The 288358-nt window shown below is 39.4% G+C and overlaps 7 protein-coding genes and 1 long non-coding RNA gene across 14 annotated transcripts; all 8 read right to left on the reverse strand.

Moving 5' to 3' along the window:
* Positions 1–358: 358 nt before the first annotated feature.
* On the reverse strand, positions 359–28325 carry LOC311077658 (B-cell receptor CD22-like). Its single transcript, XM_084106240.1, has 11 exons — positions 28197–28325; positions 27754–28095; positions 27407–27655; positions 2390–2728; positions 2043–2291; positions 1707–1955; positions 1543–1624; positions 1347–1392; positions 1115–1195; positions 892–955; positions 359–770 (listed from the first exon to the last, which is right to left on the reverse strand). The coding sequence occupies exons 1-10, from the start codon at positions 28252–28254 to the stop codon at positions 896–898; spliced, it is 1755 nt and encodes a 584-aa protein (XP_083962366.1). The 5' UTR covers positions 28255–28325; the 3' UTR covers positions 359–770; positions 892–895.
* A 25483-nt stretch (positions 28326–53808) lies between these two features.
* Positions 53809–64043, reverse strand: LOC311077410 (uncharacterized protein). Of its 2 annotated transcripts, XM_084105865.1 has the most exons (12): positions 63951–64043; positions 62846–62977; positions 61062–61146; positions 60045–60236; positions 59866–59934; positions 59585–59686; positions 57998–58123; positions 56416–56448; positions 55190–56274; positions 54804–54947; positions 54403–54611; positions 53963–54127 (listed from the first exon to the last, which is right to left on the reverse strand). In XM_084105865.1, the coding sequence occupies exons 9-12, from the start codon at positions 55365–55367 to the stop codon at positions 54101–54103; spliced, it is 558 nt and encodes a 185-aa protein (XP_083961991.1). In that variant the 5' UTR covers positions 55368–56274; positions 56416–56448; positions 57998–58123; positions 59585–59686; positions 59866–59934; positions 60045–60236; positions 61062–61146; positions 62846–62977; positions 63951–64043; the 3' UTR covers positions 53963–54100. The 2 variants fall into 2 exon arrangements, with proteins under 2 accessions (XP_083961990.1, XP_083961991.1); XM_084105864.1 differs by having other exon boundaries at positions 53809–54611.
* A 31200-nt stretch (positions 64044–95243) lies between these two features.
* On the reverse strand, positions 95244–156091 carry LOC311077665 (polymeric immunoglobulin receptor-like). Of its 2 annotated transcripts, none has more exons than XM_084106247.1 (10): positions 155831–156091; positions 99942–100124; positions 99480–99794; positions 98836–99150; positions 98413–98739; positions 96326–96430; positions 96116–96183; positions 95884–95964; positions 95661–95724; positions 95244–95539 (listed from the first exon to the last, which is right to left on the reverse strand). In XM_084106247.1, the coding sequence occupies exons 2-10, from the start codon at positions 99979–99981 to the stop codon at positions 95535–95537; spliced, it is 1320 nt and encodes a 439-aa protein (XP_083962373.1). In that variant the 5' UTR covers positions 99982–100124; positions 155831–156091; the 3' UTR covers positions 95244–95534. The 2 variants fall into 2 exon arrangements, with proteins under 2 accessions (XP_083962373.1, XP_083962372.1); XM_084106246.1 differs by having other exon boundaries at positions 99942–100130.
* A 16806-nt stretch (positions 156092–172897) lies between these two features.
* On the reverse strand, positions 172898–197299 carry LOC311077656 (uncharacterized protein). 5 transcript variants are annotated; one of them, XM_084106236.1, is made up of 14 exons: positions 186560–187307; positions 181567–181755; positions 181099–181419; positions 180681–180995; positions 180258–180584; positions 179763–179939; positions 179286–179393; positions 178467–178547; positions 178237–178280; positions 177365–178116; positions 174668–174740; positions 173618–174312; positions 173326–173518; positions 172898–173213 (listed from the first exon to the last, which is right to left on the reverse strand). In XM_084106236.1, the coding sequence occupies exons 2-10, from the start codon at positions 181604–181606 to the stop codon at positions 177520–177522; spliced, it is 2010 nt and encodes a 669-aa protein (XP_083962362.1). In that variant the 5' UTR covers positions 181607–181755; positions 186560–187307; the 3' UTR covers positions 172898–173213; positions 173326–173518; positions 173618–174312; positions 174668–174740; positions 177365–177519. The 5 variants fall into 5 exon arrangements, with proteins under 5 accessions (XP_083962362.1, XP_083962361.1, XP_083962360.1 ...); XM_084106235.1 differs by lacking the exon at positions 186560–187307 and having other exon boundaries at positions 181567–181830; XM_084106234.1 differs by lacking the exons at positions 180258–180584; positions 180681–180995; positions 181099–181419; positions 181567–181755; positions 186560–187307 and adding exons at positions 195936–196262; positions 196359–196673; positions 196777–197097; positions 197245–197299 and having other exon boundaries at positions 172899–173213.
* Positions 197300–203210: 5911 nt separating this feature from the next.
* Positions 203211–205597, reverse strand: LOC311078494. Its single transcript, XR_014605190.1, has 3 exons — positions 205129–205597; positions 204727–204870; positions 203211–204637 (listed from the first exon to the last, which is right to left on the reverse strand). It is a non-coding gene; the product is annotated as an uncharacterized lncRNA (long non-coding RNA).
* A 1826-nt stretch (positions 205598–207423) lies between these two features.
* LOC311077670 (polymeric immunoglobulin receptor-like) lies at positions 207424–209850 on the reverse strand. Its single transcript, XM_084106257.1, has 4 exons — positions 209535–209850; positions 209117–209431; positions 208684–209020; positions 207424–208297 (listed from the first exon to the last, which is right to left on the reverse strand). The coding sequence occupies exons 1-4, from the start codon at positions 209839–209841 to the stop codon at positions 208213–208215; spliced, it is 1044 nt and encodes a 347-aa protein (XP_083962383.1). The 5' UTR covers positions 209842–209850; the 3' UTR covers positions 207424–208212.
* A 28068-nt stretch (positions 209851–237918) lies between these two features.
* LOC311077673 (polymeric immunoglobulin receptor-like) lies at positions 237919–239744 on the reverse strand. The gene is made up of 4 exons (XM_084106259.1): positions 239581–239744; positions 239085–239399; positions 238662–238988; positions 237919–238277 (listed from the first exon to the last, which is right to left on the reverse strand). Exons 1-4 carry the CDS (start codon positions 239711–239713, stop codon positions 238162–238164), a joined length of 891 nt encoding a protein of 296 aa, XP_083962385.1. The 5' UTR covers positions 239714–239744; the 3' UTR covers positions 237919–238161.
* A 37482-nt stretch (positions 239745–277226) lies between these two features.
* Positions 277227–281943, reverse strand: LOC311077657 (polymeric immunoglobulin receptor-like). Its single transcript, XM_084106239.1, has 8 exons — positions 281727–281943; positions 281264–281584; positions 280728–281039; positions 280305–280631; positions 279838–279972; positions 279031–279111; positions 278800–278843; positions 277227–278706 (listed from the first exon to the last, which is right to left on the reverse strand). The coding sequence occupies exons 1-8, from the start codon at positions 281764–281766 to the stop codon at positions 278161–278163; spliced, it is 1806 nt and encodes a 601-aa protein (XP_083962365.1). The 5' UTR covers positions 281767–281943; the 3' UTR covers positions 277227–278160.
* Positions 281944–288358: the final 6415 nt, after the last annotated feature.

A 288358-nucleotide genomic window follows, 5' to 3' on the forward strand; every position in this document is an offset into this window, starting at 1 on the left:
GCTAACTGAAATAAAACCATGCCAATCTCTAGGTATGGTGAAGGCTATGTGATGATGTGAGGCTATTTTTAATTAACTATCCACAAAAGCTGCTTCAGCGTGCTGAATGCCCAAACACGTGATGCCATGATTGTAGCCGTCAGCTGGGGACAGGGAACTGAAAGTGGTTCTAGGGTTACAGTCGTAACCTGAGATGTTTTCATCGTCGTAGAAGGAATACAAAATAACTTCAAGTTGAAACGTTGCTATATATTAAGGATTTTTTTTATATATTGCTGTTCCAAACAACAGCAAGATTGCGAGTGTAATTTTCTGCAGTAATCCTTAAATTAATAATCTTATCTAGTTTGATCTATTTTTTTTTTCTCTTGCAATATCTAAGTGTAATGGTGCTGTTATTCTGATTTATTGAATGTCAGAAAAGTGTGGAATTTTACAACTAGAGCCTTATTTTTTCCTGCCTATTATTGGAAACATCAACAATATGGATACTCATGGTTAAAAACAATAATCTAAATTCATACATGATAAAAAAGCATAAAGTAAAATCACTTTATTTATAAAAAATAAAAAAAATACACACTTTTACATAAATTTATTAAGCTTTACTTCTATTTTCGCCCAGGCATCCATCTATAAAATTATCCTTAAAATACTTCAGTTATATGTCATGACACTCCTGTCAATCATTCAGGGCTCCACCCACAAATTTATGCATAAAGGATGTAATATGTAATGTGTCCAAAACACTACAGCCTCTTCTTGTTAGTCTGAATAAGAAAAAAAGTGAAAACATTAATAATGAAATATTTAAATAAAAGCATCAACAACATTTGTCAAGAGGAAAGGCTAATAGATTGGGTTTTGTCTCTATCTAGTGGGTATTCTTACTTGCTCAAAGATTTTCATACAGAGACGAGTCCAGTTCGGGTTTACAATCATCAAGTTGAGCAGCCTTTATGAATGAAGACAAAGTAAAAACACGAGTGTGTTATTTAAATTTTCATATTCTTAGTCAACATAGATATTTCCACACTGACATTGAGTGTTTAATTCCTTTTGGCTAAAGGTGAAGAGAGATTAGTCTTTTGTAGGAAACACTTACAACACTTACCGTTGCATTCTCATTCTCAGCATCACTCAATTCAATATAATAATAGTGGTGTTTGTCATGATCAGGTCTGGGATGATTCACCTTTGCCATTAAAGAAAAAAACAGAATAGAGAGAAAATAAATAATGTCTACAAAGTACTCACTAGAAAAAGTCTCTGCTACATTCAGACTTTCAATCATTTAGATACCAAATCATTTCCCTGATCAGTAAACTTCTGATAATTATTCTCACCTGAGACTCCTGTGTGTCATTTCTCTTTTTCATCCTCCTGGTTCTCCTTTAAAGATAGTGATTTGACACAATTACAACCAATCAGAGTTTATTTGATGTTTAATCATTTAGTTCTTGACATCTCACTGAATTCACAACTTTCTTATTCAGTCATTCATTCACACACACGAGAGAGTACCACAGACACACATCTTACCACATCACTAACATTGTAATGATCACTGCAGCTCCACAAACCCCTCCAATGGATATGTATAATATCACCAGACGTCCTGCAACTGAGACAAAAGAGTAAAACTTCTGAACAGATTCATTTGAGTCACTATGGAAAGAGTAATGTAAGTATATGAGCCGCTCTACCTTTAACAGTGACAGTTACAGCGTCTGATCTCTGAGATCCATGTTGATTGTGAGCCTGACAGTAGAAGCGTCCACTCTGTAGTGCACTGAAACTCTGTCCAGATCCAACAGCTGAGGTTTCATTCTCCTTAAACCAGCTGAAGTTCAGAGCAGGAGGGTTTGAGTCACTGCTGCAGTTCAGAGTCACTGAATCTCCCTCCTCTATTACACCAGATCCACTCATCAACACTGAAACGTTCTTTGGAGGATCTAAAACAGACAAAAATGAAAACCTTAAATCATCTAATTCAAACACAATCTCCTAATCTTAAAAAGAACTAATGAATCTGTACTCACACATGACATTGAGCTGAACAGCAGGAGAGATGTGAGTGTGTCCGTCTACAGCACAGCTATATCTGCCTGAATCCTCTCTTCTGACTGACTGCAGCAGGAGTTCATTGTTTCTGTCTCTTCTCTCAGTTAATGGCTGTGAGTTTCTGTACCAGATGAATGTTGCTCTGTCAGTCAGAGCACAGCTGCTTTTACATCTCAGAGTGACTGAATCTCCCTCTGTCACTCTCTCAGGAGACTCCACCTGAAGATCTGAACACAACACACACATTATATCTAGTGCTGCTGTCATACACTGATTATTATTCAACATAATGCACAGAAGAAGAGATAAACCTCATCAAAGTCACCTGTGACAGTAAGAGTCACTCCTGGATTACCAATCCATTTGTCTTTATCAGTGATGAATCTGAAATAGTACATGTGTGAATCCTTCAGTGTCACATGACTCAGTCTGACGGTGCAGTTCTGCTGTTTATCTCCCAGATACTGAAGCCTCTGTCTGTATTCAGGGTCCTCAGACAGATCTGGAGGCTCTACATCCTTTATAGACTCGTTGGTCCAGAACACTTTCATGATCTGATATCCAGTAGGGTATGTATAAATGCATCTCATTATCACTGTTGAGTCCTTTAGTGCACAGATGTCTGAAGGACTGTAACTCACACCCCAATCAGCACCAGAAACCCCTGAAACACAGATTATAGGGATAGTTTACACACACACACACAGACACACACACACACACACACACACACAATTACCCTCATGTTGTTCCAAATCTTTACGCTGTTATTTTTTCCCTGGAACACATGAACTGTTTACATTGCAACGCAATTGAAATAATAGTTAGTGATGTACAGTACATAACTTGTACATTGATTTTTTTTATCTTGGTACGTTTTAGTTTGGGGGGAAACAATGAAACATTTAGCTGAACTTTAATTTTTACTAAAGACTAAAATTTGCTTAATATTATATTTTTGATTCATACAAAAAATGTGAAAGGGGGTTCAAAAGGATGATTGACAAAAGTTAAAATGAAGTTTGTAGTTCTGAACTGGATCCTCCTCCAAAGCGCAATGGATTGTGGGCAATATTAGCTGTTATAATGAGCACGGATCCACACTTCGAAAATCCATCAGAAATAGAAGACCATACAGGGACTTCTGGCATACTCTTTTCAACATACTATGCTTTGGGACATACTTATTTTAATATCACATACTGTTAAGGATATACAGCATGGACATTGAGACGCAGGGTATCACTTGTTTCAGCATCTTCTTCTCCTGTGTTTTGATACAGAGATTCTGTACTCTTTCAGAAGATGCATAATAGCGCCCCCTACCATATAACAGTGAAAAACTGATAGCCTAAAATTTCAGTCAGTGGCTGGGAAAAAGTAAAGAGATTTGAAGTAAATTCATAAGTACACTTCCAGTGGACTAGCCTACTAAAAAACTCAGATCTGTTTTCTTTATAAATCAATATTTTCAAAACACAACCACAAGCCACGTATACTTAGAATACTTAATTATACTTTTAAGTATATCTCCATCAAAAGATAGGTACTGTAACGGTCACCAGCTGGAGTGCCCTTGAGAGCCACCAGAGGGCACTCCACATAAGACTATTATCACTCACAAACTACATTTCCCATAACTCACTGCCCGGACTCATCATCACTTATCACTGATCACATTCACCTGTACCTCATTCACTGATTGCATTCACCTGTGTCTCATCATCCTGTTAGTCTCAGTCTATTTATACCATGTTCATTCATTCACTCACCGCAAAGTCTTGTTTAAGTGTTACACTGCATTTCTGAGCATTCTCCTGGTTTTCTTGTCTCTTGGTTTTTGGATATCTTGCCCTGTTCCCTGGATTACTCTCTTGCCTCTGGTCCCTGGATTACTCTCTTGCCTCTGGTCCCTGCCTGTTTTGTTTGTTTGTTTGTTTGTTTGTTTGTTTGTTTGTTTCTTTGTTTCTTTGTTTCTTTGTTTTGACTGCCTGTCTGTGTATGACCCTTGCCTGTACATTGGATTACGCCTTTACATTGGATCTAAACCTTCTTGTCTCGGAGCAGATCGTAACAGGTACAAGTAGGCCAAATATACTTAGACCTTTCTGTCAGTATGTCAAGTATTCTTAAGTGCAATTTTAAGTATATTTCTGAGAAGTATATAAAAAGTAGACTGAAAGTATACTTTCTTATTTTAAGTTTAAAAGAAGTATACTAATAGCACACTTGGATAAATGTATTTTTCATAAGGGATGTCTCGTAAGCAATTTGGGTGTTTTGTTGTTGGATGTAAGAGTGAACATAGCAGTCTTCGTTTACTAGTCCTGACATCAGAGCCGCTAGTGTTGCCAAAAGTATCGACTTCGGTACTGTCGTAGAAATTTTAAACTGTATATTAAACTAACCATGTTTCTAACATCTAACCTTATTTAACATCTAACATTACTTCTCTTTTCAGGCCTAACATGATAACACTTTGAAACACAATGTACTAAAACGTTTTGTCCTGTGTTTTTGGATGTTGTATTTTTACCATACCCCTTTGACTTTGGTTGTGTGAGTGTATAAATAACGCATTTTGGAATTGAAACTAGACAGATGACTAAATTTGAACCTTGTGATTAACAATGAAGTAATCATTAAAACAAAGTTTGCTTTACCTAGTAACAGAAGGGTTTGCATATGAAGAACCAATCAAATTGTGGGGAAATTATGTAATGCGGTATGACATTTTTTGCCATACCTTCTTATTCTATACAAACTGTTGTATTCTTGTGTACTGTGGGTTTCTCAATGGAATTTGTCAGAGATCCTCCGGCCTTGCTTCTCGGGGGAGATTCTCTGAGAACTGCTCGAGAGATTTTCCGGCCGTGATTAAAGCATTTGGAGGACATTTGCTAAGGTCTGTTTGTCAATTATTCCTGCGCAGGAAGAAATCCTGTTATGGAAGCAAGTTAGTTAGTTAGACTATTTATTAAGCGTCGATTGGAGACGTTAGGGATCGTCGATTGGAGACGGCCCAGGGAGATCGTCGATTGGAGACGGCCCCGGTATTAAGCGTCGATTGGAGACGTTAGGGATCGTCGATTGGAGACGGCCCAGGGCTATACACTGAGCAGGGTACGCTGGCGCGCTTTGGATGCCGCTCCTCTCTCCGTTGTGATGCGGTGTGCTTTCTTCATGTTTGCCGGGAGATTGCTTTTCTTGGTGTTGGCCTGGTTGCTTTCTATAGGCTCTGTGGACTCACAGATAGGCTTATTGGGAGCTGGTGCAGACGAGGCTTTAATGAACATGGCCTTACAGTACACCTCTCGCCAGCTCTTATCCCTGAAGCGGAATTACTATCTGTCGGGGGACACCTACGACCACTGTGACAGGGCTGGATTACTGCGGCCCAAGCGGTATATTCATCGGAGCACAGGACGAAGCTACGTCTCTTCCTCGCCGTCCTCCATCTCAGTTTTTAACTGCTGGCGAAGGATTACAAGACTGTCTTCCTCTGGGGTTGATCTTACTAACTTTTCTGCTCTGCCGTATGAGCGGCATTTCTGTGATGCGGTGTCTGCAAGCCCTTTAAAAGCCACGCTACTTAACGCGCGCTCTGTGAACAACAAAGCTTTATTGCTGGCGGATTTTATCATGGACAAGAAGCTGGACTTGTTTTTCATTATGGAAACATGGCACAAACAGGATGATGGTTTTCTTTTTAATCAGCTGACTCCAGCGGGCTTTGGACTCATTGACGTTTCACGAACTACAGGTAGAGGTGGTGGTATTATAGTTGTTTACAAACTGCAATACAAGATTCACCCTGTGTCCGTTCCTCCTTTTAAAACTTTTGAATGTCTTGTTTTAAATGTGTCTGATACTCACTCTGCTCTCCATTCTGCTATGGTCACTATCTATCGACCTCCTAAACTGAATAAGGACTTTCTGTCTGAGTTTGGTGATCTTCTTTCTTTATTGTCCGTCAGATTTAAGAGAATTTTGATTCTGGGTGATTTTAACATACATGTAGATCAGAAAGCCTGTCTCTTGGCCAAGGATTTTCTATCACTCTTGGACTGTTTTAATTTTTCTCAGTTTGTAAATGTCCCCACTCACTGTAAAGGACACACGTTAGATTTAATTATTGCAAATGACTCATCTCTTTTTAATCTCTCTGTTGTGGATGCTGGACTTTCTGACCATCTAGCTATCTTCTTTAATATTGAGACATTTCATTCTAGTAGAGAGACTTCACAAACTATTTAATTCCGTAAATGGCAATCAATTGATCATGCTACCTTTGCAAACTCGATTGTCTCTTCTTTAGCTGGCATGTCTTCTGCTCCTCTTGAGGATAAAATTTCAGTATTTAATAATGTCCTTACAGCCAACTTGGACATCTTTGCACCCATAAAAACATGTAATGTTTCATTTGCACAGTCAGCCCCCTGGTATAATGGTGATTTGCGTATACAGAAGGCTGTGTGCTGGAAATTAGAGCGAAAATGGCGTCACTCTGGTTTAAATGTGTTCCACCAGGCCTGGAAAGTAGCCATTGAAACTGCAAGATCTGCCTATTTCTCAAACATTATTGATAATAATTAAAGCAATCCCAGGAAGCTCTTTCATACAATTAACAGTCTGCTTAAAGCAGATAGTGTCAGTTCTCTGACTTCATCTGACTGGCTTTGTAATGAGTTTCTCAAATCTTTCAGTGAAAAAAAATTACAATATTCGCACAAATATCCATACCTTGCAGTCTGCCGATCTTACAGTTAATACTCCTAGGTTCTCTGGCATTCCTTTTTCCAAATTTACTTTATTACAACCTGAGATGCTCTGCAACCAGGTTTCTAGTATGAAAGCTACCACTTGCATGCTTGATCCCATGCCTGGTAGCCTGTTTAAATCCTGCTTTGGTCCTCTATGTCCCTCAGTTCTTGCTATAATAAATGACTCTTTGTCATTTGGGGAGGTGCCAGCAGCACTTAAAACCGCTGCAGTTACTCCCATTTTAAAAAAGCAAAATTCTGATGTGAAAAATCTGTCAAATTATCGCCCAATCTCAAATCTCTCATTTCTGTCTAAAATCTTGGAGGGTGTGGTTGCAGCCCAATAAAACAAACACTTAATTGAAAATAAACTATTTGTGCCTCATCAATCAGGATTTCGAAAATTACACAGCACTGAGACTGCGTTGGTGAAAGTCGCTAATGACTTACTAATTGCCTCCGACTCCGGCTCCACGTCCATTCTCATTCTCTTGGATCTCAGTTCAGCCTTCGACACTATTGACCATGCCCTACTACTCAATCGCCTCGAACATGTATTTGGCTTGTCAGAGACTGTTCTTGACTGGTTCAAGTCCTATTTCACTGACCGCAGTCAATTTGTTTTTATGGGTGGTTATAGGTCCAAAGTTGGTTCTGTTCATACGGGTGTTCCACAAGGGTCAGTCTTGGGTCCCCTACTCTTTAGTATGTACATCTATCCACTTGGTCAATTACTACAATCTCTCAACCTTAACTATCACTTTTATGCTGATGATACACAGATTTATATACATACTAGACCAGGTCAGCAAGTGAACGTTGGGCATCTTTCTAACTTTATTACTGAGATAAAGATTTGGATGTCCAATAATTTTATGTCTCTAAATGGCTCAAAAACAGAAGTTATGCTCCTTGGATCTCCACATCAACTGCGAAAGGTTGGGTCTCCTACTCTGTCTGTTGATGGTGTTGCACTGGAGTTTAAGACCAAATTAAAAAATCTGGGTGTCATATTTGATGCCACACTGTCATTTGAGCCTTTTGTCCAGAATACAGTTAAGACATCATTTTATCACCTCAGAAATATAGCCCGGCTTCGTCCTATGTTGTCCTTTTCGGTAGCTGAGAAGTTGATAAACTCTTTTGTCTGTTCGCGCATTGACTACTGCAATGGTCTTCTAGCTGGGGTATCTAAATCATCATTGGATAAATTGCAATATCTTCAAAATTCAGCTGCTAGAGTACTGTCTGGGGTCAGGGCCAGGGACCATATAACCCCGGTCCCTGCACTGGCTACCTGTTAGGTACCGTATTGATTTTAAAATCCTTATGCTGGCCTATAAATCTCTGCACAATCTGGCACCTCAGTATTTGACTGACTTATTAATCCCTTACACACCACGTCGCAATCTGCGCTCCTCTCAGAGTGGTCCTCTCCATGGCTTCATACGTGGGGTGACCGAGCATTTTCTGTCTATGCTCCTAAGCTATACTACTATACCTCTATGTAACAAGTGCCCTCAACGTAGGTTGGAGCAATGGACCAGTTTCTAGGTCAGTGGAGAACAGAATAAATACTGGCAGTAAATAAGTCACACAACCAGGTAAGATACTCGAAAAAAATATATTTTGTGATTGAACAGTCACGTAAACAACATGAATCAGGTTTGAAAATAAAACAATATAAAAACAATAAAATGTATACAAAATAAAATGAGTTCTCTGTGTTGTCTTTGGGTTTCTTGTCTTATTCTCTTAAGATTTTACTTTCCTTCTCCTTTTACAATTTAATCTATATTATCTACTTTATCTCTGTTTAGATATGGATTATAGCACAACTCTTATTTGATTTAGCTGTATTTTGGACAGCTCTTAAAGTTCACTGATCTTCAATTTAGAGTTTAGGGTTTTTATTTTATTTAGCTTTTAGTGTTTAGTATACCCTAAAATTAGTGTTTAGTTATGTTTAGACAACCGAATAATTTCTTAAACAAGGTACAATGTCATGTAACCACAATTAAACCCAACTGAAACTTATATCAAACTGAAAGTGTAAAAGGAAATTCAATATTTACATGTGACTCACATTCGATAACATTCAATAAACAAAACCCTTGTTTTGAACTCTTTGTCTGAAATGTCTCTTGAATATCGTCCAGACAGTTCCTTAAGAGGTCCAGTGGGAAAATGCACAATCAGTTCAATCCTACCAGTTCGAAGAAATGATCCAAACAGAAAAGAATGTCCTCCTAACTGAAGAAGTTGATGTCTCTAGCGCAACGAAAACCTTGTGGTACAGCAAAAGTGTCTTTTCCCAGGTTCAGATGTCAGCATTCAGATTTTGGGTGGCTCGCCATCTCAAATCCATGAGAGAAATTTCCAACTCAAGCAATAAACCTGACCAAATCCCGAGTTTAACAGTTTTGTTAAACATTCACTTCAGATTCAGAGCATCACAATCGGCCAACATCCGCGATTAAATCAGCAACCATCATTCTTTTTAATCCCGTCTGTATCACTCTCATCTCGTGTTCAGCGCGTCTCTCGCACTTCCGTGAGTCATAAGCTTACGTCACACGCAACTCGTGTACGTGTAATACGTCACATGTTCTGTGCTCAATTATCATACTTATTATTTTTATTTATGGATAATTAATTCACAATGTTTATTAATAGATCGTTTCAACTTTTTAATGAAAACTATAACTATTAGAATATACAATTATATTATTATATATTTATTCTTAAGCACCACATTTAACATGGGTTACACCCTCCCCTCTTTAAATCAATGCAAGTCCCTTTGCATTGTGATTATGCCTGCTAATCAGTGTTAGGGCCTACATCTTAGGGCGTTTAACCGATCTGGGTTGCTCTGCTAATGTTTCAGTAAAAGCTGTGTTCAAACCCTGAAGCAAAGATTGAATTATGGATATCATTGGGTTTCCCAACTCAGGGTAAGTCAATCTTTTTGACCTCTGCTTCACTCTTTTGGACTTCCTAAGATGACTTTCACCCTCACTTTCAATGTGATCTGTTTCTTCCTCAGATTCATCAGTTTCAGCTGATTCCAGCCTGCTTCTCTGCATTGGAACATCAGGTACAGTTTCCTCAATTTGCACTGCATGCATTTCATTGTCTTTACCCTTTCTGTTCCCACCAGCTACATCCAGTGTCTGCTGTTCTACTTGAGGTGAGTGGTTTCTTTCATTCAGGATTTCCTTTACAGATTCTGCAGGACAAGATGAAGATTCAGCTTCAGGTAAGTACGGTGTATCAGTTGAGTTTTCGGTACCCGGTAAGTATTCTGCTTCAGACGGAATCATTATCTCTGAATCATCATTTGCGACTGATGGTATGTCAGGTGAGATTTTGTTTGCAGGATTAGAGTTGAGAGGAACTTCTACAGGCTTCCTTATGATATTATATTCCCGGATGAACTTTTCTGAGGTAATAGCTGGCACTTCAGAGATCTGGGGTACATAGTCATCCTCATCAGAACTTTGGTAGTTCTCAGGACATTCCTCAGCTTCCTCATCTCTGCTTTGTCTAGTTGCTCGTTTTTTCTGAGGTTTTGCCACAACCACCTCATCCTCAGCCAGTGAAGACAAAAACCCACAAGGTAGCAATAAATCTCTATGAAGTGTTCGTAAGGGACCGTCTTGCCTCTCAGGTCTCACTGTGTATACAGGTAGTTCGCCAGCACATCCCACTACAACGTGTACCACAGGATCCCACCTGTCGGCCAGTTTATGTTTCCCACGTAACCTCACATTCCTGACCAGCACACGATCACCTTCCTCAAGAGATGACTCAGTCACTCTACGGTCGAAACGGACTTTGTTTCTTTCTGCCGTTTTTGCTGCATTCTTCTGAGCTAGCTTGTAGCTTTCCTGAAGGTGAGTTTTCAATGATTGCACATACTCTGAATGAAACTTGGGACTGTCACGATTCACTGAGGTGTTATAAATCAAGTCTACTGGCAACCTTGGTTGTCGTCCGAACATAAGTTCATAAGGTGTAAATCCTGTAGTCTCATGTTTTGTACAATTATAAGCATGCACAAGTGGTTTCACAAAGTCTTTCCAACGTGTCTTCTCATGAGCTTTCAAGGTACCAAGCATTCCTAGCAGCGTGCGGTTGAAACGCTCAACCGGGTTCCCTCTAGGATGGTAAGGTGTAGTTCTGACCTTTTTGATGCCAGCGATGTCACAGAGTTCTTTTATTGTTCTGGACTCAAAGTCACGTCCTTGGTCGCTGTGGAGCTTTTCAGGCACACCATAGTGAACTATAAAATTCTCCCACAGACTCTTTGCGACCGTTCTGGCTTTTTGGTTTGGGGTGGGAACTGCGACCGCATACTTGGTGAAGAAGTCTGTTATCACCAAGATATCTTTTGTGTTGCTACGGTCGGGCTCCAATGACAAAAAGTCCATGCACACTAACTCTAGTGGCCGGGTGACTTGGATGTTCACTAGAGGTGCTGCTCTGTCTGGTAAAGTCTTTCTACACACACAGCGACTACAGGTCTTGACTTTGTGTTCAACATCAGTAGCCATCCGGGGCCAATAGAATCGAGACCGGATGAGGTCAAGAGTCCGTTCTATTCCCATGTGACCCATGTCGTCGTGCAGACTCTCCATGGTCATGGCTCTTAAGTCAGGTGGAAGGACGAGTTGATACGTTGTGCAGTCCCCAACAGTTCTTTTGCGAAAGAGAACACCATCCCTTAGCTCAAGTTTTCTCCATTCTCTTAACAGGAAAGGAAGTTCTGGAAGCTCACGTCTCAGTGCAGGTAAGACAGTGTCTCCTGATTCCAATTGAAGAATTACTTCTCGCATGGCTGGGTCATTTCTCTGTTTTTCTCTCAATTCCTGTTCTGACATACAGGGAACAACTGAAGATCCTTCCATCAGCTCATAATCTTCTGGAATCGCTTCTGGGCACATAGAAAGTGACTCAATAAGAGTGATACAACTGTTGCCACCAGCTTGACATAATGAATGCTTGTCACAGATTGCTCGTATTACGTCAGTGGAAACCAGGGTGGAATTGGACGCTTCAGGTGAGTGATACAAGGTAAACTGACGTATTCGATCTTGCTCTTTCTGAGATGTTAAATCATTCACCAGATCACCATGAGGCCGTCTTGAGAGTGCATCTGCGTCGAGATTGCTCTTCCCAGGACGATACTGGAGGGTAAAGGAGAAGGTGGACAAAGCAGACAACCACCGATAGCTGGTTGCATCCAACTTGGCTGATGTTAAAACATAAGTGAGGGGGTTGCTGTCTGTGATCACTTTGAAACTACTCCCATACAGATAGTCGCAAAACTTCTCGGTGACTGCCCATTTCAGGGCCAGAAACTCCAGCTTGTGGGCAGGATACCGGGCCTCGCTCTTTGACAATCCTCGACTGGCATATGCAATCACTCGTAGCACACCCTCTTGCTCTTGATAGAGCGCCGCACCTAGTCCGGTAGTGCTCGCATCCGTATGCAGCACATATGGCAACCCAGGGTCTGCAAATCCTAGTACTGGTGCTTCAGTGAGTTTTGCAATGAGTGTTTCGAATGCTTGCTGGCAGTCAGTCGTCCATCGCCCTCCAAAAGGTATTTTGGGATCAAGGTAGGTTTTCTCCTTACCTTTCATCTTGCAATTTTTTTGAAGAGGAGGATATCCCACGGTCAGTTCATTCAATGGCTTCACTATCTTCGCATAGTCCTTAATAAATCGTCGGTAATAACCGGAGAAACCCAGAAAGGAACGCAACTCTTTCAGGTTCCTTGGACTTGGCCAGGTTTTAATGGCTTCTATCTTTTGGGGATCCGTTTCCACGCCATTTTCTGAGACGATGTGACCGAGATACTTCACTGACGTCTGGAAAAACTTGCATTTCTCCACTGAAAGCTTTAAACCATAGTCTTTCAAGCGTCCCAAAACATGAAGAAGACGTCTCTCATGCTCTTCTAATGTATCTGAGAAGACAATCAAATCGTCCAAGAACACTAGGACTTCTGAAAGGTTGATGTCCCCCATGCACTTCTCCATCAGCCTTTGGAATGTGCTGGGAGCGTTAGTGATGCCCTGAGGCATCCTATTAAACTCCCAAAAGCCCAATGGGCATACGAAGGCGGTCTTGGGTTTGTCTTTCTCTTCTACTTCGATCTGGTAATAACCAGATTTGAGATCGAGCACTGAGAACCATTTTGAGCCTCGGAGCGCTGAAAAGGTTTCCTCCAAGTTGGGTAAGGCATACGCATCCTTGATGGTCTGCATATTCAACTTGCGGTAATCAATACAAAGTCTTATATCACCATTCTTCTTCCTTACCACAACGATAGGAGAAGAGAAAGATGATTCTGACTCACGAATGATACCTGCTTCAAGCAATTCCTCTAGATGTCGCCGGACAGCTTCGAGATCGTTGGGATGGATGGGTCTTGCTTTATGCTTGAAGGGGTTTTCGTCGTGTAACTTTATATTGTGTTTCACTTTATCTGTCTGACCAACATCCATGTCGTGCATGGCAAAGACTTCGGGCATGGTGTGCAGTTTTTGAGTGATTCTCGTCTTCCACTCCTCTGGCAAACAGGAATCACCGAAGTCAAAGCAGAGTTCCTTGTCAGACTTTTCATGGACACTTGACACTGAGCAATCAGATTGCACAATGTTGTGTGACATTACTTTTTGCAAAGCATGAATGTCTGCAATCACACTCTTGCCAGGGATAATGATGTCATGTTCTGTTTCATTCTTTAACACCACTGGAACCTTTCGCGATGGATGCTGGGGTAAGTTTAGCAAGCAACTGGCAACAAGCAGTCCTCCAGGAAAGGGTGAACATGAAGGAGGCTCCATCACAGCCCATTTCTCTGCTACTTTTCCTCTTGCACTCACAACTCCTTCAAGAACGACATTTTGACCTGCAGGAACAACAGTAGGAGTAAGATCAGGGAGCCTAACGATTCCTATGGTACTGTTTACTTTCTGCTGGCGTCTATTTTCGATGGTCTGAATCACGGCTCTGTAGCCAAATGGAACAGCTTGACGTACTGGATCATTGGTTTCAAGGTACTTGTCGTATGCCAGATCCAAAGTGTTTGTGCCTATTAACACCTTTGGCTGAGCAGTGCCACCAGTTTCTGGAATCACCAAAACAAGAGTTGAAACTTCAACGTCAGACCCAAGGAAGTCTCTGGGGAATGCGATTTTCGCCTCTATATAACCCAGGTAAGGCACCGATTGACCATTTGCTGCTTCTATTTCCAGCAGGTTATCCAAAGTAGTTATACTTAAACCAGGCAGATTTTGCTCATGATAAGATTGGGAGATTGTCGTGACTTGCGACCCTGTGTCCAGGAGGCAGGAACATAGTTTCCCTTCTATGTACACCTGAGCAGTACACTTGGCCCCTATCAGCCCCTTTGGGAGGTGGGCCAATGGACCTCTACTACGGGAAAACTCTGAGCTACCCCTTCTTCCTGTGGACCCTTTGAGACTAGTTCTGCACATGGTAGCCCTTGTACGTCTCGCTACAGGGGCTAATTCCAGTTTAAAGACTCTGAGACCCCTGGGCACTGCTGACGGTCCCAGAGACTCTGTCGCTCCTTCAGCTGCTTCCGTTTTTCATTCACTAAAGATGGGTTTGGATCGCCCTCGCAACCAGACGCGATATGTCCATCTTCGCCACAGCGGAAACAATAACCTGGCTTAGGTCTATCTTGGGACTTTGGGACAACAACTGAAACAGTTGGTTGGGTGGACTTGGGGTAAGCGTGTTTGGTTTCACGGTCTCCTTTTTGCTTTAGAGGCTTCTGAGATCCTAGCTTTGTGAACTGACTCTGAAGTTCTGCAAACTGTTTCTTCAAGTCGAGCACATCGTCACTCTGCAGTAGGACAGTTTTCTCCGTCTGTTTAGCTTTCTGCTTACTGAGCTGACTTTGAAGTTTTGCGACTTGCCGTCTTAGCTCTGCAATCTCACTCTCCTCTGATGCCGCACCTCGCTCCAAATCAAAAGAGCTTGTGGATACAACATTGGAGCTGACTTTATGACGATGAACATTCAGATGCTGACGCATACGGCTCTCTTTGGCAGAGTGTCGATTTTCTTCACTGCGCAACTGCAAAAGCAGTTCAGAAAATGAGGGTGGACTATCTCGTTTAGCCTCGAGCTGGAGGTTTGTTATTAATGCGTCGTTCCAACAGCCTCGGCAGAACTGTTTCAAGAGCTGTTTATCGGCTTCAGCATTGGAAATGGCACCTCTTTTTATTGCTTTTAAGAGAGCTGCTTGTAAGCGCTGCAAGTACAGAGAGGGCTTTTCGCCTGAGTTTTGCAATGTATTCAAGAATCTTGCAAAGAGATCGTCTCCGTCCTCCACTGCATCAAAAGCAGAATCCAGAATGTCGAGGTATGCATTAGGTAGAGCTGTTGCACCCAGATGCCTCACAATCTCTGATGCTGGAGGTAACAAACTGTCTAATATTTTTCTGGATCGATGCAATTCAGAAAGAGAAGGATCTTGGAGAATCAGTTCAACACTCCCTCTCCAAGCATCATAGTCAACTTCAGTGCTCGGACGCGGGATTTTCCCAGAGAACACTCTAAGCCTGAAAGGTGCATGCATGTGGGGAATTCCTTCATTCTTTATTAGGTGTTCTACTACCACACGCTGGATTTCAGGTGGATTTACATCAGCCACATCAAAAGCTGACGTTCTCTTTTCAAAGACCACTGAACGCACAGTATCTGGACTTTGACACCCTTCTGCGCTTTTCCCATCTTTGAATGAGGTAAGAGGATCATGTGTGGGAGTGCCCGTCCCCAAGGAAAGCTTTGGTTCATTCTTGTCTGTTGTGATTTCAGCACTTGATGTAGTGACTTGAGATAACTGTTCTTTCAGAAGTTCCTCAAAAGTCTTTCCACTAATCATTGCTAATTTCTGCAGCTCAGCAAAGTAACTGGCGGTAGCTTGCTTGGTTGCTGCTGGCAAGTAGACACTTGACAAGAGTGATATGACATAAGAGACGTCATGAGGGCTTCTGAAAGTGTACGGCAGCAAAGGCTCAAGAGTTACAAGGGCAGAACAGCTTTCATATTCTACAATAACGTCTCTATGAAAAGGCGATCTGGGGTCATCTACTCTAAGATGTCTACTAACATGCCCATGTTGGTTTAAAAATTCAACTAGGTCTTCATCAAGCTCTGTGTCAGTCAACCCACGAACTATCACTGAGTTTGTGACTTTAACATTCTCAGTTTCAACGATATCCATGTTACTTAGGACTAAAATTATCTCAGTTTTGTTTAATTTGAATATTTGTATTTTGTATTTTAAGGGACCTGTTCAGAAGATATTTACTACCACTGTTCTCCTGGCTGGCTCGCCAAGATTTATGTAACAAGTGCCCTCAACGTAGGTTGGAGCAATGGACCAGTTTCTAGGTCAGTGGAGAACAGAATAAATACTGGCAGTAAATAAGTCACACAACCAGGTAAGATACTCGAAAAAAATATATTTTGTGATTGAACAGTCACGTAAACAACATGAATCAGGTTTGAAAATAAAACAATATAAAAACAATAAAATGTATACAAAATAAAATGAGTTCTCTGTGTTGTCTTTGGGTTTCTTGTCTTATTCTCTTAAGATTTTACTTTCCTTCTCCTTTTACAATTTAATCTATATTATCTACTTTATCTCTGTTTAGATATGGATTATAGCACAACTCTTATTTGATTTAGCTGTATTTTGGACAGCTCTTAAAGTTCACTGATCTTCAATTTAGAGTTTAGGGTTTTTATTTTATTTAGCTTTTAGTGTTTAGTATACCCTAAAATTAGTGTTTAGTTATGTTTAGACAACCGAATAATTTCTTAAACAAGGTACAATGTCATGTAACCACAATTAAACCCAACTGAAACTTATATCAAACTGAAAGTGTAAAAGGAAATTCAATATTTACATGTGACTCACATTCGATAACATTCAATAAACAAAACCCTTGTTTTGAACTCTTTGTCTGAAATGTCTCTTGAATATCGTCCAGACAGTTCCTTAAGAGGTCCAGTGGGAAAATGCACAATCAGTTCAATCCTACCAGTTCGAAGAAATGATCCAAACAGAAAAGAATGTCCTCCTAACTGAAGAAGTTGATGTCTCTAGCGCAACGAAAACCTTGTGGTACAGCAAAAGTGTCTTTTCCCAGGTTCAGATGTCAGCATTCAGATTTTGGGTGGCTCGCCATCTCAAATCCATGAGAGAAATTTCCAACTCAAGCAATAAACCTGACCAAATCCCGAGTTTAACAGTTTTGTTAAACATTCACTTCAGATTCAGAGCATCACAATCGGCCAACATCCGCGATTAAATCAGCAACCATCATTCTTTTTAATCCCGTCTGTATCACTCTCATCTCGTGTTCAGCGCGTCTCTCGCACTTCCGTGAGTCATAAGCTTACGTCACACGCAACTCGTGTACGTGTAATACGTCACATGTTCTGTGCTCAATTATCATACTTATTATTTTTATTTATGGATAATTAATTCACAATGTTTATTAATAGATCGTTTCAACTTTTTAATGAAAACTATAACTATTAGAATATACAATTATATTATTATATATTTATTCTTAAGCACCACATTTAACATGGGTTACATCTACTATGTTATCCTTCACAGTTTATATGTATCGTCTCTATGTCATGTTTCTATGTTATGTGTATTTGTAGTTATTGTAAAGCGACCTTGAGTCCTCAGAAAGGCGCTATATAAAATAAACTTATTATTATTATTATTATTATTATTAAGCTCTGGAATTCTCTCCCGGCCGACATCAGGGAAGCAAATACATTAGTGACTTTTAAATCTCTTCTTAAAACATTTTATTTTAGGATTGCTTTTACATGATCTTAATTTTATGTGTTTATTTTTATTTTATTTGTATTTACATTGTGTTATTCCTTTACTGTGGTGAAGTGCTGCAGGCTTAGGCATCAAATATACGTCTTTTTTCTTGCCTAAAGTGTGAGTAGAAAAAAAAAAAAAAAGAAAAAAAAAAGTAGTACAGGAAAAGTCTACGATGGGCCCGAAGAAATCAGCAGCGGAGGCAAAGATGGAGAATGATTTGGAGGAAATCCGCGAGTCCCTAAATTATATGTCTGGGGAGCTAACGAAAGTGACGCAACAGCTGATGAAGCTAGCGGAGCTTTTTGAAGAAGTGAAACAACTTAAAAATATTGTAAGAGAGAGACAAAACCATCGAGGAGCTTGAGAAAAGAATCGACAACCTAGAGCAGTACACCAGAATGGAAGATGTAATAATTACAGGTCTTACCATACGCTAGAGCTATCCGCTCTTACGCTAGAGCAGCTATGGAAGGCAGAAATATAAGTGAGGATGCACATGTCGAGGATTTGCAAACGCTGGAAGAGCAAGTTGTGAACTTTCTGGCAGAGAAGGATGTTTACCTGGATCCGAACGCCATCTCGGCATGCCATACTTTGCTGCGGAAGGACAAGGCTAATCCAGCTATCATCTTGCGTTTTGCAAATCGCAAACATAAGCCAGAACTTATGAGTCAAGGGAAGAAGTTAAAAGGAACATCAGTGTATCTGAATGATCATCTCACAAAGAAAGCGGCTGGTATTGCCAGAGAAGCGCGTATCCTGAAAAAAAATGGGAAGATCAAAGCGACATGGACGAGGAACTGTAAGATATTTATCCAGCTAAATGGGCGCACTCCGGAACAAGCTAAAGTCATATTGGTAAGAGAAATGAAAGACCTTGACCAATTTAAATAATGTTGATAATTCCACTGAGTATTATTTTTGATACAACTCGAGAGAAGTCAAGCCCTAGTGTTTGTTTCCTGGATGAATAATTTAACACGAAGTAGACAATGGAACAATGGATATTTTTTTTGTTAGACTGAGGATATACTGTAACGCTGCAAATGGACAGAGTGTGTTCGTCTTGCGTTGGATGGAGGACTTAAGTTTTGGGACATTTTTCTCAAGGGATATAATGACAGTGAGTCTCTTTCCTATTAGTGGTTGTTCCAATGGTATTCAGTGGAGTCGACAAGTGGATATCAATATTTCGAACACTCGGACTTTGGGCTTTGGATTTGGGAGGACTGGGAATTGTACGGGACATCTCCAAATGGACTGTAGTTTTATGTGTGCGTCTGATTGTGTGCTGTGTGCACGCGTGTGTGTGATTATTAGTGTGTTGCCCGGGCATAAATCTGGATCTGTACGCTGTCTGTGTGCGTGTCCTGCGTATGTGTGCATAAACGTGTGCTCCATGAGTGTGAAGGGTCCTGGGGTTGGGTTGTCCAATGTTATGTACTTTTGGTGGGAAGGTGGAGGCATGATAAAACTAAAAACAAATGTATGACAGTGAGGATGAATTGAGTGATGTGGATATTGACAACAATGATGTAGAATTTATAAATGGTAGTGAAGACATCATTCTGTACGATGATATAAATTATAGAGCAAATGAGTTTGGCTGTGACATAGATCCGGATGAGCATTTGTTTAATAATATAATTAATGATTGTGATTACTACACTGACGAGCAATTTAAATGCATTAATATGAATGGTGCCTTTAGTATTATACACTTTAATAGTAGGAGTTTGAACAAAAATTATAATGACATTAAGCAATATCTTAGTCAAGTTTAATAAATTCAGTGTCATTGCGGTTTCTGAGACTTGGTTGGATGCAGATAGGTGCTGTGAAGTAGAATTAGATGGATATGAACTGTTCACTACCAATCGGATAAATAAAAGAGGTGGGGGCGTTGCACTATACATAGATACAGATCTGAGGTTTAAAAGGATTAATAGTGAGTCAACCACCATTGATGATGTTTTGGAATGTATAACGTGAAATTATTGTAGAAAAATCTAAAAATATTGTTGTTAGTTGTGTGTACAGAACACCTGGATCATGTCTAGACATCTTCAATAAAACAATGGACAGTCTTTTTAGTAATTTAAATAAGGTCCATATTGTGTGTGGTGACTTTAATATTAATCTTCTGAACCCTCAGAAAAATGTGAAAACAACAGACTTCATTAATACTATGTCACGGGTGACAAAAACGCTCAGCGAGCGGAACCCTTTCGACGAGGCACGAGTTTCCCGAGGGAACGATTTGGGTGCGACACATCCCACTCCGGTTCCGGGTGTGTCAGGAACATTGGCCGGCCTGATTAGTGCTAATGCATTGCAGGTGCGAGAGAAAGAGAGGAGCGGCATTCATACAGGCTGCTCGCTTCACAAGCCGGATATAAAAGGGCCATTCAGAGAAGTTTGAGTGTTGGTTTTCTGCGGGTTGGTTTTTGGGCGCGCAGCTGGTTGGTTCAGAGCAGTTTTGGGCACAAGCTTGTTCGGATGTGGAGGTCTCTGTTGAAGTCTCATTGAGGTGAAAGTCGCCATTGAAGTCTGCTGGATTAGAGTTCGTCTGTGGGAATCCGCTGGACTGTTTTACCGATTGGATCTGCGCTGTGAAGGGCGGGAGAGAGAGATAAGTGAATTGATTTCATCTTACAAACATTCGAAAAGCTCGAAGAGGATGCAGTGAATGTAAATCTGACTGTTGGGGAAGCTGTGTGTTTCAGAGTGTGTTGAAGAGGAATTGAGGATTGAATATCCCCCCACGAGAGTGTAACGAATGGATTGAGGCCTCTGATCAGCCCTATCATGTGAGTGAATTGCAGTGCTTTTGCCTTACTGATACACATTTATTCATTGCTGTGGATTGGAAGTGAACACGAGTGTGGTGTGCTTTTGCTGGGAAGCGGCCCCAACCTTTGCTTATACGTTGGTGAAGTATTATTAACCTCTTCTCTGCCTGAGCCCTGTGAGTGTACAGCTACACTGGTGAAGTACTATTAACCTTTTCTCTGCCTGAGTCCTGCGAGTGTACAGCTACGCTGGTGAAGTACTATTAACCTCTTCTCTGCCTGAGCCCTGCGAGTGTACAGCTACACTGGTGAAGTACTATTAACTTCTTCTCTGCTTGAGCCCTGAAGGAACATATTGCTGTGGGAAAATCCTTACCTTCTACTTACCGTCTGAGTCCTGGAAGCATGCAGGATCGCTGGTGAAGTAAGCTTTTAAACCACTGTCTCACTATTGTGCACTGACGAAAGTATCCTGTACTGAGAAGAATCCTTACCTGTTTACTTACCATCTGAGTCCTGAAGTATGCCGCATCACTGGTGAAGTAACCCTCCAAGTTTGCTCACTCACTACTGTGTATCGACGCAAGTATCCTTAACTGAGAAGCATCCTTACCGGTATACTCACGGCCCGAGTCCTGAAGTGAGTTGTACCATTGGCGAAGTCGCCGTCAGGGCGAAACTGCGACGTTAGACCAATACCTACCCGTAGCTGAAAAAGACCTAGAAGACACTGAAGTCTATCATGCTTGTGCCCATTGCTATATTGTGTTCAATAAAGATTGTTATTCTTTTGAAATCATCTCTTGTCTGCGTTGTCCATCTGTTGCGGACCTGTGGTGTCGGCTCCTCACGGTGGTGTCTAAGTCTGGGGTGGCTGGTCATCCGAGTCCGCCCCGGTGACACTATGTATAGCAACACTCTATTTCCTCTTATTGTAAAGCCAACCAGAATTACTACGGACACATCAACATTAATAGATAATATTTTTACTAATCAATTAGCAAGTCAAATTACCGCTGGAGTACTTATCAATGACATCACTGACCATCTTCCTATTTTTAGTATTTTCAAACAATTACAAAATAATACAACCAAAACAAATGATTTCAAAGTTGTAAGACATAGAACTCCTGAAGCTATTGCTGCTCTCAGGGGTGACTTATGTGCCCAAACTTGGGAAGAAGTGTATACAACTCCTGACCCTGATAGGGCATACAATGCCTTCCTACTTACCCTAATCCAATTGTATGACCAGCACTGTCCGCGTAAGAAATACTACATTAAAAATAAAAATAGCCAGGATAAGCCATGGCTTACCAAGGGCATAGCTAAGGCCTGTAAAAGAAAACAACAACTCTATAGAGTTTATTTAAAGCAAAGGACTAAACAAACTGAAGAAAGATATAAAATGTATAAAAATAAGTTAACTCAAATAATAAGATTTAATAAAAAAGCGTACTATAACAATTTGCTGGAGTAGAACAAGAATGACATCCAAGGTACCTGGAGGGTTTTGAATGGCATTATCAGGAATGGGAGAAAAAAGGAAGAATATCCAAATTACTTCACAGTGAATAATTCAATCATCAGTGAAAAAAAGGAAATTGCTAATGCATTTAATAGCTTTTTTGTTAGTGTAGGGCAGGGTGGGAATTATGTAATTTTAGGGGCAAGGCCATTTGGCCTCCACCTTTTTTTTTTTTTTTTAGGGGCACCAAGGCCATATGACAGGGCACAAAGGCCATCGTACAATTCGATGGTTTTCCCATTCAGATTGATACCATAACATCCTAATTTGGAATAAGACATGGATTATGACTTTTTTAATAAAAAAAAAAACATTTTTTAATGAGAGAGAGAGAGAGCGCCATTACATCCAGAAGGTATACACCCTCACACAACAATAGAAACAACATAAATGCCAATAAAAGCATTCAGAAACAACACAAATGCCAATAAAAGCATTCAGAAACAACACAAATGCCAATAAATTAATAATTTCCTGCATTGTCGAACGCTCTTCTTCATGAGTTTCAAATATGGACTATAATGTGTAGTAGAGCGCCCTCAGGCTGCTGGTATGAATTGAAAACACAGCACATCAGTATACAGCGCTCATAATGATTACATCGACGCATTTGGCTATAAATTCAATAAAATATTATTCCTGTCAATAGAAATCTGATGTAAACTGAGAATATATCAATATTTCTCCAAATCTGCACACTTTTGAGCTAAGAGCCGTGAGGGACGTTGTTTTGTGAATCGCTTTCATGACGACAGCACAGGAGTTTTTTATGAATGGGAGCGTCTGACGCTCATAATTCATATTAAAGGTATCGACTCATTTTTGCATTTCATAACTCCTGACACAAATTAAGACATAACTGTCAATATAAATTTCTCAGAATACAATAGTGGTCAAATACTGAAACGTGAGTCTTAAATCTTTTTAATGATGTAAGTTATAGTTTGTCAAGGTAATAACATTAAATCTTATAGTAACTTTGAACTATTAAAAAAAAAAACGCTTCAGTGCGCCGACGCCGTTACCTCTGGAACCTTGCATAGGGCCGTTTTCTGAAAAGGGCACTTATCTACTAGCAAATAGATTTTGATATTTTTAGGTCAAACCGTTCTTGTCTGTCAGTCATATAATGCAGGTCTATGGTCACGGTCTCAAAGAGCAGCCATCCACAGAGTCCAAATTAAAACAATTCCCCATCGTAAGTACACATTGATGGCCTAAGACACGAAACGAGCGGTTTGTGTGAGAAAACGAACAGTATTTATATCGTTTTTACGTCTTATAACACAGCGACGTCCAAGTGATCTGAGGGCGCCCGCGCTTCCTGCTGTGTGACGTGTGCGCAGACTGGTGCATAGATAGACATATAGATTTCGCCTTGGCTACGGCAGTTCATGAACGAATGCCGTAGCCAAGGCGAAATCTAGTGTATATATCTATGCACCAGTGTAGACAACAGAGTGTCGTTCTTCTGTTGGTGCTGACGTTACATGCTTTTTGCACTGCTGTTTTGATGCGTGAGATCATCGATGTGATTATGACACTGCACCTGCGCGAATCCACAAACTAATTGAAGTTCAGAGACTACTTGGGTGGAACTTGGACAGGGCCAGGGCACACAGGCCACTGTGGCCGTACGATGATTTTTTTTTCACGGGGCATGAAGGCCAAAGTGTAGGGCAACGGCGGCCATGGCCGCGTGGCCGCGGTATAATTCCCACCCTGGTGTAGGGCCTAAGTTAGCCAATGGAATTGTGCAATCAAATAATGCAAAAGAATTTGAAGAAATTAATATTAAAAATAATCTAAACTCACTTTTCATTGAAAGTGTTAGTGAGAGAGAAATCATAGAAATTGTACATTCCTTCAAGACTAAGAGAACAACAGATGGATTTGACATTGATATGGTCCTCGTGAAAGATATCATTGATTGTACTGTTACTCCTTTCATGTGTAATCAGTCTTTTTTAATGGGTATCTTTCCGAGTAAAATGAAAACTGCCAAAGTAATACCTATTTTTAAAAGTGGAGAAAAGCAACAGTTTACCAATTACAGACCGATCTCAATACTCTCGCAGTTTTCAAAAATATTGGAAAAGCTATTTGTGAAACGACTTGATAGCTTTATAGACAAGCATAACCTGTTAAGTGAACATCAGTACGGTTTTATATCCATTAGGTCCACTTCAATGGCAGTCACAGAACTAGTAGAACAGATATCAACATCTATTGAGAACAGTGAGTATGCTGTTGGTGTCTTTATTGACCTTAGCAAGGCCTTTGACACTATAGACCATTCATTGCTTTTAAATAAATTAGAAAGGTATGGTGTCAGGGGCTTAGCACATGCTTGGCTAGAAAGTTATCTAAGTGACCGAAATCAGTATGTACATATTAATAGTATCAGTTCAATGGAGGCAAAAATAACCCACGGTGTTCCTCAGGGCTCCGTTCTGGGACCTAAACTATTTATTATGTACATTAATGAAATTAGTGAAGTCCTCAACAAATTGCAATGTATCCTATTTGCTATTGATACCAGTTTGTACGGTTCGGGAAAAGATCTTGAGCTGCTTTTGAATTCAGTAGAAACCGAACTTAAGATACTCAAAAAATGGTTTGAAGTAAATAAACTTTCCATAAATCTGCATAAAACTAAATATATTGTATTTGGAAACAAGGTAGTAAACAAACTATGTCGACTCAAAATTGGGGAGGTAGAAATTGAAAGGGTGTATGTAACAAAGTTTTTGGGAATCAATATTGATCATAGGTTAAATTGGAAAGCGCATATAAATATACTAAAGACTAAAATTTCAAAACTTATTGCTATACTGTGTAAAATAAAAACCTCTGTGAATCAAAACGCATTATATATACTGTACAATTCCCTCATCCTTCCATACCTTAGCTATTGTGTGGAAATATGGGGGAATACCTATAAAACTAATATACAACCCATTTTCTTATTGCAGAAGAAAGCAATTAGAGTGATTAGCTATGCAGAATACCTTGCTCCAACAAATCCACTTTTTATTAGATTAAATACATTAAAATTTCATGATCTTGTTGATGTTTACACAGCAGTGGTGATGTATAAGGCTCACAATTTCATGCTTCCTCACTGTTTACAAGAGATGTTTCAAACCAGAGAATCTAGATACAGCCTCAGAGGAACTGATCTGTTACAAAAACCCATGGCGAAGAGTAATACTAAGAGGAGGTGTTTATCAGTTAAAGGAGTTGATCTATGGAACGGTCTTCTTATTCAACTTAAGGGCTCTAAAACTATTAATGCATTTAAGAAAATGTATAAGTTAAACATTATGGAAAAGTATAGAACACTTGAATGAAGAACATTAGAAAAGAAGTTGAAAGAGGATGCATAATATAATTTTGATTGTTGAAGTTTAAGTTCTGTGCTTACATGTTACCATCGTTGGTATAAGAGAAACTGTATAATTGTGTCATCTTTGGACATAGTGTCTCAGTTGTAAAAGGGGTTAGGCAAAATAAGTCTTGACTTGCAGCCTAAACCCCTTCGGTCAGGCATTATTTAGCATTTAAATTCCTAATGTACACATTTTGTATTTTTCTTTCTAATGTACACATTTTGTTTTTTCTTTCTTTGTTTTTTTTTATTTTTTTTTATTGTATTATGTACAGGATCTTTGACCTAAGATTTAAATGTTCATAATGACCGAAGAAATAAACAACTACTACTACTACTACTACTACTACTACTACTACTTCTACTACTACTACTACTGTTATGCTTGTCTGTAAAGCGCTCTGAGAAAGCTACTTTTAAAGGCGCTATACAAAATAAATATATTATTATTATTATTATTATTATTATTATTATTATTATCGTTGACTGGAGACGGCCCCGGTAGACTTAGGTACTTAGTTAGGTTTAGGGAAAAATCCACAACAGTACCAAGTCGTTACTGAAATTCAAAAAATGTGACGAAACCATGCATTTCCCTCTAGCATTTTGAGCGCTGTTGAACGTATTTTTAAACACCTCTGATTGGCCATTGCATTCACATGCTCATCATATGTCTCTGATTGGCTACAATAATCAACACTTCAAAAACATGTTGTAAATAGACATCTTACACAGCGCTTAGATACACACAGGAGCGTTTAAAAGCAGGCATCTATCAACGGATCTCTAATATATCCCTTGATAGACGGATCCCCTGATAGACAGATGTGCTGATAGACACATGCTTTCAAACATTCCCGTGTGTATCTGTGTAAGCGCTCGGTGAAGACATGTTTTTTGAAGCATTGATCATTGTAGCCAATCAGAGCACCTAAACACAATGGCCAATCAGAGGTGTTTAAGAATCCATTCAACAGTGCTCAAATTGCTACTATATTAAAAATGTCTCTGTTATTTATTGTTTTGATCAAATAAATGCAGCCTTGTGAGTATAATATACTTCTTTCAAAAACAGTTTTAAAAATCTTAATTATTTATGAAGACCACCCATTGGCCCAAAGACAGAGTCCAACGGTCTGGGCGAAGGTATAATGCATGAATGTCTTTCCAGCGCTCCAGTGAAGTTCACTTAATTTATTGGAATTTAGTTTCAATAAAAGCAATGCATTCCTGACAGAGACACACAGGGGTGTGTGTTTCAAGTGTAAGACTTGAGAAAACACTGACACAGCACTGCATGGGGGTTATTCCTGGTTACAGGGTCCCAAAGTCTGCTCTGCCACTTCCCCTTAAATACCCAGACCAGAACAAAAGGGTTATACCAATATTTTTTAGAGTTGTTTTGGGTCAATTCATGTACCCCAGAGGGTAACACCTGGTTTCGGGGGAGAGGGGAGAATTATCAGATATCTTGAAGAGACATCACCCAAAGAGGAAAACAGGATTCTCCTGAGTTCTCAGTCTTTCTCATAATACCAATGACTGCAATGAAATTAAGACCATTTTACTCATCGCACTGAGACATTTAAAATGATACCAAACATGAAAAGGAAAAACAATAGATTCACAAGATACATCATATGTGATTATATAGACATTCTTAGTGAACTTTTGGTGACTTGACTCAGGAGAGGAAGGGAGGAGGGAGAGGGGGATGCAGACATAAGGAATAAGAAAAGTTTGGACAAGACAATGTCCTGTGCTCTTTCTTTGCGATCTTCTGTCCAGGGTGCGTTTTATTTCTTTATTGCTTTATTGTACGGTGAATTTTATCTCAGCTATTGTTTTAGCAGGAAAATCAGTTCTTACATTTAAAACTTATGACCAATAGGGGTGAATCGTTAAAGAAAATAAATCACTAAATAAAACACTGAAGTACATAAAACACATACTCACACATGACATTGAGCTGAACAGCAGGAGAGATGTGAGTGTGTCCGTCTACAGCACAGCTATATCTGCCTGAATCCTCTCTTCTGACTGACTGCAGCAGGAGTTCATTGTTTCTGTCTCTTCTCTCAGTTAATGGCTGTGAGTTTCTGTACCAGATGAATGTTGCTCTGTCAGTCAGAGCGCAGCTGCTTTTACATCTCAGAGTGACTGAATCTCCCTCTGTCACTCTCTCAGGAGACTCCACCTGAAGATCTGAACACAACACACACATTATATCTAGTGCTGCTGTCATACACTGATTATTATTCAACATAATGCACAGAAGAAGAGATAAACCTCACCAAACTCACCTGTGACAGTAAGAGTCACTCCTGGAGCACCAATCCATTTTTCTTTATCAGTGATGAATCTGAAATAGTACATGTGTGAATCCTTCAGTGTCACATGACTCAGTCTGACGGTGCAGTTCTGCTGTTTATCTCCCAGATACTGAAGCCTCTGACTGTATTCAGGGTCCTCAGACAGATCTGGAGGCTTTTCGCCCTTTTTTACAAAGTGTTTGCTCCAGAACACTTTCTTGATCTTATATCCAGTAGGGTATGTATAAGTGCATCTTATTATCACTGTTGAGTCCTTTAGTGCACAGATGTGTGAAGGACTGTAACTCACACCCCAATCAGCACTAGAAACCCCTGAAACACAGAATTCATACTGAACAATTTAGCAGCAGCTTGTGCATAAAAAAAATTATCCAATTCATCTTGAGTGTTTCTGAAGTGTTGCATTGACTAACCATGAATCATGAGAAGAACGATCAGAGGAAGAGGAGGAGCCATTCTGAGTGATGTCATTATCAACACCTACAACAAATGTAAAGTGGCTTATTTTTCAACTTACTCTTCAACAACTCTTGTTGTTTCTGTCTCATTGTTACATATTAAGTTTTTCATATTCTCATTGCATGAAATGTTTCATCAAATATATTATATTTGTGGTGTGTGTGTGTTAATGTGCATGGAGAAAACAGATAAAAGCCACTGGGAAACTGGGAGATTCTGAGAGAGAGTGGACTGAGGACTCGTGTGCTGTGTTTGTTCCAGAGCGGACTTTATGCTACTTTGATCTACTGAGAATTTTATGGAAGCGCAGAGAACACTCTTTTTTTCATTTTAAACTAATCAAAGCACAAGCTTCAGTCAAGCTTCAGCTTCGACCTTATCTTCTTCCTGCCTTCCTTCTTCCAACGAACTACACCGGCGCCGAAACCCGGGAAGGAAGAAGAAATGCCCCTGCCATCCCTTACAAAAAGAAAATGTGTTTCCCTGTATATGAATGATCAATATATTAAATGGTTTAACAGTATATTTGAAAATATACAGAATAATATATTATGTTAATATATGGAATAATACGTAAGGAATTGCCGCTTTTCATATATAAAAAAAATCTGTGACAATATATTGTGTGTATTATATATGTGATCAGATATGGTACTGCATGTTTAATATATTGCAGATATTTTTACTCATGCAGTATAAACATTTTTTTTATTATTATTTACGTTTCATATTTTCAAGCTAGTTAATAAAAGCTCAAGCAAATCTGCGGTCGATGGAACTGGGCGAGAGTGGCCGGCCCTTCGTGATGGCTCAGCAGACCTGGGATGGCTGTTGGCCGGGGAAAGCGACGTCAAGCAGATCCAAGCAGCCAGCATCCATATCACCCTGTAGGCCCACTGAAGCTAAACTGGATTGAGTCTGGTCAGCAGGGGGCGCTCACCCTGTGGCCTGTGTGGGTCCTAACGCTCCAGTATAGTGATGGGGACACTATACTGTCAAAGAGCACCGTCCTTCAGACGAGACATTAAACCGAGGTCCTGACTCTGTAGTCATTAAAAATCTCAGGATGTCCTTTGAAAAATGAGTTGGGGTTTAAACCCAGCATCCTGGCCAAAGTGGCCCATTGGCATCTGTCCATCATCATGGCCTCCTAATCACGCTTTGAATGTAAAGAAAAGTACTATATAAATGTAACAAATTACTTTTATTAACATCTCAGGCCAGAAATCCAATCATTCACTCTGGCCCCAGGAGGAGATGATCTCTCGCCCTCACAGCTCACTGATGTAGCCAGGTTGCAGAATTTGCAGACGTGTTTTCAGTAGTAAGTATACTATAGCGTGTGTGATTTATGACTTTGACCTTTGACCTTTTGACAGGTTGAACTTCCGGTCTAGGGGTCAGGGATTAACATTTGACCCTCCCACCCATCGATCATGTGGTATGACAGAAGCTTTTGACCTATGACCTAGCTAGCCCTAGATCATGTAGTTTTGACAGGTAGTTTGACCTTTTTAGCCCTAGATCATGTGGTTTTGAGTGGTGTTGAAGCCGGTGTCAAGTTATATGGGTCTGTGTCTGGTTATATGGTGTGTCACAGGCGCCCCCAGTGAACGTGAGAAAAAGAGATTTTATAAAAAATTATGTACTGTATATTTCACACAAATAATATAATATACAATAATATCTTACTAAAATATACTGAAAACATTTAATTCCGTTTTAGATAAACAAAAGAATAAAAAAAATCTTACATAAAACATTCTGTTCTTTAAAAGTGTATAAATTAAACTAAAATTGAAAAACATTCTATCCTGTAAAAGTATATAATGAAATGCTTATACAATATATCTTACTAAAAAATATATAATGAAATGCTTATAAAATATATCTTACTAAAAAGAATACAAATAAAAAATCATCTTACATTTTTTAGAGAGAGTTGAATAAGCTCTTAACACATCAATGTCCATATCATTGATGTCCACAAAAATGCAATGTATGAATGGGTTCAAAATTGTTTTACTTGTTAACTGAATTCATATAGTCATTCCTGAATGACCCCACACTGTCTTAAAACAGGGAGTGCGCGTCTATGTATGTGTGTGTGTGTCAAAGCACTAAAGGAGCCGCGCACGTGTCTGTGTGTGTGTGTCTATGCGTGCGTCCTCTGACATGATCCCCCTCCCTCGCATACCAGAGCACAGTGAGGAAGAGAGTTCTGTTTTATATATCACACTAACTAAAGGCCCGTACACACCGGGACGAATATCGGTGCGCGTTATTCGCCAGCGTTTTTCAACGCGTTTTTTGTGTTCACACCCAAGCGATTTTCGCTGACGATGAGCCGAGTGAACATGCAAATTCATTCCCTGACATTAGATGGCGCTTAATGTAAAACAGAAATACCCCGGTGGCGATTGTCAAACGTTTGTGGGAAAAAGTTATAGCCTATGTACATGAAAGACAATTAAGTGAAATGAAACTAACCATCAAATTCCCATTTGCTCTGCAATACCACTCCATAACAGTTCTCTTTTATCAAGATTTTTGTAGTCACTGTCGCGTTTGTCATATAGTTATTTATGTTCCGACACCAACGAGACCAGCAGCTCTACATTCATCTTGCCTTGCATCTTCCTCGTCTTATTTCTTCCCGGCGGCAGTGTAGAGGTGTAGACACTACTTGGCGTATATCTTCTTCGCCGTTATGTATGTGTGCTCGGCAAGACCGTTTTGTGTTTGAGCGCCCCCAAGTTGTGTTTTACTGTAACTTCAGAAGCTCCGGACACGTGAGCAAAAGCGCCAATCTCATTGGTCGGATAGTTTTTGACGCGGCGCGTCAAACCAAAAAAACGAACCCGAGGCGTTTTTTAAAAAGTGACGCTTTTACGCGTGCCGTTTTTCGCGTCGGTGTGCACACTCACATTGGCGCCCTTTGTTTAGTCACGAGGCGTTAAACGTCGGCGAAAATCGTGCGCGAAATTCGTCCCGGTGTGAACAGGCCTTAAAGTTGAAAAACATTCTGTTCTTTTAAAATAATATAAAATAAAAACTACTTTACATAAAACATTCTATTCTTTAAAAGTAAATAAATTATATAATATAATATAAAATCACAGAGTGGTTCTCTCTCTCTCTCTCTCAGCTCCGTCTGTCAGTCTCTGACTCAGAGGAGGCCTCACACCCTCCGCATGTGAGCTCTGACCCCCTCCTTCACATACCAGAACACAGTGAGAGAGGGGTTTCCTAAATATCAGACTAACTAAAGTTGAAAAATGTTCTATTCTTTAAAAGTATATGAATGAATTGCTTATAATATAATATAAAATCACAGAGTGGTTCTCTCTCTCTCTCTCTCTCTCTCTCTCTCTCTCTCTCTCTCTCCATCCATTAGGGGGTTTCAAATTTTATTGTGGGGGCTTTCCATAGCTATAATGATTTTTGTACCGTAACTGCATATTCTATCCTGTACACCTAAACACAGAAAACTATATTTTCAAAAATGAAATAAATAAATAAATAATGTAATATCATTTCTAAGCTGTTTTGCGCACGTGCACACACGGTTCTAAAAAATGAACTAATCTCTATTTTAAATTAAATTATTATTAATAAAATATATAACCAATGAATAATAACATATTATGTTACTAAAATGTATTGAAAAAATGTAAACAAAGTTTTAGCTAAATAAATATATAAATAAAAAACCTTACATTTCCAGAGAGGTGAAGTAGTTCTTTATGCAACGATAAAAAACAATCCAAAAAGCAAATGGTTTAGATTTTCATAAAACAGCCCCAGATCCTTCAGGGATAAACCACAGTGTGAACTGAAGCTTCAGACCCGTACAGAGAGGAGAGGAGTTGATGAGTCTCGGGGGACAATGTCACAGTAAATCTAGTCTGCGTTCCAGAGTACATCTAGAGTTTATACTAAATTAATTTAAAAGCATAACCTTATAAATTAGATATTTTAAAATTAAAAGACTGTTTAAATCAAATCTTTAAAGTTTTATTAAAATCATATCTTCTATGTATCTTCTTAGAAGACTTATGTATTATTTTTACTAAACAATGTCTGTTCAAAATCTTTAGATTGTTGAAAAAGTATGCTTAGGCGTCTTAGATCTTATTTATACAAAAATATTTCAAACAGTATTTTTGTTCATACAACATGTTGTCAAAGTTTGTCACAATGTTTTGTCGTTGTGTTGTTTTTAAGAAATCCGAGGACTCCACATTGCTCTTATTTAGACTAAGTTGTATCATTTGGAAAATCACACACATTTTCCAGAGATGCTGGTGGTCCGTGGCGCGGCCCAAGTAAAGTTTGTCTTGAGCGAATATTTAATTTTACTCATCTTGATTCAAATCATGATCTTACTGGTAGCTATGATCTATTACACGTATAAGATCATTTTTACTCGTATCTCCCGAACTATCCTTAAAGGTACAATATATAAGATTTTTGCATTAAAATATTCCAAATGTTTCCAACTATTTTTAAATCGTGAGAAAATTGCGATTTTAACCAAGGAAACGGGGCGTTAGAGCAGGGGGGAGCTGGGAGTCGCCAGTCAATGGCATCATATCCGCGTTACCCTCGGTTTCCGCTCGTACTGCGTGGGGTCCTGGACAAATGCGGAAGTTGTAGCGTCTATCGAGCAACAAACGTTAGCCTGTTTCGTGCAGTCGTTATGGAGCACAATTATTCTTTATCAATTGCAGCTGGTTCTGTCGACAAAGACAAGCCTCATAAACGTAAGCGTCAACGTACGGGTCAACCAAACGACCCAAGAAGAAATTGGGACAAGAAGAGAAATAAAACCAGGATAAACATCGGTGTGGCATTTCCTAAATGGAGAGAACTTTGTGACAAACTTCAACTAGAAAGAGACGCCGATCTTGCATGTGTTTTAATTGACAGGTGAGTAATTGTTTTGACTCCTTTACTGACATAAAAATTGAATACAGAAGACGGTGTTAGTCTTATTGTTAGAATGTCTTGTTGTCTATGCATATGATGTGAAAAATCGTGAGGTCATATTCACTGCGAATACTTCTAGGCATGTTATGAACTGTTGGCTGTAATATTGTCAAACTGTATCTTTGGTGAAATACTTTTCACGACATCAAATGATGTGTCAAATGTAAAAAAAAGATATAAGTTACCAAAAAGGAGGACCAGCCACGTCAACTCCTTACAAGAGACCTGGAATGCCTCTTCTAACCCTCTCCACCATAGCTTCGTCCAGTGACTCACCATCAGATAGGTAGGCATTGTTAAATTTGTTTTATATAATTTATCAGAGTTTATGAATAGAATTACATTGGATAAATTTATCAAATATGCTTTACAGAGATCAGTGTTTTCTGGAGCCTGGAGTCGAACACCTTTTTATGGCAGAAAACGATGAACAGCTAGTACATGAAAGGTGACTATTACATGTGTTGTTATACAAAGATGTGTTGATAACAATGATTTTATCATATAGGCGGGCACCACAAGCCACAAATTGCAGTGTGGCATAACCAATCAATTGTTATGCATACCGCCATTACAAACCTACATGTTTTTCTTTTTTTGTTGTGGTTCAGTTTTTCAAAGATGAGCTTCCATGATGAGTCCACCATTACTGTGAGCGAAGATGCCAATGATCTTCAGAACACAGTGTAAGTGGTGTAATGCATTGTAACAAAATGCTGTTTGCTGTCTACTCCTGTTTGTGTAATTCTCTGTATACTGTACTTAGTTATTATTTTTAGTATTACTTCTACCACTACTAATACTACTATTATGTATTTTGCAGAATAGATTTTAAACACTCAGATGATACATCATGGGAAATAGACAGTGAGGACAGCACTTCTGATGATGATTATGTCCCCTCTATCTGTCTTAGGTTTGTCTGCATGAATCATGTTTTTTAATACAGATATAGGTAAAACAAAATAATATCAATTGATGGACCTACTGTAACTGTTATATTATCAACGTTTTTGGCTTCCAGGCTTCTTTACACATTTTTTTTTCTTTTTCTTAACAAAATGAAAGTATAGAAAAGACTATTTTTCTTGTACATGCTAATAATACAATGTTGTAAATATTTATATATGTATTTACAGAACGGGTGAAGGAACTAATGACTTTAGAAAAATCGAGGAGCTTAAAGTAATTGATCTCGAAGAGACTGTCCATCTAACACAAGAAGATGAAGTGATACCCCTACATGAAGATCATATCCTTAAATCTGATGCTAGCAACAAAGTCATATGTGAGGAGGACATAATTGGACAACGGGCATCTATTGTATATGAAGCACAGTTGAAACAGTTGGTCAAACTTCTACAGCTACCAGTGGTGAATTGTAAAACATCAAGACTTCATGATGGCCACTAACATTCTGCTCTCGGGAAATAACTACTACAAAGTGGCACACCTGTTTAATTAAACATGCACATGGGCTTTGTAGGAAAGAACACTTTTTTAAATATCCAGGATACTTACTGCTAGGAGCAATAAAGGACATGTGGGAGGACAAAAGATGTGCTGCAATTCAACGTATGAAGAGTAAGGATGGTGTAGTTGTATTAGGTATGTTCTATGGCATTTAAAAAAAATCTATGCAATACCTACATGTCATTCTATGTGCTGAAAAGTGTTATGCGTAATATTTTAAACATTTTTTAAACTACTACTACATTTCTATAATTTTTTAGCCTCTTGTTTAATTAATTAATTATTTTATTTATTTATTTTTGTGCATTTTTCTGAAATATGAAATCAAATCTCATTTATTGATTTATTGTGCACTACACAGCAGATGGACGAATGCATAGCCCGGATACTGTGCCCAGTATTGCTCGTACACAGCAGTGGAGAATGATTCTAAGGAAATCATCTCTGTTGTCACTATCGATAAAAGGCAGACCAGCCGTAATTCTGTCATAATGGAGAAAGAGGCTTTTGTAACCACAATGGACAAGCTTCTTAGCGAAGTGCGGATTTCAGAAATATGCACCGATGTTCACGCACAAATCGCATCAATTATGAGTAAGTTGGTAGTTCTTGCCATATTATGTACAAGGAAAATATAAATTTGATATTCAGCAAATGTGTATGAATAGTCTGTTGTTTTGTTTTTCATTACAAGATCAAACAACTGGGCGATATAAGGACACTGGAGTTGTGCACTCATGGGACATATGGCATGGAGCAAAGAATTTAGCCAAGATGATTACAGCAGTATGTTTTCTTCTTTTTTCATTTTTATAAAATACTTGAACCTATATCTTTTTGCAGATTTGTTATGAAAATGTTTTTATTCTAAAATGTATTGAACCACATCTGTTATATGCATACTTAGGAGGCTGGACAAAATATCCTGCTGCACTGGGTCAAGCACATTGTGAACCACTTCTGGTTCTGTTGTAAGAAGGCAGACACGGTACAGCAGTTCATTGTAAGTAATATATCTCCCAGTAGTCATCTCTTCCTGTGCAGTGAGACTTAGTGTTTTAGGATAAGATTCTATTTGTGCACAGCATACTCATTATAAAACACATCACAATATTTAGGCTTTATTTGTTCTTTGACTGTATGGTCTGATTACAAGATTTGTATTTTAGAAACTATGGAGCAGTGTGCTGCACCATGTTACAAATGAGCACGAATGGTTTCTTGGTCACTGCCTGCACGGTAGCCTGCCAGAAATACAAGACAAGCAATGGCTGGAGAGTGGTTCCAAAGCTCACAAGGCACTGGAAGCGATAGTTCTAAAAAAGAGGTCCACTGATATCTACCTTTCAGGTAACTTATGGAAGCACCTTCATGTCTGTTTCAAAATGGAATTAGTCACCGGTAGTCATCACTGTGATCAATGTTTTGAATACTACTCGAAATATGAACATAGGCTAATTTATTTCTCCAGATCAACCTGTGAGCTGGAATCATTCCACAATCACTTGTTGATGTACGTAAGCAAGCGGTTCAGCTTCTCAGCACTGGTCTACGAGGCAAGAACTCTCCTCGCAGCCCTGGATTATAACCACCATAGAGATCGACCGCCAATGCTCAACAACAATGGCCAAAAGATGTAAGATTTAAAAATATATTTTCAATCACTCAGAACTTTCTGTAGAACTTGATATTTCGTCCTTCGAATGTGTCTTATTATCCATATATTTCTGGGTCATTTTTTTGTCTAAATACAAATTATTTTTCATTTCAGCTCTCGCAGACAGTTCCAGAAGAAAACTGGTAGATGGACTGTATATGCCTTGAAGGTGGCAAAAGACTACAGTTACATTCCTGATCTGCAAGCGGAAATTGTGCGCACAAGACTCCAGGCTGATGTGGGGCTGCCAAGACGTAGGGTTCCAAGGCCTGAGGACCTCAGGACACTAGGCCTCCTTCCAAGTGTCCAACCTCCTTCGATTGACAGCATTCTGGAGTCACATGTCAGTAGAGGCATAGGTATGTACAGCAAAAAATCTTAGCTAAGATGTCTGTCTTGGGATAATTTATGCAAATCTATATGTGGCGGCACAGACGGAGGGACTTGGAGGTGATCAGCAAGCGACTACGCCACCCTGGAATCTTGCCAGGGACAATACAATGGAATTTCTGATTAAAGGCAACACAGGTTCGTTCACAGTAAAGTGGCAGGAGACGTGGATACAAAAATATATACATTTTATTAAAGATAAATACTTTATATTAAAAAAACACAAAACACAATCAACAACAATTAATATAGACACAACAATGTCACTATTCAACAAGACACACAGAGCGACCTGAGAAGTCAGCGAACAAGGAGCCGAGGCAGAGCAGGGGATAAAGGGCACATAAGGCCTCCACGGCAAGTCACCTTTCCCGTACACCTGTGCACACACACACACTCACACACAAGTACACACGCCACTCATGACACAGCACTCGTGAGAAAGACCACCACCAGCAATCCGCCCCTGCTTTACGCACTCAGCTCCTGTAACGACAGAATGAAGTTACACTCAGAATTGTCAGTTGAAACACACTCAAAATTGTCAGTTGAAACACACTCAAAATTGTCAGTTGAAACACACTCAAAATTGTCACAGTTGAAACACACTCAGAATTGTCACTTCACCGAGACAACAAATGGAATCGAGGTGTTCACACTTTTCAATTTAAACCTTACAAATTCTAAATAAAAAAAATAAAAAATAATTAATACAAAAGAAAAAGATATAAACCACAAACACACGCGCATACACACACACACACACGTAATACACAAACACGAAAGACAACGATGTCAGTCCAATTGTTAACAGCAAAGCAACAGTGCCTACGGACAGTAGTTCCACGCAGTCCAACCGCAAGAAAGCTAATCGGCCATGCAGACGCCACCAATCCGTACTTGATGCATCTATAAAACCAAACCAGTCAGGCAGATAAACGCATACATGCAGACTGAGGGCTCGTCCAGTCGATCGGTAGGACATTGTGTGCCAGCGGAAACTAAGCACTTCCGTAAGTGTAAACACTCATACTGGCCGTACTTCTCACTCAAACCTTTGACTGTACACAACAAAAATGTTGCTACAATACAAGTGGATACAAAGTGTAAAACCAATCACGACTTCACCTACCAGAGGAGGGACAACCTCAATCAACCGCCAGCCGCAGGAAACTCGCACGCCACTCTGAAAATAGACTAACGTTAGCTACATTATACCATAGACAACCCAGCTAACATCACACAACATACCTGGATGGCGACCGAATGACAACCTGGGAAGGGGCGGTGACTCGTGGCACCATAGCCAGCCCGTTTATATATGCTGCTACAGCCCACTGATAGGACGAAACTCAACGAGTGGACTAACCAACCACATGCAGGCAGGAAGAATTTCATTGGACCTGCTACAATCTACCCCTCACTTCTGTATCGTCGCCCCGACGATAAGCAAACCCTTGCCACTCAATTCCAGGGCCTACACAACACCGAAACTGGCCTAGGTATCACTGCATATGACTGAGAAACACGAGAGACACTTGTTACAAATGCTCTGCCATGACGGTTACACAACGAGAAACGAGTGATACACAAGTTCTCGGAGAGAACTATGTGCCTGAGAGAGTTATGTGCCTGAACTGCAAACGAAAACTCAGGGGACATTTTATTAAGTTTCAATTTATATTTTCATTCATTTCTTGAAAAGTTAAGTTAAATTTTAAAGGCACAAAAATAATCCTATACTGTTAGAAGCTCAGATTTCCATAGAAACAATTCTGAGATGCGCGTTCAGGACTGCACAGGCTAATTGTGTGGACAAACCTGAAATGCTGATTTGAAATATGTTATTAAAATGTGACTTTGGCCAACAGTTTATATATATATATATATATTAGGGCTGGGAATCGATTAAAAAAAATAACTAATTAATTGCACAATTTGCTGTAATTAATTGCAATTAATTGCATTTCCTCCAAGATTGTAATCATCAATATTTAAACTTAGAATCACCTAATTAAATGAAACAACACAGGAAAAAAAGGAACAGAAAATAGCCCTATATTAAAATAATATTAAACATCAATATATCAATGTATTATTCTTTTTCAATAATCAATCAACATAATCAATTTAACAGATTTTTTTTATTTTTTTTTTTTTTTACTAATTATCAAAATAAAATGTAGTCTTACAAAGCTATTATTACCAGAGCATGTGATCAGAGCAGGTCATTTTACCATTGTTGCCCAGCATGACTATACCAGCTCAGTAGGGCTATTGCAAAGTCTACTACTGAGAATTTTCACCTTATTTGAGCGGACTTTGCTTTTCCAGTGCGTGATCGGTACATGATTGGAGCGTTTGGGCCGTTAATGACAGAGCAGAACATTGAGCAGAGAGCGCAGCGCGCCAACACACACACACACACATGGAACGGCGAGTGCGGCGGCGCACACACAGAGCGAAAAAAAGACCCGCTCATGAAAGCTGCGCGAGAATGAAACCTGATCGCCGAGCATGGAGAGGTGGGACGGCACCTTTTCAATAGCAGCCGCAACAGGAAATCATTAAAACGAGGCAAAAAAAAAGTGCTGCGTTAATTGCATTATTTTTATTTATTTTTTTAAATAACGCAATTAACGCAGCACTTTTTTTTGCCTCGTTTTAATTCCCCCAGCCCTAATATGTATATATATATATATATATATATATATATATATATATATATATATATATATATATTTATATATACACTGTAAAACCCAACAAGTTAAGCTAACTCATTTCATTTGAGGAAACCGATTGCCTTAATTCAATTAAGTTTATAAAAAACAATAGTTATGAGTACTCTGAACTTATTTTAATCAAGTCCACTAAAACAATAATACAAAGTCAAATTCAATAAGTTAAGCTAACTTATTACATTTGAGGACACCGATTGCCTTAATTCACTGTAAAACCAAACAAGTTAAGCTAACTCATTTCATTTGAGGAAACCGATTGCCTCAATTCAATTAAGTTTATAAAAACAATAGTTATGAGTACTCTGAACTTATTTCAGTTGAGTTTACTAAAAGTAGATATACATTGCAGTCAATAAATTAAGTGATTAATTAAGTGATTATTGAGCATTAGTGATTAACACCTGCTGTTAACAAGCCGAATCAATGAAGGAAAGAGAAACACAAGAACTACAACTGACTTCCAACCACAGCCTTAGATGAAATCAACTCAAGATAAAAGATGTTTAAATCTCTAAAGATCTCAGCAGAGGAGGATTAAACCACTACACAAACAGCATTACCAGCTTCACTTATTGCTAAACAGTTTGACTTTTGTCATGCGTCTACAGAAGTTGTTATTGAGAATGAACAGAGGGTTAGATGATAATGATTTATTGAGTTTCATTTAAAGACACCATGATAGTGATCCGTGTTTGCTTTAGTTGGGCTCTTGACCCTTGACTTTATAACACCAGTTTTTTCTCTGGCTGCTGTAAAACACATTTAGTGTTTATAAAACACATTTGTTATGGCACATACGCCAAAAGAAAATATGAGCATGTGGTTGTGTTAAGATAATAAAAACCATCATTTAGTGACTTGATTCTCTGATCATTTCCAGAGCCTAATCTCTGATTAGACAGATGATGTATTACTTGTATTATTCATTATAATAGAACTGATTCTGCTGTAAGACCCATTGTTGTGACAATCAGATTTTAAAAACCTCTATGGTATCATGCTGACTTACACAGTAATCAAGAATCAGCATATGAATCTCAACAATGGTGACCATTAAAAAAATGATTTATGCCGCAATGCATGCTGGGTACTAGCATAATACAAAACTTATTCATGGCTCCCAGCATGCATTGCGGCATAAATCATTTTTTAATGGTCACCATTGTTGAGATTCATATGCTGATTCTTGATGTCTGTGTGAGTCTTAATAATGAAATACCTTTTCTGTGAAACTTTTTGTGCACAACTATTTTTTTAATATCCTTCATATTATCTGATGTCTCAACATGGCTAGCTCTTATGCTGTAGAATCACAGTTTTGAGTGAAACTAATATGTTGCCCTTTTAATCAGAGATCAGACTCTGAATGAAATCAGTGAATCAAGTCACGAAATGATGATTGTCATCATCAGTCCTTCACCATCAACGCCCAATCAGACTTCTCCTTGCCTTTTGTGCCATAACAAATATGTTTTATAAACACTCAATTACAGCAGCCAAAGAAAATCTTAAGTGAAAAAGTCAAGGGTCAAGAGCTCAACTAAAGTAAACGCTGATCTCCATCATGGTGACCTTAAATGAAACTCAAATCATCAACTACTAAACCTTTGTTAATTCTAATAAGAACTTCTGTAGACGAATGGCAGTAATAAAGTCAAACTGTTTAGTAATAAGTGAAGCTTGTAATGTTGTTTGTAGAGTTGTTTAATCCTCCTCTGCTGAGATCTTGAGATATTTAATGTCTTCTTTTATCTCCAGTTGATTTTGCTTTGGCTGGAAGTCAGTTGTAGTTCTTGTGTTTCTCTTTCCTTCAGTGATTCTGCTTGTTAACAGCAGGTGCTCATCACTAATGCTCAATCATCACTTAATTAATCACTTAATTATACAATTATCATTCTGGGATCTAGAAATGTTCTATAACTCATTCAGTTTGAGTTCTGTTTCAGTCATTCATGTTTCGGTAATATTTGAGTGCTGTGAACTCAATTGTATTTAGTGCATATTACTGTTAGGTTTTACAGTGTATATATATATATATATATATATATATATATATATATATATGTATACATATACAGGTGGAGCTGGGAAAGGAGGAGGGTGTTTGAAAGCGCTGCAAGAAAATGCTGACCAGGGGCCCGTTCTTCGTACGTCGCTAACTCAGTTAGCTGGATTTGATTGTTGACGATTTGGCATGATCTTGGATTGTTTGGTTCTTCGAAGCTCATCCTGGACTTGCTGTCATAGCAACAGGTGCGCAAGCTTAAACCTGCTCGGGAGCAGGCTTATTTCATGTAAACAAGATTAGATCCCGGCTTCATAAGCGGAGCTGATACGGGAAGCGCGGTAGTGCACTTTCTGAGAGATATATTTTTTTCTCGTGACTCGTGAGATTGTCGTTTACATTATTAATTTGTTGGAAACGCACATTTATTTTCGACTTGTCGGAGTCGGGCTTTAACTAGGCTACAGCACAAACTGTACCCTATTATTTGCGAGTGGCTCTTTCCTTTACACTATTGGAGATGTGGAGAACTTTATGGAAAGTGCTGTCTGTCGTGTCATTCGGAGTTTACCTGGCGATTTAGGTTTAAAAAACAGTTTTAATTTTTTCTTTTAGTTTTTTTTGTGGCATTTCCAAGCCACTTAAGACCCAATGTTGTAAAGCAGTTTTTTTTAAGCAGTTTTATTTTTTTATTTTTTTTAGGCTATCATATTTTTTTATGAAGATCATGCAATCATGACCATGCTGATTACAGTATATATGTCACTCAGGCTTATAGGCTAGACCAGACTGCCATCAAGGCCTCAATGAAGGGGATTATGTGAACAGAAAGGGGGTTCACAATGTAAATGTGCAGCCCAGTTACTATTGTGATTCTTAATATTCCAGATTAATAATATATCAAATAAAAAAAAAAAAGGCAGTTGACAAATCTTCCATATCACAAATGTGAAAGCAAAATGGCCAGGATCTGTGCATGACTTAAGAATTTTCAGAGATTCACATTTATGCACATTATTTGTAAGGAAAGTTCCACAATTAAATATCAAGCTCACTGTATTACACACACTTATGCTGATCCTAACAGAACTGCATTTTTTCATAGGTGATTATGACATGTTCCTGCCTGCAGACAGGTGTTTTATGACCCCATTCCCTGACCCAAACCAGTTACAATGCAGCTCTAGCTCATTGAACAAGGGCACACAATGAAATGAACTTTGGCTAACTAAAGGGAAGATTTCAGTGTGAAAAGTCTGAGGGTTGCACACCTGACAGGGCCTGTGACATTGTTGCATGTGCCATATTACACAACACTGCCAAAAAAAAAAAAAAAAAACACTTTTCATTAAATGTTTAATAAAAGACAAATATGCTTAGTTCCTTGAGTTTTATTTCAATTGTTCTTTGTAAAGAAAAGCCAGTGGTCAAGTGCCTGCAACAAGAGATATTAGACACATGCCTCATTCAACAAATAAAAAGGAAAAGTTGTCTATACACTGCCCACCTGTAGGCCTATGTCTCATCTGTCTGTGCAGACTCTTCTGTAGGCCTTTCTGTAGATGTGGAATCCTGCAACTTATATTGCAGCCATAAAGCATACAAGTATAAATTAAGTAAAGTTATTTATGCACTCGCAGGTAGGCTAGTTCCTCCATATGACAGTTATCTGAGAGGGTTTATTCACTGTCCAGTGCAATGGAAACAAATGGACATTACAGAGTCTTATACTTTCTTTCTTTTGGAAAGTTAGAAAATGTCCACTTACTGCACATATTTCAGCCACTTTCTTGGGAACAGATACAAGTGTTGGTGTATTATGTAAAATTGCACAAAAGAGGAAAACACAATGTCATTACAATGAACTACACTTGGGAAACATGTGATCAATAACTCATGGCAAAATATTTTTACATTAACATAAGTTTATCAGTTTTCACTTTCACAAGTCAAAGCAATTCATCATTACTCAAGATTTAACAGTTGAAATGACTATAAGGCCTTAATTTAATGCAGCAAAAATTATTTTACAGTGTAGGCTACTAAGATCTTTTCTTTCTTTTTTTCTCAGCCTTTTTCTTGGTTGCTTTTATAAACAGACAACCGTTTATTTAACAGTGCCTTTTATAGAAGAGAAGAGACTATAATTTAACTAAAAATTACCATTATGTAGAATTTTTTGTTCTTCACTTTTATTTGTTCCCATGTTCTAGTGTGGTGACTCTGACATTACAATGAACAAAGTAATTATGCAATTATTAAAATACAAATAAGGCTAATAAGAGATAAAAACATCTAACATGGACACTTCTAACGGATTTAAATTGTCTGCTTCTTTTTGCCAGCCCTCTCTCCTGGCTTTTGTAGACTTTGAGGTGTTCCCTGGCGTTTTGATTAAACATTAAAATTCCGAATAAACTTCGACTATTAGTTCTTGCTTTGCTGAGGAGAAAAACTGTGCGCGCTCTTTGGCCACGCTGAGCAGCCAATAGCAGCGTTGCTGATCAATGTTTCTACTATCGATACATATCCCCTTTTAAACCAGCGCATGAACGCGCAGTTATCTCAGATAACTCAATCCAGCGATACTAATCATAAACAACAGGTGTGTTCGAAGAACCCAATTAGCCGGATCATGATTAGCACGATGATATCATCTTGGATGTGTCATTTGATCTCGGATGTAATAAGCAACGTACGAAGAACGAGCCCCAGGGCTGCGTTCAGCCCCGACAAAACGTTGCACAACGTTTTTTAAACAGAAACGGTGATGCGTTGAACACACTGTTCTGATGACGCAAGAGTTGCAACTATGGCAGCTGAGAAGGCCATTCTTTGTGTTCTTTGTGAAGAATTTTCGGAGCCTGATGAAGTCGGTATAAATATGTGTTTAATACTACAAAATATGCCCGATGTTACAGTTACTGCACTTGCCGCCCAGAACAAAAGAGAACATCCCAATCGAGTGAAGGGATTGCTGAAACTGAAGCACACATCTTACCTAATTCAGACTAAAACACATCTATTTAGCCTCACATACTGACTTTATTTGTAGTTCATACTATTTTAATACCCTGTATTTTCTTTCTCATTTTTAGGAAAAGCACTTAATTACCATTGTTTATTTCTATACCAAATGCCATACACTTGCAATGAAGCTAAAAATATAAACAATTACATCATTATGTTGATATCCTATATTTTTACAATAAAACTTATGACAAACATGTCTTCTAATATCCTCAGTTGTTGCATATACCGAGCTGCATCGAACACATTTGTAAATTGCTTTCCTTGAACCCATTGTGCGAGTTCACTTTAATACCGTGTGCTTTATATTCATGTTGCTGCTGATTGGACTGCAGTTCTGACACACCCACCAAACAAGAGAAAACGCATCTCAAACCCCGGTGCACGCCGTTTCCAGGAAACATGACGTTCAACCCGGAAACCATAGCAAAACGTTGCGCACCGTTTTGAACTTGAACGTGCCCCAGTATTTTAAGGTTGAGCCGCAAGCTCATTGGCTTGATAAAGCAGAAACCAATCAGCTGTCCCCTATAGAGAATGATGTGATTGCAAGAAGATTGAGTTCAAGACCTATCAGGCCTAGAGTTTTATGACAGAACTTTGCATTTATAAGTATAATTTTGTTTCAAGTTCAGTTTTGTGTAATATTTTAAATATTAATTTTCTGATCATACATGGAGGGTGAACCAACTCCAGGGTAAAGCTAAGGGAATGCACTTTCAATTTAAAAACCCATATCAATAGATTTCCTATAATTTTTGTAATTTTTGTTAATAAAGCGTCTACGTTCACAAACCACTGTTAATTTGACCAGAAAAGCATGCATGTTGTATTAGGAAAAGTTCCCTTTATAACACTATAAAGCTGTCACATCTCAGTTCATCATGATCTCACAGAGTTCAATTTAATTTATATTCATTTGTATAGCACTTTTCACAGTACTTATCGGTTCAAAGCAGCTTCACGGAAAATGCATGCGTCTACCAAGTTCCCTTATAATCAATGAAGCTGACCGCACAATGGATCTATTATCTACAAAACTGTTTGTTATAATGAGAGGATTTGTGCAGAACTCAGAGTTTTGTTCAGTGTTGAGTTAAACACCTCTGAATCAAGTGGTCTGTAAATACAGACTGATCAGAAAAAAAAAAGAAAAAAAAAAACAGCTAAACAACTATAGCTGTATAACTGGCCAACAGCAATACTGCTTTAACAAACAGCAAAACAGAAATGCTTATTTGCCATCAAAACAAAACTTTCAAAAAATTAGTTGTGACAACGATACTGTCTCTCAGATCACTAGTAGAGAGAAATCGTACTAATCGCCGAAACTTCACGACACGTGACCCTACAAGAGTGATTACTGATAGGCTGTCTGTCACCTTAAAAAATATAATCACGTTTTAGAGACGAAAAAATCATGTCCTGACTGACGTTACTACTTTCTACTCGAGGACCTTGACAGAAATGTAGAAGTAAAAAGTAGGATATTTGACTTTCAAATGAAGTGAAGTTAAGGTATCAAGTTTCTGAGAAAAAATAATACTCAAGTAAAGTACAGATAAGTGTACTTAAGGACAGTACTCAAGTAAATGTACTTCGTTACGGTCTACCTCTTCAGTTATATCCCATTCGGACCCTGCATCCATTACAATGGGCATCACATGTCAGCCCTTTTTTTTTTTTTTTTTTTTTTACTTCTGGAGCATTTCACCTAGTTTAAAGCCTGCAGTCCATGAGACTGGACGTTTGTCATCCAATCAAATGGCAGTAAAGCTCTGCATGTGGTAATAAAAAACAAACAAAAAAAAAACACTACATTGAAGAGAAGCATGGCAGCACTTCACTCCAAACACAGAAGTAAGCAGCATTTTCTATGGTTTTATTAACATTTTTTGATATGTTTGCCAGTATATCATAGTTTGTATGTAAAATAGAAGGATTGAACTTAAAGTTAAAAATCGATTGTAGAATTGCAGGTTTTAAATCAGGATTTTTTTCAGATGTGTCTGTCCATTAGAATGTACAGTGGGTTCAAACGTCTGTTACTGAAATCACATGTCCAGTAATGCTGATTGAAATTTCTTATATAAAAAAAAAATCTGTATCATGGTAGCCTACTAATACATTTTTTAAACTATTTAATATGCAGAATATACAGTTCTTGAATTTCTTGAACATATAGCTGATGGAAATATCTCAGATGTTGACTTTATGTGGAGTGATGAGGAAGATGGAAATGCAGATGGGAATGCAGATGATGCTAGATCTCCAACAATTGGTGAGTGTAGAATGAAAATTAGGGATAGTTAGTTAAGACGTGTTCATACAATTAGATGTCCCAACATGTATTGAATATTGTTTTATTGGATATACAGTTTCATTTATTTCCTGTAAAAATAAATTACAATATAAAACTTGTATGAAGTTGTTTTGTAAGGGACAGTTTTTAGTAATAATTTCAGGGGAGGACAGAGATGAGCCACCACCAGTAGTAGGGGAAGAAATTGAGATTGAGGCAGAGGAAAGTCAGAATCAAGAAGACAGAGAAGATTATGAGCATGAGCATGAGGCAGATGTAGAACCAATACTTGGTGATGATCCTTTTACAAATATCACAAAAAAGAGTGATATTCAGTGGCGTCGTCACACCCGCTTTACCCCAGCAGAAACGACATGGGAAAGTCCCACCACTGACCCCCCTGAGCCACTAACACCATACGGCTACTTCAAGCAGTACGTTCTAAGTCAGATGTTTGAGCTGATGAGCACAATGACCAATATATATGCAGAACAAAATGGAGTCAGGAGGTATAAACATGCCTCAGCTTCTGAGATTGAAGTCCTTGTCGGTCTACATATGGCAGTGGGAGTTCTTGGTCTTCCAAGGGTGAGAATGTACTGGTCTTCCAGGAGCAATATTGGAATTTTCAAGGAAACCATGTCTCGAGATCTTTTTTTTTTTTTCAACTCCAACCTGCATGTTGTGAACAACCATGAGAGGCCTCCTGGAGACACTGATGTTTTCTTCAAGGTCAGACCAATCTATGAGTCCATAAGGAAACGCTGTCTACAGCTACAACTGGAGGAAGATCTCTGTATTGATGAGCAGACTGTGCCTTTCAGAGGATAACTCTCTGTGCTCCAGTATATCAAAGGGAAACCTACTCCATGGGGAGTGAAGATGTATTTCCTCTGTGGCAAAAGTGGGCTTGCTTATGATTTCCTCATCGATCAAGGTGCCACGACAGAGCTTTCTGAGAAAAGCAAAAATGTTCTAGGGCATGGAGCTTCTGTTGTCTTCCACCTGTGCCAGAGAATCCAGCCTCCCAACCACAAGCTCTTTTTTTGACAACTACTTCACCACCTACAATGTCCTTGAAGTTCTTGCAGAAAAGAAAATCCATGCTGCTGGAACTGCAAGGCTTTGCCTCTTTGCAAATCCGCCACTGAAGACAGACAAGGAAATGTCTAAGAAAACACGGGGAAACCATGATTAAGTTACAAGTAGGGGTGGAAAATTTGTTCTAGTGAAGTGGTTTGATAACCGCTCTGTTATGCTGGCCTCCAACTTTGTTGGTGTTGGAGATGAAGAAGTTGTTGAGAGGTGGGATAAGAAAGAGAGGCAGTTTGTGAAGGTCAAGCGTCCAGAGGTTGTGAGGAAATACAACAAGGCCATGGGAGGGGTGGACAAGCTGGATCAGCTAATCAGCCTTTACAGGATTGATCAAGTCCCGCAAATGGCCACTGCGCATGATTACTCATGCTTTTGATGTTGCTGTAGTGAACAGCTGGCTTGAGTTTCGCAGGGACAATGAATACAAAGGAACTCAGCCACAGAAAATCATGTATCTCCTTGAATTCAAAATGAATGTGGCCGAAGTGCTTGTGCGTTCTGGGAAGCCACAGGGTAAAAAAAAAAACGAGGGAATTCTAACGCAGCCAGTACCTCTCAAACTCCACATAATGAAGCTGGACGAAAGAGAGGGGCAAGGTAATGATTTTGCATCAACAAGATGCAAATTGGAAGGCTGTTCTGGGAAAACACACGTCTTCTGTGATAAGTGCAAGGTGCACTACTGCTTTGTGTCACAGATAAATTGTTTCAAAGATGCACACAGGAAATGACTCTAACGTGACTTGATTGTTTCCTAGGTTAATTTTGTTATGAATAAACAAATGTGCAATCTGTAAAACAAAAACCTCAAAATTAAGGTTGAAATGTTATACTGTTCAAGTTTTTGACCTTGAGAAGAAGCTTAAAGTATAGACCAACAATTTTTATGTTTATTATTGTATTTCATAATGGTACATTTTTGTGAAGTACCCCTGTTTTGACCTGACGTCCATTGAAATTACAATTAAAGAGTATTGCAATTTGTAATATTTGTCTTTGGTCTCATTTATAGAAGCCTCATGAGCTGGGAAAATGTACTTTTATATTTTTCAGAAACTTCAAACATAATTCAGGTCTGAAGGGGATATTCTTGGTTTACATGGTAACACAAACATCCTGTGTTGAAACAATAAGAGAATATTTCACTTTCTGTTAACCCAGCAGGACTTTCCCCATAGCACTGATTTGACATCAGCTCAAATCATGACACACACACACACACACACACACACACACACATACCTACTTAACCACAATGTGAGGACGTATGACTGGGAACCCTACCTTTAGGGACACCCCTTTCTGAAGGGTCTAGAGACAAAAGAAAGATATGACTGCACTTCTGGAGAAGCTGTCATCACAATTATCACTTGATTTTATCAATAAAAGCCTTCCTTAAAGACCTGACATTTTGCCTTCACTTTAGGGACAGTATTTTTTATGTCCATTTTGGGGACATTAAACACAAACTCTGATGAAGTCATACTTTGAGGACCATGGTGATACACATACTCTGGTTAAGGTATACTTTCAGGACATTGTTGAGATGTTATATATTATTTATCCTAAGAAGACAGAAGTAGAATATTACAATTCAAAGTTCCAATACTGGACAGTGAAATCAAGCTAGTGCAGAGATACAGGTGTGAGAGAGTAAACTGGGTTTCTTCTTTTCTGCAAGATCACTGTAAATGGGTAGCCTACATTTTTTGTCTGATTTGTAGCTTGAGATCAAGTGCCTTTGGCTGCTCAGTTGGGGAATGACAATTAACATTCAGAAATATTATTGATTTGACTGATTGACTATCAGAAGCAAAAGATGAACAGAATTGAGCTGAATAATAACACTATTGTCTTTAATTTCAACTGTAAAACAGCTCTACATTATTCATTTCATAATTGTTGACATTTGCAAGTTATTTTATGTCTGTGAAGCTCCTTTGAAACCATCTGTATTGTATCATGCGCTATAGAAATAAAACGGACTTCACTTCATGGCAGAGAACCTTTCACTGACCACCGGCTGCATCCCTCTAGTTAATTTAGCATCGACTGTAAACTAATCATTATCACAAAAACATCTTAAGGAGTTTTCCTCATCAGAGTCATCTTTGGCTACACACTGGGGTTAAGACATTAGGCATGTTCTTCTGTAAAGTGTAGTAATTGTCAAAAAAAACTCTATACAAATAAAAATAGTGATACACACTCTCCGATTAAATGACTCTTTGGGGACTCGAGTGACACACACACTCCGATTAAATGACTCTTTGGGGACTCTAGTGACACACACACTCCGATTAAATGACCCTTTGGGGACTCTAGTGACACACACACACTCCGATTAAATGACCCTTTGGGGACTCGAAGTGACACACACACTCCGATTAAATGACTCTTTGGGGACTCTAGTGACACACACACACTCCGATTAAATGACCCTTTGGGGACTCGAGTGACACACACACTCCGATTAAATTACCCTTTGGGGACTCTAGTGACACACACACTCCGATTAAATGACCCTTTGGGGACTCGAGTGACACGCACACTCCGATTAAATGACTCTTTGGGGACTCTAGTGACACACACACACTCCGATTAAATGACCCTTTGGGGACTCGAGTGACACACACACTCCGATTAAATGACTCTTTGGGGACTTAAGTGACACACACACTCCGATTAAATGACTCTTTGGGGACTTAAGTGACACACACACTCCGATTAAACGACCCTTTGGGGACTCTAGTGACACACACACACTCCGATTAAATGACCCTTTGGGGACTCTAGTGACACACACACACTCATATTAAACGACTCTTTGGGGACTAGAGAGACACACACACTCCGATTAAATGACTCTTTGGGGACTCTAGTGACACACACTCTGATTAAATGACTCTTTGGGGACTCTAGTGACACACACACACACTCCGATTAAATGACTCTTTGGGGACTCGAGACACACACAAACTCCGATTAAATGACTCTTTGGGGACTCAAGTGACACACACACACACTCCAATTGAACGACTCTTTGGGGACTCTAGTGACACACACTCCGATTAAATGACTCTTTAATATTAACAGTCTTGGACACATTGTGTTGAAAGTGCACATTGCAGTTAATGACAGAACTTCAAATTATTCTTTTTTTTAAAAGAACAACAATGAAAAATCAATTAACTTGGAGGTGGGAATGATTCTCAGTGCCCAACTATCCTCTGTACTTCCTCCATCCACCCTTCTTCAAAATCTCTCTACTTCCTCCTTTACATTCTCTCCTCCCTCTTTAACTCTACTCCTCCCTCTTTAACTCTACTCATCCCTCTTTAACTCTACTCATCCCTCTTTTTACCCGCTTTACTCCTTTTCATCCTCTTTAACTCTACTCCTCCCTCTTTAACTCTACTCCTCCCTCTTTAACTCTACTCCTCCCTCTTTAACTCTACTCCTCCCTCTTTTTACCCACTTTACTCCTTTTCATCCTCTTTAACTCTACTTCTCTTCATCCTCTTTAACTCTACTCCTCACTCTTTTTACCCGCTTTACTCCTCCCTCTTTATCCTCTTTAATTCTACTCCTCCTCTTCACCTCTTTAACTCTACTCCTCCCTCTTTTTACCCTTTACTCCTCCCTCTTTTCATCCTCTTTAACTCTACTCCTCCCTCTTTTTACCCTCTTTACTCCTCCTCTTCATCCTCTAACTACTCCTCACTCTTTTTACCCGCTTTACTCCTCCCTCTCTTTATCCTCTTTAACTCTACTCCTCCATCTTTTTACCCTCTTTACTACTCCCTCTTTTCATCCTCTTTACTCCTCCTCTTCATCCTCTAACTCTACTCCTCACTCTTTTTACCCGCTTTACTCCTCCCTCTTTTCATCCTCTTTACATTTACTCCCTCTATTCATCCCTTATATTAGGTGTGCTGGACATGGGCTGTGGCTGGATGTAACCGATTGGTGAGAGTTGCCGTGTGCAGACGAGAGAATGTGATGTCAGACACTTTCTGCTTCCCGTAGTGACGCTCAGGCTAAGTTTGCATACTTTACCACAGCTGAAGTGGAATAAACGCATTATTTTCCAGATACAGATATTTCAGAGACATTTTCATTCAATACATGCACTACTGTTTGTACAAGAATAAAGTTCAAAATAAGCCTAAATACCAGTGAAGTGGGGTCTACATTGTTTTATTTTGATAAACATTTATCGCAACTACATGAAAAGAGCTTTTACTGTTATAAAGAACAGATTTGTGATCCTTAGTGGAACTGAAGGTGTGAGAAGAAACATGAAACGCACGTGATCGTTGTCAAGCGGTGTACTCTGCCAATCGTGGATTAGCTGTGTCATCATCAGAGCTCGTGAGTCGCTCTAGAGAATCTGCTCTGGCTGAGTCCTCCTGCTCTCCAATCACTCTCATTGTACTCTGATGCCTTATGGCACAGTCACGGGCGTCGCTGTCTGAAGTCGGACACAAGTTCTAACCATCAAGCACTGCTCAAGTTAGCCGCTGATCGTTCTGTGCAGCGCTGCATGAAGTCCAACAAGCCTAATGTAAAGGGGACGTAAAGATGGAGGAGAGAATGTAAAGGGGACGTAAAGAGGGAGGAGAGAATGTTAAGGGGACGTAAAGAGGGAGGAGAGAATATAAAGGGGACATAAAGAGGGAGGAGAGAATATAAAGGGGATGTAAAGAGGGAGGAGAGAATGTAAAGGGGACGTAAAGAGGGAGGAGAGAATGTAAAGGGGACGTAAAGAGGGAGGAGAAAATGTAAAGGGGAATGTAAAGAGGGAGGAGAGAATGTAAAGAGGGAGGGGAGAATGTAAAGAGGATGTAAAGGGGAGGAGATAATGTAAAAGGGGAGGAGAGAATGTAAAGGGGATGTAAAGAGGGAGGAGAGAATGTAAAGGGGATGTTAAGAGAGAGGAGAGAATTTAAAGGGGATGTAAAGAGGGAGGAGAGAATGTAAAGGGGACGTAAAGAGGGAGGAGAGAATGTAAAGGGGACGTAAAGAGGGAGGAGAGAATGTAAAGGGGATGTTAAGAGGGAGGAGAGAATGTAAAGGGGACGTAAAGAGGGAGGAGAAAATGTAAAGGGGACGTAAAGAGGGAGGAGAGAATGTAAAGGGATGTAAAGAGGGAGGAGAATGTAAAGGGGACGTAAAGAGGGAGGAGAAAATGTAAAGGGGATGAAAAGAGGGAGGAGAGAATGTAAAGGGATGTAAAGAGGGAGGAGAATGTAAAGGGATGTAAAGAGGGAGGAGAGCATTAGGCTTGTTGGACTTCATGCAGCGCTGCGCAGACCGATCAGCGGCTGACTTGAGCAGTGCATGCCGGTTAGAACTTGTGTCCGACTTCAGACAGCGAAGCCCCGTGACTGTGACGTATGGTATCAGAGTACGGCGAGAGCGATTGGAGAGCAGGAGGACTCAGCCAGCGCAGCTTCTCCAGAGCGACTCATGAGCTCTGATGACGACACAACTGATCCACGATTGGCCGAATCCACTGCAACACAATGATTAAGAGTTAATTCTCACACCTTTAGTTCCACTAATGCTCACAAATCTGTTTTTATAACAGTGAAATCCCCTTTCATGTAGTCACGCTGTTATATTGTCATGTTTATCCAAATAAAACTGATACAATGTAGACCCCACTTCATCGGTATTTAGGCTTATGTTGAACTTTATTCTTGTACAAACAGATGCTGTATTAAGCAGTACATGTATTGCATGAAAATGTCTCTGAAATATCTGTGTATTTGGCAAATAATGCATTTATTTCACTTCAGCTGTGGTAAAGTATGCAAACACAGCGTGAGCGTCTCTCAATTTTAATTTCTATACCTTTATCCTTATTTCTTTTAATTTAGCTCCATTTCTTACAAAAAGAGTATAATGTGCAAAGTGTTAAAGTGTTTGTGCCTCCCTACAAACCACCCTTTCTTTAAGAGTCGTGATCCTGTTCCGCACATAATTTCTCACACCAGTCCATGTTCGCTGCTTCAAAGCTTCTGGCTCTGCGTCACTACGGGAAGCAGAAAGTGTCCGACTCACGTGTCTGTTTTCAGCTCCTCCCGCCTGCACACTGCAACTCTCACCGATCGGTTACATCCAGCCACGGCCCATGTCCAACACACCTATTCACTCTTCCCTTTTTATCCTCTTAACATTCTCTCCTCCCTCTATGACAGAAATATCAAAAAGTTTAACATGACATTCCATCCAACTTCATTGCAACTGAACAAAGAAAACTGAATAATGAAAATTGACTATCTTAATATCCTCTACTTCTTCATTAGCCTTCTTATACTCTAACTTTGCACTTTATATTCTGTTTCATTCCATCCTCAAAATATTTCTACACCTATATCCTCATTTCTTTTAATTTAGCTCCATTTCTTACAAAAAGAGCATAATGTGCAAAGTGTTAAAGTGTTTGTGCCACCCTACAAACCACCTTTTCTTTAAGAGTCGTGATCCTGTTCCGCACATAATTTTTCACACCAGTCCATGTTCGCTGCTTCAAAGCTTCTGGCTCTGCGTGAATGCATCTTTCACAGTCTTGCTTACCAGGAACTTTGTATGTCTTGATGAACTTCATCATGTGTCTCTCTACTGCTTTTACCTCACTGTCCTCCCATTTCTTTTTTGGAGCGTTTGAAGAACCTATGAAATAGTTAAAAACAAGTAAATACTCATTACACATTCTCATTACAACTAAATTGGTGAGTAAAGACCAAATCAAGACTAATGTGTCCTAATGTGTATATTTTTTTCATTTGGCTGGATATTGCTGCATGGAGCTGATTCATGTTTATTTGATTATTGTTGTTTGTGTAGTTTAGAGATTTTTCTTACCTTGATCCTCCCATGAAACAGATTGATCAGATTGAACAAGTTGATCAGTCTCTGCTGGTGCTGTTTTCTGAGATAGGTCACTGTAATCCTCCTCATCACTTGACATGGAATCACCTTGGGCCTCAAGTTGCTCTAAATAATTCACTGACAAAAAAATTTACACTTTATTGCTTATACTTACCATCTGTGACATGATTATATATGTTACCGGCAAAGTGTGAAATCCCGTTATTGTATAGAATGCCTGATGGTTACCTAAGTTACCTACCTACATTACCTAGGGCATTCTATAGAATTCCGGATTACACACTTTGCCGGTAACATATACATTGTTTTGCAAATATGTAAAGAACAGATACACACAGACAGTCCAAGTATACTCGTACCATTTGGGTCAATTTCAATGTCATCAAGTTTCTTTCCTTTGTAGTCAGACAGTGTTCCTTTCTCCATGGCCATTAGCAGCTGGGAGAGCACTTGTTCAACAGGATGGGGTCTGATGTGACCAAACATACCAAAAATCAGCTCAGATGAATCGGATGGTAGTTCTTCTGGACATGACATTGTCAAAAGTGCTTTGATACATCCAACATCTCCCAACGAGGCAGGTAGTTCATCTGATCAATTTATGACTGTACCATCACCAAAAAAGATGAAATGCCAATCTAAAGAGACAAACACCTTGTCTGGTGATAAGACTTTTATTCAGTCAATGCCATCACCAAAGACGGAACTCCGCAAGGCGTACAAGAAGCAGTATTGCCTTAATTGCTCTAAGCCATATTCAAAAATGGCAAGACACCTTGAATTTGTCCATCGCAACGAAGTGGGGGTTGTAAAGGCAATAGCATTTCCAAAACATTCCAAAGAAAGACGAGTACAGTTGAACCTCCTTTGAAAAAGGGGCAACTTTGCCCACAACACAGATGTGGTGAGACAAGGACATGGGGAGATGATTGCCTACTACCGTTCAAAAAATAGACAAAGAGCCAAAGAATTTATTCACTGCATTTACTGCCAAGGGCCTTATAACAAGCGTAGCCTTTGGAAACATATCAAAAACTGTCCTCTGAAACCTAAAGATGATGATGCCCAGGGCAGGAAAAGAGTTCGACCTCTGTGTGCTCTAAACACACCAGTCGGCTTAGAAGTGAGCAAAGGTTTCAAGAAAATAGTGTCCTTTATGAACTATGATGAAGTTTCGCGTGTAGTTCATACTGACAGATGCATCTTTCCTTTGTAGTCAGACAGTGTTCCTTTCTCCATGGCCATTAGGACTTTACTCATTTTTGCCAGCTGCAGTGTTCCCTCTGCGATGGACAAACTCAAGGTGTCTGGCCATTTTTGACCATGTCATGTCCAGAAGAACTACCATCCGATTCATCTGAGCTGATTTTTGGTATGTTTGGTCAACATCGCTGTAGTCTGTGACATCGCTGTAGTCTGTGTCACAGACGGTACTTCCTGAATACTGAATGAGAGAATATAACACTTACTCAAGGCAGTGGTTCCTGTAACATTATGTTTCATCGCATTGTGGATACTGGCAAGCAAAGTCATAATTATGCCAAAAAAATTGAGCATATAAAGTATCACATGGCAAGTCACATACCTGTCTTTTTCTTGATGGCCTTAAAGAGGATATCTGGAAGAGGAGAAATACAAACAAATATAAATAATATATAATTTCATATAATCTATTGTTAGTTCTACAAGTGCAATACAGCCAGACCATCCCAATAATTAAGCAAATTAATCTACCCACCTCCCTTAATGAGAGTGTCTCAGACATCTGCGATTTTGAATCACTGATAAGAGTGAAGATAAGGGTGGAGCAAGAGAAGATGATGATGATGATGATGAAGGCTGCGCATAGGAAGGCAATGAAGGCTGCCCAGGCGAGGATGATGAAGATGAAGGCTGCCCAGGCGAGGATGATGAAGATGAAGGCTGCCCAGGCGAGGATGATGAAGGCTGCCTAGGCGAGGATGAGGATGATGAAGGCTGCCCAGGCGAGGATGATGAAGGCTGCCCAGGCGAGGATGAGGATGATGAAGGCTGCCTAGGCGAGGATGAGGATGATGAAGATGAAGGCTGCCTAGGCGAGGATGAGGATGATGAAGGCTGCCCAGGCGAGGATGATGAAGGCTGCCTAGGCGAGGATGAGGATGATGAAGGCTGCCCAGGCGAGGATGATGAAGGCTGCCCAGGCGAGGATGACGAAGGCTGCCCAGGCGAGGATGATGAAGGCTGCCCAGGCGAGGATGATGATGATGATGAAGGCTGCCCAGACGAGGATGATGATGATGAAGGCTGCCCAGGCGAGGATGAGGATGATGAAGGCTGCCCAGGCGAGGATGATGATGATGAAGGCTGCCCAGGCGAGGATGAGGATGATGAAGGCTGCCCAGGCGAGGATGAGGATGATGAAGATGAAGGCTGCCTAGGCGAGGATGAGGATGATGAAGGCTGCCCAGGCGAGGATGATGAAGGCTGCCTAGGCGAGGATGAGGATGATGAAGGCTGCCCAGGCGAGGATGAGGATGATGAAGGCTGCCTACTAGGCGAGGATGATGAAGGCTGCCCAGGCAAAGATGATGAAGGCTGCCCAGGCGAGGATGATGAAGGCTGCCCAGGCGAAGATGATGAAGGCTGCCCAGGCGAGGATGATGAAGGCTGCCCAGGCGAAGCTGATGAAGGCTGCCCAGGCGAGGATGAGGATGATGAAGGCTGCCCAGGCGAGGATGAGGATGATGAAGGCTGCCCAGGCGAGGATGATGAAGGCTGCCCAGGCGAGGATGAGGATGATGAAGGCTGCCCAGGCGAGGATGATGAAGGCTGCCCAGGCGAAGATGATGATGATGAAGGCTGCCCAGGCGAGGATGAAGGTGGCATGGGTGGCGCAGGAGCTGGTGACGGTGATGAGGACAGGGCAGGAGAGCATGAGGTTGATGAGGCCATTATAGAGGTGGACAAAGCACAGGGTGCCGATGAAGAGGGTGCATCAGATGTGGATGCGACTGAGGATGACTGTGACAGCTTGAAATATAATTTGAATAAAAATATAAGGTCTAAAAGCAAAAGGACTAAGCAAACTGTTAATTAATAAAATAAATGAATAATAAAATAATTAACCGTTAATTGACTGAGGCGTTGATCACAGAATAGTGTGATTATGTTCACATATTACTCACCAAACAAACTTTTTGTGATTGCTGTTTAGCAATCTTGTGTTCCTTTTCAATTTCTGCTCTGTTAAAACGTTCATAGCAATCTTCATGATGTTGTCTTAATTTTGCCAATCTTGATTGAAACCGCTTCTGCAGATATATAAAGAGGTATTTAGCTTAAACAAGAATAAAATGTACATTAGCAATATTGAAAACTGTGGCACCCATTTCAGACAAGAACAAACACACTGTAGGAGTGAACAAAAAATGTTTTGCACATTTCAAAGCAAAGATCATTAATAAAATAAAAACTCTAAACAAACATTTATACAAACTTTACATACAAATTGTGACAATAGTCACATTAATAGTTACATTGGTTCAGAGTCAGACATTTAAACTCTGAACCAATAACTATACTTAACTAGCAGAGGTTGGTAGTAAGGCGCTACATTTACTCCATACCATCCAAGTCATTTTTAGTTTGTTTGTTTTAATTGTGGGTACATTTTACATAAGTGTGGGTACATAAGTACATTTCTAATGGCAATACAATTTTGTATCATTTGAAGCGTTTATACACTAGTGACGGGTCGTCATGAACGAATCTTTAATATGACTCGGGACTACCGAGTTGTCTCAGAGAGTGATTCGTTCATTTTGCGCTGACCGCACATGCCCAACATCCCATGGGTTCTGTACTGGAAACAGAAATGATTAGTTCATCTCTCGAGACTTCGGGTCCAAGTCTTTCGTTCTTCCGGTCAGTCCCACAGAGGCTATGCTGTCAGTACCGGAAAGATAAATGATTAGTTCACCTATCAAGTCCACGAAAACTCAAAAGATGAACTAATCAATTCTGTATCCGGTAGCGACTGCATAGCTCAGCCTATATGGGGCTGTCACGTGATGCACGAATGACTTGAACCCAAAGTCGATAGACTCGAAACGTGAACTAATCAATACTGTATCTGGTACTACAGACTGCAAAGCTCAGTTTATGAGGATCACGGGATGATCGAACGGCTTAGATCGGGAGGTGAGGTAAACTAACAGAATGCATAGCCTGAAGACCCAAATAAATAAATTAACTGTTTCTCATAATATGGCCTTTTTCTTGCATTGCAATTTTTTTCTTATTCTAAATGCGATCAACATTTGATGTGTTTGGGGAATTTGGCTAACATGTAACATTTTAAATACATTCTGCTGAAATGAACGAAATAACTTGAAAAAAGATTTGTTCATTTTGATGAACGAGATTTAAAGATCTGAGTCAGTAAAATGATCCGAACTTCCCACTACTATTACACACGTGTGCTGGATGAAGTGGATATGCACCTACAATCAACTAAAACCAAACCTTTAAAAAGCATCCTATGGTTTGCCAGCGATAAAGATCTTTTCGAGTTGAACACCTGAGCGCCAGCTGTTAGTGGTTGCCTGTGTTGCGTGTTCATTATTTTGGGGGCCGAGCAATGAAGGGAGGGGTGTGTCTGTTTGGGTGTCGATTTCAAATATCAATAGTGTTTCTCAGAAATCACTCACTGCACTTTCAACTAGCTGGCAGTAAACATCAGTAGATAGTTGCTGCATGTATGAGATGGTTACCGTTTTATTCATTGATGTTATTGCTTTGCCTGACTGCTTATATGGACCATTGCTGTTCACCTTGTCCAATTCAGGAGAAGAAACAGAAGCTGAACAATGGGGCTGGATGTCAGAAAAGAAACCAGTGAATATCAAAATCAGAATATTTGTAAAGGACAGAAAAACTTGTTCATGTTCATTCCTCTAGCTGTCCTACACGTTATCTATCATTTCTTTCACACACAACTCTACGCTGAAAGAGTCAATAATATAATGATACAGATGTTTTAAAGTGGACTTACCGATTTCTGCAGACCCAAACTGCTGGCTGGCTTTTTATCAGTGGATTCTGCTGATGCTTTATTCAAAGGCTTGAGAAATATGAGACCACAATCACATGGTAACTAATCAGAATGAGAGTTAAGATTATGAGATTTGTGAGAATTACTGATTAATCTCTTTAGCATTTTCTTGATAGTACCTTGACTCGCCATGGCCAATCTGAGTCGCCATAATTGTAAGTGATTTCCTCCCCTGGTAGAATGTCTCGTACAGCAAAGAGACACAGGTGAGGTTTTCTGCTCACTTCAACGGTTCTCATTTTGCAAGTATTTCTGGTCTCATCATTTACATAAGTCTTCCCAAGGACGAGTCTTCTTTAGATGCATCCATGCTATAAAGACATAAAATGACCACTCAGTACTAGCTAGACATGTACAGTTATTATAAGTGGTTCTGAACCCCAGTCCTGGGAACCCACCACTCTGCATATGCTGTATGTCTGGTGTTTTAATCCACCTGATTCAGATGAGGAGTTCATCATCAGAACACAGCTCTATGAACTCATCTGAGTGTGTCAGGTGAAGGAGACATACAGAATCTGCAGAGAGGAGGGTCTGAGAACCACTGATCTATATGATATATGAGATTAAATGGCGCACTGCAACATCCTCTCAGCTCTCAGATAAAGGCATCTAAAATTAATCATTTTGTTCTCTTTAGGGAATACAGGGAAAGCCAATTTAGATGACTCAAGGAAACTGCACTCAGTACTCTTAATGTCAGTTCATGTTGAATTTTAATTATTAGGGTGTGTTCACACCTGGCATGTTTGTTTAGACTGTTAGTGTGGTTAATTTGAATAAGTGTGAACACTGCCATCTGAAACCTGGTGCCACCAAACAAGAGGATCCAGATGCTGAATAAATAGGTCTCAGTTGGCTTCCAAACGAACTCTGGTGCGGTTCGAATGAAAAAAGAATGTAACATGGACCCAGAGACATGTAAACGAACCAAAAACAGGAAGATGTGACCCTAAAAAGGACAGACTGGTCAAGCATAACAGGTTTGACAATAGAAATGCCAATCTGAACACTAAGCGGACCCGGACCAAACGAACCAAGCGAACAGAACTCCAGGTATGAACACATCCTAAGTATTTTACAGTTCCAGATATTTTAGCATCCTTACTACATCAATCCAACAGTTCTGTACTCACCACCAATTTTTGCCATGCCACTGAAAATCAAACAGGAACGTGTTCTCAGCTTCAGTGTAGTGTTCAGTTCGGTCGGAAGAAAGCTCTAAAGAGGAGAAATACATTAGCTGCAGTTTCTTTAATGTCAACTATTATTTTATTACTAAAAGTTCTCTACCATATGACGTACATTATACGATGTGAAAGGGAAATTACTTAAGGAAAATAGTCAAAAGTCAGGCTAATCTCAAAGCATGATTTGCTTTTTATACTTTACATTATACTTTTAAGTCTTAAAATTATACAGTTAAAATTACATACATTTTCTTACACAAACCTATTTTTGCAGGCCAACCCGGTAGTAGTTGAACATCCCCTGGTTTCCTCCACAAAAACCCACTGGGATTTGCAGAAAATAAGCTAAAGTTAATCTATAAACTACACCACGGTTGACCAACTTCAACTTCCTTACGATGAAGCTTCAACAACTGTGTTGCATTATTTTAAAAGACAATTCTGTTTGTTTATTATTTGCATCTCTTTCAGGTAGTTTTTCTTTGTGGTATATGGATGTTTTATGTGGCTTCTATAGTTTAGATAAAAGTATAGAGTTTGTTTTTTTTTTTGTTGATAAATGTGCCTCCAGGAACTCTAAAGCTTTAAAATCCATCTCCCTGTGTAATATTTATAATGTTTCTGCATTATTATAATGCATGTTTGACTGATTGTGTGATGTATACATCCCCATCCCTACATCTACCTAGAATAGTTTGCAAGAGTGCGATTATAAACACAACGAGGCTGTGAAAGTGACTAGATGAGTTAATCTGTTCAGCTGATGACGTTTAATGTCCCAGACAACCCGTCTCCCATTTAGACACTTGTTAACAACTGCCTTTTACCAGACAAGTAAAGGCTTTTAAAAAAAACACACAAGAGAGTATTACTATTTTATGTTGTGGAGTAAAGCGTGAAAATATCTTGATCTTGTGCTAACCATGGATCTTATTTCAGGAATTTAACCAAAACCCATTGATCATGTTTACATGCACACCGATACGCTGATAACAAAATAAAATCACCTTCTTGAAATAATCCATTATCCAGGTTTACATGCAAACCAATAACCACGTAAACCACTACTTTATAAGTAAATCAGGTTAATGACGTCAAAACCTAACCATTCGTTTATCTGACTGTGTATTTCATATGTCATGTCAGTTGTGATGTTAAATAAAGCCCAAGAGTATTCCAGAATTTCAGAGGAAAACTTCCAGACTCATATTCTCCTCTCATGCAGTATCGGGTGCAGGATTTTGACTGTACCACTTCTGAACGAGATGAGAATACTTTTAAGAGGTTCTTGGGTCAAGAAAACACTCGCTCTGTCTGGATGTGCTTTAATCCAAAATAAGGACACTTTCCTGTCACACATCACACATGCTCCCTTCAATAAGCCACAGAACACAGAGGTTAATGTGTTTACATGCCGGGCAAATCTGCAAATAAGGGGCAAAAATCTATCTGTGTCGATTGGTTTATGCTTATGCTGTTTATGGTGACCTTAGTCTGCGTTTACATGACCACATGCACTGTCGGCTTATTATGCATAACTGGGTTCAGAATGTGCAAATAAACATTGACTTTGGGTTGATGGAACCAGAAATGCAAAAATGTAACTGGTTTTGTTTAACTTGTGAAACATGGATATTAGTTGGCCTAACAACCATATGACTCACCTCACATTAAATTCTCAGTTTTGTAGATTAACGTTATTACTAAACTGCTTAGTAATTTATACTTGCCTTTATATTTGCTGATGAACTGCTCTCGAAGCCCAGGCTTGTCGGTTTCACAGGTAATGTGATGCTCAGCGTCCTGCAGAGGTTTTTTACGCCTTTTATTTCCCAGCATGCTGAATTTCTTTCTTGAAATGACTGAAAAAAATAAATAAAATAAATATAAGGTGAATGAAATAAATAAGCATATTTAAAAAAATCTTGTTGATCTTACTGGAATTGTTCACCCAAAAACATACATAATTAACATACAATTATATTAATTGTTGTTTCAATTGAACCTCATGTTGTTCCAAACCTGTGTTGTGTTTTTTTCTGTTAAACACTAAAGTATATCTTTATATTATATCAACAGAGCTCTATTCAATGACAGCACATGTGACCAGTCAACAACAGGCATTTAGATAAAAAAGGCAATGTCAATGATGCCAAAAACCATTAGTTCTTGTGTGCCTTGTGACCACAATTGACATCAATCTACTGTATATTCATATTTGATTTAAGAGCGTATGGGAGATTTTCAGTCAGTAACCAGCTAGATTCATAGGGGCTATTTTTAATGTGCTTTTGGTCTGCTTTGGATTTGACACACACAATAAAAATACTATAAAGTGTCTATGTACTGGCATTGGGCAAAAAAGCTCTATAAAGATAAATAATAATAAGAACAGGCATATAATGTAATAAAAAATATTATATAAAATAAAAATTATCAAATAATAATGATATAAAAAAATGGAATTCATTATTTCATTATTTATACAAATTACTGTTGATAGTTGACAACACTTTTGATTAAAAAAAAAAACAATGATATAGGCTAGTAGACTATCACTGACTCAGTTGTTTAGATTAATTTGCAGAATCTAAAGTACTATTATATAAAAAATAACAAAATTCTATTTACTGGCCATTGCCTACAAGTTGGCAATAAACTTTTTCTTTATTGCAGCAAATCATCATATTAGAAGCAAACTCAAATACAGTCGAGAAGTAAATAAAACCCTAAGGAAAAAATAATTAAACAACTAAAATAAACACATCTTACTAACTTTCATATTTCACAATGTATTTAGTTATCATGCATTTTGAGGACAAGTCTAGATCTCACCTTTAGCCTTTAATGCGTGCGTGGTGGGGGTTGTCGTCGTCTGTTTCGCGTCCCATTGTCACGTGTCTGCATTTCCCGGGAAAACACATCCACGGTCGCAGACTTGCGTAAATGACGTAATTACGTATTTGGATTTCACGTTGAAATTGTGACTACATTTATTTAACCTAATAGAACATTATCTGATGGCAAGAATCTTTTTTTCCACAGTTTTAATCACAGTACTCTTTCTTCAAACTAAAAAAAAACAAAACAAAAAAACCTGTGGTGAAGTGAGTCTTTCCAGAGTGTCTTTTCCGGTCTTTTCTAGTGGACAGAGCACATGATCACTTTTAAACGAATCCACCCGCCTCGAACTAGGAACCACTGCGCATGTGCGTACAAACACAGGTTTAAAAGAGCAAAAAATGCCTAAATGAGCAACCTAGATCTCTTGAACAGGCATATTATTTTCTACTAATATCATTAATCAAAATAGTAAATTGATGTCTGCAAATATACAGCAGGGCTGATATGAGCTGGTATATCTCCAGTTCTGCACTTGTCTGTGTTGTTGTCATTTCATCAGTGTCCCACAACTACTTCAGAATTTATTTGAGTTAAGAAGGGGGAAGGAGTGTGGATTATTTCGAGGCTCAAAATTAAACTTTAACGTGTAATTTAACAGCATTATCTTTTTATGTATTTAATAAATGAATGGTATTTACATTAAAGGGCGGAGAAGCTGTTAGACAATGTAAAAGTGCTTTAAAAACGCATAGCCACAACAGATTGTCATCTTTTGAGCAGCACTGCTGATTACCTATCTCTCTGTCACTGGTCAGTCTGTTAGTTCATTCATCTCATCTCTTTCACTCTGCAGTCAGTCTCAGTGCTGTGGGGGAAGGGCGCGCACGCGATCAGTCTCAGTGCTGTGGGTGAAGGGCGCGCACGCGATCAGTCTCAGTGCTGTGGGGGAAGGGCGCGCGCGCGATCAGAGTCAGTGCTGTGGGGGAAGGGCGGCTGATCACAGTATGAGCAGATCTCAGTCAGTCTGACAGGCAGAGACAGAGCTAGGGTTAGGGTTAGGGTTAGGGTTAGGGTTAGTGTAGATCCAATGGCTTTTAAAATCAAAGTAAGAACAAAATACATCTGTAAACAAACATTTAAACGTGTCAGCTTGATTCATGATTCTTTTAAACACTTTTTTTCTTTTGTATTATGACTATATGTAACTGCTGTCTCTATCTCTCTCTCTCTCTCTCTCTCTTCTCTCTCTCTCTCTCTCTCTCTCTCTCTCTCTATATATATATATATAGAGAGAGAGAGAGAGAGAGAGAGAGAGACTCTCTATATATATATATAGAGAGAGAGAGAGAGAGAGACAGCAGTTACATAATGTTTGCTGTAACTGCTCTATTAACAGTTATTATCAGTCACTTTAGTACATTTATTGAATCATCCTTAAGATTTGCACACCAGTACCTAAGTGCATTTCGTACAAACAGCAGAACACAATAGATTAGCCTACCATCAAACTCCTGTAACTTGCTCAAAATCCTTAGTACAATATCAAAGAACATATCCTTGTGTCATTGTTCACAAACAAGAATGTCAAAATGCTTAGTTTCAGATGTAAACTATGGCTACGATTTTGATGACAATGATTGAAAATACAAAATACTGCACTGTATCTGAATGACATATAAATTTAAACAGCACACATATACGCATTACTCTAGAGGAGACTGGACAGGATTCACATATGCACTTTTACTGTTGGTCTGACAAAAGATTACAGTACAGTGGCACTGTGATATAAAAAACAAGACTATCACACATATACTGTATGTACGTGTCTCTATCAAGTATATTTACTGTATAATGTATAATGCAAGTAGACTTCTGTAATAGCCTATAGCATTACAGTAAGTCTACAGTTTATGGTGAACAGTACAGTGCAGTAGAGTGAACACTGTCTGATTACACACCTGTTCTGTCTACAAACGCTTGAATGATTGAAGACACACGGTTGTTCTCCCAACATTCGGCTGCACCCTTCATCCAGCCTCGGCCATAAGGTCATGAATGAGAACATGATCTACAATAATGGCACTTATTTCTTCTGAAACACACAATCTTAGCCTGTTCCTCTGTTTTACCTCCTTACCCTTCCACCACACATCCTTGCTCCTCTTCTTCTTCTCGGCTGTTCACCCTGTTGTTCTTCCTCTCTCAGAGTGTGTAACGTGTTGTGCTCTGTATGCATCCCAGATGAAGCTTCATGAGATGCACTCTGAGCTATTATAGAGAACTGGTTGATCATTGATTGATCTAATGCTTTACATTCCCCTTCATTAGTGAAATTCAGAACTCACCTCTGCAATTCAACAATTCAGGACAAAAAAAGTCTAATAGAATTGTATAGAAAATATGTTTGACAGTTTATGACAACTAGTTCAACCAATTCTGCATTTAATGACTTATGGAACTAATGCCTATATGTTTTGTGGGGTAAGACTATTCAACAGAGAACCAGTATAATACATTTTTATAAACATGACATAAGCAATTAATAATGTAAGAAACAGCATACATTTGCACATAATCAACTGCATGAATGTACTGCAATTTGTTCAAAAGAATGAGAAATTGCTTTTATGAGGTGCACAAGTAGATAATGTGGAGATTGAACAAGTAAGAATTTTAGTTGTGATCTGAGAAATGCACCAAAGCAACTGAGAAAAACTGTAATATAATTAATATAATAATATAGTATCATTAGAATTGTTGCTGTAACTGCTCTCCTTTATATAATATAATATAAAGAGAATGTTTGCAGTAACTGATCTCCTCTATATAATATAATAATATAATATAATATAATACAATATAAAGAGAATGTTTGCTGTAGCTGATCTCCTCTATATAATATAATATAATATACGTTAATATAAAGAGAATGTTTGCAGTAATTGCTCTCCTCTATATAATATAATATAATATAATATAATATAATATAATATAATATAATATAATATAATATAATATAATATAATATAATATGAGAATGTTTGCAGTAACTGCTCTCCTCTATATAATATAATATAATATAATATAATATAATATAATATAATATAATATAATATAATATAATATAATATGAGAATGTTTGCAGTAACTGCTCTCCTCTATATAATATAATATAATATAATATAATATAATATAATATAATATAATATAATATAATATAATATAATATAATATAATATAATATGAGAATGTTTGCAGTAACTGCTCTCCTCTATATAATATAATATAATATAATATAATATAATATAATATAATATAATATGAGAATGTTTGCAGTAACTGCTCTCCTCTATATAATATAATATAATATAATATAAAGAGAATGTTTGCAGTAACTGATCTCCTCTATATAATACAATATAATATAATATAATATAATATAAAGAGAATGTTTGCAGTAACTGCTCTCCTCTATATAATATAATATAATATAATATAATATAATATAATATAATATAATATAATATAATATAATATAATATAATATAATATAATATAATGTAAAGAGAATGTTTGCTGTAACTGCTCTCCTCTATATAATACAATAAATATAATATAATATAATATAATATAATATAATATAATATAATATAATATAATATAATATAATATAAAGAGAATGTTTGCAGTAACTGCTCTCCTCTATATAATATAATATAATATAAAGAGAATGTTTGCTGTAACTGATCTCCTCTATATAATATAATATAATATAATATAATATAATATAATATAATATAATATAATATAATATAATATAATATAATATAATAAGAATGTTTGCTGTAAGTGAATGTGTTGCTGTGGTAACGGACTCCAGCTCGGTGGGTGGGGGAGGGGCGGCGGCCGCTCAGGGAAATCGCTCATAATATGACAGGGAACGGCAGAGCGCAAAGTAGGAGAAAACACTTAAAACAAATAAAATCACTCATAAAAGCAAGCGATTTTTGCATGTTTTCACATCTTTTTGTGGCTTGTGTATTTTTATTGAACAAACTCAGATGAATAAATCATCACACATATTGACAGATTTAAACAATTGTCCCTCGATCCGCTTTTGGAAGGAAATATGTACTTTTTAAATTCACATGACGTAATGTGCCTGTCCCTTCCCCGCTTCAAACTCGTTCCTATATGATTAACAAACTCCTATGTAAGTTACTGTACGTGCTGTAACGTATAGTCTCTGTATAGGGTGCGGGGCAGCAGCGCGATCTTCACACACACACAGAGCAGACTCTGATGCGAGCGCAAAACTGCGAGGATTAAAGTTTAGAAACATGCTCATATAAATCGCGAGAGCTCCAGCTCAGGGCAAATTAGTCTATTTTTATTTAAATACTAATTATTGGGAATTTATCTATAATTTTCTGTCAATTCATTCATTAATCATGATTTTTTTTGCCTCCGCCATGTTTGTTGATGACGTATTGGCGTCTGATTGGTCAGATCATGAATTCCCGCTCTCGTAGTAGCTTCCTGCGCTCTGATTGGTCAGAATCCCCGAAGTGTGTATCTTTTCCGGAAGTGCAGTACTCCTAGAGGGCGCTGTGTTATACACACTTTAGTGGGGGGGCATACACACTTCAGGTACACAAATCACTTAAAAGTGATTTTTTGGGACAAGTGAGATTTTAAGCCTGGACACCATTTTAGAGCATGCTGAATGCCACTGTATAGTCAAACAAATGAGGACATACAAAATGTCCTCAATTTTTTGGGTGGTCCTCAGTTTACCGGTGTGTATTCTGGTGAATGTACCCAAAAGTGATATAAGTAAACGCACACACACACACACACACACACACACACACACACACACACACACACTCATTCTTGTACATCTATCTTTATGAGCACATTCATTGACACAATGCAATCTCTAGCCGCTTACCCTAACCTTACCCATCACAACTAAGTGCCTAACCTGAACCCTGATCCTAAACCGACCCTTAACCTCATTATAACCTTATCTCTTGACCTTCAAACAAGCCTTTAACCCTCTGGGGACCACAAACGCGCCCGCGCGTTTTGCTCGTTTTTTTTTTTTTTTTGCAATGAAAATAAACACTAAATGCTCTGTTAATTTTGATCTTTCATTTTCGTGTAATACATCAATCGATCCTGTTCAGTTTCTATTTTTTTTCTGTATACTCACAATAAAAAATAAAGTGTTTTGCTTTTTGACAAATAAAGAAAAATTAACATGATGCGATTTCTGACTTCTCTCTGTCAGTAAACTCCCATTTGAAACGCGTTCGAAAATGATCTATAACTCCGCGAAAATTCAGTCAAACAGGCAAACAGACCCACGGGCATAAAGCTTGAGATCGCATCTTTTAAATGAAGTCATTTATATAAAAAACAAATATTCTCAGCTTCTGTAATCTGTATAAAAAGAGAGCGACTCCTGTCGAGCTCATTACGAGCTAATTCACAGTAATGTGACCACTCCCCGGAGAGCGCGTGCTATTCAAACGCAAATTCTGAGAACTATTTCAGAGCTGTGAAACGCCCACATCAGCTGTAAACAAAGCGCATCGCGACTCCTCGCGAGTGAGACATTATAGCCTACCTTATGGAGAAAACATTCCTCAGAACAGTGCTGATGAGGAGCAATATCTCCTGAAATGAGGAGCAGATTCCGCTGAGGAGTGAGGTAGGCTGTTTTCTTTTCTCACGTGTGGAATAACGTTATGGAATAACGTTAGTGTAGGCCTATGTAAACCGCAAAAAGATGAATCGCATTTCTATAATATGACTCGCCTTTCTGTGAGATGAATGAAGGGGACATATTTGTAAAGACTGTTTAGCCTAAATATGAATCGCGCATCTGTGTGTGAAAGAATAAACTGCTTTGCTATAGCCTACTGAGATGAGTAAAAATCGACTGGAATATGTTGAAATAAAATGTATTTGTATAAGCAACGTATTAAACTGCAAAAAAAATACTATTTTTGTCAAAAATAAATTCATAGACTAATGAATACATATGATAAAATGTAGGCCTATAATCTTTTTTTTTTTTTTTTTTTACAAAGAAAGAGTACACTTGAAATATTGTTGAAATTGTAATTATTGTTGTAATTGTAACATTTTTAATAAAATAGCAAAACATATTTACAAGAGAGATGTAAGCGAAATCTTAAATGGTCAATATAAGTCTTCTTCTAAATACATCTTTTGTCCTTGCATTGTGGCTCAGTCAGTTTCACACCTGAGTGAATGGCTCATTATGCAGAGTGGGTGGGACATTCATAATCTAAGGTGTAAACTACTCCTCCCCCTCGCATATTGGCTTTCCAAGCAAAACCTGTTTTACACCATTTAAATCAATGTATTTTTTTTTGTGAACGATAAAGCAAGACTATTTTTACATCATTTTGAAGCTAGAACTCAAAGGGACAACATCCATTAGTCAAAAGTCTTGTGGACACATATTTAATATGTGTTTTGTGGTCTTAATTCAGCAACTTTCATTTTAATTTTTTCCAATAACCACGCATAAACATTATTCTCTTAAAAATACAAACATCTACATACACGTTGCTCGCATATTATGGTAGCCCTGTTTGTGCTATATAGAGTGAATTTACACCTTTGCCATTAACATGTTTATAAATAACTGAAAAAAGCACAAATGTCAAGGCATGTCAGAACATCTCAAGGACCCCAAAAACAGCTTGGTCCCCAGAGGGTTAAAGGGGTCTCAGAAAGTGAAGACCGGCCAAAATGTGCTCACTTTACACTTTACTCACTCCAATGGTCTAAAACTCAAACTGGTCGTCACAAAGATAGTTGTACAAGTACACTCTCTCTCTCTCTCTCTCTCTCTCTCTCTCTCTCTCTCTCTCTCTCTCTCTCACACACACACACACACACACACACACACACACTCAAACACACACTCACACACACTCTCCCGCTCACACACACACTCACATAAACTCTCACTCTCACACACACACACACACACTCTCACACGCACATACACTCTCACTCACACACACACACACTGTATATATAGTCTCTATTAGCAAAGGAAGCTATAGAACAGGTGTACTCACCCGAAAGAGAATCTGGGTTTACAGCTGTTACTTCATTGTTCTGAAAAAGGATGTTGGGTTGCGTCCTGTATTAGACCTTCGTTAGTTTAATTGTACAGTCAAGAGGCTCAAGTTCAAAATACTGAAATTGAAGCAGATTGTGCCTCAAATCAGATCTGAGGACTGGTTTGTCACAATAGATCTAGCATACTCCCATGTCTCCATCCTTCCTCAGCACAGGAAGTTCCTGAGGTTTTCTTTCAGGGGAAAATAATACCAATATCGGGATGCTTCTATTCGGTCTAGCTCTATCAGCTGGCACGTTCACGAAATGCGTAGATGCAGCTCTGGCCCCGCTCAGGCTGCAGGGCATACGCATTCTGAACTACATAGAATACTGGCTGATTCTAGCAGAGTCGGAGAAGATGGTGGCTCAGCATCGAAATGTCGTCCTTGCGCACATGCAAAAGTTGGGGTTGAGACTCAATGCCAAGTAGAGTGTGCTTCCTCCACTACAGAGATCCACTTTTTAGAGACTGTTGGCTCTGACTGACAGCATCGCCCAACATTATACCTTTATACCTTTATAACATATACATTATACCTTTAAATGAGCTGTAAATGAGACCCTTGCAGTGGTGGCTCAGGACCAAAGGGTTTTCTCCGATGGGGAACCCACTTCGTACGATCAAGTTCACGTAGCGGTATCTCGGAAATCAGTAAAAATCTAAAAACCTCCATACCTGATATTTTATTGATGCAGCATCTGAACATTTGCATTTTTTAAACATGCAGTATAAACACATGCAGCTAACAAGAATAATTCTTATTTTACTTTTAAAATTTAACTTGTAAATGTAAAATGTTGTGAATTTTTTAAGGTCTTACTGAAAAGTTTTTTATTCAGCTTCAAAATGGTCAATTCATCTTGTCTTTTATTATTACACGGGTCGCTGGAATACTTGATGTGATTGGCCAAATGTGACATTCAGTGGTCAAAAATTTCTGAATAACAACCGTTGCCTGATAACAACAAGGATTTTTTTTTTTTTTGTCTGCCATTCATAAGTCCTACATACATTAGCTGTGCTCCTCTTCCTCCTCCCACAAATGCCATGCACAAATGAGCTAATAATCAACTCATATCTGTAGGAAGCACGTTTTTGAAAGTAATTTCGCCCACATTTTCTCTGGTGGACTGCAGTATCGCTCCGAACGGGAGATTGAAAACCCTCAGTGGAGCTCGAGCGGTGGATTACATGACGCTTTGAGCAGGGAGGGGAATATCTGTCGCTCCGCTCCACCCATTTATACTCTTCCAGTCTGGCTTTCAGTCTGTGTTTCGGTTAGTCACTCATGAGCTGCTTCTGTTGGAACTGTTCTTTCCAGGAAATCTTGGTTCCTGACCCAGGGTCCTGTGTTAGGAGTTCAATGTCAATGTCACTCTCAGCTCACAGGTTGATATGCGATAATGGAAGTCCGCTCAGCTCAGGGTCTGTGGAGGAATCATCATCTTTCGTGGCACATAAATTGCCTGGAGATGATGGCACTGGAGCACTGATGATGGCAGTTTTCATGGCACTGGAGCACTTCCTCTCAGACCTCTTACATAAACACTATGCACTTACTTTACATCCACTATGCAGACTGGCATACCAGATCCTCCTGTGGTCCCCAGGGAAGATACTCTCCCTGAGGGCAGTGCACATCCCAGGGTACCAAAACATAGGAGCAGACATATTGCTCTGCTCCCTGGAGTTCTGGAGAAAATCTGCCAGGATGGAATAAGTCTACTGCTTGTAGCACCACGCTGACCTAGTGTCTCTCCTCGAAGGCTCTCGCTTGGAGATTCCGGTCAGGAGGGACCCGTCCAGAATGTGGAACCTGTGGGTTTGGCCTCTGAGGGGGCTCAACTCATAGATGCTGGTCTCTCAACTGAGGTTGTAGAGACCATACTTCACTCCAGAGCTCCTTCCACTAGGAAACTATACGTCCTGAAGTGGAAGGTCTTCACTTCTTGGTATAGTGGGCGACATTGGGATCCAGTTAACTGCCCAGTTCAGTACTTGAGTTTTTGCAAGATCGCTTTTCAGCAGGGCTATCTCCCTTCACCCTAAAAGTATACATGGCGGCGATATCGGCTTACCACGCCCCTGGGGACCCTCAGATAACTGGTTTCCTTCATGGTACACTGAGGCTGAGGCCTGCGACTCGAACTAGGGTTCCTGCCTGGGACCTGGCTATAGTCTTAGAGGGCTTGTCTGTGGCTCCCTTTTAGCCCCTTGATAAGGTTTCATTAAAGTTTCTGACTTACAAGACTATCTTCCTTCTGGCTATTTCTTCTCTAAAAAGAGTTGGAGACCTTCAGGCTCTTTTGGTTTCTCCCACCTGCCTTGAGTTTGCACCTGGGGTGGTCAAGGCATTTATCTATCCTAAACCGGACCATGTCCCTAAAGTGACGACCAATGTGCCTATCATGTTGCAAGCTTTCTCTACTCCTCCCTTCATAACCTCCTCTGTCCAGTGCCTATGTCCACAGAGCTGCCCTGTGGAGAAAATCGGAAAAGCTGTTTGTCTGTTTTGGATCACCTAAGAAAGGTCTTCCTGCTTCTAAACAGACAGTCAGCAAGTGGATAGTCGAGGCTATCTCTCTTGCCTATGAGGTCTCTGGCCAGCCTTCACCTTTGGCTGTCAGAGCTCGTTCTACTAGGAGTATGGCGGCCTCTAAAGCCTTAATTTCGAGTATTTCCCTTCAAGAGGTTTGTGATGCGGCGGGCTGGTCGTCCCCGCTCACATTTGTGAGGTTTTACAGCCTGGACCTGGATGCTGCCCCAGGTTCAGAGGTGCTTATGTCTTAGTTGCCACAGTTTCACATGACAGGCACTTGAAAATACGGAGTTTGGGTATTGTCGTTCTGAAAAGGGAACGTCTCAGGTTACAACTGTAACCCTAGCTCCCTGAGAAGGGAATGAGACGCTGTGTCGCCCTGCCATACTTCCTTCATCTCTGTGATTGACTTGCTTCGGCTACTTAGAAGCTAATGCCGGTCAGACTGGATGTGCTTTAATCCTTTCCTGGTCGTGACGTCACCCGCCCATGACGTTCACTCTCGCCATTGGACTAGTTGACATACACACTTCAGACGCAATCACGCAGGGGTGTTCCCAAAGCGTCATCGACGCAGCATCTCATTCCCTTCTCAGGGGACTAGGGTTACAGTCATGACCTGAGACATTTTCGCCGTCGTAGAAGTAATACGAACTAACCTCATGTTGAAATCATGATATATATAAGGATTTTTTTATATTGTTTTTCGGGAACAGCATCAAGATTGCGAGTGTAATTTTCTGCAGTAATCCTTAAATTAATAATCTTATCTAGTTTGATCTTCTTTTCTTTTTTCTCTCTATAGCAATCTCTAAGTGTATTGGTCTTTAATATCTGTTATGCTGTTATTCTGATTCATTGAATGTCAGAAAAGTGTGGAATTTTACAACTAGAGACTTATTTTTTTCTGCCTTTTATTGGAAACATCAATAATATGGATACTCATGGTTAAAAACATTAATATCTAAGATTCATTCATAATAAAAAAGCAAAAAGTAAAAACAAACACAATTTTGGGAATTGTTGGTATGCATAACCTGAAATCGTTTGTATGTTAATCATAGTGCAGTTTTATGCTTTGGTGCTGGTGCCCTTTTCGTACTGCTTAGTGGATTTGATGACTGTTCGCCTCTCAGGTATGTTTATTGTTAAGAGCTCGTTATATAGGGCTGGTATGGTTGTGTGGGCTTAACATTTCTTTTCACGTACTAAATAGGCATGATTCCCTGTATCCCATTGTGTTATCGGTGGGTATGATTGTGACCAATCCGTGTCTATAAAGCGTGTTATCTGGCGTGATATCCTGATGGTAAGTGTTTAAACGTAACTATAAGGAGTGGGGATAGTATTATGATTGGTAACATCTTTTTTTGTGTTCGCTATAGGATTCTCCCTCTCGTTCTATGCCATGATTGTACTGTCTTTGCGCTGTTAACGTGCTGTGGTTTATACAGCCGCGCTGACGCGATCATCACCATAAATAAAAGGGGACTGCTCGTTTGGTTCTTATCGTGGCGTTTTAGTTCCCTGCTTCATATTTCTGGCTTGTGTGGGAGGATTATTTAGCTCCTTCCGCTTGTAGGGGAGCTAAGCTGCCCTCTGTTTCTTTTTTTGATTTAAACCTTTTTTTGTGTTTTCTGTTACTTCTAATTCTGTGGAAGTACAGTTTGTTTGGTTGAATTGATTTGCTTTTTCTTTTCTTTCATCTTTAGTATTGTAAAACCAATGAACTGTTCATAGCTCGGGATGCATGTGATCAACCATCTATTAGTGCAATCCTATTTGTGTGTGAACATCTACTGAGTTAAAATTGTCTAGTAGTAATCTCAGGTGACCAACTAATTGATCTGTCTAAGCTTTAATGGTTTTTCTCCTTATTTTTGTTCATTGACATTCATTGTTGTGAGGGCTTGCTTTATTAGTGATGTCCATATTGTCATTTCTATGTACATTGTTATAGTTTTTCTTATTTTTCCGCAGGAGCTGGGGTCCCACGGGTGGATTGCTCTTCTTCCTTGTGGTGGTGGTCCTTTATCATGTGCAGTGTACACTTTGAGTGTGTGATCGTGTGATTAGACTGCACGGGTGTGTGTTCGTGTGGATGTGTGCTCCGTAAAACCAAACTCCACATTGATTCCTGCCGTTGAGAGCCTCAGCCCTGTCGTTATTTAGTTTTTGTTTTACATATATACATAACTGTTACATACCAAGTTGGGTTGTATATGTTTTTCTTTTTGTTTTGTTTGAAGTGGGGTTTCAGTGTCCAACATTTTAAGTCATTCCGTTTTGGTCAAACAACGACCCCTAGAGTCGCTGTGGACTACTTGTATTTAACGTTACTGTCGTAAATACCACTCACGCAGAGCAGTCTCTTCACTCACGGCCTGATCCCCTCCCCCTGTATACCGGTCCCTGTTCAGTCGGATGGAAGCTGTAACGAGTGGAAATAAGGTGTGTCCCCTTTAAGAGCTGCACGCGCTCTGTTTAACTGTCGGCAGTCTGTATTATATGTGTGCCTTGAACACCCCGTAAGCGGGTTGTTTCTGTTTGATGCTCATTCTTGTCCTATTTTTGTCTATCAAGTAATGCTGTGGACGGTAGAACGTGTGACAGACAGTTACACGAGTTCGATTGGGGAATAAACACAACGCGTTACAAATCGTCGGACATCGAACAAGCACAGCTAGTCTCCGAAGATGTCTAAGTTACTAATCCATCAACAAGAACGCCAGGTGCTTTTTAGCTCACACCAACGAGTGAAAGCTTGTCCGAGTGATATACAATATAAGCAATATACTTACAAGTCCAACAGCATGTGAGGACGTGTTGGGGGAAGTGAGGTAGCCTATGCCGTAAAGCAGTCGAATTTTGTAGTTCTTTTTGTGCTCGGGTTACTACCCGAACCCCGAAGTTTAAAAGTACGATTAAAAACGATACAGACCCCGTCAGGCTATGGCAGACGTGTCATTCAACCTATTGTAAGTCGATGTACCATCACAAGAGTCTTGGAAATATATTATGAAGGTTGAAAAGTTACCTGGTGCTGCTTTAATAAACATTTGTATTTTTGTACATTACTCACGTCTCTTGTCTAATTCTATGAGGGAACCGAACCTGTGTGCTTTGCTCAATGTTTGAGTATTTTCCCTGGGGTTAACTCCTAGGGTGGCGTAGTCGGACTTTCTTATTAGTAAACAACTTGGGCTTGTGTCTCAAAATTGCACCGCCCTTCCACACATAAAAGCTGTAATATTTACTGTGTCCAAAACACTACAGCCTGTTCTTGTTAGGCTGAATAAGAAAGAAAGAAAGTGAAAACATTAATAATTAAATATTTAAATATTTAAATAAAAGCATCAACAACATGTGTCAAGAGGAAAGGCTAATAGATTGGGTTTTGTCTCTATCTAGTGGGTATTCTTACTTACTGGAAGATTTTCATACAGAGACCAGTCCAGTTCGGGTTTACAATCATCAAGTTGAGCAGCCTTTATGAATGAAGACAAAGTAAAAACAGGAGTGTGTTATTTAAATTCCCATATACTTAGTCAATATAGACATTTCCACACTGACATTGAGTGTTTAATTTCTTTTGACTATAGGTGAAGAGAGTTTAGTCTTCTGTAGGAAACACTTACAACACTTACCGTTACATTCCCATACACAGGATCACTCAAATCAACATCATAAGCGTCGTGTCTGTCATGATCAGGTCTGGAATGATTCATCTTTGCCATTAAAGAAAAAAAAAAAGAATAAAGAAAAAATAAATAACGTCTAAAAACAACTCACTTGAAAAAGTCTCTGCTTCATTCAGACTTTCAATCTTTTAGATACCAATTCATTTCCCTGATTAGTAAACTTCTGATAATCTTTCTCACCTGAGACTCCTGTGTGTCATTTCTCTTTTTCATCCTCCTGGTTCCCCTTAAAAGACAGTGATTTGACACAATTACAACCAATCAGATTCAGAAATTATGTGATGTTTAATACACAGATATGATTTGAACTAAAGGTTCAAACTATTTCTCTATAGGTTGTGGCACTGCCACTTTGAATGTGATGAAATCTGGTCAATCTTCAGGATTTACTGCAGTAATGATGTGAGCTTCAGATTTCCTCATTCAATAACTAACTAGCTGTCAGTGTAGAAAGTAAGAATGGGAAATTCTGCCTTGGCTCACGTTCATCACGACCAGAGACAAACCTACATTAAGTGTGTGGGTCCCAGGGAAAATTAGTTAATAAAGATTTTTTAAACATAAACAGAAAGTGCTTATTTTTTAATTAACAAAATGTCAATCTTCATCTTTATAGTAGAAGATACAATACAATCTTTACAGGAACTGTAACGGTCATTAGCTGGAGTGCCCTTGAGAGCCACCAGAGGGCACTCCACATCAGACTATCATGATTCACTCACAACCAGTGGTTAAAGTGGGATTTGGCAGGTGGGGGAACCCTCAACTTTTGTGTAGGTGCAACAGGGGAAAATGACTCACCGTGGAACTACATATTGAGTATCGTGGTATAGCAATACTTTTTGGGACAAGAGTGTCACTGTGGCACCAAGTATCACACCACAATATGGAACACAACCTTGTTTTTCACAATGTAAATGTAAACATAACAATGGGAAGTCCAAAACAGACTCAAATGTGAGGTAGTTAGGGGGGTTCGGGGGCATGCTGCCCCTAGAAAATTTGTCTTTCTCTGACCTACATATGTGCACTTTAGGGCTTTTGAAGGCCAAAAAAAATGTCTAAGAAATGTATCAATTTAAAACCTTGTCAATACCTGCTCTCTCCTCATCTTCATCTTTCTTTTTCTCTCAGTCTCCTTATCCTGCCCTATTTCTTCCCCTCCTAAAGCTGAACTTTGACTGATAGTCTTTTCATTTTCATCTGTCAGTGAAGAAAGTAAACAAAGGCTCAACTGATATTTATGTTTTATGAATCATTTTCTGAGACAAGTTAATTTACTCAAGGCTACCAAAGCTGTAGCCTAACGGTGCGTGTCCACTGGCACGGTGCGAGCGGAGTGGAGCGAGCGTTTTCAATTCATTCCTATGGAAGTTGAGCTTCACGCTCGCGCATTGCATTTTGGGATTGACAGCGGACCGGAGAAAGCGTTGAGAGCGACCGAGAGCGTCAAAAGTTTGGGCAGTTCTCGACTTTATGCAAATATCAAGCGAAAAACGCGGTCGGCAGCCAATTGCTGTGAGGTTCGGGATGTGACGTCTGTTTTGAGAGTTTAAAAATATGCAAATTGTGCCGGAGTTTATGCTGGATTTAGTGTGTAAATCATTTTGTTTACAAATTAGACGCTTTGCAGTTGTTATATATATGTTAAAGATTTTATTTTGGATGTGTTTATTGTGATTATATTGGCTGGATTTGTAAAAGTTTATAAAATTGAAAGGATATCTTTGCTTGGTGCATTTGGAAACAAGCTTGTCTATTTCTAAATGTAATCGCGTGCATCGCTGATGATTATACTGTCCGTGTGTTGAAAAAAACTTCGATTAAACACAGTCGCTACAGACACACCCCAAAGCGGAGACGTTACAGCGTTGCCAGCGGCACTGAGCGGAGTTTTGCCGCTGTAGTGGACACGCACCGTAATGCTGCGTTCTGTGAATAAATTTTAATTCATCAACTTTAATTAATCAACTAACATTTGTCTTTCTTGCAGGAATGACATTCATATGCTTTTAATGTTTCCAAACTCTTTGGGGAAAAACTTGTGACTTTGAGTATGTGTCTATGGGTAAAAATAACAGTTTTGGGAAGTTAAACTAGACAGTCTGTTAGAACAAATGAAGTCATCGTTAGAACCTTGTGATAAGTAATCACAAAATCAGAGTTTTCTTTACCTAGTAACAGAGGGGTTTGCATATGAAGAACCAATCAAATAGTGGGGAAATTATGTAATGCAGCATGAAATTTATGCCATACCTCTATACTATAAAAACTGTTGTATATGTGTTTTTCGGTGGGATTCTCAATGGAATTTGTCTGAGATCCTCCGGCCTTGCTTCTTGGGAGAGATTCCCTGAGAACTGCTCGGGAAGATCTCCTAGCCGTGATTAAAGCATTTAAGGGACATTTGCAGGTCTGTTTGTCAATTTATTCCTGCGCAGGAAGCTAGTTTAGGGAAGCAAGTTAGTTAGAAACTCGGCCAGTTGTCGACTGAAGATGCAAGAGCAGAGAGTTTAAGGTATTGGTGTCGAGAGCAGACACCAGAGATATTAAGGTATTGGTGTCGAGTGTAGATGCCAGAGATATTAAGGTATTGGTGTCGAGTGTAGACGCCAGAGATATTAAGATCAGGTGGGTGTCGAGTGCAGACGCCCCAGATAGTTGGGTTTAGGGAAAAATATCCACGACAGTTCACACCAAACGCGAATATGCATCTGGCGCGAGTGATTTCAATGTTAAGTCAATGGTAAGACGCGTTTACGCGCGTCTGGAGGTCTTGCGGCGCGAATGAGACGTTTAGCGCGGCCCGGTAGGCGCGAATTGAGCGTCTGGTGCGTTACGCGCGTTAAGCGCTAATTGTTCTTTTTGTGCATTCACGCGTTTGACGCGAATTCGCGTCTGCCGCCCGAGTTGAAAAATCTGAACTTCTGCGTCAATTCGCGCCGCGTTAACCAATCAGAAGCCTGCTTGCTGCTGTCACGTGGTGAACTGACAGTTTTTCATGTTATTTTATGTTTGGCCTCAATACATTATTTTGTAATATGACTAAAATGCACAACAAAGCAAATCTTTCACATAAAAACTCGATTTCAATATGAGAGATACTCATTTTGTATTGAATGCTATTTATTCCATATCTATTCTAGATTATATGAAACTTTATTAATCTTATGTAAAGACAACAAACACAATTTAGTGTATAAAAACTTTTTAAAAAAATCACAGGCTGCCTCCATTTATTATCAAAACAAAATTAAATGACAGATTAGTGCGGGCGAGGGTGAACCTCGCGCCGGGCTGTACAGCGCGGGCTCGTCATGCAGCGACCACTCGAGGCCAAGGCCTTATACGGCCTACGTTGTCCTCGTCAGCGTCCTCACCGTTAGGTCCACCAAACCTACCTCCTGGAGCAAATTGTGAAACTCCTGAAACCCTCCGGAGGGTTTGGTGGACCCGAGTACAGCGACGATGTGTGACGCGCGTAAATTTCACTTCAAACTTTTGATTTTACGCGCGTCAATTTCGCTCTTGACGCGCGAATGCACACAAAGTGGTCACGCGTATAACTAGACGCGGCAGGCGCGAATTTAGACGCATATTTGCGTTTGGTGTGAACGCAGCATAACTCAGTATTGCCAATAGGAACCTTCTACAAGCTTTGGAATTTGAAAACGTTTGTTTTTAAATGTTAAAAGTAATTTTAAATAAGACAAATTATAGTCAACGTTTAACACAGTTATAAAGTTTTATTTAACATAGAACTCAAAATACTCTGAAAACAAAGCAACAAAACAACAAAACCAAACACAGGGTTTAAAAAGACAAACCAATTAATGAAATTAACAACAGGTGTAACTGATGTTTAACGAATGAAAAACCACTACAGCACTACACTACACTACACTACACTACAGTTTTTTACCCCCCATGAACATTTGTTCTCATGAACATTTGTCATTAAAATATGCTGTTTCATTATTTAACTGTTTCATTGTTTAACATTTACTTTAAAAAGTACATTCTACAAATGTGTTTGAATTCATCCCATGTATTTGTAACATGGCTAAAAATTTAAACATGCTGAAAAGCAGAATAAGCCATTACAAAAATCAAACAGTAAAAACATGTTTTAGTCGTGTTTTCTTTCAATAATTTTGCCAATCAAATTCAACAAGCTCTCTGATGAAAGATGCCACAAGGGGATTCAGGCTGGCGATTTTTCTCTGCACCCTTTTTACAGATGTCCGGCTGATCTGTGATTTTGATAGGCATTTGGTGCCATCAGGGTTTATTCTCAGAATGAACCTGCAAGCACAAGAAAAAACACATTTATCAAACCACTTCTTTCCCAACATTCATAACATGGTGCTGTATGCACTTTGATGTTAATAAAAGCAATATGTACTATATAAATAAATAATTAATTGTACATTGTAGACAGATTATAAACAGATTAGACAGATTATAATGGAACTTGTGAGGTTGCAATTAAAACGAGGGACACTTTTTTAGTGATTATTAAGGGACAGCTCTTTGCGTGCTTTCTGCCATGCCAAATCAAACATCCAGTAGCCTATTCTTGCTTTTCTGTTAAAATTAACAGTGGTTTGTGAATTTAGTTTGTGAACATCCATCTGCGTAACCCCTCTGTGCAGTCACACCTTTTTCAGTAAGGGACAATATTTGCTCCTAATATTTGCTTTTTTTACATTTACAAATACCTTTATAAAATAAATAATACTTTAAATAAAAAATTAAATAGAGAAATATGCAATAATGGTAAAAACGAAGTGATGCTTTAAATATTAAATTAAAACCGCCAGTATGTGGCGACAAGTCACTATCTTTATGAGTGAGGCATTCATTCATTCAGTAAGGAAGCAAATGGCTGTAAATGGCTGTAATTATGAATGAATCATTGAATTATTGGCTCTTATAATTTATTCAAAGCCGCAGATTCATTCACAAACACTGCTGTGTGGTGCTGTTCTGCAGTGGCTTTCGTTGGAGCTATTTTTTGTAGCAAAAAATACTGACTATTACTGTGTTTAAAATGAACATCACTTAATATTAATACCTTTTGTTTGTTGAACTGTTGTATAAAATCAATGTATCAATGTATAAAATCAATGTCACATTAGCAATTAGCAATCGAGTGGATATTCGTATGTGATCAACATTAAACACAGGAACTAACACAGGGAATGTTTTTGTATTGAAGAGAGTTTGAATCTTAAATCGTAAGCTAGTAAGTCAGTCAAGTCAAAATTTATATATATATATATATATATATATATATATATATATATATATATATATATATTTTTTTTTTTAACAGGGACAATGCACATTAATCAACACCGTAGTAAAACTTTAATGTAAATGTGCCAGTGTTAGCTAAATAGCTAATTTCATCCTATATATATATATATATATATAGCACAATTTATACAGCCAAAGCTGACCAAAGTGCTTTACAAAACATCATGAAACATAAACACGACAGACATGGGGAATTTATTCCATATTATAAGGAATTACAGTAATCTAATCGAGATGATAAAAACGCATGGATCAAGTCCTGGAGTAAGTGCTAAATCCCCGCTTTTACAAAGGTACATTGTCGAGAATGGCAGTATAGCACGATTTGCCAACTATTCACTGGCACATGCCAGTTGGCTGGTGTCACTAAAACTGTCCCAAGCATGGTGGGAGTCCTGGGTCACATACTGTACATGGAATTGTTTTAGGATATTAAACACATAGTCAAATTTTATGCCATGAACATCAGCTAGCTGAGGACTACTGTCACGGTTCATGAATTCACTGTCTCTCTCTCGTCTAACATGCTGTTGTGTGTGTGTGTCTGTGGGCGTGGTCACTGATCATCAGTGATCAGTAGCGCCAGCTGGTTTCAATTGTGTGTCCCTTTATAGCTCACTAACTGGTGTCTCATGTTGTCAGATCGTTGTGGTTTTCCTGGTGTGTGTTTCCCGTGCCTGTTCCTGTGTTCCCTGTGCCGTTTTGGATCTTCCTGTCTTCGTCGTGTCTTCCTGGATTTCTGCACTCTTCACGGAATCATCGAGCACTTCACGAGGGATCACCACTGGATTACAGCACCAGCACCAGTTGCCCACCGAGGTCCCTGCGTCACCACATCACCAGCGTTTGTGTCCGCCCACCTGTCCCGCTGTGTTGGCGTTCATCTGTGTGCTGAGTTTTCTGACCATCTGTGTGTTTTCAATAAAGAGCGTTGTTGTATACATCCTGTCTGTCATCCGTTACAGAACGATCTGACCAACTATGGATGTAGCAGGCGCCACGAACTGGGACGAGTTTGCGACTCGAAGCATCGCGAGAATGGACACCCAGGAGGAGAGCATCTACAACACAGGTCGGGCGGTTCAAGCGCTTGTGATGCAGGTGTCCGAGCTCACCCAACAACTCCAACAGCTAAGAGTTCCCACTGCGCCGCCCACACTGCCCGTTCAGCCCAATCCACCAGAGCCGCCCCAGTGGCGCGAACCGAGATTACCTACACCAGAGGGATATTCAGGTGAACCGGAGTTTTGCAGAGCATTTTTGACCCGATGTTCTATGCACTTTTCATTACAGCCACTGACGTTTAGTCAAGAACAGTCGAAGGTGGCATTCGTGCTGACGCTGTTGTCCGGCAAGGCGGCTCTCTGGGGAACGGCAGTGTGGGAGAATCAAGATCCATGCTGCGCCTCGTTCCAGGAACTCTCCGAGGAGATGAAGAGGGTCTTTGATCGTGCGGTGGCGGGTAGGGAGGCGGCCAGACTACTCGCCGATCTCCGCCAAGGTAACGGCTCGGTGTCGGAATATTCCATCAGGTTCCGCACCCTGGCTGCAGAGTGCCGATGGAACGAGGAGGCGCAGTGGGATCGATTCCTGCATGGGTTGGCTGACCGTGTCCAGAGGGAGATTTATATGCTGGACCTTCCACGCAGTCTTAATGGACTTATTGAGTTGGCGTTGCGAGTGGATGCTCGGCTGAGCAGAATGGGTCGCTTCCAACAGAATCTTCCGTTTCGCGGTATGGAGAACCCGCGCTCTGAGAACCTGGACACGGTCAGTTCCGTTTGTGATCCCGAGCCCATGCAGGTGGGTAGAGCTCGGCTTTCCCGGGAGGAGAGAGAACGGCGGAGGTCCCAAGGACTGTGCCTATACTGCGGGAAGGCGGGTCACTTCATCCACTCGTGCCCGTTAAAAGATCAAGCCCGGTAGTAACAATGAGGCTACTATCGGGTGGGATCTCCGCCGAGAAGACCTCATCATCACCATCATCAGCTACTCTCCTTCCGGTAAGACTAAGGTGGGCAACCCACACACACGACACCAAGGCTTTACTGGATTCGGGGGCAGAAGGTAATTGTATGGACTCAGAACTGGCTCACCATCTTCACATCCCGGTTTCCCCTCTTCCGTACAAGATCTCTGTCAAGGCTCTTAATGGACAACAACTTCCTGACATTTCACACACCACTGAACCTATCATTCTCATCACGTCTGGTAACCACACAGAGACAATATCATTCCTCCTCATGAACTCACCTCTCGCACCCATCGTACTCGGTCATCCCTGGCTCACTTTACATAATCCCAGAGTCGATTGGGGTCACAATTCTGTTTCTATGTGGAGTAATACGTGTCATCCAGGGGTAAATCGCACCAGTTTTTTGGTGAGGCAACGATTCTGGTGGCCATTAATGGCTCGCGACATCCGCAGTTTTGTTTTGGCTTGCTCGGTTTGTGCCACTGGTAAGACCTCCAATCGACCCCCGGATGGGTTACTCCAACCGCTGTCTGTGCCTTCGAGACCCTGGTCCCACATTGCGCTAGATTTTATTACCGCCCTCCCGCCCTCCCAGGGCAAGACGGTCGTTTTGACTGTCGTGGACCGGTTCTCGAAGGCGGCTCATTTTATTCCCTTGCCCAAATTACCCTCAGCCAAGGAGACAGCGGTAACTGTCATAGATCACGTCTTTCGCTTACATGGCCTCCCGATGGACGTGGTTTCCGACAGGGGGCCCCAATTTGTGTCCAAATTTTGGCAAGAATTTTGTAAGTTACTGGGGGTGACTGTCAGTCTCTCTTCGGGGTTTCATCCTCAAAGCAATGGTCAAACGGAGAGAGCCAACCAAGATCTGGAGAGAGTGTTGCGATGTTTGGTTTCCAAGAATCCTTCCTCCTGGAGCCAACAACTCTCTATGGTGGAGTACGCCCACAATTCTTTACCAGTGTCATCCACGGGCCTCACTCCGTTTGAATGTAGTTTAGGTTACCAGCCACCAGTTTTTGCTAGTACGGAATCCGAAGTCGCGGTCCCCTCCGCTCACGCCTTCGTCCAGAGGTGTCGCCACACTTGGACTAGAGCCCGTGAGACTCTTCTCCAAGTGGGGGCGCGCACCAAGGCTAAGGCCGATCGCCACCGGTCGAAGCCTCCTGTATACGTCGTTGGTCAAAAAGTGTGGCTTTCAACCAAGAACATTCCTCTCCGCTCCGTTTCTAATAAACTTGCTCCCAAATTCATCGGCCCGTTTCTTGTCACCAAGATCATTAGTCCGGTGGCAGTCCGACTCAAACTTCCTCCAACGTACAGGAGAATTCATCCCACCTTTCATGTGTCAAAGATTAAACCTGGGTTTTGGGCACGCATTAATCCGCCAGTCTCAGTTCCCCCCCCGCCGCGTCTCGTAGATGGGGAACCAACTTATTCGGTTAACCGTATTCTGGACTCGAGAAGGAGGGGACGCGGATTTCAGTACCTGGTGGACTGGGAAGGTTACGGTCCGGAGGAGAGAAGTTGGGTTCCTGCTAGAGACATTCTGGATCACTCCCTTATCGATGATTACAATTGACAGGTAAGTCCGTCGGGGAACGGTCTCTCTCTCGTCTACCTGTCCCGCTGTGTTGGCGTTCATCTGTGTGCTGAGTTTTCTGACCATCTGTGTGTTTTCAATAAAGAGCGTTGTTGCATATACATCCTGTCTGTCATCCGTTACAACTTCTGGTAAGCTCAATAACAGAGTTCTTGTAACTTTGCTTTGTGCGTGGAAGGCCTAATTCTGTTGGAGAATTTTGAAAAGTTTCTCTGTCTATAACACAGTAGCGACAGAAATGTTTACTTCTACTGAAGTTCTCTGTGAAGCCACCAATCATGTGTGACCCAAGATTATCTCCATCTATTGCAAGCACTACCCCTTGTATTATTTGACCACTGTCCAGCTCAACTCCTGCCTCTTCAAGATCCCTCAAATCTCTTACAAGTGGACCAAACACTTTCTCCTGCCCCCAAAAAACGCAAATTGTCCTCCTTACAAAGCAAAACAAGCTGTATAGGGTCTATAGATGACCTATTATGAGGATAGATTTCTGACAGCGACATGTAAACAGCGAGTTGCTTGTGTTTTTTTTCTCCCTGATCCAAGGGGATTCACCACTTCAAATGAATCCTGGTAAAGGATAATGGAGACTGAGGACATACACTGCTGAAAAATATCATTTTCTTTAAAAATCCTGCCATCTCTTACATCCTCCAGTAAATGTGGGTCATCTGATCTGTGTGTCTTTGCATCAATGTACTATGCTTTGACTGACTCATGGCTCCTTTACTGGAACATACTGCAAAAAGCAGTCCTTTCCTTTGGAATTTTTACCTAGATACACCTGTTCAGGTGCCACATAATTAAAATTACTCTTGAAATATGTCTTCCGAGTGTCATCAGACTTAAATACTCCCTCATTATACAACCTCAGAAGATTACTCTTATTAAGACCAGCTATGATGTTATCAATATCCGGTGATGGCATATTTTGCTTTCTTAATTCATCTCTCAGTTTTGAAAAAATATGTTGCATGTTGCTGTCATGCATCACCTGAAATTCATCAATTAAAATTTGGATAGTGGTGGCTGGTAGCAACATTTTAGCTTGCATCCTCAAATAGAAGAGTGCCAAATTTGTCAAAAATGTGTCTTTAACATTGCAGTTATCATCAACCTCAAAATGCACATGTCACAGGCTGGAGTGGCCGACCCACCACCACCCCTAACGGGCGTGTCACCTCAAGGAGCAAACCAGTGAAAAGGCAGGACAACAGAGTTAAAATAATAAAAGTCTTTGCTTTATTACGTTAAGAACAAGAATATTATGAGTCAATTGACGTATCTTCTCTAGACTTCAAGTGAGAGGAGGGGCAGGTAACGTATAACGGTTCCTCTTCAGTGAATGCTGGACTTTGGACAGATGGCTTCTCTGACAGCAGACCTTCACAACGGAACGACATGGACCAGGTAGGTTCTCGGACAGCAGAGCTTAACAACGGAACAGCATGGACCAGGTAAGTGGTAGGTAGCGTATAACGATTCCTCTTCAGTGAATGCTGGACTCTGGGCAGATGGCCGCTCAGACAGCAGAGCTTCTCAACGGAACGATGTGGACCAGGTAGGTTCTCGGACAGCAGAGCTTCACAACGGAACAACGTGGATCAGGTGAGTTCTCTGACAGCAGAGCTTCACAGTGGAGCAGCGAGGGCCATGTAGGTGGCAAGTAGCGTATAACGGTTCCTCTTCAAGGGAGGTTGGACTCCAAGCAGGTAAACACTCAGACGGCAGGGCTTCACAACGGAACAGCATGGACCGGGTAAGTTCACTGACAGCAGAGCTTCACAGCGGAGCAGCGAGGGCCAGGTAGGTGGCAGGTAGCGTATAACTGTTCCTCTTCAAGGGAGGTTGGACTCCAGGCAGGTAAACACACAGACGGCAGGGCTTCACACCGGAACAGCATGGACCAGGTAAGTGGTAGGTAGCGTATAACGATTCCTCTTCAGTGAATGCTGGACTCTGGGCAGATGGCCGCTCAGACAGCATAGCTTCACAACGGAATGACGTGGACCAGGTAGGTTCTCGGACAGCAGAGCTTCACAATGGAACAACGTGGACCAGGTGAGTTCTCTGACAGCAGAGCTTCACAGTGGAGCAGCGAGGGCCAGGTAGGTGGCGGGTAGCATATAACCGTTCCTCTTCAAGGGAGGTTGGACTCCAAGCAGGCTGCATACGAATCAGTTTAACACTGTTGTTCACTGACATCGAAGAAATCAGAAAGACGTTTTGGTTAATTTCCAGCTTTCAGACACATAACTCAGCCTCCACAGTAGAAACTGCAAATCTTTATCTTCTCTTTAGAATTACAAAGGTGGTACTTAACTGTCCAAGATTGCCACAGTAATAATCAGAAGCCAATAAGGAGAGGGGTCGAAGCTCAGCCAAACTCACAGCGTGTTTTCCATACTCCTCATTATTCATCCAAAGAATAGCTCTTCACCCACTTGAACTGATAGACGCCTTCACCACTCTCTGCCCCACTGCCTGTATTCCTCGACAGCGATCTCCTTCTCTCATTCAGAATGGCTTTTATAACCCTCTCTCCCAATATGCGTCCCAATCGCGGATCATAATCCCACGCATCACCACCTGACGCGAGTTTTCTCATCAAGCCTCGCCCGCCGCCATGATCTTCTCATAGGGAACCGGAACCGTTCTGGTGTTATGCTCTCATCGCTCCCCAGGGAAACATGTCGCGAAAAGAAAAGTTCCGCCAGGCTGCTTGTCACCCCGTGACACACAAGACTGTCATCATGGATGTCACTGTCATGTGTACAGTTTGATGCATCAGCATCTATTATTACAGGGTTCTCCAAAGATTCTCTGTGTTTTCTGCTGATGTGAGATGTGAAAGTTGATTTTACATGAAAATGTTTTTCACAGTTGGGAAAGGGGCAAATAACTTTTTTACCATCTCGTATATGCCATTTTAAATGGTCGCAGAAGCTATGAAAATTTGGGGATGTATGCTCACATCCCGCAACCTGACAAATCACAGCATCCGTTTGAGCAGGTCTGCAGTTAACCTTATTTGGTTGTGTGTGCTTACGACTTATGTGTGACTTTAGTGCATACAGAGTCTGAAAACTACAAGGACAAGTCGCCAAACCACAATTGAAACTAAAATTAGCCAGGTTCCTATGCATTATGATATGGTGGTAAAATGTGTAATGCATTCGCACAGATAACTTGCAGTGTTTGTACACAAACGTACTCGGTTACTAACGTAACCTCGGTTCTCTCTAGAAGAGGGAATGAGTACTGCGTAATATCTTACGCTAGGGGAAAATCTCTTTTCCGCGAGATACTGAAGCCAAAAAAATTATCCTTATTAGCGGTGGCGGGCTGCGGCTGCAGCTGGGAGCTTTGAGCAGACGGCTGTCTTGAGCGGCCTGCTGTGGAGCTGGAGCGCTTTGGCAGGAAATGTCTCATGGCCTGTGACATTTTCTGCACCTCAGCAAATCTATCCGCGAAATCTTTGACGGACGATCCAAAGAGGCCGGCAGAAGAGATGGGGGCGTCGAGGAACGCGGTGCGCTCCGAGTCCGGCATCTCAGAGAGCGTTAGCCATAAGTGTCTCTCAGCAATGGTGAGTTCCGCCTTATGGCCTATGCAGCGGACTCAGTGACGCGAAGAGCTAGATCCGTGGCGCTCCTTAAGTCCGGCACGCTGATAGCTTCCGGTCCATCCTCATCCAGTTTACGGAGAAGGTCGGCCTGGAAGATCTGCAGAATGGCCATTGTGTTTATCGCAGATGCAGCCTGTCCAGCAGCGGTGTAAGCGCGACTGTGCATGGCTGAAGTCGTGCGGCAAGCTTTTGAAGGTAGCGCCGTCTTAGCACGCTGTCTAGCAGAGGGCGGGCAAAGATGGGCCGCTACAGCTTCCTCCACCAGAGGTATCCTCTGCCTTTAGCACCGTCCACTACGGAGAATGCTGCTGAGGCAGAGGTACGCATTCTGGCTGAGAAGGGGGCGCTCCAAGACTTTGCGAGTTCTTCGTGAAGCTCAGGAAGAAACGGCGCGGGGCTTGAAGGCGGCAAAGTGCGGTCCCCTTGCAGGAAACATCCATCCAGCCGGTTGTGCACGGGCTCCGAGGGCGCCGACCACTCGAGGCCGAGGCTTGCTACGGCCCGGTAAGCAGACGCATCAGCTTTGCTTCGATGCTAGCCCTTTTCCCGGAAGGCTCGCGAGCAGAGGGGGCTGCATGATCCTCACCCAGGCAGGAAATGCAGATTACATGGCGGTCCCCGTCACTGAGTGGGGCTCGGCACGAGCCACAGAAGGTACGTGACATCTTGAGAAAGACGCTCGGCTCTTTTAGTAGAGAGAGAGAGTGTGGGTCGCAGCGGCGACCACACACTAGCAGTGAAAGGATATAATGCGCCGGATAGCGTAGCAGGATAGCGTTTTTGGCTTCAGTATCTCGCGGAAAAGAGATTTTCCCCTAGCGTAAGATATTATGCAGTACGAGAGACCTCTCGTAAGAGAACTGCACAACCATCTTGACTGCTGCTTTTTTAAACAGTCTGTTAGATAGAAGTCAGTCAGTTGGCTTCAGTCAGATAGAAATTACAGTTTTCAGATAATGTTAACGTTTTAATATAAGAGTCAACATTGGTATAATCACCAGCTTTGAACTGAATTGATGTTAGCTTACCAGTTTCCTCAGATGACGGTAACCGCCAGAAAAGAACTCCAAGACACCTCCGACGTTCCGCGGTTCTAACAGCAAACTTTAAATAAAAACAAAATATTTACTTCAAAATACTGTTATAATACAACCTCCGTCTTTAGTGTTGCCTCACTTTTCTTTTCGTACTTCAAGATAGTTTGGTAACGTAAAGTTTCCATAGAGTCCTCCTGCTTAGCTAATTTACATTAAAGAGGCAGAGGAACATTAAAAAAGCTTTTTTTTTTTTTTTTTTTCTGTGTCAGTAATTATTAGTCATATAAGAGTCAATGCTGGTATAATCACCAGCTTCTCCTCATTGAATTGGTGTTAGCTTACTTTTCCTCAGATGATGGTAACCGCCAGAAAAGAACTACAAGACACCTTCTTTTTTTTCGGTGTCACTAATTATTAGTCAATGTAAACTTTATTCACCCCGTTGAAGTTATCACAATGATGACGGCAGTAACATTGTAACATTACCTCACGCCTTGACAAACAAGCAGAAAAAAAGTCTCTTGATGACAGGAATATTGTCCTCGCATTTGCTTAACAACTCACTCAATTTGCAGCACTGGTTCGTGTTAGGTTGCTGTTAATAAGTGAATGCATTTGAAAATATCTCGGCTTTACATAAAATAATTACAGAAACAATACTAACCTTTTTGTTGAGTCTTTCCTCAGTTGTCCCAACCAACCGAAAAAAAAAAAAAACTTGAAAAGAAGTCTCCATTGTCATTGGTCAGTTTTTCGCGGGCATTGTCGCTACTGTAAATCGATTTACAGTAGAGAATAATTACAGTACTAAACATATATTTTCCCATAATCCTTTGCTATTTACAGTATTATACTGTTGGCACATTTAACAGTATTATACTGTACATATTACAGTAAAATACTGTTCAAATTACAAAAATCCATTACAGTGTAGTCACTCATAAGCTGCTTCTGTTGGAACTGTTTTCTTTCCAGGAAATCTTGGTTCTTGACCCACGTCCTGTGTTAGTAGTTCAATGTCGTCGAGTCACTCTCAGCTCACAGGCTGAGATGCGATAATGGAAGTCCGCTCAGCTCAGGGTCTGTGGAGGAATCATCATCTTTTGTGGCACATAAATTGCCTGGAGATGATGGCAGTCTTCATGGCACTGAACCAGTTCCTCCCAGACCTAAGGGGCCATCATTTGCTTGTCCGTTCAGACAACACATCGGTGGTCTCTTACATAAATCACCAGGGGGGTCTGCGTTCACATCCACTATGAAAACTGGCGCACCAGATCCTCCTGTGGTCCCTAGTGAAGATGTTCTCACTGAGGGTAGTGTACATCCCAGGGTACCAAAACATACAACCCCAAATCAGAAAAAGTTGGGATTCTGTACAAATTGTGAATAAAAACAGAATGCAATGATGTGGAAGTTTCAAATTTCAATATTTTATTCAGAATACAACATAGATGACATATCAAATGTTTAAACTGAGAAAATGTATCATTTTAAGGGAAAAATAAGTTGATTTTAAATTTCATGGCATCAACACATCTCAAAAAAGTTGGGACAAGGCCATGTTTACCACTGTGTGGCATCCCCTCTTCTTTTTATAACAGTCTGCAAACGTCTGGGGACTGAGGAGACAAGTTGCTCAAGTTTAGGAATAGGAATGTTGTCCCATTCTTGTCTAATACAGGCTTCTAGTTGCTCAACTGTCTTAGGTCTTCTTTGCCGCATCTTCCTCTTTATGATGCACCAAATGTTTCTATGGGTGAAAGATCTGGACTGCAGGCTGGCCATTTCAGTACCCGGATCCTTTTTCTACGCAGCCATGATATTGTAATTGATGCAGTATATGGTCTGGCATTGTCATGTTGGAAAATGCAAGGTCTTCCCTGAAAGAGATGACGTCTGGATGGGAGCATATGTTGTTCTAGAACTTGGATATACCTTTCAGCATTGATGGTGCCTTTCCAGATGTGCAAGCTGCCCATGCCACACGCACTCATGCAACCCCATACCATCAGAGATGCAGGCTTCTGAGCTGAGCGCTGATAACAACTTGGATTGTCCTTGTCCTCTTTAGTCCGGTTGACATGGTGTCCCAGTTTTCCAAAAATAACTTCAAATTTTGATTTGTCTGACCACAGAACAGTTTTCCACTTTGCCACAGTCCATTTTAAATGAGCCTTGGCCCAGAGAAAATGCCTGCATTCCTGGATCCTGTTTAGATATGGCTTCTTTTTTGACCCATAGAGTTTTAGCCAGCAACGGCGAATGGCACGGTGGATTGTGTTCACCGACAATGTTTTCTGGAAGTATTCCTGAGCTCATGTTGTGATTTCCATTACAGTAGCATTCCTGTATGTGATGCAGTGCCATCTAAGGACCCGAAGATCACAGGCATCCAGTATGGTTTTCCGGCCTTGACCCTTACGCACAGAGATTGTTCCAGATTCTCTGAATCTTTGGATGATATTATGCACTGTAGATGATGATAACTTCAAACTCTTTGCAATTTTTCTCTGAGAAACTCCTTTCTGATATTGCTCCACTATGTTTCGCCGCAGCATTGGGGGAATTGGTGATCCTCTGCCCATCTTGACTTCTGAGAGACACTGCCACTCTGAGAGGCTCTTTTTATACCCAATCATGTTGCCAATTGACCTAATAAGTTGCAAATTGGTCCTCCAGCTGTTCCTTATATGTACATTTAACTTTTCCGGCCTCTTATTGCTACCTGTCCCAACTTTTTTGGAATGTGTAGCTCTCATGAAATCCAAAATGAGCCAATATTTGGCATGACATTTCAAAATGTCTCACTTTTTCAACATTTGATATGTTATCTATATTCTATTGTGAATAAAATATAAGTTTATGAGATTTGTAAATTATTCCATTCCTTTTTTACTCACAATTTGTACAGTGTCCCAACTTTTTCTGATTTTGGGTTGTAGGAGCAGACATCCTGTCGAGGCAGGGGCTGAGGCCAGGGGATTGGAGACTTCACCCTGAGGTGGTGGAGTATATGGGAAGTTTATGGCCAAGCGGAATTGGATCTGTTTGCGTCTCAGGACGCAGACGTGGCCGAGGCTGCATCTGTATGCATTTCCCCCAGTTGCTCTGCTCCTGGAGTTCTGGAGAAAGTCCGCCAGGATGGAATAAGTCTTCTGCTTGTAGCACCACGCTGGCCGAGCCGAATTTGTTTCTCTGACCTAGTGTCTCTCCTCAAAGGCTCTCCCTTGGAGATTCCGGTCAGGAGGGATCCGACTAGAATGTGGAACCTGTGGGTTTGGCCTCTGAGGGGGCTCAACTCATAGATGCTGGTCTCTCAACTGAGGTTGTAGAGACCATACTTCACTCCAGAGCTCCTTCCACAAGGAAACTATACACCCTGAAGTGGAAGGTCTTCACTTCTTGGTGTAGTGGATGACATTGGGATCCAGTTAACTGCCCAGTTGGTTCAGTACTTGAGTTTCTGCAAGATGGCTTTTCAGCAGGGCTATCTCCCTTAAGCGGTCTCATATGAAGCAAACCCAGTGGCGTTACTGTGGCTGCGGATGCCAAATGCCCCAGGAGCCTCTGAAAAAGTTTCAGTGGGACCACTGTTCAGCTCTTGACAGTATTCGAGCAGTTCAGCACTGACCAGACACGTTCCTCTGTGAGGCGTGCCGTCTGGTGGACCGAGTCCAGCTCCATACTGAGAAAAGAGATCCTCTGCACGGGGGCGAGTTTGCACTTTTCCCAGTTGACCCAAAGACCCAACTGGCTGAGATGCCGGAGCACCCTTTGCTCGCACATGGGAATGGGGACTCCACCTTCACGGATGAAGGCAAGTCTCGATCTCAGCGCTGAGATAGTCATGTTCCAACAGTTGGAAAATTAACTATCCACAAAAGCTGCTTCAGCGTGTTGAATGCCCAAACACGTGATGCCATGATTGTAACCGTCAGCTGGGGACAGGGAACTGAAAGTGGTTCTAGGGTTACAGTCGTAACCTGAGATGTTTTCATCTTCATAGAAGGAATACGAACTAACTTTAAGTTGAAACATAAGTTGCTATATTAAAGATTTTTTTAAAATATTGCTGTTCCAAACAACAGCAAGATTGCGAGTGTAATTTTCTGCAGTAATCCTTAAATTAATAATCTTATCTATTTTTTTCCTCTAGCAATCTCTAAGTGCAATGGTCTTTAATATCAGTTATGCTGTTATTCTGATTTATTGAATGTCAGAAAAGTGTGGAATTTTACAACTAGAGACTTATTTTTTCCTGCCTATTATTGGAAACATCAACAATATGGATTATCATGGTTAAAAACAATAATCTAAATGAAATACGATTCATACATGATAAAAAAGCATAAAGTAAAATCACTTTATTTATAAAAATAAACAAAAAAATACACACTTTTACATACATTTATTAAGCTTTACTTCTATTTTCGCCCAGGCATCCATCTATAAAATTATCCTTAAAATACTTCAGTTATATGTCATGACACTTCTGTCAATCATTCAAGGCTCCACCCACAAATGCATAAAGGATGTAATATTGTCCAAAATGCCCAATGTCCAAAACACTACAACCTCTTCTTGTTAGTCTGAATAAGAAAGAAAGTGAAAACATTAATAATTAAATATTTAAATAAAAGCATCAACAACATGTGTCAAGAGGAAAGGCTAATAGATTGGGTTTTGTCTCTATCTAGTGGGTATTCTTACTTGCTGTAAGATTTTCATACAGAGACGAGTCCAGTTCGGGTTTACAATCATCAAGTTGAGGAGCCTTTATGAATGAAGACAAAGTAAAAACAGGAGTGTGTTATTTAAATTTCCATATTCTTAGTCAATATAGATATGTTCACACTGACATTGAGTGTTTAATTCCTTTTGGCTAAAGGTGAAGAGAGTTTAGTCTACTGTAGGAAACACTTACAACACTTACCGTTGCATTCTCATACTCAGCATCACTCAATTCAATAGAATAATAGTTGTGTTTTTCATGATCAGGTCTGGAATGATTCATCTTTGCCATTAAATAAAAAAAAAAAACAGAATAGAGAGAAAATAAATAATGTCATTATTATTTACAGATAAATTATTTACAGCTCTGAAGATTGTAAGGATGGAAGGCATTAGACATTTAATTAAGCATTTTATACAGTAACTGGACTCACAACTTCATGTTTTCCTGGTCCAGTCTGAGACGACAAATCACCACCTGCCAAATTCCACCACCTGTGTCCTTTAATTAATGACATTATATCACATTTCAACAATTATGTGTTTAGTAAATGACATATTCAAATTGGAAAAACAAATCTTTGTTTTAATCTCAGTATAAATGGAGAGTTTCTATATCTAAAGTAGTTAGGAAAGAGTTTTACCTTGAGACTGATACTTCTTACAGAGAAACAGTAGTAAGAGTCCAGCGATGATCAGAACCAGAAGAACCAGAACCAGAGGGACGATCAGAGAAGAGACTGAAAAAACTAGAGATAATAATAAGAGAATCGGATCACTTTGAGCTAAATATCAGATTGTATGTTTATATTTCAGCACAAGGGCAACTGTTGACATGTTAGGTGACACTGATGTGAAGTTAGATGTAGAAGTTTTGAAAACAGAAGCTGATGATGATGATGGTGACGATTTTTTTTTAGAACATCTGTATCCAAAACAATAGGAAAATGGAGGGATACATTTTTTTTTTGAAAGATTTACATTTTTTCAAAACAATTTTGCACAAGACACAGATCTTGACATTGTGTCTTTTAATGGTTACTGATGTCATTTCTCTACCCATAATTCATGTTTTCTGATGCACAGACACCCAGAAAACAAAACCACAAGCTGTTAATTTAAGTTTGAGGAACTTATTAATAAGCACATATGTTTTCTCACTGTGAATAAAACAAAACAGCACAAATGAAGGACAAAAAAAAAACAAAAAAAAACCTGTAAGCACCCTTAACTTCAGTTTTAACTGTAGTGCAAGTGTGGTAAAGTGGACTAACAGAAATACTGAAATCTGCACTTGTAATGTATCCAAATTACAACACTAGTACTAAAGTAAAAAAAGGTTGTGGTAATTCTGTCCAAATTGCCACACTAATGATGCAACACCAAATGACCACACACTGAAAAAAATTAAAGTTGAATTTACTAAAAATGTTTATGGTAAGTGGTTCCACACAATTGATTTTAGCTACATTTAAACAAATGCATTAAGAACTAAAATGTAATAAGTTCAACTTAATGCATTTGTTTAATTGTAGCTAATATCAATTGTGTGGAACCACTTACCATAAACATTTTTAGTAAATTCAACTTTCATTTTTTTTCAGTGCACAAACTTTCACACTTTGTTCAGATGCCCAGTTCCTGAGTTTACACACTGCTGTAGCTCTTCAAGAATATGACATGTAGATACTTCAGTATCTTCATCAATGGTTGATCTACTACAGGGGTCTTCAATTCTTTTCCCAGAGATCTGTCTTCCTGCAAAGTTCAGCTTCATCCCTGATCAAACACAGCTGAACCAGCTAATGAAGATCTGCAGAAGCACAATCATTACAGATACAGATACTTCGTCATACTCATATTCTAGGCAGAATGTGAGTCTGATACTGCTCCATAGGGCTTTCATTATGAGGCGTGTCTTAACCGAACCAGGAAAAAAAACCCCTCAGCACTCAATTGGATAGACCTACAACCAATCAGAGCAACGCAGTGAGCGACGTATGTTGAGCGACGCATAGTTGTCAACAGAGCTCAACTGCACACACGCAGGAAGAAGTAGTAAAGTAATGAGTAAAGTAATAAAGCACTCCATGAGTGTGACCAAAGGAGAAACCACAATGACCACAGGGTTTTCATTGCGTCCCATCTTCTTAGCGACCATCGGAGTCAGCTGATAAATTAAACTTTTGCCGAATCCCGTAGGAAGGACGACAAACACATCTTTCCGATCGACAAATGCCTTGATTGCGGTTCTCTGTTCATCTTTTAAAATGAATGCGCTGTCGATTTCTTTTATAACAGACGCAATAGCGGAATCTAAACATCTCAATTCTCCTACTGCAGTCGTCTTTGTTGAAAACCAATTCAACCCAAGCGCTCTTTGGTGACGTGGGTGATTACGTAACCGCAGATCATCTGTCCATCATCGATTAAAGCCCACCCTGGCAATTTGATTTGATCGGCCTTCTGGGAGCCGAGCATAATTACTCCTGGGATCGAGTCCAGACCGAACTTCCCGACCAAATGTTGTGGGTTCGGGCTGGCACCCAGGCTACAAAAACATCTGAACATCAACTGATGTTTCAAATGAACCAATTACATTATACATATAAAGAGTGACATGACTAATAAAACTATCACAAACACGTGACCAGTGCATTTGCAGAACAGCACCATAGATCTAAACACTTTTAACTGCAGAGACACAAATCACTGAGAAAATCATCCGTACCTGTAACATTGATCAGGACTCGTGTGATGAAGATCTTGTGTCCTTGATCAGACTGAACTCCACACCAGTATTCTGAATCTTCTTCAGTCACATGACTGATGCTTCCCGTCAGGAGCTGCTGTTCTCTGTCATCATACAGCCGGATATTTCCCTCATCCCTCCATCTTCTGCTCTCATTCACAGACGTCTCTTTAGCACAGAGATCAGCTCCAGATCTCCAGCACAGAAACTTCACATCACGAATGTGGGATTGTGGGTATTTGCAGCTGATGTTCACAGATCCTCCTGCAGAAGCTGATAGACTGATGCTCTTCACACAACAATCCTCTGTTTAAGATCCAGATAAAGTGCAGCAATGTTACAATCACCAGATATATTCATGGATTCTGTCAAATAATGCATAAATGACTGAAAGCAGCTCACCCTTCTTAATGTCCAGATTAAACTCAGAGAAGAAACTGTAATCTTCAGAAACTTTGACTATAATCTTATATTCTCCAGAGTCGTTCTCATTCAGATCTCTGATAAACAGAAGTAAGAGTCCTGCAGATCTGTCATCATGAACGGAGAATCGTCTGTCATGTTTCCATTCTGCTGTTCTGTTAGTGTTTATTACAGTAAAACACTGATCTGCAGTTTTACAGACGTCTATCACAGGATTCTCTTCTTGAATCTCATATTTTAAGTTTATAATGACGTTTCCTCCTGAATATCCACTTACAGTCATGTTTTGTTGACCTGTTAAACACAAACCCAGTATTATTGTTTAAAAAATCAAGTCAGTAATGATATTTCATCTTAATTTAATGACAAACACATCTGTTATGCGTTTCACATGTGAACGTTTTCACATGTTTGTTCTCAATATAAACACATATCTGCTCACTTTGCTGCAACATTTATTAATGCAAGTCATGATTGTGAGTGTAAATCTTACATCAAGAGACAAAAAGGTTGTTGATGGCGTCTGTAATGAGTTACACATGTGAATGTCAGTAATTACAGTCAGTGTTGAGTATCGTGATGTTGAGGAGATCATCATGAGTTTGAGGGTCTCAGTTACTCACCTGTTAAAACCTCCAGATTCACTTCAGTGTAGGGATCTCTTCCAACCCTTTCAGTTCCACAGTAGTACTTGTCAGAATCCTCTTCTCTCAGATCTCTGATGGTCACAGTGAAGACTGATGAACTTGTGTCGTCATACAGAGAGAATCTTCCAGACTGAACCCATTTATCTTTAATAGTCTTGATTTGGTCTGTGCACTCTGACCATTCACCTTTACAAAAATACTTTGCATTGTCTGTATATTTTTCCTCATATTTGCATGTGATGTTGACTCCGCCTCCTGAATATCCTGTCACACTCATGGAGCTCACGACACCTACAACAAACCAGCATTAAAACACTTTAATATACACAGAAATGAACTTTCTTCAACATTCAATAGAACAACTTGAACTGAAGTAAAAGACTCTCCTATTCAATTCTGTGCTGTTTTTCATGACTTAATCAGAGTTCAGATTCTTACCAGGAATCATCAGCAGAGTGAAAGTCCAGATGATCTTCATTCTTCTCTCTTATTAAATGATCTTCTCTGTTGTTAGTAGATTCAGTTCTTCTGAAGCTCTCGATGTGTGTTCAGAAGAGTTTTGAGTGTTTCTTTCCTGGTTACATGTTTAACATGAAGAGCTGAATGTGCCAGAGACACCCACTTCCCCTGAGAGAGAGAGAGAGAGAGAGAGAGAGAGAGAGAGAGAGAGAGAGAGAGAGAGAGAGAGAGAGAGAGAGAGAGAGAGAGAGCGAGACTCTTAGGTCTTATTTAATGATTAAAAATAAACATAATAGACCTATATTTTTTTATAAGTAAAAACCATTAAAACATTCATATATTTATATTTTCCACACAACAGATAAATAATAATAATAATAATAATAATAACACTCCTGAACACTCATAAATTAAATACAAAACCTCCCTGAACATCAGCTTCACATATAAAACCATCAACTCCCCACACATGATTAATGAGGCTAAAATGCACGTTATTCCATCGTTAATCTCTTCTTTATAAAACCTCTCATCATCAAAACAGTGCCCACACTTTTCCTCCCTTCTACCTTCTTAACCTCAGCGTGGTTTGATGCATGATTATCTGGTTTATTAATAAAATGTTTTGCTTCTGTAACTTTATTTAGGTTTCAGTTGTTGTTGTTGTTATTTGTTTTGTTTATTTGGAGACCATTTTGTTCATTTTGTTTCTCGTTATAGGAACCGAGGCTTCGGGGCGAGCCGCTCATAGGCCCCTCGTGTGTGGTGGTGGGATTCTGTCATGGAGTGCTGTGTGTTCATGCTTGACCTTATTGGTGTATATATATATATATATATATATATATATATATATATATATATGATATAGGCGTCTTGTGCTCATTAAACTAGTTTCCCTGCCATTGGTAAGCCTCGGCCTCCTTTTCATGTTTTTATTTTTTATGTTTGTATGTGTAACCTGCTCCTTCAGTCTTTTAATGTTTTAAGATTACTGCTTGTTGATTGCAATAAAACTTTTTGTATCTTTTGGTATCCACGTCCCAGGCCCTCCTTTCGATAACCACGTTCCTGTGTGTCCTTTGTAGGTGGTTAAATTCATTAATATTTATATTTCCCTGTTTAACAGGGTGGCGTAGTCAGCTATATCGTTTGGAGGTTGCTTGCTTACAGCATCAGTATATTGTAGCGTTTCGCTACTAAAAAGTAAACAGACGGATTCTTCCTCCTTCTAAGGCTTTATTCAAGAACTGCAGGGTTACTGTTATGGCCGTAACCCACGCCGTACAACATGAAGGGAGAGCTATAACGTGCTGTCTCTACTGTTAAACACCCCTGAATTCGATAATGATGCGATATGGATATCACGTTTTAATTTGAATTCAATATGCTAAAGGTCTATGAACTTTAACATCTTCAGTTGGTCAAATTAACTTAAAGCATGCGTAAAATGAAATACATCCTAGCTACTTTCTAAATGTTTGTTACAGAACTTATGGTGAACAATTCACCCATATGTTTTAAACGTGTAATGTTTAATCAGATTTTGTAACTGGATTGAGTGAAAATAATAAACTTCTCTCTGGTGGCATATGCATAACTTCTCCATGACGCTACTTCTGATTTAATGTGGCTTTAATTTACATAGTTATTTATGGCTTTCCTGATGACAGCCCCCGTGCATCCTACACAACAGTGGGTAGAGGGGACGGACCCCAATCGCTGTCCTGATAAATATTTCAGGACATCGCATGCTCTAGCTCTGCTGTGCTACTGCATCATTTCATTGATCAAAGACTGGTTCAACATTCCTGTTTGCCTGAACCTGACGCAAACTACACTTTTAACCCAAAAACTTCTGAGCATTAACAAACAAACCCTGGACGACTGTCCCGCAAGGACTCACTCAGGAGATTCCAGGAACATTCCAGGAACTAACAGCATCTTTCATCATCGAATAAGGGACTCTTCGAAAATCTAAAAACTTCTGAAATGGTGACGCAAAAACGGATGGAGAGCGACTCCCCGTTGAGTTCTGGCAATGCTGGGCACAAGTATCATCCGGCGTGTGAGTGCGCCACGGGCAAAGAGTGTTGTTTAAGAGATACACTAGACTGTATGTTTAAAGATCATTTTAGAGGCCAGATGGTTGGCTTGATGCACAGGATTATCGATGCTGCGTGTGGTATGAAAAATGATTGTGCGCAGGATACCAAACGTGTGACAAATCTCAAAAATGAAATGGATGTCGTAAGAGGCCTGACAAAGTCATGGCCTGATGTAAGCCCATGTTTTTTAACGGCAAAGAGCCGAACGGCGTAATCCTCAGAAAAGTTCTGGATGTGTTGCGTGCATGTAGTGACAAATTCGAAATCACCTAGATACTCGCTATTTGTACTTTTGTAACAGATCTCTGTGTGTCACTGGTGTAAAAAAATGCAAAAACTGACATTGGTGAATTAGTTGAAAGTCTGGTCAACTACATCCTAGAGCAAGACATGATAGCCTGCAGAGATGTTCTATTCTGGTTAGACCATCTGTAAATGTCGTTATTGTTTTACTTTATGTACGTAATGCCGAAAAAAAAAATAATAATAATAAAAACATTTCTGTTGTGGTAATGTCTGAGCTCATAAAAATAGTATTATAATAGTATACATAATAATAATATTTAGAATAATTAAAAATACTACATGATTTAAAAGATTAAATATTTCAATATTTCTGACACTAATGCAACTGTGCTTGTTAGATATAATAGTTAGATGATTTATCTAACCATTGAAATTTACGAAATGTTAAAACATTTCGGCATTATGCAGAATAAAAAGAAGATCATAAAAAGAAGAACAATTATTAAAGGTTGTATCAGTGATTTCAGGCCCAAATATTTTTTTATCACATTCATCTAATCTTTCCTAACGATCCGCTAGCTGCCCGCCTCATAAGCAGGCCCTCAAAAAAAATGCGTCTCTGTAGGCAGCCTAGGCTCTGAGATCTGCACACAAAAACAATTTTTTTTTTCAACCACTCAAAACCAAAACAAAGTGTTCCAACCAATCACCGACAGGGGGTGGGTGTTGTGAGGTTTTGAGCCAGCTTCTTCTTCGGCTCCGACTTCGCGTGCAGCCATACACGAGCACTCAACACTCCATTATTTTATTCTGCTTCTTTTTTACCTCAACACTCCAAGTTAATAGCGACCCCTAGAGGCAGGGCATATTAACCCAGCATAACATTTTAAGCCAACACAACATTTTCCCCTCTTTTAAGAATATTACCCAAAGGAAGGTATATTAAACATAGCTTACACCTATCCTGAACAAGACAATAACCCAAGAACAACTGTTTTAAACATACCTAATTCGCCAAGGTTATCACATGGAAAGTACATTAAGGTCTCTTATTACATAACACACAAAAAAAAAATGCATGTTTCTTCATATCCCTCAACAAATACGGACTCCAGCATATCTCAACACATACAATCACAGAAGCAGCAGAACTGTCAAGACACTCTATTCAACATCAACATGTAACATCTGGAAATTAACAACTTTACAGTAGAGATGTACTATCGTGATGAGTTTGCGTGTGTACAGTTCATGTGACAAAGTCTTTGTGCCAGACTGGCGGGCGTCTGATTCTGGACTGCCTTTGAGCTACCGGTGTGACAACCGGCGTTGGAACCTCGGTAGGATCATTATCCGAATGGTTTTGACCCGGACATAGTGACAGGTGTATTCCATTCCACACTTTCCCATCATCAAGGATATATGTGTCCTGACCTTTTTGTCCCAGCACTGTACAAGGTGAACTGAATTTCGGCCTGCCCTTTTTCACATGTGTAGGTATCCTCACCCGCACTCTGTCACCTGGTCGAAACGCAGATGGTTTCGCTGCACGTTTGATATCAGTGTCTTGACTTGAGACTGGCGAGCATGAACGCGAGCTCGCACTGTAGTATCAGTACAACCAGAGGGCCGGGTGGGTAAAATGTGTAAGGTTGTTCTCAGTTTGCATCCAAGCAAGAGTTCACAGGGAGCAACACCAGTGGTGGCATGAGGTGTAGCGCGATAATGCAGCAAGAAGTCCCTCACAGAAGTTTTCCAGGGCTTTGCTTCCAAATTTGCAGTTTGAACGCAATCCTTCAGAACACGGTTCATGCGCTCCACAGCCCCATTTGCTTGCGGAAAGTACAGGGAGGTACGAACGTGTTTGATATTCCTGATCGCAAGGAAATCAGCAAAAGTAAGAGATGTAAATTGCACACCATTGTCAGTCACAATTTCCACTGGGTTGCCAAACCGGCTGAATGTTGTGGCAAGAAAGTCTGTGACAGTATCAATAGTGACATTACTAGTGAACGCTATTTCTGGCCACTTACTGTAGTAGTCAACTAAAGTGAGTGCATACCTGCAATCCCAGGTCCCTAACTCGAATGGTCCGACTATGTCCAGTCCAACCTTTTTCCACGGCGCAGAAGGAAGTGGCACGGGCTGAAGTGGAGGCGTATGCATCTTTGCACTTTTGGCGTGGGTTTGGCAAAGTTGGCACGAATAAATTGCGGACTGGGATGAGTGGTCCATGCCAGGCCACCAATACAAGTCACGAAGACGCTGTTTGGTCCTGACGATACCCTGGTGACCCTGATGAGCTAAATTAATTAGGGCACCCCGCAAAGATACTGGCACCACCAAGCGGTATGAACCTCTGAAGACCAGGCTGTCTTGTGCTGCAAGTTCATCCCTGACATGAAAGTATGATGTCAGCTCAGGTGGAAGGTTTTTCTTGTTTTTAGGCCAGCCTATAAGTATTTGCTGTTGCAATGCTGTCAGTTCAGGACAAGCAGTGCATTCTTTGGAGAACTCCTCCAATGAAAGAGCACGGAGTTCAGCAGAGAGAAATGCCACCATATCGGGTTCCATGGTAGAATCAGCATCCTCACAGGCGGGAAGGGGCAGGCGTGAGAGGCAGTCCTCTGTGACATTTTCGGCTCCTGGCTTGTATGACACTTCATAATTAAAGCAGAGCAGACGTGCGGACCATCTCGCGATGCGCATTCCAGCACGCCCCATACCTTTAGTCGCCAGCAGTGTAGTTAGGGCCTGATGGCCGTCCGAAGCATGAATCGTCGGCCCCACAAAAATGTTCGCTACCGTTCCACAGCCCACATGCAGGCTAGAGCCTCTTTCTCCACAATGGAATATTTTCGCTCTGCTGCTGAGAGTGAGCGAGAGGCGAAGGCGACGGTGCGCTCAGAACCGTCAGCATGAATCTGAGTTAACACAGCCTCAATTCCATAATCCAAAGCATCACAGGTTACCAGTGTATGCAGTGCTGGATCAAAGATTGCAAAAGCTGGGCTGTTCACAATGAGCTCCTTCACTTTCTCAAAGCTTTTCTGTGCATCCTTAGTCCAACTGAAAACACCAATGTTCTTTAACCCCCTGGGGTCGGCGGTATCGCCGGCGATACCAGCTCGCTTTTTTTCTTATCAGTTCAAAAGAAATTAATTTTGCTCTGTTGACTTTGATATTACAAACAAGTTTCATACATCAATCGATTCTGTTAAATGTGTATTATTTTTGTGTATACTCACAATAAAAACAAAGTGCTGTGCTTTTTGCCAAATAAAGAAAAATAAATGTGATGCGAGTTCTGCCTTCACTCTGTCAGTTAAGTCCATTCTGAAACGCGTCCGAAAATGAACTGTAACTCAGCGAATACTCAGTCAAACAGGCATACAGACACACAGGCATGAAGCTTGAATTCTCTTCTTTTAAATGAATAATTTATATAAAAAACAAATATTCTCAGCTTGTGAAATCTGTATTAAAAGAGAGCAATTCCAATCGAGCTCATTAGAGCTCATTCAAATGTAATGTGACCACGGCCCGGAGAGCGCGCGCTATTCAAACGCAAATTCTGAGAACCATTTCAGTCTGTGAAACGCCCACATCAGCTGTAAACACAGCGCGCCGCGAGTGAGGCATAATATAGCCTACCTAATAATCCTGGAGAAAAATTTCCTCAGAACAGTGCTGATATGAGGATAAATAGATCCCGCTGAGGAGTGAGGTAGGCTAAGTTATCTTTTCTCAAGTGTTAATGTGGAATAAATAAAAATATGAATCATGTGTCTGTGTGTGAAAGAATAAACCGCTTTAATCAACTAAAATGCTTTGCTATACTGAGATGAGTAAAAATCGACTGAAATATGTTAAAATATAATGTCTTTGTATAAGCAACGTATTAAACTGCAAATTAACATTTATATGCCCTAATATTTCATAAAAACAACGTTACAGTCAGGCAAATATGAAAGACAACATTTTGTTGACTAGATTTGGGTACAGTTTTTACTGTAGAATATAGCCTACTACCACATCAAATAAGCTTTTGTTTAGCAATTTCTGCTCATATGTTCTATATATATATATATATATATATATATATATATATATATATATATATATATATATATATATATACACTACCGGTCAAAAGTTTTAGATCGGTAAGATTTTTAATGTTTTTAAAAGAAGTCTCTTCTGCTCACCAAGGCTGCATTTATTTGCTTAAAAATACAAACAAAAACAGTCATATTGTGAAATATTATTACAATTTAAATCAGCTGTTTTCTATGTGAATATATAGTAAAGTGTAATTTATTCCTGTGATCAAAGCTGAATTTTCAGCATCATTACTCCAGTCTTCAGTGTCACATGATCCTTCAGAAATCACTCTAATATGATGATTTGAGGATCAAGAAACATTTATGATTTTTATCAGTGTTGAAAACTGTTTTTTATTGTTTTTTACAATTTTATTTCATGATGCTATGATGAATAGAAAGTTCAAAAGAACAGCATTTATCTGAAATAGAAAGCTTTTGTAACATTAAACACTACCATTCAAAAGTTTGGAGTCAGTAAGAATTTTAATTTTATTTTTTGGGGAAATAAATAAAATAAATCAATACTTTTATTCATCAAGGATGAGTTAAACTGATCAAAAGTTACAGTAAAGACATTTATAATGTTAGAAAATATTCTATTTTAAATAAATGCTGTTCCCTTTTGTCAGCAGGGAACTCCGACGCCTCGTCGGGGGAGTTCCCCTGACGAATTGGGATCACGCTAGGGAGACCAATTGCCTTCGAGTGAATTAAAACGAGCCAATGAACATTGGCATGCAAGGTTTGCATTCCGCGGCCCGCCTACCAGTGCGGGTATAAGGCGGAATCAAGCGCATACACAAACGCTTTCTGCTTCGGAGCCGACCGGTTGTGTCCTCTCTGAGTGAATGAGTTTTAAGATTGTATTTATCTTACGCTCTACGAGTCTGCTGTTTCGGGAAGGGACCTCTCTGTGTTGGTGAGACGGCGTACTGTGTCGCCGCGTTGGGTCCCTGTGTGCTTCAGCACAATAAAGAGAGTAATTTCTTCCTGAAAGAGCAACACGAGTGAAGATCGCGTCCTTTTCAGGATGACGTTTCACTCGTGTGTTTCTGGATGCGATCGTTCCTGTCCTTATTTGACGGCCACGTTCATTGTTTTACATGCCTAATCAGTGTGTGAGACTGCGTTCGTGGGTGGTTCATGTTCTCTCATGAGTGCATGACCACGTCGGCACGTTGTTCGTCTCCCCTTTTTAAAGGCTCGAGCCGCTCAGCGTGCCGTGTGCCGTCGAGCGCCGGTTGACAGCGTGGGTTGTCACGGCAACCCAGCGCGCGTCATTCGGCGCTCAAGATGCGTGGTCAAGATCAAGACTCGCGTGCCTCTATGAGGTGAGTCCCTTTGATTGTTTCCCGATCTAGTTTCTCTTCTGGTGCACCAGGAGGGGGCTACTTTGGCAAATAACATTGGTGATCTGAGGGTTGCAGTGCGGAATGTCTCGCCAGGTGAAAGACCCTCACGAGCTTCCCACTCCTCTAGCGCATCACAAACATGCTGAGACTGTGTTCGTGGGTGGTTTGTGCTCTCTACATGAGAGCATGACCACGTCGGCACGTTGTTCGTCTTGCCTGAGGGCTTGAACGCTCAGCGTGCCGTGTGCCAGCGATGGCCACGTTCACTGTCTTGCATGCCTGGTTGACGGCCATGATCGCTGTTTCACATGCCTAATCAGTGTGTTGAGACGGCGTTCATGGGTGGTTCATGTTCTCTCTTGAGTGCATGACCACGTCGGCACGTTGTTCGCCTCCCCTTTCTCGTAAAGGCTTGAGCCGTTCAGCGTGCCGTGTGCCGTCGAGGCTTTGAGTGGGATTTTGGTCCTTATCATGAGGGACCAAGCATTTCATTCGGGGCCCCAGGGGAGGACAGATGTCGATTGCTACATCGGAGAGAGGGCTGTTATACTCTGAGAATGATGCTGAGTTCCTACTGTAATGGTGTGTTCTCATGCTGAAGGTTCAGACTTGACAGCCACACTTCCTGGGTCTAAAGTGCCTAGATGTGTGTGAAAAATTTTGGCAGTATGGAAGTATTTTGGTGCCAATATGGCAAGCCAAACGTGCCTAAATCTGCAGAAGTTTTTCCTCTCTCACTACCCCTGCACATTCAGTGCACGTGGGTAGTTCTGACTCGGAGTAGAGCTGCGCTTTATGACTGACCGTGATTAGTCACAGCGCTGGCCTTCGGTCAGACGATGTCCACACTGTGGTCCAGAAGCGCCTTAAAACCAGCCCGCTCGGAGTTCGTTTCCCCCCAGCAAAAGGAGGGGAAATGACCCTGAGAGGAGCGACCCAGAGAGTGTGACGAAAACTGCTCTTTGGGAGTGTGTGTCATCACCACTCCTTCCCCCGGAGGAGGGCCGGGTGGAGAATCCTTTGTTAAATTTTTCTAGTTTCTGTTCCGCCGCCGACCAGCTGGTCGGTGGTACCCAAAACCTAAAAAAGAGCAGTTTTTTCCTCCTCTGGGTCATTCGCGGATGAGGCTGCTGAACAAGCGGTCTCGTCCGTTAGAGAGTGGGACGACAGTGTGCGCCACCCTCGGGTCTCGCCACTCTCAGTCCCCTCTCCCCAGCTCTCAGATAGCAGTGGCGCCACCTCGGTCACGCCACTCCTCTCTGCCGCTGGGCGGGAAGGCTCGGAGACCAGCAGCCGCCCGTGGGCCTCGCTCCTCGTCTCCTCCCCTTCCCTCGCCAGGCGACAGCCCGCAGCAGAACACTCTCGGGTCTTCTCTGCCGTCTGTCCCCCGGTGGAGGCAGGTAGGTGTTCTCCAATTACACACCCAGACCCCGCCCTCGGCCGCTACGATGCCACCAGAGCCGTGTCCCTGCCCTCTACCTCGCTGCCCCTCCGCGGGTACGCCGGTCGTGCGGGTGGGCTCGTTGCGGCGGTTTCTCGGAGCCTGGTTAGAGCTCCCGAGTCCGTCGCACTGGCTCATCCGCACCATCCGGCTCGGCTATGCAATTCAGTTTGCACGCCGGCCTCCCAAGTTCAGGGGCATCCACTTCACCTGTGTGCGTCTAGTGGATGCTCCAATCTTGCGGAAAGAGATCGACGTCCTGCTGGCGAAGGACGCGATCGAGCCGGTCCCTCCAGCCGATATGAGGTCAGGGTTTTACAGCCCTTACTTCATTGTACCCAAGAAAGGCGGTGGGTTACGACCAATCCTGGATCTGCGAGTATTGAATCGGGTCCTGCACAAGCTCCCGTTCAGGATGCTCACACAGAAACGCATTTTCGAGTGCATCCGTTCCCAGGATTGGTTTGCAGCGATCGACCTGAAGGACGCGTACTTTCATGTCTCGATTCTTCCTCGACACAGACCATTTCTTCGGTTTGCTTTCGAGGGTCGAGCATATCAGTACAAGGTCCTACCCTTCGGGCTGGCCCTGTCGCCCCGTGTCTTCACGAAAGTCGCGGAGGTGGCCATTGTTCCCATGAGAGAACAAGGCGTTCGCATTCTCAACTATCTCGACGACTGGCTCATTCTGGCTCACTCGCGAGATGTGTTGTGCGATCACAGGGACATGGTGCTCCGTCACCTCAGTCAGTTGGGGCTTCAGGTCAACTGGGAGAAGAGCAAACTCTGCTCCGTGCAGAGGATCTCTTATTTCGGTATGGAACTGGACTCAGTCGCTCAGACTGCGCGCCTCACAGAGGAGCGCGTCCAGTCAGTGCTCACCTGTCTCAAGTCCTTTCGAGGCAGGACAGCGGTCCCACTGAAACAGTTTCAGAGGCTCCTGGGGCATATAGCTGCCGCAGCCGCAGTAACGCTGCTCGGCTTGTTGCATATGAGACCGCTCCAGCACTGGCTTCACGACCGAGTCCCGAGGTGGGCGTGGCAGAGCGGCACGTTCCGGGTCAAAGTCACCCCGCACTGTCGCCAAACCTTCTCCCCTTGGTCGGATCCTGCGTTTCTACGGGCCGGAGTGCCCCTAGTCCAGGTTTCCAGGCATGCTGTGGTGTTCACAGATGCTTCTGCCAAGGGTTGGGGGGCCACGTACAAAGGGCATGCAGTCTCGGGTCTGTGGACGGGGCCCCAGCTGCATTGGCACATCAATTGCCTAGAGTTGCAAGCAGTACGCTTGGCCTTGTGTCGCCTCAAGGGGTTTCTCAGACACAAGCATGTACTGGTCCGTACGGACAGCACTGCGACCGTTGCATACATCAACCGACAAGGTGGTCTGCGCTCCCGTCGTATGTCGCGACTCGCCTCCCACCTCCTCCAATGGAGTCAGAAGCGTCTGAGGTCGCTTCGTGCCGTTCATGTCCCAGGGGAATTCAATTGTGTGGCCGACGAGCTTTCACGTCAGCCTCCCCTTCCGGGAGAATGGCGACTCCATCCCCAGGTGGTCCAGCTGATTTGGCGAATCTTCGGAGCCGCACAGGTAGACCTGTTTGCCTCTCCGGACACGACCCATTGCCAGTGGTATTACTCCCTGACCAAAGGAACTCTCGGCACGGATGCCCTGGCACACAGCTGGCCCCGGGACTTACGCAAATATGCGTTCCCCCCAGTGAGCCTTCTTGCACAGACACTGTGCAAGGTCAGGGAGGACGAGGAGCAGGTCCTTTTGGTAGCCCCGTATTGGCCAACCCGGACTTGGTTCCCAGAACTCATGCTCCTCGCGACAGCCCCTCCTTGGCCGATTCCTCTGAGGAACGACCTTCTTTCTCAGAGACGGGGCACTCTATGGCACCCGCGTCCAGACCTCTGGAAACTCCATGTCTGGTCCCTGGACGGGACGCGGAGGTTCTAGATGGCCTGCCACAGGCAGTGGTAGATACCATCTCTTCAGCTAGAGCCCCCTCTACGAAGCGCCTCTATGCTCTGAAGTGGAACCTGTTCGTCGGCTGGTGTTCTTCCCACGGGGAGAACCCACGAACTTGCCCGATCAGAGTCGTGCTCTCCTTCCTACAACAAGGGTTGGAGCGAAGACTGTCTCCCTCCACCCTTAAAGTGTATGTTGCCGCAATAGCCGCACATCACAATGTAGTTGAAGGTAAGTCCATGGGGAAGCACGACCTGGTCATCAGATTCCTCAAGGGTGCTAGGAGGCAAAATCCACCTCGCAACTTGCACCCTGTACCCTCTTGGGACTTAACTCTGGTGCTTAAGGCACTTCAAAGTCCTCCTTTTGAGCCTTTGCTGTCAGTCGAGCTTAATATCCTGTCCATTAAGACAGCGCTCCTGTTAGCATTGGCTTCCTTCAAGAGGGTAGGGGATCTGCAGGCATTTTCGGTCGACGAATCGTGCCTAGAGTTCGGGCCTGGCCTTTCTCAGGTCATATTGAGACCCAGGCTCGGATATGTGCCCAAGGTTCCTACCACTCCCTTCGCGGACCAGGTAGTGAACCTGCAAGCGCTGCCCCAGGAGGAGGCAGACCCAGCCCTAGCTTTTCTCTGTCCCGTCCGGGCCCTCCGGGTTTATATAGACAGAACACAAAGCTTTAGGACCTCAGATCAGCTCTTGTTTGTTACGGAGGCCAGCAGAAGGGGAAGGCTGTCTCCAAGCAGAGGTTAGCCCACTGGCTAGTGGATGCTATCACCAGGGCTTATGAGTCCCAGGGTGAGCCCTGCCCACCTAGGTTGCGGGCTCACTCCACTAGGAGTGTTGCCGCTCCCTGGGCTCTGGCACAAGGCGCCTCGCTAACAGACATTTGTAGAGCTGCGGGCTGGGCGACACCGAACACGTTCGCTAGGTTTTATAGCCTACGTGTGGAACCGGTTTCCTCCCGAGTACTCGCTACGGCCAGTAATTAGAGGGAATAGGTGTGTCGGCTTGCGACGCCATTCCGTGAGCGGATACGTGCGTCTTTGTGCTCCGTTGGTTACCCAACAAACGGCTAACCTCGTGAGTTCCTCCATCACCCCTCCGGTGCCAGGCGTTGCGGACCGCCCGGCACCAGGTCTGCTACCTTCAGTAAGGAGTTGCTAGTAGACTGGGTGTTTTTCCAGCGGTCCCTGCGGCGACCCATGATTGCCACGTGCAGTTCAGCCGTGTCTTCCCCTTGACAGACTCATTCTGTCGTCCTTGTTGAGTATGCTCCTCACTCCTCCGGACTGGGACTACCTTCAAGGACTGCCATATGTTTCACTACCCTACGTGGTTAGTACATATGTGTATTGAGGGCCTTCCTCTAGGCTGCCTCAGATTCCGCAGCGTTCCCCCCCCTATTATATCCTTGGGGTCGGACACGCTTTCCCAGTGTTATCCAATATCCACTGATTGGGTCTTGCGGAACAGCAGTGTGATTCCCTAGCTAGCTCCCGCAAAATTTCTGGAAACTGCTGCAGGGCTGTAGCTTAGCTGGGCGCTGGAAGGGGCCAGCACCATGGAGTTTTGGTAGGGATCCCAATTCGTCAGGGGAACTCCCCCGACGAGGCGTCGGAGTTCCCTGCTGACGAAAGGGAACGTCTCGGTTACGTATGGTAACCCTCGTTCCCTGAGTCCAGGGAACGGAGACGCCTCGTCCCGTCGCCATGCTGCTGTACCTTCGCGGAGGACTGGACACCGTTCGGCTCCTCAGCGAAAAGCGTTTGTGTATGCGCTTGATTCCGCCTTATACCCGCACTGGTAGGCGGGCCGCGCAATGCAAACCTTGCATGCCAATGTTCATTGGCTCGTTTTAATTCACTCGAAGGCAATTGGTCTCCCTAGCGTGATCCCAATTCGTCAGGGGAACTCCCCCGACGAGGCGTCTCCGTTCCCTGGACTCAGGGAACGAGGGTTACCATACGTAACCGAGACGTTCTTTTGAACTTTCTATTCATCAAAGAATTTTGAAAAAAAATTGTACACAACTGTTTTCAACATTGAAAATAATAATGAATGTTTTTTGAGCATCAAATCATCATATCAGAATGATTTCTGAAGGATCATGTGACACTGAAGACTGGAGTAATGATGCTGAAAATTCAGCTTTGATCACAGGAATAAAGTACACATAATATTTCACAATAATACTGTTTTGTTTTATTGTTTTTTATCAAATAAATGCAGCCTTGGTGAGCAGAAGAGACTTCTTTTAAAAACATAAAAAATCTTACCGATCTAAAACTTTTGACCAGTAGTGTATATATATATATATATAATACTATTTTTGTCAAAAATAAAGTCATAAACTAAGATGTTAGATGTTCCAATGTTGGCTATTGTTACGCCATTATTAGGGAGCAACAATGAAGGAGGAGGAAACGTTTACGGCGGTTACAATACTCTCTTTATTTTCACATTCTTCATAGCAAAGACTGTCTCTCAAGTTCTCGCAATACGCCGCAACGCCGATCAACATCTCGGTCCTGGCCAGGGATCGATGTGACAAAATGGAACGCTCCATGAGGACGCCAAACAGGAAGCTTTTAATGACAGGCACACCTGTGCACCGGTGCACCCAATCCACCTGATTGCCTCAGCTCCGCAGCGCATCTGTAGGAGGAGCAAAACACACCCAAACACGGCAAAGACGACAATACAAAGTATACAGCCGTCACACTCCCCCCCTTAAGAAAAGGAAACCAATAAGTTTCCGCCAACAAGAAGCATTCATAACCGCACCAACCATAATTTTAGTATAGGCCTATACATACACAATATCAACAACATTTCCCCACGTGGATAGAATAATAAATAGAAAAAACAAACCTGTTACTCTTCATCCAAGGCACAGCTTACAAAGTGTTTTACAATGGTGCCCTAGACAGTGCATCGGCCACTATATTTTCTGAGCCCTTCAAATGCCTAACATCTAAATGAAAGGGCTGAAGAAACAGGCACCAACGCATCAGCCGTTGATTTGGATTTTTAAGAGAATGTAAAAATGTAAGCGGATTATGGTCACTATAAACTATTATCGCTGAGCTGTTCCCACCTACATACACTTCGAAATGTTGGAGTGCTAAAATTAACGCAAGTGCCTCCTTTTCAATTGTGGAGTAGTTCCTTTGATGACTATTGAACTTCCGCGAGAAAAAACAAACCGGCCGCTCAATACCAGCATCATCCTCTTGAATTAACACTGCCCCTGCTCCCTCTTTACTGGCATCTACCTGAATCTTAAAAGTTTTCTCCAGCTGAGGTGCCATAAGGACAGGTGTCGTAGTTAGTAAAGATTTCACTGCCTCAAAGGCATTCTGACAAGACTCAGACCAAATGAACAAGGCTTTAGCTTTCAATAAGTCCGTTAAAGGGGCAACGGCCGTCGAAAAGTTCCTACAGAAACAGCGGTAGAATCCCACCAGACCTAGAAAGCTCATTAACTCCTTTTTAGTAACCGGAACAGGATATTCATCTATTGCTCTCACCTTCTCCCTCACTGGACGCACCTGTCCTTGCCCCACTACCTTACCGAGATACGAAACTGTCGCTCCTGCAAACTCACACTTAGCAAGATTCAATGTAAGATTTGCTTGAGAAAAGTAAACGTAAACGTTTAAGATGTTCTGACCACGTATCACTTACCACGATCGTATCATCCAAATAAACCATCACGCCTTTTAGTCCCGCAATGACTTTATTCATCATTCTTTGAAACGTCGCAGGTGCATTTCGAAGACCGAAGCTCATAACCCGGTAAGAAAATAATCCGTTAGGTGTTATAAATGATGAAACCTTGCGCGCGCGCTCTGTCAGCGGAATCTGCCAATAGCCTTTAAGTAAATCTAATTTTGTCACAAATTTTGCGGCACCGACCTGATCGACACAGTCCTCCATTCTCGGCAGAGGGAAGGAGTCTGGTCTTGTAACAGAATTTAGTTTCCTATAATCTGTACAAAAACGGAACGTACCATCAGATTTTTTAACTAACAGACTATCCAGCAAATACTGGACTTCCTTTTCTAACAACTCTCGTTTATTCAGTGGAACCCTGTAAAAACGCTGACGGACAGGAGCAGCCTCGCCCACCTCAATATCATGCTCTAACTGTGTCGTTTGGGTTGGAACATCCGAAAACAGCTCCGGGAACTCAGAAAGCAAACTAATCAATTCTTGATTTTGCATCGCGTCCAAATGTTTAAGATTGGAAGACAGGTTTTTCAACGTTTCCGAATTTTTTAAACGACCCAGTAACACGCAGTCATCAGGAGATTCTAATTCGTCCACAGGCATACTCATGTCCTGTGAAACACCTGACTGAGGGGAGCTGTCCACTAGAACCACAGGCGCCACTGGCACTGAGACCAGTCGGTTTCGCTGATAATAAGGCTTAAGGAGATTTACATGACAGACTTGGGATCTCTTTCTTCGGTCTGGCGTCAGAATCGTGTAATTATCCATGGCCCCGCAATGTATTATCTCATACGGCCCAGTATATTTGGCCTGGAACGGGGAATCTACTACAGACAGAAGTGCAAGGACCTGATCTCCAACACTAAACTTCCGAGGTTCAGTGTAACGGTCAAACAACTTTTTCATTTTCCCCTGAGTTTTATTTAAACATTTCCCAGCTAACTCCCCAGCTAATGAAAGCCGACGACGAAAACCCAGCACGTACTCTGAAAATTTTTTCGGTGGTTCTGAATCAACCCATTGATCACGCAAGACAGCTAATAACCCCCGGACTTTGTGTGCAAAAACCAGCTCATTTGGGCTAAACCCAATACTCTGCTGCGTGACCTCCCTGGCTGCCAACATCAACCACGGAAGACCCTCTTCCCAGTCCCGCTGCATTTCCAGACAGTAGGCTCTCAATAGTGATTTTAACGTAGAATGAAAACGTTCGAGTGCCCCTTGACTCTGGGCGTGATATGCGGTTGACAAATTGTGTTTAATACCCAGCTCGAAAAGCACCTCCGCAAACAATTTCGAAGTAAAATTACTTCCTTGGTCCGATTGAATAATTTTTGGTAACCCAAAAATAGACACGAACTGAGTAAGCGCTTTCACAATAGATTTTGTTTTAATCGAGCGCAATGGGTACGCAGCTGGATAACGCGTAACTTGACACATCACTGTCAACAGGTACTCACTTCCAGCTTTCGAACGAGGAAGAGGACCGACGCAATCAATAATGAGATGTTCGAACGGTTGACATACAGCCGGAATTGGACGCAGAGGAGCCGGTTTTAACAACTGGTTCGGTTTGCCGGTAAGCTGGCAGGTATGACAGGTCTTAATAAAACTGGCAACGTCCTTTTTAATACGAGGCCAGTAAAAGTAGCGAAGAATTCTGTCATACGTTTTCTGAACACCAGCATGACCGGCGAGCTGATCGTGAGCCATTTTCAACACTAACGAACAAAACTTTACTGGTATCACAACCTGAATGACAGAATCACCCATACCATCAACAGCATGCGGGGACCACTTCCTCAGTAAAACACTCTGTTCAATAAAATAGCCTTGCGCTCTGTCATGAATTTCAGTGCTGTCAACAACCTGTTCAAATTGTGGTTTTAATGTTTCATCATTTTTCTGTTCAATAGACAACTCTTCCCGAGAAACCACAATGGGATAATCACTCAAAACGAAACACGATTCAGCGTCACTGATTTTCTCTTCAGCCCTAGGTTGAGCACCAGAACGAGTCACTGCACACGCGACAAACACTTTCGGATACTGTTGCGCACTGTCATCCGGACCATCAATACAGGACGGTGCATCAGTCACAACCAGAGAGGGCGATTGATTAACCCAAACGCGTCCGCCGGCTAAGTTATTTCCGAAGATCAGTGAAACACCATCAACAGGTAGAATAGGGCGTATACCAAGATCCACCACCCCATGCACTAGTTCACAGGCCAAATCAACTTTATGCAGGGGTACGGATAATGTATTAAGCCCAATGCCACGAATCAAAAGCGAGCTACCAGTGTGCGACTCAGTTGAGAAGGGCAACACAGACTTCAAAATAAACGACTCGGATGACCCTGTGTCCCGGAGAATTTTCACTGCTACTTTCTCACCACCACCTGGAAGCGACACAAAACCATTAGAAATGAATGGTTCAAATAACTGCTGGTGATTCTCTACATTCTTAGGTGCTACCACCGGTATTCCTTTCAAAGTACTGGCCTGATTTAATACCGGAACAGAAGTAGTCAGGACAGCAGGCTTCACGGAATGGGCGTGTCTAACAAATGTTGATTTAAGCACTGGACAATTTGACTTCCAATGTCCTTTACCCAGACAGTAGTTACAGTTATCATAGTCACTTGATTTTTTTTTAAAAAACGCCTGACTGGACCCATAGGGACAACGGAAGAATTCCCCCGTGCATGAACCTGACGATCACTGAATTCATCAGCACGGGGCTTATGAATAAGTTCCCAGTCATCCACCAGCAGTGCAGCTTCTGAAGTAGTTTTAACCTGACGTTCCGCAACATAAGTAGCTATCATCTCAGGAAGTGTATTTCTGTATTGTTCAAATAAAATTAACTCTCTCAGCTTATCCATTGTTGTACTATCTGCCACTGTACACCAACGATCAAACTGCACAGTCAATTCTCTTACGAACTCAACATTTGTTTCATTCACCTTTCACTGTAACGTACGGAACTTTTGCCGATAACTCTCTGGGACACGCTCATTAATTTTTAACACCGCCGCTTTAATGGCTTCATAATTCTGGCTGTCAGCATCCGATAGCGTAGAATAGGCTTGCTGGGCTTTACCTGTTAAAACGCACTGAAGCAACATAGCGCGTTCAACATTACTCCATTTATATGCTGCTGCGACTCGCTCAAACAGGAGAAAAAAAATCTCCACCTCAGCCTCATTAAACGGCGGTACTAAACGTAAGTTATGAGCCACACTCAGTTTTGTCGAATCAGTATCAAAACCTACACCCACCGGCTTACCTTCTTCGTGTAACTCTAGTCGACGCCTTTCAATCTCTAAACGCTGTTGCACTAACTCTTGTCGGCTTTTCTCCAACTGTAGCTCCATTTGGACCTTCTCACATTCCAAACAACGCTTCTCACACTCCGTATCACGTTGTATCATCAACAACTCTTTCTGTTGCTCAAATGAAAGAGTGCTTAAAGCAGACAACGGAAGAGTAGTTGGAATAGGCGTGCTTAAGGCAGGCAACGCAGCTGAATCAGGCAATTTAGATTTTCTTCTCAAGATTTTAAGATCACACAGCGCAATTTCAAGGATTAGCTTAATTCCGTCTTTTGACCTTTTTTGATTATACGTTAGCTCGATTTTATAATGCGCAGCTAACTCTAACAATTGCTCTGGTCATTTCCTCTAACAATTCCTCAGACGGAGTCTGAGCAAATGTTTCAATAACATCGGTCGCCATAATTACCAATAATCACGCTTACAAAACACACGCTCATCAAATATTACGCACAAAGAGAGAGAAGAAAATACTTTTTTTTTTTAAATGACAAATCAAGGTTTATTTAAAGAAACTAAACCATCCATTTAAACTAAATAAACCCTAGTCTTCAGTTGGCCCAAGACCGGGTACTTACGCACTAAATCCCGCAAGTTTGGGAAGACGACCAATTGCCGAGTCGCCCCCCAAACCTCGGATAAGACAACTGCTCTAAGCCCCGAGCCAACCAAAAATAACAAACTAAAATAAAAAAACTACGTGCCCAAAGACACGCACTAAACCTACCCGGAAGGTTTGTTCTTTAAATACTCCCAACAAATTATGTCATAGAGCCTAACTAATTAATGGAGCGTTCCAACTTTTCAATTTACAAATAAGCGGATAATATACAAATATGTTCAATTCAAATATCCTACCTTTTACCCTCCTTCAAAGACAACATTTTTTCAAAATCATTCGCACGAATCCAAACACAAATTTAGTTTGACGAGCCCCCAATTGTTACACCCTTATTAGGGAGCAACAATGAAGGAGGAGGAAACGTTTACGGCGGTTACAATACTCTCTTTATTTTCACATTCTTCATAACAAAGACTGTCTCTCAAGTTCTCGCAATACGCCGCAACGCCGATCAACATCTCGGTCCTGGCCAGGGATCGATATGACAAAATGGAACGCTCCATGAGGACGCCAAACAGGAAGCTTTTAATGACAGGCACACCTGTGCACCGGTGCACCCAATCCACCTGATTGCCTCAGCTCCGCAGCGCATCTGTAGGAGGAGCAAAACACACCCAAACACGGCAAAGACGACAATACAAAGTATACAGCCGTCACAGCTATATTCAAACTAATGAATACATATGATAAAATGTAGGCCTATTATATAATCATTTTTTTTTGCAAAGAAAGAGTACACTTGAAATATTGTTGAAATTGTAATTATTGTTGTAATTGTAACCTTTTTAATAAAATAGCAAAACATATTTACAAGATAGATGTAAGCAAAATCTTAAATGGTCAATATAAGTCTTCTTCTAAATATATCTTTTGTCCTTACATTCATTCTTGGCTCAGTCAGTGTCACACCTGAATGAATGGCTCATTATGCAGTGTGGGTGGGACATTGTATTCTCAGGTTTAAACTACTCCCCCTTTACGCCCCCCTCGCATATTGGCTTTGCATGCAAAACCTGTTTTACACAATTTAAATCAATGTATTGTTTTATTGTGAACGATAAAGCAAGACTATTTTCACATAATTTTGAAGCCAGAACTCGAAGCGACAACATCCATTAGTCAAAAGTCTTATTGACACATATTTAGTATGTTTTTTGTGGTCTTATTTCAGCAACTTTCATTTTTATTTTTTTCAATAACCATGCATAAACATTATTCTCTTAAAAATACAAACATCTACATACATTTTGCTCACATATTATGGTAACCCTGTTTGTGCTATATAGAGAGAATTTACACCTTTGCCATTAACATGTTTATAAATAACTGAAAAAAGCACAAATGTCAGGGCATGTCAGAACATCCCAAGGGCCCCAAAAACACCTTAGACCCCAGAGGGTTAATAACTTCAATAGTTATCAAGCACCAGTTGATTTAAGTTTTTCTTAAAACAAAAGTAATTTTCTGATAAATCATCGTACACATACATGTGTTTTGTTGTATGCATTTTGAGGGTCGCTTATAGAAAGAGGCGTCCTTGTCTTTGTTTTGCGGTATTTTTTAAAACATAGCTAGATCTACATAGATGTTTTACACGATAAAATATTTCAGAGAACCTTGTGCGGCATTCTATATTCGCATAAAGGGTTAAAATATAAAATATAAATGTTTAGCGTTATATAAAAAATAGGACAGTGTAATAATATAATGTAAATGTCTCACGTGAAGATGATGGTTTAAACCATAATTTTATCAAATCAAGCCAATTCATGTGAATACTGTCGTATATGAACAAAGAGAAGACCTAGAGTTCACTAACATTACAGCTAACTGTAGGAAACAGATATCTGGGGGAAAGTGTGTAAGGGTGGAATTCCTGCAGTGGTTCAGGCTGCAAGAACTGCCGAATGACTAAAGAAACGTTATTGGCAAGATGGTAGAAAACTGCACATATCTTGTCTATTACCACCCACTGCCACTTATACCAACGACGGAAATAAGTGCAGTTACAATAGCTTAATATTTGTGGGAGAGCATTGCTATAGATAGTGACGATATTGTATTGCAATATGTAGCACTTCAAAGTCAATACCAAAACAAAACTAGTTAGTACATTAGTTGCAATTGAAAAGGTTTAATGACAAATTATGGTTATGGTTACACTTAAAATAGTTACAAAATAGATATATGAGATGATGATAACTTATATTATTAATTGTACCCAGCATATATGAAAAATGTTACCTGAGAGAGAGAGAGAGAGAGAGAGAGAGAGAGAGAGAGAGAGAGAGAGAGAGAGAGAGAGAGAGAGAGAGAGAAAGAAAAGAGGAGCCCCCAAGAAAGGGACCCAGAGAAGAAGATAGCCAGAGCATCAAAGAGACAGAGCAACAGTTACAATCCTCTTTTATCCTTTCCTTGACCATATGACTAAACCCAACTGTGAGACATTCAAACTGACCAATCAGATAATTACACTCACACCACTGTACTAAAGGTGTGACAATTCATCAACCCCCAAAGTACAAACATTTGGCCTGCAAGCCGAGATCACTATCAGCCTCTCTGTGCCTTAGGAACTCCAAATGGTCATTGTGGTAGGAAGAGGGGGGTAGAACAACAGTCAAGCAAATATCTTTGTTCATTTAAAATATCTTGGATTAATTTTAATCCTACAAGTGTAAAGAAAACGCCATACAAAACATTACAATCACACCCGACAATACGATAAGTGTTACGCTAGCGATGTTAAAAATTGTTAAACAATTTCAAAACAGGGTGTTTCAGAATAAATGCAAAGATGCATAAAAAAACAAAGGTGTCCAAAATGTTACGTGCTAATATTTGGTCTTGTTTCAGAGTCGATATGCTCCGGTGAAAACTGTGTGAACTTTGATGATGCCGAGAACAAAATCCGACTCTAATGCAACTGTGCTTGTTAGATATAATAGTTAGATGATTTATCTAACCATTGAAATTTACGATATGTTAAAACATTTCGGCATTATGCAGAATAAAAAGAAGATCATAAAAATAAGAACAATTATTAAGACATAAAACACAACGTCTGTTTTCTGGATCGGGCCTAAAACTCTGGTGTCAAAGTATTGGTGTGGACAGAATAAAAAAATTAATCAACCCTATTTTCACATAAAAATACCCCTTATCAACAGTAATTTATTTGCTTAACTGTTGTTTAGCGACACACACAAAATAACTGTGTAATAATAACAAAATAAGTGTAATAGTTAGACGAGTTTGAAGTGTAAGTTTTATAGGTAACAGAAAAACAGCAATACTCATCTTTGTTTCGTAGACATAGCAGAAAGATGTTCTAAAATAAATATGATTTGTTTAGTCTTAAACACTCTCATAAAGGACCGTCATTTAATTATCTTTATGCAATATTTGTTCATGTTTTTCATACATTCCTATATGAACATGTTTGACCACGCTCGGAGACTATATACTTTTTGCAAACTGTACAAAAACAAGATGTAAACAGCGTAATTGACTAGTATGTAAAATGTCAATTACAGACATTCAAAAGCTAAAACTGATCACTATAGTGGCTTTTCTGTATTTGTTTTAAATGGCTCATGATGATGCATTTACTTTTAACCCAGTTGACTTCTAGAATTTACTTTTGTGCAATTTTATCTGCAGGTTTTACAAAAGTGTGGAACTTTGTTTAACAGCCTCGAGCTTGGATGAATATGGCTCTCTCAGTGCCATAGTCAGATGTGATTCTGTTGTAATAGTTTAAGTGTGTAACAGCATGCAATTTGTGTGATTCGTAGATAGAGGGAAAGTTGCACTAAATGTAGTATCAATTTAGTCAAACAGAAAGACTATCACTTAAATTCTTAATGGTCATTTATTTCTATAAACACTGAATGTTGACGGCTCTCAAAGAAACGTCTTCACCTAAAACACATACAGTCCAACAAGATGACTAAATCTAGCGGAGTAATAAAACCATCATTTGGAAACTTTTCTTAGTGATTTGGTCTTTTGAATCTCACATGGATTGTAAGGACACGTGTGATTCCTGTATAAAGATTATGTTTTAAAGTTAGTCCATAGGGTGTGGAACTTTGCATCACTATGGTGTGTAAAAATACACCCAAAGATACACCCAAAGATACTAAGTACGAGAATATCTTACTGTATATTGTAGATTGTGAACATTCCACTATCTGTTTATTTGGGGTCAGAGAACATCCTTAGCTCATACATATCTTTAATTTTGTGCTGGATGTTGAAGTGTTAGTAGGTATTAGTTAATAACAAACAAAAACTTTAAATCAACATGAAGCCATAATATTAATAAATAAAATATGGTAAAATTACATTTTACAATTACAGTACAATGTCTTCCATAATATTTTATTTTATTTTATTTACGAAGTTGCGCGTTGTGAGTGAGACCTCGCAATGTTAGAGAAATCTAACATTGCGTGGTTGCACTATGCCTGGAACTTAGTAATCAACATCTAAACTAAACATTATCATGGTTTAGTTGTATTTTAAAACTGTTTTTCTTGAAATGTTGTGTCAGACGTTTTGGGTAGCATGATTATCTTGTTTAATCGTGTATTCAGTCTATATTTATCAGGTTGATATTTGTAGAAATAAGCAAAATACATTTATAAAACAAAAAGAACCAGTTAATGGCCTTGTGTCAGAACACAACAGGTATGCAGATATGTTTGGTTTTTAACTTTTTATTCTAAAGCTAGATTATCCTTTGAAAAGTGTAATACAGTATTTGATTTTTACACATGCAGTGTTTTCGCCAACTGACCTAAACCGTTGACCCCTGAAGTTATGACTTCTGAAGGCCTCTCATGTGTAGATTCACTCGGATGAAAAAATGGTATTTTGTCATTTAAACATCTGAAAAAATAGACTGTGCTTAATATCTGCTAACTCTTTATTGTGATCCTCCCCAACAGATATTCTACTGACTATAAGTAACTCAACTATATCTCGACTTATTCTAACCCTACCAGTCCACTAATACTCTACTAACACTAATGAGAGTTTACTTTACACACTCTGACTCTCTAATGCTGGTGCAACACTACTATAGTCAACAGCACGTTCATTCGAAATTATGACTTAAAAAGTTGAAATTATGACTATGCGTCATAATTATGAGATGAAAAATTTAAATGATGACATACTAAATTGAAATTATGATAGATAAAGTAAATATTCCATAGTGAAATTTTCTGAATTCAATATAATTGTATTTGTGAAAATGATTCAGTACTGAAACAGCATTTATGAGTTTTTACATATATTCTGCTTGTTTCTGCAGTTCGTGTAGGCCTCTAAGACTATGAATAACTAAAAATGATTATTGATGAACTTGAATAACTTGAATTTTGTTGGCAATAAAAAAATAAATAAATTGTCTTCCCATACCAGGAGTCGAACCCGGGCTGCCTGGGTGAAAACCAGGAATCCTAACCACTAGACCATATGGGAGGCATTGATACTGCCCCCGGCACATTTGAAAAGGCTGCACTGGACGGGACAATATAATGATGGATCATACTTATGCAGGAGAAGGAATCCTCGTGGCCAAGAAGCAAATATTTTATTTATCGGGATGTAAATAAATATCGGGATAGCTTTTCCCAGGTGGAAAGAGCTAATGAAGGAGAAAGACTTTGAAAGGGCCGCTGAAGTCGCCTGCTTTCTTCTCGACAGGTAAGTCAAAGTTACAGTCTAAATGACAAGCTTTTTTCATTGCTTGGTTGTGTAAATCATTATATAGGCAGCATAACAGTATAACATGTATAGTTAAACTCGATGATGTGCTATTGGAAGACATGTTGTCATAGCTTCTTGGCACATAACGGCTACCGCAGTTGAAAAGCAAGGAGCTAGAGAGCACTATTCGTTTAAATGCAAAATAGAATTTCACCGCTAGATGGGAGAAATTCTTTTGGGAGAACTAACTCGCCGTAGGGTCTTTAACAAAAAAAAAGCCTCCAAAATCGAGGAGGTCAAAGGGCATGCTTCATGCTGCTATAGATAGTATCATCAGAAGTCTGTTCATGCGGCCACCAGACAGATTTTAAACACCGGATTTAAACTTCTACATATATTTTGAGTAGATAACCGATAGTATATTCTCGCCGTAGGGGATATCATGATTTGAATCAAGACGAGTAAAATTAAATATTCGCTCAAGACAAACTTTACTTGGGCCACGCCACGGACCACCAGCGTCTCTGGAAAATGTGTGGTGATTTTCCAAATGATACAACTTAGTCTAAATAAGAGCAATGTGGAGTCCTCGGATTTCTTAAAAACAACACAACGACAAAACATTGTGACAAACTTTGACAACATGTTGTATGAACAAAAATACTGTTTGAAATATTTTTGTATAAATAAGATCTAAGACGCCTAAGCATACTTTTTTTAACAATCTAAAGTTTTTGAACAGACATTGGTTATATATTTTATTAATAATAATTTAATTTAAAATAGAGATTAGTTCATTTTTTAGAACCATGTGTGCACGTGTGCAAAACAGCTTAGAAATTATATTAAATTATTTATTTATTTCATTTTTGAAAATGTAGTTTTCTGTGTTTAGGTGTACGGGATAGAATATGCAGTTACGGTACAAAAATCATTATAGCTATGGGAAACCCCCACAATAAAAATTGAAACCCCCTCATGGACAAAAAATGCTGATTGAATCTTTTCATATAAATGAGATTTAAGATGACTAAGTACAGTTTTCAACAATCTAAAGTTTTTGAACAGACATTGTTTAATAACAATTATACTTTAGGTCACCATTAAACAAAATCATTACAGTAATCTTCTAAAAGATAAATAGAAGATGTGTATGTATTCAAACTTTAAAGATTTAAACAGTCTTTTAAAATATCTAATTTAAACTTTTAAGGTTATGCTTTTAAATGAGAGAGAGAGAGAGAGAGAGAGAGAGAGAGAGAGAGAGAGAGAGAGAGAGAGAGAGAGAGAGAGAGAACCACTCTGTGATTTTATATTATATTATAAGCAATTCATTTATATACTTTTAAAGAATAGAATGTTTTTCAACTTTAGTTAGTCTGATATTTAGGAAACCCCTCTCTCACTGTGTTCTGGTATGCGAAGGAGAGGGTCAGAGCTCACATGCGGAGGGTGTGAGGCCCCCTCTGAGTCAGAGACTGACAGACGGAGCTGAGAGAGAGAGAGAGAACCACTCTGTGATTTTATATTATATTATATAATTTATTTACTTTTAAAGAATAGAATGTTTTATGTAAAGTAGTTTTTATTTTATATTCTTTTAAAAGAACAGAACTCTCTTCCTCACTGTGCTCTGGTATGCGAGGGAGGGGGATCATGTCAGAGGACGCACGCATAGACACACACACACACACACACACACACACACACACACACACACACACACACACACACACACACAGACACGCGCGCTCCCTGTTTTGAGACAGTGTGGGGTCATTCAGGAATGACTATATGAATTCAGTTAACGAGTAAAACAATTTTGAACCCATTCATACATTGCATTTTTGTGGACATCAATGATATGGACATTGATGTGTTAAGAGCTTGTTCAACTCTCTCTAAAAAATGTAAGATGATTTTTTATTTTTATTCTTTTTAGTAAGATATATTTTATAAGCATTTCATTATATACTTTTTAGTAAGATATATTGTATAAGCATTTCATTATATACTTTTAAAGGATATAATGTTTTTCAACTTTAGTTTAATTTATACACTTGAATGTTTTAGATGATTTTTTATTCTTTTGTTTATCTAAAACGGAATTAAATGGTTTCAGTATATTTTAGTAAGATATTATTGTATATTAAATTATTTGTGTGAAATATACATACTTTTTTATAAAATCTCTTTTTCTCACGTTCACCGGGGGCGCCTGTGTCACACCATATAACCAGACACAGACCCATATAACTTGACACCGGCTTCAAACACCCCTCAAAACTACATGATTCAGGGCTAAAAAGGTTAAAAGTCAAACGCTTCTGTCAAAACTACATGATCTAGGGCTAAAAATGATAAAAGTCAAAAGCTTCTGTCAAAACTACATGATCCAGGGCTAAAAAGGTCAAACTACCTGTCAAAACTACATGATCTAGGGCAGGGGTCGGCAAGTAACTTTGGCCGCGGGCCAATATTTTTTTTTAGCCAGTAGATGGCGGGCCAGCTACACGGGAGCAGGCCTATGGACAGTGGCGTAACTTTGTTTTAAAAAGTGGGTGGGGTGGGGGTTGCTACAATGCTAAATCAGATATATGTACAATAACATTACGATGTCCAGCAATCGATTTAAATAGTAGGCTACATTTGTTGTTTAATAAGATGTAGCTTAATAAAGGCTGTTTTGTCAGTGCCGAGAATTTTCGTGTGAATAAATATATAGATCCGCCCGTTTGTCCAACAAGTGTTTTATTGGACCAGTGGTAGAATTTTCGCCCAGCGTGTCAGAGGTTCTGAGTTCGAATCCGCACTCGTATAGTTTTTTTTTTCTCGTATAGGTTTTTTTTTCCTCATCAAAACCGATTATGTTCATCAGTGGTTGTATATCAAGCAGGGACATGTTTGTGTGCATTTTTGTTTTGTGATTTCACCAGAACGAATAGAGCCCCAGACAGCAAGCCAACATTGAATAAACATTGTTTTTCCATCTGAATCATCATTATGGTTGATATTGAAATTTCAATGTAAAATAAATGTTGAATCACCATTTCCATATCGATGAAAACCTGATGTTATTAATGTTGATGGCAACAATATTGGAACAACATTGATAGTTATCTTTATGATTGATTAAGCATTGATATTTGGTTTACCGGGCGATCGCTGAATGTGTTGAAAAGTCATTGATTTATAGTTGACCGGGAAACGACGCATTGTTGAAAAGTCATCGACATATTTTGACCGGGAAATGTGATTGAAAATCTATCGATTTTTGGTTGACCGAGAGATCAACACCAACGTACTGCACCGGACACAGCTCATTTCTGGACTCTTGGCACAAGCGTACAGGTAAGCTTGCTTATAATGTTCGATATGAATGAATTGTACCTAATCAAATACTGTTAGGCTGATCGTTAACATGATGGTTAGTGTAGTAGGCTAACCGACACAGTGCTGGTCACTGAAATAGATTTTTGTTTTACCATGTGTCAAAATCTGCCAAACGTACTTTGTGGTTCTCTTCTAGGTTAAGTTCGCAAAACCTCCGAGTCCAGTCTATTTTTGTGATAGCTCAAAATACATATCTGTACATTGCTAGTGTCGTGAAATCTATTAACACAGCACCGCCACGAAATGCCGATTAGACCATCTCGTCGTAATACATACAAAATATTAATAATCCTCGAGCAGGGCTGCGATATGCTTGCGATACAGTTTTGTAACTCAATTGTGTTTGTTTTCAGAAATGATAACAGTCGTTTTATACTAGTGCTTATGCGATATTACGATTTTTGATGATCTTCTCCAAGGTCTGCTTTTGAGGAAAACATTTCATTGGCGTTCTGTTCTGACATGCACCTTTTCTGAGCGCGGGGAAGCGCGCGCGCACTGTCAGCGCCTGACAACCAGGCCTGGCATCAAGGGGGGCTTAGCCCCACATACTTCATATAGAAACAATTAAAATGCCTCGTTAATTTTAAAGACATAGCCTATTTATTATTATTAGCCTGTTTTTGCCTGAGATTTGCGGTGAGATTTATACGCATGTGCTCGGGCGTATGCTATATTCCTGCATGCACCCAGTATTTAAGCAGATATTAATATAATTGTGCAATTAGTCGACCGGAAAAATCTTTTGTCTGGTAACTCTAATTTATTTACTTACATTATTTATTTACATTTACTATTTACTTAGTTATAAGTATCCAGTTATTTAGCCTATTGAATTTGTTCCCAGTGTTTAAATATGTGTTCTGTTTAACTTAAATGCTAATTTTTTTTCATTGTGATTTTATTTTCTGTTTTAGATGCTCTAATGGGGACAGCCGCCGTCACCCACAGGCTGTGCAAAAGTGGCTGCGCTATGCGCCAGACCGGGAGGACTTTGAAGTGTAAATAAAGAGTACAAATAATTAAATAAAAAGGCTAATATAAAATGAATTTGTTTTAGTGTGGTGTACGTGTTCAGTGTTTTATACGAGATTTCAAATGTTCTATTACAACTGGCTGTAGATAAAGCAGGCTATTTAAATTATGGCATTACATTTAAAATTAACATTTAAAAACGATTGAAATTCCATTGAAATCACGTTGATCCTTAGTTTAGTTGAAATTTCAACATTGTTTCAATATTCCTGATAATTGAAATGCCATTGAAATTCCGTTGATCTATGGACAGGATTTCAACGTTGTTTCAATATTAAAACAGGGTGCAAAATGATGTAGAATCAACATCAGAGTTCGATGTTGATTCAATGACTTATTGTTGAAAAAGGAATGTTGATTTAACATAGTTTCAATGACTGTTTGCTATCCGCAACGGGTTGAAGCGCGCGTCCGAATGAAGACAGTGCAGCGTGTGCTCAAGCCACACGAGAAAACACTGTATCCGCACCACTGATCGCAGCGGCAACGAGCACTTTGATCACTTGATTTAAAAAACACATTTCACCAGTGATTCCTGCCGCTCAATGGGTTTGTTGTGAATAATATATATTGGCCGTGGCCAAAATATGTGCTACTGTTAAGCTACTGTTAAGCTGCTGTTGCCACACTTACGTGTTTTATTCGTCCAATAATTACCCCTCTTTTGAATTAGCCTAGTATAGGCTATCCAATCTTTTGTCAAGCAACTTTGTGTTTATTTCCGATTTAAAAGACGAAAGACGACATTAAAAATTGCTACAAAAATGGTTGTTCTGGTGTTTCTTTGTCTGTTTTGCGCCCGCAGTAGGTATATAATCGTGGAATATGATGGGTCAGTGTTGCATTCGTTCAATCGTTTTTTCAAATTAAAACCAGAAATAAAAAAAATTAAAAACGACTTGTTTTTCCATTATTTATTTCCTGACCTAAAATGAAAAAACGAATAACGACGGGTTTTCTGATTGTGTGCTCAGAACAAAAATGGAAAAAATGAATTACTAGATTAGACAATTTTTAATTTAGATTTTTAATTTAACATCTTAGGCATATATCAATGAAATCATTTTAAACAGATCAAGTACTATTGTGGTAACAGATTACAGCCATTTTAATAAAGGTGTGAATAGCAATCATGCCTCATTCGCTTACAGTCCGACAATAAACTTGACTGACTAATATACTGTTATATTATCTGTGCGTATACATAATATCGATTTTAAATGCTTGATGCTCTTTAAATATTCTGTTGCATTGTAAAAAGTTTCGGTGCATAGGACGGACCTATCCGCGATCGCTCTCCATGGTTCTGACCAAAGAAGAGCGCTTTGGAATCTCCGTTACGCGTCATAGGCATCATACCTGGGCTGCGTTTCCCAATAACGTTTTCTCTTAGCGCGCTACGATGACTCTTAAGCTTAAGGTATAACTTAACTAAAGGTTAGCTACCACTAAAGGTATACCATTGCTAGGCGTCTTCAGGGCTATCATCCACTCGCGAGGCAGAGGCGCTGAGAGGCCGAGGCGCTGGCGCCCTCTAAGCAACGGCGCTGGTCGTGCTATAGCATCCTGGGGTGGCAGAGACAAAGATGTGCTAGGTGATGTGGATATCAGCTCTCTTCATCTCCTGGTTGCAGCGATGACTCTGAGACTGTACGTGCGCGTTTAAGGTAGCCTACCTAAACAACGACTGTTGCAACAGGGCCGAGGGCTGAGTTGGAAAATATGTGACGTCTTTATGTTTTTTTAATTTAATCAATGTGGATTATGAAAGTGAGCATGCAGTATGAGAAAGATATGATACATCATGAGATACGCAATATGTCTGGAGACATGGATTGGGTAAAACATGAGTTTTGTTTTGTAGAAAGTCTCTTTTTAAAAGATTTTCGTTTTGCATAAATTGTATCTTAATTTTGATCAATGTTTTATCAACCAATTGTCTGTATTTAATAAATAAGAAGCAAATATATAGCAGACAATGTAATAAGGCGCCAGCACTATCACTTGCATTGCACGTGAACTGGAGGGCGCCGAAACTCAGCTTGTGCCTCACAGATTTGAGAAATATAGGCTATCTATTATAGAAAGCTTGAAATGTCTACTTTTAAACGAAAATATTCAAAACCAAAAGAAATAGGCAACTCTCTGAATATGTAATCCATATTAAATGTGCATTTCTCTCTGGCGTTCATGAGTCCGCTTCGTCAACTTCATCTTTGCAGGGACACATAAAACACCAATTTATTAATAAATAATTAAATGTCTCCTGTGTTATACCCGAATAAATAATAATGAAAAAAGTTCAAAAGTCGGACTGTAAGCGTATGAGACTTACAGGAGAGCATGATTGCTATTCACATTATTAAAATGGCTGTAATCTGTTACCACAATAGTACTTGATCTGTTTAAAATGATTTCATTGGTATATGTCTGCTAATGTGTTAAATTAAAAATCAAAATTAAAATTTGTCTAAACCCGTCATTAATTTTTTTCTATTTTTGATCTGAGCACACAATCAGAAAATCGGAAAACAAGTCGTTATTCGTTTTTTTCATTTTAGTTCAGGAAATAAATCCTAATGGAAAAAGTCGGGGTTTTTTGGGTTTTAATTAAAAAAAAAAAAAACGATTGAACGAATGATACACGGGGCCCTATTTGTAAGCCGTTATTGTAAAATAAAAATAGGCTGATTAAAAAAACAAACAAAAAAAACGGACTTTCAAAATAATCCGGCGGGCCAGAAAATATTGCTGGCGGGCCAGTTTTGGCCCGCGGGCCGCCTGTTGCCGACCCTTGATCTAGGGCTAGCTAGGTCATAGGTCAAAAACTTCTGTCATACCACATGATCGATGGGTGGGAGGGTCAAAGGTTAATCCCTGACCCCTAGACCGGAAGTTCAACCTGTCAAAGGGTCAAAGTCATAAATCATTTTGACACAAGCTATAGTATACTTACTATTGTTTTCACCCATTCGACCACACCTTATTCAGCACCATATTGAGAAGTTACAAAAAGTAATTTAACAATCGTCAAGGGTCAAGAGCTCAACTAAAGTAAACGCTGATCACCATAATGGTAACGTCAAACGAAACAATCATTCATCAACATCTAAACCGCTGTTAATCTAAGGCTGTGGCTGAAGAAAGTTGTAGTTTATGTTCTTATTTCTCTCTCTTTCAGTGCTTGTTCACAGCAGGTGTTTGAATGATTTAGAGAATGTTTCAGGAACATCACACTAACCTTTAAATGACATTCTATTAACATTCAGGAAACAGGACATTTTTTATGTTCTTGGAATGTTACAAATCAAAGTTCCTAGAACGTTGAATTTTGAATAAAAATCAAGCTGAAAGAATGTATGAAGAACATCATACCTTCTAAAACATGTTCCTCTAACATTTTAGGCATTGTTTACTTTCCCAGAACCAACACTGAATATTTGGAGAACGTTTTTGTAACAAAACTCTGTTAGCTGGGTTTGTAGATGAGGAAACCAAATGCATGAACTTTTGACATCAGCATCATAGTGTTGATCACATGACTTTCAGTAAGCAATGGAGAGACGCTGAGGCACGTCATACTGAAGAGGAAGAGGAAGAGGAAGAGGAAATTAGTCCTGTCAGAGTAAAGCTTGAGGCCTTTTCACATGCCAAATATTTCAGCTCTAGTAATGGAAGTCCTGCCTTCTAAATAAAATATCCAAATTGGTAATCAAATCACTCTAGCTGCTGTTAGTATGGGATTATTTTTGTGCCTTTCAAATTGAACGTAACTTTTCAAGAAATTAATGAAAATATAAATTGAAACTTAATAAAATGTCTTTTATTAAGACTTTAAAAATAAATCGCAGGCAAAAAATTTCACTTTGATTTTAATACACTGCATGTTTACTAACTGTTTTCTCTTTTTTCCTTTTGTTGATCTGTACTTACAAATGCGCTTCCAGAGTTTTCATTTACGCTCATTTAAGTTTTCGTTTATGCTCCCTGAGTTTTCGTTCACCATTCTGGCACATAACTCTCGTTTCATTTAAGTTTTCGTTTATGCTCCCTGAGTTCTCTTACGAGAGGTTCTCTCGTATTGCGTAAGGAACTTACGCTACGGGAAAAGTCATCTTTTCTCGAGATACTGAAGCCAAAAATTATCCTAATTTTTCATATTTTGTCAACGCAGTGCAGCAGGCGGCACAGCAGAGCTAGAGCAGGCAATACTGCGTGCTCATTGGCTGCCGCGCGGCAACTGCTTAAGCCTACCAGTGAGCCCCGCGTGACGTCACACCCAATGAGGGCGCGCGCGCCCTCGCGCGTCACAGCCCGCCAGAAGGGGCGGCGTCAGAGCGTATATAAACAGGGCTCGGAGGCTTAACTCTCTGATTTCTGTCTCTTCAGCGAAGCTCTTCGCATCGCTGCACTCTGAGAGAAGCCGTCGCCGTCGAAACCAGCAACGAGCCAGCCTAGGACAGCCTGAGGAAGCCGGTCGAATCTTCGCCGCCTTCAGCCTGCCGTGCCAGCTCAGCTATCCGGCGATATATCCTTTCTCGCTTGCCTTGTGTGTGTTTTTCTTGCAGCACTCACTAAAAGAGCAAGGCGTTTGTTTCAAAATGCCTAGAGTTTCATGCGGTTCATGCCGCTCTCCGCTCAGCGACAGAGACCGCCACGTGATCTGCGCTCTCTGCCTGGGACGTGACCATGCAGCCGTTGCCTTGTCTACGGGCGGCTGCGTATTCTGCGAGGAACTGCCGATGTCGACCCTGCGACCCGCTCCAACTGTCTCCGGGCCGCGTAAGAAGAAACGCCGCTCGCAGAGACCACCGGAGCCGGAGATTCGAGTCAGGCCATCGCCGGAACACCTCCCGCGAGCCTCGCTCTCTCCCTCGCCTCCCCCACTTCCCGACGCGCAGCCGCCGGCTACAGCCCGCGATGCCGTCGCCTCTGACAATGAAGCGGAAGTGGACGCGCTTCTGGACAGCTGTTCTCTTCTGGCGTCAGACAGCGAAGAGTGGTCCGGTTCACTCCGCTCCGCCTCGTCTTCGAGAGTGTCTGGCAGGACCCATACCGGTGTGGACGCCGAGCTTCTCCGCCTCCTCACAACGGCAGTCGAGTGCTTAGGCCTCGAGTGGTCCCCGCCTGCGGTGCCTCCACCGAACAGGCTCGATGGATGCTTCCTGCCCAACCGCCGCCAGTCTACAGCCTCCAGACCAGCGCCTTTTCTGCCCGAGCTCCACGAGGAACTCTCCAAAGCGTGGAACGCTCCGGTTTCGGCCAGGCTCCGCTCTTCAGCCTCAGCTGCTCTCTCCCAGGTGGACAGAGCCGCGGAGAAGGGATACAACAACATCCCTCCGGTCGAACAGGCGGTCGCAGCTCACCTTTGCCCCCCATCCGCGAGATGGCGCTCAAAGTCTGCCCTCCCGTCCAAGGCCTGCAGGACTACTTCGGCGTTCGTCCACCGCGCCTTCTCGGCTAACGGACAGGCCGCTTCAGCCCTGCACACTATGGCGGTCCTTCAGGTCCTTCAGGCCGACCTCCTCCGCCAGCTGGACGAGAAGGGCCCCGACCAGACCACCTTGACCGACCTGCGCAGCGCGACAGATCTTTCTCTCCGCGCTACCAAGGTAGCTGCACAAGCTATCGGTCGCTCAATGGCCTCGCTCACCGTCACAGAGCGCCACCTGTGGCTGACGCTAGCCGATATGGGAGAATCAGAGCGGTCCGTCTTCCTTAACGCCCCGCTCTCCCCCACCGGCCTCTTCGGACCAGCAGTGAGTGGCCTCGTGGACCGGTTTACGGAGGTGCAGAAGGCATCACAGGCTATGAGCCTCTTCCTGCCTCGCCGCTCGAGCTCCGCTGCAGGCCGCTCTAGCACAGAGCCTCCTGCACGCAGTTCTAACCAGCGCACTTCCCGCCCTCCGACCACACAGCAGCGCCAGCGCGGCCGTCCTAGGTCCCGCTCATCCAGCCAGCGCAGGCCGCCGCCCCCGCGAGGGCCTCGGCCTCGAGTCTCGCTGAAGCCCGAGCCTGCGAAGTCCTCCTAGCACTCGTCGGGAGGAAAAGACGGGCGGGTCCCGCTGCGGCCGGACCGCCGTCAAAACTCATCTGTCATCCTCTGCCAGTCCCCTTAAAAAAGGCTACTGCAGTAGTGTTTTCAGCAGCCAACGAGCCAGTCTGTCGACTCACTCGCCTGCACTCAAACGCCGTTTTTACGGCGACCCAGATAAATCACAAGATGAGCATAATATCTGGCCGTTCGGCTCAGGCCGACAGTGTTATGAGTGTAATGAATATGCCCACAACCCAGTGTTCATTTCTACACACAAGCACAAAGACCCCTGTTTACCCCACAGAGCACACTCGCTTAAAGCGCGCTCTTGCCGCTCGAGTAATAAGTGTAGGAAATGTGCCCGCTCACGAGTGCTCACAACTACACACTGCTCGCTCTGTCTCACACATTCGTGGTTCAAATATCGCCACCGCCACCGGCCGTGTTTTAATAAAGAGTCCTGTGCCCGCTCCCCCGCGTTCACACTCTGTTGTAAACACTCACGCACGCTCTCCCGGCGCAGTTCGGCCGGTCACTGCTATCAGCGAGCCCCCGTCTCGCGGCACTGTCTCAGCGCGCAGTGCGCGCCCGCCACTGCAGATTCCTCGTCCCATGCTATGCGACGGACGGGACTCAGAGGCCATTCGACCCCTAGCTATGAGTGCGAATGCATGGAAGGCTATTCCGGGTGTGTCGACATGGGTGCTGGACACGGTAATACAGGGCTATTCGCTACAGTTCAGTCGTCGGCCTCCGCGCTTTATAGCCCGGACCGAAACGAAAGTGAACGCAGAAGCGGCCCATCTGCTGCATGCAGAGATAGCGAAGCTGCTGCGAAAAAAGGCGATAGAGAGAGTCCCCCCTTCTCTGACCGAGGCGGGCTTTTACAGCCGTTATTTCCTCGTGCCCAAGAAGGACGGCGGGCTCAGACCCATATTAGATCTGAGACATTTGAACAGAGCCCTCATGAGACGGCCGTTCAAAATGCTTACGACCAGGCAGATCCTCGCGCTAGTTCGCCCGAGGGACTGGTTTATATCTCTCGATCTAAAAGACGCGTATTTTCAAATCCAGATTATACCCCGTCACAGGCCATTCTTGAGATTCGCCTTCGACGGCCAGGTGTATCAATATACCGTTCTGCCGTTCGGCCTGTCCATAGCACCCCGCACATTTACGAAGTGCATGGACTCAGCTCTCGCTCCCCTGAGAAAACAGGGCATGCGAATCCTGAACTATCTGGACGATTGGCTCATTCTAGCGCAGTCGAAAGAGGAACTCATCTCTCACAAGATAGCGCTTCTCAGTCATCTGGAAAGCCTGGGTCTTTCGGTGAACTGGGACAAGAGCTCACTTATCCCCAGTCAGTTTATTTCCTTCCTGGGAATAGAACTGGACTCGGTGGCGATGACTGCCAGGCTGTCAGAACAGCGCGCGCGCTGTGTTCGACACCTCGCCGCATCCGTCCAGAAGGGCAGATACCTCCCTCTGAAACGCTTCCAAAGGCTGTTAGGCCATATGGCATCAGCCGCAGCGGTCCTACGGCTGGGTTTACTTCGTATGCGCCCGCTACAATGCTGGCTGAAATCGAAAGTACCCCGCGGAGCGTGGGTTTCGGGCAGCGTTCGAATCAGCGTGACTCAGGTCTGTGTCTCAGCCCTGCAGCCCTGGTTAGCGCCCGAATGGTACCGTCAGGGAGTGACAATGGGAGCCATCTCACACCGCAAAGTGGTCTCGACAGACGCGTCCAACATGGGTTGGGGAGCGCTTTACGAGGGCAGACCAATCTGCGGCCCCTGGTCGGGCCCAGAGCGGGACCTCCACATAAACTGTCTGGAGATGTTAGCGGTCGAGAAAGCTTTGAAGCATTTTCTCCCATACTTGCGGGGACACCACGTGTTAGTTCGCTCAGACAACATGTCAGTGGTGTCCTACGTGAACCGCCAGGGCGGACTCAGATCCAGAGCCCTGCGCGCTCTAACAGAACGCCTTCTGGTCTGGGCTCAGGGCTCGCTGCGCTCGCTGAGAGCCGCGCACGTGCCCGGGCACCTGAACGACGGCCCGGACAGACTGTCCAGGGACAATGTTCCCCCAGGGGAATGGGCGTTACACAGCCAGACGATACAGACGTTGTGGCTCCGCTTCGGCGAAGCGAAATTGGACCTTTTTGCCACAAGCGAGAACGCTCAGTGCAAAAGGTTATTTTCGAAGAGCAAGGACGCGCTGGCCCAGGCCTGGCCCAGGGTCCCGTTGTACGCTTTCCCCCCGATCTCTATGCTGCCTCAGGTATTAGCGAAGATCAGGGAAACGCGCTGCGCAGTGCTCCTCATAGCCCCGCACTGGGAGAACCAACCTTGGTTCCCGGAGCTGGTGAACATGTCAGACACAGCCCCGTGGCCGATCCCGGTGAGGAGAGACCTTCTCTCTCAAGCCCGAGGATCAATTCTGCATCCCCATCCAGAGCATTGGTCTCTGCATGCGTGGGTAATCAACGAATATTCGTTGATCTGCCAGAAGGGGTAGTTAACACGATCTCGCAGTCCAGAGCCCCCTCGACGAGGCGGCTCTATGCGTCTAAATGGTCAGTGTTTAATAAATGGTGTACAGGGAAGAGTTTGAACTCTCAGTCCTGTGAGGTTCCACAGGTTCTGAACTTCCTCCAAGAGCTCTTGGACGCGGGCAGGTCCCCCTCCACGCTCAAGGTGTATGTTGCGGCGATTGCTGCGTTCGCCAACTCGGCGCGCGGCCGCGCACTTGGAAGAAACGAACTCGTTACCCGTTTCCTGCGAGGCGCCAGGAGGCTGAACCCTCCGCGCCCGCCTTCGGTTCCGATATGGGATCTGTCTTTGGTCCTGGAGGCCCTTAAAGCTTTTCCCTTCGAGCCGCTAGACTCTGTGGGTCTCAAATACCTCACTTTCAAAACCGTTTTTCTGCTGGCCCTTGCCTCAGTAAAACGCGTGGGTGACTTACATGCGCTATCAGTTAGCGCGTCGTGTCTCGAGTTCGGACCTAACGACTCGTTAGTCATTCTCAAACCCAGACATGGCTATGTCCCTAAAGTGTTGGGTACTCCTTTCAGAGCACAGGTTATTTCCCTCTCAGCCCTGCCGCCGGCAGCCAACGAGGTCGATAATAATCTCCTTTGCCCTGTCAGGGCGTTAAGGCTTTATATTACGCGCTCTGCAGCCTTCAGGCTCTCAGAGCAGCTCTTTGTTTCGTTTGGTGGGCGCACCAAGGGTCTCGCCGCCTCGAAACAGACGTTATCCAGATGGATAGTGGATGCTATCGCGACAGCATATGCGTCCAAAAACCTGCAGTGCCCTCTGGGCATACGGGCTCATTCCACCAGAGGCGTTGCCTCATCGTGGGCATGGTCCAGTGGGATTTCCATTCATGACATTTGTACGGCAGCGGGCTGGGCCGCCCCGTCTACATTTGTTAGGTTTTATAACCTGGAAGTTCCCGCCCTGCAGGCTAAACTTCTCGCAGTCTAAAATCATGTTCATGCACTGCTCTTTCGCAGGCTGGATATTAGATTTGACTTTCCTGGTCGAGCCGCACTTTCAGGGAAAGCTCTTATATACAGACCGGCTGTGACGCTCTGTTTCTCCCTATGGGTGCTTATGTACATGTGTTGGCCCGCATTGCTGGCCACCTCTCTCCCCACTCTTCACTCCCCGGGCTCCCCCCCCTGGAGTTGTGTGTGGATGCATGGCGCGCACGGCGTTGACAAAGGGTTCCCGTAGCGTAAGTTCCTTACGCAATACGAGAGAACCTCTCGTAAGAGAACGATACTTGGTTACTCACGTAACCTCGGTTCTCTCTAGAGAGGGAACGAGTATTGCGTTCCCTGCCGTGCTTGCGCCCCGAGCTCATGTCGCTTCATTCGACAGAAACCAGAGAGTTAAGCCTCCGAGCCCTGTTTATATACGCTCTGACGCCGCCCCTTCTGGCGGGCTGTGACGCGCGAGGGCGCGCGCGCCCTCATTGGGCGTGACGTCACGCGGGGCTCACTGGTAGGCTTAAGCAGTTGCCGCGCGGCAGCCAATGAGCACGCAGTATTGCCTGCTCTAGCTCTGCTGTGCCGCCTGCTGCACTGCGTTGACAAAATATGAAAAATTAGGATAATTTTTGGCTTCAGTATCTCGAGAAAAGATGACTTTTCCCGTAGCGTAAGTTCCTTACGCAATACTCGTTCCCTCTCTAGAGAGAACCGAGGTTACGTGAGTAACCGAGTATCGTTTTCGTTCACCATTCTGGCACATAACTCTCGTGGGGGCGGGGCTAACAGTGGTGTGTTCTCATTGGCTACTGAGTTTTTGATTGACAGATTCTTGACCTGGAAGTGAAGACATCAGTGTTGTTTACATGTGAGCATCTGTAAGCGACTTCGTATTTCATTTTAGTGATATAAAGTTAGGAGTTTTGTCTTTTAATTTTATCTGTATTTATCTACTGCTACACTACATGGTTGAGATGAGTTCCTAGAAATAGCACAGACGAATAATATCATCATTATCATCAATCGTCATTATCAGGATAATGGAGATGCTGGAGACTTGCGGTAAGTCAGTCATTTGTTTTTGTTAAAAAGGTGGAGAGATATTTTAGAGCTCATTGAGAGCCCACAACATTATACAGCACTGTTGACTTTATTTAGCCCAATACACAACCTTATCTGCATACAATTACACAGTCTTTCTTCTATTAAATAATGTTTGCTTTTTCATAGGTACAAAACCTTAGAACATAAGTAGGTTCAGTAATTAATAATAGAATTCTTATCTTGTGTGGCATTTTTAATACCTTTTATCTAGTTTTGAAAATCCTTTTCAAACAGGCTAATCGATAAATTAATTAATTTGTTTAAAATGAATAGTTTAAGTCTTCAGTTTGTTATGTGCAGTTTGTATTGTTAGACTAGTATAATACTTCTCCTTTCTCATTTTGCAGGGAGTTGAGCAACTTTTCCATAAACAAAATGATGATGCTGACACAGAGGATGGAGTGGTGTATTGCCAGAGATTCACTGTCCCTATCAGACAGAAATCTTACTTTCTTCAGACACATGACACATCACTTTTCAATGACTGGGATCTTGATCTTCAGACGCCGGATATAATGCAAATATTTTAATTTATTTGGAGCACTAGTTAAAAAAAAAAAAAACAGTTCACAAGTACACAAGAGGTTGAACTTTATTCTTATAAGTCTACGCTGATATTGGATATTACCTCACCGACAGCATATTAATGTTAAGGGGATAGTCCACCCAAAAATAATAATTCTCTCATCTTTTACCCACCCTCACGCTATTCCAATGCATCTGACTTTCTTTCTTTAGATAAACACAAAGAGAATCCAGCTGTGAGTCCATACAGTAAGTAAGGGATAATGTAGAGCGAGGCGGTTGTTATAGCGAATACAACCCCGACAGGCTAATCAGGACCCTGACGCGAAGCAGAGGGGTCGGTCTTGAATCAGCCTGAAGGGGTTGTATTCGCTATAACAACCGCTTATTACATGGCTACCTACCAAATAAATCAATAATTTGACACAAAATATTGATTTAAAAAGGAGTTTATTGATTTAAAAACGTTTGTATTGCTTCCGCTAAAGAAAATAGTCCGTTCCTACGGTTAGAATCCTGCGTCCATAGCAACCCTCCATTTTTCATGGCAACGGTGTGTTATACTTAGCAGCGGTCTGTTATCGAGAAATAACAGACCGCATTCTACATTAGAATTCAACCAAGCCATGTAATAATGTAAATTAATGGGCATTTACAAGTTGACACTTTAAAAACCCCACACAGTGACTGTAATGGGTTATTAATACAATCCCAGTAGATGAATCAATGTCTTCGGAAGTAAAGCAATAGATAATAAAAATACTAATAAACTGTTTTAACCATCGCTTCTAACCAACTGTCATACGCACATGGGCTACAATCTACCTGTATATGGATTCATGGAGATGGAATATTTTTCTGAAAAATCTTTGTTTGTGTTAATGTGAAGAAAGAAAGTCATAGCCTATAGTACATCTGGAATGGCATGAAGGTGAGTAAAGAATGAGAGAATTTTCATTTTTTCGGTTGGACTTTAAGTGTATACTTCATTACAATATACCCAGGCACTGCTTTGTTACATTTACTATAACAAGAACTGTTCAAATGATCATTGCATAATATAAAAATCTATATGAATTTTACACAAATTTAGTATATTATGTACTTGTGCATTTTTAGTACTATATGTGTATTATGAGAATACTGAGGTTGGACTGTCACAACATCCAAGACTTTCACTTTCATACTTAAAGTGACAATAAAGAATATAATGAAATATCCTTGAAGGTCTGTACCATCTGAAAGCAAGACACCATCTGGTTGCAATTTTCATATTGTTTGAATTCTTCAGAATTAAGTGATCATTTATTGTGATGGTGTAAGTACATGTGCTAACAATGGGTAGCTGGGTAGCCAGGATTGCTAACTTTGATTAGCAGGTTAGAGTGAGACTTTCTTGATGGCTGAAAATATCCCACACATGTATATGACACTAGTATTCTCTTCAAATTGTTATATAACAATCTAATCAAAGCCTACAATGCATAAAACAAATAACATTTAACATTATCAGGAACAAACAAATATTATCTGAAAGCATTGGACATTATTCGTTATTATACAGTATTTTAATGTACTACAATTATACCTCTAGACATTCATTCTCTCTCGCGCAGACAAATACTGCTCCTGAAAAACATATGCTGACATAGTAGCAGTAGAAGATATATACAGATACAATTAAAAAACAAGACTCCTAACTTTATATCACTAAAATGAAATAGGAAGCCGCTTACAGACGCTCACATGTAAACACAACACTTACGTCTTCACTTCTAGGTCAAGAATCTGTCAATCAAAAACTCAGTAGCCAATGAGAACACACCACTGTTAGCCCCGCCCCCACAAGAGTTATGTGCCTGAATGGCGAACGAAAACTCAGGGGACATTTTTTAAGTTTCAATTTATATTTTCATTCATTTCTTGAAAAGTTACGTTAAATTTTAAAGGCACAAAAATGATCCTATACTGTTAGAAGCTCAGATTTCCATAGAAACAGTTCTGAGATGCGCGTTCAAGACTGCACAGGCTAATTGTGTGGACAAACCTGAAATGCTGATTTGAAATATGTTATATATACCTGTAAATATATACAGGTGGAGCTGGGAAAGGAGGGTGTCTGAAAGCGCTGCAAGAAAATGCTGACCAGTATTTTAAGGTTGAGCCGCGAGCTCATTGGCTTGATAAAGCAGGAACCAATCAGCTGTCCCCTATAGAGAATGATGTGATTGCTAGAAGATTGAGTTAAAGACCTATAGGCCTAGAGTTTTATGACAGAACTTTGCATTTATAAGTATAATTTTGTTTCAAATTCAGTTTTGTGTAATATGTTAAAGGAGAACTCCGGTCAATTTTAACATTGAGCTCATTTTTTTGTACATTTGGAGTGCTGTCAATACAGAGAACAACGACAAAAATTGGTGTTGCCTACACCGAGTTATTCTATTTTTAAAATTTGCACCCTGTTGACTTCAATGGGGCAATGTTTAAACCTGCTTTTAGCCTCTTTACATCCTTGAAGTGTCATTACAAGTGCACAGCCAATGTGAGTGATTCCTTCAGAGTGAACATGGGTGAATCTGACTGCAGTAGATGTGAAAGATATGAAAAAAAATGATAATAATTCAGCCAGCGCTCATACCTGTATTTACATCCTGTTTTCGGTCGAAGTACATAGTAATCGATTGTCGAGTTCACGCGCGTGATCATATGTACTAAACCTATGCGCGTGAACTCGACAATCGATTACTATGGACTTCGACCGAAAACAGGATGTAAATACAGGTATGAGCGCTGGCTGAATTATTATCATTTTTATTCATATCTTTCACATCTACTGCAGTCAGATTGACCCGTGTTCACTCTGAAGGAATCACTCACATGACCTGTGCATAAAATAACGCGGTGTAGGCAACACCGATTTTTGTCGTTGTTCTCTGTATTGACAGCACTCCAAATGTACAAAAAAATGAGCTCAATGTTAAAATTGACCTGAGTTCTCCTTTAAATATGAATTTTCTGATCATACATGGAGGGTGAACCAACTCCAGGGTAAGGCTAAGGGAATGCACTTTCAATTTAAAAACCCATATCAATAGATTTCCTAGAATTTTTGTAATTTTTGTTATTAAAGCGTCTACGTTCACAAACCACTGTTAATTTGACCAGAAAAGCATGCATGTTGTATTAGGCAAAGTTCCCTTTATAACACTATAAAGCTGTCACATCTCAGTTCATCATGATCTCACAGAGTTCAATTTAATTCATATTCATTTGTATAGCGCTTTTCACAGTACTTATCGGTTCAAAGCAGCTTCACACAAAATGCATGCATCTACCAAGTTCCCTTATAATCAATGAAGCTGACCGCACAATGGATCTATTATCTACAAAACTGTTTGTTATAATGAGAGGATTTGTGAAGAACTCAGAGTTTTGTTCAGTGTTGAGTTAAACACCTGTGATTGGCCATTGCCAGAGGTGGAAAGTCCAGGGGTCAGAAAGTAAAAGTCCTGCCATATTTTTATTCCACCCATGAACTCACACAGCAAAAACTCCAGTTTTAAATGAACTCTCCTGGGAGTTTATTTGGCTCCAGACTCAAGAGTGTTAAAGTTAATGAGATAATTAAGTGATTGATTGAGTGATGATTGACCATTATTGAAGACACCTGATGTTAACAAGCAGAATCACTGAAGGAGAAAAATCACAATTTTAGTTACCATTATGGATATCGTGTTTGATTTAGTTGGGCAGTTGACCTTTAAATGTTTAACTTTAGATTTTGTTTGGCTGCTGTATCTGAGTTATAACAGTCAGATGAACAAAGAGAAAAGGTGAACAGGTGTTGGTTATATTTTAACATAATCATCATTTAACCTGAATCACTGAACTCATTTAGAGTCTAATCTCTGACTTAAATGTATATTGGTCATAACAGCATCACAGTGATTCTACAGAATAATATCCAGATTTGTCATTATAATCCAAATGATTTCTTAAAAGTTGTTCTGATATAAAAAAAAAATCTTTCTTTAAGGCACACACAGACATCAAGAATCAGTGTATGAATCTCAACAATGGTGACAAAAAGAATATTCAATTAGGGAAAGGAAATTAGTAAGACAATTCAGATCATAATTTATTCATACCGCAATGCATGATGGGAGCCATGAATGAGTTTTGATTGGTGGTACCCAGAATGCACTGCAACATGCTTTATTATTGTCACCATTGTTGAGAATCACAGGCTGATTCTTGGTGTCAGTGTGTCCAAAAAAAAAAAAAAAACTTTTCAAAGTGTTTTGATCAGGACAACTTTAAAGAAATCTTTTGGATTATTTTGAAAATGCTGATTATATTGATAAGAGTATACGGTAGAATCATAGACTGTAATCAGCAAGGTAAACCTAACTCTCTGAATGAGCTTTGTGATTCAAGTCAAAAGATGATTATGTCGAAACACAACCAAAATGACCTGACCAGCTTTTCTCTTTGTTCATCTGAGAGTTATAACACTGATAGAACAGCCAAACAAAATCTAACGATATTAGTTTAAGGTTCAAGAGCCCAACTAAAGCCAACACTGATCACCATAATGGCAACTTAAAAAAAGAGATTTTCTCCTTTGGTGATTCTGCTTGTTAACATCAGGTGTCTTCAATAATGCTCAATCATCACTCAATCAATCACTAAATTATCTCATTAACTTTAACACTCTTGAGTCTGGAGCCAAATAAACTCCCAGGAGAGTTCATTTAAAACTGGAGTTTTTGCTGTGTGAGTTCATGGGTGGAATAAATATATGGCAGGACTTTTACTTTCTGACCCCTGGACTTTCCACCTCTGGCCATTGCGTTCAAGAAATCAACAGATGTTTGTGATTGGCTACAATGTTCAACTCTGCAAAAATACGTTGTAAATAGAAACCTTTGGTGCTCTCCACAACACAAACAGAGAAACGAACTGGATTGTTTGCCCAAAAAACAGAGAAAACTGATAACTTAAGTGTGTGATTGTTCTTGTGTTTCGGGTGTTTGGTTGCGAATGTGACTCGAGGGAGCTGAGCTTTCTGGATTGCTCACCCGTCATCATCTCTCTTGCTCTCTTTCCCTCTCGTTTCCTCCTGTTGTATAGAGGTGGACAAAGTACACAACTTCCTTACTTAAGTGAAAGTACAGACTACTGGTCAAATATTACTCTATTGCAAGTAAAAGTTGTAAAGATCGATTTTTACTTAACCCTTTCATGCATGAATTATGATAACCTCAGTCAGGATTTTTTTCCTATGTGTTTTTATTGCTCTTAGGGCATGAAAAACAAGAATTGATTTTTATTTTATTTTTTTACAAATTTTTCAAAGAGATCTTCAGATGTCCACTTGAGTGGACAGCATGCGGTTGGTTTAAACTTAAGATATACTATATTAAATATAAGACAATAATCAAACAGATAAAGTATGTGAATTTAACAAACTAATCAATATAATTATATCAAATCATGTGAAAACTATAAAATATATACAAAAAATATAAATGCAAAATATTGCAAAGGCTTCATACAACTTCATACAAGTTGCACTTCGCGTATCTTTGATATCAGAACATGAGGACGTGATTCCATCAGAATTTTCTACAGCCTGTCAGCTACAACTGTGGAAACCACTCAGATGCTCCTCCAGTGCACCAGAGTATGGAGATTTACCCTTATTAGCTGATAATTCTGATTATGTTCAAGATGGACATGCACATTCCTATCATAGCCCTCCTCTGACAAAACCTAGCGATACGTTTTTTCAATCTCATCTGAAATGATCAGTGTTGGATGTAATGCATTACAAGTAACATGCATAACGCATTCAGATTACTTTTTGATGTTACATGTAAAGTAATTTGTTACAAGTAACATGCATTACCTAATCAGATTACTTTTTGATCTAACAAGTAATTAACTACAAGTAATGTGCATTACCTAATCAGATTACTTTTTGATGTTATGAGTAAGGAAACGCATTACAAGTAATGCCTAGTTTACGCTACAGGATTTTAAGCCCGATTTAAGCCCGATTTGCAAGTTAACGAGCTCGCCGACAGGTCGGGCTGTAATCGCGTGCAAATCTGCGGGTGATCCGCGCTCGCCAATCTTTAAGTGTGAAATACTTAATGACGCATCAAAAACCCTCGCTGACACATCGCCGACGCGTCGCCGACGCCAGAAAAATATCTAGCATGCCAAATATCTGGAATTGTCGGCCGACTCGATAGCCTGTGGTGTCACGTCGCGACGAGCAACAGCCAATGATCATCTTGTTATGACATTACAAAAGCCCTTTGTATTTGTAACCATCGTTGCCAAACCACAACAGGCAGCTGCTTTTTCATTATAATGTTTTACTCACTTCCAACTCTCTCTGACAGACAATCCCTGCTGCCCGCGTGTGCTTATCCATCCGTTATGGGGTGTGCCGGTTTCAGAATTGGTGTGACGGTTATGACGTGAGTCAAATGACAAAACTAATCGGTTATTATATAGCCTATTTGCTTTTTATGTTTTAAATACATGCAATTGGTTGATGAAACATTTATTAAAATTAAGATACAATTTTTACAAAACGAAATTCGCTTTAAATAAATGCTTTCTACAAAGCAAAACTTAATGAAGTGGTAAAAATCATGTCTCACGATTTACAAAACAAAACTTCATTAAGTGGAAAAAACCCAATATATTGCGCATCTTATGATCCTATCTTTTATTATAATTGTATATTATATAATACAATTATATGTATATATACACATTGTATATTCTTTTATCAAACATGTTTGGGGCCAGTTAAGGGGTAATTGAACTGCACGATCAGTTATTGGTAATGATACGTTGTTTATTATTGCAAATGTTTATTGCTAATGTTTATTATTGGAAATGCTTTTGTTTAATAAATCTCATAATGATGGCACATCACTATATCATAGTCATAGCTTTTATTTCTATCTCAAATGATTGGTGGTCGGTCAGGGGGTACTTTGCAAAGAATCAAATACAGTTGGAAACGTAGACCAATAATAACACAGACTGCCAACAATTGTTTTTAATTAGTATTTAAACATTCTCCATAATAGAAAAGATAGAAATTTGTAAAAAAATATTTTAATAACACATTTTTTTGCGGTTATAGAGTTCTAATGACGGTGTTCAACTATATCTATACCACCAATTTTACCCCGCCGTCCATTCGCCATTGGAATGCGCCAAGACTTGTTGTCAGCTCCTGTAGTGTGTAACCCCCTGTTGCAGAAGAGTTACGTAGTGTCACATAGTGTGAACACCACAACGATTTCAAGACTCCAGAGCAAGTCATGTAGTGTGAACAGCACAGCGATCTGCCGACGTTTAAAGTTGTGTAGTGTGAACTAGGCATAACATGCATTACGTAATAAGATTACTTTTTGATGTTATGAGTAAGGAAATGCATTATAAGTAACGTGCATTACGTAATCAGATTACTTTTTGATGTTATGAGTAAAAAAACGCATTACAAGTAACATGCATTACGAAATCAGATTACTTTTTGATCTAACAAGTAAAGTAATGCATTGCAAGTGTCATACATTATGTAATCACATGACTTTTTTCGATGTCAATGAAAATTACATTCTAATAATACAAGTACATTTATTTACAGTAAAAAAAGTCACTGCAGATTAAGTTTTTAAGTTTTAAATTTCAAAAACAATAATCACATTATAATTATGAATTGTAGCTTAAATATAGCCATTGATGCATGACGTCCACTACAGTGGACATGTGATTAATCAGAGTTTTCTCTCAATCTAAAATCAAAACTTGGAAAATGTTACTGTGATATGACTCATTAGATATTGCTTGATGCTGCAATATTTTTTTTTACCTACAAGAGTCTCCTAGGATAGAAGGAATGGGTGGATATTCCGGAGCAACTTGGCATGTCTGACTGACCCTTGGCCATCTTGGTTTGGAGGGGTTAAAAATCGAAACACAAAGGCTTGCCACTTGGTTGCAATTTATAGGATGATGCACCAGGGTCCAATGAAGAGGCTGATGTGCAACTTTGCCATAAAAACCCGTGCAAATTCAAGAAAATGCTTTTTTAATAGCTGTCCACTACTACAGTGGACAGCTATTAAAAAAGCATTTTCTTGAATTTGAAGACACTACGACCACTATGCGTGAAAGGGTTAAGTAATAGAACATAAGTACTTGTTTTTTAAAAGTACTTGAGTATCAAAAGTAAAAAGTAAATGTCAATGCAGAAAAAAAGGAATCACCGGTGCAGCACAGATGTCTTCTTATTAATTTATTTATTTAAGGTGCATAACAATGACTAACGTTTCGATATAAAGTTACATCTTCATCACAGTCCTTGGAGTGAATGGGCTGTGAAGTCATTAATAAGGATTATCAACAGGTGTGATTATGCGTAAAGTGGGCGTTGGCCACCCAGAAAATACACCCATCTAAAACCAAGGTGCCACACTCACAAATCAGTCATTAAAGGGCAAGTGCCCACACACAGGTCAAAAAATGTAAGTAACAAGCATAAAATGTTCACAATACAATGGGAATAAAAGTATATTCATCTTACATACTGTATTTTAATATGCTTAAGTGTTTAGAGAAAGCATGTTAAGCTAAATTCTTCATTTAGACCTAGAGGTTCTAGTGTTAATTGTATGTAGGGTTAGGGTTAGTTTTTTTTTTTTTTTTTGCTTTGTTTTGTTTTGTCCTGCCCTGGTTGCACCGGATTGTTGTGGATTGCAGAAGTGCAGAGAATCTTCTCTTTCATTTAAATGTCAATGTATTGTTTTATTATTGTTGCATTGTTACAGTACTGTTTGTCTCTGAAACAACCTAGTGAATACACTGACCCGTTTGGGTAACACTTTATTTTACGGTGCCCTTGATACAGCGTAATTACTTAATTAATTACTTAGTAATAGACGATGTAATAACATGTAACAAAATGTACTTAACATGTAACTAAGTTATGGAACAGCCTGTACTTACAGATTGTAATTACACACATGTAATAGGCAGCTACTGTTACACATGTGTAACAAGCCGAGTTGGATAAGGTTTATAGATACACATGAAGTACACTTAAGTACATTCTTGATACACTTTATTTTACGTAGCTTATACCTGTGTAATATTATGTAATTACAATGTAATTAGGAAACTACTGCATGCATTTAAGCTGTGAACTAGTGAGTTAAATCAAACAAAGGCAGAGATGGATAAGGTATGTATACACAAAGTACACTTAAGTACATTCTTGATACACTTTATTTTACGTAGCTTATACCTGTGTAATATTATGTAATTGCAATGTAATTAGGAAACTACTGCATGCATTTAAGCTGTGAACTAGTGAGTTAAATCAAAGTAAGGCAGAGATGGATAAGGTATGTATACACAAAGTACACTTAAAGCAGCACTCAGTAGCTTCGGGATTTCTTCGCCGTATTCTCGCTTTTTGCTCGCAGATTTCTCCCCCCACAGCTTCGGAATAGATATTTGACAACACTGTTTTAAAAAACTCGTTGGTGATTCTCAGACACCAGAGGCTATAGATCAACGACATCAAAGCAGATGGGACATTCTTTAAAACGTCTTCTTCATTCGGGTTCGAACAGCGTGAGGGAGCGCAATAATGACCTCATATTAGCAGATTTCTTTTGGCCGTAAAGCAATTGTTTACATCGCGAGACATGATATCACGCGAGACTTCCTGACGCGGCGGCCCGCCGGCTCAAAGTTGCAAGTGCGTATTTTCCGCTCACGGGCACCAGGGGGGTGCGAAACGACCACCATTCAACCCGAAATAAGTAATATAACCATTCCAATGACTCCGAAACTGTTCAGTTAAGGTAAAAAAAGTTACTTAGTTCACCTTTAAGTACATTCTTAATACACTTTATTTTACGTAGCTCATCCCTGTGTAATATTATGTAATGACAATGTAATTAGGAAACTACTGCATGCATTTAAGCTGTGAACTAGTGAGTTAAATCAAACTAAGGCAGAGATGGATAAGGTATGTATACACAAAGTACACTTAAGTACATTCTTGATACACTTTATTTTACCTAGCTCATTCCTGTGTAATATTATGTAATTACAATGTAATTAGGAAACTACTGCATGCATTTAAGCTGTGAACTAGTGAGTTAAATCAAAGTAAGGCAGAGATGGATAAGGTATGTATACACAAAGTACACTTAAGTACATTCTTGATACACTTTATTTTACGTAGCTCATCCCTGTGTAATATTATGTAATTACAATGTAATTAGGAAACTACTGCATGCATTTAAGCTGTGAACTAGTGAGTTAAATCAAAGTAAGGCAGAGATGGATAAGGTATGTATACACAAAGTACACTTAAGTACATTCTTAATACACTTTATTTTACGTAGCTTATACCTGTGTAATTTTCTGTAATTTTAATGTAATTAGGAAGCTAATGCATGTATTTAAGCTATGAACTAGTGGGTTAATTCAGATGGATAACATATGTCAACGCTATCTCACGACCAATTCGTACGAATTCGAACGAGTGATAAAAAGTTGGCTAATTCATACGAATTTGTACGACCTCACTCGAACAAATTTGTAAGATTTGTCTAAACCCACGTGATGGGTAGGTTTAGGGGCGGGGTCAGGGGTAGGTCATTCGTATGAATTCATACGAATTGGGCAATTCGTAAAATATGTACGATTTAGCAAAAATGATTTAGCTGCCGTGAGATCAGGCTGCATATGTAGATAGACAGGAAGTGCACTTAAGTACAATCTTGATACACTTTATTTTATGTTACATACAAGTAATGCTACAGAACATACACATTTACCATGTGTAACTGCAGACCTCAGTAGCCTAACATATTTAAGTACTTGTTGTTACATTGTGTTATACTAAGTACTTTCTTACATAATTACAGTGTACCAAGTCCGTAACACGTATGTAACAGACTCGGCTTGTTACACATGTGTAACAGTAGCTGCCTATTACATGTGCGTAATTACAATCTGTAAGTACAGGCTGTTCCATAACTTAGTTACATGTTAAGTACATTTTGTTACATGTTATTACAAAGTCTATTACTAAGTAATTAATTAAGTAATTACTCTGTATCAAGGGCACCGTAAAATAAAGTGTTACCCCAGTTGGTAGTATCTGTGGAATTAAGAGCTTTTAGAATGTTACAAAACCTATACAAATTAAACAACTGAATTGATAAAGAAGACAGCCATAATCATCTTAATTTTTTTTATTTAACACTCCTACCACCCCCATAAAAGAAGTACACACGTTCCTGCGCATTCCTGCACATTTGAATCAAGTGGTCTGTAAATACAGACTGATCAGAAAAAACAAAAACAAACCAAAAAAAAAAACAAACAAAACAGCTAAACAACTATAGCTGTATAACTGTCCAACAGCAATACTGCTTTAACAAACAGCAAAACAGAAATACTTATTTGCCATCAAAACAAAACTTTCAAAAAATGAGTTGTGACAACGATACTGTCTCTCACAGATCACTAGTAGAGAGAAATCGTACTAATCGCCGAAACTTCACGACACGTGACCCTACAAGAGTGATTACTGATAGGCTGTCTGTCACCTGCAAAAATCCAATCACGTTTTAGAGGCAAAAAAATGACTACTATTTTCTACTCGAGGACCTTGACAGAAATGTAGTGAAGTAAAAAGTAGGATATTTGACTTTCAAATGAAGTGAAGTTAAAGTATCAGGTTTCTGAGAAAAAATAATACTCAAGTAAAGTACAGATAAGTGTACTTAAGGACAGTACTCAAGTAAATGTACTTCGTTACTGTCTACCTCTTCAGTTATATCCCATTCGGACCCTGCATCCATTACAATGGACATCACATGTCAGCCCTTTTTTTTTTTTTTTACTTCTGGAGCATTTCACCTGGGGCACGTTCAAGTTCAAAACGGTGCGCAATGTTTTGCTACGGTTTCCGGGTTAAACGTCATGTTTCCTGGAAACGGCGTGCACCGGTGTGCAACGGGGTTTGAGATACGTTTTCTCTTGTTTGGTGGGTGTGTCCGACTGCAGTCCAATCAGCAGCAACATGTATATAAAGCACGCGGTATTAAAGTGAACTCGCACAATGGGTTCAAGGAAAGTAATTTACAAATGTGTTCGATGCAGCTCGGTATACACAACAACTGAGGATATTAGAAGACATGTTTGTCGTAAGTTTTATTGTAAAAATATAGGATATCAACATAATGATGTAGTTGTTTATATTTTTAGCTTCATTGCAAGTGTATGATATTTGGTATAGAAATAAACAATGGTAATTAAGTGCTTTTCCTAAAAATGAGAAAGAAAATACAGGGTATTAAAACAGTATGAACTACAAATAAAGTCAGTATGTGAGGCTAAATAGATGTGTTTTAGTCTGAATTAGGTAAGATGTGTGCTTCCATTTCAGTTTCAGCAATCCCTTCACTCGATTGGGTTGTTCTCTTTTGTTCTGGGCGGCAAGTGCAGTAACTGTAACATCGGGCATATTTTGTAGTAATAAACACATATTTATACCGACTTCATCAGGCTCCGAAAATTCTTCACAAAGAACACAAAGAATGGCCTTCTCAGCTGCCATAGTTGCAACTCTTGTGTCATCAGAACAGTGTGTTCAACGCATCACCGTTTCTGTTTAAAAAACGTTGTGCAACGTTTTGTCGGGGCTGAACGCAGCCATAGTTTAAAGCCTGCAGTCCATGAGATTGGATGTTTGTCATCCAATCAAATGGCAGTAAAGCTCTGCATGTGGTAATCTTTTTTTTTTTTTTTTTTTTAAACACTACATTGAAGAGAAGCATGGCAGCACTTCACTCCAAACACAGAAGTAAGCAGCATTTTCATTTTCTGGTTTTATTAAAAAAATTTGATATGTTTCCCAGTATATCATAGTTTGTATGTAAAATAGAAGGATTGAACTTAATTAAAGTTAAAAATCGATTGTAGAATTGCAAGTTTTAAATCAGGATTTTTTCAAATGTGTCTGTCCATTAGAATGTACAGTGGGTTCAAACGTCTGTTACTGAAATCACATGTCCAGTAATGCTGATTGAAATTTCTTATATAAAAAAAATCTGTATCACAGTACTAATACATTTTTGAAACTATTTAATATGCAGAATATACAGTTCTTGAATTGCTTGAACATACAGCTGATGGAAATATCTCAGATGTTGACTTTATGTGGAGTGATGAGGAAGATGGAAATGCAGTTGGAAATGCAGATGATGCTAGATCTTCAACAATTGGTGAGTGTAGAATGAAAATTATGGATAGTTAGTTAAGACGTGTTCATACAATTAGATGTCCCTACATGTATTGAATATTGTTTTATTTGATATAGAGTTTTATTTATTTCCTGTGAAAATACATTACAATATAAAACTTGTATGAAGTTTTTGGTAATAATTTCAGGTGAGGACAGAGATGAGCCACCACCAGTAGTAGGGGAAGAAATTGAGATTGAGGCAGAGGAAAGTCAGGATCAAGAAGACAGAGCATGAGCATGAGGCAGATGTAGAACCAGTACTTGGTGATTATCCTTTTACAAATATCACAAAAAAGTGTGATATTTAGTGGCGTCGTCACACCCGCTTTAACACAGTAGAAACGACGTGGGAAAGTCCCACCACTGACCCCCCTGAGCCACTAACACCATACGGCTACTTCAAGCAGTACGTTCCAAGTCAGATGTTTGTGGGAGTTCTTGGTCTTCCAAGGGTGAGAATGTACTGGTCTTCCAGTATCAATATTTTAAATTTCAAGGAAACCATGTCTCGGGATCGTTTTTTTTTTCAACTCTGCTCCAACCTGCATGTTGTGAACAACCATGAGAGGCCTCCTGGAGACACTGATGTTTTCTTCAAGGTCAGACCAATCTATGAGTACATAAGGAAACGCTGTCTGCAGCTACAACTGGAGGAAGATCTCTGTATTGATGAGCAGATTGTGCCTTTCAGAGGAAAACTCTCTGTGCTCCAGTATATCAAAGGGAAACCTACACCATGGGGAGTGAAGTGTATTTCCTCTGTGGCAAAAGTGGGCTTGCTTATGATTTCCTCATCTATCAAGGTGCCACGACAGAGCTTTCTGAGAAAAGCAAAAAATGTCTAGGGCATGGAGCTTCTGTTGTCTTCCACCTGTGCCAGAGAATCCAGGCTCCCAACCACAAGCTCTTTTTCGACAACTACTTCACCACCTACAATGTCCTTGAAGTTCTTGCAGAAAAGAAAATCCATGTTGCTGGAACAGCAAGGCTTTGCCGCTTTGCAAATCCGCCACTGAAGACAGACAAGGAAATGTCTAAGAAAACACGGGGAAACCATGATGAAGTTATAAGTAGGGATGGAAAAGTTTTTCTAGTGACGTGGTTTGATAACCGCTCTGTTATGCTGGCCTCCAACTTTGTTGGTGTTGGAGATGAAAACGAAGTTGAGAGGTGGGATAAGAAAGAGAGGCAGTTTGTGAAGGTCAAGCATCCAGAGGTTGTGAAGAAATACAACAAGGTCATGGGAGGGGTGGGCCTTTACAAGATTGATATCAAGAAAATCATGGATCTCCTTGAATTCAAAATGAATGTGGCCGAAGTGCTTGTGCGTTCTGGGAAGCCACAGGGTTAAAAAAAACGAGGGAGGCCAAGCAATTCTAACGCAGCCAGTACCTCTCAAACTCCACATAATGAAGCTGGACAAAAGAGAGGGGCAAGAGAATGGCGGCCAGTTCTTGAAGTCCAGAAAGATATGGTGGACCACCTGCCAAATTATGATGCAAAAAAAAGAAGTAAAAAGATGCAAATTGGAAGGCTGTTCTGGGAAAACACACGTCTTCTGTGATAAGTGCAAGGTATACTACTGCTTTGTGTCACAGATAAATTGTTTCAAAGATGCACACAGGAAATGACTCTAACGTGACTTGATTGATTCCTAGGTTCATTTTGTTATGAATAAACAAATGTGCAATCTGTAAAACAAAAACCTCAAAATTAAAGTTGAAATGTTATACTGTTCAAGTTTTTGACCTTGAGAAGAAGCTTAAAGTATAAACCAACAATTTGTATGTTTATTATTGTATTTCATAATGGTACATTTTTGTGAAGTAGCCTACCCCTGTTTTGACCTGACATCCATTGAAATGGACAAAAAAAAAAAAAAAAAAAAATTTAGAGAGTATTGAAATTTGTAATATTTGTATTTGGTCTCATTTATAGAAGCCTCATGAGCTGGGAAAATGTACTTTAATATTTTTCAGAAACTTGAAACATAATTCAGGTCTGAAGGGGATATTCTTGGTTTCCATGGTAACACAGACATCCTGTGCTGAAACAATAAGTGGATATTTCACTTCCTGTTATCCCAGCAGGACTCACACACACTCTCCCAAACACACACACACACACACACTCACATAAACTCTCACTCTCACATGCACACACACTCTCAAACACACGCGCACACACGCACACACGCACACACACACACACACACTGTATATATAGTCTCTATTAGCAAAGGAAGCTATAGAACAGGTGTACTCACCCGAAAGAGAATCTGGGTTTACAGCTGTTACTTCATTGTTCCGAAAAAGGATGTTGGGTTGCGTCCTATATTAGACCTTCGTCAGTTTAATCGTACAGTCAAGAGGCTCAAGTTCAAAATACTGACATTGAAGCAGATTGTACTTCAAATCAGATCCGAGGACTGGTTTGTCACAATAGATCTAGCATACTCCCATGTCTCCATCCTCCCTTAGCACAGGAAGTTCCTGAGGTTTTCTTTCAGGGGTATTCGGTCTAGCTCTATCAGCTGGCACGTTCACGAAATGCGTAGATGCAGCTCTGGCCACGATCAGGCTGCAGGGCATACGCATTCTGAACTACATAGAATACTGGCTGATTCTAGCAGAGTCGGAGCAGATGGTGGCTCAGCATCGAAATGTCGTCCTTGCGCACATACAAAAGTTGGGGTTGAGACTCAATGCCAAGTAGATTGTGCTTCCTCCACTACAGAGATCCACTTTCACTGGTGTGGTATGGGTTTTAGTTACGATGCCGGCCGTTCTATCGTGTAGCTGCTATCCTCACAGACATGAAGGAGTTAAAGCTAGGCCAGTCACTCACTGTTTTAGAGACTGTTGGCTCTGATGACAGCATCGTCCAACATTATACCTTTATAACATATACATTATACCTTTAAATGATCTGTAAATGAGACCCTTGCAGTGGTGGCTCAGGACCAAAAGGTTTTCTCCGATGGGGAACCCACTTCGTAAGATCAAGTTCACGTAGCGGTATCTCGGAAATCAGTAAAAATCTAAAAACCTCCATACCTGATATTTTATTGATGCACCATCTGAAAATTTGCATTTTTTAAACATGCAGTATAAATACATGCAGATAACAAGAATAATTCTTATTTTATTTTTAAAATGTTGTGAAATTTTTAAGGTCTTACTGAAAAGTTTTGTATTCAGCTTCAAAATGGTCAATTCATCTTGTCTTTTATTATTACACGGGTCCCTGGAATACTTGATGTGATTGGCCAAATGTGTGTAATTCAGTGGTAAAAATTCAGTGGTAAAAAATTTCTGAATAACAACCGTTGCCTGATAACAACAGGGAATTATTTTTTTTGTCCGCCGTTCATAAGTCCTACATACTTTAGCTGTGCTCCTCTTCCTCCTCCCACAAATGCCATGCACAAATGAGCTAATAATCAACTCGTATCTGTAGGAAGCACGTTTTTGAAAGTGATTTCCCCGTGTTTTCTCTGGCGGGCTGCAGTATCGCTCCGAGCAGGAGATTGAAATCCCTCAGTGGAGCTCGAGCGGTGGATTACATGACGCTTTGAGCGGGGAGGGGAATATCTGTCGCTCCGCTCCACCCAATTATACTCTTCCAGTCCGGCTTTTAGTCTGTGTTTCGGTTAGTCACTCATGAGCTGCTTCTGTTGGAACTGTTTTCTTTCCAGGAAATCTTGGTTCCTGACCCAGGGTCCTGTGTTAGGAGTTCAATGTCATCGAGTCACTCTCACGACAGATGCTTCGCTCACAGGCTGAGATGCGATAATGGAAGTCCGCTCAGCTCAGGGTCTGTGGAGGAATCATCATCTTTCGTGGCACATAAATTGCCTGGAGATGATGGCAGTCTTCATGGCACTGGAGCACTTCCTCTCAGACCTCTTACATAAACACTATGCACTTACTTTACATCCACTATGCAGACTGGCATACCAGATCCTCCTGTGGTCCCCAGGGAAGATACTCTCCCTGAGGGCAGTGCACATCCCAGGGTACCAAAACATAGGAGCAGACATATTGTCGAGGCTGCGTCTGTATGCATTTCCCCCAGTTGATCTGCTCCCTGCACTGTAAAACCTGATGAGTTAGTTCAACTCAAAACGTTTGAGGAAACCGATTGCCTTAAATCATTTAAGTTTATTAACTAAAACAATTTAAGCATAAAAAAAATATTTGATTTGTGTCCAAGTAACTCAATAACTTATTGTTAAGATAACTTGGGTAAATAAAGTTAATAGTACTAAGTCCATTCAATTAATATAACTCAAATCTATGAAGCACACTGTAGTATCACTGTTTGTGATGCGGCGGGCTGGTCGTCCCCGCTCACATTTATGAGGTTTTACAGCCTGGACCTGGATGCTGCCCCAGGTTCTCAGGTGCTTATGTCTTAGTTGCCACAGTTTCACATGACAGGCACTTGAAAATACGGAGTTTGGGTATTGTCGTTCTGAAAAGGGAACGTCTCAGGTTACAACGGTAACCCTAGTTCCCTGAGAAGGGAATGAGATGCTGTGTCGCCCTGCCATACTTCCTTCATCTCTGTGATTGACTTGCTTTGGCTACTTTGAAGCTAATGCCGGTCAGACCGGATGTGCTTTAATCCTTTCCTGGTCATGACGTCACCCGCCCGTGACATTCACTCTCGCCATTGGACTAGTTGACATACACACTTCAGACGCAATCACGCAGGGGTGTTTCCAAAGCGTCATCGACGCAGCATCTCGTTCCTTTCTCAGGGTTCTAGGGTTACAGTCATAACCTGAGACGTTTTTGCCGTCGTAGAAGGAATACGAACTAACCTCATGTTGAAACATAAGTTGCTATATATTAAGAATTTTTTTATATTGTTTTTCGGAACAGCATCAAGATTGCGAGTGTAATTTTCTGCAGTAATCCTTAAATTAATAATCTTATCTAGTTTGATCTTCTTTTCTTTTTTTTCTCTCTAGCAATCTAGCAATCTCTAAGTGTAATGGTCTTTAATATCTGTTATGCTGTTATTCTGATTCATTGAATGTCAGAAAAGTGTGGAATTTTACAACTAGAGACTTATTTTTTTCTGCCTTTTATTGGAAACATCAATAATATGGATACTAATGGTTAAAAACATTAATATCTAAGATTCATACATAATAAAAAAGCAAAAAGTAAAAACACTTTATTTATTTTAATATAATACACTTTTACATAAATGCATTAACCATTTACTTTCATTATCGCACATCCATCTATAAAATGATCGCCTGATTACTTCAGTCACACGTCATCATGGCACTCCTGTCAATCATTCAGGGCTCCTCCCACAAAGAGATGCATAAAGGCTGTAATTTTTACTGTGTCCAAAACACTACAGCCTCTTCTTGTTAGGCTGAATAAGACAGAAAGAAAGTGAAAACATTAATAATGAAATATTTAAATAAAAGCATAAACAACATGTGTCAAGAGGAAAGGCTAATAAATTGGGTTTTGTCTCTATCTAGTGGGTGTTCTTACTTACTGGAATATTTTCGGGTCCAGTTCGGGTTTACAATCATCAAGTTGAGCAGCCTTTATGAATGAAGACAAAGTAAAAACAGGAGTGTGTTATTTAAATTCCCATATACTTAGTCAATATAGATATGTTCACACTGACATTGAGCGATTAATTTCTTTTGACTAAAGGTAAAGAGAGTTCCCTTTCGTAGTCACTCCGAGTTACGTCGGATGACGACGAATGGGGTTTCGCTTAGAAAGCCTATCATCTTCGAGTATATAAAACGAGCCAATGGCAAAGAAATGCCATGGATCTGCGGAATTTGCATAGCGTAACTCCGCCCCACCCGTGGGTATATAAGGAAGTGCGCTGGCAACATGCAGATATGTTATCGCTTCGGAGCCAAGTTGATGTACTTCACTCCACAAGCCAATCCTGAGATTCATCTCTCTTATCTTCGAACGAGCCTCTCTCCAAGTGTTGGTGTGACAGCGAGTTCCAGCGAGTGCACATTCCCTGCTTATCTGTGCAGTGATTTGCCAGTGTTTGTGTGTTCTCTCCCTGGTTGCTTCAGCATTTGCGGAGAAATCTCCTTTCTAAAAGAGCTTGCACGCGGCACGTCTTTTTAAAGATGCCTCGCCCGTGCACTTCTGGTTGCGGTCTATTCATTTCTGACTCTGATGGGCACAATCGCTGTCTTGTGTGTCTGGGTATTGAGCACGCTAAGGCAGCGTTTGTGGATGAGTCATGTTCCCATTGCGGGAACATGCCCATCGCACGGTTGTGGTCAAGACTCAATGACCTTCATGGTAGAGTCCCCTCACCCGCACCCCGATCTATGAGCTCCACGAGAGCTGGTACTTCGGCTGGCGGGCAGGGTGACCTGAGGGTTACGGTGTGGAACAAAGCGGCGACTATTCCACGCTCCACTCCATGACAATGACTAAACAGACAGGGTACATATACACACAGATACTAACAAGGTGACGGGAAACAGCTGAGTGCAATGATCAATGAGTGATAGAACTGGATGATGGGAAATGTAGTTATGAGTGAAAGACACTGTGGTGGAAGAGGACCTCTAGTGGTTACCCAGGGAACACAAACCAGACACTGTGACATAACCCCCCCCTCTATGGAGCGGCTACCAGACGCTCCAAGACATAACTATAAAACAAAACAAGAGTTCAGGAGGGAGGTGGAATGGTGGTAGATCAGGGGGAGGAATGGGGGGTGGCCAGGGCGGAGACTTTCCCTCAGGAGGCCAGGGAGGAGACGACCCTTCAGGAGGCCAGGGAGGAGACGACTCTTCAGGAGGCCAGGGAGGAGACGACCCTTCAGGAGGCCAGGGAGGAGACGACCCTTCAGGAGGCCATGGCACAGAAACAGGCTCAGGAACGGACACCGGCTCAGGAACAGGAACAGACACCGGCTCAGGAATAGACACTGGCTCAGGCTCAGGAACAGACACCGGCTCAGGAACAGGCACCGGCTCAGGCACAGGAACAGACACCGGCTCAGGCTCAGGAACAGACACCGGCTCAGGAACAGGAACAGACATCGGCTCAGGAACAGGAACAGACACCAGCTCAGGAACAGACACAGGCTCGTCTGTGGCCATCTTGTCCGGAGACACTGGCTCGGTGGCGGCCATCTTGTCCGGAGACACTGGCTTATAAATAGGAACAGACACCAGCTCAGAAACAGACACAGGCTCGTCGGTGGCCATCTTGTCGGGAGACACAGGCTCGGCGGCGGCCATCTTGTCCGAAGACACAGGCTCGGCGACGGCCATCTTGTCTGGAGACACCGGCTCAGCAGTGGCTATCTTGTCCTGAGACACTGGCTCAGCAGACGTGACCTGAACAGTCTCTGGATCGACAGGTTGCATCAGTGGAACCGGTAGGGCGAGACACTGGGACGGCGCTGGCAGAGCGAAGCGCTGGGGCGGTGCTGGCAAGGCAAGCCGCTGGAGTGGTGCCGGCAGGGCGAGACACGGGGGCGGCACTGGCAGGGCGAGGCGCTGGGGTGGCGCCGGCAGGGCAAGCAGCTTGGGGACAACCTCTGGGACGACAGCGGGCTGCACGGGGACGACCTCCGGGACGACAGCGGGCTGCATGGGGACGACCTCTGGGACGACAGCGGGCTGCACGTGGACGACCTCCGGGACAACAGCAGGCGGCACGTGGACGACCTCTGGGACAACAGCGGGCTGCACGGGGACGACCTCCGGGACAACAGCAGGCTGCACGGGGACGGTCTCCGGGACATTAGGGAGACGGGAAGTCTTCTTCTTCCTCCGTCGTGTTCCCGAGCGACTGGATGCTGCTCTCTCCACGGAATTCACCGGGAGCGCAGCTCTCTCCTCCCTAATGCGAGCACATAGAGCAAAACAGTCAAATAAAGTCATGCGAGGCTCCTCCTCTTCGGCTTGCAAAATCCCACTCTGCTGCCTCCTCTCCCTCTTGGTGGTTGAGGAAGAGTTACGAAAACCCATACCGCTGGATCTTGACATGATGGAGTCCTTCTGTCACGAAACACACACGGGAAAAGGGAGATCCAATTGCAGTATTTTAATAGGGTATTCCGTACTCACAATCCAGTCCAGGCAAGGGTCAAAATCCAATAAGGCAATCCAAAAACAAGAAACAAACCAGAACAAGCAAAAACGTGGCATGACAATAAACAAGGACTCCATGACAATGACTAAACAGATAGGGTACATATACACACAGATACTAACAAGGTGACGGGAAACAGCTGAGTGCAATGATCAATGAGTGACAGAACAGGATGATGGGAAATGTAGTTATGAGTGAAAGACACTGTGGGGGAAGAGGACCTCTAGTGGTTACCCAGGGAACACAAACCAGACACTGTGACACCTACAGTACAGTCAAGTGAGAGCAAATCTTCAAATGCATCATATTTTTGCCAGCGATGAAGATCTTTATTAGTTGAACCAGTGCTCCAAGTGGGGCGGTACTCACCGGTAGGCTACGCAGTACCGGCACTTCTACATTTTACTCTTAAGCGTACCTGCACTTTTTCTTGCGTACCGCTACTTCTCGCATGTAGCCGGTACTCTACCACTGACAGAAAAAGCGTCAGTGTCACGCCCGTTTCACATATACTCCATTTGCAGTGCGTATTTTTTTTCGCACCCATGTTAACAGGTTAGAGCTTTCACACTGCACGCGGATGCGGTCCGGCGATCCGTTCCTGGTGCGGTGCTGCGTATACAGTAGTGCAGCGTTTGTTTCCGCACCGAGTCTATTTCTGCTGTGCTGCACGCGCTGAATTAAAGTGACAGCACATGGTTCGTGGTCAAAATTAACACAGAATGACATGAAAATATAATAATCTCACCATAAATGCATTTAATTACATAAAATGTAGTAATCTCACCATAATTGTAATTTTGGACTTGCAGACTTGGAGGAGTTCCGTTTGCACGCACACACAACTTGTTTAAATACATTTAGGGGCTGTTTACACCTGGCCACTTCATGCGTTTTCTCAGATCGGATAGCTATCTGATTTATCAAAACGATTCCATTTACACCTGGTCACGTGTTTTTGCCAAACGGACATAAATCCGATCTTCAATTCCCGCGCTATATGCAGATTTAATGGAGTGCACGTCACCGAAAGCAACAGATATGAACTGCATTTTATTGATTTGCACGTTGGCTTAATAGATGCTCAGCTTCTCATCTGCGGTGATGCGTGTTCCAGTAACGTCGTCATAGCTGGCTATAGCCTATAACACGCTCTCACACGTTTATTTTTTTTAGCATTTTTGGGAGGAGAACAATTTACATATGTGGTTTCAACAACAAGATGCATTTACACTTGTCCAGTTTCGTCTGGAATGCGGCCTAGATCTCCTTAAGTGTCCTGTCTGAGCGATCGGATTCAAATCCATCTCGAATGCGTTTCGGAGGGCATATCCGATCTGAGAAAACGTAAAAAGTGGCCAGGTGTAAACAGACCCTTATGTTGTTAATAAATAACAATAAATTGTTGTTGTACCTACAATATCTCCAAGTTTTGTTTTTCACTGCAGAAATTTCAAATGTCATGATTTACCAATGCAAGAGAGTACCGGCACCTTTTTTTCCCCACTTCAAGCACTGAGTTGAACATCTTCGTAAGCTGTCTGTGAATGAATGATTCCACAGGAGTCAGGACGATATATTCGATTTCATTTCACTCAGGTAATACATTTTACAACCAAACAGATTATTACGCCACGATACTAGAAAGTATGACATTACCCGTTTTTTGGACATATACATTAATTTACATTAAATAAAGCTACCATTGTTCACAGTTTATGAACACCCGCCATCCCGCGGTATTGTGTGTATTGTTGCGCAGTGGCGTGCAAACTCAACTTGAAAACGAATGCCTTTGCCTGCCATAGACAGTTAACCAGTTTAAACATGCTTGCAGAAATATACATTTGATTATATTTTGGAGAACAGTCAGAAGAAGATTCGTCAATATGTTTTTTTTGTGTGTGTTCAGATGTTCAGTAGCAGTCATGAGCGCGAGCACATGTTTCTGTCAATACATGCCATTGAATGCAACACTCTGCAGATTCACTTTATTTCGACATTGTCTAATAATCCAAATGTAGTTGTATAAGTTACTATTATACAAACCAGAGGACAGGCAATGATTTTCGAGCTATACAGATGGCAGAAATAATGCTTACGTCTCTCTTCTGTTTTTGTTGCAAAGATAGCTGATAATAATAGTCATTTAAATAAACAAAATCTAAATAATATCATTTTATATATATGACGACTTCAGAGGCAAAAGCCTCTAAGTACCATCTGAAATTTTCTTCTAAAAGAGCATTTTTATCAAGCTTGTATGTTTATGTTAACACTTAAATGGCAATGAAAAGTAGCCTACCTATTAATTGTCATTAAAGTGAAATTACTGAACTTAAATATACAAGCTTGATAAAAATTATTGTTTTAGAAGAAAATTTCAGATGGCACTCAGAGGCTTTTGCATCATGAAGTCTTCATATACATACATACATATATATATATATATATATATATATATATATATATATATAGATATATATAGATATAGGCCTATATGATCCGAAGTAACTAGTTACTCGCTACTTGAGTGATTTTTTCATTGGATACTTTTTTACTCTTACTCAAGTAACTATTAAGATTATTACTTTTACTTTTACTTTGAGTAAATATTTCTATAAGTACTTGTACTTTTACTTGAGTACAGTTTTTGGATACTCTACCCACCTCTGCTGATCAGTAAACTTCTGATAATTATTCTCACCTGAGATTCCTGTGTGTCATTTCTCTTTTTCATCCTCCTGGTTCCCCTTTAAAGACAGTGATTTGACACAATTACAACCAATCAGATTCAGAAATTATTTGATGTTTAATACACAGATATGATTTGAACTAAAGGTTCAAACTATTTTTCTATAGGATGTGGCACTGCCACTTTGAATGTGATGAAATCTGGTCTATCTTCAGGATTTACTGCAGTAATGAGCTTCAGATTTCATTATTCAATAACTAACTGTCAGTGTGGAAAGTAAGAATGGGAAATTCTGACAAACCTACATTAAGTGTGTGGGTCCCAGGGAAAATTAGTTAATAAAGATTTTTTAAACATAAACATAAAGTGATTATTTTTTAATTAACAAAATGTCAATCTTCATCTTTATAGTAGAAGATTCAATACAATCTTCATATGTATAACGGACTGTCTATAAAAATTATAAAAACTGCGCTTTGTGTGGTGGTGACAGGAACATTAGCTGGAATGCCCTTGAGAGCCACCAGAGGGCACTCCACATCAGACTATCATGATTCACTCACAACCAGTGGTTAAAGTGGGAATTTGCAGGTGGGGGAACCCTCAAATTTTGTGTAGGTGCAACAGGGGAAAATGACTCACCGTGGGACTACATATTGAGTATTGTGGAGCAATACTTTTTTGGACAAGAGTGTCACTGTGGCACCAAGTATCACACCACAATATGGAACACAACCTTGTTTTTCACAATGTAAATTTAAACATAAAAATGGGAAGTCCAAAACAGACTCAAATGTGAGGTAGTTAGGGGGGTTCGGGGGCATGCTCCCCCTCGAAAATTTGGCTTTTTCTGACCTACATATGTGCACTTTAGGGCTTTTGAAGGCCAAAAAAAATGATAAGAAATGTATCAATTTAAAACCTTGTCAATACCTGCTCTCTCCTCATCTTCATCTTTCTTTTTCTCTCAGTCTCCTCATCCTGCCCTATTTCTTTCCCCTCCTAAAGCTGAACTTTGACTGATAGTCTTTTCATTTTCGTCTGTGTCAGTGAAGAAAGTAAACAAAGGCTCAACTGATATTTATATGTTTTATGAATCATTTTCTGAGACAAGTTAATTTACTCAAGGCTACCAAAGCTGTAGCCTAAGTCAGTATTGCCAATAGGAACCTTCTACAAGCTTTGGAATTTGAAAACGTCTGTTTTTAAATGTTAAAAGTAATTTTAAATAAGACAAATTATAGTCAACGTTTAACGCAGTTGGTGGAATTGGCAGACGTTCCCTTAGGCATCATGCGCTGTGGAAACACGTCAAAGCATTCTCAGGTATAAATATAATATAATAATAAATAATAAAATATATTACAAGGGAAAACAAATGTCCGGCGAATATCAAACCTCAAATACCGTGAGTGCATTTCATGCATTAGTAATCGCTGGCGTCCAGCGGGGAGGAGAGGCGTGAACAGGTGTAGATGCACTAAAATCAGACAGGAGAACCGTGACTGAGAACATAACTTCGGGAAGCATGTTTGTGAATGCGGGGCCAGGGGGTGATATTCAGTTTTGATTTGATGAATGATGATTATTATTGAATTTGATGAGAATGATTTGATTTGATTTGAATCTATTTATTTATTGATCTATCTGACGTGCCGGAACTGCGTTCCGGACCGTTCCGGCCCACTTTAACCCCTGCTCACAACTACATTTCCCATAACTCACTGCCTGGACTCATCATCCCTGATTGCATTCACCTGTGTCTCATTATCTGGTTTATCTCACCCCATATAAGCCTGGTTCCTCCTATCACTCACTGCGAAGTTTTGTATGTTGTTGTGCTGCATTTCTGAGCATTCTCCCTGATTTCATTGTCTCTTGGTTCTTGGAGTTTTGCCTGTTTCTCGGATTCCCTTTTTGCTGCTGACCCTTGTTTGTTTGTTTGGACTGCCTTCCTGTGCTTGACCATTTGCTTGTGTTTGATTACAATTCTGGATAACCCGTTAAATAAACTGCATTTGGATGCTCAACCTTGTCTCGAAGCAGTTCGTAATAGTGGTGGGCAGATCGAGGCTTCGTGAAACAATGAAACAGTTGAAGCAAATGTGCTATATTGTGTTCGAAACAATCCGACACCCGTCTCAACAGTGACACCTAGTGGTCACTTGCAGGTGTTGATCTGAAACAACCTTGACAACGAGCCATTACATTTTTTTTTTTTATTATTATTATTATTATTGTATTTTTCTATTATGTGAAGCTTGTAGCCTGTAGGCTCCTCACTGTGCATAATGTTATTTTGGACATGGAAAATGAATATTAATAAAAGAAATCAAGCCATAATGTCTCACTTTTTTATAGATTTTTATTCAAAAATATAAATTCCTCTGTTGTGGAAGGACTTAGCCTACTTCTTTTTTTACAGATAATTTCTCCAGACTTTGAAAAAAAATCCTCTCACCAGGGACACTTGTTGCTGGTGTAGCAGGATGCAGCTGTCTGGCTCATGCTTCCCTAAGTGACACTTAATTTGCTGTGCTGTGAGTGGTTCTGGGCAGTTAACTCTGAGCCAATCGCGAGGGCTAAACCCCTTTATAAACCGGGAATTTTCTTTTGACAAGTGATGTCACCGGTACATGACTTGTTGTCTTGTTTACCTGCCCAGCGACCTGACGTCTGCCTTGGTTATCTGTTTACCGTAGCGCCGCAGGTATGGTTAGCTTCGTTTCTCTTTTCACTCATTGACTTCATAACGTGGGCTTATAGGGAATGTTTCATGCTATAGAATCCCTGTTGCGGCAGCAGCCCTTTCACCAGCTGAGTGTGCGCCCTATCAGAGCTTGGGGCCTGTGACGCAACGCTGTTAATCATAGGTATGTTGCTATAGTGAGTAATAGTTGAATGGTTAATGTGGGATATATTTGTAAATGGACATCCTGTGCATTTTAGGGAGTGCTATTTAACCGGGGGTGCGTTGGCTACATCAGCGCTGAACATCTGCTGCTTTGCTTATGCTTTTCACGTTACGTGTTGTTCACGGATTTTCGTCGTACCCGGCTGCCTTTCCACAGGGGACCAAGGATCATTAGACCTGTGGTTAGCTCAAGTTAACAGGCGGCTGGCTGGCGTGTTACATCGTTGCCGGTTTAACACTGTTTGATCCTTCTTCCTGTCATTGTTGTGAATCAGTGTTTGAGTGTAAAGTGTGTTTGATGGACTGGCACCACTTTAATTGTTTTTTGTTTATATTCTTTCATAGGTTAAGTGTTTTTTTGTATTTATTTGAACTCTTGTATGGAGGCCTTTTCCTGCTGCTGATATCCAAGAGGATTGGTCTAATTTTGATTTTCTTTTGACCTTTTTTGTGATTTGTCCACACTGACTGAAGACCTTAAAGTGGTTGATCCATAGGGCAATTTTGTCCCGTTGTTGATTGTTGTGGATGGGTTATGATGTTTTGTCCATGTTTAATTGTTTATTGTGATTTATTGTGTGATTGTTAGTCTCTGTTCATATTGCTAACCCTAGTACCACCTTGGGCTTTAGAACGGGTGGCTTATTAGACATTGTTTATTGTAATTGTTGTGTGTGTATAACTTTGTCCAGGTGCTGAGAACTGCCAGTGGGAGCAGTGCCCCCTGCGGTGGCGGGTCCCTTGGTGTGTGCTGTGGCTGCGTGTTCACCAAGTGTGGTCATTTCTCTTGCGGTGTGTGTGTGTGTGAAATTCGACACGTGTGATTGGGGTGTTTTTCATGGATGCTCATTGCTCGAGCCACTAGCCTCCCACTGGTAAGTTTCCGCCCTATTCCCCTCCTCTCTCAGGGGTGTGTGTGCGTTGCGAATAGAGTATAGTGAGTGGGTGTGTATTTTGTTATTTGATTTGGTGTACAGTGCATGTTGTTTGCTGTAAAAATTCCCTTATGTGTTTGCTGTGAAAACTCAATCAATTTTGGAGTGAATATTGTGTGTGTGTGTGTTCATTGAGTTTATTTTTGTACTGGACCACTGTCTCTGGCTGATCCATCAACGGACTTGAGTGCCTGGTTAGAACAAAATAGTTCATTATTTGGGTGTAAATCCCATCGTGGCGTAGTCTGCTAACTGCCTGGGGCTATGCCCTGTTATGTGTATTCCTTCTGCCACACTGGCATGCAAAGATATTTTTTAGCAAGGACATACAAATGAGGAAAGATTACTGCTCTCTCTTTCCAGTAAGTTCACCCTCTTCCGGAATTCGAATGCGCATGCGTCGCGTCTGAACGCGTTGTTGTCTTTGGAGCTCTATCGATTTGATTTATAATTCTTGATTTTTCCCTTTAAACTCACTTACAATGAACATTTTCTACTTTTCCTCACTGAGAAGCACTACTGCTCAAACCTCATAGTTACAACGTGGACTGTTGAGCAGACGCGTCTCAAGCCTATTAGTGATCCAACGCCGGATACTCTTATAGGTTACGTCCGTGGATCACGGCTGAACGCGTCTTCTCCACACTCACTTACAAACAAACATGGCGAATATATCAGATGTAAGTAGTCTACCTCTTTGTGCAGGTGAGGACACATTTGAGCTGCACGCATTGCAGTCTGAGCTGGAAGCTGTTGAGAAACAGATCCACGACCTTTTAGTGAGACAGGCCGAGCTGATAGACCGGCGGTTAGCTCTTGAAACATTACGCGCCAATGCACACAAATCAGTGATTAACGTTACTAACCCGCTGACTCCGACCTCGTCTACTCCGTGCGTTACTCAGCATCGGTCCCGAGCGCCGAGGTCACGATCAGCCATGGTCTCGTTCACTCCGGCTCCAACACGCCACCACGAAGCCTGGATGGTTCCGCAGCGGAAGACGCGAGTCAGGTCTAGACCAAGAAGACTCTCTCCGCCCCTCCCAGTTTTCGAGTTATCCACACAAAACCGCTTCTCCCCTCTTCGCGAAACCGAAGGCGATGCTGTGATCATCGGCGATTCCATCGTTCGGCACGTACACGCTACGTTAGGTAAAAGTAAGGTGCACAGTCACTGCTTTCCTGGTGCTCCTGTTTCTGAAATCGCTGCTCGCGTTCCCGAGATTCTGAACGGTGACGAGCGCGTCGGAACTGTGGTCCTGCACGCGGGAGTGAACGACATCAGGCTGCGCCAGACAGAGGTTCTGAAGAAAGACTTAAGGAATCTGATCGATACGGTACGCAGCACAATGCCTGAAATAACGATCATTGTGTCAGGACCGCATGGATGGTTAATGTCATGGTGCAATGAGCAGAAACTGCTCTTTGTAAATAATTGGAATCTGTTTTGGGAGCGTCCTAGGCTTTTCCGTGCCGATGGCTTACACCCAAGCAGATTCGGAGTGGATCTTCTGTCGGATAACATCTCCAAAATGTTAAATACCATTAGATGACTAGTAACCAAAAGTCCAAATCATAGTCTCTCCTGCACCAATTTAAATGATATAAATACTAGTGTAGAACATTGCATAGAAACTGTGTCTATTCCTCGTTTAGTGAGATCAAATAATAATTCTACTGCAGGATCTAGGAAAAATCTAATTGTTATTAAAACAGAAAATGTTGCTATTAGTAAACAAAAACAATTTTTAAAGCTAGGTCTTCTAAACATTAGATCACTCACACCTAAGGCAGTTATTGTAAATGAAATAGTCACAGATAATAGCTTCGATGTATAGCTTGTTTCGGTCTAAATGAGTCTACTCCATCTGGATACTCCTATAAGCATGAGCCCCGTCTGATTGGTCGTGGCGGCGGTGTTGCAACAATCTATAGAGATATTCTCAATGTTACTCAGAAAACGGGTTATAAGTTTATTTCGTTTGAAGTACTTGTAGTAAATGTTACGCTCTTAGATGTTAGAAAAAAATCCATATTATCTCTAGCCTTGGCTACCGTATATAGACCGCCTGGGCCTTACGCTGATTTCCTAAAAGAGTTTGCAGATTTTCTCTCAGATCTATTGGTCAATGTCGATAAAGCATTAATTGTTGGAGATTTTAACATACACGTAGATAATTCAAATGATGCGTTAGGGGCTGCGTTTATAGATTTATTAAATTCCTTTGGGGTCAAGCAAAATGTCACCGGACCAACTCATCGTCTTAATCATACACTCGATTTAATTATATCATATGGAACCGATCCAACCGATATAGATATCATTCCACAAAGTGATGATGTCACTGACCATTACTTGGTAACTTGCATATTACGTACTGCTGTAATATGTCATGCTGCGCCGCGTTATCGACCAGGCAGATCAATCCTTCCATCCACCATAGATAATTTCTCAAATTGCTTATCTAATCTGTCTCAGCTGCTGCCTGAACCCAAACAAACAGATGAACTAGAAGAACTAACTAGCACTATGAGCACCATTCTCTCTAGAACATTGGATGTTGTTGCACCCATTAAATTAAAAAAGGTCAGAGAGAAAATCAAAGCACCATGGTACAATAATACTATGCATGTTCTAAAGAGAGAAACCCGTCATTTAGAGCGTAAATGGAAACAAACTAATTTAGAGGTCTTTAGAATCGCGTGGAAAGACAGTATGTCACGTTATAAAAAGGCCCTAAAAGCGGCCAGGGCTGAGCACCTCCGCAAACTAATAGAAAGTAACCAAAACAATCCTAGGTTTTTATTTAACACCGTGGCTAGACTAACAAATAAACAGACGTCACCCGAACAAAATATCCCGTTACAGTTTAGTAGTAATGATTTCATTAACTTCTTCACTGAGAAAATAGAAAACATCAGAACCACAATTGTAAACGTTCAATCCTCAATCGCGCCTTATAATTCAGCCTCAATTATCACCCCGCAAGAACAATTACAGTGCTTTACAACTATAGAACAAAAAGAGTTAAATAAACTTATCACTTCATCTAAAACAACAACATGTTTATTAGATCCTATACCAACTAAACTACTGAAAGAAGTGTTACCTGTAGTGGAAGAGCCTCTCCTCAATATTATTAACTCATCTTTATCTTTAGGTCATGTTCCAAGAACATTTAAACTGGCAGTTATAAAACCTCTCATTAAGAAACCACAATTAGATCATAATAATCTAGCAAATTATAGACCCATTTCAAATATTCCATGTATGTCTAAAATACTAGAAAAAGTTGTGTCCACTCAACTGGGCTCTTTCTTGCAAGAAAATGATATCTATGAAAAGTTTCAGTCAGGATTCAGGCCGCATCATAGCACTGAAACTGCACTCGTTAAAATCACAAATGATTTACTTTTAGCTTCTGACCAAGGCTGCATCTCAATACTAGTTTTACTTGATCTAAGTGCTGCGTTCGATACTATAGATCACACAATACTCTTAGATCGACTACAAAATTATACTGGTGTTCAAGGACAAGCATTAAGCTGGTTTAGATCATACTTATCAGACCGCTACCATTTTGTCTATTTGAATGGAGAAAAATCGATCATAACTCCAGTAAACTATGGAGTGCCGCAGGGATCTGTGTTAGGCCCTCTATTATTCTCAATATATATGATGCCACTTGGAAATATTATAAGGAAACATGGAATTAGTTTCCATTGTTATGCTGATGACACTCAAATATATATTTCATCACGGCCGGATGAAAACGCTAAATTATCCAAATTGACAGAGTGTGTTAAAGATATAAAAGATTGGATGACGCGTAATTTTCTTTTATTAAGTCCAGACAAGACAGAGGTAATACTTATCAGTTCAAAAAACCGCCCACAGAACCTCTCACAATACAACTTTGACATCGTAGGATGTCCTGTTACTTTATCCTCTACAGTAAAAGACCTGGGTGTTATACTCGATTGTAACCTGTCTTTTGAAAATCATATTTCGTATGTTACAAAAACAGCCTTTTTCCACCTTAGAAACATTGCTAAGCTACGTAATATGCTATCAGTTTCTGATGCAGAAAAGTTAGTTCATGCATTCATGACCTCGAGACTAGATTACTGTAATGCTTTATTAGCTGGTTGTCCTGCATCCTCAATAAACGGCTTAGCTCCAGTCTATTTAACGGATCTTATATCGCCCTATAATCCATCGCGCTCTTTAAGATCAATAAATTTGAGGCTTTTGGTCATACCTAGGATATCCAGATCAACCAAAGGAGGGAGAGCATTTTCACATTTGGCTCCGAAACTCTGGAATAGTCTTCCTGATACTGTTCGTTGCTCGGACTCGCTCTCCCAGTTTAAAACTAGATTAAAGACGCATCTTTTCAGCCAGGCATTCATATAATATTTTTAATCTTACAGTTCAAACTACAATCCGGCCTCTAGTTCATAAATGCCAGAGGAGAACTGGCCCCCGACTGAGCCTGGGTTCTCCCAAGGTTTTTTTTTTCTCCATTAGATCACCTGATGGAGTTTTAGGACACCATTAGGTCACTTTGATGGAGTTTTTTTGGTTCCTTGCCACTGTTGCCTTTGGCTTGCTCAGTTGTGGATATTTTGGGGATATTTAATTTTATTTTATCAATCAATAAATTCCACTAGAAACAAACCTTGTTGTATTATTTTATTTTAATTTAATACTGTGAAGCTGCTTTGATACAATCTGTATTGTGAAAAGCGCTATACAAATATACTTGATTTGATTTGATAAGTTAGGGGATCATGAGTTCTGGGCAAAAACGCATCGTTGAGGTATGTTTTCACTTCCACTGTGGCATCAGCTGTAGCATTGTGTATCATCTGGGTTTCACAGATACGATTATCAAAAAGTTCCCATAAACTGTCCTGTGTTTCTACTGGTGTTGATGTTGATGATGATGATGATGGGCCTGTTGTTGACATTTGTGGCTCTGAATGAAAATGAAAACGGCAATTAGTAACAAATCCTAAACTGACGGCATATATGAAGTATAAATTACATGAATCAGATTACATAACATAACATAGACTGAAACTGCTCACCAGGAGTTGTGTTTGAACGCATCAGCGAAGCACACTCCAGTGCGATGTGCTTTTCAGCGTCCTGGACTTTAATTGGCAGGATTTCCAAATGCCACATTTTTGAACCTTGGGTCCAGCAGTGTAGCCAGTGCCTAGGCTCTAAAAGTCTCATAACCTCCACATCTGGAGTGGAGACCTTCTTTCAGATGTGAGCCTATTAGCCAAAACAGGAGAAAACCATATTAATTATAATAATGACAACAATATGACAGTTTTGGCCAATTACATGGGTAGTATGGTCATTGTGGCCTACCTAATTGTACAGTTGATTTCTGCGTTGCATGTCCTTTTTTTCTGTGCAAGCTTGTGCTGTACAGTGGTATAAGCTTTGAAGCAGACACTCTCTGTTCCTCTTTTGTTGCAAGTTTGAATGGTTGCAGTAGTGACAATGATTGTTGAATAATGTCATACTCAAGACTTGTCAGGGGATCAGTGTCACTGTTTAAATTGGAAAGTGCAGCAGCCACTGACTCACGAAGGTGGAGTAGCTGGGCGCTTAGGATCATGTTGGATGCATTGTCAGTCACCATGCACTGAACTTTGGAGGTTATTCCCCTCAGCCATTAGCAAGGCTTTAGCCTCCATGAGATGCTGGGCTGTGTGGGTTTGGTAAAACCTCCTTACACCCAGGACAGCAGTTGCCATTTTTGCCTCTGGTGTTTTGTAATGGCAAGTTACACCAAGATATCCGTCCATATTAATGGAGGACCACATGTCAGCCATAAGGCTAACAAATTCGGCCTCTTGTAGGTCCTCCATTGTCTTCTCCTTGGTTTTGTTGTTCCTTTCACTGACCATTTTTTTCAAGCACCTTCCAGGATGGGAGGACATAGCTTGGATCAAGCTTGTTCACAAAGTCCCTGAAACCCTCATCCTCCACGATGGTGAAGGGCTGCAGATCCTTCACCACCTTGTTTAGAAGAGCCTCATCCAATTCCCTCTGTCTGCCTTTTAAAAGAGAAGTTATGTTATGAACGTTTATGCTCAGTGTGCAGAGAAAGATAAAATGGAATGTAGAACTACAACAATTAGGAAAACCAAAATGATGTCTTCACTGGCTGTAGATTGGCCAAATGTATATTCACAAAATATTAAATTATATTGACAACATATATTATATTATATTATATTATATTATATTATATTATATTCACATTGAAGCTGTTTTTAATATGATTGGCAGTTGTGATTGGGACGTTAGGTTGTAGGGCTTAGGTTGACACAGGCCTATGGACTTTCTAAACAGTGTCCCAACAGTTTATTATTATATTTCAATTATAATTATATTTCAAACAATGCATACCTTGCTTAGATGATGGCCCAGCAGTGTCAGTAGCAGGCCTAGGTACAGGGGGAATGCTACCATCCTCTGGACCCTGCAAAATGGCAGGATGAGTGCTCCTCAAATGGTGCATCATGGATGATGTATTGTTAGGGTTAGGGTTAGGGTTATTGTAACCCTAACCCACAATACATACATCTCACTTTATTTGGGGTTTCCAAATGGAAATGCTCCCACACCACAGATGTACGGCATCTCTTCTGTGGAGCCATTTCTATCTATCTATCTATCTTAATCTATCTGTCTATATACATTTCTATCTATGCATCTGTTAATGTGTCACTATATGTATACTCTGTCTGTCTCTAGCCTATCAGTCAATGTGTAAATTTAAATGTAAGCCTAAATATAACTAAACAAATCGCACTATAATGTCACTATATCACCAAAAATCCGCTATCTCAAAATCAAACACCTATAACAAAAACCCACGAGGTCAAGATGCGTTGACTTCACTTTTATACAAATGTGCGATTGTGTGGTCTGTTCCTGACCCTGTCAATAAAACGCTGATTCGGCGGACCATCCCACCTATCGAAACACTTGTGAAACACTCCGAAGCTTCATTTAGCCATAGTCACGTGACATGGGTGTTTTGAATCACGCTTTCGGATCAGTGTTTCGAAACATCTGCGCTTCGGGATCTCGACAAAGCTTCGGAACGCCAGTTTCGTGTCAGCCATCCCTAAAAAGTATGCCTTGATAATGATGATGTTTGTTGCTAAGAAGTTTGACACAGTTTATTTGTATGTATTTTAGAAGGACTCTTTATCGGTGACTTTAACACTGCATATGCAAAACAAATATGGATTTAAAGTCCAGAGGGATGTAAGCTTGGGACTTTTGGCTTACTTATGACTGTTCCTGATTTGGAAGAGTCTGATGCATGAGAATTGTTATCGTTTGGAGTGAATTCATCGCAAATGGTTGGATTATTCATCTACTAAAGGACTGCTTCAACTTTGGACATTGTTTGATGAACTAAGACTTACACAGATTCATTTTCACTTTATTGAATTGTGCAACCTAATGACCAATTCCTGTAAAGCACCTATTCGTTAGATTGTTTTGTTTATTATAGTTGCTTTTTCTTTTTCTTTTATTTGCTTTTTGGGTGTTGACAATTATTTTTGTTTGCATAAGGATATTAAAAGAATATAGTGTTTATTCATTTGGGGAGTATTTTTCCTTCTTGAAAAGCTATTAGGCAAACTCAATCCCCCATAATTGCGTTGTATAACTTTGTTTTGCATTAAAAATATGAGATGGTTATAATACATGTAAATATTTTTTAAGTCTATTTGCTTGTACCTTTAAGAATATTTTATATTCTTAACACGGCAACGACACTGGTCTCCAGTTTTTTAATAGTCCCCCGACTCCCAAGTTTCCTTTTTTAGGAATTAAAGATTTAACTGCACTATATCTTTATGCTCCTTATCTTTGATCGAGCAAATTCTTGATCTTATAAGCGCTTCTTTTACATTTTCTTGTAAAAAACACCCAAGTTCTTCTTATTTCTTATTTAACCTTTCATTATTCACAGTTCCCTTATTGTTTAACATGTATTTTTCCAGAAATGCAGTGTCTCTTTGTAAACTGTTAACTGTTGTTTTCATCAGTGCAGTATTATGTGAAGTATAGTTTTGACAAAAATTATATTATTAGCTTTACCTACAACCCATCATTGACCAAGATTTTCAAAAGTGTCTTAAGTTTCCACTAATCCCAAAAACCTAAAACTTTTCACAGAAACTAATATCTTGTAATAATATGACATTAAAAGGTCAAATTTTCTGAATGACTGATCTCAATTCTATAAAAAACCCACACGCTCATGTCCATTATTAGGAGCATATACATTAATCAAAACAAATGTTATTCCTTCAGACTTTAGTTAACAGTGCTCTTGCTTTTGCAGTTTCATCTACTGATAGAATATTTACATTAAAGTCCACAGAATAAAGGGAGAAAATGTCTTCTTGTGCCTTTGGATGTCAGAAATGCATAAAAAAAAAAAAAATTCTTAATTTTTTAAGTCCAAAAAATCATTTATCTCTTTCACCGAATATGTTTCATCTATATTCTGCAACCCAAACTCAGAAATGTCCAACAACCCAGACAGTGTATCATCCTCCCTCATTCCATAATCCTCACCTTTTTCAACATAATTTAAGCTTCCAGTATTTTTAATACTAATCACTTCACAAGCAGCACTTTCACTTACTTTCTCTACCTCTGTGTCTGTACTGTGTTGCAAGACCTCATGCTCTTGTGCCACATCCACCATTTTATCTCCTTTATTTAGATTTTTGTCTACACTTTCACGTGATTCATGTTTCGGAGTGATAGTCTCTTCTTCAGGCTGAGGCTGTATTAATAACCAGTTACACCACTAGGCCCAGCAGCTCCTGATTAGCCTGGACTCTGTGGGCATGTCAACTTTTTGTGCCCAAGATCTCCACACTCAAAACACTTTAAGATACCTGTACTGGCATAAAGCTTGTATGATTTTCCTTCATGTACAACTCTGAAAGACACATCTAACTTCGGCACATTCAGAAACATAAACACTTGTTTCTTAAAAGACATCACATGTTTCAGTGCTTCATTTTTACATCCTAATTGGATTATTTTAAATTGCACAAGCACATTTACCATACTGAGCTAAGGAACTGGGGGAACCAGTGAAGGAAGAGAGCCTGGGAGCCGGATGGGTCCAGCAAAGCAGGAACAGCTACATGGAAACTTAATGCCAAAGCCAAGGTTCAAACATTCAAGATGAGCTGATTTATAACCTCTGCTGTGTCTCGTCAAGCAGTGAGATGATTGACATCAGCGTATTCACTGTAATCCTGATTATTCCTGAAACTGACACTGTCAGGACAGTCAGATTCCTTGTGGAAATTCACCAATGCGTAATTCAGATCCTCAGCAGATGTGATGAAGCACTGAGAATCACCAGTGCCTTTCTCAACTGTAGCAGAGGGGTTTGTGGGTAATTGAGCAGTGGCATAAACAGTATTGTAAGAATCAGAGGGGCTTGTGGGTAATTGAGCAGTGGCATAAACAGTATTGTAAGAATCAGAGGGGCTTGTGGGTAATTGGGCAGTGGCATAAACAGTACTGTAAGAATCAGAGGGGTTTGTGGGTAATTGAGCAGTGGCATAAACAGTATTGTAAGAATCAGAGGGGCTTGTGGGTAATTGGGCAGTGGCATAAACAGTACTGTAAGAATCAGAGGGGTTTGTGGGTAATTGAGCAGTGGCATAAACAGTATTGTAAGAATCAGAGGGGCTTGTGGGTAATTGGGCAGTGGCATAAACAGTACTGTAAGAATCAGAGGGGTTTGTGGGTAATTGTTTGTGAGTGTCTTTAATCTCCTCATAATCACAACCAGTGAGAGAAACCTGAGGAGAGACAGAGAAATTATATACAGAAATAAATATTATCAGGATTGAAGGCATTTGAATTCATTGAGATTATGAATAAAAAATAAACATCTTATTTTATACAGTAACTGGACTCACCACTTCATGTTTTCCTGGTCGAGTCTGAGACGACGAATCACCACCTGCCAAAAACAATTATTCCTAAATTCAATATTCTGCATTTCAACACTGATATCTTGTGTACATTTTTTCATACATCATCAAATATCTGTATTTTGCTCACATCTTGTTGTAGCCAATAGGTGGCGACAGAATCAAAGTGGGAAATGATCACCAAATCTGTGTTTCTGAATTTGAAGGAGTTTTACCTTGAGACTGATACTTCTTAAAGAGAAACAGTAATAAGAGTCCAGCGATGATCAGAACCAGAGGAACGATCAGAGAAGAGCCTGAAAACACAGGAGAAATAATCAGATAATCTGATAATCTGAGCTAAATATCAGATCATGGGCGTAGCTCGACGTTTGGAGTAGGATTAGCCGGACCGTGATACTGGATTCACAGGTTTAACATTGTACATTCACACGACCCATTAGTTAGTTGAATGTACCAGCTAGTTTGTCCTAAATACATTTTTTGGACCCTATAGGCTGTAACACAACAATTCTGTAAAAAAACCACAACATTCTTCATTCAGTTAAACACGTTTTCCACCAAAGTTTGATCTGGCACCACAAAGAGGAACTGACCCAGCAAAAGCGACGCTAAACCTGCACCGGTGATGGTTTAAAGAGACAGTAACACAACGTCACACACTGTGAAATCCCAAAAAACATCCCACAATATTTTGCTATTGAGGATGGAAGTGCGCTATCCTAGTCAAGAGTTTTAAGTTATAATGTCTTTCAACCAGAGAATTCACTGGAAGTCCAGTATGTAAACAAGAATGATTGGGTTATTATTATGGTTGTTGTTGTTGTTGTTAATAATTAACGATTTAACATTTTATTTAAATTAATAAAATAATACAATTAAATGTATTATTTAATTTGGAGGTGAAATATCATGTATTTTTATGTTTAGTAATATATTTCAGCCACTAGGGGGTGTCAAGCCTCCTCACAAGTTACACCCATTGATCACATGTTGGTATTTCAGCACAAGATCACCGGCTGATGTGGACACACCTGTGAAGGGTGAAGTTTCGACTGATGAGGAAGAAGAAGCAGATGGTGATGATGAGGATGATGATGAAGATGTTGTTGTTGATGATAATGGTGATGATGTTTCAGGAACTTCAGTATATAAAACAATAAAACAATGAATTTCTAAAGGATGTTTTTTTTTTTCACACACAGAAATTGACATCTCTTTTCTCATGATTTCTTACTGATGTCTATCACACATTCATTACCCAGAATTCATGTTTGCTGACACACAGACACAGAATCGTGAGCTGTTAGTTTGAGTTTCCAGAACTGAAGCCTGTGGTTTCACACTGAATAATACAGTATAGCAGAGTGACTGATGAGCACTGTTAAACTGGAGTTAACTATAGTAAAAGTGTGGTAAAAGGACTTGCAGCAGTTTCTCATTGTTTTACACAAAGCTGCACTTTTACCTTCATAAACTGCAAACATATAAACTGTAGTTTGTTTTTATACTTCCTCTTTTGATGAAGTATTCAGATGATGATGGTGATAATGGAGGTGGTGGTGATGAGGATGGAGAGGATGTTGTTGATGATAATGGTGATGATGATGATGGAGGTTGTGATGATGGTGATGATGATGATGATGATGATGATGTTGTAGTTAATAATGGTGATGATGTTTCAGGAACTTATATACAGTATATAAAACAATGAATTTCTAAAGGATGTTTTTTTCACACACAGAACTTGACAATTCTCTTTTCTCATGATACGTGTTACTGATGTCATTCACACACTCATTACCAGAATTCATGCAAAGCTGCACTTTTACCTTCATAAACTGCACACATACAAACTGTAGTTTGTTTTTATACTTCCTCTTTTTAACTGTTTGTGGTTTTGCTTTGTTAAACAAAAAGAACATCCAAATTAAAAATAATCCTGTGGTTAAACCTGCTTAAACAGCTGCAAACATGACACGACACACAGTGATCTGCATCCGTACCTGTAATGCTGATCAGGACTCGTGTGATGAAGATCTTGTCTCCTTGATCAGACTGAACTCCACACCAGTATTCTGAATCTTCTTCAGTCACATGACTGATGCTTCCCGTCAGGAGCTGTTGTCCTCTGTCATCATACAGCCGGATCTTTCCCTCATCCCTCCATCTTCTGCTCTCCTTCACAGACGTCTCTTTAGCACAGAGATCAGCTCCAGATCTCCAGCACAGAAACTTCACATCACGAATGTGGGATTGTGGGTATTTGCAGCTGATGTTCACAGATCCTCCTGCAGAAGCTGATAGACTGATGCTCTTCACACAACAATCCTCTGTTTAAGATCCAGATAAAGTGCAGCAATGTTACAATCACCAGATATATTCATGGATTCTGTCAAATAATGCATAAATGACTGAAAGCAGCTCACCCTTCTTAATGTCCAGATTAAACTCAGAGAAGAAACTGTAATCTTCAGAAACTTTGACTATAATCTTATATTCTCCAGAGTCGTTCTCATTCAGATCTCTGATAAACAGAAGTAAGAGTCCTGCAGATCTGTCATCATGAACGGAGAATCGTCTGTCATGTTTCCATTCTGCTCTTCTGTTAGTGTTTATTACAGTAAAACACTGATCTGCAGTTTTACAGACGTCTATCACAGGATTCTCTTCTTGAATCTCATATTTGAAGTTTATAATGACGTTTCCTCCTGAATATCCTCTCACTGTCCTGATTTGTTGACCTGTTAAACACAAACCAAGATATTATTGTGTAAAGAATGAAGTCAGTAATGATACTTTTTCTTCATCATGATCATCATGAGTTTGAGGGTCTCAGTTACTCACCTGTTAAAACCTTCAGATTCACTTCAGTGCGGGGATCTGTTCCTGATTTTATATCAACTCCACACTGGTACGTCCCAGAATCCCGTTCTTTCAGATCTCTGATGGTCACAGTGAAGACTTCTGAACTTGTGTCGTCATACAGAGAGAATCTATCATTCTTAACCCATTTATCTTTCTCATTAGTCCTGATTCGATCTCTGCACACTGACCCCTGTTCTTTACAAATATACTTTTTATTGTCTGTATATCCTTCATCATATTTGCATGTGATCGTGACTCCTCCTCCTGAATATCCTGTCACACTCATGGAGCTCACGACACCTACAACAAACCAGCATTAAAACACTTTAATTTACACAGAAATGAACATTATTCAACAGTCAATAAAACAACATGAACTGAAGTTAAAGACTCTCCTCATCAATTCTGTGCTGTTTTTCATGATTTACTCTGAGTTCAGATTCTTACCAGGAATCATCAGCAGAGTGAAAGTCCAGATGATCTTCATTCTTCTCTCTTATTAAATGATCTTCTCTGTTGTTAGTAGATTCAGTTCTTCTGAAGCTCTCGATGTGTGTTCAGAAGAGTTTTGAGTGTTTCTTTCCTGGTTACATGTTTAACACGAAGAGCTGAACGTGACAGAGACGCCCACTTCCCCTGAGAGAGAGAGAGAGAGAGAGAAAGAGAGAGAGAGAGAGAGAGAGAGAGAGAGAGAGAGAGAGAGAGAGAGACTGACAGACAGAGAGATTTTTTTTTTTTTTTTGAGATTCAAAAAGCTTTTATTTACAAAATATAACACAACAACTTTTAAAATAAAATCAATAAAGTGTGAAAATTAATTCATCTTCAAAAATGACACATAGAGCATCATTACAGCTCCAAATATTTTCAAAAGAAAGCAGATCATCAATACTTTTATAATAATAAAAATCAATTAAGATTCTAGATTGTACCAAGTTAAAAAACAATACAACAATGTTTTGTATTACATCCTGTTCAATTTTTTTTCTCCTGCTCAAATAGATGGCCATTTTTGCTTGTCCCACCACAAAATTAAGCAGTTGACACACAAACTTTTTTTTAAGGACATATTTACATCCTAAAATGAAAATTTCTTGTGAAAATACCTCATTACATTTTTTAAAAACATCTTTTAAAACAGAAAACAGTGGTTCAAGTCTATAACAATTTAAAAAAGCATGAAAAATAGTTTCTCTGTCATCACAAAAAGGACACTTATCAGTGCTTTCAGGATTTAAAACAGAAGTAAAAGCATTGACTGCAATAACACCATGAACAATTCTCCATTGCAAGTCTCCTGTTTTTTTGGTCAATGGTGGTTTATAAAAAACTCTCCATTCAGGTTTTTTGTCTTCATTTAACTTAAAAAAACCATGCCAAGGTGTATCTATTCTATTATTCAACTTGTTCTTATTAAAAACAATTACACAATATTTATACAAAAGCTTTCTATCACAGGAAAAAAAATCAACACTTAAAGAATCAACTTGTTCAAGATAAAAACCAGCACACCCATCCAACTTAAGAGAAAAAAACAAACCCGGAAAACACTCTTCCGAGTCTGGATTACACCGTTTGTTTTTATAGTCCAATAGCAAAAGTCTCTCTTGATCACTTATTGCAGATTCCCATCTCTGAAGAAGTTGTGCTATAACGCAAGTAGAATTGATTCCAAGACATCGAGATGTTGCTTCCTTGTTTTTAAAATCAAGTCCAGCTACTTCCAGCAAACGGCCAAGAGTCACTATTTTGTTGTCAATAAGTGCTTTGTTTATTCCGGGAAGGAAAAAATTGTTCGTTAAGTCCAAACGCTTCCCATGGATTAAAGGCTCTTCTAATAGCCAGTAAAGAGATTTTGAGTCTTCCACTTTTTGAAAAGTAAAAAGATTCCACACTTTAAAGACATTATTATAAAATACAGGTAACATAGGAAAACTTAATTTCAGTGGATCCATCGAAAAAATTGTCCTTCCCAAGTTAAAATTACCCAACCTGTTCAAAATCAACCTTGCTACAGCATTCCAGTTAAAAACATCTGAAACAGTTAAAAGTCTTTGCACAAATTGTAATCTAAAAGCAGCTATTCTACTTTGTAAATGTATCAGTCCCTGACCACCTTCTTCTTTGGACAGAAATAAAACACTTTGCGGGATCCAATGCAGCTTATCCCAAAAAAAATCCACAAGCAGTGCTTGTAGTTTTATTAACAAAGTTAACGGGGGATCTAAACAAGCAAACTTGTGCCACAGCGAAGAAGCCACTAAATTATTTGCAATTAAAACTCGCCCTCTAAATGACATTTTTGGAAGCAACCATTTCCATTTCTCAAGTTGACCTTTAACTTTCTCAATTATACCCTCCCAGTTTTTCTGTGTAACTACTTCGCCTCCAGTAAAAACTCCTAAATATTTAAAACCAACTTTTCCCCACTCCAGGCCCATAGGAAGTTTTGGTTTATCATTTTTCCAATCCCCTATTAAAAAAGCTTCACTTTTTTTCCAATTTATATTGGCAGAAGATATTTTTTTAAAAGTTTTCAACAAATTTAACAAAGCCTGAATATCACTTTGTCCATTGATACACACAGTCACGTCATCTGCATAGGCCGACAGTGTGAATTTATTCCTACATTCTGGTAAAATTATACCTTGAAGCTTACACCTTATCTGATTTAACAAAGGCTCAATTGCTAAAGAATATAACATACCAGATAATGCACAACCCTGTCTTATGCCTCTAAAAACTGTAAAAGGAGTACATAAACCACCATTGACCTTTAAAATACTCTCAACATCATTATAAAGAACTTTGATGTAGTTAATGAAACTATCACTAAAGCCAAATGCGTTTAAAACCTTCCATAAAAAACAATGTTCTACCCGATCAAAAGCTTTCTCTTGATCTAACGAAATAAAACCACAATTTAGTTTTAGCATCTTGGAGACTTCGATAAGATCACGAATAAAAGAAATGTTGTCAAATATCGATCTACCTGGGACACAGTAGGTTTGATCAGGATGAATAACACTATCCATTACATTAGCCAGTCTGTTAGCTAAGACCTTCGATAAAAGCTTATAGTTGCTGCAGAGCAAAGAAACTGGACGCCAACACTTTATATCTCCAAGATCTCCTTTTTTCGGTAGGAGGGTCAACACAGCTCTCCGGCAACTTTGAGGCAGTTTACCCCTTGCCAGACTGGTATTCAACACTTCTAGGAGATCTTCTCCTACTGTTGACCAAAAAGACTTGTAAAAGTCCACTGGTATACCATCAATGCCTGGTGTTTTTCCAGACACCATCCTTTGAAGTGCCTTCTGTAGCTCACTCATACTCAGAGGGCCAGAAATTCCAGTGTTGATGCTTTCAGGCACCTGAGGTAAGTTTTCAAAGAAGAACTCACCCTCATTTTCTAGCTCTACAGCAACTTCACTTTTATATAAATTCTCATAAAAACCAACTGCCCTCTGGCGAATATCCGAAGGATCTGTCAAAAGAATTCCAGATTCAGATCTTAAAGCATGAATGGTTCTACTTTGACCATTCTTCTTTTCTAAATTAAAAAAGAATTTAGTTGAAGCATCCATTTGATTTACGTTTTGAAATCTGTGTCCTAGAACCAAGTAGATCAGCCAATTTTGTTCTTTTATCTAAAAGTAAGTCTAAGAAACCTCTTGTACGAGTAGACTCTGCCAATTCTTGGAGTTTTAAAATATCAGCCTCCAAGATACTCATTCTAAAAATCGTCTCTGTAGTGATGTTTCGAGTAAACTGTAAACAAAGCTGTTTAATTTGGGCTTTTCCTACATCCCACCATTGTTGTACAGAGTTATAAAAACCTTTCTTAGTTTTAAAATCCTCCCAAAAAAAAAGTTAAAACATTCTTTAAAATGTTTGTCACTTAATAATGAAGTGTTGAATTGCCAATAAGCACTTTGGGGTTTTAAAAGATTTATAAAAACTGAACATTTGACCATACAATGGTCAGAAAAACTAACAGGTACAATGTGACAATTCCTTATAACATTATAATGGTGTTTGAAAATGTAAAATCTGTCTAATCTTGCCATAGAAATGATTCTATCACGCACGTGAGTCCAAGTATACTGTTTTTGCATGCCCTTTTGTCGTCTCCAAACATCACACAATTCATGCATCTTAACAAATTGAATCAATCGATTTCTAGAAGGCATATGAGGTTCTAAATGATTCCTATCTAGATTAGATTCAGTGCAGTTAAAATCACCTCCCAAAAACAAAAACTCTTCTTGATCACATTTTTGTAACACAGAAGACAAAATATTTAAAAACACCATTCTCTCTATTGCGGAGACCGGACAGTACACACAAATAAAAACAATAACAATCTTGTCATAGTTTGCTCTTATTTTTAAAAGTCTACCTTTTACTATTTCTTCTACTTGAAAAGAGTGAGGGTTAAAAATTTTCGCAAAAAGAATGGCTACTCCACCACTAAGTGAAGTATTATGACTTACAAACGAAAGACCACCCCACTCTCTAGCCCAATCAGAAGCATTTTTTAGATCACTATGAGTTTCCTGCAGCATCACCACATCTAACTTACTTTGTTTCACAAATTCATAAATTTCCATTCTTTTCTTAAAATCTCTTGCTCCATTAATATTCAAGGAAGCAATATTAATTTCATTCATTTTTAAAAGAAAAGAAGAAAATAAAAAACAAACAAAAGCTGATAAAAACAAAACTAGAAACCCATGTGTCATGTTTGGCTTTTTAGCTATTATCATTTACAAGATCAGGGTTTAAAATTCTCACAATTTTCTTTAACCGATAAATTTCTTTGTTTGTGAATAAGCTTTCCGCCATGAACATCTTGGTTTTGTCAACAAATTGTTTGATGTCTGGAAAATATTCACAGACACGTACTCCTCTTTTATTTTTCGTTGCTTTGAGGAATATTTTAATGTCTTCTACCTCATAATAACGACTGGATGAAGCTCTTTGAGAAAAACTGAAATTTGAATCCGAAGATTCGTTGCCACTTTCCATCCCTTCCTTATCATCATCATCATCATCAACAAAATTTGTTTTTTTTCTGTTTAACACTCTGAACTTCACTTGAACTTTTCCTTTTACCTGGAATCTTAAACTCAGTTGTATCTGATTCTAGATCAACATCATCACACAGTTCGAACAATTGACCCTTCACATTATCACTTTTATCCTTTGTTAAAACTGACTCAGTAATGGTATCACTGACTCCTTCACTCACTACAGCAGTAGCATTCAATTTATCTTCCTGCAAAGACACTACTGGTTCAGTGATATCAGAAACTACATCCTGAGCTTCAGAAACACCACCATTATTCTCAACAACAGTCACCTTTTTCACATTCAGAATGGGAGCATTAGAAGTCCCTGCTACAACCCTGTCCTCATCATCACTGTTTAGACTAACCTCCATGTTTTGCCCATCAGTCGATGTATTATCCTCTTTACTCCTTTTAGGGCAAGTGCGAATCAGATGGCCTACCCCACCACAGTTAAAGCACTTCATCTTGTCCGTTGTGGCATAGAAAACATAATCAAAATTGTCAACCTTAATGTTAAAAGTCAAGTCAAGTTCTTCGCTATCTTTCAAAATCATGTAGACAAATCTTCTAAAAGAAACTACATGTTTTAACAGTGGTGAAGCAGTACCAATAAGAATTTTCTTGATCGGTGAAACCAGCTTTCCATAGCGGGAAAGGATCTTAACCAGTGTATCATCAGAAACAAAAGGTGGAATATTAGACAAAGTTACTTTTTTTGAGGGTGTTGAAAGCGGAAGAACAGGTGTGAAGAGATTATTTACAACTATTCCCTTTTCCACTAGTTCGTTTGCTTTTTCGACTGACTTCAAAAAAACCACAACAGCACTATTCATTTTAGACGCCGACAAAATACTGTCGTGGCCAACAACTTCCCCCATTGCCAAACAACTATCTTCAACACTCACCGCGGCCGCCACTTTAACACCGTGACGACGCCTGAGATTCTTTAGAACACCAACTCCTGAGTCCGCCATGTCCACGCAAGGGGAAACCCCCACGCGACCCAAAAAAAAAAAAAACCAAACAACTAACTAAACAATAAAAAAAAAGCAATAAAGGGTGAAAAAACGAAAAAAAAAGAGAGAGAGAAAAAAAAGAAAACTCACTCAGAAAAACACGCTCCACACTCACGACGCTCCAAACGCTCACACTCACACCGGAAACGAGAGAGAGAGAGAGGAGAAAGAGAGAGAGAGAGAGAGAGAGAGAGAGAGAGAGAGAGATAGAGACTGACAGACAGAGAGAGACAGAGAGAGAGAGAGAGAGAGAGAGAGAGAGAGAGGAGAAAGAGAGAGAGAGAGAGAGAGAGAGAGAGAGAGAGAGAAAGAGAGAGAGAGAGGGATAGAGAGAGAGAGAGAGAGAGAGAGGAGAAAGAGAGAGAGAGAGAGAGAGAGAGAGACTGACAGACAGAGAGAGAGAGAGAGAGAGAGAGAATTTGAATTTTGAAAAAACTTTAATTCACAAGTAGCCAAAAATTACAATCACCTTTTTAACAAACAATAGTGCGTATATAAATTAGGCTACTTAATTTTTTTTTTTTTTTTTTTTTTTTTTTTTAGAAGCCAAAGATTAAATCATCCTCAATTACTGTACACAACACATCATGACTGCACCATCTCGTTTTAAAAGTGGAAAGATCATTCATGTCATTGTAAAATCTGAAATCAATCAGCATTCTTGCTTTGACTAAAGATCTAAAAACCAGAATCACATCATCATTACACCCTTTCTCTATTTTACTTTTCCTACTCATATAAATCGCCAATTTGGCTTGACCAAGAATAAAATTCAACAATTGAAACTCTATGCGTTTTTTCTGCACATACTTAAAACCAAATATAAAAGTTTCTGGATGAAAAATCTCATTGAACTTATCACACATTTCTTGAACCAACACAAATAAAGGCGTAAGCCTAGAACAGTACACAAAGGCATGAAAAACAGTCTCCTTTTGAAGACAAAAGGGACAACCAGGGTTTTTACTCGCATCCAATACAGAAATGAAAGAATTGACTGCAATAGCCCCGTGCAGAATTCTCCACTGCAAATCACCCGTCTTTTTTAGTAATGGTGTTTTATATAACACTCTCCATTCAGGTTTTACATCATTGCATACTTTAAAAACTGACCGCCAAGGGGTATCAATTCTCTTATCAAGCATTTTTTTGTTCAGAATAAGAACACACATTTTATACAGATCTTTGCCTTTACAAGAAAAAAAAATCAACTGAAAGGAAACCTTCTATTTTTAAAAAAAACCCCGAACACTCTTCGAAATTCGGCTGGATTAACACACATGGAAACAGGTCATCACTATCAGGGATACTAGCCCCTGAAAAAAAATCTTCCAATATCAAATTTTCTTCACTTGTAAAGGTTTCTTTTAACTTGTTTACAAAACGTGTCATCAAGCGCATAGATCTTAGTCCAAGTTTTTTTGTAACAGCCTCTATGTCCTTAAAATGAGGCCCAGTTAAGGACACTAAATGGCTCAACACCACCACTCCTGAGTTATGTAGCACCTTACTGAAACCCTGCAGAAAAGTGGAAGAGTAAATGTCCAATCTAGCTTTGAAAATCAAAGGTTCATTCAAAAGCCAGTAAATGGAATGGAAGTTCTCAGTCTTCTGGATGTGAAAAAGACTCCAAACTTTAAAAAGGTTCTGATAAAAAGAAGACAGATGCGAGAGGTCCATACTTTTGAGGTCCATCAAAAAAAGGGCTTTATCCAGAGCAAAACCTCCAACAGTATGTAGTAAAGCACAACTAATGGCCCTCCAGCTTACATTCACTGGCCCATCGAGAAGTCTTTGTAGAAAAAGTAATCGAAAAGTTGCAATTCTGCTTTGTAGATGAATTAATCCCTGACCACCTTCTTCTTTAGGTAGATACAAGATGCTCTGTGGGATCCAATGAAGTTTATCCCAAAAAAAGTCAACAAAGGTCGCTTGAATTTCTGCCATTAACTTTACAGGGGGATCAATACATGCCAGTCTATGCCAAAGCAGTGATGCAACCAAATTATTGACAATAAGTGTTCTACCTCTATAAGACATGTTAGGTAAAAGCCATTTCCATTTATCGAGACGACCTTTTACTTTCTGTAACATTCCATCCCAATTTTTTTGCACAACATTATCATCTCCCAAAAACACCCCAAGATATTTTATACCACATCTACTCCAACATAAACCTTCAGGAAGATTGGGTTCCCCCTCTTTCCATGCTCCTAATAAATAGGCCTCACTTTTTTTCCAATTTATTTTTGCTGAGGAGCATTTTTCAAAGTCTTCTAATAATTTAGATAAAACCTGTATGTCATTTTGTCTATTGATTAAAATTATAATATCATCAGCATACGCTGATAAACAAAAATTAAAACTACAATTTGGTATTCTTAAACCATCCAAACTCTTCCTAATTTGTTGGAGTAGTGGTTCAATTGCAAGAGAGTATAGCATTCCTGACAATGCACATCCTTGTCGGATTCCTCTATTAACCTTGAATGGAGCACATAAGACACCATTAATTTTAATTACACTTTCAATGTCACAATATAGATTTTTCACCATACCTAAAAAATTTTCTTTGAAACCAAAAGCTTCTAGAGTATTCCATAAATATGAGTGTTCAACTCAATCAAATGCTTTTTCTTGATCAAGGGACAACAAACCGCAATTGATATTAAATATTTCAGAAACCTGTATAATATCTCTAATAAAAGAAACATTGTCAAAAATTGACCTTGTAGGCACACAATAAGACTGATCAGCATGGATCACCTGCCCCATTACCCTGGCCAATCTATTTGCCAATGTTTTTGAGACTAACTTATAGTCACTGCATAAGAGTGAGACTGGCCTCCAGTTTTTAATCTCGGTGAGATCTCCTTTTTTTGGCAGAAGGGTAACCACTGCTCTTCGGCAGCTCAACGGCAGCCCGCCCTCCAGCAAACCGTCGTTGAGCACCTCCAGCAGATCAGCTCCAATCTGTGACCAAAACGTTTTCAGAAAATCGACCGGTATCCCATCTATTCCAGGAGTTTTTCCGGACTCCATACTCTGGAGTGCTTCATGGAGTTCTCCTAAAGTTAGGGAACTCTCCAGGTCATTTTTAGATTCTTCTGAGATCTTGGGTAAGCTTTCACCCAAAAACCGCTCTCCACTTTCTAGCCTACCCTCACTCCTATACAGGGACTGATAAAAACTCACTGCCTTCTCACGAACCTCTCTAGGATTTGATAATAAGTTACCATCCTCGGAGCGTAAAGCATGAATTATACGCTTTTGCCCATTTTTTCTTTCATGGCCAAAAAAATATTTGGAAGGTGCATCCATCTGATCAACATTAAAAAATTTAGCACGGACTAAAGCCCCTTGTGCTTTATAGTCTATTAATTCTTTGAGCTCAGCTTTTTTCTTTAAAAAGGTTTCTAAATAAATACTATCACTTGAGGTTTGAGTCAATTCCTGTAAATCCATTATTTGTTTTTTTAGCGACTCCAATGAACGAGTTAAATCTTTTGTGACATTTTTAGTGTATTGCTGTGTAAACTGTTTTATTTGTACTTTGCCATAGTCCCACCATTGTTGTAGAGAATTAAAAGATGACTTTGTTTTTTTAAACTCTTTCCAAAAAAAACCAAAAGATTCTATAAAAAACTTATCATTTAGAAGACTTGTATTAAAGTGCCAGTATGCACTTTTAAATCTAAATGTATTCAAAAAGAATTTACAACTCACTAAATGGTGATCAGAAAACGATACTGGCGTGATATAGCATTTATTAAACATGTTCAATTGATGCTTAAAACCATACAGTCTGTCTAATCTAGCTAAAGATAAAATATTATCATGTGTATGGGCCCATGTGTACTGTCTTTCATTTCCATTCAGAGCTCTCCAAACATCACACAAATCATATTTTTCAATAAAATGAACCAGACGTTTACGTGAGGCCATGTGGGGTTCAACATGATTTCTGTCTCGATCACATTCAGTACAATTAAAATCACCACCTACAATTAGTAAGTCTTCTCTACAACAATTTTGTAAGGTTGAGCAAAGGGTGTCTAAAAATAAAAGTCTTTCCACAGGTGCAATAGGAACATAGATGCAAATCAAAACAAGAACAAAACTTTGAAAAGTAGCTCGAACTTTTAACAAACGACCTTTTATAATTTCATCAACATCATAAGAAATTGGTTTAAAATTCTTGCTAAATAAAATAGCAACTCCGCCACTTAAATTAGAGTTGTGGCTTAAAACAGGTGTTCCATTAAACTCTTTCATCCAATCAATAACATTATTTGAGCTACTATGTGTCTCTTGTAAAAATGCTATATCTATATTTTTCTGTTGAATTTCATCAAAAATATTTGCTCTTTTCTTAAAATTCCTTGCACCATTTACGTTTAAAGAAGCGAGATGTACTTCACTCATCAAAAGAAAAGTTAGATAGAAAAGATACACTCCATGATGCCAAAAAAAGGAGCTATCTCTATTCTTTATTTCACTTGGCATCTTTATTTAGGGCATTGTTAGTGTTCCTCACAATTTTTTTAAGTCTATAAACTTCCTTGTTGGTAAAGCAATCTCCGTCCATAAAACTCTTTGCTTTATCAGCAAACTGTTTTAGGTCAGGGAAATAATCTTTTACCCTTACTCCTCTCTTGTTTTTCGTCGATCTTAAAAACAATTTTATATCCTCAAGTTCGTAGCTACGTTCCACAACTTCACTTTGAGAAAAAATTACGCTACATTCTGAGGAATCACTGTCACTCTCGGTGTCTTGTGTCTCGTTTACGTCATCAATTTTGCTAATTTTTGCCTCTGAAAATTTGTTTTTTTTTCTTCTTTTTTTAGGCATCTTAAAAAGGTTCTCTTGCTCCGTCAACTTTGCTTCACTAGTTTCACTTGTAGCCGTTTGATTCTGTTCGTCATTTCTACTGTCTTTTTGGTTATCAGACAGAGAAACCAGGCTCGACGACTCACTAGAAACCGTAACTACGGATGCAATATTAGGACATGACTCAGTTTGCTCATTCAGAGCTGTGGCTAACTCAGCCTCAGACTCCCCCGGAGGATTTTCTAAACTTTCTGTCACAACCGAGCCTCCACACGGCACAGCTGTCTCCATTTCACCGTTACTTTCCTCACCCTGCTGAACCATTCTATTCTCATTTTCTTTCTCCCCTTCATTATTTTTATTCGGACAATTTCGGATTAAATGTCCCATTTTTCCACATCCGAAACACTTAGTCTTTCCAGTAGTGACAAAAATGGTATAACTAAAATCCTCAATACGAAAATTTAAAGATAGATCCAGATCTGCGTCATCTGGAATGACCATGTAAACAAAACGCCTGAAAGAAACTATATGTTTCAATAACGGTGATTCACTGCTGATCGGTATCTTTTTAATTGGAGACACTAGCTTACCATAGCAAGACAATGCTTGAGTTAAGATCTCATCACTCACAAAAGGAGGTATGTTTGAAAGTGTTACTCTTTTGGCAGGCAAAGAAAGGGGCAGAACTGACACAAATTCTCCACTAACTACAATTCCCCGCTCTACCAACTCATTAGCTTTCTCTACGCTGTCCAAAAAAACCACTAAAGCATTATTCATCCTAGAAGCGGACAAAACACCTGAGTGTCCAACCACCTCTCCAACAGCCAAGCAACAGTCCTCTATGCTCACCGCGGACGTCACCTTTACTGCGTGACGTCTCGTAAGTGAGCACAAACCCTGCACCCGCTGGGCCGACATGCTTCCTAGAAAACGGACAGCACACGGCCCTACTACAACACTAAGTAACAGAACACAAACAGAAAAAAACAAACAAAAAAAACAAAAAAAGAGAGAGAGATATTAATAATGAGGGAAGTGAAACTAGTACTTTATACATGGTTCATGAACTCACAGGACCCACAGACAACAGACTTGTGCAGATAATAGTCATAATAAAAAAAGTGTTATTTTACAGATTTTTTCACATAAAGATTCTATTATTTCTTATTTTCATTTTATTAATTTTACATTTGTTTTCCAGAATCCTTATGTTTACTGTTTTTAACTGACTTAAGAGTTGTTGAAGTGTTTGTTCGTTGCATCACATTCATTTTAAAATCAGCCGTTCCCATGGTAACTGCATAAATACAGTGATGACTAATTCATTTTGCACATTTTTAAAATGTCACTCACCTTTAGCTACTCTATATTTATTGTATTTATAGACGTATTGATTCATTTATTTTATTTCTCTTTTTTTTCCCCAATGTGATCTTTAGCTTTCCCCGGTGTTACATAAAGTGCCTTTGACTAAGTTCATTTATTTATTACACCGCATGCCTTGTATATGCCAAAGACTGAAAAGAGAAAACAAGTATGGCTTGCAGCACTTAAGTACAAAAACCTCCCATTACAAGGTATACGTGCATCCTTATTTTGAGGACAAAACCCCCCAAACTTCATGCGATCGGGAGCTGTTTGTAGGATTTTAGCGCTCATCTGTATTCAATGTAACTTCATGGCATCTACGCACTCATGAACTTTGACAGGCGAGGCTCTGACAAAAGACGGCCATTGTGACACTGTAAAGTGATGGTACTATGGAGACATGTGCTTTTAAAAACCATTTTCATAGATTTAACGTTACATTCTGCTCGGAAATTACATTAATTTGACTAGAAACACCGGAGACCGGAAATGTAAAGGATACTGTAATTCAACTACGAGTTGGGTGAGTCTTCCTCGTTCAGAAAAAAGATGGTGAATAAATTGATTATTTGGTCAGTCTGACCGAGCTCCACATAAGAACCAATGGTATGATTTTGGAGCGGGACTTTCTGTTTGTCAGATCAATGAAATTGTAAGGATGAAAATGAACCCCCTCCAAGAGCCACTTGGAATTCGTAAAGGCACAGAAGTGCTGATAGTGATCAAGGCCTGTAGGCCAATATGTGTGTACTGAATGTCGACAATGTTTATGAATTGTCACACCTTTAGTACGGTGGGGGATGTTGTTGTTTTCTGATTGGTCAGTTTGACTGTCTCACATTTGTGTTTCAGTAACATGGTCAAGGAAAGGATAAAAGAAGATTGCAACAGTTGCTCTATCTCTACTTTTCGCTGACTCTTCTTTGCTCTGCTGGGCTTTCTTTTCTTGGGGCCTGCTCTTTGGCTCTCTTCTCTTTCTCTCTTCTAAAGCCATTATCTCTCTTTCTCTCTCTTTCTCCCTCTCTCAGGTTACATTCTACATATATGCTGAGTACAATTAATGGTATAATTTATCATCATCTAATACATCTATTTTGTAACTATTTTAAGTGTAACCATACAACATACAGTATATTGTCACTAAATCCTTTCAACTACAAAGGATGTGCTTACTTGTTTTGATTTGGTATTAACATTAATGTATTACCTATTGCAATACAATATCATCCAAGGACGGCAGCCAATGGTGCGGTAGAAGGGTACCTGCACATTCTGTCTCATTAGTGTGGCAAAGTAATTGTCATAATCCAGAAGGAGACAACACAGGTGAGTAGCGTGACACAGATGTTTATTTGCAGGAACCAGAAGCACAAGCAGCCGAGAGTCACTGGTCATGGGACTTCGGGTCAACTGGGAAAAGAGCAAACTCTCCCTTGAGCAGAGGATCTTTTTTTTCTTTGTATGGAGCTGGACTCGGTCAACCAGAAAGCACGCCTCACAGAGGAACGTATTCAGTCAGTGTTGAACTGCTTGAATTCATTCAAGGGCAGGACATAGGCCGTGCTGATATTGTTTCAGAGGCTCCTGGAAATTACATATGTTGTGCTGTCCTAACTGTGTGAGATGCAAATCTCGCATGCCAATGTCCATTGGCTCGTTTAGTTACATTCGAAGTTGACTGGTCTCTCGAAGCGATCCCCAATTCGTTGGTCTGTTCTGACGTAACGTCTCTGTTCCCTCCTTCAGGAAACGAGGGATACACACGTAACTGAGACGTTTTTCCAGTCTTACAAAAGGATAGTCAGCAGTGTTTGAAAACAGTATTTTGTGATTGTGTTTGATGACGTTATTAAGGGTTGTTAAGAGTTTTATATTGCTTTTCACATTAAATACTGTTTCAAAGCAGTTTTACAGAAAATCACATTACTGTCTTAAATCCACAAGTGAGCAGCTGCGGCAAGCAAACAATAAAAAAAATCCATAAAATGTTTAAAAAACACCTGTTGACACAGTCTGTGTCTCATTTGTAGCTCAGTGTTCATCCTGGACCCTGTTTACTGCACATCTGTGTGTCCTTTTAAATTAGTCATTTTATACACATTCTCTGCTATGGAGATTCAACTGATGATGATGAGGAGGATGGTGGTGGCGATGATGGTGATGTTGCTTCTGGAACTTTTGTATATAAAAAATGAAACAATGAATTTCTAAAGGATGCTTTTTTCACACAGAACTTGACATCATTTTCTAATAGTGAGGATACATGTTTAATGATGTCTATCACACATTCACTACCCAGAATTCATGTTTGCTGACACAGACACTTCGTGAGCTGTTAGTTTGAGAATTTCACACTGAATAATACAGTATATCAGAGTGACTGAACTGCAGTTTAAAAAAATAAAGTAATACGTGCCCAATCTAACACACTAATGCTGCAATGCCAAACACTGTAGAAATACGAAATTAATTATTTCTTAATTGCATTATGATTAATATCACTGAGAAAATCATCTGTACCTGTAACATTGATCAGGACTCGTGTGATGAAGATCTTGTGTCCTTGATCAGACTGAACTCCACACCAGTATTCTGAATCTTCTTCAGTCACATGACTGATGCTTCCCGTCAGGAGCTGCTGTTCTCTGTCATCATACAGCCGGATCTTTCCCTCATTCCTCCATCTTCTGCTCTCCTTCACAGACGTCTCTTCAGCACAGAGATCAGCTCCAGATCTCCAGCACAGAAACTTCACATCACGAATGTGGGATTGTGGGTATTTGCAGCTGATGTTCACAGATCCTCCTGCAGAAGCTGATAGACTGATGCTCTTCACACAACAATCCTCTGTTTAAGATCCAGATAAAGTGCAGCAATGTTACAATCACCAGATATATTCATGGATTCTGTCAAATAATGCATAAATGACTGAAAGCAGCTCACCCTTCTTAATGTCCAGATTAAACTCAGAGAAGAAACTGTAATCTTCAGAAACTTTGACTATAATCTTATATTCTCCAGAGTCGTTCTCATTCAGATCTCTGATAAACAGAAGTAAGAGTCCTGCAGATCTGTCATCATGAACGGAGAATCGTCTGTCATGTTTCCATTCTGCTCTTCTGTTAGTGTTTATTACAGTAAAACACTGATCTGCAGTTTTACAGACGTCTATCACAGGATTCTCTTCTTGAATCTCATATTTGAAGTTTATAATGACGTTTCCTCCTGAATATCCTCTCACTGTCCTGATTTGATGACCTGTTAAACACAAACCAAGATATTATTGTGTAAAGAATGAAGTCAGTAATGATACTTTTTCTTCATCATGATCATCATGAGTTTGAGGGTCTCAGTTACTCACCTGTTAAAACCTTCAGATTCACTTCAGTGCGGGGATCTGTTCCTGATTTTATATCAACTCCACACTGGTACGTCCCAGAATCCCGTTCTCTCAGATCTCTGATGGTCACAGTGAAGACTGCTGAACTTGTGTCGTCATACAGAGAGAATCTATCCTTCTTAACCCATTTATCTTTCTCATTAGTCCTGATTCGATCTCTGCACACTGACCCCTGTTCTTTACAAAAATACTTTTTATTGTCTGTATATCCTTCATCATATTTGCATATGATCGTGACTCCGCCTCCTGAATATCCTGTCACACTCATGGAGCTCATGACACCTACAACAAACCAGCATTAAAACACTTTAATTTACACAGAAATGAACATTATTCAACAGTCAATAAAACAACATGAACTGAAGTTAAAGACTCTCCTCATCAATTCTGTGCTGTTTTTCATGATTTACTCTGAGTTCAGATTCTTACCAGGAATCATCAGCAGAGTGAAAGTCCAGATGATCTTCATTCTTCTCTCTTATTAAATGATCTTCTCTGTTGTTAGTAGATTCAGTTCTTCTGAAGCTCTCGATGTGTGTTCAGAAGAGTTTTGAGTGTTTCCTTCCTGGTTATATGTTTAACATGAAGAGCTGAATGTGACAGAGACGCCCACTTCCCCTGAGAGAGTGAAAGAGAGAGAGAGAGACTGACAGACAGAGAGAGAGAGAGAGAGAGAGAGAGAGAGAGAGAGAGAGAGAGAGAGAGTGAGAGGAGAAAGAGAGAGAGAGAGACTGACAGACAGAGAGAGAGAGAGAATTTGAATTTTAAAATACCTTTTATTACAATTCAAGTCACACAAGAGAATACAGCTGAGTTTTTAAAACTCACAAGATACTGTTGAAAGTCAAAATATTATCATCAACGTTACACAGTACGTCTTTTATACACCACCTTTGTTCAAACATCATTAAATTGTTTGTGGCATCGTAGTACCGGAAATCGACTTGTATTCTAGATTTCAACAACAAAGAGAAAAGCAATATTACATCTACGTCAGAATCCTTTTCAATCTTGCTTTTTCTACTTACATAGATTGCCATTTTTGCTTGCCCCAAAAAGAAGTTAAACAACTGACACTCATAAGACCGAATTCTTGAGTACTTCTAAATCTTTAAATCTCCATGGAGAACACTTCATCAAATTGCTTAAATAAATCATGTAAAAAAATAAACAAAGGTCCTAATCTTCTGCAATGCATAAAAGTGTGAAAAACAGTTTCCCTTTGCAAGCAAAATGGACATTCAGGATTGACTCCATGGTTTATCACTGAAACAAATGCATTAACCGCTATAGTCCCATGCAAAACTCTCCATTGCAAGTCCCCTGTTTTTTTAAGCAATGGTGACTTATAAAGTGCCCCCCATCTAGGTCTTGTATTTTCACTTAGATGTAAAACATTACGCCACGGTGTATCTATCTTTCCATCAAGAGTCTTCTTGTTAAATGCTTTAACACAACAATCATACATTTCCTTACTAGATGCCTTTCCTTCTCCTAACAAACTTAAATTATTACATTTTAAGAAAAAACCTGTACACATTTCTAAATCAGGCATTAAAGACAGATTTGGAAACGGATCATCCTCCTTTGGTTGAATGTGTCCTTCTTCATAGTCTTTTATCATTTTTAACTCTTCATCAGTAAATGTTCCTTTCCATTTAGACAACAGCTGATTTAATACCCGTGTTGACCTCATCTTCATCATTCCTTCCATTGTTTTGGTGTCAGATAAAACAGGTCCAGTTATGCGAACTAGAGTCCCAATAGTAATGATGTGAGATTTCATAAGTAAGTCCATCAGAGCAGGAAAACATCCTTCATTTGAAACATCAAAACGTGATCCACAAATCAACGGTTCTTGCAATGTCCAGTACAAGGAGTCCGTTTTTTCACTTCTTAATACTTTAAAACATGACCATACTTTAAACAAATTACAGTAAAATATTGGTAGCTTAGATATAGACAACTTATTAAGGTTCATCCAGAACAAAGGCTTATCTAGACCCAGACCTTCAAAGTTTTTAAAAATGATGGAAGCAACCAAACTCCAATTCTGGTCTACAGAACTTTCAAGAAACCTTTGTGCATATTTTAACCGAAAAGCTGCCACTCTGCTCTGTAAATTAATCAGACCTTGTCCCCCTTCGTTTTTAGACAGAAATAAAACACTTTGAGGCACCCAATGTAAATTGTCCCAAAAAAAGTTAACTAATATAGCTTGAATTTTCTTCAGAAGAAGTGCTGGGGGATCAATACATGTTAACCAATGCCAGAGAGTGGAGGCTACTAGATTGTTAATAATTAAAACCCGTCCTCTATATGACATATTAGAAAGTAAAAACTTCCATTTGTTCAAACGCCCCACTATCTTTTCTTCTATCCCCTCAAAATTCTTTTTTACAGTTGTATCATCTCCCAAATATACACCCAAGTATTTGAACCCATCTCTACTCCATTTTAACCCTGCGGGGAGACTAGGTTGCCCATGCAGCCACTTTCCAATTAAGATAGCCTCACTTTTGTTCCAATTAACCTTAGCAGAGGAAACAACCATAAAATCACTTAGAATCTTTGTTAGTTTTGACACATCACTTTGTTCTTTGATAAAAATGACAATATCATCAGCATAAGCTGATAACTTAAAATACATTTCACATTTTGGAATAATTACACCCTTTAACTCTGCTCTAAATTTCCTTAACAGGGGTTCAATTGTTAAACTATACAACATGCCTGAAAGAGCGCAACCTTGTCTGATACCTCTATAAACACTAAAGGGGGCACATAAGTCACCATTCACCTTCAGCAAACTTTCAACATCACAATATAAAACTTTTAACTTATCAATAAAATTCCTATTGAACCCAAAAGCGTCTAAAACCTCCCATAAATAGCTATGTTCGATTCTGTCGAACGCTTTCTCTTGATCTAATGAAATCAGACCAAAATCAACACCAAAGAGCTTACTGACATCAAACATATCTCTAATAAAGGAAATATTATCAAAAATTTGCCTTCCTGGTACACAATAGGTCTGATCAGCGTGGATGACTTCTTCCATAACCCCACTCAATCTATTTGCTAATGCTTTGGATAAAATTTTATAATCACTGCACAACAATGACACAGGCCTCCAATTTTTAATGTCACTCAGGTCTCCCTTCTTTGGCAGTAGAGTCAGCACTGCTCTACGGCAGCTCAGTGGTAACCTTCCACTGTTTATACTTTCATTAATGACTGCAAGCAGATCGGCACCAATCTCAGGCCAAAAAGACTTATAAAAGTCTATAGATAGGCCATCTATTCCCGGTGCTCTGCCGCATTCCATGCCTTGGAGAGCTTTCTCTAGCTCTTCTAGCGTTATCTCTCTGCAGAGATCGGCGTTTGCCTCTTCAGTCACCTGAGGAAGATCCTCAATAAACACATTAGTGTTTGGCCTGTGTAGAAGTTCACTGCTATACAGTTCTTTATAAAATTCTACCGCTCTCTTCCGAATTTCTGTATGATCCGACAAGAAAGCACCCTCTTTAGAACGCAAAACATGAATACATCTTTTTTGGCCATTTTTCCTCTCCAAATTGAAAAAAAATTTGGAAGATATATCCATCCACTCTATATTCTTAAAGCGAGATCTGATCAGAGCCCCCTGTGCTTTCAGGTCTAAAATTCCAGCCAATTCTTTCTTCTTTCTGTTTAAAATTCCAATAAGCTCTTGATTCTGTTCTGTTCCAATAGATTCTTGAAGTTTCTTTATATCATCTTCTAACTTTACCATTGAACGAGTTAATTCTTTAGTGATGTTGTAAGCATACTGTTGACTCAATTGTTTGATTTGGGTTTTTCCGAAATCCCACCACTGCTGCAAAGATTGAAAATCAGATTTGGTGGTTCTAAACTCATTCCAAAAAAATCTAAAGATATCTCTAAATTCCATGTCAATTAAGAGTCTGTTATTAAAATGCCACATAGCGCTCTTTGGTTTTATGGATCCTAAAGTTAAAAAGCACTGAACTAAACTATGATCCGAAAAACTAACTGGAATAATAGAGCAATCTCTGAAAAGATTAAGTTGATGGCTGAAACCATAAAATCTGTCTAATCTTGCTAAGAACAACATATTATTATAAGTGTGACTCCATGTATAATGTCTCTGTGTCTTATGAAAGTTCCACCAAATATCTACAAGTTCATGTGTTTCTATAAATTGAATTAGCCTTTTTCGTGAAGCCATATGCGGCTCAATATGATTTCTATCTGATGCAAATTCAGTGCAATTAAAATCTCCTCCAATCAAGAGCAAATCTTCAGAATTGCAATTACTTACTGCTTTACATAATATATTTAGAAATCCCAATCTTTCAACTGCATTGGTGGGAGCATAAACACAACCAAAACAATAGAAAGCATTTTCAAATTGAGCTCTTACTTGTAAAAATCTGCCTTTCACCACTTCTTCTACTTCATATGAAATTGGAATGGAGTTTTTAGAAAATAAGATAGCAACACCGCCACTCAGAGATGTGTTATGACTAAAAATGGGTAACCCATCAAATTCTCTTGCCCAATTTTCTTCATTAGAGACATCACTATGAGTTTCTTGTGCAAGTAGAATATCTATTTTCTTTATCTTGATTAACTCATATAATTCAAACCTTTTCTTCTCCTCTCGTGCCCCATTTAAATTAAGAGAGGCTAAGTTAAATTCTCTCATTAAAGAGAAGAAAAGGATAATCAAGACACACAAAAAAAGTGTGTTTTTAAAGCTTGGCATTGTCGACATTAATTCCTACTTGAGAATTTACTTTAGTGAGAATTTTTTTCAGTCTGTAAACCTCTTGATCAGAAAAAAGACCTTCACTCTTAAAAACCTTTGCTTTTTCTACAAATTGCTCTAGATCAGGAAAATACTCTGTAATGCGCACATTTCTTGCATTCTTTGTTGTTCTTAAAAATAGCTTAATATCGTCTGCGCTGTAGGATTGTTCTGGCAACTCAATATTTGTTTGATCGTAAGTAAAACTGCATTCTGAAAGGTCAGTTTCGCTGTCTGTATCAGTTTGACTATTTTCCATTGTTTTCGATTTACTGTCATGGCTCTGCCTCATTCTCCTCTTTTGTGGTGTTTTAAAAACGCATTCATCTTGTTCTCCCCCAGAACACTGGTCTCTTTCCAGCTCCATGTTCAGAACCTTTTCAGAACTCTGCATATTTAGACCAACAGTTAACTGCTGCCCTACAGAAGCTTCTATTTGCTCATTGCCCATTTGCTTCAAAGCTGCAGCTTCACTTGATGAATCGGTAAAGACTACAGGTTCTTGTACATTGTTTACCTCAACTACATCCACTGTTGAAGGCACCTCAACTACATCCACTGTTGAAGGCACCTTAACTACATCCACTGTTAAAGGCACCTCACTCCTAACGTCTGTTGCTACCTCTTCTCCCTCACCAACTTTTTCAACCGGTGCTGATGAAACAGTTTTCTTAGATTGCTCATCTTTTTTCGGACAAACCCTCACGAGATGTCCTATTTCACCACAACCAAGGCATTTCATGCTGTTGGTTGTGGCATAAACCACATAATTGAAGTCATCGTGATTGAAATTAAACGTCAAATCCAATTCCTCTTTGTTATCCTTTAAAACCATATACACAAAACGTCTGAACGACACTACGTGTTTCAGTAACGGTGATTTACAGCCGATTTGTATCATCTTAATTGGGGAAACCAACCTACCATGTCGCTCCAACAATTGAACAAGCTTCTCATTTTTAATGAAAGGCGGCACGTTTGACAAAATAACCTTTTTGGACGGAGTAGATAACGGTAACACTGGAACAAACACATTGTCAATGACAACACCACTTTCAACCAAAACGTTCGCCAACTCAACGGTTTTCAAAAAAACAACAACCGCGTTGTTCATTCTTGACGCCGACAGAACATTTTCACAACCGACCACCTCTCCCACAGCTAAACTGCACTCTTCCACGCTAGCATTCAAACTTATTTTCACCGCATGACGCCGTGTGAGGAAATCTAACGTCCTCACACCTGAAGTCATCCTGCCAGTTATAAAAACTGGCAGAAAGACAACAACACACTATCTTAATACTTCTAAACCCGTATACCACAGGTAAGGAGACAAAAGATAGAGAAAAGGAAACTTTTTTAGGCACAGCGGCCAGAAAAAAGAAGGTCAAACACTCACCACACTTCTCACTCGCTCGCTCAACAAACGCTCACGCATGCGCACAAAGAGAGAGAGAGAGAGAGAGAGAGAGAGAGAGAGAGACTGACAGACAGAGAGAGAGAGAGATAGAGAGAGATAATAATAAAGAGGGAAGATATCACTGAACAATTATTTAACCATAAAAAAGTATATTTCATACTTATGTTACTTTTTCATCTCTATTTTGTGTGTTTATTTAAAATGAGACAAATCTGATATTATTTTAATCTTCTATCTGTTATTTAACAAATGCAAAATGTAAAATCTTTGCTACTCTCAGAATCTGCCAGAACCGATGAGACACATCAAATTTACTCATTTGTGATAGTAATCTCTTCTCGGGTGGGTGTCTGTTCTCTTTTGATGTTATTGTTAAAGTCTGTATAAAGCATAGAACAATGTGTTATTAACTTAACCCCAGCCAAAAAAATAAAAAAGGCAAGTAAATAAAATAAGTTATAAAAATCTTGAAAAAGTAAGCAGTATTCTGTTCATCAACATTTACACAAACTTCAACGACCCTGGTGGTTTAATAGCATCCATGGCGTTCTTCTAACCCCACTCCTGGTACCATGTAATATTCAATATGGCGACCAATTAAACACTGCTGATTGATTGATACAGCATACATTAATGTACTGTCAATTATCCTTTAACTGTGCGCTTCATTACATATAATGTTTTATTTTATTTAATATGCTTTCATTTAGTAAGAGATTTAAAGAAAGGCTGAAAGTGTGATTAAGTTCTCAATAAAAAGAGCTCAGATGAGTTTTACTGAGAACATCACGTTTCAGTGAACTTTAAAAATCATAGTACTTATTAGCTAGATTAATATTAGCAATCATGGTTAACATGAACTGATAATATGAGTTTAGTATAAATTCACAGTATTCACAAGTATTACACAAGATCTTTTTCAGAACCAACATGTTTATGTTTTATTACATCAGTGGGGAGTCAGTTTTGTGAAATAAACATTATTATAGCATAAGCTAAAAGCTTTCCATAACCCATGAATATCACATTTTCAAACAGTATCACAACTCTCATCTGGGTTTTTTCTAAAAGTTATCAGGCCGTTAAAATGAGAACTGAGACAAAAACAGTAGTTGCTGTATTAGCTAAAGTTTCCCCCCTTCTTGTACTGGAAGATACAAAGCGGCTGATCGAATCCAGTGTTGTCCTGACCAGAAAAAGGTCACCAACCTCCTTTGAATGCTTGAAATTAGTCCTGAAGGTGGCTGCAGTTCACACAGTTCATGCCAAAGAGCAGAAGTAGTAGTAGCCCTAAAAATACAATGCATTAAAATGCAAGCACAGTTATTGCAATGCATATTTGTTCAAGTATTGCAATTCAACAAGCTTTCTTTGCTTCAAAGACATTTGTCATTAATTTTCTTCCATAATATAAAAGGTTAAAAAGAAATATTAGATTCAAGCTCAAAAGGTGCCATCTAGTGGTCACAGTGAAGGCGATCTGTCGGTGACATCATTTCCGAATGTGTGACTTTCATAGGCCATTAGAAATATCGGATTACCAATTAGGAGCAAAACCAAAACCTCAGGAATGAAGATCACCGAGGAGCCTGAAGATACAAGAGAAAGAGGATTTTTAATGTTCAATGTGAGATTCATACATGGAAATCTGAAGAGGTTTTAGTACGGTAATACTCACCTGTTATTGGTGTATCACGTGAAGTCAATGTGATTTCTGTGATCATTTGAGGTTTCACTGATACTGATGATGATGATGATGATGATGATGATGATGATGATGATGATGATGATGATGGATATGACGTGTTCAGGTCAGTTGTCTCTGTAATGTTTTCACAGTATCAGAGATGCCAGTAAATGAACTTCTCATGCAGAACATTCACTTCTGTTTTTGCACATTAAAACTAAACCCATGATAGCGTGTGTAAACTTTCACACATTCCTGTTTGCTGACTCAGTCACCCAGATACAGCAGCATAAGCAGACAACTTCAGTTTTTTTTACTTTAAAACAATCATGATGTTTAAATAATATGATCTATATAAACCAATAGCAGTATTTATAAATGATCAGTTCTGACCCGTAACATTGATCAGGACTCGTGTGATGAAGATCTTGTGTCCTTGATCAGACTGAACTCCACACCAGTATTCTGAATCTTCTTCAGTCACATGACTGATGCTTCCCGTCAGGAGCTGCTGTTCTCTGTCATCATACAGCCGGATCTTTCCCTCATCCCTCCATCTTCTGCTCTCCTTCACAGACGTCTCTTTAGCACAGAGATCAGCTCCAGATCTCCAGCACAGAAACTTCACATCACGAATGTGGGATTGTGGGTATTTGCAGTTGATGTTATACGACACTAAAATATTTTAAAGTGACTTTCTAATATTTGTATTCTATTTCACCATGTTAGTTAAACTTCTGGCCATTGTTTAATCCAAGTTTTAGTTCTACTGATGTGATTGTTGGATCAGGACTTGAGTGAAAGTCCAGATGATATTTTGTTGCTAGATTCAGTTCTTCTTTTGAGTTTTTCCTGGAAGCATCTTTAAAATAAACTGCTGAATGTGACACAAGACCAGCTCCTCTGAGAGAGAGAGAGAGATGAAGAGAGAGAGAGAGAGAGAGAGAGAGAGAGAGAGAGAGAGAGAGAGAGATATTAATAATGAGGGAAGTGAAACTAGTACTTTAAACAAACGTTAATGAACTCACAGGACTCACAGACAACAGACTTGTGCAGATAAAAGTCATTATAAAAAAAGTGTTATTTTACAGATTTTTTCACAGAAAGATTCTATTATTTCTTATTTTCATTTTATTAATTTTACATTTGTTTTTCAGAATCCTTATGTTTACTGTTTTTAACTGACTTAAGAGTTTCATGAAGTGTTTGTTCGTTCAGTCACATTCATTTTAAATATACTGATGAAAGCAGCAAAAAGCAGCCGTTCCCATGGTAACTAATTCATTTTGCACATTTTTAAAATGTCACTCACCTTTAGCTGTGTGCTGATCCATCAACTCTATATTTATTGTAGACGTACTGATTCATTTATAGACGTATTGATTCATTTATTTTATTTCTCTTTTTTCCCCCAATGTGATCTTTAATAGCTTTCCCCGGTGTTACATAAAGTGCCTTTGACTAAGTTCATTTATTTATTACACCGCATGCCTTGTATATGCCAAAGACTGAAAAGAGAAAACAAGCATGGCTTGCAGCACTTAAGTACAAAAACCTCCCATTACAGGTATACGTGAATCCTTATTTTGAGGACAAAACCCCCCAAAATTCATGCGATCTGGAGCTGTTTGTAGGATATTAGCGCCCATCTGTATTCACTGTAACTTCATGGCATCTACGCACTCATGAACTTTGACAGGCGATGATCTGACAAAAGACGGCCATTGTGACACTGTAAAGTGATGGTACTATGGAGACATGTGCTTTTAAAAACCATTTTCATAGATTTAACGTTACATTCTGCTCGGAAATTACATTAATTTGACTAGAAACACCGGAGACCGGAAATGTAAAGGATACTGTAATTCAACTACGAGTTGGGTGAGTCTTCCTCGTTCAGAAAAAAGATGGTGAATAAATGTATTATTTGGTCAGTCTGACCGAGCTCCACATAAGAACGAATGGTATGATTTTGGAGCGGGACTTTCTGTTTGTCAGATCAATGAAATTGTAAGGATGAAAATGAACCCCCTCCAAGAGCCACTTGGAATTCGTAAAGGCACAGAAGTGCTGATAGTGATCAAGGCCTGTAGGCCAATATGTGTGTACTGAATGTCGACAATGTTTATGAATTGTCACACCTTTAGTACGGTGGGGACGTGGTTGTTTTCTGATTGGTCAGTTTGACTGTCTCACATTTGTGTTTCAGTAACATGGTCAAGGAAAGGATAAAAGAAGATTGCAACAGTTGCTCTATCTCTACTTTTCGCTGACTCTTCTTTGCTCTGCTGGGCTTTCTTTTCTTGGGGCCTGCTCTTTGGCTCTCTTCTCTTTCTCTCTTCTAAAGCCATTCTCTCTCTCTCTCTCTCTCTCTCTCTCTCTCAGGTTACATTCTACATATATGCTGAGTACAATTAATGGTATCATTTATCATCATCTAATACATCTATTTTGTAACTATTTTAAGTGTAACCATACAACATACAGTATATTGTCACTAAATCCTTTCAACTACAAAGGATGTGCTTACTTATTTTGATTTGGTATTAACATTAATGTATTACCTATTGCAATACAATATCGTCCAAGGACGGCAGCCAATGGTGCGGTAGAAGGGTACCTGCACATTCTGTCTCATTAGTGTGGCAAAGTAATTGTCATAATACAGAAGGAGACAACACAGGTGAGTAGCGTGACACAGATGTTTATTTGCAGGAACCAGAAGCACAAGCAGCCGAGAGTCACTGGTCATGGGACTTCGGGTCAACTGGGAAAAGAGCAAACTCTCCCATGAACAGAGGATCTTTTTTTTTTCTCTGTATGGAGCTGGACTCGGTCAACCAGAAAGCACGCCTCACAGAGGAACGTATTCAGTCAGTGTTGAACTGCTTGAATTCATTCAAGGGCAGGACAAAGGCCGTGCTGATATTGTTTCAGAGGCTCCTGGAAATTACATATGTTGTACTGTCCTAACTGTGTGAGATGCAAATCTCGCATGCCAACGTCCATTGGCTCATTTAGTTACATTCGAAGTTTACTGATCTCTCGAAGCGATCCCCAATTCGTCGGTCTGTTCTGACGTAACGTCTCTGTTCCCTCCTTCAGGAAACGAGGGATACACACGTAACTGAGACGTTTTTCCAGTCTTACAAAAGGATAGTCAGCAGTGTTTGAAAACAGTATTTTGTGATTGTGTTTGATGACGTTATTAAGGGTTGTTAAAAGTTTTATATTGCTTTTCACATTAAATACTGTTTCAAAGCAGTTTTACAGAAAATCACATTACTGTCTTAAATCCACAAGTGAGCAGCTGCGGCAAGCAAACAATAAAAAAAAATCCATAAAATGTTTAAAAAACACCTGTTGACACAGTCTGTGTCTCATTTGTAGCTCAGTGTTCATCCTGGACCCTGTTTACTGCACATCTGTGTGTCCTTTTAAATGAGTCATTTTATACACATTCTCTGCTGTGGAGATTCAACTGATGATGATGAGGAGGAGGAGGAGGAGGAGGAGGAGGAGGAGGATGGTGGTGGCGATGATGGTGATGTTGCTTCTGGAACTTTTGTATATAAAAAAATGAAACAATGAATTTCTAAAGGATGCTTTTTTCACACAGAACTTGACATCATTTTCTAATAGTGAGGATACATGTTTAATGATGTCTATCACACATTCACTACCCAGAATTCATGTTTGCTGACACACAGACACAGAATTGTGAGCTGTTAGTTTGAGTTTCCAGAACTGAAGCCTGTGGTTTCACACTGAATAATACAGTATAGCAGAGTGACTGATGAGCACTGTTAAACTGCAGTTTAAAATAAATATAGTAATATGTGACCAATCTAACACACTAATGCTGCAATGCCAGACACTGTAGTAATAAGGAAATTAAGTATTTCTTAATTGCATTATGATTAATATCTCTGAGAAAATCATCTGTACCTGTAACATTGATCAGGACTCGTGTGATGAAGATCTTGTGTCCTTGTGTCCACTCTGCTATACTGAACTCCACACCAGTATTCTGAATCTTCTTCAGTCACATGACTGATGCTTCCCGTCAGGAGCTGCTGTTCTCTGTCATCATAAAGCCGGATCTTTCCCTCATCCCTCCATCTTCTGCTCTCCTTCACAGACGTCTCTTTAGCACAGAGATCAGCTCTAGATCTCCAGCACAGAAACTTCACATCACGAATGTGGGATTGTGGGTATTTGCAGCTGATGTTCACAGATCCTCCTGCAGAAGCTGATAGACTGATGCTCTTCACACAACAATCCTCTGTTTAAGATCCAGATAAAGTGCAGCAATGTTACAATCACCAGATATATTCATGGATTCTGTCAAATAATGCATAAATGACTGAAAGCAGCTCACCCTTCTTAATGTCCAGATTAAACTCAGAGAAGAAACTGTAATCTTCAGAAACTTTGACTATAATCTTATATTCTCCAGAGTCGTTCTCATTCAGATCTCTGATAAACAGAAGTAAGAGTCCTGCAGATCTGTCATCATGAACGGAGAATCGTCTGTCATGTTTCCATTCTGCTCTTCTGTTAGTGTTTATTACAGTAAAACACTGATCTGCAGTTTTACAGACGTCTATCACAGGATTCTCTTCTTGAATCTCATATTTGAAGTTTATAATGACATTTCCTCCTGAATATCCTCTCACTGTCCTGATTTGATGACCTGTTAAACACAAACCAAGATATTATTGTGTAAAGAATGAAGTCAGTAATGATACTTTTTCTTCATCATGATCATCATGAGTTTGAGGGTCTCAGTTACTCACCTGTTAAAACCTTCAGATTCACTTCAGTGCGGGGATCTGTTCCTGATTTTATATCAACTCCACACTGGTACGTCCCAGAATCCCGTTCTTTCAGATCTCTGATGGTCACAGTGAAGACTTCTGAACTTGTGTCGTCATACAGAGAGAATCTATCATTCTTAACCCATTTATCTTTCTCATTAGTCCTGATTCGATCTCTGCACACTGACCCCTGTTCTTTACAAAAATACTTTTTATTCTCTGTATATCCTTCATCATATTTGCATGTGATCGTGACTCCTCCTCCTGAATATCCTGTCACACTCATGGAGCTCACGACACCTACAACAAACCAGCATTAAAACACTTTAATTTACACAGAAATGAACATTATTCAACAGTCAATAAAACAACATGAACTGAAGTTAAAGACTCTCTTCATCAATTCTGTGCTGTTTTTCATGATTTACTCTGAGTTCAGATCCTTACCAGGAATCATCAGCAGAGTGAAAGTCCAGATGATCTTCATTCTTCTCTCTTATTAAATGATCTTCTCTGTTGTTAGTAGATTCAGTTATTCTGAAGCTCTCGATGTGTGTTCAGAAGAGTTTTAAGTGTTTCCTTCCTGGTTACATGTTTAACATGAAGAGCTGAATGTGACAGAGACGCCCACTTCCCCTGAGAGAGAGAAAGAAAAACAGGGGCATCACAGTGAGCAGCAACCTGGGCAAACTCTTCTGCTCCATCATCAACGACAGACTAGTCCAGTTCATTCAAGAACACAAGATCCTCAACAGCTGTCAGATTGGCTTTATGCCTAAACAGAGAACATCAAATCACATCTACACACTCCACACACTCATACAAAAATACGTCCAACAAACAAAACAAGGGAAAATATTCGGCTGCTTCATTGATTTTAAAAAAGCTTTCGATTCGGTTTGGCATAATGGACTTTTCCTAAAACTAATTCAAAGTGGAATAGGCGGAAGGACATATGACATCATAAAGGACATTTACAATGGGAACAAATGCGGCGTCAAGATTAACGACAAACGCACTGATTATTTCAGTCAAACTAAAGGAGTCCGTCAAGGCTGCAGCCTCAGCCCGACTCTATTTAATATCTATATTAATGAATTGGCATCAACACTTGCGAAGTCCTCTTGTCCTGGTCTGACCCTCGAGGACAGAGAGATCAAAAGCCTCCTGTACGCTGACGATCTCCTGCTGCTGTCTCCTCATGAAGAGGGTCTGCACCAAAGCCTCTCGCTTCTGGAGGAGTTCAGCAGCGGCTGGGCCTTACCCATAAACATGGACAAGTCCAAAATCATGATCTTCCAGAAGAAACCTCGCCTTACTGACAACAAATACACATTTACACTTGGGGGAACCATTCTTAACCATGTCACCTGTTATAATTATTTGGGTCTGACAATCTCAGCTTCTGGAAAGTTTGACACTGCAATGAAAGATCTGACTGATAAAGCACGTAGGGCTTATTATAGTATAAGAAAACCCCTGTTCAAATTTAACCCACCTGTTAAACTGTGGCTGAAAATCTTTGACAGCATCATCAAACCCATCCTCCTCTACGGCTGTGAAATCTGGGGCCCCAAATTTAAACTAAATTACGATTCCTGGGACAAAACCCCTGTGGAAACTTTCCACCTCGAGTTCTGCAAGAACATCCTGGGAACTCACAGAAACGCTCCGAGTCTGGGTTGCCGGGCAGAATTAGGCAGATTCCCCCTCCTATCTGAGATCCAGAAGAGAGCCGCAAAGTTCTGGTTCCATCTATCAGACGCGCAGACAGAGAGTTACCATCACTGCGCTCTCAGATACAGGGCAGGACACCCTGAGAGCGACCCCATGACACATTTAGTGGAAAAACACAAACTTAATCCAACAATTCAGTTCAGACACTCAAAAGTAAAAGAAATAGGGAACATAACCAAAGAAGAATACATACAAGACTGGCAGATAAAGGTCACACAAGTAAATAAATTAAAATACTTCCACAAAATAAAGTCTGATTATAAATTGGCCCCATACCTGACCGAGATCAGTAATTATGGTCAGAGAAAGCTCCTGACGAGGTATCGCATCAGTGACCACAGTCTGTGTGTGGAGACGGGCCGACACAAGCCGAGCTGGAGAGCCCGAGAGCTCAGACTGTGTTCACACTGCACTGATGGAGTCGTGGAGGACGAGCTGCACTTCCTCACCCAGTGCAGCAAGTACAAACACATCAGAGACACTTATTTCACACTAATAGCACAGATTTTACCCCAATTCCAACAAGCGAGCCTCACAGACAAACTGTCTTATATTCTGGGAGAGAAAGAAGAGTGTGTTCTCCTGGCAGCGCAGTATGTGTCTTCCTGCCATCATATGAGGGACAAGGGCTGAACCCTCTTCCCTTAAACTGCTCTCTGTACTTATTTATTTTTTTTTTATTTTATTTTTTTCATTGTGATATATTTATGCATAATATTGAAATATATTTTTAATTGTTTTATTTATTTTTTATTGTTAAATTTTATGTATCAACCTGTACGTATATGTTTGTATATGTCTATTGCTTTGGCAATATTGTGCTATTTTACACAGTCATGCCAATAAAGCTCATTTGAATTGAATTGAATTGAATTGAATTGAAAGAGAGAGAGAGAGAGACTGACAGACAGAGAGAGAGAGAGAGAGAGAGAGAGAGAGAGAGAGAGAGAGAGAGGAGAAAGAGAGAGAGAGAGATAGATAGAGAGAGAGAGAGAGAGAGAGAGGAGAAAGAGAGAGAGAGAGAGAGAGAGAGAGAGAGAGAGAGAGAGAGAGAGAGAGAGAGAGAGAGAGAGGAGAAAGAGAGAGAGAGAGAATTGAATTTCAAAATCCATTTATTACAAAAATTAAAACATTGTCGAGTCAATCAACTAAAATCCGAACACACAAAACAATTATCTTAAGAGGGATGCAAAATGCAGGTTATCATCAATAATCTCACACAAAGCCCCCTTATTGCACCAAATCTGATCAAACGAAACAAGATCATTCATGGCTTTAAAATATCGAAAATCAATTAAAATTCTAGATTTCACTGAATTGAAAAACACTGCTTCTAAATTATAACTTGTGTCTCGTTCAATTTTATGTTTCCTAGTGTTATAAATAGCCATTTTAGCTTGGCCTATCACAAAATTCAAAAGTTGACACTGAAAACGGTGTCTCTTAACATATTTAAAACCACAAATAAAAACTCTATCAGAAAAAGTTTCACCAAAACAAACAAATAATTTCTCCAAAACAATAAACAATGACTTCAGTCTAAAACATTGCATAAATGCATGGAACACAGTCTCTCTCATCAAACAAAATGGACAACCATGACCAACACCAGGGTTTAACACTGAAATAAAAGCATTAACTGCGACTGCTCCATGTAATATTCTCCACTGTAAATCGCCTATTTTCTTGGTTAATGGTGACTTGTACAGAGCTCTCCATTCTGGTTTTGTACCCTCTCCCATCTGTAGGATGGTATGCCAGGGTGTATCTACTTTATTATCTAAAAACCTTCTATTCAGAGATTTAACACAACTTTTATACAAGGTTTTTCCAGAGGCCGGCTCTGAACCCATTAATGATACAATTTCAGAATACAAAAACACACCTTTACACTCTTCTAAATTAGGAGATAGCAGCAGATTAGGAAACGGATCTCTGCAGTCCGGAGTAATCAGTCCCTCAGAGTAGTCCTTCAGCAGTTTATGTTCTTCTGCTGTAAGAGCACATCTCCACTTTTCAAGGAGTTTAGCCACCACGCGTGTTGATCGAACGCCCAGATGTTCAGCTACCGAATCAACATTCTTAAAGTCTGTTCCTGCGAGCTGTACTAGATGTCCAAGGGTTATTACACCAGAACGGAGTAAAATACCTTCAAGTGCTGGGAAAGGTCCTTTACTTGAAATATCCAAGCGAGAACCATGGATTAAAGGTTCTTGTAACATCCAGTACAAGGAATCTGTATTATTCAGTCTTTGCGCTATAAACAACATCCAAACTTTAAAAAAATTACGATAAAAAATGGGTAACTTAGACAAGTCCATCTTTTTAGGATGCAACCAGAACAAAGGCTTGTCCAGGCCTAATCCTTCAAACTTCTTCAGAATTGCAAAAGCTGTGGATTTCCAGCTTGAGTCCACTTGTCCTGTTAAAAGTCTCTGTGCAAACTGGAGCCGGAAAGCTGCTGTTCTGCTCTGTAAATGTATAAGTCCATGTCCTCCCTCTTCTTTAGGCAAGTACAAAACAGCTTTTGGAACCCAGTGCAGCTTGTCCCAAAAAAAATCTATTAAAATTGACTGAATTTTTAACAAAAGATCTGATGGAGGATCAACACAAATTAAGCGATGCCAGAGAGAAGATGCTACCAGGTTATTAATAATCAATGTGCGCCCTCTATATGACATTTTTGGAAGCAAATATTTCCATTTGCCGAGGCGACCTTTTACTTTTTCAATAACTCCTTCAAAATTTTTTTGTACCATAATTTCACTTCCTAAAAACACTCCAAGGTATTTAAAACCTTCTTTAGTCCAGGTTAAACCATCTGGGAGATTTGGTTCTCCTCTTAACCAGCTCCCAACCAGTATCGCTTCGCTTTTAGACCAGTTTACCTTCGCAGAAGAACACATTTTGAAATCTTTTAATATTTTGATCAACAAATCCACATCTTTCTGACAATTAATTAAAATAACAACATCATCAGCATATGCTGATAATTTCAGTACATTTAAACAATTTGAAATATACACTCCATGCAAATCTGTTCTTAACTTGTTTAAAAGAGGTTCTATTGACAAAGAATAGAGCATACCAGACAAGGCACACCCCTGTCTAACACCTCTATACACTTTAAAAGGAGCGCATAAGTCACCATTAACTTTCAATATACTTTCAACTTCACAGTACAAAACCTTTATCATAGAAACAAATTCAGGATTAAAACCAAATGCTGCTAAAACATTCCATAAATAATTATGTTCAACTCGGTCGAAAGCCTTTTCTTGATCTAATGACACTAGACCAAAATCTAAATTGAGACTCTTACCTAAATCCAAAACATCCCTAATAAAAGAAATGTTATCAGAAATTCGCCTACCAGGTACACAATAGGTCTGGTCAGGATGGATAACTTGTTCCAAAACTTCACCCAATCTATTAGCCAAAACTTTGGAGAGCAATTTATAGTCACTGCACAGCAAACTCACGGGCCTCCAGTTTTTAATATCATTCAGATCTCCTTTCTTTGGCAACAGAGTGAGAACCGCTCTACGGCAACTTATGGGTAGCCGCCCATTGGCTAAACTTTCCCCAAGCACCTCTAGCAGATCCGGACCCACCTCCGGCCAGAAGGACTTGTAGAAGTCGGCTGGGAGTCCATCCACTCCAGGCGCTTTGCCACACTCCATACTTTGGAGGGCTCTTTCCAACTCTTCCAGAGTTAAAGCTTTACTGAGCCCAGCATTAGCTTCTTCAGATAACTGAGGTAAATTATTAAGAAAGACATTACCATCAGTTTGTTCATGAGTGAGTTCACTTTTGTACAGTTCCTCATAAAAACGAATTGCTCTTCTACGAATGTCAGTAGGGTCTGACAACAAGACTCCAGCTTCTGAACGTAAGGCATGAATAAACCTTCTCTGTCCATTTTTTTCTCCAAATTAAAGAAAAATTTTGAGGGTGCATCCATCAATTCTACGCTTTGAAAACGTGATCTGACCAGAGCTCCTTGTGTAACTGTGTCTAGAAGTTCAGCTAAAGAATTTTTCTTTTTATTAAAAGTCTCAAAATGGGTCAAATTGCCTGTATCAGCAACCCCCTGAAGTTCTATTAATTCTTTCTCTATTATTTTCATTGAAACGGTTATGTCTCTCGTGAAATTGCAAGTATATTGTTGGCACAACTGTTTAATCTGAACTTTTGCAATGTCCCACCACTGCTGTAAGGACTTGAAAGAAGATTTTGTAGTTCTAAAAATATTCCAGAATTCTTTAAAGATATCTTTAAAATGGTTATCACATAATAAATTATTATTAAAGTGCCAGTAAGCACTTTTTGGCTTAATGGAGCTCAAAGACACAACACACTGTATTAAGCTATGATCAGAAAAGCTTACTGGAACAATTGAACAGCTTCTGAAAAAACTAAGCTGGTGTTTGAAACCATAAAACCTATCCAACCTTGCTAAAGAAATTAAGTTATCATAAGCATGAGTCCACGTATACTGCCTCTGAATACCATGAAAATTTCTCCAAACATCAACAATCTCATGTGATTTCAATAACTGAATGAGCCGCTTTTGTGAAAGCATATGCGGTTCAACATGATTTCTATCTAAAATGTGCTCAGTGCAATTAAAATCCCCTCCTAGAAATAATAAATCTTCAGAATTGCACTGACATAAAACATCACTCAGTGTATCTAGAAAAATCATTCTTTCCAATGCATTATTGGGGACATACACACAAATAAAAACAAAAGAACGATTTTCAAAGGAAGCTATAACTTTTAAAAGTCTACCTTTTATAATTTCATCGACCTGATAAGAACAGGGAATAAAGTTCTTGGAGAATAAAATGGCAACTCCACCACTGGTTGTGGTCAAATGACTTAACACAGATAAACCATCAAATTCTCTTGCCCAATCAGAAGAATTTAATTCATCAGTATGTGTTTCTTGAGCAAACAAAACATCAATTTTCCTCTGTTTTATTATCTCAAATAATTGAAATCTTTTTCTTATATCCCTTGCCCCATTTATATTTAGAGAAGAAACACAAATTTCTCCCATAAATGTGAAGAGAAATAACCAAAGCAGGTACAGCCAAAAGAAAACACAAAGAGAAAGAGGATATTTACGCATTATCATTACTAACACTGAGTCCAGGTTGCGCATTAAGTTTTGCAAGAATTTTCTTCAGACGATACACTTCCTGGTTAGTGAAACCTCCATCACTCCTAAAAGCCTTTGCTTTTTCAATAAACTGCAACACATTGGGAAAATATTCTTCAACACGAACTTTTCTCGCATTTTTTGTCACTTTGAGAAAAGCCTTTATATCTTCTACACTGTATGATCTGCTGGAAAATCCACTCTGAGGTAAACTGCATGAAACATTACATTCAGAAAAATCGCTTTCACTCTCTGTATCAGTCTGACTCAAGTCACAATCATCCATTCTTTTCGCCTGTTTACCAACATCATGACGTTGTTTTAGTCTTCTCTTTTGAGGCGTTTTAAATGCACAATCTTCTGAATCAAACACAGAACAGCGATCCTCCTCTATACCGGCTAAAAGTTGCTCAACAGCAGCGGCCGAGCCGTCACTGTTTTGCGACTCGTTCGCTTGACCCGCTGGCAGATCACTCACCGCGGATACTTCATTTTCCTCCGCCTCAGCGCCACCTGCACTCTCCCCTTCAGTAGTCTTATCTACCAGCACAACTTCTGTTGCTCTTCCAGCGTCTAACGTTACCACTGCTATCGATTTTTGAGCCATACTTGTTCCAGGCACCTCAGCATCATTAGGCAATACAGCGGCAACATTCTGCATTTCCTCGTCACGAACAACGATATTTTCCTCACCACCATCAACCGGTGGAGGATTATTATCATTCTTATTCAATCTGACTGGACAAGCGCGGATAAGATGCCCTGTTTCGCCACAACCGAAACATTTCATAGTATTTGTTGTGGCGAAAATGACATAATTAAACTCATCATGACGGAAATTTAGAGACAGATCTAACTCGTCCAGGTTGTCTTGGAGAACCATATAGACATAACGCCTAAATGACACAATGTGCTTCAAAAGTGGCGACTTGCACCCAATTGGAATCATTTTTATAGGAGAAACCAATTTACCATAACGAGAGAGCATTCCGGTCAAGATTTCGTTTGAAATAAAAGGCGGCACATTAGAAAGAGTCACTTTTTTTGAAGGAGTAGAAAGAGGGAGCACTTGGGTAAAGATACCATTAAGCACTACTCCAATTTCTACCAACTGATTCGCTAAATCAATTGTCTTCACAAACACAACAATAGCGCTGTTCATGCGAGACGCAGACAGAATGTTCTCAAGCCCAATCACTTCTCCAACAGCCAGGCTACAGTCTTCTATACTAACCGCTGAGTCTATTTTTACACCATGACGGCGCGTCAAAAAATCAAACCTCCCGCTACCTGGGGCAGCCATGCTCCCAGTATAAACCAGGAGCAGACGCCCTAGAATATTAAACACCTCCTTATCTTCCCAAATAAATGAATAAAACAGAACTTAAATTGAAATCACCCCCCAAAAAAGATAGAAAAATAGAAAGATAGAAGAAATAAATTCCTCGTACCTGACACACACGCCAAACACTCAGCTCACACTCAACGCTCCGCCCACTCACTCAGCACATGCGCACAGAGAGAGAGAGAGAGAGAGAGAGAGAGAGAGAGAGAGAGAGAGAGAGACTTGACTTTTAAAACTCTTTTAATCAAACAACTAGTTTAAAAACAATATTTGCACCACAAACAAACAAACAAAAAAAAAAAAAAAAAAAAAAAATAATAATAATAATAATAATAATAATAATAATAATAAATAAATAAATGAAATAATAATAATGACAGTAAATCACAATATTACCAATTAAACCATAACTCTCCAAAAACATTTCTCACCACAAGAGCATTTTTCACACTCCACCTTGCATCAAACAAATCAATATTATTTGTTAATTTACAATAGGCATATTCTACAGCGACCCGGTACTTTACCAATGATTTGAACATTCCAACCAAATCAATATTTTCCCCCTCATTTTTACATGTGTGGGATTTTAGAATTGCCAACTTTGCCTGCCCTAATAGAAAGTTACCCAGAGTACACTGTGCTTTCCATTCCTTCTTGTATTTCAAGCCCAAAATAAACAGATTTTTGGAAAAAATAAACCCAAGTTCAATGAATATTTTTTCCAACAGTTCAAACAAAGGAATTAATCTAAAACAATCAGAAAAACAATGAAAAACAGTATCAAGAACATTACAAAACGGACATGCAAATGAAACCCTTGCATTAAATTTTGACACAAGACTATTTGTTGCCACAGAACAATGGAGTATTCTCCATTGGAGATCTCCAGATCTCTTAGGAATAGGGGGTTTGTACAAACACCTCCATGATGGAGCTAATTCTGAAGAAATGGATAAGTATTCTCTCCATTTGGTATCAGTGCGTCTTTTCAATTGAGCATAAAACAAAGATTTCACACACATTCCATACAACATCTTTTTTTCCACATTCTGAAACAAAATATCTTTAAATCCCTTCAATAACAACATATTTAAATCCTCATCCAATTCAGATCCTATTTCTACTCTAAGATCTGGAAAGGTCAGGGACTTTTCACCATTTTCAAAAAAAGTTTGTACAAAGGTCAAGAAAGATTGAGGAAATGATTTTTTAAGATCCTCCATGAACCCTTCAACATATCTTTCTGATCTCAGCCCAACTTGATCAGCTATTGATACAGCCGCACGCCATTGACCTTTTGTAGTATCAATTAAGTCCATTACAGTAGCTATTCCAGTCTTTAGAAACAGATCAACTACTGTACTTGAAATCGATGAGTTTGTTTTAAAAAGAGAATTAAAGAATAATGGTTCCAAAACACCATAATGTTCACTCTCCTTCCTAACCTTCTTTAACAGTTGCCAAGCTTTAAACACAGACTCATAAAACTTTAAAAGACAACAACTTACTTTTGAAACAAAGGATTTTTCAATTAAGAACAACTGCTTATCTATTCCGATTCCTCCTATATCTTGGAGAATAGACAAGCTATATGCAATCCAGGGAATCTTATCTGAACAGTATAGCAATTTCTGTAACGTTTGAAGTCTCATTGTTTTAATTCTTGCTTCTAAATCTATGAGTCCTTGTCCTCCTTCAATCACTGGGAGATATAAAACCCCAGGAGGAAGCCAATGAAACCCATCCCAGAAAAAATTGACAAAACTTTTCTGAATTGTAACAAGTAGCTCTTCAGGAGGATCCAACACTGTAAACCGGTGCCACAACATTGAGGCTGCCAAGTTATTGACAATTAAACATCTCCCTCTATAAGATAGCTTTGGAAGGATCCACCTCCACTTTTGTAGTCTGCCCGTAACTTTATCAGCTAGACCTTCCCAATTCTTTTTCATGTAAGGGTCGGTTCCCAAATGTACCCCAAGAACCTTAAAACCATCCTTAATCCAGCTACATTGTTGTGGAAGCCGAGGAGGGTCTATATTTTGCCACTCACCTAGTAGCAGGGATGTACACTTATCCCAATTAATTTTAGCAGATGTTGCTTTTTGAAAAATTTCCAAGCTAAAAATTAAAGCAGATATATCATCATTGTTCCTGATACATACAGTTACATCATCTGCATATGCTGTGAGTTTCACAGGTGGAATTTCTGGAAACCTAGGAACAACAAGTCCATGCAATCGTTTCCTTAAAGATGACAGAAAAGGTTCGATAGAAATTGAGTACAAAAGTCCGGAAAGAGGGCATCCTTGCCGTATGCCTCTAGTTACTGCAAAAGGTCTAGTCAGGCAACCATTAATTCTCAGCATACTAGATGTTTCACTATATAATAATTTAACACAAGAGATAAATTGTGGCCCAAAACCAAAAGCCTTCAAAGTCTTTAGTAAATACAAATGGTCCACTCTGTCAAAAGCTTTCTCTTGATCTAGAGATAAGAGTCCAATATCAACTTGATGTGTTTTGGCAACTGTAATAATGTCTCTTATCAAAAATAGGTTGTCGAAAATTGTTCTTTTGGGGATACAGTATGACTGATCCTCATGAATTATAGTTGCCATACATTTCTTCAACCTATTGGTTATGGCTTTTGACAGTATTTTAAAATCAGTACACAGTAATGAAACAGGACGCCAATTCTTCAAGTATCCAAGATCTCCTTTTTTGGGTATTAAAGTCAACACAGCTCTTCGACAACTCAAGGGTAAAGTACCTTGGTTAAAGGACTCCAGAAAAACATGATACAAGTCTTGTCCAAGCACATTCCAAAAACCTTTGTAGAACTCTGCAGACAGACCATCCAGCCCAGGTGATCTGCCACTGTTCAGCCCCAGCACAGCACTCGACAGCTCAGCAAAAGTCGGAAATCCCTCCAGCTCCTTCTTCTCAGTCGCTGACAACTGTGGAAGACCTTGAAGAAGTTCTTCAACTGCTGCTTCCTCACAGTGTTCTGACTGATAGAGGTTCTCATAAAAAGAAATAGCAGAAGCTATAATTTCTCGCTGGTCAGTAGTTTCACTGCCATTAGAAAGTTTCAGCTTATGGAAAAACTTCTGCTCTTTTGGCTTTTTCTCTAGTCCAAAAAAGAAGGCAGTTGGAGCATCCATTTCATTGTGCTTTAAATATCTTGTTCTCACAAGAGTTTCCTTCTCCTGTTCATCCAATAAATCCTTCAAAAGGCTTTTATTCGCTTTGATGATGTCAGCTGACAATAATCTGCCTCCTTCGTTGATGTAGCTTTGCTGAAGAATTTCTTGTTCCAAAATCTTCATTTTCATTTTCAAATTTTCTGTATTATGTGCAGTGTATTGTTGGCAAAAGTTTTTAATCTGCACCTTTCCCAAGTCCCACCACTGATTTAAAGATGTATAGCTAAATCTCTCTTCCCTCCAAGATTTCCACAAGAGATCAAAAGAGTGCACAAAGATGTGATCGTGCAGTAATCTGCTATTAAAGTGCCAGTGCGTCTGATAGAGTTTAGACGACAGAACAGACATAGACATTGAAATAAAATGGTGATCTGACATAGATGTTGGTGAGATACAACTGCCATAAAATCTTCCTTTGTTACCCTTTTCAACATAAAACCGATCCAGTCTTGCAGCAGAGACCTTATTTGAATTCATTTTCAACCAGGTGTACTGTTTAACATGAGGGTAAGCCTCTCTCCACAAATCGAACAGATTGTGTCTATTAATTAAAGATTTAAAAACACCCGCTGAACTAGGATGAGGTTCCTCATGATTTCTATCTAATTTGTGATCTACAGTACAATTGAAATCACCACCTATTATAACAATGTTATCCTGAGGACATTTCAACAATTCTTCAGAAAATTTTCCAAAAAAAACACTTCGTTCACTTCCTATATTAGGAGCATAAATATTAAAAAATGAAAAACTAGTATTGTCTATTGTTATATCCGCACGCAATAGGCGTCCAGGTATTATTTCTAAAAAGTCTGGATCATTTTCTACACGTTTTGAAAATAAAAACGCAACACCAGCACTCAGATTTGTGCCATGACTAAGGCCAATGCTCCCTGACCATTCGTTTGTCCAGTCGACTTCATTACAAGCATCGGTATGTGTCTCCTGTAACATAGTTACATCTACTTTTTTAAGGTGTAAATACTTAAATAAAGTAGTTCTCTTTTGTACATCCCTACAGCCATTTATATTTAAAGATCCAATGTTAAAGGATGCCATCAGGATTAAAAAAGAGAAAAGATACCTAATCCAATATTTTCTGTTCATCATAACTCTTTAAGGGTTTTTAAGTCTTTTTCTGACAGCACTCACAAACTTTTTAAGGCGGTAGCGCCTAGGCTGATCCAGTTCCTCTAAAGTGGCTTTCTTCATAGCCATCAGCGAGGACTCAACAAAAAGCCTTAAATCAACAAAGAACATTTCAACTTCTGGCTTTCTCTGATTTTTTGTGGCGTCTAAAAAATCATTGAGTTGTTCCACCGTATAATATCGAGACTTTGCAAATCTCCCAACAGTACTTCCCTGAGAGTTAGCTTCAGACAATTCATCAGCAATCGACTCTGAACAATCACTGTCTGAATCACTATCCATTGCTTGCGATTTTGAAGCATCAATATCACACACATTACTACTTAATGCCTGCGTTTCATTCAAGCCATCACTCTCTTTAGGCCGATCTTGATCACTAGATTTCTCTAACTCAACAACAGCCTGCCCACTGTCGTTGGTTTCACTCTGTCCAGAATCAACAGTCTCAGTGATAACAACACTACAACCTTGATGCAACTGCTCTCCAATATCAGTAAGCGCGGACCTCTCAGCGCTCGGACCGGGCGCTGCGCTTTCACCAGTTACTGCAGCCAGATCGCTAACGTTACTCTCATCATTCAAAATCTGCCCTGAATCAGATTCAACTCCATTTCTTGCCGTTTGAGCCTCTTTAACCAGAGGACAGGCTGTTTTAATGTGACCAAATTTTCCACAAACAAAACATTTCATGGACTCAGTGCTGATAAAGATCGTATAATCTTTTCCAAGCACCGTTAGTTTAACCGACACTTCAAGCGTTGCAAATTCAGCACTCAGTATCATGACAGCCTGACGTCTGAATGACATGATATGTTTCAACTCTGGGGTTTTCAAACCCAGAGAAATCATCCTAATCGTCCCAACCAATTTCCCATAACGCGCTAAAATACCCTCAAGCGCTTTATCAGAGATAAACGGGGGTACGTTTGACAACATTACTTTTTTCGAGAGGTTAGACAAGGGTAATACAGGAATAAAAACATCATGAACAGTCAAACCACACTCTACTAAATGATTGACCATTTCAACTTCTTTCAAAAAAACAACCATTGCTTTATTCATTCTAGAAGCAGACATGATGTTTTGTGCACCTATTTCTCTGCCAATTGCAACCAAAACGTTCTCAATGGACACTGATGCGTCTGCCGGCATACACTTGCACGCATGCCGAGCAGACAAACAAGAAAAGCCATCGGAGTTTGAGCCCATCTCTATCAGCTATGCTGACAGAAGTCAGCGCTCCGACTCTCTGTCCTCTAATCCAAAGCAATATTCAAAAGGAATAAACCCAGAAAAGAAGGAAAAGTTTGAAACTCACTCAAGAACGCCACACACTCTTCCGCTCACACGCTCCCCACAGACACTCCGCACATGCGCACGAGAGAGAGAGAGAGAGAGAGAGAGAGGAGAAAGAGAGAGAGAGACAGATAGAGAGAGAGAGAGAGAGAGAGAGAGAGAATGATACTAAATTCTACTAAATCACAAAAGAAGATGGAACTCTATTTACACCTGAAAAGAGACTATACACCAGCAGAATACCTGAGCTGTGTGAAAGAGCATAAAATGAGAAAGACCCTGACCAAGTACAGGCTGAGTGACCACAGTCTGGCTGTAGAGAGAGGCCGGCACAGGCAGAGATGGCAGCCGAGAGAGCAGAGGCTGTGTTCACTGTGCTCTCAGGGAGAGGTGGAGACAGAAGAACACTTCCTGATACACTGTGATCACTATCACAGCATTAGATCAGACTATTTCACTAGATTCCAACAACTAGAACCAAATTTTATGGCACTACCAAATTCAGAAAAATTAAATCATATTTTGGGTGAGGACTCCAGCTCAATCACAACAGCAGCAAAATATGTGACAGCCTGCCACAAACTACGAGAGTCAGCCAGTGGACAAAACCAAAGTCAGAATCATCCTTATCTCGTCTGAATGTTGGTACTAATGTACAAAGGTGTTTTTTTTTTTTTTTTGTTTTTTTTTTCTTGTTTATATAAATATATTCATACATTTGTTTACTGATTGATTTATTGAATTTATTGATTATTTGTGTATGTAATGTCCATTTATGTAATGGCCAATGCTTTGGCAATACTGTACAAGTCATGCCAATAAAGCTCATTGAATTTGAATTTGAATTTGAGAGAGAGACTGACAGACAGAGAGAGAGAGAGACAGATAGAGAGAGAGAGAGAGAGAGAGAGAGAGAGAGAGACTGACAGACAGAGAGAGAGCGATAGAGAGAGATAATAATAAAGAGGGAAGATATCACTGAACAATTATTTAACCATAAAAAAGTATATTTCATACTTATGTTACTTTTTCATCTCTATTTTGTGTGTTTATTTAAAATGAGACAAATCTGATATTATTTTAATCTTCTATCTGTTATTTAACAAATGCAAAATGTAAAATCTTTGCTACTCTCAGAATCTGCCAGAACCGATGAGACACATCAAATTTACTCATTTGTGATAGTAATCTCTTCTCGGGTGGGTGTCTGTTCTCTTTTGATGTTATTGTTAAAGTCTGTATAAAGCATAGAACAATGTGTTATTAACTTAACCCCAGCCAAAAAAAAAAAAAAGGCAAGTAAATAAAATAAGTTATAAAAATCTTGAAAAAGTAAGCAGTATTCTGTTCATCAACATTTCCACAAACTTCAACGACCCCGGTGGTTTCATAGCATCCATGGCGTTCTTCTAGCCCCACTCCTGGTACCATGTAATATTCAATATGGCGACCAATTAAACACTGCTGATTGATTGATACAGTATACATTAATGTACTGTCAATTATCCTTTAACTGTGCGCTTCATTACATATAATGTTTTATTTAATTTAATATGCTTTCATTTAGTAAGAGATTTAAAGAAAGGCTGAAAGTGTGATTAACCCAGTGGGCATTTGATGTCAATTTAACATCAATGTGACATCAAACATTGATGTCAAAATTACGTCACAAAATAGGTCAAAAATGAAAGTCATATTGACGTCAAAGTGTCAATGTCAATTTGATGTCAAGATTTTGACCTCTGCTGATGTCATTTTTATGTTATTTTGATGTCATGCTTTGTTTGTTGGTATTTGATGTCAATTCAACATTTATTTGACGTCAAGATGTCATGATGTTGTAAACTGATTTAACTGATTCTATCTTAAATTGATCAATTGCCATTTCATATTTATACTGTGATCTTATTTCACTTTTTTCTAAAAAATGTAATTAATTTAAATGAGTTAAAACATAGATTTAACTCAACCCAAGTGTTAGTGAACAACAGCACACATTAATGAGTAAAAAGACCTTAACAATCACTGCCTTTAAATAAAGCAACATGATGCAATATATCAGCAGTGTTTCTCTGCTCATCCAGAACTGAAGCACAGGCTCTACTCTTCAGCACAATGGTGACCCACAAAACTCGACAGAAACTCTTTAAAAGTCCCATTGCATGGATTATTTTATTATTTTAGAATGTTTCCTGGGGTGCCCTTATAATGTTAGTATGTTTTTTAGATCAAAAGTTGTTATAATTTAGAAATAAAAGGCATATTTCCTAGCCTGATTTTAGCCTCTGAACGCTCTGTTTGAAGGGGCGTGTCTGTGTGAGACTTCAGTGTAAACGCCCACTGCTGTGATTGGCTGCTGTGAGACTTCAGTGTAAACGCCCACTGCTGTGATTGGCTGCTGTGAGACTTCAGTGTAAACGCCCTCTGCTGTGATTGGCTGACATGCTTGCATATGAAATATTTAGCATTAAATGTGAAACTCTCTCGAAAACATTTACTATTACAGCTATTAAACGTTTTTACTATTACAGCTATCGAGATTAAAGGATCGTGAGAAGTTTTTTAAGTATTTAGATCTATTCCCATCACATAAAAGGTTGCAGTGATCCCAGTGGGCATTTGATGTCAATTTAACATCAATATGACATCAAACATTGATGTCAAAATTACGTCACGAAATAGGTCAAAAATGAAAGTCATATTGACGTCAACGTGTCAATGTCAATTTGATGTCAAGATTTTGATCTCTGCTGATGTCATTTTGATGTTATTTTGATGTCATGCTTTGTTGGCATTTGATGTCAATTCAACATTTATTTGATGTCAAGATGTCATGATGTTGATCCCAGCAGGCACAGGATATAGACTACAGCGTCGGTCGTTGGATTTTGGTTGAAAATGAAAGTCGGGTTGATGTCTAAATCCAATGTTTGTTTGACGTCAAGCTCCACGTTGGGCAGTCGTTGAATTTTGGTTGAAATAAACCAAACAAAAAGGTGAAATGCATGGCCGTACACTTATTACCAGCTTCACTTAAAACTAACCAGATTTACTTTATTTAATTTCCGGTTTAAAAAAATAATATTTTGTTTTTTAAAGTCACCATGATGGTGGTTAGCGTTTGCTTTAGTTGGACTCTTGACTCTTTAGCATAAAGTTTTCTCTGGCTGCTATAATTGTGTGTGTATAAAGCACATTTGTTGTGGCAAAAAAGCCATGAGAAACTTTCGAGCAGATGATGATGATGATGATGATAATATCATCATGTAACTGCCTGAATACCTGATCTTATTCAGTGTCTAATGTTTTGATTATATAGAACTTGTGTTTTTAATGTTGTTTTATAATAGAATCCATTAAATTTTACAGCATGAGAGCAATGTTGTTTATCAAATAATATAGAGGTTTTTAAAAATATTTAATGCATTAAAATTTTTCCTCTACATTATTACTTAGCCATCAAGAATCAGTGTATGACTCTCAACAATGGTGACAATCAATGAAATGATGCAGTGCATGCTGGGTACCACCAATCAAAACTCACCCATATCTCCCAGCATGCATTGCGGCTTTAATCAATTATGCAGCTGGAGTTGATCTGATTATCTGGATATTTTGTTTGATTGTCACCATTGCTGAGATTCATATGCTGTTTCTTGATGTCTGTGTGTGTCTAAGTACTGCCATAGATGAAAGGTTTTTGTGCACTAAATAGTTTTTAAAAATCAAGTATATTTTTTAATAAACAACACTGGTAGATATGCTGTAGAATCAAACGACTTATATTATGAATAAAACAATGTTATAACCACAAGTTCTATATAATCAAAGCATTAGACACTAAATAAGATCAGATATTCAGCCAATTGCATGATGCTGTCATCATCGTCATCAATAAGCAGTCATCATCACCTGATCTCATTTTCTCAAGGCTTTTTTAGCTACAACAAATGTGCTTTATACACACACAATTATAGCAGCCAGAGAAAACTTTATGCTAAAGAGTCAAGAGTCCAACTAAAGCAAACGCTAACCACCATCATGGTGACTTGAAAATACAAAAAATTATTTCTTTAAACCGGAAATTAAATAAAGTAAATCTGGTTAGTTTTAAGTGAAGCTGATAATAAGTGTACGGCCATGCATTTCACCTTTTTGTTTGGTTTATTCCAACCAAAATTCAACGACTGCCCAACGTTGGAGCTTGACGTCAAACAAACATTGGATTTAGACATCAACCCGACTTTCATTTTGAACCAAAATCCAACGTCTGACCGATGTTATAGTCTATATCCTGTGCCTGCTGGGCATCTATTTGACATCAGGATGTCATGATGTTGAAGTTATTTTAATGCTATTTTGATATCATTCAATATCAATCTCCAATATCAGATTAAATTTATCTTTTTTAGTATATGCAATTATAGTGTCTGCTGTCATTTTAAACGTGAACTAAATGTAAATATGCTAGGATTTAAATAAATAAAAACACACATGCAAAATACACCTAGGTCTACAACTTTCAAGATCATTCAGGCTAGGTCTTTTAGATGTTGAAAATGAGTCACATTGATTTACAATGAGTAATAAATACACTTTTTTCAGACATTATAGACATTGTTTTGACATAAATTTCCCATCAATTTGACGTCTTGTTTCCTGACATCAAATCAACATCGATTTAATGTCAATGATATTGACCTGAGATGTAGGGACCAGAAAAAACATGTCAGATTGATACCTTTGTTAGGCATCTTTACAACCACAAGGAAATAATTACAAAATATAATGAAAATATGCATATTCATGCATGTCATACATGGTGGTCAAAATCTTGACTATTTGTTGATGTCAAATTGACGTCAAGGTGCCCGCTGGGAAGTTCTCAATAAAAAGAGCTCAGATGAGTTTTACTGAGAACATCACATTTCAGTGAACTTTAAAAATCATACTACTTATTAGCTAGATTAATATTAGCAATCATGGTTAACATGAACTGATAATATGAGTATAGTATAAATTCACAGTATTCACAAGTATTATACAAGATCGTTTTCAGAACCAACATGTTTATGTTTTATTACATCAGTGGGGAGTCAGTTTTGTGAAATAAACATTATTAGAGCATAAGCTAAAAGCTTTCCATAATCCATGAATATCACATTTTCAAACAATATCACAACTCTCATCTGCGTTTTTTCTAAAAGTTATCAGGCCGTTAAAATGAGAACTGAGACAAAAACAGTAGTTGCTGTATTAGCTAAAGTTTCCCCCCTTCTTGTACTGGAAGATACAAAGCGGCTGATCGAATCCAGTGTTGTCCTGACCAGAAAAAGGTCACCAACCTCCTTTGAATGCTTGAAATTAGTCCTGAAGGTGGCTGCAGTTCACACAGTTCATGCCAAAGAGCAGTAGTAGTAGTAGCCCTAAAAATACAATGCATTAAAATGCAAGCACAGTTATTGCAATGCATATTTGTTCAAGTAGTGCAATTCAACAAGCTTTCTTTGCTTCAAAGACATTTGTCATTAATTTTCTTCCATAACATAAAAGGTTAAAAAGAAATATTAGATTCAAGCTCAGAAGGTGCCATCTAGTGGTCACAGTGAAGGCGATCTGTCATTGACATCATTTCCGAATGCGTGACTTTCATACGGCCAATAGAAACATCGGATTACCAATTAGGAGCAAAACCAAAACCCCAGGAATGAAGATCACCGAGGAGCCTGAAGATACAAGAGAAAGAGGATTTTTAATGTTCAATGTGAGATTCATACATGGAAATCTGAAGAGGTTTTAGTACGGTAATACTCACCTGTTATTGGTGTATCACGTGAAGTCAATGTGATTTCTGTGAACATTTGAGGTTTCTCTGATGATGATGATGATGATGATGATGATGGATATGGCGTGTTCAGCTCAGTTGTCTCTGTAATGACAGTAAATGAACTTCTCATGCAGAACATTCACTTCTGTTTTTGCACATTAAAAATAAACCTGTGATAGCGTGTGTAAACTTCCTGTTTGCTGACTCAGTCACCCAGATACAGCAGCATAAACAGACAACTTCAGATTCTAGGTACTTTTATTTTTTTACTTTAAAACAATCTCCAGCACAAAAACTTCACATCATGAATGTGGGATTGTGGGTATTTTCAGTTGATGTTATACAACACTAAAATACTGAAGTGAGATTCATTTTAAAGTGACTTTCTAATATTTGTATAATATTTCACCATGTTAGTTAAACTTCTGGTCATTATTTAATCCAAGTTTTAGTTTTACTGATGTGATTGTTGGATCAGGACTTGAGTGAAAGTCCAGATGATATTTTTTTGTTGTTAGATTTAGTTCTTCTTTTGAGTTTTCCTGGAAGCATCTTTAAAATAAACTGCTGAAATAAACACCTTTATTATAACAATTTAATCATAAATTATTCACTTCATCCAACATGTTTTTTTTTTTTCTTCTTTCCTACATGTATATTTAAAAAGTCAACACCAATTCATTTCTCTCACATAAAGTACACAATACCTCATTAACACACCAGATTTCTACAAACTTTGGTAAACAGTCCACCAACTTATAGTAGGCAAACTCTACTTTTAGTCTAGCTGCCACAAGACCCAAAAACATAGGAACCACACTTATTGCATCCTGCCCTAGAAGTTTGTTTTTCCTTGATTTCCAGATTACTAATTTTGCAGTGCCTGATAAAAAATGAATTAAAACCAAAGTTATTTTCCTTTGAACAGAATACCTAGGACCATAGACAAACAATTTGAAGGAAAAGCCCTCACCCAAAGATAAAAACCAATTGCTTAAAAGGGAAAAAAGATCCCCTAAACGTGAGCACTGCACAAATAAATGGAACGCTGATTCTGCCTCTAAACAAAAAGGACAACCCACCCCAACGCTAGGATTAAGATGTGCCACATGTCTGTCCGTAGCTATTGCTCCATGTACAATTCTCCACTGGAGATCACCTGTCCGCTTATTAATGGGACATTTGTACAGAGCACGCCAGCAGCCTTTAGGGGAAGAGTCAAGTCCAAGAAAATCCAACCATTTTGTAGAAGGAACGCCAGTCAACAGTCTGGCATTTGACACTTTTAAACAAGTCAAATACAAGGCCTTCTTCCCAGTTAACTCAAAACAATCCAAAACGGGGGTTTTAAATGTCAACAAAAAGTTATCATCCTCTTCCCAATTCTCCACGGCAGCACTGACTATGAGTGAAGGAAATACATAGTCATGCTCTTCTGTCCACTCTTGGATCATCGTTGTGTTCTCCAGAAAGTCTCTATACTCCTCTCCTAATGCTCCACGTACTTCTGCAACGAACTGCTGTATCACTCTTGCGGATTTCACTTTAGTCCTTTGGCTTATAGCTTCCACACTGCTACTCAATATATGGCCCAACTTCACATATCCAGCAGCCAGCAACCGTGAGCGTAAGCATGCAGATGATAAAAGTCTTGAAGACAGGAGAGGGTTAAAAAGCAAAGGTTCTTCCAGCAGCCAGGGCCCGACAGACAAATCAGGTGATCTTGACACATTAAATACTTTCCAAGCTTCAAGCATAGATTTATAAAACGGGGTAAGGTCTACCAACTCAGACTCTTGTAAATCCATGAGAAATAAGTGTTTGTCGAGTCCCATTCCGCCTACCCTCCGCAAAAGGGCTATTGCAATGTCCATCCAAGCAAAATTGCTGTTGTATAGCAGTCTTTGAACAGTTCGTAAACGAAAAGTCATTAGTCTTGCCTTGAGGTCCACCAAACCCTGTCCCCCTTCTTGTACAGGAAGATACAGTACAGCAGATCGGACCCAATGGTATCCAGACCAGAAAAAGTTCACCAAGTGCCTCTGGATCGCTTGAACTAGACCTGCTGGTGGTTGCAGTACATTGAATTTATGCCACAGAGTGGATGCCACCAAATTATTGGCCACCAAAACTCTTCCCCTGTAGGACAACTGAGGTAGCAACCATTTCCATCTAGACAATCGTGTACACACTTTTTCCTCTACGCCCTCCCAATTTAATTTTTGATACTCATTAGAACCAAAAAAAATACCTAATATCTTAAAACCCTCTAATTTCCATTTGAGGTCTCTAGGCAATTGTGGGAGATTCTCTGCAATACCTTGACCTACCCAGAGAACTTCACTTTTATCCCAATTCACCTTGGCTGTTGAAGCCTTCTCATAAACCTGAAGTACATCAGACAACACCTTGACATCTTGTGTGTTTTTAACAAATACGGTAATATCATCGGCATAAGCACTTAAAACTGTTCTTGAAGTCTTAAAAATAACAGGTATATGCAAGCCAGACATTTTTTCTCGTAATTTGCAAAGAAAAGGTTCAATTGCTATACTATATAGCTGTCCTGATAAAGGACACCCCTGTCTTTGGTCACTGTGTACAATTAAATGAAGGTACTTTTTAAGCCTATTTGCAAGGCATTTGGATAAAATTTTGTATTCAGTAGTCAATAGGGCGACTGGTCTCCAATTCTTCAAAAGAGACAAATCCCCCTTTTTAGGCAACAATGATAAAACAGCCCGTTGACAGGACACAGGCAACATATCATCCTTGTTACATACACAAAAAACTTCAAAAAGATCCTGTCCAATGCAATTCCAAAAATGTTTATAGAATTCAGGTTGTAAACCGTCAATGCCTGGAGATTTTCCTGAATTAAGTTGGCCCAAGGCAGCAGTTATTTCTTGATAGGATATATCTATATCCAAAGCAGTCTTTGAGTCAGAGTCTATTTGAGGTAAATCTTGAAACAGTTGTGCAGAACAGTTTACATCACAATGCTCAGCAGTGTAAAGATTTGAATAGAAATCCACTGCATGACGACGCATGTCTCTTTTATCATACGTCATCCTTCCATCAGGAAGACGTAAACAGGCCATCTGTTTGTGCTTTGCCACTTTACGCTCCAAATTAAAAAAATATGCACTTGGAGCATCCATGTCTGCAACAGAAATAAAACGAGACCTTACCAAGGCCCCTTTTACTCTCTCGTTTAAATAAGATCCCAACTCCATTTTTTTCCTCTGTAACTTACTACTTAAACTAGGATCATATCTGTTAATTAATTCTGTTTCTATTGATGATATCTCATTTTCAACGGACTCAATCGTTTCTCTTAACACATTAGTAGAATTGGCAGTATATTGCAGACAAAACATTTTTATATTCACTTTTCCTATGTCCCACCACTGTCTTAGATTTTCATAACTACTTTTCTTCATTTTCCACTGTTGCCAAAATATTTCAAAATACCTACAAAATTCTTTATCTTGAAGCAATCTAATATTAAAATGCCAAAAAGAGGACTTATTTGAGCTCTGAGATTTACTTATTACAATTGAAACCAAAGTATGGTCTGTAAAACCCATTGGTGTAATAGAACAATCAATAATTTGACTGCTCAACTGTTTGGACACATAAATTCTATCCAAACGAGCAGCAGTAACTCTATTATTATTCACCTTGATCCATGTATATTGCCTCACATCAGGGTTTTTAACCCTCCATATATCCAAAAGATCAGCTGCCCTTATTAACCTTGATAAACAAGATGAAGACTGAATGTGTGGTTCTACAGTATTTCGATCAACAGAAAAATTCTCTGTACAATTCCAATCTCCCCCTACTATGACATTGCCATCATTAAAGCATTTTTTAAGAGCATTACTTAAAACACCAAAAAATATTAATCTTTCAAACCCTACATTTGGTACATAAACATTGATAAAATAATAAATATCCCCATCAATATCAGCTTTAACAACAAGTAGACGGCCATTCATTGGTTCTTCTGTACTCAAAACAGTCACTCTTAAATCAGGTGAAAAGAAAATTGCCACTCCTGCACTCAAATTTGTTTTATGGCTTAATTTGTACTGCCCTTTCCACCACAGTCCCCACTCAACTTCATTCCCTACATCACTATGTGTTTCTTGAAGATAAATGACATGTAATTTTTTCTGCTCTATTATTTCAGATACTAGTGCACGTTTGTGCATATCCCTCCCCCCATTGATATTAATAGAACCTACTCTTAAAGCATCCATATGTAGGTTTAAGAGGGAAAGGAAAAAAACAGATAAAAGCAGCATTATGAAAAGAGACACCATGTGATGCATGAGATGGTCAGCTAAAACAAAACCTTTAACGTTCTCTTCTTTTCCACATTTCTATACTTTCTAATTGCCGTTACATGTTTCTTCAAACGAAACCTTTTCTTTTCACTTAAAATCTCAAGACTCACATTCTTTTGATGTACTGAAACAGACTTCTCAAACTTCTCAATATCTGGAAAAAAATCTATCACATTGACTTGCTTCCCAAACGTATCATCTAGAAAAGCATTAATCTCCTCTAAAGTATACAATGAGGGATCATCTTGTGAGAACTCTTGAGAGTCCGCCTCACCACTGCACATAGAATCTCCCTGTGAACATAAATCAGTGTCATGCATAGATGCAGCCTCATCTGACAAACTTTCATTCATACCACTCTTATTGCCTTCTTTAATGCAGCTCAACTCCATCCGCTCTTTCTCCACCACACGCTCTACACTACAAAACATGGCCTGGATACCGCTCGTACTTGGTACAGAATGCAAGACATTTTCAACATTCAGTATTTCAGCATTTTCTTCGTTCATATTAACGATCGCAATACTACTAAGATCAGAAACGGTCACTGTTGTTCTCACTTCGCTATCTGTTTGAGTATTCTCAAGAGCATTTACACTCATTTCTGAAACTCTTACCTCAGGAAGTCGCTCAATCTCACCCCGAACTCCTTGGGTAACCACAGTTTGAGAAGTAACATCAATTTCTGATCCCGAAACATTGCCTTCAACTTCGCGTTCTTTATGTGGGCACGCATGTCGTTTATGCCCAACATCGCCGCATTCAAAACATTTCATATTACCGGTTGTTGCATAAACCATATACGGTTTCCCTTCATGTTTAACGCGAAAAGATATATCCAGCGTTCTCTCCGGAGAATCTAAAACCATGTTGACATCCCTCCTGAACGACATCACATGTTTTAGAGCCGGGTGTTTGCACCCTAGAGAAATCGTTTTAAACGGACTAACAATTTTTCCAAAGCGAACTAGCTCACGCTCCAACGCGTCATTTATTATGAACGGCGGCACATTTGAAACCGTGATTTTTGAAGAAGCCGCATAGAGTGGAGTGACTTGCACTAAATCATCGTTAATAATAAGGCCATTTTCAATTATCTGATTAACGAAATTCTGCGTTTTCAGAAAAACTACAACAGCCTTATTCATACGAGAGGCAGAATAAATATTTTCGTGTCCTACCGCTTCCCCTGTCGCCACAAGCACATCCTCCACCATTACCCCATCAGGAGGCACACACCTGAATCCATTACGCAAGGACAGCGCCTCAGCCTGAGACGCCATCCCTCCGCACAAACACTCACCGTAACAGCAACAATAAATGAAAAATAAACACTTACCAAACCATGCAGAAACAAATTGAAAAGGGAAAAAAAAGAGAAATAGGTGAAAGTCCACCACTCAAACTTCGCTCCCCCAACACCACTCTCGCACGTGCAAACTCCCAGAATTCCAGAGAGAGAGAGAGAGAGAGAGAGAGAGAGAGAGAGAGAGAGAGAGAGAGAGAGAGAGAGATATTAATAATGAGGGAAGTGAAACTAGTACTTTATACATGGTTCATGAACTCACAGGACTCACAGACAACAGACTTGTGCAGATAATAGTCATAATAAAAAAAGTGTTATTTTACAGATTTTTTCACATAAAGATTCTATTATTTCTTATTTTCATTTTATTAATTTTACATTTGTTTTCCAGAATCCTTATGTTTACTGTTTTTAACTGACTTAAGAGTTTCATGAAGTGTTTGTTCGTTGCATCACATTCATTTTAAAATCAGCCGTTCCCATGGTAACTGCATAAATACAGTGATGACTAATTCATTTTGCACATTTTTAAAATGTCACTCACCTTTAGCTACTCTATATTTATTGTATTTATAGACGTATTGATTCATTTATTTTATTTATCTTTTTTTCCCCCAATGTGATCTTTAGCTTTCCCCGGTGTTACATAAAGTGCCTTTGACTAAGTTAATTTATTTATTACACCGCATGCCTTGTATATGCCAAAGACTGAAAAGAGAAAACAAGCATGGCTTGCAGCACTTAAGTACAAAAACTTCCCATTACAGGTATACGTGCATCCTTATTTTGAGGACAAAACCCCCCAAAATTCATGTGATCTGGAGCTGTTTGTAGGATATTAGCGCTCATCTGTATTCACTGTAACTTCATGGCATCTACGCACTCATGAACTTTGACAGGCGATGATCTGACAAAAGACGGCCATTGTGACACTGTAAAGTGATGGTACTATGGAGACATGTGCTTTTTAAAACCATTTTCATAGATTTAACGTTACATCCTGCTCGGAAATTACATTAATTTGATCAAGGCCTGTAGGCCAATATGTGTGTACTGAATGTCGACAATGTTTATGAATTGTCACACCTTTAGTACGGTGGGGGACGTTGTTGTTTTCTGATTGGTCAGTTTGACTGTCTCACATTTGTGTTTCAGTAACATGGTCAAGGAAAGGATAAAAGAAGATTGCAACAGTTGCTCTATCTCTACTTTTCACCATTAGAAAATAATGTCAAGTTCTGTGTGTGAAAAAAGCATCCTTTAGAAATTCATAGTTTCATTTTTTTTTATATACAAAAGTTCCAGAAGCATCATCATCATCATCATCATCATCCTCAATTGAATCTCCGCAGCAGAGAATGTGTATAAAATGACTCATTTAAAAGGACACACAGATGTGCAGTAAACAGGGTCCAGGATGAACACTGAGCTACAAGTGAGACGCAGACTGTGTAAACAGGTGTTTTTTAAACATTTTATGGATTTTTTAAAGATTTCATATTTTTTTGTTTTTTTTATTGTTTGCTTGCCGCAGTTAAACTATCCTTTTGTAAGACTGGAAAAACGTCTCAGTTACGTGTGTATCCCTCGTTTCCTGAAGGAGAGAACGGAGACGCTACGTCAGAACAGACCGACGAATTGGGGATCGCTTCGAGAGATCAGTAAACTTCGAATGTAACTAAACGAGCCAATGGACATTTGCATGCGAGATTTGCATCTCACACAGTTAGGACAGTACAACATATGTAATTTCCAGGAGCCTCTGAAACAATATCAGCACGGCCTATGTCCTGCCCTTGAATGAATTCAAGCAGTTCAACACTGACTGAATACGTTCCTCTGTGAGGCGTGCTTTCTGGTTGACCGAGTCCAGCTCCATACAAAGAAAAAAAAAAGATCCTCTGCTTATGGGAGAGTTTGCTCTTTTCCCAGTTGACCCGAAATCCCATGACCAGTGACTCTCGGCTGCTTGTGCTTCTGGTTCCTGCAAATAAACATCTGTGTCACGCTACTCACCTGTGTTGTCTCCTTCTGTATTATGACAATTACTTTGCCACACTGATAAGACAGAATGTGCAGGTACCCTTCTACCGCACCATTGGCTGCCGTCCTTGGATGATATTGTATTGCAATAGGTAATACATTAATGTTAATACCAAATCAAAACAAGTAAGCACATCATTTGTAGTTGAAAGGATTTAGTGACAATATACTGTATGTTGTATGGTTACACTTAAAATAGTTACAAAATAGATGTATTAGATGATGATAAATTATACCATTAATTGTACTCAGCATATATGTAGAATGTAACCTGAGAGAGAGAGAGAGAGAGAGAGAGAGAGAGAGAGAGAATGGCTTTAGAAGAGAGAAAGAGAAGAGAGCCAAAGAGCAGGCCCCAAGAAAAGAAAGCCCAGCAGAACAAAGAAGAGCCAGATTTTCTCAGTGATATTAATCATAATGCAATTAAGAAATAATTAAATGTCCATTGGCTCGTTTAGTTACATTCGAAGTTGACTGGTCTCTCGAAGCGATCCCCAATTCGTCGGACTGTTCTGACGTAATGTCTCCGTTCTCTCCTTCAGGAAACGAGGGATACACACGTAACTGAGACGTTTTTCCAGTCTTACAAAAGGATAGTTTAACTGCGGCAAGCAAACAATAAAAAAAAAAAAAAAACATGAAATCTTTAAAAAATCCATAAAATGTTTAAAAAACACCTGTTGACACAGTCTGCGTCTCACTTGTAGCTCAGTGTTCATCCTGGACCCTGTTTACTGCACATCTGTGTGTCCTTTTAAATGAGTCATTTTATACACATTCTCTGCTGCGGAGATTCAATTGAGGATGATGATGATGATGATGATGATGATGATGCTTCTGGAACTTTTGTATATAAAAAAAAATGAAACTATGAATTTCTAAAGGATGCTTTTTTCACACACAGAACTTGACATTATTTTCTAATGGTGAGGATACGTTTACTGATGTCTATCACACATTCACTACCAAGAATTCATGTTTTCTGACACAGATCACATTACTGTCTTGAATCCACAAGTGAGCAACTGCGGCAAGCAAACAGTAAAAATAAAAAAATAAATCCATAAAATGTTTAAAAAACACCTGTTGACACAGTCTGTGTCTCATTTGTAGCTCAGTGTTCATCCTGGACCCTGTTTACTGCACATCTGTGTGTCCTTTTAAATGAGTCATTTTATACACATTCTCTGCTGTGGAGATTCAACTGATGATGATGAGGAGGAGGAGGAGGAGGAGGAGGAGGAGGAGGATGGTGGTGGCGATGATGGTGATGTTGCTTCTGGAACTTTTGTATATAAAAAATGAAACAATGAATTTCTAAAGGATGCTTTTTTCACACACAGAACTTGACATCATTTTCTAATGGTGAGGATACATGTTTACTGATGTCTATCACACATTCACTACCCAGAATTCATGTTTGCTGACACAGACACTTCGTGAGCTGTTAGTTTGAGTTTCCAGAACTGAAGTCTGTGGTTTCACACTGAATAATACAGCTATCAGAGTTACTGATGAGCACTGTTAAACTGCAGTTTTAAAAAAAAAATATAGTAATACGTGTCCAATCTAACACACTAATGCTGCAATGCCAAACACTGTAGTAATACGAAAATTAATTATTTCTTAATTGCATTATGATTAATATCACTGAGAAAATCATCTGTACCTGTAACATTGATCAGGACTCGTGTGATGAAGATCTTGTGTCCTTGATCAGACTGAACTCCACACCAGTATTCTGAATCTTCTTCAGTCACATGACTGATGCTTCCCGTCAGGAGCTGCTGTTCTCTGTCATCATACAGCCGGATCTTTCCCTCATCCCTCCATCTTCTGCTCTCCTTCACAGACGTCTCTTTAGCACAGAGATCAGCTCCAGATCTCCAGCACAGAAACTTCACATCACGAATGTGGGATTGTGGGTATTTGCAGCTGATGTTCACAGATCCTCCTGCAGAAGCTGATAGACTGATGCTCTTCACACAACAATCCTCTGTTTAAGATCCAGATAAAGTGCAGCAATGTTACAATCACCAGATATATTCATGGATTCTGTCAAATAATGCATAAATGACTGAAAGCAGCTCACCCTTCTTAATGTCCAGATTAAACTCAGAGAAGAAACTGTAATCTTCAGAAACTTTGACTATAATCTTATATTCTCCAGAGTCGTTCTCATTCAGATCTCTGATAAACAGAAGTAAGAGTCCTGCAGATCTGTCATTATAAACGGAGAATCGTCTGTCATGTTTCCATTCTGCTCTTCTGTTAGTGTTTATTACAGTAAAACACTGATCTGCAGTTTTACAGACGTCTATCACAGGATTCTCTTCTTGAATCTCATATTTGAAGTTTATAATGACGTTTCCTCCTGAATATCCTCTCACTGTCCTGATTTGTTGACCTGTTAAACACAAACCCAGTATTATTGCTTAAAAAAGCAAGTCAGTAATGATACTTCATCTTAATTTAATGACAAACACATCTGTTATGCGTTTCAAATGTGAACGTCAGTAATTACAGTCAGTGTTGAGTATCGTGATGTTGTGGAGATCATCATGAGTTTGAGGGTCTCAGTTACTCACCTGTTAAAACCTCCAGATTCACTTCAGTATGGGGATTTGTTCCAACCCTTTCAGTTCCACAGTAGTACGTGTCAGAATCCTCTTCTCTCAGATCTCTGATGGTCACAGTGAAGACTGATGAGAGAATCGTCATACAGAGAGAATCTTCCAGATTGAAACCATTTATCTTTAAAATCAGTCTTGATTTGGTCTGTGCACTCTGACCACTGTCCTTTACAAAAATACTTTTCATTTTCTTTATATTTTTTTATATATTTGCATGTGATCGTGACTCCTCCTCCTGAATATCCTGTCACACTCATGGAGCTCACGACACCTACAACAAACCAGCATTAAAACACTTTAATTTACACAGAAATGAACTTTCCTCAACAGTCAATAAAACAACATGAACTGAAGTTAAAGACGCTCCTCATCAATTCTGTGCTGTTTTTCATGATTTACTCTGAGTTCAGATTCTTACCAGGAATCATCAGCAGAGTGAAAGTCCAGATGATCTTCATTCTTCTCTCTTATTAAATGATCTTCTCTGTTGTTAGTAGATTCAGTTCTTCTGAAGCTCTCGATGTGTGTTCAGAAGAGTTTTGAGTGTTTCTTTCCTGGTTACATGTTTAACATGAAGAGCTGAATGTGTCAGAGACGCCCACTTCCCCTGAGAGAGAGAGAGAGAGAGAGAGAGAGAGAGAGAGAGAGAGAGAGAGAGTTGAAATCACCTTTATTTACAACATTGGTAAAAACCAGTCTGTGTTACCACTAACAATCTGCATTACAAAATCTCAATTATGAAAAACACACACAAAAAAAATTAAAAAAATAAATAAAGAAAAAACAACAACAAAATGACTTAAAAAGTCAACATTAAATCATCATTTTCATTAACTGTGCATAACACTCCATTTATAGCCCACACTGTTAACCCTTGCTGTAAAAAAAGGCGTAATTCAGACAGTATCATACCATTTTCCATTAAAACAGTAATATACCGTAGAAAACAAAAATAGCCTACAGGAATATACTGTGAATTAACAGTGCTCAAAATCGACAATCAGAGGCTGTTTTCCCAATCACACCCTATGCCCTCATTCACTATTCCCTAGTAGTTCACTAATATAGTCCACTTGACAGAGTGAATGAAAAGAAGTGAGTGAATTGAGAAACTGATGAACACCTGAAAAGCAGAATCACTGAAGGAGAGAGACAAACAAGAACAGAAAAAAGAGAAACACAAAAACTACAACTGACTACCAGCAATACTGAGTGTGAAACTAGTTTACAAACCAGTTTACGATTATTTCTTTCATACATGTACAAAAGTTCTTGTTGAGAATTAACAAAGATTTAGTTAATAATAAAATGTGTTGTCACCATGATGGAGATCAGTATTTGCTTTAGTTGGTCTCTTGTCCCTGGACTTCTTACCTTTCATCTTCCTCTGGCTGCTGTAACAGTGAGTTTATAAAACACATTTGTTACGGCAAGAAAAAGTCAAGAGGAAGATGATCAGGTGTTTTTATTATTTTGTGATGATGTCACAATCATCCTGGACATGTCTGATTTTCAGGAGCATATATCTGTGTAGCTACAAAATGAAATCAATATTTCTGTTATCAGGTCTTCTGAAAAATAACAATCATATAGTGCATTCAATTTTATTTTACTCCTGCTTAGACACACACAGACATCAACAATCAGCATATGAATCTCAACAATGGTGAAAAGTTTCATGTCGCAATGCATGCTGGGTTCCAGGATAATATAAAACTCCCAGCATGCACTGCTGCATGAATAATAAAAAAAAAAGAAATATTGCCACCATTGTTGAGATTAATGTGCTAAATTGTGATATCTCTGTGTTTCTAAAACATAGTGTAGCTCTGTTTTTTTTGGTTTATAGTTCATAGTAATTTATTGCTGTAGTTTCACAGTAGTGCTAATGTAACACTTTTGATCGAGGATAAAACTCTGAATGAATAAGGATTAATTCCTTAATGAATGAACAGGCAATATGATGATTTTGTCATCATAAGCATTACAACCACAATCATTCATAAACTGTGTGTGTGCACAAGTGTGACTTGCAAAAACACAGCTTAAGCAGCAACAGAAAAATGAATGTTTTAGCATCAGCATCCCAACTAAAGCAAGCACTGATCTCTATAATGGTAACTTCAAACAAACATTTTCAATAACAACTTCTGTATGACAGAAATAAAGTCATACTGGTTAATAATAAGTGTAATAATGTGTAATGGCTGGAAGTCAGTTGTAGTTCTTGTGTTTCTCTATTTTCTGTTCTTGTGTTCCTCTTTTCTTCAGTGATTCTGCTTATTAACAGCAGGTGTTCATCACTAATGCTCAACAATCACTTACATATTCCCTTAATTATCTCACTGCAACACTGTCTCAATGTTACTTTTACTCTTTGTAGTGTGGATTTCCTGTGGGGTTGAAAGGGTTAACAGTGTAAGATAAAAAGACACACCCACAAAATGTATTTTAACAGTAATAAACTGTAAGTTATAAAACAGGTATATACTGGCAACACTGTTGCCAGTGGTTTACTGTAAAATTAATTTTTTGGGTCACCATTGTGCAGAAGAGTAGAGCCTGTGCTTCAGTCCAGGAGAAGATCTACAGACAATGATGATACGCTGCATGTTGCTTTATTTAACAGGCGGTGACTGTGTAGTTGCTGGTCCAGTGGAAATCTTTTTATGTACAATAGTTTTTTAGTGGTCTCAAATGAAAGAAGTTCACAGTTATACTTTGCTCACGTTATTAATGCATTATATTTTTTAGTTAATACATTTAAATGACAGTTGGTCAATTTAAGGCAGTCAGTTTCTGCAAGTGTAATTAGTTCATTTGAATTAGAATTTAGTGCATTTTTACAGAAACAAACTAGACTACAGTAAAGAACTGTACAATTAACAGTATTTTACTGGCAACAGTGTTGCCAGTATTTTACTGTAAAAAAACCCGGTAAGGTCTAACAGTGCAAGTATTCACAAACACTGGTAAGCACCCAACCAATTTATAGTATGCATATTCTATCCTAAGCCTTGATGCTACCAAACCCTTAAACATCATCAAAGGATCTAAAGTATCTTTGCCAAGCATCTTATTTTTCCTTGTTTTCCAAATAGTGAGTTTGGCAGTTCCAAACACAAAATTTAGTAAAACCAAAACATGTTTACGACTAGCGAAATACTTTGGCCCAAAAATAAACATTTGAGGAGATAAATCTTCACCTAAAGATGATACCCATTGAGATAAAAAGGAAAATAAATTACCCAACCGTACACATTGCAAAAAGAGATGAAAAATAGTTTCGTTTTCAGAACAAAATACACAACCCACCTCTACATTTGGATTGAGGTGCACCACATGTCTGTTCGTAGCTATTGCACTGTGTACAATCCTCCATTGTAAATCACCAGTCCGTTTATCAATGGGGCGTTTATACAGTGACCGCCAGCTACCTTTGGGGGAGATATCTACTCCAAAAAAATCAGTCCATTTAGATGACTTTACTCCGGAGAGAAGATGTGTATTGGTCACTTTCACACAAGTCACATACAGAGCTTTTTTCCCAACAGACTCAAAAGTATCCAGCTGAGGAGTTTTGAAAGACAATATGAGATTTTCCTCCTCATGCCATCCCCTTACGTTAGCAGCTATCATCAAGGATGGAAAATCATAGTCACGTCCAGCCATCCACTCTTTGATATGGTTAGAGTTGTTGATAAAAAGTATCTGATCATAGTTCAGTTCTCCAAGTACTTCATCAGTAACTTGTTTCAAAAATCGAACAGATTTTATGCCTGTTCTCTCACTCAGGATCTCCGAACTGATGCTTAAAATGTGTCCAAGTTTTACACATCCAACAGCTATCAGCCGTGATGACAAATTAACAGAGCACAGGTGTCTATAAGGTAAGAAGGGGTTCTGGAACAATGGCTCTTCCATCAGCCAAAAACCTGCACGTAATCCAGCAGGTCTTGAGACAGAGAAAACTTTCCATGCTTCCATCACAGATCTGTAGAAGGGAGTCAAATCTGTAAGAGCTGATTCATTCAAGTTCAATAAAAAGAGATGTTTGTCAAGTCCCATGTTGCCTGCTTTCCTCAAGAGTGCAACTGCAGTGTTGGACCAAGCAATGTCACCATAATAAAGCAGTCTCTGAGCAGCTTGCAGACGAAAGGCCATGAGTCTTGATCTGATGTCCACAAGACCTTGCCCCCCTTCTTGCACTGGCAAAAAAAGGACAGCTGATCGGACCCAATGCTGTCCTGACCAAAAAAAATTCACCAGCATCCTTTGAATGTCTTGAACTAGTCCAACGGGAGGCTGTAACACAATAAATTTATGCCACAGCGCAGAAGCGATCAAGTTATTGGCAACTAGAACTCTCCCCCTATAGGATAGCTGGGGTAACAACCAGTTCCATCTAGACAATCGGGTGCACACTCTCTCCAAAACTCCCTCCCAATTTTTCTTCTGAAACTCTTCTGATCCCAAAAACACACCAAGTAATTTCAGCCCTTTTCTATTCCAGTTTAAACTACCTGGTAGTTGTGGGAGATTTTCTAGATTCCTTTGACCTGACCAAAAAGCTTCAGTCTTATCCCAGTTTACTTTAGCTGATGATGCCCCTTCATACAGCTCAAGTGCTCTAGACAAAGCTTTTATATCATTATGGTCATTGACAAACACTGTAACATCATCAGCGTAAGCAGTAATTGTAGTTCTTAAATGTTGAGGCATTGTAGGTATTGATAAACCATTTAGAGTTTTTCTTATATTGGAAAGTAAGGGCTCAATAGCAATACTATACAATTGTCCTGATAGAGGGCAACCTTGTCTGATTCCCCTTGAAACCACAATAGGCCAACTTAGGCCACCCCCCACCTTGACCATACAAGAAGCTCCAGTGTACAACAAACGTATCCATTTGATAAAATCCTGACCAAACCCGAATGCAGCAAGTAGATTAAAAAGATAGTTATGATCAACGCGATCAAACGCCTTTTCTTGATCTAAAGCAATCAATCCAACCTCTGCATTAAACATTTTACAGATATCCAAGGTATCCCTCACTAAGAAAAGATTATCCATTATAGATCTTTTCGGAATGCAATAGGTTTGGTCTTGATGAATTATCAAATGTAAAAACTTCTTAAGCCTATTGGACAGACATTTAGACAAGATTTTATACTCTGTTGTTAATAAAGCAACAGGTCTCCAGTTCTTTAACAGAGTCAAGTCTCCCTTTTTAGGTAATAGGGACAATACAGCACGTTGACATGTAGCAGGTAAATTGCCATCTTTATAACTTTCACAGAAAACTTCATAAAGGTCCATTCCAATATACTCCCAAAAATGTTTATAAAATTCAGAAGTCAACCCATCAATTCCAGGAGAACGTCCGGATTTCAACTGTCCAACAGCAATAGTGAGTTCTTGAAAAGTAATTTGTGCGTCCAAAGCAGTCTTAGAAACAGAGTCTATTTGAGGAAGTTCATGCAAAAGTTGCGCTTCACAACTAGAGTTACAATGATCAGCTTTGTAAAGAGAAGAATAAAAACCAACAGCATGACGACGCATTTCTATAATGTCATTTGTAATCTTCCCATCTGGAAGACGTAAACATGTCATCTGCTTAGACTGTGCCACTGAACGCTCTAAATTAAAAAAATAGGCACTTGGGGCATCCATCTCAGTAACTGATGTAAAACGTGACCTCACCAAAGCTGCTTTCACCCTCTCATTCAAATGAAAACTTAGCTTTTTCTTTTTCTGTTGTAAGTTGTTGATAAAAACTGGGTCATGTCTTCTTATCATTTCTGTCTCTATAGACTCTATATCTCTTTCCAGAGCTTGCATTGTTTCTCGTTGAATAGTCGTACAATATGCAGTGTACTGTTGACAGGATAGTTTTATTTGGGTTTTCCCAACCTCCCACCATTGTTTTAAATTTTCAAAATCATTTTTCTTCCCCTTCCAATGATTCCAAAAAAACACAAAATGTTCGGAAAATAAAGCATCCTGTAACAGTTTAGCATTAAAATGCCAATAAGAAGATTTTCTTGGAAATTGTGCCATGTTTACTGAAATATATACCAGATGGTGATCAGAAAAACCTACAGGAGTAATAAAACAATCAATAATCCTGTTATTTAAATTTTTTGAAACATAAATTCTGTCTAAGCGAGCAGCACTTATTCTATTTTCAGAAATTTTAACCCATGTATATTGTTTATCTACCGGATGCTTGATTCTCCTATATGGCTAAGTACATGTTGGCCTTTCCACCACATTCCCCACTCTACTTCGTTATCCATATCACTATGTGTTTCTTGCAGTAAAATGACATGTAACTTTTTATTTTTCATGATTTCAGACACCAAACCTCGTTTATGACTATCCCTCCCTCCATTAATATTTAATGAACCCACCCTCAAAAGATCCATGTATAAGTTTAGGGAGGAGAGAAAAAAAACAACGGCAGAAGAAAGCAGAAGAAATAAAGAGAAGAACACCACGTGATGCATGGCTAATCGTTTACAAAAATGCTTTTAGCCTCTTCTTTTTATCCACCATTCTACATTTTCTAATAACTGTAACATGTTTTTTTAAACGAAAACGTTTCTTTTCACTCAACTGATCAAGATTTGCAGTCTTTTGAAGAACCGCCACTGACCTCTCAAATTTTCCAACATCAGGAAAAAATTCTTTAATGTTGACTTGTTTTCCAAATGTCTCATCAAGAAACCCATTAATTTCATCTAATGCATACAAAGAGGAATCTTGGACATATCTTGAGAATCGCCCTCAAGTCCACATATAGACCCTCCTTGGGAGTCACATTCATAATCAAGAAGAGAAACATTTTTGTCAGATGCATCATCATCTACTGCACTACCATCATTACTCAAACACAACTCTCTCTTCCTTATAGCCGACCCAACAACAGACTCACACCTGCTCGGCCCTGCAATTTCCACACCATCATCTTGCTGCTCATCAGCATTGATATTTTGAACAGTATTTGCAGTATTTTCATTTTGCTGACCTTCATGCACATTAGTATTTGTCACAGCATTATCATGTACTTCAATAGCGGACAGCGCCGCACCAGAAACGCTCACCTCTGCTGAACCTGCGTGTTCCTCTTGAGCAGCGCGCTCCCGCTCCACCGCATCTCCCTCTCCTGAGACATTAGGCCTTTGTCTATCCTCTGGTGCGCGCTCTCTGTGAGGGCATGCAAACTTTTTATGCCCTAAATCGCTGCAATCAAAGCACCTTAAACTGCCAGTGCTTGCGTACACCATATAAGTTTTGCCTTCGTGTCGTACTCGAAATGAAACATCCAGCGTGTTTTCGGGGGAGTCTAAAAACATAAACACCTGTCTTCTAAAAGATGTGACGTGTTGACAGAGAGAGGGGGGGGGGGGGGGGGGGGGGGGGGGGGGGGGCTGACAGACAGAGAGAGAGAGAGAGAGAGGATTAAACAACTTTTATTTAGACATCATTTATATCTCATTCACAATAATAATGATAATAAAATGTAATATTCAAAAAAATAAATAAAAATATATTTTTTTTTAAAAACCTAAGAACAATTGATCATCATGTACAACACATAGAACCTCATTGGTACACCAGATTTCACAAAAAGCAGGTACATTATTTGTGAGACTGTAATATGTAAATTCCATTCTCAATCTTGCTGCCACCAGACTCATACACATTACTCTAGAATTTGTTGCTGCCAACTCTAGGCCCTTGTTCTTTCTTGTTTTCCATATGGCCAATTTTGCTGTCCCTATAAGATAATTCAATAAACATACTCTCCTTCTTAATAAAAATCTATATTTCAACCCTCCTATAAATATTTTATCTGAAAATTCTTCTGAAAACCCCTGAAACCAAGTTGCAAGTAATTCAAACAAATCGTTTAATCTATTGCATTTTAAAAACAGATGCTCTAGATCTTCACCCTCACCACAAAACCTACACTGCCCCCCCACTGCTGGGTTCAGGTGTGCAACATGCCTGTCCGTAGCTATCGCCCCATGTGTGATCCTCCACTGCAGATCACCAGTTCGCTTTTCTACAGGGAGTTTGTACAGGGTCCTCCACCTGTCTCTTACAAGGAAGTCTGGTCCCAACAACTCTAGCCATCTGGAAGCGTTTTGTCTCTTCAGTGACCTCTGGTGTATCACTTTAACTGCTGTGTGGTAAAGTGCCTTCTTCGAAGCACAATCCAGATACTCCAGTTGAGGTGTCTGTAAATTCAAGATAGAATCGGCAACCTCCCCTTCATTCTCATCACACATTAGTGACGAAATCTTGATCCTTGGAAAAACTTTCATGTCATTCTGATTTGACATTTGTCCTGTTGCTATACTTTCTCCATAAGTTCTTTGTACTGCCAGAGAGATTTCCTCCATCATTTTTGAAACTAGTCTGTGTGATCGTAAACCAGTCACTTCCTTAATATTTTCGACAGATTTCCCCTTTATCCATTAGATGACCCAGCTTCACGATACCATTCCTGAGCAGACATGCTCGCACACTCACTGAGGACAAAAGTCTTGTCTGGATCATGTTGTTAAAAAACAATGGTTCCTCAGGAGCCCAGTGAATAGAACTGCTCCTATCTCTGTCCACCTTTAAAACATTTCTCCACACGTGAAACATTGTCCGATAAAAAGGAGTAATTTCAGACAAATTCATATCCTCCAGTTTCATTAAAAACAGGTGTTTATCAAGACCAAGCCCACCTGCCCTCTGCAAGATGGCACATGCTGTAGGAGTCCATAACAAGTCTTTTTGATAAAGAAATCTTTTTGCTGCTTGTAATCTGAACGCGTGGATACGACTCTTAACGTCCACCAGGCCATGTCCTCCTTCGCAAACTGGCAAAAAGATCACTGATGCTCGGACCCAGTGCTCGCCACTCCAGAAAAAAATTACCAATTTCCTCTGAATTTCACATATAATGTCCTCAGGTGGATCCATGACTACACACCTGTGCCATAGTGTAGACGCTGCCAGGTTATTGGCGACCAGAACTCTCCCTCTATAAGACAACTGTGGTAATAGCCATTCCCACTTAGACAATCGGGCAGACACCTTATCCAGCATACCCTCCCAATTCTTCATTTGATATTGTCTATTGCCTATAAAAACTCCCAACACTTTTAAACCTTCCCTTCCCCATCTCAAGCCACCTGGAAGTTGTGGATATCCTACCTCGTCCCACTGACCCATAATATAACCCTCACTTTTCTCCCAATTTACTTTGGCAGTGGACGCTTTTTCATAAAGCTTAATATTCTCATTTAAACTTCTAATATCCTCTTGCCTCGTGATAAACACCGTAATATCATCTGCATAAGCAGACAAAACTAATTTAACACTTTCACTTCCATTTTGAAATAACACACCTTCTAAATGTTTTTTTAGTCTATGTAAGAGAGGTTCAATCATTAGGCTATACAGCTGCCCAGACAATGGACAGCCTTGTCTGATCCCTCTACCAAGAGGTACTGGAGCACTAAGACCCCCACCAGCCTTTACCATGATAAACACATCGGAGTACAACAATTTTACATATGATAAAAAATTTTCACCAAAACCAAAATGTTTTAAAACATTAAACAGATACCCATGATCCACCCTATCAAATGCCTTTTCTTGGTCTAATGATGCAATTCCAAGATCACTATTATTAAGGTGGCTAAAGTCAACTAAATCTCGTAACACAAATATATTGTCTATAATAGATCTCTCTGGGACACAATACGTTTGATCTTTATCAATCAAAAACTCTAAACAATGCTTAATTCTATTAGCCAGACATTTTGACAGTATCTTATAATCCAGACATAGTAGGGACACTGGTCTCCAATTTTTCAATAAACATAAATCCCCTTTTTTTGGTAGCAGTGAGAGGACTGCACGTCGACAACTTAAAGGGAGTGATTTTTCTTTAAAACAATTTAAAAATACTTCATACAAATCCACTCCAACTAGATTCCAAAATTGCTTATAAAATTCAACTGGCAATCCGTCTATTCCTGGAGACCGACCTGAAGACAGTTGCTGCATTGCCTCTGTGAGTTCCTTAAAAGTAATTTCATTATCCAGCAATTTCTTATGTCCATCTGGTAACTTTGGTAAATCAAACAGTAATTCCTCAGTACTTTTAGAGCCACATGATTCTTTACTATAGAGGTTATAGTTCCATTTGCGCGACGAAGATGATACATCTGTTTCTGTTGAACATTTTTCTTTTCCAGGTTAAACAAATAAGAACTAGGAGCATCCATATCTTTAATCGAGCAAAACCTTGCTCTAATCAGTGCTCCCTTAGTCCGTTCCTGTAAAAAAGATCCAAGTTCCATTCTCTTCTTTTCCAAAAAGTCTTTCTGCACAGTTCCAGGATTATCCATAATTTATTTTTCTAACTGCACAATGTCTCTTTCCAGTCTTTGTACTGTTACTTTAATTTGAGAGGAAGAATGCAAGGTATAATTCTGACAAAAAAACTCTTATTTGGGCTTTTCCCACTTCCCACCACTGGCTAATATTCTCAAAAAAACTCTTTTTCATTTTCCACTCATTCCAAAACATTGTAAATCTTTCACAAAACAAAACATCTTGTAACAGTTTAACATTAAAATGCCAATAATATGTACGTCTTGACAATTCTTTCATGTTAAGATCTAAACCAACCATATGATGATCTGAAAAGGCATTTGGTGAATGAAAAACATTCATTATTCTGTTGTTCCATATTTTTCCAAGATAAAACCGGTTGCCCATTGAGCCCCACTCTTTGTAACATTTATATAAACGAATTAGCCAAAGCCTTAAATAATTCCACTGCCCCCGGCCCAACCCTGACGGACTCAGAGATCAGATGTCTCCTCTTTGCAGATGATTTAGTCATTCTGTCAAAAACAAAAGAGGGACTACAACAGCTCCTCGACGTCATAGAGACATTCAGTCAAACGTGGGCTCTCAAAATTAACTTTGCAAAGACAAAAATAATGATTTTTCAAAACAGATCCAGGTGTAGGGAAAATAAATACATCTTCAGAGCAGGAAACCAAGTCCTCCAACACACCCACGAATACACATATCTGGGTCTAAAACTGAGTTCAACAGGGAACTTTAATCTGGGCTGGCTGTGAATGAACTGAAAGCAAAAGCAATGAGAGTCTTCTACATGATTAAAAATACTATTCGACATGAAATTCCAATTCAAGCCTGGCTAAAAATCCTAAAAGCAATAATTGAACCCATTGCTCTGTATGGCAGCGAGATATGGGGACCTCTCAAAACCCAAGATTTTTCAAAATGGGAAAAAGAGGAAATCGAAACTCTGCATACCCAAATTTGTAAAAGCATCCTAAAAGTAAACAGAGCGACACCAAACAACTCGTGCAGAGCTGAATTAGGACAATACTCCTTATTGATCAGTATCCAAAAAAGAGCTGTGAAATTCTACCAGCACCTGAAGTGCAGTGACCCGAGCTCATACCAGCTGAAGCCCTGCGATGTCAGGAGCAGAACCGGCACCGGAGCGCAGTGACCCAAGCTCATACCAGCTGAAGCCCTGCGGTGTCAGGAGCAGAACCGGCACTGGAGCGCAGTGACCCGAGCTCATACCAGCTGAGGCCCTGCGGTGTCAGGAGCAGAACCGGCACCGGAGCGCAGTGACCCGAGCTCATACCAGCTGAAGCCCTGCGATGTCAGGAGCAGAACCGGCACCGGAGCGCAGTGACCCAAGCTCATACCAGCTGAAGCCCTGCGGTGTCAGGAGCAGAACCGGCACTGGAGCGCAGTGACCCGAGCTCATACCAGCTGAAGCCCTGCGGTGTCAGGAGCAGAACCGGCACTGGAGCGCAGTGACCCGAGCTCATACCAGCTGAAGCCCTGCGGTGTCAGGAGCAGAACCGGCACTGGAGCGCAGTGACCCGAGCTCATACCAGCTGAGGCCCTGCGGTGTCAGGAGCAGAACCGGCACCAGAGCGCAGTGACCCGAGCTCATACCAGCTGAAGCCCTGCGGTGTCAGGAGCAGAACCGGCACCGGAGCGCAGTGACCCGAGCTCATACCAGCTGAAGCCCTGCGGTGTCAGGAGCAGAACCGGCATCGGAGCGCAGTGACCCGAGCTCATACCAGCTGAAGCCCTGTGATGTCAGGAGCAGAACCGGCACTGGAGTGCAGTGACCCGAGCTCATACCAGCTGAAGCCCTGCGGTGTCAGGAGCAGAGCCGGCACCGGAGCGCAGTGACCCGAGCTCATACCAGCTGAAGCCCTGCGGTGTCAGGAGCAGAACCGGCACCGGAGCGCAGTGACCCGAGCTCATACCAGCTGAAGCCCTGCGGTGTCAGAAGCAGAACCGGCACGGGAGCACAGTGATAAATAAAATAACCATATTTCCAATCCCCTATTAGTAGTGCTTCACTTTTTTTCCAAATTAATTTTAGCAGAAGGCAGTTTTTCCATATCATCAAGTACACTCATTAAAAACTGTACATCACTCTGTTGACTAACAAACACTAAAATACAATCAGCATACACAGAGAGCATAGGCAAATTAAAACCTTGTAATTTTTTTCTCAGTTGTTGTAACAGAGGTTCTATTGCTAGCGAATATAGCATCCCAGAGAGCGGGCATCCCTGCCTTACTCCTCTAAAAACTTTAAAAGGAGTGCATAAGCCACCATTAATTTTGAGTATGCTCTCAACATCATTTAAAAAAGATTAAATGGCCCGATTTACCACATCCAAAGCACGTCATTTTGTCAGTAGTGACAAACACAACATTATTCAAAATCATCCACATGGAAATGTAGTGCCAAGTCCAATTCTGCGTCATCTTTGATGATCATGAACGCAAATCTCCTAAATGAAACAATATGTTTCAATAAAGGAGATTAGCACCAGATCGTAATCTTTTTGATCGGTGAAACCAACTTTCCATAACGTGACAGCAACCTTTTTTTGACGGTAACAACAGGTGTAAGTATTTCATCAATGATTATACCTCGCACAACCACCTCGTTTGCTCTTTCCACCGAGTTAAAAAAAAAATCACGGTCACGTTTTTCATTCTGGATGCGGAGAGAATGTTTTGATGGCCAACCATCTCTCCTACACCCAGAAGCCTCTGTATAAGCTTAGCTTAAGCTTAGAAGTAAAAGAAAGAAAGAAATATAAGGAAAACACAAAAATAAACAAATACACACGCTCAAAACTCGAACTCTCACACGCTCCAGAAACGCCCACGCATGCGCAGAGAGAGAGAGAGAGAGAGAGAGAGAGAGAGAGAGAGAGAGAGACACTTTTGGACTTTTAACAACTCTTTATTCACTAAGATTAATAAAAAAAAATCTAAAAATATCTTCCAAAAAACAACAATAAATTAACCTTATCACATATAACATACGTACATTAACATCAATGCACGCATATTTTTTTTTATTTGAATTTTTTGTGAATGTATATGCATATACATTCACAAAAAATTCAAATAAAAAAAAATTACAAATTTAGGAATAAAATCTCCTCTTGATCAACTACACACAACACTTCCTTACTTTACTCAGGCCCTGGTTACAAGAGAACGCTCGTAGGTGAAAACATAAAAATATTTTAGCAGATGTGCCTTTCGTTTAGACGGCGACAGCGTTTTTGGGGCTTAAAAACGCAAAAAAGTGAAACCACCCTCCAGAGTGGAAATCTTAAAAACGATCCAACGTCTAAAGGGTAAAAACGCAAAAGTCTTGGTGTTGTTGTGTGGCAGTGCTTCACATTGCCACCTAGCCGCCTGGAGTGCATACTTGTCACGGTTCATGAATTCACTGACTCTTTCTCGCGCTGTCTTGTGTGTTTGTGTGTGTGTTAATTGTCTCGTTACGCTGATTGTTTTATGTGGGCGTTACTGCTTATTATCAGTGATCAGTGGCAGCTGTATGTCATCTCACCAGCCTATTTATTGCCCTGTCTTTCGTCTCATGTTTGTCAGATCGTTGTTGGTTGTTCCCCTGTGCTGTGTGGTCTTCGTCTGGTGTTCCCGATTCCCGTTGGATTTCGTGTTGAGTTTCTGTCTGCCTGCCGTCTTCGGAGGATCCTGTCTCTTCTCATCACATCACGGATTGTCGGGTTGCTCATCTGCCTCCTGCGCTACCACGGTGCTTTGGCTTGTGTCTTCACTCATCCCACCTTCTATGTGTTTATTCAATAAACCTGGGTTTTCGCATTTGCATCTTTTGTCATCATTTACACATCACAATACTACATCGAATTTCACACACTTTTGCGTCACCATATGCACACAGATTCCCCCAGATCACACAGATGAATTTCTAGATTTTTTTTATTTTTTTTTTCACACACAGAACTTGACATCTCTTTTCTCATGATACGTGTTACTGATGTCTATCACACATTCATTACCCAGAATTCATGTTTGCTGACACACAGACACAGAATCGTGAGCTGTTAGTTTGAGTTTCCAGAACTGAAGCCTGTGGTTTCACACTGAATAATACAGTATAGCAGAGTGACTGGTAAGCACTGTTAAACTGGAGTAAAAGTGTGGTAAAAGGACTCACAGCAGTGCTAAAAGCTGCACTTCTACAGCATTCAGATGACCACACCTGTACTAATGTTAAAAACTGTAATACTCTGTCCAAATTACCACACTAATGCTGCAGTACCGAACACTGCAGTAATAGGAAATTACCACACTAAAAATGCTGTTACTGGACATTTAAAAATGAAATGAAGAATAAACGTCAGATTTGCATTAATGTTAAAATAATAACAAAACAACATATTCATGAGTTCTAACACAGAAACAAATGCATAAATGACTGAAAGCAGCTCACCGTCCCTGATGTCCAGATTAAACTCAGAGAAGAAACTGTAATCTTCAGAAACTTTGACTGTAATTCTGTATTTTTTTAACTTCCAGAGTCGTTCTCATTCAGATCTCTGATAAACAGAAGTAAGAGTCCTGCAGATCTGTCATCATGAACGGAGAATCGTCTGTCATGTTTCAATTCTGCTCTTCTGCTAGTGTTTATTACAGTCAAACACTGATCTGCTGCAGTTTTACAGACTTTCACATGGTTCTTGTCTTTCATCTCATATTTTAAGCTTATATTGACGTTTCCTCTTGAATATCCTGTCACAGATCTGTTTTGTTGACCTGTGAAACACAAACCCAGATAATTAGTCATTTGTTCTCAATGTAAACACATTTCTACTCACTTTGCTGCAACATTTATGAACCTAAGTCAAGATTGTGAGTGTAAATCTTACATCAAGAGACAAAAAGGTTGTTGATGGTGTCTGTTTCACATGTGAACGTCAGTAATATCAGTATTAGTATCGTGATGTTGTGGAGATCATCATGAGTTTGAGGGTCTCAGTTACTCACCTGTTAAAACCTTCAGATTCACTTCAGTGTAGGAATCTATAATGATAGTCCTATCAACTCCACACTGGTACGTCCCAGAATCCGCTTCACTCAGATCTCTGATGGTCACTTTCAAGACTGATGCACTTGTGTTGTCATACAGAGAGAATCTTCCAGATTTAACCCATTTATCTGTTTTATTAGTCCTGATAAGGTCAGAACATCCTGGCCACTGATCACCTTTAGCTACAGAAATACTTCGCATTTGTCTTATAGTTTTCCTCATATTTGCATGTGATCATGACTCCTCCTCCTGAATATCCTGTCACACTCATGGAGCTCATGACACCTACAACAAACCAGCATCTTCATTCAACACTAATATACACTGAACTGAGATTAATTTTAAAGTGTTTAAAGGAAATGTCACCATTGAAGATTAAGACTTTTATTCATTATTTAATCTGTGTTCTTCTGTGATGTGAACTTGAGTTCAGATTCTTAGAGTGAAAGTCCAGATGATCTTCATTCTTCTCTCTTATTAAATGATCTTCTCTGTTGTTAGTAGATTCAGTTCTTCTGAAGCTCTCGATGTGTGTTCAGAGGAGTTTTGAGTGTTTCTTTCCTGGTTACATGTTTAACATGAAGAGCTGAATGTGACAGAGACGCCCACTTCCCCTGAGAGAGAGAGAGAGAGAGAGAGAGAGAGATACCTTTAAAATCTGATTTATTTTACATTAATTTTTTCAAAACATAATAAAAAAAAATTGTATATAATCCAACGCCATAAAACATTTTTCAAACACCTTAAAAATCTTGAGAAAAAAAAAATAATAAAAAAATAATAATAATAATAATAGAAAAAATAAAAAATAAATAAAGAATTACAATACAACAAAACTTCTCTTTTATAACACTCCAAAACTTATCTGATAACCTTGCCCTTCACTGGGCTTACACAACACACCTTCGGTTCCCCACATCAGAAAAAAGGTCTCAAAATCATTGATCATTTCATAATAAGCAAACTCCAGCGTCAAGCGTCCCTTTATAAACCCTTTTAACATATGCACTGGATCTACTCCACTTAAATTAAGAGTCTTATTTTTCCTGGTTAACCAAATTGCCATCTTTGCTTTACCAAAAATAAAATTCAGTAATACAACTTTTTGTTTATTTGTAGCACTATATTTTGGCCCAAATATAAATAACCCATTAGTGAACAAAAAACCTAACCATTGACAAACATCTTTTAACAACCAAAAAAGTTCACTTAATCTTGAACATTCAACAAAAAGATGGTTAACTGTTTCAGATTGCCCACAAAAACTACACTCTACACTATGCAAAGGATCCAGATGTGCTTTGTATCTGTTTGTGGCTATTGCCCAATGTACAATCCGCCACTGAAAATCACCTAATCTCTTCTCAGTGGGCTTCTTGTACAGGGACCTCAAACTACCTTTCGGGGAAGATCCTTGCTCAGCCACTCCAATCCATTTTGACTCGATCACTTTGTCAAGAGCTCTTAGATTAAGAGCTTTAACACAAATCATATACAAGGCTTTCTTGGAAAGAAGTTCAAAGTTTCCAAGTTCAGGTGTTCTAAAAGTCAATAGACTCCCTTCAGTCTCTTCCCAATCTCCCACTTCCACAGACACACGTATTTCAGGGAATAAACCATCAAAGTTCTCCAAATGTAATATCCGAAGACACAAAAGATTCTTTATTTCCTCCAGCAATCTTTGAAGAACTCGAAGAGACCGAATGTCTGTTTTAAGATGGAATTCTTCCGCTGTAATCCACTGGTTGTTAATCTTTAAATGTCCAATTTTACAAATGCCAGCTTTTATCAGATTATAACGTAGAGTGCCTGAATTCAGTAGTTCAGTAGACAAAAGTCCATTAAAAAACAAAGGCTCTTCCAAAGTCCAGACATTAACTCTTTCCACAGAAAAAATCTGCCACACTTGTAAAGCTGACGCATAAAAAGATGCGAGTCCGTTAAGGTCCATATTCTTCAAGTTCATTAAGAACAGATGTCTGTCGAGACCCAGACGACCCACCCTCCTCAAGAGGGCACATGCCACTTCCATCCAGTTCTGATCTTGGTAATAAAGAAACCGTTGGACAGTCTTTAATTCAATTAGGCCTTGTCCTCCTTCATGAACTGGTAGATACAAAACTGCCTCTTTCACCCAGTGCTTTCCAGTCCAGAAGAAATTAACAAGAACTCTCTGGATATCCACAAGAAAGTCCATTGGTGGGTCCAGAACATTTAGCCTGTGCCACAGGGTGGATGCTACTAAATTGTTGATAACCAGCACTCTTCCTCTATATGATAGCTGAGGCAGCAACCAGTTCCATTTAGACAACTTAGCACATACTTTATCCTTTACATTCTCCCAATTCTTCTTTTTAAACTCTTCACTTCCTAAATAAATCCCTAAAAATTTAAAACCTATTTTTCCCCATTTTACATTTTCAGGAATAACTGGTAAGACTTCTGTTGAATGTTCAAGACACCACAAAGCTTCCGTTTTACTCCAATTTAACTTAGCAGATGATGCCTTTTCATTTAAACATAGACACTTACTAATTGTGTTTACATCTTTTTGATTCTTGACAAATACAGTAATATCATCTGCGTATGCGGTCAGCTTAATTTCATTATGAATACTGTTTCCTATACATATACCAGACACATTTCTCCTAAATAAACACAACAAAGGTTCAACTGCTAATGCATACATATGGAAGTAAAATAATGTCAAATGTTTTTGAAACAAAAAGCCTGTTGAATTGCACTACTTGAAAAAAAATAGGCATTGCATTAACCATGCTTGCATTTTAATGCATTGTATTTTTAGGGCTTGCATTTTTATGGGCTGAAATTCAACATGGTTGAATATTTAAGCTGTGAATATTTCAATTAAAAACATTTCAAACACATTTTCATTATTAAGTCAGACCTTAGTTTCAGTAGTCATGTCAAAGCAATAACTAAATCAGCATACTATCATCTGAAAAATATTGCAAGAATTAGATACTTTGTTTCCAGACAAGACTTAGAGAAACTTGTTCATGCTTTCATCACCAGCAGGGTGGATTATTGTAATGGACTCCTCACTGGCCTTCCCAAAAAGACCATAAGACAGTTGCAGCTCATACAGAACGCTGCTGCCAGGATTCTGAGCAGAACCAGAAAATATGAACATATCACACCAGTCCTCAGGTCTTTACACTGGCTCCCAGTGAAATTTAGGATTGATTTTAAAGTATTATTACTGGTATATAAATCATTTAATGGCCTAGGACCTCAATATATTGCAGATATGCTCACTGAATATAAACCCAACAGATCACTCAGATCACTAGGATCATATCAGCTAGAAATACCAAGGGTTCACTCTAAGCATGGCGAGTCTGCTTTTAGCTATTATGCCAGCCGCAGCTGGAACCAGCTTCCAGAAGAGATCAGACGTGCTCCTACAGTAGTCACTTTCAAATCCAGACTCAAAACACATCTGTTTAGCTATGCATTTAATGAATGAGCACTGTGCCAATGTTCGTCCGACTGTTTGTACTGTACTGTATTTTATTTTTTTTATTTTTCTAAACTGTTTTAATTATTCTTATTTCTTTTTATTATTTTAATTTCTTCTATGTAAAGCACTTTGAATTGCCACTGTGTATGAAAAGTGCTATATAAATAAACTTGCCTTGCCTTGCCTTGCCTATTAAAAATTCAATAATCCATATTCACCTTTCATATTTCACTTCCAAAATATTCAAACTGTTTAAAAATACAACCTATAATATTCAACAGGCAATTTTCAGTCCATTTTATTTCGCTTTGCAAATTCGCTTCCACAAATTCAGTGGTTCAAATTCGACAGTAAATTCAACGGAACTGCAGGAAAAGCAGTAGATTACCGAGATACTCTCCATCTGCTGTTAGTCAACCTCACCAGCAGGTGGTGCAAAAGCGCTTGTTGTTGACGAAGACCAGCAACAGTTAGAGCAAGCCATTCATTCATAAAACTCATTTAACAGCAATGCAAGTGTATTTGTGATTATTATGACGGCGGTTTTATGTTAAATTCAGTGTCTTCACGGTTACTTTTCCTGTGTAGCCTACAAGCATCTTTCTCTACCGTGAACAAGATTATAATGTTATTCCCCGATGCGGATGTACAGATCCAATGTTACATGTTTGAGGTTGACATATATTTCTCTTGGTTGTTTAGTTGCCTTAACTTTATATTGTGGCGATGTGCTGCATGCAAGCTATTAGGGTTTCCCTCAATATTTAAGGATTCCCCTGCTGGACATATAAAACGCTTAACGTATAGCTTAATGGACTAATTACAGTGATATAAAAGACCAAACTCGCAGGCAAGCAGATTGACTCAGAATAACGCGCAAAGTTTAATGCTGAGCGTTTCCCAGTGATAAAGTTGGCTTGACGTTGGACATTCGCACATTTAGGGACCGTCTCTAAAGTGTACACGACTTTGGTATACACGTTTCTAACTTCAATAGCATTTGAATAGAACGACTTACAGTCATAAAACCAACTGTAAAGTGTTCATGTAGTGTCAGGCATAATGCGCACCCTTTGGATTTTTGATATTTATTCAAATAAATTAAAGTTTGCTATTGAAGTTAGAAACGTGTATGCCAATGTTTTATGAAACTTTTGAGACGGTCCCTAAATGTGCGAATGTCCTATGTCAAGCCAATTTTACATTTATTAGGCTACATTTAGTCATTTATTTAGCAGACGCTTTTATCCAAAGCGATTTACAGTTAAACTAACAATAGGAGGACAACAATATGCAAGTGCTATGACTCTTCCCAGTTTAAGCTAATGCAATACACGTGCATAGCCTACTATACTATACTATATATATATATATATATATATATATATATATATATATATATATATATATATACTGTAGAGAGAGAGAGAGAGAGAAAAGAGAAGAGAAAAGAGAAAAGAGAAGAGAAAGTGTTAGTATTGATCAAGTGTTGATTTTATGCCAGTATATCACGAAACGCTCTGCATGAAACTTACGCGTTACGTTCATATTCTTAGTACATCTAGCCTATATAGTAGCCTACAGCCTACATCCCCAATAAGGTGCGAGTTTGGTCTTTTATATCACTGTATTAGTCCATAAACTACGTTAAGCGTTTTGTCCCGACAGAAGGGGAATCCTCGAGTGTGAGGTATTGAGGGAAACCGATTATAATCCTGTTCATGTAGAGAAAGCTGATGACATGTAGGCTACACAGGGAAAGTAACAACGAAGTTATTGAATGAAACATAAACACCGCTTCTGTGTCTTTATTATCTTTTCCGCATATACTGACACAGATAATAATTTTCATTTTATGAATGAATGGCTTGCTGTTGCTGGTCTTCGTCAACAACACGAGCTTTTGCACCACCTGCTGGTGAGGTTGACTAACAGCAGATGGAGAGTATCTCGGTAATCTACTGCTTTTCCTGCAGTTCCGTTGAATTTACTGTCGAATTTGAACCACTGAATTTGTGGAAGCGAATTTGCAAAGCGAAATAAAATGGACCGAAAATTGCCTGTTGAATATTATAGGTTGTATTTTTAAACAGTTTGAATATTTTGGAAGTGAAATATGAAAGGTGAATATGGATTATTGAATTTTTAATAATGAAAATGTGTTTGAAATGTTTTTAATTGAAATATTCACAGCTTAAATATTCAACCATGTTGAATTTCAGCCCATAAAAATGCAAGCCCTAAAAATACAATGCATTAAAATGCAAGCATGGTTAATGCAATGCCTATTTTTTTTCAAGTAGTGCAATTCAACAGGCTTTTTGTTTCAAAAACATTTGACATTATTTTACTTCCATACATACAACTGACCAGACAAAGGACATCCCTGTCTGATTCCCCTTTGCATTTGAATTGGCGAACTTAAATCTCCTCCAATTTTCACTAAACACGAAGCGTTTGTATACAAAATCTTAATCCAGGATAAATAACCATCACCACAACCAAAAGCTCTTAGTGTTCTGAATAAATACTCATGATCTACACGATCAAACGCCTTCTCTTGATCTAATGATAGAAGACCTAAATTGATACCATTTAATTTACAATAATCCAGTAAATCTCTCACTAAAAAAATGTTATCATAAATAGTTCTATCCGGAATACAATATGATTGATCCTTATGAATGATATTGCCCAAAACACACTTCAATCTATTGACCAAAATTTTTGCCAGAATTTTATAGTCAGTAGTGAGGATGGAAACGGGTCTCCAGTTCTTCATGAGACTTATGTCTCCTTTTTTGGGAATAATAACAAGAACAGCCCTCTGACAACTCCTGGGAAGATATTGTTCCTCATAACATTCATGTACAACCTCATAGAAGTCTTTACCTATGATTCCCCACATGGTTTTATAGAATTCCCCCGGCAGACCATCAATACCTGGTGCACGACCAGGCTTCAACTGTTGTACTGCTTCAGTCAATTCTTGAAAAGAAAAAAACATTGTCCAAACTTTCACCTTGTTTTTCATTAAGAGTAGGAAGTTGTTCAAGCAAGTCCGATGTACTCTGTGAATCACAGCTTTCAGCTCTAAAGAGTTCTGAATAAAAGTCCAGAGCAATTTTCCTCATCTTCTTTGGGTCAGACGTTTTAGACCCGTCTGGGAATGTCAGACAATGCATTACAATCTGCTTTTTTGAGACTTTTTCAAGATTAAAACAATATGTAGTTGGTGCATCCATATCACGCACAGACAAAAAACGTGACCTTATAAGTGCCCCCTTAGCTTGCACTTGTAAAAGAGAGGTAAGAGTATTCTTCCTCTCACATAAGTTCTCAGTCATCACAGTATCTGGTTGCATCACCAAATTCGATGTAATCTGTATTATTTCCTTTTCTAATTCATTGATTTTTCTCTTAATTTGTGTTGTAGAGAAAGAAGAAAACTGTTGACAAAAAAAATCTAATTTGTGTTTTTCCAAATTCCCACCACTGAATTAAGTTTTCATATTCACTTTTCTGAGAAACCCAAAAACCCCAAAAACATGTAAATCTCTCAATAAAGTCTTTCTCCTGTAACAAACGTACATTCAATTTCCAGTAAGGACTTTTGCACTGAGTCTGTGACAAAGTAAAATTACAAGAAACAAAATGATGGTCTGAAAAACTACATGGTACAATGTTCGCAGCCACAATCCTGTTATTAGTTCTCTTACAAACATATGTAGGATTGAGTGCGAAACAAACACAAATGAATCTTCCAGGTGAATTGTTCAAACATAATTTCTCACAGAACTGAACATTCCAGACACCAAATCACCAACCCCAGAGCCATAAAAGAAGGCTCCAGCCAGCCAGTCTCCGTTGACCAACGAAAACCCCCAGCTAAGAACTTTATGGCCATGCAAGCTTCAAAGAAGATGAGCCCAACTAAAGAAAGAACTGGTCAATGTAAGATAGCTTGGAAAAGAATGATTGGCTCAGAGATAGCACAATTCAGCCCGATCAAGATAACAGCAGAAGCTGCTCGAGCCCACAACATTCCAGACTCCCCCCTCCGTAAGGACCTCTGATAGACCTCAGGGTGTAAAATCGTTTCAAACCACAGAGCTGAGATTTTACCTATAACATAAATAAAATCATTCAAGAACAATTTTCAATGGACTTATAGATCAAGCATCATGCAACGACATGATTCTATATTGTTCCTACAATAGATGGGTGTATCTGATATGCTTAGATGCCATACAATTCATGTAATTGTTATAATTGTTAGATTTTTGAATGAAAATGTGTTGTGTTTCATATCGATATGATCGTATGTTCTTAATTCAAAGGATGGCTTGATTGAAATCTGTGGAAAATGTTTCGGATTCTTATAATAGTAATAATGTCTTAGCTGTGGCCTCTGTACTCTTTGCTAGAGCTTAGAGAGTAAGGAGAGCACAGATAAGCTTGATTTATGATAAGAAGTGAAGAAAACGCCACCTCCTAAACAAAGACAGTGTCTAATTGGTTAGAACTGATCCAGGAGGCTGGGCGGACATTTGAGTTTAAAATCTTAACACCAGAACAAAGTTTAGAGTTTCAGTGCAGAACCAAAAATGCAGCGGGAGATGAAGATCTAAGACAGACAAGTAACCATGTAAAACGCGCAGACGAAATAACCCAAATCAAGATCTGAAGAACATGGGTTAAACAGCTTCATTCAAGCCATCATCTACTCTTCTCAATTTCCTTTCTTTTCTTAGTTTCCTTTCTTTTCCGTTGTGAGTCTCGGTTCTAAGTTAAGTTTTGCGACAAGATTTCGAGCCACGTTTCTTCTGCAAAGCCAGCTTCAAACAAAGACTTTCATTCCGCCAGCACGCCACGTGACTGACCACGTGACCCAGACATCAGGCACGGAGACCAGCCAACGAACGGACCGGGAAAACCCTTTACGCAACAAAAAGGGAATCCCCAAAAGCAAAGACAAGCAAGTACTGCCTCCAGACTCTTAAACTGAACTGGTGTATTTGATACTGATTTAATAACCTAGGAAACGATAAAAGGGTTAAACTAATGATTGATGGTTCATTCAGGTTGTGTTTTATAAGTGCATAGAAACTTGGGATTACATCATCTCACTCTTAAACTCACTCTTAAAACTTAATCTTTCCTTACTCTCTTTCTTTCTGCAACGCGTATGAATGTGTGTGTCTGTGTTAGATATTAGTTGTATGTGTTAGAATAATCAATAAAGTCTTGTTTGTATTTTAAAGAGAAATATTACTTGTGTTATTGTGCTTACAAATTTAATGTCTTAAACTTCTGATCTAAGTTACCTTGCTAACTATATAGTGTTTCACTATAGTTCGGATATTTATATCCGTTGCAGAGTTGATAATTGCAGCCAGTTCAAATGAACCGCGAACGAGTCATTTGCTCGGTTGTAATAAGTGACTCTTTTGAATTCCCTATAAATTAATTAATAATTCCTTTGAGCTAAATTGTAATCACTACAAATTACAAATATCTTACATATTGGTGGAGACAAATGCGGGAAGTTTAACCTAAAATTGTAAGCATATACGAAGTAATTATATTTTCATAGTAGCCTATGCGGAGAGATCCGAACCTCCGAGTCTGTGTGTATGAGGTATGCAGCGCGCGCCGCGCGCTCTGTTTGAATGAATGAGCTGCTGCTTGAGCTGTTACTCTAGTCTAGTCTGCCTCCCCATTTTATTCTTTTTATTTGTTATTTTATTCAAACTGCAGTAAAATAACCCAAGATATAAGATCCCACGCAACGATAAGGTAACAATTGAGCGTGTCCCTCGATTCTGAAATACTTTAATTATAGCTTAAGACATCTGCGTGTTCCAGAGTCTTTCAAATAGCTATAACGTTATGTGTGTTTGTATCAGTCAGAGAGATGAATTAAATTAAAACTGCAGTAATTAAAATAACCATGTAAAGGACGGACGAGCGTGTCCCTCGTCTAACGTGAACGTTAGTCCTTATTTATCTGATCGTCACTCAGTGCGTGTTCCACTGGGACGAATATTCTCCTCACAGATTAGTCTTTGTTTCTCAGGTTGTCTGTGCGTGTCCCACGGCAATCCCGTGATAAACTATAAGCTTATCTGTGTCTGTTCAATTAATTCTCGTGTAAACACTGCGTATGTCCGAGTATAGTTGAATAGGAATTATTTAAAGTTGTGTTCAAGTAAAGCTTGACGTTGAAACTCAACCAACAGTTTAAAACCCTGTTGTTTTTGTGTGCTCAGATAACATTGCACAGAGACGATCCACTGAGATCGTTATTCCATCTATTATACAGCGAAAAGCTGCTGTTGCTTCCTTTAAAGTTAAAACTCACTCTAAAAAAAAAAAGGAAAAACTGAGTGAAGCCCCACGTCGTAAAACAGCTACGAGTGGCGTCCCATTTGTACAGGTTGAAATGCGCCGACGTTTCACGTAATATTATCAACTGTACGTGCATATTTCTTTGAACATTGTTGAAATGCGCCGACATTTCATGTAACATGCATTACTGTTACAAACTGTAATTCACATGTTTGCCACTAGAGTTTGTTTTGTCGCCATAGTTACAATCGTGACACGGAAGTCTTAACCAACGCTTCCGGAAGAACTCTGAACCCAACAAACTTCTTTGGTGGCTAGGCTAGCTAAGCTAAAGCTAAGCTAAGTAGCTGTTTACCATTGAGGCCTAAACTATGCTAAAGCCTCGAGCATTATTTACGGTTATCATTAATATTAACATCTGTGGTTAATGTGTCTGTTTGAACAACGTTAAAGTGATTTAACCATTTAAACACCTCGACTGTTACACCTGTTGGTCTTTTCTCTTCTTTCCTATTTTACCTGTCTCATACTTTACCCATATTTTTTTTTTCTGTGAAAAGGAAATTTCGGTTCACAATTATTAATTTCATTTACCTGCATTTTACTTGAAAAGAAAATACTGGTTTATGATTATTAATTGCCAAATTCTAATTTGATTTAAAAAAGGAAATATTAAATCAAGATTGAAGTTTTATTTTTCTAAACAGGTAATTTCTAACGATTTCTAGATTTATTTTTAATAAATCTAATTTCATAATTTTCATAATTTCTAAATTTCTCTTTTGATTCCTAGCTTGGGAGTGAAAAACCTGAGCCTCAATAGGAGACATTGGCATCTCACTACAAGTTTCAAATAAATCAGAGATAAACCTCTCTTACAAAGTTTTATTTTTGAATGTTTAGTTGTTGGCAACTATCAATTCTATACTCGTAGTTCGACAAAGGCTCCAGAGCCATTTGTGGATCCAATCTCCTTCCCTCCTTTCCTTCTTACATCCTTCCTGTTCTGTCCTGCGTTCCCATCCTTCACATTTGTGGGAAACAAACCTGGAAGAGAACCATCAATCGAGTCTAAAGAAAGAGAAAGATAATTTTTCCAAAGAAAACAATTATTAGGTATTTGATTGGTAATCAAACCCTCTCTTGTTCTCCATACTCTCTCTGTCTTTGTAAACACAATTTACAATTTAACATCTTATCCAAGATTAATTAACAGAGACAAGTGTTGAGCAATCGTCGCCTTCATAGCATCCCGGCTGTAAGCGGTCCAACTGACGGTGTGTGGTGTCAATCCTGTAAAACTCGGAAAAAGGTATCCGCATTATTATTGTATTATTTTTCCTTGTAAACATAAACAATAATATTGTTTACCTTTCTGGAAATAGATTCTCACCGATAGGAAGCATTTACGAGAAAAATAATATTTCTCCTACTTAAGAATTTTCTTTCTTGTTTTATTGAAATTGGTTTTAACCTCTCTCTCTTTTCCCCTTTTCTCAGTGACACATCACAAGTTTAAACCAGCTTTTCATTGATAGAAAATATTTATAAAAATATTTCTCCCATTGAAAAAAAAATCCTTTCAATTGAGATTTGTTTTAACCTTTTTCTCTCTTTTTCCCTCACTCAGTTGAGTGACGAAGTTTCCACATCACTAACCTACCTGTCTACACTGAGACCAACACTTAGACATTACAACACTTCACTATTTGTTGTACAGTCACTTAAACGACACTTAGCTGTTCAACCACATAGGCTTACACCCCACACAGATCTGTGTCAGTCTCTTCACCCCAGCGTGCCAACATGTCGCGGACAACAAACCCCACTGACGTGGACGCCATGCTCAGAGGCATTACAAACTGCCTCACACCAAAGACAATTGAACTGTTATTATTTTTAATAATAATCATAATTCTGAGAAGACTCCTGACACATGATTCAAGCCAGAATCAGAACCACAACCACGTGGAACTAACCAAGATCATCTGTTCCCTAAGCAATGCCTTCACAGCCCAGCTGACACTAAGCGACAAGCACATCACCCACCTTCAGGAGGAGCTGACACGTGCCCAGAGCCGCATGGACAAGCTGGAAGTGAAAGTCCAGGACGACTTCAAGCGTCAGACCACTGAGTTCCTGAGAGAGCTGATGCACAGTCAACGCTGCACAGACCAGCTCAAAACGAAAGCTCAAGACAAACTCATGCCTGATGTAGTGGAGCAAGAAACAAAGAAGCAAGTTGACAGGCTCCAAGAAGCCCTTGCAGTCACTGAATGTGACAAACAAGAATTAAAGACTGTCCAGATGCACCTGGTAAAACAACTCCAGTCTGCTGAACATCAGCTAGAGAAAGCTAAAGCTGACATTAAAGACAAGAACTCTAAAATTAATGCTCTGAAAGACAACCTGGAAAGGTGCAGTGCTGACATTGATCGTATGACCCAACAGCGAGATGACGCCAACGACGAGCTCTACGCGGTCAGAGATGAACTCCAGCACATTTTCCAACAGAAACCAGAGCCAAGAAGGGAGAGACCTCCCTCAGCATCACCACTGCTGAACAGAACAGAGTCCTCCGTCCAAGAACTGCCATACAACAGAAAAGGTGAATGGCCGCAACCCAGAACATCACCAGCCTTCACCACAGAACCGTTCACTGCCAACAAGCAACGAGAACTCATCCAGGCAGACTCCAAAGCTGCACAGGGGATGACCTTTAAAGATCTCAACCAGCTGGTTAAGAATATCACTCAGTTCAACCCGAACTCCACGGAATGCCCAGACATCCAGTCCCACATCCGAGATATCAACTTCCACCTAGAGGTGAGACCACATGTGACTGACAGAGACAGGTTCTACCTCCTCAGATCGACATCCAGTTCAGAGGTACGAAGCTTCCTAGACCGACAACCTGCTCATGTCAAGTCAAATTACCAGCTACTATGTGAGATACTGATAAAAGAATTCACAGGCCCAGAGTTGGAACACGGTGTGTTAATCGCTTTGGAAACCAAACAAGGTCGACAAGAGACTCCTCAAGCCTACTACCACCGTTTTCGACAAGCCTTCTTTGGTGCACATAACTCACCTGAACAAGAAGAGGATGTGCACTTCAAAAACCTCTTTCTGAGAAACCTGCACCCTGGATTAAGTCATCATCTTGGTCTCGAGGCCTGTACAGACACAATGACAATTCAGCAGCTACGTGACCTGACACACAAGGCCCACATCAAACAGAAGATGTCCTCAAAGAAAGGTTTGAAAACATCCACAGTGTCAAACTCCTTCAGCCAAGACACAAGCTATGCACTGGAAGACACCCAGTGGCATGACAACACCACAGTCCTTCGCAAGGTGCACAGAGAACGTGACCCCCAGGCCAATGACGGCTACCACACCAACCGCATGGAAAAGCCATGGGACCAGCCACGCTTCTCAATGAACCCACAAGAAGGAAACAACTGGAATCCTAACTGGATATCCAAAGGCTGTCAACCAACGCATCCAAATGCATTTAATGTGAGTAATCGACGACGAAACTCACCCCGGCACCACTCAGTCAACAAACACAACACTGAGTGTGCCCAAGAACAAGACAGTTTACCCTCAGAAGACATGGAGCAACTAATGAGGCAAATGAAAGTGTTCATAGAAAACAAGCTGAACACGAATGACCAACAAGATGAGTCAAATTCACTATGACTAGCGATGGAACGGAAGACCAATGATCATCTGGTACACCTTCATAATGAAGATGACGACCACCTGTTCTACAACAACACAGAACAGAGGGGTCTCTCACAGCCAACCACTGACAAACACCCAGAGGTACCAGAAAACACCACACTGGCTTCCCATCACTCACAAAGAAACCATCACACAAGCTCCAAACTCAAGAACCACGTGTGTGCTACAGTAACCACAGTAAGCACAGAAGGTCAGAAAGTCTGTCACAACCAGAAGGCATCACAAGAGGAGTACAACAACGGAGACAAAGTTTTGCACCACAGCTTCACGCATCCATGCCAAACTGCCTCCCAATGTCTGCCAGAGAACTTCCTGCCTTACTGGACTGACCCCCAGCAGATCATAGAAGATCCCTTTCCTAAGGCAAAGATGCAACAAGCCAATCTTCATCTAAGCTCATCAAAGCTAAGCCAAGAAGCACGTGGGCAAGCCTTCAAGAAAAGGGGGGAGCCAAACAGACTGAGACAGATCTGACCATACATACATACATACATACATACATGCATTACCCTACGCCACTAACATGCTCACTAACACGTAGAGGTTAACCACATCTACCATGGAAAACATTCAACAAACATGTTTTCCCCACAGGTAGAAAACTAACTTCAGAAACTAGCTTAACGACTTAGCTACACTTACCATAGGAAACATACTAGCTATCCATCCAACAAGTAGAACACCTCTCATTACCCTGTGATACCTGACACCTTAGCTGCACAACAGTAGTTATAAGCCATACTAGGAACACTCAATTGTTTTGTTTTACCTCTTCCTTAACTTTCCTTCTTCTTGTATTAGGTAAAATGCATGTCTACCCCCTTAAGGGTCAAGGTCATGGTAGTAGGATTGACGCACCACGCCTGACACTTGTAAGCCGCCTTAAAACGAATGTGAGCCAGAGAGCTCCATGCATGATGGTTCACATAATTGTTACCACAAATTATGTCACCAGAAAATAAAAGGTAAAACGTCTTAACGTAAAACAACTTAGAAGAGAAGATAACAAACAAACGTAATCACAGAATTTGATCAAAGAATCACCGTACCGAAACAAATTAGAATAACAATCCCAAAATTTAAACTCTACTCAATATAATAGACCATATTGAGAGAATGAACTTGAACTTTTAATACTTAAGTAATCTAATGCCCTGCACCAGTACAGTGACCAGTCATGGAGGTGTTGTCTTGTTGTTTGCTTTGTATGTGTCTGTTTCTTCTACCCGTGTTTCTCCAGCGTTCACCGATGTCTTCATCTTAACACATCGCCGTACGAAGAGGGGATATGTAGGATTGAGTGCGAAACAAACACAAATGAATCTTCCAGGTGAATTGTTCAAACATAATTTCTCACAGAACTGAACATTCCAGACACCAAATCACCAACCCCAGAGCCATAAAAGAAGGCTCCAGCCAGCCAGTCTCCGTTGACCAACGAAAACCCCCAGCTAAGAACTTTATGGCCATGCAAGCTTCAAAGAAGATGAGCCCAACTAAAGAAAGAACTGGTCAATGTAAGATAGCTTGGAAAAGAATGATTGGCTCAGAGATAGCACAATTCAGCCCGATCAAGATAACAGCAGAAGCTGCTCGAGCCCACAACATTCCAGACTCCCCCCTCCGTAAGGACCTCTGATAGACCTCAGGGTGTAAAATCGTTTCAAACCACAGAGCTGAGATTTTACCTATAACATAAATAAAATCATTCAAGAACAATTTTCAATGGACTTATAGATCAAGCATCATGCAACGACATGATTCTATATTGTTCCTACAATAGATGGGTGTATCTGATATGCTTAGATGCCATACAATTCATGTAATTGTTATAATTGTTAGATTTTTGAATGAAAATGTGTTGTGTTTCATATCGATATGATCGTATGTTCTTAATTCAAAGGATGGCTTGATTGAAATCTGTGGAAAATGTTTCGGATTCTTATAATAGTAATAATGTCTTAGCTGTGGCCTCTGTACTCTTTGCTAGAGCTTAGAGAGTAAGGAGAGCACAGATAAGCTTGATTTATGATAAGAAGTGAAGAAAACGCCACCTCCTAAACAAAGACAGTGTCTAATTGGTTAGAACTGATCCAGGAGGCTGGGCGGACATTTGAGTTTAAAATCTTAACACCAGAACAAAGTTTAGAGTTTCAGTGCAGAACCAAAAATGCAGCGGGAGATGAAGATCTAAGACAGACAAGTAACCATGTAAAACGCGCAGACGAAATAACCCAAATCAAGATCTGAAGAACATGGGTTAAACAGCTTCATTCAAGCCATCATCTACTCTTCTCAATTTCCTTTCTTTTCTTAGTTTCCTTTCTTTTCCGTTGTGAGTCTCGGTTCTAAGTTAAGTTTTGCGACAAGATTTCGAGCCACGTTTCTTCTGCAAAGCCAGCTTCAAACAAAGACTTTCATTCCGCCAGCACGCCACGTGACTGACCACGTGACCCAGACATCAGGCACGGAGACCAGCCAACGAACGGACCGGGAAAACCCTTTACGCAACAAAAAGGGAATCCCCAAAAGCAAAGACAAGCAAGTACTGCCTCCAGACTCTTAAACTGAACTGGTGTATTTGATACTGATTTAATAACCTAGGAAACGATAAAAGGGTTAAACTAATGATTGATGGTTCATTCAGGTTGTGTTTTATAAGTGCATAGAAACTTGGGATTACATCATCTCACTCTTAAACTCACTCTTAAAACTTAATCTTTCCTTACTCTCTTTCTTTCTGCAACGCGTATGAATGTGTGTGTCTGTGTTAGATATTAGTTGTATGTGTTAGAATAATCAATAAAGTCTTGTTTGTATTTTAAAGAGAAATATTACTTGTGTTATTGTGCTTACAAATTTAATGTCTTAAACTTCTGATCTAAGTTACCTTGCTAACTATATAGTGTTTCACTATAGTTCAGATATTTATATCCGTTGCAGAGTTGATAATTGCAGCCAGTTCAAATGAACCGCGAACGAGTCATTTGCTCGGTTGTAATAAGTGACTCTTTTGAATTCCCTATAAATTAATTAATAATTCCTTTGAGCTAAATTGTAATCACTACAAATTACAAATATCTTACACATAGAATCTGTCTAATCTAGCTGCACTTACTCTCCCTTGTGAAATTTTTACCCACATATATTTTTTTTACTTTCAAATTCCTCTCTCTCCACACATCCAACAAATTGTTTTGAAATATAACCTTTTTTAACAAAGCAGACGATTCAAAATCTGGTTCAACATTATTCCTATCCAATGTAAAATCAACTGTACTATTCCAGTCACCTCCTACTATTAGGAAATCATCTGCATTCACATTTCTCAAATATTCACTCAGTCTTTTAAATAGAATTATTCTATCTGCACTTCTATTTGGAGCATAAATATTAACAAATATAAAATTATATTCATCAATTTTAGTTTTTACAACAAGAAGGCGACCTTTTTCTAATTCTATGCTTGACAAGATATCAACATTGAGGTAAGGTTGAAAAAAGTTTGGCTACCCCAGCACTTAAATTTGTTCCATGGCTTAAAGAGTAACTGCCCTCCCTACACAATCCCCAATCTGCCTCATTACTCTCATCACTGTGAGTTTCTTGTACAAAGGTTACATGCAATTCTTTAAGCTTAAGAAACTCTGTTAATAAACCTTGTTTTTCTCTATTCCTCGCTCCATTAACGTTTAAAGAACTAACTCTTAAGATTTGCATGTTAAAGGAGGGGTAGAGAAACAAGAAAGAAAAGAGACAGAGAAAGAAAAAGATAAGAGCAGCACCCATAACCATGTGAACCTATTTATTCTTTATCTTTCCTTTTAAACTTTTACGAACTACTGTAGCCAGTTTCTTCAAACGAAATCTTTTTTGTTTTGATATGACGTCACTACCTACACTTTTCTGAACACTCATAACTGACCTCAAGAATTTGGCAGCGTCAGGAAAAAACTTCAGGACATCAACTTTCTGTCCTTTTGTTTGATCCAGAAAGTCATTAACTTCTTCCACAGTATACAAATCCCCAGATGATTGACTCAACTCAAACTCAGAAACTTCTGAACAACTGTCACTATCACATCTTGATTCATCTACACACACATCATCATCATCTTCATCATTCTTAACAAACTGTAAACCACTTCCACAAGCCTTTTCAAATTCCATATCCTTGCCACATATAATACTCTGAACAGCTCCTTCTGAAACACCAAGCACTTTAGAAAAGGAAGAGTCACTCACCTCTGATCTTGACATTGGCTCCTTATCTGACTCAACCTGTCCTTCTGAAAGCTGTATGTTCTCAAGGGAATGAGTACGTCCACTGTCGGTTGGGTTTTTATCCTGAGTCTCCTCAATTTGTTTTTCGTTTTGTACTTTTTGTTTTTTATTTTTCGATTGCGCAGACGTCTCTTTTACCAGCGTGGGTCTTTTTTCAGTTTTGTCAGTTTTACCGCGATCCGACTTAATTCTCATTTCATTGTTTTCAGTCTCTGCACTTTTCTCCTCGTTTTGTTTTCTGTGAGGACAAAACAATTTCTTATGGCCTAAGTCCCCACATTCAAAACATCTCATACTTTCCATTGTTGCGAAAATCATGTAAGAGCTTTCACCGTGTTGTATACGGAAAGACACTTCCAAAAACTTTGTCGGTGCTTGCAAAAACATGAAAACCTGTCTCCGAAAAGACGTTACGTGCTTCAGTGCCTCGTTCTTACAGCCGAGCGGAACAGCTCTAATTGTACTCGCAAATTTTCCAAAGCGACTTAGTTCTTTTATAATCGCTTTGTTTTTTATGAACGGGGGCGCATTCGAGATTATGACACAGGGGAACGCAGAGGTGTCACCTGCACAAAAGTGTCCGACATTTCAATTCCACTCTCCACAAGCACATTCACAAATTTCTCTTCTTCTAAAAACACAACAACGGCCTTGTTCATCCTAGACGCCGAAACAATCTTATCATGGCCAACAACCTTTCCCATAGCCATAAGTACATCCTCCACCGTACAAATTTGATCGGGAAAACATTTGCATCCATTTCCAATGGAGAAAACCGGCGTTCCCTCATTAGAGGGCGAGGCCATGTTTATCGTCCATGAATGGATGCAAACAAAATAAAAAACAAGATCTTACCACTTCACAAATTATTTAAAACTAAGGTGAGAAAAAAACCCCCATAAAGTATGGAAAAAAAGAGAAATAATTAAAGATCAATACAATCATGCGTACAAGAGAGAGAGAGAGAGAGAGAGGGGGGGGGGGGGGGGGGTGGATTAAACAACGTTTATATGATCACCATTTATCTCATATATATATTTACAATAATAATATAAATAATTAAAAAAAAACATAGAAAGTAATTCATATTCTTAAACAACTGACCCTCAAAAACTACACACAATATATAAATATATGACAAAATGATAATAAAACATAAAACATCAAATATCCCAAAAAAAAAAAACTTGATGTGTGACTGAAGAAGAGTGTGTGTCAGTTTTGAGACAGGACGTTCAGATTTCAATCCTGTCACTTCTTTAAGAATTCCACCCATCATCGTCCAAGAGGTGTCTGATTTTTCCAGCCCCATTACGCTTCAAACAGCAGATACGCTTCCTGTCATCACTACTCTGATCCACTTTAAAAACTGTTTTCTACTGAAACATTGATTTATAGAAGGGAGTAATCTCTGATGGACTCACCTTTCCCAAGTCCATTATGAACAAATGTTTATCCAACCCGAGCCCACCTGCGTTCTTCAAAATGAATCTTGCAGAATGGGCCCAAGTCAAGTCTTTGTGATATAAAAGTCTTTGTGCTGCTTGTATCCTGTAAGAAATCAACCGACTTCTCACATCCACCAGCCCTTGACCTCCTTCATGGACACGTAAATAAAGAGCTGCAGCATGGATCCAGTGCGCCCCACTCCAGAAACGGTTCACGATTGTCCTTGGTATTTTACAAACCAACTCCAATAAAGGCTCCATAACAGTCTTCTTATGCCACAATGTTGAGGCCGCCAAATTGTGGTAATAGCCAGGTAATCCTTCCCAGTTTTCCCCAAGTTCACTTTGGCTGAGGAGGATGCTTTTTCATATTTTCCAATAATTTCTGTTGAAACTTTCACATCATCTTGACCTTTTATAAACACGGTGACATCATCAGCATACGCTTACAAGGATGCTTTAAATGTACTTTGTAAATCTGGAATTGAGAATTGAAAGTCTTTTATCTGCAGTCTTTCTTCCACACCACTAGGGGTGCTATGATGCCTAAATGTTCTCTTAAGTAAAGGCTGGTTTGTAGAGGAAGTGAGTAAAACAGCAGCAGTAGAAAGCATGGCTTAACTGCATTTTGTGCTATGTCCTGAGGGCTGTTCCATAAAACAAGATTAGAATACAAGCCAGGCTTATTTTGGTTAGTCAGACTTATTGTCGGTGGATTCCGTTTCATAAAGCAAACTTAAAATAGTTCAAACTCAGTTACCCTGGCAACTTATGCTGGGAAACTAGCCTGGTCCAGGCTAACTGTCAGGCTAAGCCTCAGCTGTTACACAGATCCTCTAACACTGACCGACAAGAACACAATGATATTACCACTGACACTCTCTCATACCATTATTGGACTTTATTAACCACTATTAGTCCAAAAATAAATACACAGTATAGAAAATCAACTTAAATAAGACTACAATGATAAATTATATAAATACTGTATTTATAGATATAGATATAGATATATAGATAGATAAATATAATATATATATACACTACAGTTTTTCTTTTTTTACTGGCTGAATGTTTTGTGCCCAAGATTTAATTAGATTGTTTTAAAGATTTATGAATACATTTCTCTCTGGTTTTGTTTGGCAGCTGTAGTACATGTTTATGATTATTAGAAGAACATTAGAAGAACACAATCTAAAAAAAAAAGCTTTTTAAAGCAGAAGTTAAAATCACAAAATTAAAAATAAATAATTACAAAAGCACAGTATAAATTTTAACTGGTAAGATGAGTTTAGTAATTGACAGTATATTAACCTACATTTGATTTACCCCATTACAATAGTCCCTTTACAGTTATTGCTATCATAAAAATATCGGACATCTAATGTCCAACTAACAAATATTTTAGCATATATATATTATGTCTTTCAATTCAAACACATTTAACACAATTATACAAATGGACAGTTCCTTTAAAGACATCATATTTTCCCCCAATAAATATTCCTTATTTTTCCTTCTAGTTTAATCCCCGCTTTTCTAAGCGTCTTTTATGGAACAACCCTCTGGTTGGGAAATGTTCCATTTCAAGCTCAACTTAAAGTAAGGATTTGTTTTCTTTCCTGTTATTTATAAGTGCCTTGATGATGATGATGATGTTTGTTGCTAAGAAATTTGATACAGTTTATTTGTATGTATTTTAGAAGGACTCTTTATCGGTGACTTTAACACTGCATATGCAAACTAAATATGGATTTAAAGTCCAGAGGGATGTAAGCTTGGGACTTTTGGCTTACTTATGACTGTTCCTGATTTGGAAGAGTCTGATGGATGAGAACTGTTTTCGTTTGGAGTGAATTCATCACAAATGGATGGATTATTCATCTACTAAAGGACTGCTTCAACTTTGGACATTGTTTGATGAACTAAGACTTAGACAGATTAATTTTCACTTTATTGAATTGTGCAACCTAATGACCAATTCCTGTAAAGCACCTATTCGTTAGATTGTTTTGTTTATTGTAGTTGCTTTTTCTTTTTCTTGTATTTGCTTTTTGGGTGTTGACAATTATTTTTGTTTGCATAAGGATATTAAAAGAATATAGTGTTTATTCATTTGGGGAGTATTTTTCCTTCTTGAAAAGCTATTAGGCAAACTGAATCCCCCATTATTGCGTTGTATAACTTTGTTTTGCATTAAAAATACGAGATGGTTATAATACATGTAAATATTTTTTAAGTCTGTTTGCTTGTACCTTTGAGAATATTTTAGTCTTAACACAGCAACGACACCGGTCTCCAGTTTTTTTAATAGTCCCCCGACTCCCAAGTTTCCTTTTTTAGGAATTAAAGATAAAACTGCACTATATCTTTATGCCCCTTATCTTTGATCGAGCAAATTCTTGATCTTATAAGCGCTCCTTTTATGTTTTCTTGAAAAAAAATACACCCAAGTTCTTCTTATTTCTTATTTAACCTTTCATTATTCACAGTTCCCTTATTATTTAACATGTATTTTTCCAGAAATGCAGTGTCTCTTTGTAAACTGTTAACTGTTGTTGTCATAAATGCAGTATTATGAAAAGTATAGTTTTGACAAAAAATATATTATTAGCTTTACTGTACCTACAACCCACCATTGACCAAGATTTTCAAAAGTGTCTTAAGTTTCCACTAATCCCAAAAAACCTAAAGCTTTTCACAGAAACTAATATCTTGTAATAATATGACATTAAAAGGTCAAATTTTCTGAATGACTCAATTCTAAAACCGTGCTCATGTCCATTATTAGGAGCATATACATTAATCAAAACAAATGTTATTCCTTCAGACTTTAGTTAACAGTGCTCTTGCTTTTGCAGTTTCATCTACTGATAGAATATTTACATTAAAGTCCACAGAATAAAGGGAGAAAATGTCTTCTTGTGCCTTTGGATGTCAGAAATGCATAAAAAAAAAAAAATTCTTAATTTTTTAAGTCCAAAAAATCATTTATCTCTTTCACCGAATATGTTTCATCTATATTCTGCAACCCAAACTCAGAAATGTCCAACAACCCAGACAGTGTATCATCCTCCCTCATTCCATAATCCTCACCTTTTTCAACATAATTTAAGCTTCCAGTATTTTTAATACTAATCACTTCACAAGCAGCACTTTCACTTACTTTCTCTTCCACTGTGTCTGTACTGTGTTGCAAGACCTCATGCTCTTGTGCCACATCCACCATTTTATCTCCTTTATTTAGATTTTTGTCTACACTTTCACGTGATTCATGTTTCGGAGTGATAGTCTCTTCTTCAGCCTGAGGCTGTATTAATAACCAGTTACACCACTAGGCCCAGCAGCTCCTGATTAGCCTGGACTCTGTGGGCATGTCAACTTGTTGTGCCCAAGATCTCCACACTCAAAACACTTTAAGATACCTGTACTGGCATAAAGCTTGTATGATTTTCCTTCATGTACAACTCTGAAAGACACATCTAACTTCGGCACATTCAGAAACATAAACACTTGTCTTCTAAAAGACATCACATGTTTCAGTGCTTAATTTTTACATCCTAATTGGATTATTTTAAATTGCACAAGCACATTTACCATACTGAGCTAAGGAACTGGGGGAACCAGTGAAGGAAGAGAGCCTGGGAGCCGGATGGGTCCAGTAAAGCAGGAACAGCTACATGGAAACTTAATGCCAAAGCCAAGGTTCAAACATTCAAGATGAGCTGATTTATAACCTCTGCTGTGTCTCGTCAAGCAGTGAGATGATTGACAGCAGCGTATTCACTGTAATCCTGATTATTCCTGAAACTGACACTGTCAGGACAGTCAGATTTCTTGTGGAAATTCACCAATGCATAATTCAGATCCTCAGCAGATGTGATGAAGCACTGAGAGTCACCAGTGCCTTTCTCAACTGTAGCAGAGGGGTTTGTGGGTAATTGAGCAGTGGCATAAACAGTATTGTAAGAATCAGAGGGGCTTGTGGGTAATTGGGCAGTGGCATAAACAGTATTGTAAGAATCAGAGGGGCTTGTGGGTAATTGAGCAGTGGCATAAACAGTACTGTAAGAATCAGAGGGGCTTGTGGGTAATTGAGCAGTGGCATAAACAGTATTGTAAGAATCAGAGGGGCTTGTGGGTAGTTGGGCAGTGGCATAAACAGTATTGTAATAATCAGAGGGGCTTGTGGGTAATTGGGCAGTGGCATAAACAGTATTGTAAGAATCAGAGGGGTTTGTGGGTAATTGTTTGTGAGTGTCTTTAATCTCCTCATAATCGCAACCAGTGTGAGAAACCTGAGGAGAGACAGAGAAATTGAAGGCATTAGAATTCATAGTGATTATGAATAAAAAAATAAACATCTTATTTTATACAGTAACTGGACTCACCACTTCATGTTTTCCTGGTCCAGTCTGAGACGACGAATCACCACCTGCCAAAAACAATTATTCCTAAATTCAATATTCTGCATTTCAACACTGATATCTTGTGTACATTTTTTCATACATCATCAAATATCTGTATTTTGCTCACATCTTGTTGTAGCCAATAGGTGGCGACAGAATCAAAGTGGGAAAAAGATCAACAAATCTGTGTTTCTGAATCTGAATGAGTTTTACCTCGAGAATGACGCTTCTTACAGAGAAACAGTAATAAGAGTCCAGCGATGATCAGAACCAGAGGAACGATCAGAGAAGAGCCTGAAAACACAGGAGAAATAATCAGATAATCTGATAATCTGAGCTAAATATCAGATCATGGGCGTAGCTCGACGTTTGGAGTAGGATTAGCCAGACCGTGATACTGGATTCACAGGTTTAACATTGTACATTCACACGACCCATTAGTTAGTTGAATGTACCAGCTAGTTTGTCCTAAATACATTTTTTGGACCCTATAGGCTGTAACACAACAATTCAAAATGCAACATTCTACAAGTTAAACACGTTTTCCACCAAAGTTTGATCTGGCACCACAAAGAGGAACTGACCCAGTAAAAGCGACACTAAACCTGCACCGGTGATGGTTTAAAGAGACAGTAACACAACGTCACACACTGTGAAATCCCAAAAAACATTCCACAATATTTTGCTATTGTGGATGGAAGTGCGGTATCCTACCTAGTCAAGAGTTATACGTTATAATGTCTTTCAACCAGAGAATTCACTGGAAGTCCAGTATGTAAACAAGAATGATTGGGTTATTATTATGGTTGTTGTTGTTAATAATTAACGATTTAACATTTTATTTAAATTAATAAAATATTACAATTAAATGTATTATTTAATTTGGAGGTGAAATATCATGTATTTTTATGTTTAGTAATATATTTCAGTCACTAGGGGGGGTCAAGCCTCCTCACAAGTTACAGCCATTGATCACATGTTTGTATTTCAGCACAAGATCACCGGCTGATGTGGACACACCTGTGAACGGTGAAGTTTCGACTGATGAGGAAGAAGAAGCAGATGATGAGGATGATGATGATGAGGATGGAGGTGGTGATGATGATGATGATGAAGATGTTGTAGTTGATAATAATGGTGATGATGTTTCAGGAACTTATATACAGTATATAAAACAATAAAACAATGAATTTCTAAAGGATGTTTTTTTTCACACACAGAACTTGACATCTCTTTCTCATGATACGTGTTACTGATGTCACTCACACTTTCACTACCAGAATTCATGCAAAGCTGCACTTTTACCTTCATAAACTGTAAACATATAAACTGTAGTTTGTTTTTATACTTCCTCTTTTTAACTGTTTGTGGTTTTGCTTTGTTGAACAGAACAAACATCCAAATTAAAAATAATCCTGTGGTTAAACCTGCTTGAACAGAACCAGCTGCAAACATGACACATGACACACAGTGATCTGCATCCGTACCTGTAACATTGATCAGGACTCGTGTGATGAAGATCTTGTGTCCTTGATCAGACTGAACTCCACACCAGTATTCTGAATCTTCTTCAGTCACATGACTGATGCTTCCCATCAGGAGCTGCTGTTCTCTGTCATCATACAGCCGGATCTTTCCCTCATCCCTCCATCTTCTGCTCTCATTCACAGACGTCTCTTTAGCACAGAGATCAGCTCCAGATCTCCAGCACAGAAACTTCACATCACGAATGTGGGATTGTGGGTATTTGCAGCTGATGTTCACAGATCCTCCTGCAGAAGCTGATAGACTGATGCTCTTCACACAACAATCCTCTGTTTAAGATCCAGATAAAGTGCAGCAATGTTACAATCACCAGATATATTCATGGATTCTGTCAAATAATGCATAAATGACTGAAAGCAGCTCACCCTTCTTAATGTCCAGATTAAACTCAGAGAAGAAACTGTAATCTTCAGAAACTTTGACTATAATCTTATATTCTCCAGAGTCGTTCTCATTCAGATCTCTGATAAACAGAAGTAAGAGTCCTGCAGATCTGTCATGAACGGAGAATCGTCTGTCATGTTTCCATTCTGCTCTTCTGTTAGTGTTTATTACAGTAAAACACTGATCTGCAGTTTTACAGACGTCTATCACAGGATTCTCTTCTTGAATCTCATATTTGTAGTTTATAATGACGTTTCCTCCTGAATATCCTCTCACTGTCCTGATTTGTTGATCTGTTGAACACAAACCAAGATAATTTATTATTTTGTTCTCAATATTAACACATTGTTGCTCACTTTGCTGCAACATTTATCAATGCAATTAAATTAAATCTTACATCGGGAGACAACAAGGTTGTTGATGAGTTTCATGTGTGTTATTACGGCAGTAATTAGTCAGTGTTGAGTATCGTGATGTTGAGGAGATCATCATGAGTTTGAGGGTCTCAGTTACTCACCTGTTAAAACCTCCAGATTCACTTCAGTGTATAAATCTATTTCTGCATATATATCAGTTCCACAGTAGTACGTGTCAGAATCCTCTTCTCTCAGATCTCTGATGGTCACAGTGAAGACTTCTGATCTTGTGTCGTCATACAGAGAGAATCTTCCAGACTGAACCCATTTATCTTTAATATCAGTCCTGATGAGATCTCTGCACTCTGACCATTCACCTTTACAAAAATACTTTTTATAATCTGTATATCCTTCATCATATTTGCATGTGATCGTGACTCCTCCTCCTGAATATCCTGTCACACTCATGGAGCTCACGACACCTACAACAAACCAGCATTAAAACACTTTAATTTACACAGAAATTAACTTTCCTCAACAGTCAATAAAACAGAATGAAGTTAAAGACGCTCCTCATCAATTCTGTGCTGTTTTTCATGATTTACTCTGAGTTCAGATTCTTACCAGGAATCATCAGCAGAGTGAAAGTCCAGATGATCTTCATTCTTCTCTCTTATTAAATGATCTTCTCTGTTGTTAGTAGATTCAGTTCTTCTGAAGCTCTCGATGTGTGTTCAGAAGAGTTTTGAGTGTTTCCTTCCTGGTTACATGTTTAACATGAAGAGCTGAATGTGTCAGAGACGCCCACTTCCCCTGAGAGAGAGAGCGAGAGAGAGAGAGAGAGAGAGAGAGAGAGAGAGAGAGAGAGAGAGAGAGAGAGAGAGAGAGAATTTTGAATTTTGAAAAAAACTTTATTTACAATTTTAACAGTATCTTTTCACAATAAACTGACCATATAATACATTCAACACATTACACAAAGGATATTAATACCTAATGAAAATACAAAGAAAAAAACAAATCACCTTCACAAACTGCACCATATCATTTCAAAAGTTGAAAGATCTCTCATAGTTTTATAAAACCGAAAATCAATCAAAACTCTAGATTTTATCAAAGTTAAAAAACACACGTTCACATCATCGCTACCCTTTTGTTCCACTCTGTTTTTCCTGCTGATATAAATAGCCATTTTTGCTTGCCCTAAAATGAAATTCAACAATTGACAGGTAAAACGTTCTTTCTGAAAGTACTTAAAACCCAAAATAAAAGTCTCAATACAAAAAGTTTCATTAAACCTACAAAACAATTCTTTTAATCTCATAAACAAAGGTTCTAATCTAAAACAATGCATACAAGCATGGAAAACAGTCTCCCTTTGAAGACAGAAAGGGCAAACAGAATTAACTTCTGGATTCAGCAACGAAATAAAAGAATTGACAGCAATGGCCCCATGGAGAATTCTCCATTGTATATCACCAAACCTTTTAGACAATGGTGGCTTATATAATGATCTCCATTCAGGTTTTACATCATTTCTCAGTTTGAAAACAGAACGCCATGGTGTATCAGTTCTTTTTTCTAACGTTTTCTTATTAAAAACCAAAACACATGCTCTATACAGTTTTTTTCCTTCACTTGACAAGAAATCTAAAAACAAAGATTCACCTGATTTCAGCAAAAAACCTATACCCTCTTCAAGATTGGGTTGAATAATCAAACACGGAAAGGGATCCTCAACATCAGGAGTACAAACCCCTGTAAAAAAGTCTCTTAACAAGTGATCTTCTTCAACTGTAAAACATGATTTAAGTTTGACAAAAAAAACGAGTTAATAAGCGAACAGATCTGATTCCTAAATGTTTGGATACGACATCCACATTCTCAAATTGAGGCCCAGTTAAAGTCAACAAATGTCCCAAAGTAAAAACCTTGGATTTCAGAAATATGGTGCTGAACCCCGGCAGATTGCAGTGAGTAGCAATGTCCAAGCGGGCCCCAAGTATCAGTGGTTCCTGCAAAAGCCAGTGGAGAGAATATGAGTTCTCAGTCTTGTGAACACGAAAAAAAACTCCACACCTTGAAAAGATTTCGATAGAAAGCAGGCAGTTCCGATAAATCCAATTTGGTTGGATCCATTAAAAAGAGGGATTTGTCCAGTCCGAAACCCCCAACAGTGTGCAAAATGGTGCAGCTCGCAGCACGCCAGCTGAAATCTGTAGAACCATCAAGTAATCTTTTTAAAAACTGTAACCGAAAAGCAGCCATTCTACTTTGTAAGTGAATCAAACCTTGCCCACCTTCATCTTTGGGGAGGTATAAAACACTCTGTGGGACCCAGTGCAGTTTGTCCAAAAGCTGGGTTTTGGGTTTTTCAAAAGCAAAAGAGGGATTCTGAACTAAGATCAGATCATGTAATCCGATCTTAAATTTGATCTGGATCAAACCTGCCCTTTGGGTTTTTCAGAACTTTGAACTCGGTTTGGGATCTATTTGATCCAAAAAAAAAACAGGATTATCCTGATCCCATCAGAAGGGTGGATTCAGTTGTGATTTTTCGAACCAAATAAAACCAGAGAGGTTTTTTTTTTAAGTGAATGATCACAAAATCAATGTTTACTGATGATATACATTTCTTCATATTTGAAGCATATATGAAGCATGTCACATCTAATGAGATATGGTAAAACAACAAAATCTACAATTTAACATTATAACAAAATAAGGAAAGTAAAATGTTTCTGTTTATTACAGTGTTTCTGTTTCTTAAAATTAAAATAAACAATGGTTATTTGTGGCCACCGGTATTTTGCCAACTGTTGTTCTTTGCTAAGCCAGTAGGCTACACTGTTGCTTCCATTTAAGGCTCTAGTAAACAGGATTTGGTAATCTTGAAATTTGGTATTTGGATCACAGTGATCCAATCCAAGGTTCCTTTAAAAAACTGGCATAAAAGTAAAATGGATCAGGTGATCCTGGATAGCAAAACATGGGATTTCCAAATCCGGATCAATTTGATCCAGATTACATTTTTTGAAAAACTGGGCCCAGAAGACACTCGCAGGGTTTAAATCCTAGTTGTGCAGGCGGGGCATGTTGTCACACTGCGTTACAATGAGCCCCTATTCGAAATATTCTATTCTATTCTATTCTATACTTTTATGAATTCTATTGATAAACCACAAGAAAAAGGTGAATAATGACTGAGAGTCAATGTTCAGAAATTATTAATTATTATTATGTTTTGAACTACACTGTAAAAAATGATTTTTTGGTGAAGTAAATACTACTGAAAAAAAACAATGTAATTTACATGAAAAAGTTAGTCCAGGCAAGAATTAAAAAAACTAAGTAAATTCCATATCAGTACTTAATTCAAGCGAGTAGAAATGGAAACGTAAATATTAACTCAATAAAATTAAGTAAAAATTACTCAACTTTTCTGATACTGGGGTTCCCATCATGCACTGGACCTTGAATAATTAATGAGGTTAATTTTTCACTGTTTTCCAGCTGTATTTACACTGTTTTATCATTGCTTTTGTTGTCAGGATTAGTAACTTGCCATTTTGTGACATTTCAAGTAAATTTTCTGCTCAAAATGACACATTCAAACACAAAAATGATCCATCAAATGTTACCGTCATTGTGTATTGTCTACGAAGTATTGAGGTCTTTGCATTCACATGAGACTTAACATCTGACATGATGTAGTATAAGTTACTTAGATAATCTAAGTAAAGCACATACTATAAATGATTGGTATAATTCAATATTATTGTTTGAGTGAAATGTAATGCAAAGGAATTTTCAACTAAATCGATATTAATCAACCATTTACTAGCCAAGTTAAAATGACTTATTATCTTTGTTACTTTCACTTAACTAGGTTAAGTAAAGTTTACTTAATTCCATATTTCAAGTAAATTTAACTTAAAGATTTCTAATTAAAGCTACTGATGAATATGTTTAGGTTTTTACTTGGCAAACTTTGTAAATTTACTAGCATTTTCTGAGTGAAAAAAATTAGCAAGCTTTTTTCAAGTAAATCTTACTCCAAATTTTTTACAGTGTATGTTGTATAGCTGTGTTTTCTAGTGTGTTCGTTGTCAAATTCAAAAAATAGTTTTATTTTTAATTATTAAAAAATGCCATTATTTTATATGAAAAAGTTAATGATTGTACTTTATGTAGAAAATATTTTTGTTTGTCTTGGATAATTTTTTGATTAGGTCAGAATCAGATAACATTTTAAGCTGTCATATGGTGGTGTGACAACATGCCCCTCACATGTTACAATGTACCCCACCATTCATTCGGTGTAAATCAAGAAAAAAAGTATACACTGAATTAATGAAACAAAACCACATAATAGGCTCTATACGCAACTTACTTCCGCATTCTTCGAAACAGGTGTCAGATCCGGTTCAGGTCCGCTGCTACGTTGGATATGGCACTGTTTTACTCTAGATGCAGGTTGACATCTAAAACTCCTGTCACCAAAATGGACAAGGGGTTTAAGCTATACGCCTCCTCATACATATTTGACTATGAAACTTTGTATCTGCTAGCAATAGCTCATGTTAGCATTCCCGAACGGGAAGAATGCAGTAACGTTATGTCACTATGGTAGCTAAACTAACGATAACATTAACCTACTAATCTGAGCTGATAGAAAAAAATGATGTAACCCATTTAAATGTAGGAAGTAAACAGACTCTTAATTTGAAAAAAAAAAAAAAGTGTAGTGACTGCTGTTCTCCACTAGAGGGCGCTTCTCCGTGTTAAAGTTAAAATAGCTGAAAAGAAATGCCATTTTTGCAAAAAAACGAGAAAGAGAGCAGAGAAAAAAGGACGATTAAGAATGTAATTATTATAAAAGAGAGCAATAGATTGTGAAGACAAAGTTTTAAAGTTCTTTTCAAGTGAAATCCGGGGGAAGAAACATCTTTTCATACTTTTATTTCGAAGAACTCCGGTGAGTGTTTTGTTACTCTGTTGTTACTCTGTAATCAGTCATATGTGTTCAATTAATGATTTACGATAAGAAATATGATTGATAACTAACTGATAATGAGTAAATATTGAAATATGCATGTTGTGACGAAGAGATAAAGGATAGTTTTGTCATTAAACCAATCGGAGTTGAATCCAATGTGATGTTAAAATCAACTGCGTCACATACTAATTAATGTGCATTGGTTTGTGTAAACAGAGCCATTTGAGATAGTTTGATGTTAATTAACTCTGGGGATATATTGTTGTAAAATAATCAGAGTAAGTGAATATGAATATGTATATATGGCATTTAGTAGTTTCATTTAGTTTTGGGTCATATAACAATAATATGTCAGACATTGCTCTGTTTAATGTTGATTTAAGTGGGTATATTCTCCCAGGATTTTCTTTGTAAACCAAGTTAATGAGTTAATATCAGTCCTAATTGTCCTTTACAAAAATACTTTTTATTGTCTGTATATCCTTCATCATATTTGCATGTGATCATGACTCCTCCTCCTGAATATCCTGTCACACTCATGGAGCTCACTAGCCTGGGTGCCAGCCCGAACCCCGCCCACAACAATTTTTGGTCGGGAAGTTCGGTCTGGACTCGATCCGTTGAGGAGTAATTATGCCCGGCTCCCAAAAGGCCGAGCCAATCAAATTGCCAGGGCGGGCTTTAATCGATGATGGACAGATGATCTGCGGTTACGTAATCACCCACGTCACCAAAGAGTGCTTGATTTGAATTAGTTTACAACAAAGACGACTGCAGCTGGAGAATTGAGATTTCACGAGTTCACACAAATAAGTCAGATAGAATAAATGCGTATATGACGTGCTGTCCGAGGAGAGGGCTGTGGGCTCGGTAGCCATACTCCCCCCGTATTCCTGGTTGTGAGAGAACAAGACAAGAGTGAGGATTCGGGGTGGTGGAGGGATGCTGAAAAACTGTCAAGGAGTGTTAGGTAAGTTGACAGAGTGAATATGCTTCCTCATGCTGATATAGGGTAACGTTAGACATGGTATTGTTTGATGACAAGTTGATATTGGATTGATTATTTGTAGCCTACGTGTTCCTCCCGAACTTTGTTTATGAAACATCATGTGTAGATTCCGCCATCGCGTCTGTTATAGAAGATATCCACAGCGCATTCATTTTAAAAGAGGAACAGAGAGCCGCGACATTTTGTTGGTTGAAAATATGAATGAAGAACATGCGTCATTTACTCCGTTGCTCTGATTGGTTGTAGGTCTATCCAATTGAGTGCAGAGTTTTTTTTTTTTCCTGATTCGGTTGAGACACACCCCATAATCAAATCTCTATGGAGCGGTATCAGACTCACATTCTGACTAGAATACGAGTATGACGAAGTCAGGCTAGGAGCTCATGACACCTACAACAAACCAGCATTAAAACACTTTAATTTACACAGAAATAAACTTTCCTCAACAGTCAATAGAACAACATGAACCGAAGTAAAAGACTCTCCTCATCAATTCTGTGCTGTTTTTCATGATTTAGAGAGAGAGAGAGAGAGAGAGAGAGAGAGAGAAACCGGGAAGTGAAACTAATGCTTCACACATGGTTAATGAACACACAGAGGCAGAACACTCTGCCACTAGGTCGTGGCAGCACATCACCCCAATCCTCACTCAGCTTCACTGCATCATATTTAGTTTGAGAGAGAGAGAGAGAGATTTTGATTTTTAAAATACATTTTATTACAAATCAGTTTTAATCCACACAAGAGTACATATACAGCTGAGTTTAAAAAACTCACAATATACTGTTAAAATCCAAAGTATTATTAAATATATTACAAAGAACTCCTTTTATACACCATCTTTGCTCAAACAACATTAGATTCTTTGTTGCATCGTAATAGCGGAAATCAATTTGGATTCTTGATTTCAGCAGCATTGAAAAGAGCAATATTACATCTGTATCAGAATCTTTTTCGATTTTACTTTTTCTGCTTACATAAATTGCCATTTTTGCTTGCCCCAAGAAAAAGTTAAACAACTGACATTCATAAGAACGTTTTCTCGAATACTTAAAACCACAAATAAAAATCTCCATTGAGAAGACTTCATCAAACTGTTTAAATAAATCTTGTAAAAAAATAAACAATGGTCCTCCTAGTCTTATACAATGCATAAAAGTATGAAACACAGTTTCTCTTTGTTAACAAAATGGACATTCCTGATTAACTTCATGATTTATCACTGAAACAAATGCATTAACAGCTATA

The sequence above is a fragment of the Abramis brama genome, assembly GCF_963993115.1.
Source record: "Abramis brama genome assembly, chromosome: 2".
NCBI classification, from domain to species: domain Eukaryota; kingdom Metazoa; phylum Chordata; class Actinopteri; order Cypriniformes; family Leuciscidae; genus Abramis; species Abramis brama.

Coding starts and splice junctions, on each gene's coding strand:
- LOC311077658 (XM_084106240.1), bottom strand. CDS start 28,254: ATGACATCACTCAGAATGGCTCCTCCTCTTCCTCTGATCGTTCTTCTC. Junction 2,292..2,389: donor AGTGACTCTTACTGTCACAG/GTGACTTTGATG, acceptor TGTTGTGTTCAG/ATCTTCAGGTGGAGTCTCCT. Junction 1,625..1,706: donor TGTAACTGTCACTGTTAAAG/GTAGAGCGGCTC, acceptor CTTTTGTCTCAG/TTGCAGGACGTCTGGTGATA.
- LOC311077410 (XM_084105864.1), bottom strand. CDS start 60,164: ATGAGAACCGTTGAAGTGAGCAGAAAACCTCACCTGTGTCTCTTTGCT. Junction 59,687..59,865: donor GTTTGGGTCTGCAGAAATCG/GTAAGTCCACTT, acceptor TCTGACATCCAG/CCCCATTGTTCAGCTTCTGT. Junction 56,275..56,415: donor GGCCATCAAGAAAAAGACAG/GTATGTGACTTG, acceptor TCTCTCATTCAG/TATTCAGGAAGTACCGTCTG.
- LOC311077665 (XM_084106247.1), bottom strand. CDS start 99,981: ATGAAGATCATCTGGACTTTCACTCTGCTGATGATTCCTG. Junction 99,151..99,479: donor GAATCTGGAGGTTTTAACAG/GTGAGTAACTGA, acceptor TGTGTTTAACAG/GTCAACAAAACATGACTGTA. Junction 95,965..96,115: donor GACCAGGAAAACATGAAGTT/GTGAGTCCAGTT, acceptor TTAATGGCAAAG/ATGAATCATTCCAGACCTGA.
- LOC311077656 (XM_084106236.1), bottom strand. CDS start 181,606: ATGAAGATCATCTGGACTTTCACTCTGCTGATGATTCCTG. Junction 179,394..179,762: donor ATACTTCATCAAAAGAGGAA/GTATAAAAACAA, acceptor TATATACTGAAG/TTCCTGAAACATCATCACCA. Junction 178,281..178,466: donor TAAGAAGTATCAGTCTCAAG/GTAAAACTCCTT, acceptor TGTTTTTGGCAG/GTGGTGATTCGTCGTCTCAG.
- LOC311077670 (XM_084106257.1), bottom strand. CDS start 209,841: ATGAGTGTGACAGGATATTCAGGAGGAGGAGTCACGATCACATGCAAA. Junction 209,432..209,534: donor GAATCTGAAGGTTTTAACAG/GTGAGTAACTGA, acceptor TGTGTTTAACAG/GTCATCAAATCAGGACAGTG. Junction 209,021..209,116: donor TAATCTGGACATTAAGAAGG/GTGAGCTGCTTT, acceptor GATCTTAAACAG/AGGATTGTTGTGTGAAGAGC.
- LOC311077673 (XM_084106259.1), bottom strand. CDS start 239,713: ATGACGATTCTCTCATCAGTCTTCACTGTGACCATCAGAGATCTGAGA. Junction 238,989..239,084: donor TAATCTGGACATTAAGAAGG/GTGAGCTGCTTT, acceptor GATCTTAAACAG/AGGATTGTTGTGTGAAGAGC. Junction 238,278..238,661: donor AGTCCTGATCAATGTTACAG/GTACAGATGATT, acceptor TATATACAAAAG/TTCCAGAAGCAACATCACCA.
- LOC311077657 (XM_084106239.1), bottom strand. CDS start 281,766: ATGAAGATCATCTGGACTTTCACTCTGCTGATGATTCCTG. Junction 281,585..281,726: donor CACTCTGCTGATGATTCCTG/GTAAGAATCTGA, acceptor GGTTTGTTGTAG/GTGTCGTGAGCTCCATGAGT. Junction 278,707..278,799: donor GACCAGGAAAACATGAAGTG/GTGAGTCCAGTT, acceptor GTCTCTCCTCAG/GTTTCTCACACTGGTTGCGA.